General features: G+C 32.9%; 2 protein-coding genes across 5 annotated transcripts; both read left to right on the top strand.

Moving 5' to 3' along the window:
• Positions 1-72960: 72960 nt before the first annotated feature.
• Positions 72961-196660, top strand: LOC141909388 (mediator of RNA polymerase II transcription subunit 24-like). Of its 3 annotated transcripts, none has more exons than XM_074799842.1 (21): positions 72961-73038; positions 86626-86844; positions 94554-94749; positions 94820-95043; positions 112644-112767; positions 116343-116502; positions 127145-127258; positions 127491-127615; positions 127733-127822; positions 128384-128486; positions 139975-140117; positions 143761-143893; positions 145593-145762; positions 147890-147989; positions 148256-148431; positions 149983-150223; positions 150917-151154; positions 151231-151374; positions 157371-157445; positions 174036-174181; positions 194330-196660. In XM_074799842.1, the coding sequence occupies exons 2-21, from the start codon at positions 86661-86663 to the stop codon at positions 194534-194536; spliced, it is 3093 nt and encodes a 1030-aa protein (XP_074655943.1). In that variant the 5' UTR covers positions 72961-73038; positions 86626-86660; the 3' UTR covers positions 194537-196660. The 3 variants fall into 3 exon arrangements, with proteins under 3 accessions (XP_074655943.1, XP_074655944.1, XP_074655945.1); XM_074799843.1 differs by having other exon boundaries at positions 194339-196660; XM_074799844.1 differs by lacking the exons at positions 174036-174181; positions 194330-196660 and adding an exon at positions 160056-160193.
• Positions 161960-164439, top strand: LOC141909389 (uncharacterized). 2 transcript variants are annotated; one of them, XM_074799847.1, is made up of 4 exons: positions 161960-163643; positions 163737-163901; positions 164005-164223; positions 164317-164439. In XM_074799847.1, the coding sequence occupies exons 1-3, from the start codon at positions 163244-163246 to the stop codon at positions 164028-164030; spliced, it is 591 nt and encodes a 196-aa protein (XP_074655948.1). In that variant the 5' UTR covers positions 161960-163243; the 3' UTR covers positions 164031-164223; positions 164317-164439. The 2 variants fall into 2 exon arrangements, with proteins under 2 accessions (XP_074655948.1, XP_074655947.1); XM_074799846.1 differs by having other exon boundaries at positions 164033-164223.
• Positions 196661-288358: the final 91698 nt, after the last annotated feature.

Genomic DNA, 288358 nt, shown 5'->3' on the forward strand with positions numbered 1-288358 from the left:
ATGATCGCTTTAATATCACCAAAAGCAAAAAGAATCTGCCAAAATGACCTTAATAAACGACACTATATCTACGGAAGCGATAAGGGGCCTCGAGATGTCGCATTCCAACTCGACAAGTCGCCATATTTATGTCGACATACCGCGATATATCGCGTCAAGTCGACATGAATATGTCGATATATTGTGACGTTTTGACGACATATTTCGTTTACTCGACCATTTTCCTCGCGACAAGTCGACATATTCATGACGACTTGAAACTCAGTCGTTATATTACTAGCATCCTCATCTTACATTTAGACATGTCTTCAAATGACGGCTTGTCCCTTGGAAAATGAGCAAAAAAGCGAAATTTGTTGTGAAAACGTCACGATATGTAAATAATAAAACCAAAGTATTGAATTTTCGCGTGGGACAAAACCAAAATATTGAATTGTCGCGGGCGACAAAACCAAACTAATGAATTGTCGCGGGCGATAAAACCAAAATAATGAATTGTCGCGGGCGACAAAACCAAAAAAAGAATTTTCGGGGCGACAAAACAAAAATAATGAATTGTCGAGGGCGATAAAACCAAAATAATGAATTGTCGGGGGCGATAAAACCAAAATAATGAATTGTCGCTGGTGATAAAACCAAAATATTGAATTGTCGCAGGGGATAAAACCAAAATATTGAATTGTCGCAGGTGATAAAACCGCGACAAAAAAAAAAAATTGTCGCGGGCGACAAAACCAAAAAAAGAATTGTCGGGGCGACAAAACAAAAATAATGAATTGTCGAGGGCGATAAAACCAAAATAATGAATTGTCGGGGGCGATAAAACCAAAATAATGAATTGTCGCTGGTGATAAAACCAAAATATTGAATTGTCGGATTGTCGCAGGGGATAAAACCAAAATATTGAATTGTCGCAGGTGATAAAACCGCGACAAAAAAAAAAATTGTCGCGGGCGATAAAACCAAAATAATGAATTGTCGCGTGTGGCCTTGAGCGAGACCGATTTTGATTGATTTGGCAGTAAACAAAAAGAAGTGAAGGTATGCCTCGGCGTTGATAGGTTTACGGTAGACTGAGAAAATCAAATGAGAAAATTTATTGTGAATTAGAACATCTAAAAACGGAATTTGGTCATTTCGTTCCCATTCAAAAGTGAATTTCAAAGATGGATATTGGGAGTTGATGAAGTCGATAAAAGAGGTAAGATCAAAATTATCAGAAACTAAGCTCAGAATGTCATCAACATATCTAATCCAAAAGTTAGGTTTAGAGCCAGCGTACTTAGGGAGAACTTCGGATTCAAAGTGTTCAAGGAAAAGATTAGCCAAAATCGGGGATAATGGGTTACCCATAGCGAAACCGAAAATTTGTTCATAGAATTTGTCTTGGAATTGGAAATATAAATCGGTAGTACAGAGTTCCAAAAGTTCAAGTAAACATTCTACAGGAATTGGGAGATCAAGATTGGAGTCCGGGAGTAATAGGGGTAATGGGCTTTCATACCAAAGGTCGAACGGTCGAGCTCATTAAAAAACAAAACATTAAAAGTAATTTAAAACTGTAATATATTTTCATAACCGTGTGTATTTTATATTATAACTAAATATTTATTCTAAGATATCAATAATTTTAATTTTAAAAGCATATTGTATTAAATCAATTGGTCGCTCCACTTCGCTACCGCTCCGCTCCGCGACCAATTGATTTATTTACAATACACAAATTCATATAATCAAATATATTTTAATAATAATTATTATTCTATTATTCAACTGTAATACACACGGTTATGAAAATATATTATAGTTTTAAATTACTTTTAATGTTTTGTTTTTTAATGAGCTCGACCATTCGACCTTTGATATGAAAGCCCATTACCCCTATTACTATTGAAATATTCATGTAAATGAATAACATTTAAATTGACAGATTATTCAATATAAAAGTGTAAGCTCTTATAGAATAGATATATAAATAGTTATTTTATAAATTTATATTCATATGGAAATTGTAGTCTCAGTAATAATTTTGAACCTTTATTATTCTTTAATTTATTCATATATTCATCATGTAATTCAGTAGGTATAATTTGATTTTCTTCTAATGATTGTTGCATAGATTTTTTATCTTTGTTATAAAATATAACTAGAAATCTTATATTCTCCCTAAAGTCTTTAACAATTGAATTATATTTTTGATTTAAAACCCATGTTGTTATCCCAAAATGTCTCCCAGAGAAAGCTAGATAACATAACTCACTTTCTCTCACTTTTGAATCATGTAAATTTGCGCAATCATCTACAATGAATAATGTATTTGATCCTTTATAAGTATCAATTGCTATTTTTATACAATTATCTAAATTTTCTTTTACTATTTTAGGATCTAATACTTTTTCATCTTAACTATATCTCTATTATATGTTTTATTCATTTCATAAGTAGGGCAGAATAATATTATATTATCAAAATGATTCTTATAAATAGTTTCTAACAAATCTAATATGAAATGTGTTTTACCACAATTGGTTACTCCAGTAACTAACATATTATGCGGTTCAAATATAAATAAATCTTTATTCATTTATTCTTTTAATTTTACTAGATAAAATCCATTAATTAAATTTATCATCGTATCCTTTATATTTCACCAAAGAATACTTTTTTCCTTTAAGAGTTTTTGTTTTCAATACTTTTTCTATTTTGTATTCTATTTCATCTGGGTTTGGTACAAGTGATAATTCTTGTTCATAGAAATAACCTAATATTTCTTCATCTTTTAAATCTTTTAATTTATAAACAAATGGTTTAGTTAATATTATATTTAATCTTAAATATTTCTTCTGTAAAATTTGGAGTATAACCTTTATAAAATGTTTTTCTATATTTAGATATTCTTACGTGTTGTCCTATTTTAAATTTAGTTATTCCAAAATCATGTGTAACAAATGCTCCGTATAAATTATTCCAAACTATTTCCGAATTATCTTCTTTTCTAGCTTGTATAGGTTTCATATTTATAGAACTATGTTTAGAATTATTATAACCTTTCACTAAATCATCTAACACATCGATATATTTATATGATTCATTAGCAGTGAAATATTTCCACATTCTAGTTTTCAATGTTTTATTAAATCTTTCTATAATAGATGCTTTTTTATCTGAATGTGTTGGAAAATAATCTACATCGTTATCAGATAATAGTTCTTTAAAATGTTTGTTATAGAATTCCTTACCTTCATCAAATTGTATCTTATCTGGAATAGCTTCTTTAAATATAGATTTAAAAGCATTTGTAACTTCTATTCCAGTTTTATTTTTGATTGGAATTGACCATGCGTATCTACTGAATATATCTATAACATTTAATATCCAGAAATATCCTTTGTTGTATTCCTCTAAGTTCTTCATGTCAATTAAATCTGCTTGCCATTGTTGATCGATATATGAAACCATAACTTTTCTTGTTAAATAAGTTTTACCCATTTTCTTGTGGATTTGATATGTTGGTTGATTTTGTAACCATAATCTTAGTTCACTATATTTTATACCACCGCGTGGGTGCCGTACGGCACCATCACCATTTTCCATATCAGATTTAATTTTATTCCATAATTCTGTAACGTTAGAATATGATACTTCACTTTCTGGGTTATAATATAACTCTCTTAAATATTCTTCTTTTTTCATCTTATTTTAATCCATTAATAATAATTTAGATTTAGTTTCAATGACTTTATGATTTGTCTTATTTTCTGGTATAATAGGTTTATTGTCATTGGAATCATCTTTATCATCGGATTTGAATTTTGATTTATATATTACACCGGATGATATAATAATTGTGATTAACCCAATTGTAATATATAAGTAATTATTTCTTCCAGCATTATAAGAATTAGATGGATTGTTATTTGAATCAATATCAGATAAAGTCTGTGATTCATTTATATCAGTTAATTTCTTTTTCTTAGTTTTTTTTAATTCTGAAGATCTTTTACCTAATTCTCTTGCCCATATAATTTGTTTTTCAGATCTAGCCCTTTTCTTAACTCCATCACTCATTTATTTTAGTTAATTTTTGTTCTGATTCATTTTCTGTTTCGCTGTTTGGTTGTACAGCGTCATCTGTTTCGTTCTTACCTGATTTATATTCCATAGGCTTAATATTCGAAAATGTTATGACACCAGTAGAAATAAATGTCATAAACGATCCTAATTGAAAATATAGCTGCAAAGCAGCGATGACGGGTTTTCTGTAAAGCCATTCAGAATGATGGGAATTGTAGTAAATTGAAATATCGATACATAGAATAAAATGCATTGACAGATTCGAACCTAATATGCAACCACTGTGTAAACGTCAAATATGATTCAGCTTTGAAACCGAACATACGTGGACGTACAATCACAAATATTAATATATTTTACCAGGCACTTATTTTGGCATTCAAACATCATGATACTGTATTATCACCATCCTTAAAAATGGATCTGTCCTATTAAGAACTCATCTTAAGCACCTGCTGAGCCGATAGATTGAGTGAATTCACAGATAAGAACGTATTATGATTTAGAATAGATTAGATTTAAGAAGTTAATGTTTTTATTGAAATATTTGAATAAATACATATATTGTAGTGTAGATTCAATCAATAAATTATGAATTGATTTGGTCTGGGTTTCCGGCTGATGTTGATTTTGGCTTTTATGGATTACAAATTCTACTGTGATAAACAATTGATACCTGCAACATGTGTGTAAATCAAACCTATTCAACTAGTTGCGTGTGTTTCCTAATAAACGGGAGAGTCACTCTTGATCTGAGTTATTAGAACTAGGGGTCCAGGGACACCATGCCCACTTGGGAAGTGGTTCCAAATTCTCAACAATCTAACAATTCAGTTATCAAAGGTATAAAACATCCCTTTTCAAAGAATACCCATCACAAATTGCAATGAGAAATGGCAAACTCAGAATTCGGGCCAAAATTGACATTTTTGGGCACTAAAAAAGGTCATAGGGCGGCCATCTTGAGTCCGTATCCCAATTTTATGCTGCAAAGTTATGCTGATGGGCCCAGGGGCATTCACATATATCCGAAAGATCAAGGTAATTGATCAAAGCATCTTCAAAATTTCCCTCAAAAAGTTAAAAAATGTGTAAAAAGTGTTGATTTTGGCGAACAACAATGGCTGCCAGTCGGCCATCTTGATTCTGACAGGGCCAGTTTTTGAGCTGAAGATTTGTCTAGGGTAGATACATGTGAAACCCAAATATCAAGACATTACATTGAAGCGTCTTCAAAACTTCCTAAAATAACTGATTTCCGTCTACGGACGGACGACAAGTGAACGCAATAGCCCGCTGGGACTAAAGTCCCAAGTGGGCTAAAAATAATGTTCATTTAGTCATAGAAATTCATTGACTTTTTGGAGTTTCTGTAATAATATTTGTTCTGCCCTAATTTTTATTACTGTATGAACCAATGATATGCTTTGTAAATATGATGTAATAAAATAAATTTGAATTAAATTTGAATATGAGAATCAAGCATAACTTGTGTTTTTTCAACTTGTCTTACTTGTCTTTTGTTAACAGTTCCAGAGTTTCAATAACAATCAAATCCAAATTGGCTAAAAAGTACATAGGACTAAATGAAATGAACCGTTAGTTACTGCAAACCTATTCCAGTGTTATGTCGATCGTGTTGAATCACTTTCCTTGAGTTGAAAGAATCAGATCTTCTATGGTACAACATCGGTCATCTTGGTGTTGACTGTCCTTGACCATCTAACTTCATGCGTTTGACATTGGAATTTAGCATCATACCCATTTGAACTGCAAAATATTCATACAACATGAAAACCTACAGTACATGTATACAGTAATCAAACTTTCACCGATGTTGGATATTTGAATGAACATTAGGTTTATTTCAGTACTCTAAAGCAGGAAATAATAAGCCCAATCAATAGGCCCTATTCCCATTGGAACAATCATATAATGCGTACAGCTGTACCGTACACTTATCAGTCAAGAATGCAGAAATCGGTATACCAAACCTACGAACAGCAAAATGTACAGGCCTACAATGATTTCTGGTAATACAAGCCGTGACCACATGAACGTTTTGGTTTGACTATTAATGTCAGCAGGTCAGAGAAGGCCTGGCCAAACTTAATCACATGGCTCAAATCAATTAGCCTTTCTGCGTGTGAATATTTCACTGTATTGTTTTAAAAATAGGCCTATCGAGTGAATTAGTACATAGACTGAATTAGACTTTAGGCTAGTCCTGACCAAATCCTATCCATATTATAATGGCACCAGTTATAGTAACATCACTGTAGGGCCGACGAGAGGGAAAAAGTTGTGTTTGTAGTACATAGGCATGGTAGGCTTGTCGTACTCACTTAATACTTAAAACGCTGTTGTTACCTGTACGTGACTGTACGGTGATTTCTACAGGTTAGCCATATGTGAGTACGTTGACGCTCAGACTTGCAATATTGGGATTCGAAACCAAACGAAAAAAAAATCCAGTAGTAGTCCAGTGATTTACCCACTGTGCCACAGAACGTAACTGGTGGTGGATGAAATTTGATTTACAAATAGCCTAGCCTCACCTAGCCCAAATTCTATTCTTTTACGCATGCGCGTTTGCAGATTATAGGAACTCACGTACAGCGTTTTTAGGGAACTCACGTACGGTTAACCTATGGATATCACCGTACAGTCACGTACGCGTTACAATTTCGTACTTAAAATGGTATTGGCTACTAGGAACTCACGTACGGCGTAAGTAGGGAACTCACGTATGGTTTACCTGTGGATATCACCTTACAGTCACGTACGCGTTACAGTTTCGTACTTAAAATGGTATTGGCTACTAGGAACTCACGTATGGCATTATAGACTTAGTAGGGACCTCACGTACACGGTTAACCTGTGGAGATCACCGTACAGTCATGTGCGGTTAACAACTACGTACTTAAAATGGTATTGGCTTCTATATAATAGGCCTATAGACAAATAAATACCGGTAGGCTTTTTTATAATCTTAGCTTCCACACTTCACAACCGAACCAACTGACCAACCAGTATATTTAGTCCCAGTACGCACCAACCGGCACAGGCCTAACACTGTTTGTCAACTGTGTGTACCGTTGTAGACTATCGATAATCACCTGATACTTTTCTGTCGTTTGTTTTCTCTCTGAGACGAAGACGAACGTAATTCTGCAAAAGGTAGAAAGTTTCTAATGTCCGATTACGATTACGATTTATTTACACTCCAACCATTTCCATGGTATATGGAGGAAAACTATTACACATGTATATACAAATATTTACAAAACAACACTAAAGTGATTAAAATTTAGAGAATGAAAACGTAACGAAATATATATATATACATCAACTATTTACAATACTATATATACTATTATATACATCAACTATTTACAATACTATATATACTATTGGAGGGATCTATATACATCTAAGCCGGTCTTAATGAATTTAGCTAAGTTGACCGTTGGGTTTTTCAGAATATCAAGGGTATTAAAGGTATTCAAATTCAAAAAGTTTTTGCGTTGTTCGTTAAGTAAGGTACAGTCAAACAGAAAATGGGATTCGTCACCTAAAGTATTACAAGTGGGGCATATTCTATCGGCTCTGTCTAAATGAAGGTTTGAAAATTTGTTCACAGGTAAAATATAGGACCCGACCCTAAATTCAAATAAACTAGTTCCTAAGTCCTCACCAAGTTCTATTATATACTTCTCTAACCTAATATCATTTTTATATTGCCTAAAGTTAGTGTATATCGGATTAGTATTTATGGCAGATACAGTTTCTTGAAGGTGCTGGTCACGGAGTATCTGTTTTATTCGTTTTAAAAAAGATTTACTGTTAGTCATGAATTGCTGCGTCCAAATGCAGGACAAACCACAGTCATCAAACGTTTTCTTTATATATGATAACCAAGGGCTCTTAAATTTATCCCTTAAAAATAAATTGAAAGATATTTTATAGAGTATTGAATTAAGTTTGGTTTGCTTTCCAGATACTGTTTTCACCCAAAAGTTAATCATCCTGCGTCTAACATCTATATTCAAAGGGTAACGTCCTACCTCTGATAAAACTTGTAAGTTGCGAGAATATTTCGTCACTTTCATTAAGATTTTACAGAAGAAGCGATGAATATTTTCTAATAAATCAAGATTTTCATATCCCCAGATCTCACACCCATACATGGCTATTGGAGCAACACACGTATCAAATAATTTAAACATAACATCTATGGGCAATTTCAAACGTCTGCCTTTTTGAACGATCGAAAACATAGCTCTGATAGCTTTATCGTAAAGATACTTTTTTGCCTTAGCAAAGTTACCATTCCAATTGAATTTTACTCCGAGATAAACATAATCTTCAACTACCTCTAACTCTTGATCACCAATCATAAATTTCGAAATCGTTTTTATCCGGGATTTACTTCGCGCAAATACTAGTACTTTAGTTTTCTCTGGGTTAACAGTGAGACCATAAGCCGCGCAATATTCAAATAAGGTATCTAAGTGTAGCTGAAGAGATTTCTCATCCTCAGCAAGAATAACTGTATCATCTGCGTATAGTATTATGAATAAATTCAGTAAAGTATCAATATCCTGATCACGATTCAAATTTAGTTTTTCTATAAATGACAAAGTTGGTTTTCCACGATCAATGAAAAATTCTTCAATGTCGTTTAAGAATAACGAAAAGAGGATAGGTGAGAGATTTTCGCCTTGTCTTAAGCCTCTATCAGCTGCAAAGTATTGTGACGTGCAACCATTTAATTCAACACATGATTTTATGGAGTTATACATATTTTTGACCACATTGAAAAAGTTTCCATTAACATTGTTAGCAATTAATTTTCGCCATAACTTTACCCTACAAATCGAGTCGAAAGCTTTCTTAAAATCAACAAAGGCGCAAAAAAGTCTTCTTCCCTGACAAAGATACAGCTCTACGATTGTTTTAAGCGTGTAAATATGATCAATGGTGGAATATTTCGATCTAAAGCCAGCCTGGGCTTCACTTATAATGTGATTCGTATCTAGAAATGTTGACAATCTTTGATTTAGGATACTTGTAAATAATTTACCAAGACAGCTAACTAAGGTAATACCTCTATAATTATCAGGATTAGAGGGATCGCCATTCTTTTTGAAAATGGGTTTGATGACTCCTATAGACCACATCTCTGGAACATATCCTGTTTTATGAACTAAATTGAATAATTTTTGTAATATATCAACTAAAAACGGATACTGACTAACTCCCAGCAGCTCATTCGTGATTCCATCAATGCCTGGGGCCTTATTGTTTTTGAGTAAAGAGATAGCCTTAATTACCTCATCACTGGTTATATCACTGTTCAAAATATAATTGTCATAGACAGGATGGTCACCCACGTCTGGGGGCTCATCACCGTCATCGGTTTCATTGTTAACATTATTCAAATCATTTAATCTCATAAAATGTTCAAGAAAAATATCAATATCTATATTAGCCTCATTATTTTTTGTTCCGCTCGCAGAGTTTAGCATCGACCAATACTTTTTTGGGTTATTAATTTCGCATTCTCTCAATTCCTTAATAAATTCATCCTTTTGTTTCTTCTTATTTTCTCGGATGACCTTTTTATAGTTTTTAGACGAGTTCTTAAGGGATTCAAAATTGGAAAGGGTAGGGCAACCCCTATATCTTTTTTTCATATAATTATATTTCTTCTGTGCATCTCTACAGTCCCTGCCAAACCATCTGTTGCGGACCGGTTTTTTGCAGTTATTACTTTTCCTACTTTTTCTATGGTACATCAAATTACACTCATCAGCACTTGATAATAAAGAAGATACAAATCTATCGGTAAGTCCATTAATGTCATCTGGCGATTGATTTCCTAGATCTTGCAACCCGTCCAATAGTAACTTATCTAAATCATTATCTCGTAATCGTGATTCTACATTCAGGAAAAATTGATTTGATCTAGTACTGACCCACCTAATTGAAGTTTTAAAGTTCGCGTGTTCATTACCCCTTTCATTATCGCTAGCAATGGTGTCCCTAGAATTCGTATACACGCACAGATTAATAGGATTATGTCTTTCAGATAATAATGGGTCAAAAGGCATTATTTCAAAGTCCTCAACATAACCAAACAGTTCTAAATCACACACAAAATAATCGATGACACTAGTGTTCCTAAAAGTATAATTACCTGTCTGATCATTGCCACATCTGCCATTGAGGATAATTAGTGAATGGTTCTTACACAAATCTATTAGTTGATAGCCTGTATTATTCTTTCTTTTGTCCTGATTATTTCTAGTAGTGGGAACGCCTAAATTAATCAATGAGTCAACAATAGGGTCTAAGTTATCATCTTGAATTATCTGATTATCAGGTTCCAAAAAGTCTGGCATACAAGCGGTGTGAGCATTAAAGTCACCAGAAATTAACACATTGAAATCATACTCAACTTTCAATTGCAATAACTCTATTTCAATTTCTCTGATAGCTATTTCTGAATAATAACGACTATTTTCTGGAGGAATATAAATTACACCTAAAAGTACATGTTTGTCGCGATTAAATAAATCTTTATCTAATAAATACCAAGATACAAACTGAGAGTCAGTCGAAATTGGTTTTATTTTATTTTTCATGAACTTCCTATATATGATACCGACGCCACCTGATCCTTTTTTTGAAAACTTTTTCCTATTTTTAAAGTGCGCCATATGGGAGGCGGGCAAGCTACAACCTAAATTACCGTCTAAATCATCTAAGTGAGTTTCAGTTAGACATGTGATGTCATTATTGCTAATAAATTCACAGAATTCTGGGATATCGAGTTTAGCTATAAGGCCACATACATTCAGCGTAGAAAACTTTAATGATGATTTGATACAAGGAATTTCACTTATGTTTGCTGCGTTTGCTGTACTAGTTACATTTTGCTTATTTAAATCAGAAGTGTTAATATTTCGCTTATTTACATCAGAAATGAAATTGTTAGGAGTTACATCAGGTACATGATTGTTACTATTTACATCAGGGTATGTATCTACCGTATGAGAATTTACATGCGAGCCAACGATATCTCTATTTACATTTGGATAACTGTCACATAAATTTACACTATTTACAAATTCTATAACATAACAACAACTTCGAGATACAAGGACAGTCCGGTCTACGAATTGTACGCAAAGTCCCTCCGCTGGTTCCTAGTGGCTGTCCATCGGTACGCGGTCACGGTTTTCGCGGATAACGAGTTTGTCCCGTACAAAGAAAGCTTGTTTTCCGTTCGCTTTCGCGGCTCTCAGCTCGGGTAGCTTTTCACGTCGTCTCGCCGCCCATTCCTCAGGCACCTGTTCATTCAGTCCTAAAGACGAGCCCGCGAGATTTTTCGCAACTGAACGTACCAGTTCACGATCTTTGAAGAACTCGAATTTTGCAACAATTGGGCGCGGTTTTTTCTGTTCGTTTTTCCTTCGTCCAAGGCGATGTGTTCGCGCGAATTTGAATGAGTTCACGGTCGTCTTCGGTAACTTAAGGTCTTTCTCGCAAAAGCCTTTAATTAAGTCCTCGGTATTCTCATTTTCGGATTCCTCGACGCCGTAAAAGATCAAATTATCGCGCATGCTACGCCATTGCTGATCTAGGAGTAGTTCATGGTCCGATTTGATAATTGCGTCCTGATCAGCGACGACTTTCTCTAAATCGCGAACTTTGCTTCTAAGTTGTTCGTTTTCACTCTTTAGTTGTAATACGTCCTGGTGGCAAAATTCAAGCGATTGTTTAACTTCGGTCATGTCCCTCTGCAAGTCGTCTAGAAGCTCTAATTTCGAAAGCTGGGAAAGAATCGCATCAAGTTTTGACGATATTCCATTGTCTGCTTCCACACGTGATGCCGTTTCCTCAGTCGATTTATGATTCTGGCGATTCGGACGATTTGATGCTGCAGTCTTCTGCTTCTTGTTAGGGGCTGAAACACTTTGTCTTCCCGCCATTTTCTCCAGGTCTCACCGAATATCACACAGATTTTGTGGTTGAAAAAGAAAAACAAATCGGTTAAGTTTCAATTTATAGAAACGGGATTAACTGGACGCAAAGAATTAAACTAATCTAGGCCCTACGCACGTTAGTTCGTTTGTCATCAACCGGTGCGATTAGTCTTTGTCGACTATGCAATGTTAATTCGTTTGATATAAGCTAGTTTTTAGTGTCCATTGTCCATTTGTCCTTAGTAGATAATGATGGTCTTTTCTTCCACTGAACAGGATTATTAATATGAAAAGCATCATTTTTCCAAAATTGATATATGTGAAATTTTGACAAGTCATTATTGAAAAGTACTAATCTTAATTTCCAATTACAGGTTATATGTTGATGATAAATGCGTTTGGAAATTGTTGCTGAACGTAAAAAAGCCGGACGACTTACTTTATGGTTCAGTTTATAGTTATAACAAGTTGCGCATAACTTATTACCCATTTCATCAGTTGACCATTTAGGACTAGAAACGCTTGCACAATGAAAACATGTATTACTCGATTCAAGAGACTTCCTACATGCAGGACATGACTTAGTATTTGCTGATAAATCTAAAGTATTTAGTAAAGCACCACAGTCTGATCTACATTTTTGCGAAGTAGATGAACATCTTATCAAAATCTCTACTGCCTTACCATGAGTCACTGGGAGATCGTTCAAGGTTTCTTTAAATTTGTACTTTTCATCAAATCTGTGTGTTGTTCCCCATCCCTTTTTCTCGGTTACTGAGACCTTCATGGCAGACATACTTTCAGGATACAAAACCTGTACATTTTTGTTTAAAATACTAACCTTTTTCGTAAAATCAAAAGAAAACTTATCAAAAAAAACTTTTGTATCGATTCCTGTTTGTACTTCCCCAATATGTATCCACTCTTCAGAAGTGCAGCTTTCAACCCATTTAATCAATTCATCACTTCGAAGAAATGCTTCCACTCTATCCATACTCTCTCTATCACTTCTTCCAGAAGAATTACAAGGAAATGTTTTATAAAAATGTCGAGTAGAACTTGTCAATTGCATATCAACTTGAAGTACATGTTTTCCATTTCTAATTTTATGCCAAATTCGGGGTTCACCCTTCAAAATGCTTGATACATCAACTGGAGATTGGTTTAGCAAAATTAGATTTTGTGGAAGCTTTTTTTGAGGACTGTGGGTTTTAGTGACTGCTTTTTTTTCAGGAGAGTGGGTTTCAGTGACTGAGGTCTTTTTACACTTTTTAGCTGCGGGAAAAAAATCATCCTCATCACTACATATTATAACTGGTGAATTTTCACGCATAAAACCTTTCTTTAAAGGAGTTAAAAATTGAAAATTTTGTGATGTTTGAGAAGGATCATATAAATTTGAAATATCAATGGTTCCTGTTATCAACCAGTCTATCAAAATAAATCTGAGAAAATGTGAATTTTTACTGATATTTCTTAGGTATGAAAGTCTAGAATCGATGGCATTCGGACGTTTTGCAGCTAGTGTATAAAATTCATTGCTCTCAAATGCTGCCAAGCATCCACCAATAATGGATGCAGGTCCGCAGACAGCACCACAACTTTGAATAGGATAAAGGGGAGAACATTGTGAGGAGCATTTATGTCTACCATCATGACCAAAATTCACCGAGTGACAGAGTATAATATTCGGCCGATGCCTTATATGTAGATGATCAGATAGTTGATGTATATGTGATTTGAACTCAGGTGGACATGGCCAACCTAAAGTGTCCATATAAAAAACACAATTCTTAGAAATATCAAAAACAGCACATGAATAATGATTTGCCATTTGATGATGAGAGCGATGTAAAAATGAATGTCCCCCACCAAACCCAACATGCAAGAAAAATATGAGCTTTTCACATGAACTGAAAAAATCCCCATTAAATAGACGTTGCATTTTAATTGCAAAACGCTCAGAATCAAAATACATAGGGAACATTTCAGCATAAACAGAAGGCTTTGACATATTTATCAAATGGGAAAAAGCATTCATGAGTGAACCATCCAACCAGGTGTTCAATGCGAGGGTTTTAATTTCATCAACTTGTAAACTATATCCATTTACATTTATATGTTTACTGGGGATCTCATTCTCTAAATATGAAAGAAATATTTCTCTGTTATTTTTCATGGCTGCATTTTGAGTAATAGGGAAAACAACAAGACTAGCTCTTAACCATTCAACAATTCGAATGAATACTTCTTTATTTTTTTTGGCAGTTACTAACAAAAAGCGCAATTTTTTAAGTTCATCAATGCTAAAACAGCCATAATCAAGGTTTACATGGTTAGAATTTTTGCCGTGAAAACCCAAAATCAACTCATCCAGTTGTTTTTGATGAGGAGTGAATTGGGCATTCTCAGCACTGGTACAAGTACCTGTGCACATGCGACACTTAATTTGCAAAGATGCCTTTGTTATAGGAATATGCATCTTTGCATAATAGCCAAGGGGTTGCTCATCTAATTGAACATTTTCATCAGATTCACCCTCTCCTTCACTAATAACAATTACATCACCCCCACCACGGATTCTCCTAGGCACATTTCCTACCTCTACATGTTCAAACTGTTTCTCCAACTCTTTCGTATTACCAGTATCTGACACACACCCACTTTTGCAAGCACACCGACAGCTCCCACTCTCGCACGCACACCGACAGCTCCCACTCTCGCACGCACACCGACAGCTCCCACTCTCGCAAGCACACCGACAGCTCCCATTCTCGCACGCACGCCGACAGCTCCCACTCTCACCAGTTACTCTCATATCTGTCTTACCTTGGCCAAGTTTGGGACACCTGAAAAATTGATATTATTACTTAAGCATCTAAATGAAAAATTAGAATTCCAGCTTCCAATGATCCAATGGAAAAAAATCATCCTCATCACTACATATTATAACTGGTGAATTTTCACGCATAAAACCTTTCTTTAAAGGAGTTAAAAATTGAAAATTTTGTGATGTTTGAGAAGGATCATATAAATTTGAAATATCAATGGTTCCTGTTATCAACCAGTCTATCAAAATAAATCTGAGAAAATGTGAATTTTTACTGATATTTCTTAGGTATGAAAGTCTAGAATCGATGGCATTCGGACGTTTTGCAGCTAGTGTATAAAATTCATTGCTCTCAAATGCTGCCAAGCATCCACCAATAATGGATGCAGGTCCGCAGACAGCACCACAACTTTGAATAGGATAAAGGGGAGAACATTGTGAGGAGCATTTATGTCTACCATCATGACCAAAATTCACCGAGTGACAGAGTATAATATTCGGCCGATGCCTTATATGTAGATGATCAGATAGTTGATGTATATGTTATTTGAACTCAGGTGGACATGGCCAACCTAAAGTGTCCATATAAAAAACACAATTCTTAGAAATATCAAAAACAGCACATGAATAATGATTTGCCATTTGATGATGAGAGCGATGTAAAAATGAATGTCCCCCACCAAACCCAACATGCAAGAAAAATATGAGCTTTTCACATGAACTGAAAAAATCCCCATTAAATAGACGTTGCATTTTAATTGCAAAACGCTCAGAATCAAAATACATAGGGAACATTTCAGCATAAACAGAAGGCTTTGACATATTTATCAAATGGGAAAAAGCATTCATGAGTGAACCATCCAACCAGGTGTTCAATGCGAGGGTTTTAATTTCATCAACTTGTAAACTATATCCATTTACATTTATATGTTTACTGGGGATCTCATTCTCTAAATATGAAAGAAATATTTCTCTGTTATTTTTCATGGCTGCATTTTGAGTAATAGGGAAAACAACAAGACTAGCTCTTAACCATTCAACAATTCGAATGAATACTTCTTTATTTTTTTTGGCAGTTACTAACAAAAAGCGCAATTTTTTAAGTTCATCAATGCTAAAACAGCCATAATCAAGGTTTACATGGTTAGAATTTTTGCCGTGAAAACCCAAAATCAACTCATCCAGTTGTTTTTGATGAGGAGTGAATTGGGCATTCTCAGCACTGGTACAAGTACCTGTGCACATGCGACACTCAATTTGCAAAGATGCCTTTGTTATAGGAATATGCATCTTTGCATAATAGCCAAGGGGTTGCTCATCTAATTGAACATTTTCATCAGATTCACCCTCTCCTTCACTAATAACAATTACATCACCCCCACCACGGATTCTCCTAGGCACATTTCCTACCTCTACATGTTCAAACTGTTTCTCCAACTCTTTCGTATTACCAGTATCTGACACACACCCACTTTTGCAAGCACACCGACAGCTCCCACTCTCGCACGCACACCGACAGCTCCCACTCTCGCACGCACACCGACAGCTCCCACTCTCGCAAGCACACCGACAGCTCCCATTCTCGCACGCACGCCGACAGCTCCCACTCTCACCAGTTACTCTCATATCTGTCTTACCTTGGCCAAGTTTGGGACACCTGAAAAATTGATATTATTACTTAAGCATCTAAATGAAAAATTAGAATTCCAGCTTCCAATGATCCAATGGAAAAATATCAACAATGGTTAAGGTTCAATACTTACGTATCAAGATCATGAAAACTAACAACATGGTTAAGGAGATCTTCCCAATTCATTAAATCGGATCCACAAAAGCACACATGGTCTGAAGGATCTACATAGTCAGAGACCTTTAACAAATAACATAATACAGCATAAAATGTGTACCGGGTATCTACAAGGCATAGTTCATAACCAGCTAAGAGATAGATTTTTAATCAAACGTACTTGTTTCACAGCAAATCTTTTCTTTTTCTGACATCTTTTAGAGTATTTACAAGGAATCTGTTGTACTTTAATCTGAAAAATTGATTTAGGCATCAATGAAATGCTGCTGCTGCTGCTTTAATCATATCTAAAACAATAATATGCACTTACATCAGAATGATATAATGAATGAATTTTTTCGCTGCATAGAAGAATATCAACTCCAGCAACATTAATCCTAGACATACCCTAAAAACAAATGAAAAATTGTGTATCAGTGCTAAAACTGGAAGTATGCAACAGCCTCTTCATGTGCAGCACAGGCTTGAATAAACATCAATGTGAATACACATGATAACATATAAGTACAATCAAAAATATTTTTGGTAAAATTGATGACATTATTATGAGAATGATTAAATATACCTCGCTGTAATCACTCTTATCATTCTTCGTACATGTATAACTAGTATTATAAAAGATATTCTGTTGTCTTGAGCTTGTCTTGATCTGAAAACAGAATTGAATTGTAGAAGTTTTAAAATGCCTTGCCCTTTTGATTAACAAGTTAACAGTGCCACATTTAAAATTGGAAAATAAGGGCTTCTCTAATAACTAACCTTTATTCCCATTGATACACATTTATCTTTTACTAATCGCTCTCTGATCTTTGTTATCACCTATATAGTGAACATAATGAATTGATCAAGAAACAATCAAATATAATCCATTTTTCTTTACTTCGAATCGAATCGATAGTCCAATTTACCTTTTGTCTGTGAATTTTCCGATTTTCTAACATTTTTGATACTTCGTACGGAAAATATACCGGACCCCTATATGATTCAAACATATTTTTCATTAAAATCTGATTCTAAAAATTAAGAGATTCAATAATTTTCCGAGATGGACAGTGACTTTAACATAGTCATAGGGAACGTCTCCATATGCACAGTAAAACAAGCTTAATCATTATTTCGTAATTGATGTATATATACATCTAAAAATGATCCTACATCCTGATTTCACTGGTTAATAATGCAGATTAAAATGGGCTCTACTGTATTATCATTCTCATACCTGGTTTCCTGACTGCTTAAAAGATCGATTATTCTCCCTTCGATAACTATGTTCCCTTCTCTACTGGGATGCAAAAAATCCGTACTATAAAATAAAAATTGGTTAGGCATGGACAATGTATTACCAATAGGTCAGGCTAAAGAGAAATATTTTACTTACGGGGAAAGTAACTCCTCAGAAAACTCAAGATCATAGAATCTAACCCCCAGTTTCAAACATTCTCTGTGTAGCATTTCGTTATAGTACTTGACTTTTATGTTAGCATCATAACTGAAAAATAATTTCAGGGAAATTAGGTGAATCACCTTCAGATCAAAAATGAAATTATAAATATCATTTCCGTCATTCTCATGATAAAACAAACTCTTCAAACGATCAATGTAATCATTGAAATACTTACTTGTCAAGTCTAGTAAAAAGAGCTGGTACTATAATCGGGCAATAACATTTACTAATTACAAGACGAATCAAATAAACATGCTGTTCCAGTACTTTTTCTAGCGGTTGGTCCTCAGTCATGTTATTTGTTCCCACATGCAAAATAACCCGATTCGCATGGATAATATCAACTCTCCGTAATTCTGTAATGAAATAAACACAATCATATCTATACTAGCAAGAGACTATCTTTTCTAAAAATTTCATTCAGAGTGTTTGTGATTGTATTTTGCAACGACAAGTCGACAACTATAAATTACCTTTTATCAATGTTTGGATTCTGCCTCCAGGGCACACTATCTTTTCCCAGTCAAAAATGTCATTTTGTCCCACATATTTGAGGATGCTGTCTGCCAAGAGACAGATACGCTAAAAAGATACCGTACCTTGAATTAAACATAGTTTTTACTCATATCAGTATCAATGTTTTGTGACATGTATTAACAAACCTGCTTGTGTCTAAAATGCCTAACATGTAGGTCTAGGCATATGAAAAAATGTGCATAAGTATAAATGTGCTAGATTGTATAATAAAACTAAAACACCAAGTATTTACATTTTCTATCAACATATGAAAAACACAATAAAAAGCATATCACCACCATGCAAATAAAACTAAAACACCCAATTTTTACATTTTCCACCAACAATAACAAATGTTATATATGATAAATAAATCATATGTGATGAATAAATAAAACAATCAATAATGTTACGAAGCAAGGATATCCGTACTGAATTAAATGGATACTGCAATGTAACATTACAGATTACAGATAGATAGACTATAAAGATAGCTAGACTTAGAAAAAATAATACTTATCCCTAAAAACCACATGTTGAACTGTAAGAAACAACATATAATTAAAAAAATATTCATTTTTCAGGTACGAGTTAGGCCTAAAAGGAGCGGTGTGGGGCAGGGGCACTCAACTCTGGGAAGCCAGGTTGTGGGTTCGAATCCTGTATAGGCTACATTAACGTAGTGTCCCTGGCCTGGGCAAGGCACTTATCCTCAGACATTGCCTCTCTCCACCAGGAGTAAGTAGGTAGGCGGCCTACAGGGTCTGAAAGATGACTACTTTAGTAGCTGGTCAGATGTTACTTCTCCCACCCCAGGGCCAGGCCAGGGAGAGATGATTGATACGTGGCTGGCATTAGTTATAGCAATTTAATGGAATTAAGCGCCTTTGAACATTTTATCACAGTGAAACGTATCGCTATCACTTATTAGTTAGTATCAATCTTTATTTTAGTCTTCTTAACTCAAGTATTAAGTAAGAGAACCGTTTGCAATTATAATAATGATAATTGTAGTATTGTTGGTTAATAATCACGCTAATAATACAAGTCAGAGTGCGTGTTAAGCAATAAGCATTTACCTCTTTTCTACTAATCACATCTGATCTGTTGGATCCAGCAACAAGTTGAACTCTTTCCGAAAACATTTCTTTTTCGAACGCAAATCACGACTTCTGAAAACTGAATAGCGCGCTGTGAACTTCAACTTCAAAACAAATTTGTTGAACAGCAGTGTATCGAAAAACTGTACGTACAGTGTACTGCGAACTGAACGCGGCGTCTTCTCACTTAGAAAATTATCGACTTGACAGATTAGTTCGATTTTCGACCGCAGCGGCGCTATACGACATTGGACAAAAGAAACTTTCTACCTTTTGCCGTAATTCTAGTAGCCTTCAGCGACTCAACGACCTTGATTTAAACTTGATCAATTCAAAGTCTATTTATTGACGCTTTTGGTTACATGAACTGATCAGCAATATACTTAAATAAAATAACCGGAATAACAAGAAATCAAAAATATTAAAGAGGTAACAAACAAATGCCCGTAAACCTGTCAGACACGCGAACGCCGGACTCGTAAACTCTTGGACTCGGACCAGCTGAGCAATAAATTCATAAAATTGACTTTGAAATTGATTGTGGAGAAGAGAGGGAATTATTCGATAGCGTTCCTCGAAAAGAAGAGAGAAATATCGGTAAGAAAACACAACATGGCTACTAATTGAATGGAGCCAAATTTCCGATGTTTACGGCTCGACAGTGCCTTTAAAACGTGGATTTATCAAAATTCCCATGCAGTATCTGGAGATTGAAGTGAGCTGAAGGACATCATACGGATTGTATCGGCGACAGCGGTAAGGTAAGGAAGCCTTTACACTTTTAACAAAAACTATGTGGAAAAGGGAAAAAAAAATAATAATAATCACGCGAATTTCAATAGGGTTTTCTGTGAAGAAACAGAAAACCCTAATGAAGCATATCCAACCCATTTTTGTAATTCAGTCATAACTAAATAGTCATTTTTCAAATCACTATATAGTTTATTTTCATCATCAATTGGTATTAACTGGTTACATAACTTAGAATAACATTTGACAATACCATCTGAAATAGAATCATTTATTCGGGCTAATCTTGCTTCTTCATAAATCTTAAAATATTTTATTACTTTATCTGGTTTCATAGCATCTAATTCTTGAAAAGTTATTATTTTTCCCAAGAAATCCTTAGTTTTTCCACCGGCAATCAATAGTTCTAGATGATGCTTACAATATAAATAGTATTCATAATCTATATTACAATAACTTGAGCACAATTAGTTACAACTGTATCTTTATTATCACTTATACCCAAATCATCTAATGTCTTTTCAATATCAATACTATTCTTATTAGATTTCTTTGACATTTATATTAGAGAAAAAAAGCCAAACAAATATTATAAGTATTATAAAATGATACCAGTATCTCTTTAGATTAATCCTAGCTTAGTTAAAGGTAAAGAATTTTAGTATTAGTTATTGTTTTTTTAGTATTTTTTATTTGTGGTATAAAGTATTCTTTTTTGAAAAGAAAATATTAAAAATGTAATAGAATTCACTAGCTAGTGGAAGTTATTGTTTTTTTAATATTTTTTATTTAAAATCTTTTATTCTTTAACCACTCATTAAAGACTCAACGTATTGTTCATTATTTGGATCATTGTTCCATTGATCAATAAATTTCTTTGCCTTTGTTAACTGTTCTAAATATAACTGTAAATCTAGTTTATTAGATTTAATTATGTTTTCCTTCTTTTCTAAAGGTCTTAGATTCTTCCAATTCCAAATAAGTTTTTTATTGTATTCATCATTCATGTCAAATTTAGAAATCGGCAACACGTGATCAATATGAAAGTATTTACCATAATTATCTATATTCATTTTATCATCGAATTGATATATTATCCATGATTTGAGAAATTCATCTGAACAACCCAACAAATTAGATAGTGTTTCTGAATGTGTTTCTTTGTTGAATAATTGTGTTAATCTAGATCTTAAGCATTGTTTCAATCTAAAATTAAGATCTGTTTTATATCTTTCTCTCATATATTCTGCCATATAATAATTATAATGTTCTATATTATCTTCTCGATATTGTTTGGTATATAGTTTAGTACAAGTTTTACAGCAATATTGAAAACCATCTTTGCTAATCTTACGCTTACTAAATTCTGTTAAAGCTAATTTATCTATTTCACATTTAGAACACTTCTTGTGGTATATGTTTATGACACCAGTGTTATTTGTAATATTTATAGTTTGTGGTTGTTCTGGTTCCATTTATTATACATATTTTTTTACTAAATTGATTTTAGAAGTTATTCTTTTATATGTTATTCATGAATATATATGAATTATTTCAATAAAACTTTACTAACACTTTTAATGTTTAAAAATCTAACTCATACAAATATAAATATTGAAATATGTTTAAAATATACCTATGTATTAGATACCCTATTAGATACCATATTAGATACCCTAATACCTGATACCCTATTAGATACCTTAATTACTTAAAACCCCCTTTTTAAAAACAAATATTATTTATACAATTTTCAACCAATTTATTTTTATTTTTTCAACTAATATATGAATAAGTTTGAAAATCATAAAGGTTATGTATTATTACTGAGGTTTCAATATAAATTTACAAAAGAAATATAATTTAAGGTATTTTCAAATAATACGTATTAGATATGTATTAGATATGTATTAAATACCTATTAGATACCTTAATACCCCTTTTTTATTTACTATTATTTTATACAATTTTCAACCTTTATTACTTTTTGAGTGTTAGATAATTACTTTCTGAATCACTTTCATCATCACTCTCCAATTCATTATCAGACCCTAACAATTTATTCAAATTCTCTACCGAATTTTCTTCTTCAAATTCTCTATTATTTTTATACTTATTTTTCACCTTTTTTACCGAATCATCAATAGTTTTTTCATTGTTATGCTTATTCATCCAATCAAATTTATCATTATTTTCTACTTTATGTTTCATAGAATCTTTATTAGTGTTTGCTCCTAATATTTCATTTACAGTGTTTGATCCTAATATTTCATTAGCATCGGTTAGATCTAATTCATCTTTATTAGGTGTTGCTAATAAAAAATCTTCATATAATTCTTTACCATTTACTTTTTTATTTGAAACAAATTTTGTAACATATCTAAATGGGTGTTCTATAAATTCTTTTAAACCAACACGTTCTATAACATTATTTATATGTACCCTTGTATTCATATGTTTATTCCATTTTGATGGAGCGTTTGAAAATTCACCTTTACAATAATCACAATTATTTCTATTTTCACTAACATTTAATATTATTGCATTATTTGATGTAGAAGGTATTACATTATTAGATGTAGAAGGTATTACATTATTATCAATTACATTACTTAAATTATCAACAACACCACTTTTATTATTATCGATTTCTATTAGTTTAGTTTTATAAATTTTGAAAATAGGATCAAATTTCAAAGCTATATTACAAGGTATTACATAATATAAACCATCATTATTTTCATGTGTATCGATGTATGGAATATGTTTATATACTTTACCTCCTTCCATTTATATAATAAATTTTTATTAAAGTTAAAATTTTAATACATAACATTATTCAATTGAGAATTTACAATATTTAATTGCGCGTCAGATATAATATAAATGTGCATTTTGAAATTTAGACTTCCTTTTTTCTTTGTCATGAATAATTGTATTCCATCTTTAGTGTTTTGTAATTTTTTTCCATAACCATGTAATGAATTATCCTCTGTTGTTCTAAAATCTAACCATAATGCATATTTATTACCGGTATAATAATCAATTTGATTAATATTACAATTTTCAGATGATTTCACTTTTTCATTCATAAAATGTTTTCTAATTTCTGACCATTGATCAATCATTCTCATTCCTTGACAAAATATTTTATTTGCTATTCCTTCGATAGTTATTTCTACTTTTGTTATTTCAGGATTATAATACTTATCAACCTGTATTGCACCATTAGAATATGTTGCAATGGTAAAAAATATTAATATGCCTTTAATAGATCTCCTTGGGAAGTTAATATTCTCATTAATAATTTCATCATTGGCATTAATAGTTACGGTTTTAAATTTATCAATATAATCATATAATAATGAAAATCCTTGATTGTATTTAGTTTGAATTATACTTGAAATATTTTCATCAGTTACTGTGTCATATTCTAAACATATATTCGATAATTTATAACTCATATCTTTAACAACGCTAGATATTACAATTTCATTAACAGGAGCAAATGTTATTTCGAATATAACGTCTTCTTGAATTGCATATTTATATAAAGGCGCATTATTATTTATCAATTCAAAGTCTAATGGGATTTTATATTTGCTTCCATAAATCTTTTTTATCAAATTATCTGCAGTACGAGTTACTATTGCGTCATTAGCTCCCGATCTTAATTTATTTTGGTTTTCTGATTGGATTCCTTGAAATATCATATTATTTCTATTTTCTTTAGTTAACCATAAATCTTTATAATGCATAAATAAATTATAATCATCTAATGAGAAAACTGTTTCTGGACCAATCTTTATAGTTAATTTTTTAATCAAATATCTTCCAACATTATCAACAATATAATTATTATTATTACCGATTACTTTTATATCGGCTGATAAATAAATACTATTTGGAACGTAAAAAGTATTTTGTGTTAATCGAGGAATTCTAACATATAAAGTTTCATCAGGATTAATATTTGAAGGATTATGAGTAATTATATGATGTGATCTTTCTGCTTTAATAGCATTAGATATTCTATGATTATTAGAAGGATTGATATAACTCCCACTCATTTATTTAACAAAAAAATTAATTATTTATTTTGAATCATGTTTACTTGATATTTTTTGATATCATATTTACTAACCCAAAAATAATAGCACTTACAGCTGTAATTAAAAATAAAATAATATGTTCAGCAGCAAAGTTAATAATGTTCCCTGCAGATTTCAATATAAAACCAACAATTGATGCAATAACTCCTGGTAATGCTGCAGCAGATTTTTTAGATAGTTCCCATAATTATTTTGCTAATTTCTTTAAACCATCCTTAACTTTATCTTGTATAGAATTATTATCTGGAGGTTTATCTGGTTTATTGGGAGTAGGAGTAGATTTCAGTGAATTTGATATAGCTAAACCTATTGTTGTAAATAACATAGTTACAGCTGTTAGAATTGAAAGAATTGTGATTCCTTCAAACTTAAATAATAATTTTATTCTATCTTTCAATGATATTTTAGAATCTGGTTTAATCAACAAATCTTTAAAAATAACTTTTAATCTATTAATATTATAATCATATGATTTTAATAATAATTTAATTTCTTCTTTTTGTAATTCTGTGTTATATTCTAAATCATCTTTTTCTAAATACGCATTTCTTTTTTTAAATTCGATTTCTTCAATAACTTTATTATCTCTATCTAATTTTAGTTGTTCTATTTCTTTATTTTTATCAGTTAATTCTTTTTCTAAAGTTCTAATTTTAATATCTCTTTTACTTTTTTCATGCGCAATTTTATCAGCTGATTCTTGCATACCTTTAATTTCTCTACGTGTTTGTTCAGGAAATGCTTCTAATTCATCATCAGTTAAATCAAATAATCCTTTTTCTAGTAAAGATTGTATTCGATTTATTCCAGTTTCAGCACCGGGTGTATCTAAAATACTATTCATCTCTTCGTCAAATGATTGAACTGTATCTAACATGTTACCAAAATGTTTTACTAATTGTAATTGACTTGAATCATTATCAATTTGTTGAATATCTCTTCTCGATGTTTCGGGCGTTGAAGATCTTAATTTATCTAATCGATCTCCATACTCTTCCATTTCTGGATCAACATCAGGAGGATTTAAATTCGGATTTTTAAATGGTGAATATTTGTTTATATCAATATTAGGAATTGGTTCTTCTTCATTTATTCTATCGATTGCATTCCATATAATTCTGAGAAATTCTCTACCACCTTTTGAACGTTCAATTGAAGATCCTGCACGCATTTCAGGATGGTACAGATCTTCTTGTCCCATTTTAGATAATTGAATTGATACAGTTTCGTTATTTAATTCAACTTTATAAAACCATGAATCTTTTTTAAATTCTAAATTATTCATGAAAAATGGATCATCTTCTACAATTTGTATTGCAATATCTTCTGGTTCAATGTTATATGTTACATTTTTTGGTAATAATTCTTCAATAACTGGATTTGTTACACTATGTTTTATGTATAATAATTCTTTTTTCAATACAGGGTTTTCTGTTCTTTCTAATCTATTAATTAAATCTTTTCTTTCTGGTCTAGTTTTAATTATTATCTCATCGCGGGTTCTTAAATAATCTATTAATTTTTCACTTGTTTCAGTATCATCTTTAAATTCATCATAATCATATAATATAGGCCCACTAGAATCATCTTCACCTAAATTAGTATTATATGCTGCTCCACCATCATTATCAATATTAGTTTCATTAAAATCAGGTTGTGGTTCATCACTTATACCGGGGGCGTCACCAAAAGTATCCATTGGAATATCTTCTTCCATTTATATAAAAAATTAAAATTTAAAATATAATATTCCTCCGATTACAATTCCTATACAAGTTAAAGCTAATTTAGTATTTTCATGGGATTTATTATCATCATTTAGTTTAATTATATCATGTTGAATATTATCAGTTTTTATATTTTCTGATGTATTGAAATCTTTTATTTTAGAATCATTATTTAATTTGATATTTTTAGTTTTAGTTTCAGTTGATTGAATATGTTTTTTATTTTTTTCACCTTCCATTAATTTTGGAGCAGTAATAATCTTTTTATTTATATCATTTAACCCAAATGAATTATTTATTGTTGCAGTTTTAATTAGATTATCGTAACCAATTATGTTTCCCATCTTTAATACTAAATCATTAGAAATGATTAATAGATTAGGGCCTATACAATAATTTAGTCTTACATGTGATTTATCTAAATAATTTTGATATCTTACAATGTTTTCTGGAATCGATCTATTTTTATCATTATGAATTGAATCTTCAAATAATACTTTGAATTGTCTCTGCGCATCGAATGAAGTGTTATCATTTCCAATTATTGGGGATCTTGTTTCAACTTGAGCACCTAAAATACATATCAAATAAGTTCTAATAGATTGATTTATTCTTTGTATACCAGCTTTAGTAAAACCTTCACCATTTTCTAAAATGAAATTAACCCAACCATTATTGTTTTGTTGTTGTATATTATTATAATATTTTGGTAATTCATTCCAATTTAGTGTTCTTATATCTGAATTTGTCATTATTTTTCCAAATTCTTTAGTATACAATATTCCTAATCCACCCATTGTTCCAATTTTTGCTCTAAAATCTTTATTTGAATTAATATAAAATTCATTACATATTTTATAAAACTTAGAGAAAAAATTAATATTATTATTCAATTCTTTAAAATATTTTGAACCTGGTGAAGGACATTCTAATTCATCTAATATTAATTTCATTTGAAAATATGTTTGAAATCTAAACAGTGATAACATCAATGGTAAACTTGGTTTGTTTAAATGATCATTCCAACTAATTCCACATCCTGTTGTTGCACAATAAACAGCAAAATTTAATTGGTTCTGCCAATACTTCATATTAGATTTTAATAACCATTGTTTTGCCTCATTTAAATTTTTGAAATTAATTGTATACACATGAAATATATTTTCCATCTTTACATGAAAATTATTACTTTCAGTAACATAAATATATAAATTAATTAATTAATTAATTAATCAATTAATGAATTTAAAACTTCATTTCTATATGTAATATCTTTATTAAAATCTATTGCAGGAATATTGTATTTGATTGATTTATTATATTGGAAAGCTTTTGGAAAACTATCTACCATTTATATAATTAAAAAATTAATAATTTATTAATTCTTTTAATAATTTATCTTGTTCTTCAACTGTTATATGGCCATTTAAACTTATTATATAATCTAGTGTATTCTTTAATTTATTAATCTCTTTTATATTAGTTTTAATTTTTTCTTTATTACTTTTTATATTTATTTTTGAACTTATACCAGTTAAAACACTTGAACTTAATCCTAATACGCCAATTGATATAGCTAAAGGTGTTAATGGACTGAATATTGCTAGAAATGTTATTACAGAACTAATTGTAACCGAACCACTTATAATCAAATAATATATAATTTTAGATTTTAAATATTTTTTCTTTTTTATCTTTAAGTCACTTTCAAATTCTAATATTTGTTTTTCTAAATATGTTTTTAATTTAGTTTTATTTATATCATGAGGAATAATATCAATATTATCAACTTTATCTTCCATTTATTTAGAAAAAAATTACTTATTAGTAAATTTATATGCTACAAATATAACAATAACAGTTCCACCTAAAATCCAAATTTTTTCATATTTCTGTTGTTCTTTACTTGGGGTATAATAATCTGATAATTTAGGTTTGTATAGATGTAATTTTTCTTTATTGGGTACCGCGTTATATAAACTCATTGCATCATCAACTGATTGAAAATCTCTATGTGAAATCTTCTGATCATATAATTCCTTGTTAATATAATCCATATAGTTTTGTTGTTTTTCTCTATATTCTTCCGCTGCTTTATTATATTTCTCTAATTCTAAGTTATGTCTTTTTGTTCTGTTAATGATCCATTTTTATCAATATGTTTAAATAAATATCCACCACCAGTAAATGCTAAAGCGTTAACAATTGCCGATCCTATAATAGTTATAACTGCAGAAGCCATTTATTTAGTAAAATAATTATGCATTTATATGGGAGGAATATATTTTTGTTTTTCCAAATAATCAATAGTTAAATTAGATAAAGTAACTGTTAACGTTAATTTTAAGATATCATTTATATCAAATCTATCAACATTAACACTTCCCATTTTGAATACTTTTTTTAATACCATTGAATAACCAACGGTTCCAACTGATAGTAATGCTCCATTATATAATCCAGTTATTATCCACTTATTATCACTCATTTATTTATCAAAAAAATTACTATCATCAAAATATCTAGTTAACTTATTTACGATTAATTCAACATTTATTTCATTACTAGTTTCATTTGTATATATTTCAATTATTATTTTTTTAATATCATCGATGATAAAATCTACATCTAATTCATAAAATCTTAAAGATTCTCTAATTAAATTAGTAATCTTTTCTACATTAAAAGTTTCTTTATCTATTGTTGTTTCATACTCAAATGTTGTTTCATTAGAAAATGCAATATTTTTAATATGTGTAATTACATCATTAACGTTGAATTTCATTTCTTTCTCATGTTTAAAATCAAACCCAAAACATATACCCGGTCCAACAGTTATATTCATTTATATAGGTGAAAAATTACTCTTTACATCTTACAACTAATTCATAAATTACAGGAAAGTTATTCAAATCAATTAAATAACCATTGTGATTTCTTATTTCTAATTTAAAATTATTAAATTTAGGAACGCAAGGTATAAAATCACATTCTGTTAAATTATAATTTATTTGCGTTCCAAATTGTTTAACATTTTTCAGCGGTAAAATATTTAGTATACTAGAATTACAAATTGTTTCTTTAGTTGCTTCGAATGTTTTTGTAGGCTCGATTAAATTGCAATAAATATAAAAGTGTGTAAAAGGTATTATATTTAAATTACCATCTATGTTTCCTGTAACAGTATCTGGTGCAATTCCTAGCAATTTAGCTAATGGTTTTTTTTACCATAAATGCATGTTGACTTTCATCATATACCTTTATTGAACTGAAAACTGAAGCGCCAACATAGATTGGTTTATTAAATTTCATTGATGTTCTTCTCATCTTATCTGCGGCTAGATTTTCAAATATTCTGTTACCAATGAACTTAGGATATGTTTGTTAATGTCTAATTCTTTTACCACTACTAACTAACTCAATATCATTTCTATTTCTAATATTTTCACAAGTCTTACCATAGAATGCATTATTCATTAGTTTGAAGAAATCTTTTTCGAAATCAGTTTTAGCTTCAGTTCTCTGTTTGGTGTTAAAATCTATATATTTTTCTAACCATTTAGATTGACTAAATGAAATATATCTATGTACTTTTCTTAGGATCATTCCTTGTTTTAGATAAAACTGTAACATTCTATAATGTACTACATAATTATATTTATCTTCTTGAGTTACCATTAACTTTTCTGTATGAATATGATTTTCGGGTTTAATTCTTTTTTCGTAATTTGATAATTCTTCATGAGTTACAGTTTTATGTTCTGGACAGTAAGCTAGATTTCTAGATTTAAATTTAATATGTTCAGGATATTCTAAATCTACAACAAAGAAGTAACCAGTATCTGAATCATCTGCAATATCTAGAATTCTTTTCTTCCAATCAAATTTATCATTATTTTCATTCTGTAAAACTTCAGTTAATTCAAATACTCCATAAGGTTGTGGTTCCATCATTGCCCAACCATACAAATTATTTGCATCTATATATAATAACTTATAACCAGGGTTATCATTTACATTGAAATATCTATCCCCTAATACACCTGAAACTCCTCCTCTTATAGATTTTTCAAATAATAATAATTGATCTATATTTGTTAACAAATCCATTTTTATATCTGTAAATTTTAATCCACAATCCCATGTTAAACCTGGTGATGAATAACAATGTCAAGGATCAATATTGAAATATTTTAGGTTTACATCTCTAAACCTTTCGAATATATCGGTTAATAATAATACATCTGATTTTAGATATAAATCTACTAATTGTCCATGATTTGTTATTTTAAAATGATTCCAAATATTCAATGTTCTATTATATACTTCATCTTTAACATATTCATTTTTTAATTCATCATAGAATTGTTCTTTCAATAATTCAGTTATATTGAAATCATTATGTGATTTATAAAATGAATATGGAATTGCTCCTTTATCTCTCATTATTTTTAAAATCATCATTATTTGGGTAATATTCTTTCAATATCTTTAATTCATCATCAACTAATGATTTTGATAAGTTATCTAATGAACTATTTAAAAATCTATATGAATCTATAAATCTTAGGCAACCAAATTGGAATGATATATAATTCTCAGATGATTTAGCTAACATTCTAAATTTATAAGTTGGTATTTTATCTTTTGATCTATTTGAATTTAATCTTTCTATTTCATTATTAATTTCTTCTATTTTATGACATAACTGTTTGATAAATAAATGTGCATCATATCCTGATAGATTATGAAATATAACTGGTACAAAATTAATTTTCTTAGCTTGTAAATTACAATTCTCATGTGCAGCGCCTCTAAACTTTCCATTCAAATGATCATGGTCTCTTACTTTTTTATCTTTATAATTAAATATCTTTTCACAATAATAACATTTATCTGCAAACGCAAATGCTTCTTTATCTTCTTCTGTCATTATAATTTCTATATTTGTATTCAATAATTTACTAAATCTTATTTCATATTCAATTAATAAGTCACAAAAATGATTGATAACATTTTCATTTCTATAATCATAATATTCACTTTCAATTAGTTCTGGATAATCAGATTTAATATATGACCCGAAAGCGGCAGCTGATTGATGAATCTTTTTAATAGTATTTGTTTTTGGTGGTTCATCTGAAAAATCATTTTCATTAGAATTTAATTTCTTTCTTTTATAATATATTTCTTTTCTATCTTGATCAGTTAATTCTTTATTTAATGATTCAAAATCTCCTTATATAACAAATGGAACTTTATTTTTGTAATCATATTTTTTGAATTCTAATATTTTATCTTTTTCATTTGGTAAAACTAATTTACAATAATCATGATTTTCACATAATTGTTTATGATTTAATAATGTACTTTCATTACTGAATCTTTGTAAACATTTTCTACAAAGATATATTTTATGGTGATCATTTTCTGATTTAAAAAATAAATCGATTTGTTTAATCCACATATAATGATTCTCATAATATAGTATATCTATAACATCATTTGAATCATAATCTTTTGATAGATATAAAGGTTCTAATGTATAATGTTTTATATTGTTACCTTTTGTATTTGGTATTTTGATTAGATCAAATACATTTATTCTTAAATTATTATCTCTTTCTATCTTTGGGACGTTTTTAATTCTAACAGGATACTTATCTATCTTATAATTATTTTCAAATGGTTTATAATGAGTTAATCTAAAACTATGTGTAATATCTTCTGTTGGGTGTAAACAACCTATTATAGCCCATAGAAAACATTCATCATCTTCATTTTGTACAATTATTACAGCATTAGTTTTAAATGGTAGTTTGATATAACTCGATGCTTCAATATCTGGTTCTTTATAATATGATACATTATTTTCATCTATTGGTTTTGATTTAGTTAACTTATTATATTTTGTGTTATAAACATGTTAAGTCATAAATATTATTTCATCAAATATTAAACCAGATCCTTCAAAATATTTCTCTTCTATTTTAGTTTTTACTTCAGTATAACATTTATCTAATTTATCATCTATATGTTGTTTTGAAATAATATGTTGTGAATGAGATTTTATATTATATATTGGTTTATCTTCAGATTTTATAAACTTTACTTTTGATGAAATACTTATTTTAGGATATTCAACATCAGTTATTATTTTTATTATTTCTTTCATATTTTCGAAATGTTTTTTTATTTTCTTCTAATGTTTTACCTTTATGAAATTTGAACTCAATAGCTGCAGGACCAATATCACTTTTAAATGCTTCGGTTATCTCTATATCTTTTTTATTATCTAATGAATTAATATATTTCTTACATCTTCCATGTATGGTCTTTTATTGTTTAATTTATTTTTTATGCTTTTAATTGTCTTCTGTTTCTTATCATTATCTTTATCAAAATAATCTTCACCTAAAATATCATTATTCATATTTCTTAGATGACTTTTAGATTTTAAATGTTCATTATAATATCTTTTATCACTGAATGATTGATTACATGTATCACATTTGTATGTTTCTTTTTCATTCTTTAATTCATCTAATTTAGTTTCTAATATATCATCTTTATATTCTAGTTTCAATTTATTCTCTAAATGTGTTTTAGTTTTATTGTGTCTTGCTTTTTGGGATTTATCTATATTGATATTACATGTTGGACAGTAGTACTTATTTGCTTCCATTTTAATACTAAATTTTTTATTAAAATTGATTTTAGAAGTTCAATGATTTATATCATGCATTATTTCAATCACACTTTACTAACACTTTTAATGTTTAAAAATCTAACTCACACAAATATGAATATTGAAATAATGTTGTAAATATATACTTTTATATTGAATAATCTGTCAATTTAAATGTTATTCATTTACATGAATATTTTAAGAGTAATAGGGGTAATGGGCTTTCATATCAAAGGTTGAATGGTCGAGCTCATTAAAAAAGGAATATTAAAAGTAATTTAAAACTATAATATATTTTCATAACCGTGTGTATTTCAGTTGAATAATAGAATAATTATTATTATTAAAATATATTTGATTATATGAATTTGTGTACTGTAAATAAATCAATTGGTCGCGGAGCGGAGCGGCAGCGAAGTGGAGCGACCAATTGATTTAATACAATATGCTTTTAAAATTAAAATTATTGATATCTTAGAATAAATATTTAGTTATAATATAAAATACACACGGTTATGAAAATACATTATAGTTTTAAATTACTTTTAATGTTTTGTTTTTTAATGAGCTCGACCGTTCGACCTTTGGTATGAAAGCCCATTACCCCTATTACTTCCGGGAGTTTTCTTCTTAAGAAATTGAGAGTTGGTTCCAATGGTATATTAGTGAACAAGGAAACAGCGTCGAAAGATATAAATTTTTGTCCATTAGGTTTGAGATTTTTGAGTTTGTCTAAAAGATCCATATTGTGACGAATGTGAGAATCAGAAAAAGTACCCGGGGAGAGTACTTTAGCCAGATATTTGGAGAGCCGATATGATGGAGAATTGATATTAGAAATGATCGGTCTTAACGGTGAATTGGGTTTATGAATTTTTGGAAGACCATAAGCATAAGGAAGATTTGGAAGTCGAGAGTTAGATTTGGAGATGAAGTCCGAATGGTCAGGAAATTTCTTAGAGATGTTTTTTAAACCTAAATTAAAAGCTGATTGCATCTTTTTCAAAGGGTTGTTTTTGATGGATTTGTAGAAATTGGAATCACCGAGAATAGCAATCATTTTAGAATTGTAATTGATCAAATCTTGAATAACAATTTTGCCGCCTTTATCAGCCTTGGAGATGCGGATGGTTTTGATGGATTTAAGTTCCTGGAGAGCAATCGAAAATCTCCGTGGAAAGAACTGACTAGATTGACCTTGAAGGGTATTCCAAATGGTGTCCAAATTCATAAATATATAATTGTATTGAAAACTAGCCGTAGGAGATCTTTCCATACGTTCAACGAAATCCAAAATGTGTTGTTTTCTATGCGGGAGAGAGAAATTTAATCCTAAACCGAGAACTTGAATTTGTGTTTTGGTTAATTTAGCCGAAGATAGATTGACAACATTATCAGTAGCGCAAAATTTGGTCCAAGGGCTGTTGTCGATTAATTTATTCAGAATGGAAGAGAAATGCGAATTTTTCTTTAGACGATGTACCGCGCAAAGATTCTTGATGCCCGAATGAAGGGAGTGCCAAAGGAAACCATCAGGTATATGGTGTCTGAGAAAACGTTCTGCTTGTCGCATTTTATAGAAATTAGAGTTGGTAGTTTCTTTTGCTTCCATAATGCAATGTCTTAGATGAGATCCTGCTTCATTGGAAAATGGTTGATCTGATTTGAATTTATTCAACCAATTCAGAGATTTAGGAGTAACCTGTTCTTGGAGACATTTTTGAAGAAATATGACGTTTTCTTTGGATTTGTGAGCTTTATAAGCAGCAGATTCGTATTTTCGAAAAGCAAAGATCAAATGAGGATATAATAAATCAAAAACCGGCTAGTGGCGTAGCCAATCACGTTTGGAACACTGGTCATCGTTTTAATTTTGATAAAGCCGAAATTATTTATACTTCCAGCAATTACACTAAACGCCACATAGTTGAGTCTGCCCTAATTACTCGTCACTCAGATATTAGTACCAATTTAAATAATGGCTTTTCTCCGCATAATTCCCTTCTTTCTAAGTATATTTCTTCATGCCTTGCCAGACACTAATTATTTACTCACTCACCAATTTACTCAATTAACCTGTCCTCCTCTGTATATATACCCCTGTTTTAAGTCTATTTCTCACACCTGACGATGATCTCTAGGGTGAGATCGTAACGTCGTGTCTTTTAAATATTTTAGATTTAATAAATAAATTCTTGTTTTTAAATTCTTTTAATCTGTAAATAGTGGGATTTTATCTTATTATCCGTTCACCACGTTTGAGTGTGGTTATCGTTCTATTTTGTTAATTTATGCTTGAATTGATAATTGATGTGACAAGAAACGTGCGGTAGATTTCGGAAAGAGGACTTAGAAAAACATGTCGGCTCTTTGAATGGGGCTCAATTTTCGATGTTTACGGCCCGACAGTGCTTTTGTAACGATGATTCTTCGAAATACGCACAGGGTATTTGTAGATCGAATTGAGCTGAATGATATCAGATGGATTGTATCGACAACAGCGTCAAGGTAACAAAGCCTTTGTTCTTTTAGTAAAAATAGTGTGGAAGAAAATAATAATAATAAATATAGCTGCAAAGCAGCGATAACGGGTTTTCTGCACAGTCTTAGAATCCTGTTCAACGGTGGATTTCAACAAAGCATTTGATAAGGCTCAACATCAGCCATTACTGAACAGGCTATTAGGAAACAGTATCAATGATAGGTCGCCCAAATGGCTCAGCAGTTATCTCTGAACGGAAACTTGTAACCGAAATCAACGGAACGCCTCATCTTGGAATGAGACGGTCTAACTAGTGGAGTCACGCAAGGTAGTATCCTAAGTCGTCTTCTGTTTAATGTCCTGACAAATGACATACACAGTAATCCAAAATATACCAGACCGAGTAAATTTCCAAAACAACCTTAACACACTGTTCGACCAAAAACGTAATGTTCCGACAAAACCACAGGCGACAAAACCAAAATTATGAATTGTCGCGGGCGATAAAACCACAATAATGAATTGTCGCGGGCGTTAAAACCAAAATATTGAATTGTTGCGGGCGATAAAACCAAAATAATGAATTGTCACGGACGACAAAAACAAACTATTGAATTGTTGCGTGCGACAAAACCAAAATAATGAATTGTCAAAACTCACCACAATCATAGACGATGTCATGAACTACAACTTTGCAATGGATCATGGTAACAAACTATGTCTAGGTACCAATCTAATAAGGAAAAACTAAGCTTTTCTACTATTCAACGCCCCCTGGTGACTATTTGTAATAACTAATGTCCTTAAAAACTCACCACAATCATAGACGATGTCATGAACTACAACTTTGCCATTGATCATGGTAACAAAATATGCCTTGGTACAAATATAATATAGCGATACTAAGTTATTGTATTATTCAACGCCCCCTGATGGCCACATACAAAAACCAATGACCTTGAAACTCACCAAAATCATAGAACACGTTATGGGCTACAACTTTCCAATTGAATATAGTAACACAATATGCTTAGGTATCAATTAATTGTGGAAAAACATTTTCCCACCTACGAATGAGTACTGATGACACCAAGATGGCCGCCAATTGCGTCATAATTGGCTGATCAAAAATACCTGTCCCAGGTATAAAACATCCCTCTCTAAAGAATATCCATCAGCAATTGCAATGAGAAATGGCAAACCAGTAGGAAGCTACAGGACCTAGAATTCTGGCCAAAATTGACATTTTTGGGCACTAAAAAGGTCATAGGACGGCCTTCTTGAGTCAGATCGACCCAATTTTCTTATGCTGATGGGCCTTTGGTAGATTCAAATATAAACGAAATATCAAGGTAATTGATCAAAGCGTCTTAAAAATTTTCTTCGGGCGACGAAACCAAAATAATGAATTGTCGCGGGCGCCCAAAAACAAAATATAAAACCAAAATAATGAATTGTCGCGGGCGAAAAAACCAAAATAATGAATTGTCGCTGGAGATAAAACCAAAGTAATGAATTGTCGTGGGCGATAAAACCAAAATATTGAATTGTCGCGGGCGACAAAACCAAACTAATGAATTGTCGCGGGCGACAAAACCAAAAAAAGAATTGTGGGGGCAACAAAACCAAAATAATGAATTGTCGTGGGCGACAAAACCAAAATGGTGAATTGTCCAGGCGACAAAACCAAAATAATGAATTGTCGAGGGCGATAAAACCAAAATGATGAATTGTCTCGGGCGACAAAACCAAAATAATGAATTGTCGCGGGCGATAAAACCAAAATAATGAAGTATCGCGGCGATAAAACCAAAATATTGAATTGTCGCGGGCGATTAAACCAAAATATTGAATTGTCGCGGGCGACAAAACCAAAAAAAAATTGTCGCGGGCGACTAAAACAAAATATAAAACCAATTGAATTGTCGCAGCGATAAAACCAAAATAATGAATTGTCGCGGACGACAAAAACAAAATATTGAATTGTTGCGTGCGACAAAACCAGAATAATGAATTGTCGCGGGAGACAAAACCAAACTAGGGGTCCAGGGACACCATGCTCACTTGGGAAGTGGTTTCAAATGCTCAACAATCTAACAATTTCAATACATAACGCCCTCTAGTGACCATATACAAAAACCAATGACCTTGAAACCAACTACAATCATAGAACATGTGAGCAGCTTTGAATTGGTAATTGATTGTGATAACAAAATATGCCTCGTTACCAATTTAATATGGAAATACTAAGCCATTCTACTATTCAACGCCCCCTGGTGACTATATGGAATAACTAATGTCCTTAAAAACCCACAACAATCATAGACGATGTCATGAACTACAACTTTGCAATGGATCATGGTAACAAACTATGCCTAGGTACCAATCTAATAAGGAAAAACTAAGCTTTTCTACTATTCAACGCCCCCTGGTGACTATATGGATTAACTAATGTCCTTAAAAACTCACCACAATCATAGGCGATGTCATGAACTACAACTTTGCAATTGATCATGCCAACAAAATATGCCTTGGTACAAATATAATTTAGCAATACTAAGTTATTGTATTATTCAACGCCCCCTGATGGCCACATACAAAAACCAATGGCCTTGAAACTCACCAAAATCATAGAACACGTTATGGGCTACAACTTTCCAATTGAATATAGTAACACAATATGCTTAGGTATCAATTTAATGTGGAAAAACCTTTTCCCACCTACGAATGAGTACTGATGACACCAAGATGGCCGCCAATTGCGTCATAATTGGCTGATCAAAAATACCTGTCCCAGGTATAAAACATCCCTCTCTAAAGAATACCCATCAGCAATTGCAATGAGAAATGGCAAACCAGTAGGAAGCTACAGGACCTAGAATTCTGGCCAAAATTGACATTTTTGGGCACTAAAAAGGTCATCTTGAGTCAGATCGACCAAATTTGCTTATGCTGATGGGCCTTTGGTAGATTCAAATATAAACGAAAGATCAAGGTAATTGATCAAAGCGTCTTCAAAATTTCCCACGAAAACTTCGAAAATGTTCAAAAAGTGCTGATTATGGCAAACAACAATGGCTGCCAGTCGACCATCTTGAATCTGACAGGGCCAGTTTTTGGGCTGACGATGTGTCTAGGGTAGATACATGTATAAACCAAATATCAAGACATTACCTTGAAGCGTCTTCAAAACTTCCCGAAATAACTGGATTCCGTCTATGGACGGACGGACGGATGGACGAAATGTGAACGCAATAGCCCGCTGGGACTAAAGTCCCAAGTGGACTGAAAAAGAATTGTCGCGGGTGATAAACCCAAATATTGGATTGTCGCGGGCGACAAAACCAACCTAATGAATTGTTGCGGGCGATAAAACCAAACTAATGAATTGTCGCGGGCGATAAAACAAAAATATTGAATTGTCACGGGCGATAAAACCAAATAATGAATTGTCTCGGGCGACAAATACAAAATATTGAATTGTCACGTGCGACAAAACCAAAATAACGAATTGTCGCACAGTACACAGTAATCCAAGATATACCAGACCGAGTAAATTTCCAAAACGACCTTAACACGCTGTTCGACCACAAAACTTAATGATCCGACAAGAAAATCTTGTACGCTAGTAATAGGGGTTTAGTTGTTTCATACCAAAGGTCGAAAGGTCGAGCCCATTAAAAAACAAAATATTAAAAGTAATTAAAAAACTATAATATATTTTCATAACCGCGTGCATTTTATATCAAAACTAAATATTTATTCTAAGATATCAATAATATAAAAAGCATATTGTATTAAATCAATTGGTCGCTCCACTTCGCTACCGCTCCGCTCCGCGACCAATTGATTTAATTACGATACACAAATTCAAATAATCAAATATATTCAAATGATAATAATTATTCTATTATTCTATTATTCAACTGAAATGCACGCGGTTATGAAAATATATTATAGTTTTTTAATTACTTTTAATATATGTTATTAATGAACTCGATCATTAAACCTTTGATATGAAACAACTAAACCCCTATTACTCTTAAAATATTCATATATATATGAATAACATTTAAATCATTGAACTTCTAAAATCAATTTTAATAAAAAATATAGTATTAAAATGGAAGCAAATAAGTACTACTGCCCAACATGTAATATCGATATAGATAAATCCCAAAAAGCAAGACACAATAAAACTAGAACACATTTGTTTTTAGTCCAGTTGGTTAAAGCAAAGACATTTATCGAATTAAGGAACTCAACATATAGTGAAAAATATGTTGAATCGTTATAAACGCCTGATAATACTCAGCTATATAGTTGGTTGTATTAGCTCTAGTAAACATATGTTACCAGCTTATATTTCAATTGTAAAGAGTTAATTAATTTCATTAATCTAAATGCCTTTATTATTGATTTTTTTTTCAACTTCAACGCGTTGTGTATACGGCGAACGTTAGCGAATCACAAATCTCATAATTTACAAGTCTCAACACACTTGTTCTAGATGTTTATACTAGAAAATGATTCTATTTTAACCTATATACATTCAATGTATAGAGCCATAGAATAAATCTATAAATTCACAGCTGTTACAGTTGTTACTATGACGACGAGACATTATGACACATCATAATCAGAAACGTGTAGAATATTCTAGAAAGACGCACCGGAACTAGATGACGTGGCAAGAAATGAACATACGCTGTAACATAATGCTCAGGATATTCTATCTCTCGAAACGAAATTAGGAGTTTATAGTTTACAATTCTAAATCTAAATGTAAGTACTGTTTGTTGTAGTTATTAGGGCTATTAAATATGAAACCTTTAGATATATTTAAGTGTATTTAGTATATCTTTTAGATGGCTAGAGTTGCCGCTAATATCTTTTAGATTAATAAAACGCCATACGCATCAAGAAGTGATAGAGAAACTCAAGATACTCTTTCTGACTGAGGAATCAACAGCAATGGATATCAAACCAATAGAATCACCAAAAGATCGACGAAGAAACTATATAAGAATTTCAAAAACATTAAGACTCCAATGATTAAGTTTAACATTTGTTGATGTAGTTAAATATTTACCAGCAATTGAAAAAATGTTTGTAATTATAAATTGTATTTATAGAAATCAAATGATGTATTGGAAGAAACGGCCGAACAACTTGTATAATGTATTGTGTAAATCTGATTGGTGAATTTTTATGTTCGGTCGTTTCTATTTTACAGTATGAATATATAATTATGATTAACGCATGCGCATTAAGCAAAAACGCTCCTATAAGAGCGGTTTGCCTAATGCGAACACGTTTTGATATTTTATATCGGTCGTTTCTATTTTACAGAATTTACAGTATGAATATATAATTATGATTCACGCATGCACATTAAGCAAAAACGCTCCTATAAGAGCGGTTTGCCCAGTGGTATTATTTAGATATCAAGGAATCGAAACAACTTATCAAAAGCAGCGAGGAATGAAAAAGTATGACGTTGATCGAAGAAATGGAAGAGGATTCTAAAATATTAACCAATTTAGTAAAAAAATATGTATAATAAATGGAACCAGAACAACCACAAATTATCAATATTACAAATAACACTGGCGTTATAAACATATATTACAAAAAGTGTTCTAAATGTGAATTAAATAAATCATTAACAGAATTTAGTAAGCGTAAGATTAGCAAAGATGGTTTTCAATATTACTGTAAAACTTGCATTAAACTATATACCAAACAATATCGAGAAGATAATAGAGAATCTTATAATGATTATATGACAGAATATATGAGAGAAAGATATCAAACAGATCTTAATTTTAGATTGAAACAATGCTTAAGGACTAGATTAACACAATTATTCAACAAAGAAACATATTCAGAAACACTATCTAATTTATTGGGTTGTTCAGATGAATTTCTCAAATCATGGATTATATATCAATTCGATGATAAAATGAATATAGATAATTATGGTGAATACTTTCATATTGATCATGTGTTGCCGATTTCTAAATTTAACATGAATGATGAATACAATAAAAAACTTATTTGGAATTGGAAAAATTTAAGACCTTTAGAAAAGAAAGAAAATCAAACCAAATCTAATAAACTAGATTTACAGTTATATTCAGAACAGTTAACAAAGGCAAAGAAATTTATTGATCAATGGAACAATAATCCAAATAATGAACAATACGTTGAGGAATTTGATATCAAGGATCCGAAATGACTTATCTGGACAGTTATAACTACTGCTCCTAATAGATAAACAAAAGTAGTGAGATATCAAATCCTAATTTAAATAAAAAGTATTTAAAAAACAATAACTTCAACTAGCTTGTGAATTCTATTATATTTTTAATATTTTCTTTTCAAAAAGAGAATACTTTATATTTTGAATAGATCCGAATAGAAATTCTTTAAATTCAAATAGCTAGTATCAGTAGTCAATACTAGAATTCTTTAACTTTAACTAGCTAGTATCATTTTATAATACTTATAATACTATTCTTATTAAATTTCTCTAATATAAATGTCAAAGAAATCTAATAAGAATAGTATTGATATTGAAAAAACATTAGATGATTTAGGTATTAGTGATAATAAGGATACAGTTGTTTCTAATTCTATTCAAGTTAATAACAATATAGATTATGAATACTATTTATATTGTAAGCATCATCTAGAACTATTGATTGCTGGCGGGAAATCTAAGGACTTCTTAGGAAAAATAATAACTTTTCAAGAACTAGACTCTATGAAACCCGATAAAGTAATAAAATATTTTAAGATTTATGAAGAGGCAAGATTATCTAAAATAAATGATTCTATTTCGAATGGTATTGTCAAATGTTATTCTAAGTTATGTAACCAGTTAATACCAATTGATGATGAAAATAAATTATATAATGATTTGAAAAATGACTATTTAGTTATGACTGAATTACAAAAATGGGTCGGTTATGCTTCATTTCAATTAGGATCGGTTATGACATTGATTTCTACTGGAGTTATAACATTTTCGAATATCAAGCCTATGGAATATAAATCAGGTAAGAACGAAACAGATGTACTACAACCAAACATCGAAACAGAAAATGAATCAGAACAAAAATTAACTAAAATAAATGAGTGATAGCGTTAAGAAAAAGGCTAGATCCGAGAAACAAATTAAATGGGCAAGAGAATTAGGTAAGAGATCATCAGAATTAAAAAAAGCTAAGAAAAAGAAATTAACTGATATAAATGAATCACAGAAATTATCTGATGGTGCCGTACAGCACCCACACGGTGGTATTGATTCAAATAATAATCCATCTAATTCTTCTAATAGTGGAAGAAATAATTACTTATATATTACAATTGGGTTAATCACAATTATTATATTCTCCGGTGTAATATATAAATCAAAATTCAATTCTGATGATAAAGATGATTCCGATGATAAACCTATCATACCAGAAAATAAATCAAATGAAAATAAATCTAAAATATTATTAATGGATTAAAATATGATGAAAAAAGAACAATATTTGAGAGATTTATATTATAACCCAGAAAGTGAAGTTTCATATTCAAGTGTTTCAGAATTATGGAATAAAATTAAATCTAATAAAGAAAAAATAAAATATAGTGAATTAAAATCATGGTTACAAAATCAACCCACATATCAAATTCATAAAAAGATGGATAAAAAATATTTAACAAGAAAAGTAATGGTTTCATATATTGACCAACAATGGCAAGCTGATTTAATTGACATGAAAAACTTAGAAGAATATAACAAAGGATATTTTTGGATACTAAATGTTATAGATATATTCAGTAGATACGCATGGAGTATCCCGATTAAAAATAAAACTGGTATAGAAGTTACAAATTCTTTCAAATTAATATTTAAAGAAGCTATTCCAGATAAAATACAATTTGATGAAGGTAAGGAATTTTATAAGAAACATTTCAAAAAACTATTATCTGATAACGATGTAGAATATTTTTCAACACATTCAGATAAAAAAGCATCCGTTATAGAAAGATTTAATAAAACATTGAAAACTAGAATGTGGAAATATTTCACCGCTAATGAAACATATAAATATATCGATGTGTTAGATGATTTAGTTAAAGGTTATAATAATTCTAAACATAGTTCTATAAATATGAAACCTATACAAGCTAGAAAAGAAGAAAATTCAGAAATTGTTTGGAATAATTTATATGGTGCGTTTGTTACACATGATTTTGGAGAACCTAAATTTAAAATAGGACAACATGTTAGAATTTCTAAATATCGAAAAACATTTTATAAAGGTTATACCCCTAATTTTACTGAAGAAATATTTAAAATTAAAAAGATAATATTAACTAAACCATTTGTTTATAAACTAGAAGATCTAAAAGATGAAGAAATATTAGGTTATTTCTATGAACAAGAATTATCACTTGTACCAAATCCAGATGAAATAGAATACAAAATAGAAAAAGTATTGAAAACTAAAACTCTTAAAGGAAAAAAGTATTCTTTGGTGAAATATAAAGGATATGATGATAAATTCAAGGAATGGATTTTATCTAGTAAAATTAAAAGAATAAATGAATAAAGATTTATTTATATTTGAACCACATAATATGTTAGTTACTGGAGTTACAAATTGTGGTAAAACACACTTCATATTATATTTATTAGAAACTATTTATAAAAATCATTTTGATAATATAATATTATTCTGCCCAACTTATGAAATGAATGAAACGTATAATAGAGATATAGTTTTTAAAGATAAAAAGTTTATTATATTAAATTCTAAAACAGTGAAAGATAATTTAGATAATTGTATAAAAATTGCAATAGATATTTATAAAGGATCTAATACATTATTTATTATTGATGATTGCGCAAATTTACATGATTCAAAAGTTAGAGAAAGTGAGTTATGTTATTTAGCTTTCTCTGGTAGACATTTTGGGATAACAACATGGGTTTTAAATCAGAAATATAATTCAATTGTGAAAGACTTTAGGGAGAATATAAGATTTCTAGTTTTATTCTACAACAAAGATAGAAAATCTATGCAACAATCATTAGAAGAAAATCAAATTATACCTCCTGAATTACATGATGAATATATGAATAAATTAAAGAATAATAAAGGTTCCAAATTACTTATGAGATTACAATTTCCATATGAATATAAATTTATAAAATAACTATTTGTATACCTATGTATTAGATATGTATTAGATATATATTATATACCTCCCCCTAATGTCTTTATTGTCTTTAGTACTTTAGTACTTTTAGTACATAAAGAATAAATCTTTATTTTATTAATACTTTAGAAAATAAAATAGAACTACTAAACTACTAAAGATAATAAAGACATAACAAACACCATAGATTTATCATTACTGAATCAAATATATATAATAAATATGTGAGATAAATAAATCTATGATATTTATTACATCTATATGTGTTTGTTATGTCTTTATTATCTTTAGTAGGTTTAGTACTTTTAGTACATAAAGAATAAATCTTTATTTAAATAGTATTTAGAAAAATAAATATATAAATAATTTTTATAAATTATAAATCTATGATATATATAATAAATATGTGTGATAAATAGATTTAATTATTGAAATAGTAATATATAAAATCCATCAGATGAATAAATATAATTATTGAAACAGTGCTATATATATTTATGTCTTTATTGTCTTTAGTAGTTTAGTAGTTTTAAAAATAATTTTATTCACTACTAATAAAATAAAGATTTATTCTTTATGTACTAAAAGTACTAAGCCTACTAAAGACAATAAAGACACAAAGGGTATTATATTCATATTTTAAATTACTTTTCTGATTCTAATTCTGAAAACAATTTGCTCCATGCATCTCTTAATTCTTGCGATCTTCTTTCACCTAACAGTTTAAAATGATAACTATTACCATTCAAACCCTTAACCCAGAATTCATAAGTTAAATAAATATATTGGTTTAATTTGTCTTCACTTATATTTTTATATTTATTTTTTGCTTCATTTCTTATTTTATTTATAATATCCTGTGAAAAATCTTCATAACTGTAGTATTGAATTATTTCATCAAAGTTATCACTTATATTATCATTAGCAGCAACTTTTTTCAATTCTGTTAAAAAATCTATATTTTTAAATTTGATGAAATAATATATACCTGGAATACAATTATTTAGATCAATTTTTATAATCATCCGACGAGTTTTTAGATCTGATAATACTTGTTTTGGATTATTTCTTACATAATCGATAAAAATTGATCTATATAATTTCCTATGATCATTATTTTCGATATCAAAAAATACACTTGGTACTCTATAAAGGATATTTAAATCAGCAGCTTTTATTGTATGTTCAAAAGAATTATCATGTTTAATTCTATCTTTAGGTAATACAACAACATTACACTTTTCACATATATTTCTTTCTATATTATCCAAATGTATCTGTGTTAATTTATGCTTTGAAAAATTACTACGACTTATATATTTATCACATTCTTCACAATATTTATCTTCTTTAACATTATCATTATCAATTTCACTATCATTATTCAATTCATTTAAAATCTTATTCTTATTTTTCTTATGCTTGAGTGAATTAAGATGAGTTGCCCAATTCTTATAACTTTTATACTGTTTACATACGTCACAATATTTTTCATTTGTCTTTTTTGATTCAATATCATATGTTGTAGAGGGTATATTATAAGATACATATCCTGTTACATCTTCTATTTTATATTCAATATCATTCTTATCTTCTATTTTATATTCAATATCATTCTTATCTTCTATTTTAGGTTCAATATTATCTTCTATTTTAGGTTCAATATTATCTTCTATTTTTGTTTCAATATTCTGAACTATTTTACTTATTCTATATTTGAATTGATTAAAGTAATCTCCAAAATACTTACTGTATTCATCATAAGGTAATATATAATATATATCTGATATCATTTCACTTGGAGATTGTATTTCATATATTCCACCTTCCATTTAATATAAGATTTTTTATTAAAGTTAAAATTTTAATACATAACACTATCTAATTGTGAATTTACAATATTTAATTGCGCGTCAGATATAATATAAATGTGCATTTTAAAATTTTTGATTCCCTTTTTCTTTGTCATTAATAATTGTATTCCATCTTTTGTATTTTGTAATTTTTTCCCAGAACCATGTAATAAGTTATCTTCAGTTGTTCTAAAATCTAACCATAATGCATATTTATTACCGGTATAATAATCAATTTGATTAATATTACAATTTTCAAATGATTTTATTTTTTCATTCATAAAATGTTTTTTAATTTCTACCCATTGATCAATCATTCTCATTCCTTGACAAAATATTTTATTCGCTATTCCTTCGATAGTTATTTCTACTTTTGTTATTTCAGGATTATAATAATTATCAACATTTATTGCGCCATTAGTATACGTTCCAATGGTAAAAAATATTAATATACCTTTAATAGATCTTCTAGGGAAGTTAATATTCTCATTAATTATTTCATCATTTGCATTAATAGTTACAGTTTTAAATTTATCAATATAATCATATAATAACGAAAACCCTTGATTGTATTGAGTTTGAATTGTTCTAGCAATATTTTCATCAGTTACTGTATCATATTCTAAACATATATTCGATAATTTATAACTCATATCTTTATTAACGCTAGATAATACAATTTCATTTACAGGAGCAAATGTTATCTCAAATATAATATCTTCTTGAATTGCGTATTTATATAAAGGTGCATTATTATTTATCAATTCAAAGTCTAATGGAATTTTATATTTGCTTCCATATATACTTTTTATCAATTTATCTACATCATTAGTTAATATTGCGCTATTAGCTTCTGATCTTAATTTATTTTGGTTTTCTGATTGAATTCCTTGAAATATCATATTATTTCTATTTTCTTTAGTTAACCATAAATCTTTATAATGCATAAATAAATTATAATCATCTAATGAGAAAACTGTTTCTGGACCAATCTTTATTGTTAACTTTTTAATCAAATACCTTCCAACATTATCAACGACATAATTATTATTATTACCGATTACTTTTATATCAGCTGATAAATAAATACTATTTGGAACATAAAAAGTATTTTGTGTTAATCTAGGAATTCTAACGTATAAAGTTTCATCGGGATTAATATTTGAAGGGTTATGAGTAACTATATGATGTGATCTTTCTGCTTTAATAGCATTAGCTATTCTAGAAATCTTAGAAGTACTTATATAACTCCCACTCATTTATTTAACAAAAAAAATTAATTATTTATTTTTTGATATCATGGTTTACTTGATATTTTTTGATATCATATTTACTAAACCAAAAATAATAGCACTTACAACTGTAATTAAAAATAAAATAATATGTTCAGCAGCAAAGTTAATAATGTTTCCTGCAGATTTCAATATAAAACCAACAATTGATGCAATAACTCCTGGCAATGCTGCAGCAGATTTTTTAGATAGTTCCCATAAATATTTTGCTAATTTCTTTAAACCATCTTTAACTTTATCTTGTATAGAATTATTGCCTGGAGGTTTATCTGGTTTATTTGGAGTAGGAGTAGATTTCAAAGCATTTGATATTGCTAAACCAATTGTTGTAAATAACATAGTTACAGCTGTTAGAATTGAAAGAATTGTTATTCTTTCTAATTTAAATAATAACTTTATTCTATCTTTCAATGATATTTCAGAATTTGGTTTAATCAACAAATCTTTAAAAATAACTTTTAATCTATTAATATTATAATCATATGATTTTAATAATAATTTAATTTCTTCTTTTTGTAATTCTATGTTATATTCTAAATCATCTTTTTCTTTTTCTAAATATGCATTTCTTTTTTTAAATTCAATTTCTTCAATAACTTTATTATCTCTATCTAATTTTAGTTGTTCTATTTCTTTATTTTTATCAGTTAATTCTTTTTCTAAAGTTCTAATCTTAAAATCTCTTATACTTTTATCATGCGCAATTTTATCAGATGCAAGTCTTATACTAATAATTTCTCTAATTGCTTTATCAGAAAATATATCTAAATCTTCTAATTCTTGATCTGTTGCATCAAGTAACCCATTCGGTAAAAGTTTTTCAATTGGAACTTTATTTGATTTAAGTTTACTAGTTTTGGAAGTTATATTCTGTTCAGAAGTTGTTTCTGTTTCTAAATTATTATCGATTGTTTCAAATAATTCATTAATTCTTTGTTTAAATACTCTTTCATTTTTAATAATTTCTTCTTGTGTTACATCTTCTGGTTCATTACTATTTCTTATTCTTTTAATTCTAGATAGGTCTAACTTAAGCAAAGTTGATTCTGCTAATATTTTTTCTTGTTTTTTATAAGAGATATCAATATAATAATCATCTTTCAAACGATAATAATATTCACCATCTAAAAACTTTAATTCTTGTACTAAAAGTCTAGCGCCTCTGGTATTGATATTATATCCAGATTTTTCAAATATAGGTTTGAAATTATAAATATATTCATTATATTCTAAATTTTGTTTTACTAAATCTGGATTTTCATTTTCAGTATTTATTCTCGATCTAGTTCTTCTATCAAATTCATCTGTTGATTGACCTTTAGAACCACTATCTGCTAAATTAGAATTATATGCTGATTCATTATCATTATCAATATTAGTTTCATTAAAATCAGGTTGTGGTTCATCATCAATATATCCTTCATTATTATTTCCCATTTCTCCCATTTCATAATCTTCTCCACCTTCTACTTCCATTTACATAATAAAAAAATTAAAATTTAAAATATAATATTCCTCCGATTACAATTCCTATACAAGTTATAGCTAATTTAGTATTTTCATGGGATTTATTATCATCATTTAGTTTAATTATATCATGTTGAATTTTATCAGTTCTATTATCACCGTGTGGGTGCCGTACGGCACCATTTTCTGATGTATTGTAATCTTTTATTTTAGAATCATTATTTAATTTAATATTCTTAGTTTTAGTTTCAGTTGATTGAATGTGTTTTTTATTTTTTTCACCTTCCATTAATTTTGGAGCAGTAATAATCTTTTTATTTATATCATTTAATCCAAATGAATTATTTATTGTTGCAGTTTTAATTAGATTATTATAACCAATTATGTTTCCCATCTTTAATACTAAATCATTAGAAATAATTAATAGATTAGGGCCTATACAATAATTAAGTCTTACATGAGATTTATCTAAATAATTTTGATATCTTATAATGTTTTCTGGAATCGATCTATTTTTATCATTATGAATTGAATCTTCAAATAAAACTTTAAATTGTTTTTGTGTATCAAAAGATGTATTCAAATTTCCAATTATCGGTGATCTTGTTTCAACTTGCGCACCTAAAATACATATCAAATAAGTTCTAATAGATTGATTTATTCTTTCTATACCTGATTTAGTAAAACCTTCACTATTCTCTAAAATAAAATATACCCAACCATTATTGTTTTCTTGTTTTAAATGATCATAAAATTTCGGTAATTTATTGAAATTTAATGTTTCTAAATCCTTTGTTTCTATTTTACCATAACCTAATTTATTATTATAGATATTATAAAAACTATTAGATGGTATGGGAAGTGCACAATATTCTGCAATCTTTTTAGGGCAAGGAAGTGATCTTATTGTTCCAATTTTTGTTCTAAAATCAGAATTATTTATATCTATATTAAATTCATTACAAATCCTATAAAACTTAGATAAATTAATATTATTATCTAATTCTTTAAAATATCTAGATCCTGGTAAAGCGCACTCAAATTCATTTAATATTATTCTGATTTGAAAGTATGTATGAAATCTAAATAAACTTTGAATTAATTTATATTTAGAATTATTCAAATGATCATTTCAACTAATTCCACATCCTGTTGTTGCACAATAAACAGCAAAATTTAATTGATTCTGCCAATACTTCATATTAGATTTTAATAACCATTGTTTTTCATCTTTCAATTTTTTAAAATTAATTAAATATACATGAAATATATTTTCCATCTTTGCATTAAAATTATTAGTTTCAGTAACATAAATATATAAATCAATTAATGAATCTAAAACTTCATTTCTATATGTAATATCTTTATTAAAATCTATTGCTCGAATATTATATTTAATTGATTTATTATATCGGAAAGCTTTTGGAAAACTATCTACCATTTATATAATTAAAAAAATTAATAATTTATTAATTCTTTTAATAATTTATCTTGTTCTTCAACTGTTATATGACCATTTAAACTTATTATATAATCTAGTGTGTTCTTTAATTTATTAATTTCTTTTATATTAGATTTTATTTTTTCTTTATTACTTTTTATATTTAATTTTGAACTTATACCAGTTAAAACACTTGAACTTAATCCTAACACACCAATTGATATAGCTAAAGGTGTTAATGGACTGAATATTGCTAGAAATGTTATTACAGAACTAATTGTAACAGAACCACTTATAATCAAATAATATATAATTTTACTTTTTAAATATTTTTTCTTTTTAACTTTTAAGTCACTTTCAAATTCTAATATTTGTTTTTCTAAATATGTTTTTAATTTAGTTTTATTTATATCATGAGGAATAATATCAATACTATCAACTTTATCTTCCATTTTTTTAGAATAAAAATTACTAATTAGTAAATTTATAAGCAACAAATATAACAATAACTGTTCCACCTAAAATCCATATTATTTCATATTTCTGTTGTTCTTTACTTGGGGTATAATAATCTGATAATTTGGGTTTGTATAGATGTAATTTTTCTTTATTTGTTACTGCGTTATATAAACTCATTGCATCATCAACTGATTGAAAATCTCTATGTGAAATCTTCTGATTATATAATTCTTTATTGATGTAATCCATATAGTTTTGCCTCTTTTCTCTATATTCTTCTGCAGCTTTATTATATTTCTCTAACGCTAAGTTATGTCTTCTTTGTTCTCCTAATGAACTATTTTTATCAATATGTTTAAATAAATAACCGCCACCAGTAAATGCCAAAGCGTTAACAATTGCCGATCCTATAATAGTTATAATTGCAGAAGCCATTTATTTAGCAAAAAAATTATGCATTTATATGGGAGGAATATATTTTTGTTTTTCCAAATAATCAATTGTTAAATTAGATAAAGTAACTGCTAATGTTAATTTTAGAATATCATTTATATCAAATCTATCAACATTAACACTTCCCATTTTGAATACTTTTTTTAATACCATTGAATAACCAACCGTTCCAACTGATAGTAAGGCACCATTATATAATCCAGTTATTATCCACTTATTATCACTCATTTATTTATCAAAAAATTACTATCTTCAAAATATTTAGTTATCTTATTTATGATTATTTCAACATTTATTTCATTACTAGTTTCATTTGTATATATTTCAATTATTATTTTTTTAATATCATCGATGATAAAATCTTCATCTAATTCATAAAATCTTAAAGATTCTCTAATTAAATTAGTAATCTTTTCTACATTTAAAGTTTCTTTATCTATTGTTGTTTCATACTCAAATGTTGTTTCATTAGAAAATGCAATATTTTTAATATGTGTAATTACATCATTAATGTTAAATTGCATTTCTTTCTCACGTTTAAAATCAAATCCAAAACATATACTCGGTCCAACAGTTATATTCATTTATATATCAAAAAAATTACTCTCTACATCTTATAACTAATTCATATATCACAGGAAAGTTATTTAAATCAATTAAGTATCCATTATGATTTCTTATTTCTAATTTAAAATTATTAAATTTAGGAATGCAAGGTTTAAAATCACATTCTGTTAAATTATAATTTATTTGAGTTCCAAATTGTTTAACATTTTTAGCGGTAAAATATTTAGTATACTAGAACTACAAATTGTTTCTTTAGTTGCTTCGAATGTTTTTGTAGGATCGATTAAATTGCAATAAATATAAAAGTGTGTAAAAGGTATTATATTTGAGCTGCCTTCTGCGTTTCCAGTAACTGTAAGTGGTTTAATTCCTAACATTTTAGCCAGTGGTTTGTTTACCATAAATTTATGTTGTTCATTAGATATTTTTATTCTTATTTTATTAGTACTATCAATTTTATTAAATTTAATTTCAAATACAGAAGTGCCCCCGATTTTCAACCGAGCTCTTCTATTAATTTCCTGCGCTAATGATTCTAAATTATATAATCCTGGTTTTAAAAATATATGAAACCATTTATCTTTATTTCTCATATAAATCATAAACCCTCTATGTTCAAAAGTTTTATCTGATATATTATAAAAAGAATTACATAAACTTATATTAACTAATTTTAAATCTACACAATTCTTAAATTCTCTATCTAATTGAACTAGTAAATTATGAGATTTATAATTTGTAAGCCTTCTAGAATCTACAAATATTCTGTATTCTTTTAATTCTACCATTTATTTTACATATTTTCTTATTCGAAATCTATTTTATGGTGCCCTTTTTCATTCTTACCTTTATATACGAAATAGAAATCTCCAGAACATAATTCTTCTAGATCTTCACTTGATAATCTATGAAATCTATCTGGTAAATATGTTCTGAATTTATATGTATTTCCTTTTAATCCTTCATATTCTAAATGAATTACTAATTTATCTCCATATTTATTAGTAATTGTTTCAATGTTAGTAATTAAATATTTCTTGTGAATTGTTAACTCAGTTAGTTTTTTAAATTTATAATCTACAGATTTGACGCTTGAAGTATCTTTAATTCTATCTAAGAATTCACTGTGTACTTGTTTACTCTCCATTTATTATACAAATTTTTATTGAAATTTATTAACACGCTAGAATCCTTTTCATAATCTCATTTTCTTTTGTTTCTTCTCTTTTGAATTTTATATATTCATCTAAATTGCAACCATAGGCGACTGTGTGGATTCCATCATCTAAAATATATCTTTTATCATCAAATGGGTTAAGACTTATCTTCTCTATCTCTTCAATATACATTTCATGATCTTCAGATCTTAAACATTTCATCTTATGTTTTCTAACTTCTTCATTAAATATACAATTGATGTAATCTTTGAAATGAATATTCTTTTCTACTACACTTTTTGTTATTCCTTTTAACTTTTTAGCTTCATGTTCTTTAGTTTTATATGAATACATTTTAGATCGAATACCTATGAATTCAATCATTTCTTCACCACCTAATTCATCTTTGAATTTACCGGGAACTTTTTTATTATCATTGGTAAACAATTCATGATCTTTAGGATAGTTACTAAAATCAAAATGATGTTTTAATGTTTTTAAATCATCTGTTATATTATTAGTTTTTATCTTTAATATGTAACTGTCAGTATCAAAATATAAGATTTCTATATGCTTTTCTCCAAAATGAGGTTGTAATACATTATAATAGAATTCATACATCAATAGCTTTGAAATGTCTAAAACTGCAGCTCCAACATAAATTGGTTTATTAAATTTCATTGAAGTTCTTCTCATCTTAACTGCTGCTAAATTTTCATCAAATATTCTGTTACCTATAAACTTAGGATATGATTGTAAATGCCTTATCCTTTTACCATTACTAACTAACTCAATATCATTTCTATTTCTAATATTTTCACAAGTCTTACCATAGAACGCATTGTTCATTAACTTAAAAAAATCTTTTTCAAAATCAGTTTTAGATTTAGTTCTCTGTGTAGTATTAAAATCTATATATTTTTCTAACCATTTAGATTGACTGAATGAAATATATCTATGTACTTTTTTTAATATCATTCCTTGTCTCAAATAAAACTTCAACATTCTATAATGCACAACGTAATTATATTTATCTTCTTGAGTTACCATTAACTTTTCAGTATGAATATGATTATCGGGTTTAATTCTTTTTTGATAATTTGATAATTCTTCATGTTTAACAGTTTTATGTTCGGGACAATATGCTAGATTTCTAGATTTGAATTTAATATTTTCAGGATATTCTAAATCTACAACAAAGAAGTAACCAGTATCTGAATCATCTGCAATATCTAGAATTCTTTTCTTCCAATCAAATTTATCAATTTGTAAAACTTCAGTTATTTCAAACATCCCATAAGGTTGTGGTTCCATCATTGCCCAACCATAAAGATTATTTGCATCTATGTATAATAATTTATATCCAGGATTATCATTTACATTGAAATATGTATCACCTAATACACCTGAAACACCTCCTCTTATAGATTTTTCAAATAATAGTAATTGATCTATATTTGTTAACAAATCCATTTTTATATCTGTAAATTTTAATCCACAATCCCATGTTAATCCTGGTGATGAATAACAATGACAAGGATCAATGTTAAAATATTTTAGGTTTACATCTCTAAACCTTTCGAATATATCGGTTAATAATAATACATCTGATTTTAAATATAAATCTACTAATTGCCCATGATTTTCTATTTTGAAATGATTCCAAATATTCAATGTTCTATTATATACTTCATCTTTAACATATTCATTTTTTAATTCATCATAAAATTGTTCTTTTAATAATTCAGTTATTTTAAAATCATAATGATTTTTATAGAAAGAATATGGAATTGCTCCTTTATATCTCATTAATTGAAAATCATCATTATTTGGGTAATATTCTTTTAATATCTTTAATTCGTCATCAACTAATGATTTTGATAAGTTATCTAATGAACTACTTAAAAATCTATATGAATCTATAAATCTTAAGCATCCAAATTGGAAAGATATATAATTCTCAGATGTTTTAGCTAACATTCTAAATTTATAAGTTGGTATTTTATCTTTTGATCTATTTGAATTTAATATTTCTATTTCATTATTGATTTCTTCTATTTTATGACATAACTGTTTGATGAATAAATGCGCGTCATACCCCGATAGATTATGAAATTGTAAGTTACAATTCTCATGTGCCGCGCCTCTAAACTTTCCATTCAAATGATCATGGTCTCTTACTTTTTTATCTTTATAATTAAATATCTTTTCACAATAATAACATTTATCTGCAAACTCAAATTCTTCTTTATCTTCTTCTGTCATAATTATTTCTTTATTTGTATTCAATAATTTACTAAATCTTATTTCATATTCAATTAATAAGTCACAAAAATGATTGATAACATTTTCATTTCTATAATTATAATATTCACTTTCGATTAGTTCTGGATAATTAGATTTAATATATAACCCGAAAGCTGCAGCTGATTGATGAATCTTTTTAATAGTATTTGTTATTGGTGGTTCATCTGAATAATCACTTTCATTAGAATTTAATTTCTTTCTTTTATAATATATATCTTTTCTATCTTTATCTGTTAATTCTTTATTTAATGATTCAAAATCTCCATATATTACAAATGGTACTTTATTTTTGTAATCATATTTTTTGAATTCTAATATTTTATCCTTTTCATTTGGTAAAACTAATTTACAATAATCATGATTATCACATAGTTGTTTATGATTTAATAATGCACCTTCAGTTCTGAATTTATGTAAACATTTTCTACATAGATATATTTTATTATCAAAATCATTTTCTGATTTAAAAAATAAATCGATTTGTTTAATCCACATGTAATGATTCTCATAATATAGTATATCTATAACATCATTTGAATCATAATCTTTTGATAGGTATAAAGGTACTAATGTATAATGTTTAATATTATTTCCTTTTGTATTTGGTAATTTGATTAAATCAAATACATTTATCTTTATATTATTATCTCTTTCTATTTTTGGGATGTTTTTAATTCTAACAGGATACTTATCTATCTTATAATTATTTTCAAATGGTTTATAATGAGTTAATCTAAAACTATGTGTAATATCTTCTGTTGGATGTAAACAACTTATTATAGCCCATAGAAAACATTTATCATCTTCATTTTGTATATTTATTACACCATTAGTTTTAAATGGTAGTTTAATATAACTTGTTCCATTTATACTATCATCTTTATAATATGATGAATTATTTTCATCAATTGGTTTTGATTTAGTTAACTTATTATATTTTGTGTTATAAACATGTAAAGTCATAAATATTATCTCATCAAATATTAAACCAGATCCTTCAAAATATTTCTCTTCTATTTTAGTTTTTATTTCATTATAACATTTATTTAATTTATCATCTATATGTTGTTTAGATATAATATGTTGTGAATGAGAATTTATATTATATATTGGTTTATCTTCAGATTTTATAAACTTTACTTTAACTGATATACTAATTTTTGGATATTCTACGTTTGTAATTATTTTTATTATTTCTTTCATATTTTCTAAATGTTTTTTATTTTCTTCTAATGTTTTACCTTTATGAAATTTAAACTCGATAGCTGCTGGACCAATATCACTTTTAAATGCTTCGGTTATCTCTATATCTTTTTTATTATCTAATGAATTAATATAATTTCTTACATCTTCCATGTATGGTCTTTTATTGTTTAATTTATTTTTTATTCTTTTAATTGTCTTATGTTTCTTATCGTTATCATTATCAAAATAATCTTCACCTGAAATATCATTATTCTTATTTCTAATATGACTTAGATTTTAAATGTTCTTTATAATATCTTTTATCACTGAATGATTGATTACATGTATCACATTTGTATGTTTCTTTTTCATCCTTTAATTCTTCTAATTTATTTTCTAATATATCATCTTTATATTCTAGTTTCAATTTATTCTCTAAATGTGTTCTAGTTTTATTGTGTCTTGCTTTTTGGGATTTATCTATATCGATATTACATGTTGGGCAGTAGTACTTATTTGCTTCCATTTTAATACTATATTTTTTATTAAAATTGATTTTAGAAGTTCAATGATTTAAATGTTATTCATATATATATGAATATTTTAAGAGTAATAGGGGTTTAGTTGTTTCATATCAAAGGTTTAATGATCGAGTTCATTAATAACATATATTAAAAGTAATTAAAAAACTATAATATATTTTCATAACCGCGTGCATTTCAGTTGAATAATAGAATAATAGAATAATTACTATCATTTGAATATATTTGATTATTTGAATTTGTGTATTGTAATTAAATCAATTGGTCGCGGAGCGGAGCGGTAGCGAAGTGGAGCGACCAATTGATTTAATACAATATGCTTTTTATATTATTGATATCTTAGAATAAATATTTAGTTTTGATATAAAATGCACGCGGTTATGAAAATATATTATAGTTTTTTAATTACTTTTAATATTTTGTTTTTTAATGGGCTCGACCTTTCGACCTTTGGTATGAAACAACTAAACCCCTATTACTTACGCTTTTTGTTTGAACCAAAACTATTCTTCATTCTGAAAGCTATGTTATTGTTGAAATGAAAAACTCTTTGTCCCGGCAAAAAATTTGGTTGAGCGAAAACAAATTTTTCGAACGAATGTGTGAATGAAAACAATTCTGTTCGATTGAACAAAATACTTAATACTTTTGGTTCGGAGAAAAAACTTTTTACAATATACTTGTTCGAACGAAAAACTTAATGTTCTGACAAGAAAATTCTGTTCAAATTCAAACGATTCTGTTAGATCGGACGATTGTTCGAACGAAAAAACCATTTGTTTCAACAAAAAAGTTTGTTCAACTTTGTTCTAACGATTTTTTCAAATTGGTTCAATCGAACAGAATATTATTGGTTCGAACGAAATAAATTTTTTTTCCGTAGAAAGTATTTACAAGCGAAAGGTCTTTTGAACGAGAAAAAAGATATTTCTTGGGCTCCGCAGTAACTCAAAGCCGGACGTAGGTTGGCCTTGTGACGTGATGCGATCCTTGCGTTGCATCGCAAGTTTCGGTGCAAATCGGTTGCGATACGATTGTCAGCGACTGTGTGCGACTAGTTTCTGCCAGTCGCAAGAGCACGTAGGTCGGTTGTGACAGTATCGTCGCGTTGCAGAAAGTAGAACACGTGCGACTCCTTGTCACTGGCGTTGCTGACAGTCACAACCTGTCGCAAGGGAGCGTAGGTCGATGAGATGTTGCGACACAATCGTCGCAGGCGGACGCAGTGAATGGCCTCGCAGTGAGTCACAAGCAATCGCAAGGCCGACCCACCCCCGGCTTAAGTCATAGGAATCAAAGAAATACCAGTTTCATTTATGATGAAAAGTCTGGCTTATAAAGCTGTCTGCTCAGACGAAATTTTCAAAAAAATCTTCATTTTTGTCAATAAAATTGATAATTGTGATTGATCGTTACAAGTCAGAACCAGTAAATCACTAATTAACATGCACTTTGATAAATCTGATTCCTCCTTTACAGTGAACTTAGCTTTAACCTAGTAGACTAGCCTATGTAGGCCTATGTATATGCGTAGGCCTAACATCCGGACAGATTGGTCGTGGGCCTATTGAATAACAACCCTCCTAAATGTCGAAAATTTTGTTTTGAAGTTCAATCCAATGAGTCCGTTAATAAACGCAACAATTATACTGTGTTTGTTTGAGACAGTAAAGCTCAGCACCGGTAGGCCTAAATCCACGTAAAACTCGATAAACACTTCAAGCGACAAAGCAAACGATCTCCTTTCCCCCACAGCGAACGCTTACTCCGAATGTGACGAGTCCAGTATACGGAAAGGTGTGTGTTATATACTTGTATTTAGTAAATACCTTGTGCATTTGACAATGATCGGTATGTACTGTAGGAAATATCGAGTATCGATGGTATTGATATAGAGGTTGAAGCCCGCGGCCGAATAAAGTAATATATTCTTTTATTTGGATACCTCGTCGACATAACAGCTTTTCTCCGCTATATCTCTTCGGCGTGTTTCGTTTAGGCCTACGACTCCCCGGTATACTTATGATTATCTTAGTAAATACACGGTTAATTTGGTATAGAAAAATAGGTATTGTTAAACTAACTGCTTGAAGCCCGCAACCAAATCACTGGTAGTAATAAATTAATTTGTACTCGATTCGATTCTCATGATGAGGAGAAACTCGCAGCTGATCAAAACCAAAATGGTGAATTGTCGCGGGCGACAAAACCAAAATAATGAATTGTCGCGGGGCGATAAAACCGTAATAATGAATTGTCACGGGCGATAAAACCAAAATAATGAATTATCGCGGGCGACAAAACCAAAATAATGAATTATCGCGGGCGATAAAACCAAAATATTGAATTGTCGCGGGCGACAAATCAAAAAAAAAAATTGTCGCGGGCGACAAAACCAAAAAAAAATTGTCGTGGGCGACAAAACCAAAATAATGAATTGTCGCGGGCGATAAAACCAATATAATGAATTGTTCCGGGCGACAAAACCAAAATGGTGAATTGTCGCGGGCGACAAAACCAAAATAATGAATTGTCACGGGGCGATAAAACCGTAATAATGAATTGTCACGGGCGATAAAACCAAAATAATGAATTATCGCGGGCGACAAAACCAAAATAATGAATTATCGCGGGCGATAAAACCAAAATATTGAATTGTCGCGGGCGACAAATCAAAAAAAAAAATTGTCGCGGGCGACAAAACCAAAAAAAAATTGTCGTGGGCGACAAAAACAAAATATAAAACCAAAATAATGAATTGTCGCGGGCGGTAAAACCGTAATAATGAATTGTCGCGGGCGATAAAACCAAAATAATGAATTATCGCGGGCGACAAAACCAAAATGATGAATTATCGCGGGCGCCAAAACCAAAAAAAAAATTGTCGCGGGCGACAAAAACAAAATATAAAACCAAAATAATGAATTGTCGCGGGCGACAAAACTAAAAAGAAGGATTGTCGCGGGCGACAAAACCAAAATAATGAATTGTCGCTGGCGATAAAACCAAAATAATGAATTGTCGCAGGCGATAAAACCGGGACAAAAAAAAATTGTCGAGGGCGATAAAACCAAAATTATGAATTGTTGCGTGCGACAAAACCACAACAATGAATTGTCGCAGGCGATAAAACCAAAATAATGAATTGTCGTGGGCGACAAAACCAAAATATTGATTTGTCGCGGGTGACAAAACCAAATTAATGAATTGTCGCTGGCGATAAAACCAAAATAATCAATTGTTCCGGGCGATAAAACCAAAATAATCAATTGTCGCTGGCGATAAAACCAAAATATTGAATTGTCGCGGGCGACAAAACCAAAATATTGATTTGTCGCGGGCGATAAAACCAAAACAATGAATTGTCGCGGGCGATAAAACCAAAAAATTGAATTGTCGCGGGCGATAAAACCAAAATCTTGAATTGTCCCGGGCGACAAAACCAAAATATTGAATTGTCGCGGGTGACAAAACCAAATTAATGAATTGTCGCGGACGATAAAACCAAAATATTTAATTGTCGCGGGCGATAAAACCAAAATCTTGAATTGTCCCGGGCGACAAAACCAAAATATTGAATTGTCGCGGGCGACAAAACCAAACTAATGAATTGTTGTGGGCGATAAAACCAAAATAATGAATTGTCGCGGGCGATAAAACCGCGACAAAAAAAAAATTGTCGCGGGCGATAAAACCAAAATAATGAATTGTCGCGTGCGACAAAACCAAAATAATGAATTGTCGCGGGCGATAAAACCAAAATAATGAATTGTCGCGGGCGATAAAACCAAAATATTGAATTGTCGTGGGCGACAAAACCAAAATATTGATTTGTCGCGGGTGACAAAACCAAATTAATGAATTGTCGCGGGCGATAAAACCAAAATAATGAGTTGTCGCGGGCGATAAAACCGAAATAATGTTTTGTCGCGTTATTTTAGTTTTGTGGTTTTGTCATAATGTCGCCCTCATTTGCATATACGTGATTCTTTTACGCATGGCCCTTATCAGCCACCATACTAAAGCCTTAAGGTCGCGTAAAACTCGATAAACACTTCAAGCGACACAGCGAACGATCTCCTTTCCCCTACAGCGAACGCTTAACCTAGTAGAGGCTACTAGCCTATGTAGGCCTATGTATATGCGTAGGCCTAACATCCGGACAGATTGGTCGTAGGCCTATTGAATTTAACAACCCACCTAAATATCGTAAATTTTGTTTTGAAGTTCAATCCAATGAGTCCGTTAATAAACGCAACAATTGTACTGCGTTTGTTTGATACAGTAAAGCTCAGTACCGGTAGGCCTAAAGCCGCGTCAAACTCGATAAACACTTCAAGCGACACAGCAAACGATCCCTTTCCCCCACAGCGAACGCTTACTCCGAATGTCAAGTGAGTCCAGCATACGGATAGGAGTGTGTTATATACTTGTATTTAGTAAATAACTTGTGCATTTGACAATGATCGGTATGTACTGTAGGAAATATAGAGTATTGATGGTATTGATATAGAGGTTGAAGCCCGCGGCCGAATAAAGTAATATATTCTTTCATTTTGATACCTCGTCGACATAACAGCTTTTCTCCGCTATATCTCTTCGGCGTGTTTAGTTTAGGCCTACGATTCCCCGGTACACTAAAGATTTATCTTAGTAAATACACGGTTAATTCGGTGAAGAAAAATAGGTATTGTTATACTAACTCCTTGAAACCCGCAGCCAAATCACTGGTAGTAATAAATTAATGTACTCGATTTGATTCTCATGATGAGGAGAAACTCACAGCTGATCCCCGGAACGACGATGTAGTAACACACGTCGATTCGTCGATGTTTACGGCTCGACAGTGCTTTTAAAATCTAAAGTAGTAAATTTCCAGTGTATCGGTAATATGATTTGATGAGGAAAATGGGCTATTGTTAAAATCACTGTTTGAAGACCGCGACTGAATTTGAAGTCTGCGGCAATAAATTAGTTCATTTATACTTGAATTGATAATCGAAGTGACAGTCGGCCTGCGGGTTGATTTCGGGATGACGACTCGAAAAACATGTCGCCCCATTGAATGGGGCTAAATTTTCGATGTTTACGGCCCGACAGCGCTTTTGTAACGATGATTCGTGAAAAAACACGCGGGCTATTTGTAGATCTCAGTGAGCTGAACGATATTATATGGATTGTATATGAAACAGTTGTAAGGTAACAAAGCCTATGTTCTTTTGGTAAAAATAGTGTGGAAGAAAATAATAATAATAATAATCACGCGGATATCAATAGGGTTTTCTGTGAAATAACAGAAAACCCTAATAATCACGCGGATATCAATAGGGTTTTCTGTGAAATAACAGAAAACCCTAATAATCACGCGGATATCAATAGGGTTTTCTGTGAAATAACAGAAAACCCTAATAATAATCACGCGGATATCAATAGGGTTTTCTGTGAAATAATAGAAAACCCTAATAATAATCACGCGGATATCAATAGGGTTTTCTGTGAAATAACAGAAATCCCTAATAATAAGAAACACGCGAATCTCAATAGGGTTTTCTGTGATGTAACAGAAAACCCTAATAAGAAACACGCGAATCTCAATAGGGTTTTCTGTGATGTAACAGAAACCCTAATAATAAGAAACACGCGAATCTCAATAGGGTTTTCTGTGATGTAACAGAAAACGCTAATTATTATTGAAACTAGAAGGTATCACAATTCTTTCAATTCTAACAGCTGTAACTATGTTATTTACAACAATTGGTCTAGCTATTTCAAATTCATTAAAATCTACGCCTACACCCAATAAACCGGATAAACCTCCTAGTATCATTTTATAATACTTATAATATTTTTCTTATTAAATTTCTCTAATATAAATGTAAAAGAAATCGAGTAAGAATAGTATTGATATTGAAAAAACATTAGATGATTTGGGTATAAGTGATAATAAGGATCCAGTTGTTTCTAATTCTATTCAAGTTAATAACAATATTGATTATGAATACTATTTATATTTTAAGCACCATCTAGAATTATTAATTGCTGGCGGAAAATCTAAAGAGTTTTTAACTAAGATAATTACTTTTCAAGCATTAGATGCTATGAAACCAGATAAAGTAATAAAATATTTTTAGATTTATGAAGAAGCTAGATTAGCTAGAATAAATGATTCTATTTCAGATAGTATTATAAAATGTTATTCAAAATTATGTAACCGGTTAATACCAATTGATGATGAAAATAAATTATATAGTGATTTGAAAAATGACTATTTAGTTATGACTGAATTACAAAAATGGGTTGGATATGCTTCATTCCAATTAGGATCGGTTATGACATTAATTTCTACTGGTGTCATAACATTTTCGAACATCAAACCTATGGAATATAAATCAGGTAAGAACGAAACAGATGTACTACAACCAAACGGCGAAACAGAAAATGAATCAGAACAAAAACTAACTAAAATAAATGAGTGATGATGTTAAGAAAAAGGCTAGATCAGAGAAACAAATTAAATGGGCAAGAGAATTAAGTAAAAAATCTGCAGGATTAAAAAAAAGCTAAGAAAAAGAAATTAACTGATATAAATTAATCACAGAAATTATCTGATATTGATTCAAATAATAATCCATCTGATTCTTCTAATTGTGGAAGAAATAATTACTTATATATTACAAATTGGATTAGTAACAGTTATTATATTCTCTGGTGTAATATATAAATATAAGTGTAAATCTGATGATAATGATTCCGATGATAATAAACCTATTATACCAGAAAATAAGTCAAATCATAAAACCATTGAAACTAAATCTAAATTATTATTAATGGATTAAAATAAGATGAAAAAAGAACAATATTTAAGAGATTTATATTACAACCCAGAAAGTGAAGTATCATATTCTAACGTTTCAGAATTATGGAATAAAATTAAATCTGATAATGAAAATATAAAATATAGTGAATTAAAATCATGGTTACAAAATCAACCAACATATCAAATCCACAAGAAAATGATAAAACTTATTTAACAAGAAAAGTTATGGGTTCATATACCGATCAACAATGGCAAGCAGATTTAATTGACATGAAGAACTTAGAAGAATACAACAAAGGATATTTCTGGATACTGAATGTTATAGACATATTCTGTCGATACGCATGGTCAATTCCAATCAAAAATAAAACTGGTATAGAAGTGACAAATGCTTTTAAATCAATATTTAAAGAAGCTATTCCAGATAAGATACAATTTGATGAAGGTAAGGAATTTTATAACAAACATTTCAAAAAACTATTATCTGATAACGATGTAGAGTATTTTTCAACACACTCAGATAAAAAAGCATCTATTATAGAAAGATTTAATAAAACATCGAAAACTAGAATGTGGAAATATTTTACTGCTAATGAAACATATGAATATATCGATGCGTTAGATGATTTGGTGAAAGGTTATAATAATTCTAAACATAGAAATATTAGGTTATTTCTATGAACAAGAATTATCACTTGTACCAAACCCAGATGAAATAGGATACAAAATAGAAAAAGTATTAAAAACAAAAACTCTTAAAGGAAAAAAGTATTCTTTGGTAAAATATATAAAGGATATGATGATAAATTTAATGAATGGATTTTATCTAGTAAAATTAAAAGAATAAATGAATAAAGATTTATTTATATTTGAACCGCATAATATGTTAGTTACTGGAGTAACCAATTGTGGTAAAACACATTTCATATTAAACTTGTTAGAAACTATTTTTAAGAATCATTTTGATAATATAATATTATTCTGTCCTACTTATGAAATGAATAAAACATATAATAGAGATATAGTTAAGATAAAAAAGTTTATTATATTAGATCCTAAAACAGTAAAAGAAAATTTAGATAATTGTATTAAAATAGCAATTGATACTTATAAAGGATCAAATACATTATTCATTATAGATGATTGCGCTAATTTACATGATTCAAAAGTGAGAGAAAGTGAGTTATGTTATTTAGCTTTCTCTGGGAGACATTTGGGATAACAACATGGGTTTTGAATCAAAAATATAATTCAATTGTTAAAGACTTTAGGGAGAATATAAGATTTCTAGTTTTATTTTATAACAAAGATAAAAAATCTATGCAACAATCATTGGAAGAAAATCAAATTATACCTACTGAGTTACATGATGAATATATGAATGAATTAAAGAATAATAAAGGTTCAAAATTATTACTGAGACTACAATTTCCATATGAATATAAATTTATAAAATAACTATTTATATATCTATCTATCTATTCTATAAGAGCTCGTTAATTACTCGTTACTTTTTTACTAACACTTTTATATTGAATAATCTATCAATTTATATGTTATTCATATATATTCTATTCATGTATATAAATATTTTAAGAGTAATAGGGGTTTAGTTGTTCTAGGTTAAAGGTTGAATGGTCGAGCTCATTAAAAACAATAATATTAAAAGTAATTTAAAACTATAATATATTTTCATAGCCGTGTGTATTTCAGTTAAATAATAGAATAATTATTATTATTAAAATATATTTGATTATATGAAGTTGTGTATTGTAAATAAATAAATTGGTCGCGGAGCTTTAAAAATTTGTGTTCTAGTATAATATCCGAAGGTTTAACTATCGGACACATAAAAGATTCGCCATAATCAAAGTTTTTAAGAAAATCTTTCTTCGAGAAAGAAAGATCTTTAAAAGAACGATTGGCGTCAAACTAATCCATAATGGACAGTTGTGAATTTATTGAATAATCCACCTGAGAAATTTAAAGATTTCGAAGCGAAATTTATTCATATAAATCAAAAATGCATGAATAACTTGACGTTATTTGCGGGTCTCATGAAACACTTTCGTGCGCTCTTTTTAAATCTAAAATAGCATGAATACATGCCTGTTTCGTTGTAAACAAGGTTAAATTCCAAACGCACATGAAATATGGAGCCTGGATCACACGATATACAAATCTTGAATTTTCTCTAACTACGTAGGCCCTTTCCAAATGGGAATTGTTCAGTTTTTTAACGGCCGACATTCAGAGGCACCTAAAAAACCGGTTGTATAGCACTTGAGATTTTCAGTGTAGCGCACATCTCACATCGACTCGGCTCGCGGTCGGTGGTTTAATGGGAACACATCTGGTTGTTACTAGTTTAACAGTTGACGAATTCAGAAAACTTTTTTCAAATGTTTTTAATAACTTTTTAAACATACTATTCTTCTTAATTACATTTCGCTGATTCCATAGATATTTTTTCATGAAAATTGCTCCAGTTATAACGGATTTAAACATACGTGTAAAATGATTATTTTCAAAATATTCTATTTTCTCCGATTTTGAAGAAATTCTGACACAATATCATCTCCATTCGACACATGATTTTACTTCGGCGCCTTTGAAGGGAGTGTCACTTGTTGTTGAGTTCATATTTAGTCAAACAAGAAGATATGCCTGATTCCTTTTTAGAATTTAGATTTCGACGGATATCGAAGGACATGATTCCATAGGACCCATACCAGAGACATTTTGTTCAGACAAGGACTATTAGTTAAACACTTATCTTCATTTTCAGCAATTAACGATCTGGTGAATTAATTAGTGATTCGGTCTTTCGGTGGTTCGAGATAAAATGCCCGCAAAATAAGAACCTAACGAACCAGGGCTGACCACAAATTGCCCAACAGATAAATTTTCGAAACGACACAATCCAATCATGTTTGGTATCAAATGTGGCGTGGACCATGGTCTTTTAACTGACCAATGCATGACCAGTACTGACCATATAGTAAATTATTTGTTTGCAAACAATTAAGTTGTTTGGTGTCAAATAACTAGATATGATGTGGGCATTAATCTAAAAATTGTTTAACTGACCAATGCTTGACCAGTACAGACCAGTTACCAGTGCTAACCAGAACCCCCATAAGTAATTTATATGTTTAGTGAATCCTTCGTTAGTACTACTAGCTCTTACATTTAAATTTGTCGCTTGAAAAAGTCTTGTCCGATTTTTGTTGTAGGTAGCGAGCTAACTTTGAAATTCCGCTAAAATGCATAAGATTTTTACGTAGGGTTTTGAACGAACAACGTTTCCATTTGTAATTGTAACGTGCGCATTTGAGCCTGTAACGTGCACATTTCACTCGCGTGAACGTGCGTATCGGTACCAACATGCGAGACTTGTCAAACTTTTACGATCAAGACTTTTAAACTGAACAAAGAAGATATCATATCAGATGGAATGATAATGTAGTAGTTTGGACTGTTTCGTAGCTGCTGTCCACTGACCACAGATAAAAGCTAATTGCCTGATATGAAATATATTTTTGTTATAGAGATGTAGTAGATCAGTGAGAATTCAAACTTATGGTTAATTTTGAGTGATCACAACGCTAACCAATAGAGAAAGCTGTAAGGCCTAAGAAAAGATGCATTAAGTATAACATATCTTTCAATATAATGATGAAGTATTCAACTGGCCATCACAACAATAGTTTGACTTATCTTATTGAAAAATACCGGAGTGTTAATGGGAAAACCTTGAATTCGAAACAATTCCACACTCAATCGTTTACTTTGAAAACACAATTTGCATTTTGTGGACATGTATTTTTTTCTGCACCAAAAGCATGAAGTATATTATCTTTGCTTGTAAAAATTTGAAATTTTGGGGAAGATTTTTGGCCTCGTTAACCTGTGAACACGTCCTTCATAAATTTTCTAAGACCGACCCTTGAAATAATGCTGAGAGTTTCGAGGATAATTTTGGTAGGATGTAAACTTAGGCCGCTTCGTATCCGTGGATGGTTGCTAATTATTGATTCTATAAACAATAATCATAAGTACCATGAGATTCGATAGAATATCGTTTTTCAATCATACGTACACGAATTATCGCGATATAAAGATAAATAATATGTTCATATACTTTTTAGGTCTTATAATGTATATTTCTTTAGTAGTATAAATAAAGAGTGGATCAGCAGGCCACCTGAGACCACTCCACGATCTAAGGTCAGTTGCCAAAAGTTAGTAAGTTTACCAGTGGATAGTTTACATTTATAATGACAATTAAATTTTCATTGCTAAAATAACTTTGTACTTGTTGACTCAAAAGCAGAGAATTGAAAATACGATAATACGATACGAAAACTCAGTGTACAAATTCAAAAAGATTATCTCTAGTGAGGGATCGAACGTTGTGTCGTAATTTTCTAATGATAAAACATGGTTTGAAATTTGAAATGTGTACATAGTTGATCTTTTTCAGTGTATTTAGTCATGTATCATATTGGATGATGGTTAATTTAAACTATCTTTTGAGAAACGGGTCCCAGAGCTGTATCCTTTACTCCTGTAATAGAGGATGCAATCTATTTGCGACAAACAGCTAGTGCAAATAGCTAGAAAAGGTAACAATAGTGCATTGGCAAACTTACATTGGTTGTTTAGGTTTTTAGAAGGGGAGAATTTGTGGGAAAATTAATCATTACTGAGATATATCCGTGGCGAGCTTTTCCAGGGATTTAAAAAGTTGAGCTGTACACAAGGAATTTTGTGTAGTCCAATATCCGTGATTACCTCTGGCGTGGAGAGTTACAATCTAAAACCAACCCTAGAGTCAAATATTTTACCACAATTTTTTATGATCAATAAAAAGATTGAGTAATAGACATTCAAACAGTATTATCTAAATTCCACTCCATTTTAAACTCATTCATCTCTACACAAACTTCAACTTGTTGAACAGTCCACATTAAAATTAGGGACCACTATTCTTGCTCATCTACACTGGCTACCAATCTAACAAAGGATTAAATTTGAGTGTTTGATGTTATAACAATACCAGTCTGAATTATGGATTCGGTTTCTACTTTTTAATTGAACATTTATATCACATATTGGGCATCATTTTTACCAGTATATATGGAATAACCTATCCATATATCACGTTCAATTTTATATAATCTGATTTTTGAGATGTCATTCAATCAATGCATTCACATGCGGTCGTTGCTTTCAATAGCCACCACGGACTGGCACCTTATTATTTCTTTGGCGATACCATTGGCGGACGATCCCACGCGTTTCTTGCTCCAGCCCTAGAATGCTCAATGTTCGTCATGAACCCCGATTTGAATTTAAATTCAAAATACTCCTAAAACACACCTGTTAACTAGATTACTCTAAAACACCTTTATGTGCAAGAATCAGTGAAATTGGCGCTTTATCAGTTGTATTCATCATTCGTACCCACGAATCTCGTATCGTATCCTATGAATGTGGAGACCCATCCTCGTAAAGAGAACGAATAGGCTCTATTGCGTTCATATCATTTGATATGAGGCTACGTGTCATCTTCAATTGAAATCACGTTGTTTTTTTAAAGGGTGGGCGAGAATATATTCTTATGTTTTTGTTTCTCTGAATGTTGCTATTTAAGAGTTCAATAATTTTAGTCTACCAAACAAAGGATTTTCCGTATGTTTCGTGACATGTTTTTCCATAACCCTAGGAGAGCATTTTAGGTATTTTTTTGCGGATGACCGAAAGCTGCTGTCCCTTTCTAGTAATTTGATGATATCCGTCGAAATCTAAATTCTAAAAAGGAATCAGGCATATCTTCTTGTTTGACTAAATATGAACTCAACAACAAGTGACACTCCCTTCAAAGGCGCCGAAGTAAAATCATGTGTCGAGTGGAGATGATATTGTGTCAGAATTTCTTCAAAATCGGAGAATATAGAATATTTTGAAAATAATCATTTTACACGTATGTTTAAATCCGTTATAACTGGAGCAATTTTCATGAAAAAATATCTATGGAATCAGCGAAATGTAACTAAGAAGAATACTATGTTTAAAAAGTTATCAAAGACATTTGAAAAAAGTTTTCTGAATTCGTCAACTGTTAAACTAGTAACAACCAGATGTGTTCCCATTAAACCACCGACCGCGAGCCGAGTCGATGTGAGATGTGCCCTACACTGAAAATCTCAAGTGCTATACAACGGTTTTTTAGGTGCCTCTGAATGTCGGCCGTTAAAAAACTGAACAATTCCCATTTGGAAAGGGTCTACGTAGTTCGAGAAAATTCAAGATCTGTATATCGTGTGATACAGGCTCCATATTTCATGTGCGTTTGGAATTTAACCTTGTTTATAACGAAACACGCATGTATTTATGCTATTTTAGATTTAAAAAGAGCGCACGAAAGTGTTTCATGAGACCCGCAAATAACGTCAAGTTATTCATGCATTTTTGATTTATATGAATAAATTTCGCTTCGAAATCTTTAAATTTCTCAGCAGGTGGATTATTCAATAAATTCACAACAGTCCATTATGGATTAGTTTGACGCCAATCGTTCTTTTAAAGATCTTTCTTTCTCGAAGAAAGATTTTCTTAAAAACTTTGATTATGGCGAATCTTTTATGTATCCGATAGTTAAACCTTCGGGTATTATACTAGAACACAAATTTTTAAAGATATTCATAACATACTGAAGGATATCACAGTTTATACCCGAAGATATATATAGTTGGATAGATCTTTTTGTTTCGACTCGCATGCGACAGTAAAAACGGTACTTGATATAATAAGTGAACTTCATCATTGATATTTTCACTAATCTACTTGAATTCCAAAAAAGAACTGACAATGAAAAAGGGTTACAGCTGTGACTGATATCACTCCAAATTTCAATTCCTATGAACACTTTTCATATAAAGAAAACTATTAACGAAACAGTTTTTAGAGGCGAAGAATCCGCGTTACCATCGAATTTTCATAACTTGAAGGAATGGTTAATGCCTCGGTGATCACTGGTCTAGTACGCGGTTTTCTGAAATGAAAGTGGCCAAGTCTAAAGAACAACTATTGTATCACATGATTTCAAATATTAGGAACCCAAATGCGTTTAATGATTTAATTAATTGGTATCGCGCAGATTGGTTGAAAGACGGGTGTTAGTCACCTTGTGATTTAATTGTTTTTCATGCATCGATTAATTAATCTTATTATAACTTATTTGTAGGCGCTTCCCGCAAACATTTTCTATTCGTTGAGTTTTCAAACGCAGTACTGTTCAGATGATTCGAGTCAAGTAGTAAAAAAGTTTATGTATTAGCATTACTATGCAGTGAAAATAACGCACTGCGGCAAGTGAGGTGCTGTGATCCAGATGTGTAACCCATTTATGGGTAATAAATTTCCATCATGTCAACGCCATTCAAAAACAGTAGCAAAACATTCTGCTGGTTTCTAGAAATAGCAATACGACGACAAGCACTTTCGAATTCGACCACGATATTTGAGAAGTTTCACTTGGGCAGTGGTGGTCAGTGATGGTCAATTTATGAATTTTAATGGCGAATCCTTTCTAGTTTCACACCAAATGCGGTACCGGTATATCGTTCTTTCAAGAAGTTGCAATTGGTCAGTGGTGGTCAGTGATGGTCAATTTATTAATTTTCAATGGCGAATCCTTTCTAGTTTCACATCAAATGCGGTACCGGTATATCGTTCTTTCAAGAAGTTTCAATTGGTCAGTGGTGGTCAGTGATGGTCAATTTATTAATTTTCAATGGCGAATCCTTTCTAGTTTCACATCTAATGCGGTACCGGTATATCGTTCTTTCAAGAAGTTTAAATTGGTCAGTGGTGGTCAGTGATGGTCAATTTATTAATTTTCAATGGCGAATCCTTTCTAGTTTGACACCATAACGCGGTATATCGTTTTCATATTCGAGAAGTTTGAATTGGTCATTGGTGGTCAGTGATGGTCAGTGATGAATTTGCAATGACGATTCCTTAGTAGTTTGAAAACAAACATTACATGATAAATTTCCAAAATTCGATGTCAAGTGTTCAGACTCGGGGATATCTCAATTGGTCAGTTACTGACCATCATGGTATCACCATTGTGGTCTATAGCTCAAATGAAACATGTGGAACCGACGAAGAGGCCCAAAAGCGTTAAGTCATTTCCTGGAGTGACGTGATCCAAAAATGCCCTAACTGGAAAAGGCAGTCTCTCAATTGGATGAAACCAAATTGGACAGGACAATTAAAATTTGGGAAGGTCACAGGAAGTGGTCTTTCTACGAAGCCCACGCGGTGAGCGTATTATTTGAAATCTTTTTTTTTAACCACCATGTACCACGAAGTAATAAGCATCGTTGCAAGCACTTGAAACAGCCATTAACCACTTGAAACTGTCAGATCAAACATCATACCGCGTCCCCGCAAAGAGGGGTGGTTCAGCAAACCGGAGTTTTCATTGGCCTCTCTTGACTACCCCGCCAGTACGGGTAGCCGAGCAAACCGGAAAACTCATAATGGTTAACGGCAAAATACATAAGAATATTGGGACTCGAAACCGCTAGCATTGGAATCAACGTTTCATGTAAGAATTCTACATTTGTCCCGTGAGAGGACCCATGTCCCGTCACAGGCCCGGGTCCTCTCCACGGGACGCTGCAGTTAAACTCATATGTGCAGAATTGTAGCTCATCAACTGAAGTGTTTTATCGCGGTGAGTTTTATAAATGTCTGAGTTGACTACCGGTGGTGTGTGCAGGCACAGGGGTTTGGCGATGGGCTTGGATTTTATTTCCGGGCTGTTGATAATCTCGCGAGAATGGTGCTAAATATGAACTGCGAATAAATTCAAAATATCACGGAAACACAGGGGCTCGTTACGATAGCTGGGGGTCCAAAATCAAAGATTTGACCCAGTATCCTAGGTACCACCTATAAAAAAAGAAAAGGGAGCTAACATTTTGACATACTAGAATTGACCTTCTCATTTCAATCGCTCATAACTTCGTAACCCATCGACCGATTCGCTCGAAATTGGTTTCGCTTCATTCCTAAGAGGTTACTTTTTCGTTTGAGACCTTCCGCGACAAAATCGGATGAGAGACACTCGAGAAATCACAACTCAAATCCGAAAAAACGAGTCAAAATAGCCAAAGCCGGAATTACTAGGACGTCTCGGAGTAGTCGATTCCCGACGAAAAACGATGAGTTGATGCGGTTCCCGGACGTTAATCTTCACATATCATACATCGCTGGAAAGCTTATGAACTGACCTTATTGAAAAATGCGTTTATTTGATAATCCGTTCCGAAACCGGCGACAAGCGAGGTGATAATACGCACCGAACCGATAGATACGCACTTTAAGCGTCACTGAACCGCCATTGAGGGTGTGACGTCACGGGCTCTGAGGACTGATAAATTCGCGATACATGATTGGTCGACTGAATATGTCAATTATCTAGCGTTGCATGCTGGGATTTCTCATGACGTCATGCAGTTAATGGCGGCCGGAATACACTTGGAAATCGTATTTATCACATCAATCTGGATTATCAGCTCGCCAGTCGCGGGTATCGGAACGGATTATCAAATAAACGCGTCTTTCAATAAGGTCAGTTCATAAGCTTTCCAGCGATGTATGATATGTGAAGATTAACGTCCGGGAACCGCGTCAAATCATCGTTTTTCGTCGGAAATTGAGCACTTCAAGCCGTCCTAGTAATTCCGGCTTTGGATATTTTGACCCGTTTTTTCGGATTTGAGTCGTTATTTCTCGGGCGTCTCCAGTCCGATTTCATCGGGGAAGGTCTCAAACGAAAAAGTCACCTCTTGGGAATGAAACGAATCTAATTTCGTGTAAATCGGTCGATCGGTCACGAAGTTATGAGGGGTTGAAATGAGAAGGTCAATTCTTGTATGTCAAAATGTTAGCTCCCTTTTCTTTTTTTATAGGTGGTACCTAGGATACTGGGTCAAATCTTTGATTTTGGACCCCCAGCTATCGTAACGAGCCCCTGTGCACGGAAATACCTTGTGTTTATATTGTTTATTTATCCGCTATAAAGTTCTGATAAACAATTGGTCGTTAAGGATCATTATCAGACGGTCGTCACGCTTTACTATATAAAATCACAAGGGATGAAACGCAGTTCAAGTTGTGCCAGCCAGAAAGTTGGGACAGTCACGTGACTTAACGCTTCTTATTTGACTGAACGCGAACCTGAAGCATATAAGATGGAAACTATGATACGAAAAATGTTTGAGAATAACTTACATTCAAATGCATTTTTTTACTATGAATTATATATTTCATCATAATTTATTCTTTATAAGTTATTTATTTCATATGAATCATAATCTGACAATTGATATCGGTCTGTGAATATGTTAACTTTTCGTGTTGAAGTTTTAAATGCGATGACATCATTAGAATGTCACGTGACTGTCCCAACTTTCTGGCTGAAAATTTAAGTACAGCGGAGGCCTGGCGTTTCATCCCTTGTGATTTTGTATAGTAAAGCGTGACGACCGTCTGATAATGATTCTTAACAACCAATTGTTTATCGAAACTTTATAGCGGATAAATAAACAATATAAACACAAGGTATTTCCGTGATATTTTGAATTTATTCGCAGTTCATATTTAGCGCCATTCTCGCGAGATTATCAACAACCCGGAAATAATATCCAAGCCCATCGCCAAACCCCTGTGTGTGCAGGGTACGAATTTCAGAATTTGTCATCCACGCAAGTTACTTTCAGAATAGTCTGAATACCTAACACCGCCACCGGCAGTCGTAGTCTAATTAATTAGTACATAGACAGTAGTCTGAATCAGAATACCAGTCGTTGTTGGTTCCGTACAACGTCTGACGCTACAGTATAGAGGTTAACTCCTGTTAATTGCAATGCAACAACTGATTTTAGTGTCAAATCAAACCTTCGTTCTAAAATAAATAAATTAGTTACCTTGTTGACTTTGAAAACGTGTTTTATAATAAATTTTTTGATGGTTTAAATCGCGAACCGGGGAATTTATTGATTTGATTTGAATTGAAATGATTGCCACTATCTGGATTTCCAATACGGACTAAATGAATAAAGTGTGAAAATTCAATATGTCTCTCTAAAATTACTCTAAATGTTATTTTTTGTTGATAAAACGCATAAATTTTGGTCAATTTTAACCTTAATAATTTGAAACAAGAATAATATCTGCATTGGCACCAAGTTTAAGTTCGAATCCGTAATTTACACTCCCATCATGCACCACGAAAAGCATCCTCCCTCTGCAGGGACTCGAACCTGATGGCATCGCTACACTCAGCCACGGCACGTACCCCTGCACCAGTAGACCGGGTGCGCAGGTACATGCGCAGCGAAAACTGGCGGCACCAATCAGATTGCTCGTTGTATAATCGTTGAGGCAAATTTCAAGGAAGAACTATAAATGGGAAACCCGGGCTAAAAATAAAACGGGATTTCTGATTGGCTAAAAATCACATCATCTGAACTGCGCATGTATCTGCGCACACGGTCGATTATGGCAGGGTTTCATGTCGTGGCAATCTCGATGCCATCAGGTTCGAATCCCTGCCCGGGGAGGATGCGCGAAAAGCCGCCATATTTGTTATGTTGCTTCACTTCAACTGTTTTTTGAGGCGACTAGTCAAAAGTTTTGAGCTACTAGGATCGTCAAAAGCTACTTAGGATTACAAATTTATGCACAAACAATAGTTAACTTCCATCTGATTACAGAAAAGTCAGTTTGAGGTAAGTTGATGGTGTTTTAAAGGGTGAAATAGACGCTCAAAGCCTCGTCCCTCGAAATGAGGGACGAAAATTAACCTTATATGAGCACTTTCGCCCTAGACGTTGTTTCAGGAACAACGGCTAGGTATTAGACTAAGTAAGTACCTAGCCGTTGTTCCTCCTAGCTAGGGAGCCGTAACAACAACTGGTATTCAGACCACGGCAGTCGTTGTTACCGCCACCGGCACCACAGGGGCTCGTATCAGAGTTGTAGGAAATGCGAAAAACGATAATACGACGTAAAATCGAAAAATTCGCGTTTGCAAAGCTGGAATATCGTATGGATCAACGAAACAACCGCAATATTTAGAAAATAAAGAATGTTTTGCGCATTTGAAGCCCTCGGTCATCAAAATCGGTGAAGGATTTCGCGTCGAACTCAACGTTTGAAATTTTGAAATCGACGAAAACCGGTGTCATAGCATTTTCGGTCCAGGCGATTTCGGTCCGAATTTCACGTTCAAAGACATATTTTTCACGAACTATTCATTGAAAGTTAACGGGACTAATTTCGTTATATGAGCACTTTCGCCCTAGACGTTGTTTCAGGAACAACGGCTAGGTACTAGACTAACGCTAAAGTAGCATAGAGGTTACTCCTGTTTATTGCAATGCAACAACTGATTTTGGAGTGTCAAATCAAACCTTTGTACTCAAATAAATTAGTTAGTTACATTGTTGACTTTGAAAACGTGTTTTATAATAATATTTTTGATGATTTAAATCGCAAACCGGAGATTTATTGATTTGATTTGAATTGAATTGATTGCCACAATCGGGATTTCCATTACGGACTAAATTAATAAAATAAATTAATAAAAAGTGAAAATTCAATAGGCCTATGTCTCTCTAAAAATTTCACTAAATGTTATTTTTGTTGATAAAACGCATAAATTTTGGTCAATTTTAACCCATGGTTCCTACAGCCCCTCAAATCCCTCAAAAACCCCTCAAATTCCAAAATCCATTTTTGAGGGTACAAAATCCCTCAAATTCTGAGTTTTAGCCTATGGCCCCTCAAAATCCCCTCAAATTCTGACAATTGTATCTCTCAGAGAATTTTGTATCACCTATTTCTAAAGTACCTTTCTTTAAACATTCTTTCTATGTACTGTAGGCTCCTACATCATGAATTGTGAGACAGAGTGAATTATGCATTGTGTTGTTTGATGATATCACAGCAGTTTTTCGAACAAAATTATTGAACAAAAATAAGTCATTTCGGATTCTTAATATTTAATTAATTTTATTGACATTGGTTGACGTCTATGACGTCATGCCAATGCTAGTAAAATGGATCGAAAATAGTAGTACGAAAAAATAGCGCCGACTCTTCTCATTTTCATAGTAACTTCAAATTGTCACTCCGTTCACGTAAAACATTAGAAACAGCTGAAAATTACTTTAAAAAAATGTTTCAATTATTCCCCACAACAAAGCGTCGCCAGATTTCTGATTTAATGGTCCAAAAAGTTATTCGATCGCATTTTTCTCGTTCATTATCTGGTTGATGAGAGCGGGTTAAACAATCGCTTAGCGATATGTCCGCATTGACATTGGCAGTAAAGAATGGGGAACAGCCTCTTCTGAATAGAAAAACATAAAATTATGTACCTCCGGTTTATAAATATCATAGTGTTTGGATATCACTGTTATTCCAACTATCAGTATCCATGGGATTATTTGGGATTAATTATCAGCGTCAGAATACGTATTTCTAGAGCAGTGGAACGGCAGCCTACTCGTGACTGAAACCTGTATGTGATCGTGCGGGAACGCCTTTACTAAAGTTAAAACCATTTCATGATGACACGAAACATCAAACGGTAAACGGTAGGCTACCACCATGATACGATATCACCAATAAAGATAGATCATTTTATTCAATTTTACCAGAGTTGTTTATTGGAGGAAAATATCATTGTTAAGTACGCCGCGAACAATCATGTTGTATCATCAATCAGTTGACTGACATTGTGAAATTCGATTCGGCTATATTCTAATATAAGTTGTCACTTAAGACGCCCTAGCCGCCTGCTGCGCACTGATAAGGCGGTGGAAACCCTCTTACGCACTCTGCAGTGATTCGCTTTGTAATGCGCGCCGGGAAAAAAATACCTTTTATTATCTTTTCCATGCGTTAAACAACAGTGATTGAATTAACGCGTTGTTTGTCGTAAATTGCAATATTGCGATGGTTATTTGCCGCTGCTGTAGTTTTTTGGAATTGAATCGAGCGGCCTCGGTAGCTCAGTGAGATAAGGCGTGATGCTGTTGAATCCACTATCAATGCTGAGTGACAAGTGGGTTCAAGTCCTGCTGGCTGCGAACAGTGTGCGGGCAACACTTCGAAGGCCGTACCATCGTGAGGTTAAATGAACAATCCAATAGGAATAGCTTGGGAAACCAAGATCCAAACGACGTACGTAAAGCCAAACAAACAAAAAGACAAACAAACAATCATCAGCCGGCCTCAGTGACACCAACGCCGGCATCGCTCTCTGCGACGTTTTGCATGCGCACATACATCAGAGCTTTGAGCTCTAAGATCAGAGGGTCTTGCAATTGCATTCAGAAAAATCGTTCTGTTTTTAGCCCACTTGGGACTTTAGTCCCAGGGGCTATTGCGTTCACTTTTCGTCAGTCGTCCGTCCGTAGACGGAATCCAGTTATTTTGGGAAGTTTTGAAGACGCTTCAAGGTAATGTCTTGATATTTGGTTTATACATGTATCTACCCTAGACACATCTTCAGCCCAAAAACTGGCCCTATCAGAATCAAGATGGCCGACTGGCAGCCATTGTTGTTCGCCAAAATCAGCACTTTTTACACATTTTCGAAGTTTACGAGGGAAATTTTGAAGACGATATGATCAATTACCTTGATCTTTCGAATATATTTGAATCTACCAAGGGCCCATCAGCATAAGAAAAATTGGGTCCATCTGACTCAAGATGGCCGTCGTATGACCTTTTTAGTGCCCAAAAATGTCAATTTTGGCCAGAATTCTAGGTCCTGTAGCTTCCTACTGGTTTGCCATTTCTCATTGCAATTTGTGATGGGTATTCTTTGTAAAGGGATGTTTTATACCTGAGATAGCCATCTTGGTGTCATTAGTACTCATTCGTAGGTGGGAAAAAGTTTTTCGACATTATATTGTTACCTAAGCATATTTTGTTACAACATTGAATTAGAAAGTTGTAGCGTATAACGTGTTCTATGATTGGGGTGAGTTTCAAGTTCATTGTTTTTTGTATATGGCCACCAGGGGGCGTTGAATAATACAATATCTTAGTATTTCTATATTATATTTGTACCAATACATATTTTGTTACCGCAATCAATTGCAAAGTTGTAGCTCATGACATCATCTATGATTGTGGTGAGTTTTAAGGAAATTAGTTATTCTATATGGTCACAAAGGTCTATTTATCATAAATAGACCTTAAAGTCTGTGGTCCTCCCAATCAACATCGTCATAGAAGATTTGCCGGCAGATGTAAAACATTATAACCACTTAATTCCACAGTATAATCTACCAATGCTTCAAGGCCCATGGGCCTCTTGTTATCAATTTATTTTTTTAATCAACAACTTCTAAATCATGATGCCCGTCTTCATTTTTCCCATGGTGAATTATTTTAAATCCTTCTAAATCTTTTAATTCCTCTGTACTCAATGAAACCCATTTATCAGGTAAAAATACTTTAAATTCTCGCGTTGTACTAACATTACAGTAACTTAAATTTGCTGATACTTTCTCTCCATATTTAGTTTTTATCTTTTCTAATTTCAATATTTTGTGTTCAGTTTCTTTTGTAACATAAACTAACTTTTTTATTTCAAATTGTTTTTTTGCTGGTTATTTTTCTGTTATTTATTGTTGCTAAGAATACCTTTCTATCTCCCATTTAGGCCTATTAGAAAAAAAAATTACTTGTTGTGATGAATGGTGTGTTGACCTTACGACCTCTGATCTGAACCCCTAATATTCCAATTACTGACGCCTTGATCAATTACCTTGATCTTTCGTATATATTTGAACCTTCCCAGGGCCCATCAGCATAAGAAAAATTGGGTCGATCGGACTCAAGATGGTCGTCCTATGACCTTAAGTGCCCAAAAATGTCAATTTTGGTCCGAATTCTAGGTACTGTAGCTTCCTACTGGTTTGCAATTTGTGATGGGTATTCTTTGGAAAGGGATGTTTTATACCTGCGACAGGTATTTTTGATCAGCCAATTATGAAGCAATTGGCGGCCATCTTGGTGTCATCAGTACTCATTCGTTGGTAGGAAAAGTTTTTCCACATTAAATGGATACTTAAGCATATTGTGTCACCATATTCAATTGGAAAGTTGTAGCCCATCACGTGTTCTATGATTTTGGTGAGTTTCAAGGTCATTGGTTTTTGTATGTGGCCACCAGGGGGCGTTGAATAATACAATAACTTAGTATTTCTATATTATATTTTTACCTATGCATATTTTGTTACCACAATTTACAAGTTACCAAATTTACTCATTTATATGATACATGCTTTCCATTTATCAAACGCAAGAACGCAAAAACCAATAAGTCTAAACCCTGGTTAACCACGGGCTTGTTAAACTCTATTAAATATAAAAATCACTTATATAGGAAAACACTTTATAATTCAGATATTGCTTTTAAATCCCGTTATTTAGAATATAAGTGATTATTATCACGTTTATTAAAAACTGTTGAAAAAGGATACTATGATACTCAGTTATTTGGTGTAAAGAATAATATGAAAGCTACGTGGAAAATCTTAAAATCAGTTATTGGAAGTAACGCCGTCAAAGAACAATTACCAGCTTCCTTTAAGCTAAACAACGTAACTGTCAGTAGTAGTTTAAACATTGCAAATGATTTCAATACTTTTTTTGTTAATGTCGGACATCGTTTAGCAAATATGATCCCCGAGTCTGAAAAACATTTCAGTTTTTATTTAAATCGTCCTAATAATGAAAACTTCTTTTTCTTCCCAACAAACTCGCTAGAAATTGATGAAATAGTAAATAAATTCTCTGGAAATAAAGGTATTGGCATTGACGGGATCTCTGAAAATAGTTATTGATGAAGAATTATTGAAAAAGAATAAGAGTTATTGAAAAAGAATTATTGATGTTATTAAATATCCACATATATTCAACAATAGCCTTCAATCTGGAGTGGTCCCTGCTGAACTCAAAATTGCTCGGGTGTGCCCTCTGTATAAAAAAGGTGAATGCGATTCCTTTGACAATTATCGACCCATATCTATTTTACCATGTTTTTCTACTAAGATACTAGAAAAACTCGTTCATAAACGTTTAGTCGCTTTTTGTGATAAATTCGAAATTATTGATCATAACCAATTTGTATTTAGGAAAAATTACTCAACATCAATGGCATTAACTCGTATATCTGATGAAATAGCAGCCAATATTGACGAAAGAAAAACAACGATTGAAATATTTTTGGATTTGTCTAAAGCTTTCGACACAGTAAATCACCGTATTCTTTTGGATAAACTTAATCATTATGGTATTAAAGGCACATCACTTAATTGGTTTCAAAATTACTTAGAAGGTCGCAAACAAATAGTCCAGATTAAAGATACCAATTCTACCGCTTTAGATATTGATATTGGAGTACCACAGGGCTCCATTTTAGGTCCATTACTATTTATACTATACATAAACGACTGTACTCGTGCATCTGATATCCTAAAGTTAATTTTATTTGCTGATGACACGAATGCTTTCTATAGTGATCATCTCGTTGACTGCCTGATAAAAATGATCAATACTGAACTTTCGAAACTAGTTGTTTGGTTTTGTGCCAACAAGTTATCAATTAATATTAGTAAAACTTATTATATTATATTTAGTAAAACTTTTGTTGGTAATACAAAGATTTATATCGATGATCGTGAAATTGAACGTGTCCACACATAGATGAAAAACTGTCATGGGAGGATCACATAAAATCTGTATGTAAAAAAGTGTCACGTTATGTTGGCGTTCTTCATCGTGTTAAACACAAGTTGTCGTCCAATTCTTTACGTACCTTGTATTTATCCTTAATAGACCCATATCTTCAATATTGTAACATTTTTTGGGGAAGAACTTCTGATTATAAATTGCATCCATTAACAATTCTACAAAAACGTGCTGTCCGTGTGGTCAGCAAATCCCATTATTTAGAACACACTGATCCAATTTTTGCTCGGTTAAATATACTTAAAATTAAGAATATTAACAAACTCCAACTAGCTATTTTTGTACATAAATTCGTCAATTCAAAATTGCCTAGGACCTTTCACAACTATTGGAACTTCAACTATCAAATTCATAGTAAACCTAGGCGTAATAGATTTAGAATTAGATTGCCTTATTTTAGAACTGTAACTAGAAAATCTTCTGTCAAAATATCCGGTCCCTGGAATACTCTATCTCAATCAATTCAAACTATTCAAAGCGAACCTGCCTTTGAGCGTACCTACATTAAATCATTATTCAACACTTTGTAAATTTTCATTCTATACAAACCTATGTTAATGTGTAATATGTGAAATTTTTTTTCTTTTCGCCTGTTAATTACTTGTGTGCATGATGTGTGAGTGTGATGAATGTGGTGTGGATGCTTCTGGGTGATACGGCTCTCCTTGTAGCCCCATTATCCTGTTACATTTTTCTTTGTCTTATCATACTTATTATATCGTTCAATAATGTGACATCGTAATGAAAATAAATTTCAATTTCAATTCATTGCAAAGTTGTAGCTCTTGACATCTTCCATGATTTTGGTGAGTTTTAAGGAAATAAGTTATTCTATATGGTCACCAGGGGGCGTTGCATAGTAGAATAACTTAGTATTTCCTAATTAGATTGGTACCTAGGCATATTTTGTTACCGTGATCAATTGTAGTTCAAAGTTGTAGTTCATGACATGTACTACGATTGTGGTGAGTTTTAAGGTCATTTGGTTTTGCATATGGTCACCAGGGGGCGTTGAATAATAGAATAACTAAGTTTTTCCATATTAAATTGGTTACGAGGCATATTTTGTTATCACAATCAATTTCAAAATCATAGCTGCTGACATGTTCTATGATTGTGGTGGGTTTCAAGGTCATTGGTTTTTGTATATGGTCACTAGGGGGCATTATGTATTGAAATTGTTAGATTGTTGAGCATTTGAAACCACTTCCCAAGTGGGCATGGTGTCCCTGGACCCCTAGTTTATATGGTCACCAGGGGGCGTTGAATTTTGAAATTGTAAAATTGTTGAGCATTTGAAACTCCTTCCCAAGTGGACATGGTGTCTCTGGACCCCTAAGTTATACATACAACCGAAATTCGTTACCTATCCCATTCGCAAAATTATGGCGACATTTATGGGGACCTCTTCTTCACTCTAGATAGGCCTACTACTTTTGTGGTCCGGCCCTACGCTACTAACGTAATTGTGGTCTGATGCCTGACTAGTACCCAAAATAAAGAATAGCGTTGTTTTTTGTACCGTTTTAGAAAGGCTAAGGACACTAGTTATACAATGCAAAATTATAGCTCTTGGCCAATTACACATCAAAATACATTCTAATGCACACTTCACGCCTAGGCCTATGGGACAAAATCCAAGTTTCTGATCAATTTTATCAAACTCAAGCATTCATTACAAAATACGAATAAAGCAATACTTCTATTCAGATGATTTTAATGTTTGCCGTCACCACTAGGTGTGCTAGTGTTCGGTCACCTAGGCCAAAGGCGAAATGAGAAGAAAATTGTCCGAAATCGACAGTTTGAGTAAAACTCACGAAATGAACGAACTATAAACCATAAAGAGCCACTCGGCACTGAAGATTGAAGTATTTTATAATTTTTCAGTAGGCCTACATGAAGGTACTGTTATATGCCATTGATTCCTCAAAAATTACTTTAGATGAGATGAATCAGCAATGCAATAACAAGACAATAAATTGCTGTTAGGCCTACAGGCCATAGATGGCAGCCCTATATGGTCATTATTATCAGATATTTTTGGAAACTACCTACCATTATAATCTTGAAGATATAAAGGAGTTAATCATGTAAGTTAGATAAACAATAAATGATACCAATAAAACGAGAAAATAACAGAATTATGACTATAAAACTGTAGATGTTGAGATTCTATCACGAAGCTGCGGCAAGCGAGTATACGTGTTGCCATTTTCATCACCGAATTGGCTGAAGCCTTTACATTTGTGAATTTTTTGTGATGGAAGCTCAATTCGAATACAACCTACTGCGTTCACATGCCTTAGACCGGGACGAATTTTACGCTCCAAGCATAATTGTCACCAGTACTAGAAAAATATCTACTCAGCCTTTTCGGTTGCCATGCTATGCATATTTTGTAGCCACCATCGATAGCAAAGTTGTAGCTCTTTACATATTCTATGATTGTGGTACATTTCAAGGTCATTGGGTTTTTGGTGCACCTTTGTCAGTGATATGATGTTGGCATTGAGCCAATTCATGTAAAATCGCGGTACATTTTTTTATGTGAGCATTTGTGTCATTGGTTCTCGGCTTAAACGAGGTATAATCGATGCGATTGAAGACATGGCGAACCGCCGTCGATGACATGGTCAACTGAGTTAAAATTCTACGAAAAACTCTTGGCTGGAAAATTCTTAGCTCTCGCGTATAAAATTACAATTACCTCGATTGGGGGGTGTTGTCTCTACGAGTGATTGTGATTGGCTGTTTTTGGCATATACGGGGAATTCAGGCGCTACTAAAAATATTATGGGAAAGCCATAGAATGGCGAACGTTTCATTGGACTATGTGCCGTATACGTGCGAATTTCAAATGCTCAAATTTCAAATATTGTATCATTTTAATACCCGTTGATTGATTTGATTGACATTGAAGTGTAAGCGAACATTCACTTACACAAGGCCTCCACGTGCGCGCGGAAATCATTAGATTGCACTGTTGCACACTGTGTGACACACAAACACGCGTGTACAGTATACACTACTATAGTGATTCTGTAACGCTGCTTGCTGGTGCGTTTGACATTTCATCAGCAGAAGAGCGCTGTGTTTTCTGTTTGATAGAATTTGTAATAAATTGTAATTTCTTTTGACCTGAAAATACTAAGCAGCAAACTATAGCTATAAGTCGAGGTCTAAATATTGTAGTGGTAATTTCCAGGATTTAAAACGATCTAATACGCCTATTTCTTACTGCACCGGTATTTTAGCTTCCGCGGCCATACATTCAGCCACCCTCTGATATGTGACATCATATGAATTTTATTTGAATATTTTTTGATATTATGAGAAATATTTCTTGAAAATATAAAATAGTTTCCATGCCGCGCCTACCTGTACCCTACGAAATTTTGGATGTGGATCGTAAACAAATGTATATCTTGGGTCTTATTTGCCTACAAAATAATCCTTTAAGACCGATAAAATACAATATAAACTTGTAGAACTTTGAAGTCACGAATAAAAAAGATTTTTCAAGCAATGCCCTTACCCCTAACAACCTCTAGCTTTCAAGGTAAACCATACTTTGTCCATGGGCAATTTATTTTATATTGTCACTAGGTAGCGTTGAAAATTGAAACTGTTGGAATGTTGAGCATTTGAAACCACTTCCCAAGTGGTTGGCACAGTGTCCCTGGACCCCTAGTTTAATATGGTCTCTAGGAGGCCTTGACAAGTGGAATGACTTTTAATTTTAATAACTTCTGTAATTTCATATTGTGTTCATACCTCTAGGCATCTTCCCTGTTGTATGATTAGTTCTCTAAGTTGTTGAGTAGTTCTCTAAGATTGGCAAATAACAGGGCTCTACAATTCAATAAATATTGTTAATTATAAAAAAACTTCTTTGTAGAGAAAATTAATCATCATATCATCATATCAACATTTAGTTATAGAGATATGCTAGGTTATTTTGGGGGTGAAAGCTTGACCCCTCGTTTCTAGGTCACCCCAGACTCCCTGTTAAAAAAATTGGGCATCAATGTCTTAGAGCTTCTGGCGGCCTGGTTGATATTTGATATTACTACTGTCATAACTGTCATTTCAGTTCTGGTATTTCTCTCTGACATTTGTTCCCAAACCCACCGTGGTGATTTTGGTTCTGTTATAATAACTGTGTTGGTAGCAAGTGGGTATTTTACATATGCACCAGCGGGTGTAAATTTTCTGATTATTGAGTAGGCCCTATTTTAAACTGCTTTCTAAGTAGCCATGGTTTTTATGTTATCTTATCAAAAATTTTGCGGCCAAGGTATTTGAGTATGAACCAGACCAATGACAATTTGCTTTGCTGGCTCATATAATATCCTCTTTGGTTGTCTGGTGTTTTTAATTTCAATTTATTCATCATTTAGTATGCATATAAGTAATGCTAGCAAAATGTGATTTATGTGAAATTTGATGATTATTTTACTTATCTTTTATTCTTTAGTTGAGTGACCTAATACACGCTGTCTTGTTGCATACATGTATGAGCAAATGGTAACCACAGAAATGTTGAAGGCAGGACCGGTGAACATCGAAGAGAAAAAGAAGAGCATTCGATACCTATTGCTGCAGGCATGGCGTGAACGATGGAATGATATTCAATGGAGTAGCAATCTCAAAAAAATTATCAAAAACCAAAATGGAGATCAAGTTTTCCTTGCTAGTAAGTCAATTAGAGATAACTCGGTCGTCATAGGACGATTCTCCCTGTGTTGTACAGGATACTTACACTAAATTTTCAACTGAAAGCACTAGACATCCTTTAGTCTCAGTGTATTTTTGTACTTTGGTACTTAGGGGTGTTGTCTTTCATGAGACACAAAAATATTCCGATATCCGATATTCCAGACAAAATTTCATTGTTTGAAAAAAGTGTTGTACTGTACAGAGACGAATTTCTATCTTTCTATCTATCTTCAGTTTTGATAGATATGAAGATAATTATACTTGTTACCTTGGCTTCAGAGCTATTCTGTCATTTGCAATGTAACTCTGACCAATTCAATGATGATACTCATTTTGTTGTATAGGACAGTGTATTGTACAGGACAAAATTTCAATCATCAGAAAATTCACTTGTTTCAATTTGTGTTAAGTGGTAAAAATGCTATAAATTACCTTTAGGCCTACCGTATTTTCCGAAAGTGAAAGTCGAGTTTTTGAGACCAAAAAGTAGTAGTCCAAAAACTTGGGTCGACTTATACACCGGATACAAATTTCAGATCGTTTGAAAGTATATTTTTCAGCGATATTCCGACCGATATTCCTCAATCATCGATGAGGGGAGACCGCTAGAGTGATGTCACGTCAATTCTATGTCAACATCAATTCAAGTCATCGTTTATTGAACAAAGTTATGAAAAATATTTTTGATGATTTATTTTCAATTTTGATGATTACGATTTTGATATTATATCAATAAATTTATAATTATTTTGTTTAAATCATTTTGAATAACGTATGGAAATAACGTAATTGTAACATCTATTCCAGCACCAATTCAAGTCAATGTTTATTGAACAAAGTTACGGAAACTGTAACGGGCGATTTGAATGTATGTTCTAATATTATCTTTACTACCAGTGTGCAAAATAATGTTGAATAAAAGTGAAATTTTCTTTCAGTCATGATTCGCCTGTAATCCCCGGAAATGCACTGTCTGTGATTAAACAATGCCATTGAAACTACAGAATAAATGCATAAAGCGCAAGATTTAGATAAAGACACTTTAATCTCGTAAATTACAATAATTACAATAATTAGTAGACTGTTTAGTGCACAGGGTCATATACAGAATAATACAGAAATAGACACAATAGCGCAGTTTATATTGACACGGCACAGAACAATGAATTGTATATTGGTACATGGCGCAGTATATTAAAACCCTTCGAATTCTTCATCTTCATCGTCCGATTTGAAGAGTTCCAACATATCCTCGTTGGTCATTCCTTCATCATACGGATCCCATTCTTCATCGGCTAATTCGGTGGAATCGTCATCTTTCCAGATCCAATCATCTTCCTCGCTATCTAACGAATTTTAAAATTCCGCATTTCAAAAATGAGTTTTTCACTACGCCTGTGTCAATCTCGTTCCACGCATTAACAACCCATTCGCAAAGGGTTTTGAGCGGAGCAGCACGCATATTCCCACCTTTCGTAAAGGTCTTTTCGCCTTCAATAAGCCACCTATTCCACTCATCGCGAATACGATCTTTAAATGGCTTATTGAGGCAAACGTCTAATGGCTGAACGACTAGAGTAAGCCCACCGGGTATTACAGCCACATCCGAGTTGCATCGTTTGAGCTTTTTCTTGGAACGATCGGTTAAATGAGCTCGAAACATGTCCCACACCAGTAAACTTCGGGGCTGAGATAGTGCACCGGGTCGTCTTTCCCACACATTCTCTATCCACAGCTTCACTCCATCTTCATCCATCCATACCTTGTTGTGCATGTGCACAAACACTCCAGCAGGGAACTTGACTTTCGGCATCGTCTTCCTCTTAAAAATTACCATTGGTTTCAGTTTCGCACCATCAGCCATACAAGCTAATACTACGGTGAAATGTACTTTTTCATGTCCCATAGTTTTCATCAACACAGTTTTCGTCCTTTAACATCGACAGTTCTGTTCGGTGGCATGTCGAAATTAACCGGGGTTTCATCCATATTCCCTATATGAGAGAGATCGTAGCCGTATTTCTGTCGTTGCTTGATGATGAATTGGTGAAAACTAGTAATCTTTTCTTCTAGTTCTGCAGGTAACTTCTGGGAGATCTTCGCTCTTTGTCGCATAACAAGACCTTTTCTATTCATAAATCTTGTACACCAGCTACTGGTGGCCTGAAAGTTCTCGCTTGACTTTGGATTTTGCTTCGACCATCTCATCGAATAAATTCTTATTGCGTTTCTGGATATTGGATGACCATTCAAACGATTTTCCAGGACCCATTCTTCTACGGCATTTTCTAGGTCTTGCCACTGCGCATTTTGCTACGGTTATCACATTTCGATTTCGGCATTTCTTTCAGCGTGTTTTCGATCTTCCTCCAGTCACGAACTAATTTCTCGCTGACACCAAATTCTCTGGATGCGGCGCAATTGTTCGTTCCCTTCGCAAAATCTATGACTTTCAACTTGAAACCAGATTCATATTTCATTCTTTTTCTTGGTGGAGCCATTGTTACGTCAGTTGAGTTTTTAATCATATACTGAACTTGATAGGAAATTCTCTCTCCTTATATACAATTTTGAAAAATAAATTACTATCCTTTGATGTATTAAATTACCGGGGGTACAGCTAACGCTTGAAAACTTCAATGAAAAACTCTGTAATTCTGGGATATCAAGTGTGAAGTGAACTGTATTTGAGTAGAAGTTGCAAATATTTAATCTGATTTATCATTACTGGTAACTTAATTTAATCTCCATTAATTAATACAATTTATTCTAATCCTCTGATCATAGGGCAAGTAAATTAGTATCACTGTCGTTCAGACACAATTGCGCTGCCAGGATGAAAGGCCGTGGCGTTTTTGTGATTTAACACAATAGGAATAATAGAATGTTTGTTCTATACAAGGACCAGTATCAAATGTTATACAATGGTATACCACAATAATGGTTTAAACATCTCAAAATCTGTGCTTAAAATAATGTCAGACAAAAATTTATTTTTTACAAATATAGGTTATTAGATTTGAATTTGAGTTTACATCATTCTGCAGTCAAGGCATTGCATTTAGTGATGACATCAATATAAGCCGCATGATGTGAAGGTTGATCTGGAATATACTACCGGTAAACTTTATACTAGACTGGCCAATATTACTACCGGCACTACAGGCAAAATAGAAATTTTGTTAGGGTTGACTGTGAAGAAGGGGGTCGACTTATACAGTGAACAAAGGTTAAAACACTGATTATGTGGCTAAAAAATCGGGGTCGACTTATACACCGAGTCGACTTATAAACCGGAAAATACGGTATATATTCCATACTTCTATTTTCCAAATTCCCAAAAAAATAAAAATTTCCAACTATAAAAAAGTAGGAGTTCTTCCATCATTCTTTTTCTGTGTTTATCACCATGGCTTCGCTGACGATAAACAGTTAAACATGGTTTTGAAATGCAATACTACCGATTTATCTAATCAAGTTGGAGTATTTGAAATGCAATGTTCGAAAGTTAATCGGTGGCTTTTGCTCATGTGTAACCTCGATAAGTTTGAGGCAATGCTGATTGGAACTGCGATGACCATAGAATTACTTAATATTAGATTCATACAGGTGGCTGGTCATAAAATTCCAATCTCGACTGTTCCAGTATGGAATTTAGGAGTTTACTTTGACTCGCAGCTAACTATGGAATCACATGTTGCGAGTGTTGTTAGGTCTGCTGCATTTCATTTGCGGGCTATAGGCAGTCTGTCGGCAGTTGACATTTGAATCAGCCAAACTGCTTACCCAATCTATGGTGCTGTCCCAAATTGATAATTGTAATTGTTGTCTTGTAGGAATTAGCGCTAACTCATCGTATAGACTGCAGCTTATACAAAATCGCGCTGCCAGGATCATAACTAGAACCCGTGTCAGGGAGAATATAACACCAGTTCTGAAATCTCTCCATTGGCTTCTGGTTAGAGAGCGTATAGAGTACAATTTAATTCTTATCGTCTTCAAATGTCTACAGCATCTTGCACCTGTCTACCTTGAGGGTCTTCTTGTTCCGTATGTGTCGAGGCGCTCACTGCGTTCCAGCTCAATGAACTTACTAACTGAAACCACATATAGACTTAAATCATTCGGTGGACGTTCATTCTCACATGTCGCACAGACCCTTTGGAACTCCCTTGATCCAGAGCTCCGTAGCATAACAGACATCGAGATATTCAAAAGCACTTTAAAGACATTCTTATTTCGAAAGGCGTATCAGTTACCACTCACTACAGCGCCGGTGAAGACTGCATCAGTGGAACAGGTGCTATATAAATGAAAGGCTGAATCCAAGAACATGTCTATCCCACTTTTGAGCCCAAACGTCTACTTTTACATAGTAGCCACTTGAGAACAATAAGCAATTAACGATATCGACTACTTTTCCAGTAGTATTCATTTCAAAACAGTCACTCTGAAAAAGTATTCCTTTCAATTCGGTTGGTTTTCTATAGAAGCTATTTCGAAGAGTCTACTATTGAAAAGTGACCATTTTGAAACATCTGGTTTCGATAGTGCACACTAGCAGTAGAGGTGACTGTAAAACCACCCGCCTGTTAACAGTGACTTTGTGATAGTAACTCTTACCATAGCAGCTACTCTCAAAACACATCGTTTCTAAAAGTCAACTATTGAAAAGTGACCATTTTGAGATGGCATGATAATTTCCTGTTCAAAATAGCAGCATCTGTTAAAGATTTGCAGTGATACGTGACAGGTTCAAAGGTACCGTTAAACCCTATCTGCTTTGTATACAGAACTCTGTATGCTTTGAATACAGTTCTGTGAATAGAAAATCAAAGTTTTTGAGTTGCTGAGAATCCCCTAAATTATATCATCATGGATTAAATCCATTAATACGAAAATATAGTGCCAGTCCTAGAATTTTTAGAATTTTAAGATTTGCGATTATAAAACATTCTGGTGCGTTCATAAGTCTTTGATTTTGTAGAAAAGAAAGACAAAAAATAAATTTGTCTTTTAGGCTTAATTTGTTTTTAAGGGTATATGAGAGAGGAATATACAAATAAAATCATATGTTCAGAAAATGAATTACGAAAATTTCAATTTATCTTAAAACTACATAACTATTGACAATTTGTAAACAAATTTAATTCCAATCTCGACTTTTATTGGTTAGAGTTGGGAATCGCTCATTACATTTCACATCCTCAAAGAGTATCTACAATATCTTCGGATCTTAACTGAGTCACTCTTAATGGAACTATACCCCAAACTATAGCGTGAGTAGTTTTTTTCAATGTTTATATTGTCACGTATCACTGCAAATTTGAAGCATATGTTGCTACCGTGTATTTATAACATGGAATCTGGAAAGTGATCTCAAAATGGTCACTTTTCAATAGTTGACTTTTAGAAACGTTGTGTTTTGAGAGTATCTGCTATGGTAGGAGTTACTATCACAAAGTCACTGTTAACAGGCGAATGGTTTTACAGTCATCTCTACTGCTAGTGTGCACTATCGAAACCAGATGTTTCAAAATGGTCACTTTTCAATAGTAGACTCTTCGAAACAGCCACTATAGAAAACCAACCGAATTGAAAGGAATACTATTTCAGAGTGACTGTTTTGAAATGTATACTACTGGAAAAGTAGCTGATATCGTTAATTGCTTATTGTTCTCAAGTGGCTACTAAGTAAAAGTAGACGTTTGGGCTCAAAAGTGGGATAGACATGTTCTTGGATTCAGCCTTTCAAATGTTTATGTGATTGATTGATTGATTTTTGTGCAGTCCTAACAAGATTTAACATGGAAAATACTCAAGGAAGGAAGCTATGTTCCCTTCCATTTTAATAGATCCGTGATCTTAAAAATTTATATATTTTATGTAAGGTTGTATATTTTATTTTCCCCTTCAACCTTTCATCTTGCTGGTAAAGTCAAGTAGGCCTACTCCAACCAATCTAAAAGGGCCTTAGTGTGGGCATTTGGTCACTCGCTTGAAAATAAGCTAATATCTTAAAAAGTTGCTTCAGTTGGCAGTGAATTTTGCATAAGATGGACAGGAATGGCAGTGAAATTAAAAATTTCTAGCCTGATTTTCCTGTAAAAAGTGTTTACTTAGGTTTAAAAAAGTGCTTTGAATTGCTTATTTTTACCATAGCCTCACAACTATAAACCCAAAGGTCAAAATTGGTTGAGACCTTGCTGTTTTTAGCCCACTTGGGACTTTAGTCCCAGCGAGCTATTGCGTTCACTTTTCGTTCGTCCGTCCGTAGACGGAATCCAGTTATTTTGGGAAGTTTTGAAGACGCTTCAATGTAATGTCTTGATATTTGGGTTACACATGTATCTACCCTAGACACATCTTCAGCCCAAAAACTGGCCCTGTCAGAATCAAGATGGTCGACTGGCAGCCATTGTTGTTCGCCAAAATCAGCACTTTTTACATGTTTTTGAACTTTTTGGGGAAATTTTGAAGACACTGATCAATTACCTCGATCTTTTGTATATATTTCTATCCCCCAGGGCTCATCAGCATAACAAAAATTGGGTTGATCGTTCTCAAATGGCCGTCCTATGACCTTTTAAGTGCCCAAAAATATCAATTTTGGTCCGAATTCTTAGTCCTGTAGCTTCCTACTGGTTTTCCATTTCTCATTGCAATTGCTGATGGGTATTCTTTGGAAATGGATGTTTAATACCTGAGACAGGTATTTTTGATCAGCCAATTATGACGCAATTTGCGGCCATCTTGGTGTCATCAGTACTGATTCGTAGGTGGGAAAAAGTTTTCCCACATTATATTGATAGGCCTACCTAAGTATATTTTGTTACGACAATGAATTAGAAAGTTGTAGCTTATAACGTGTTCTATGATTGTGGTGAGTTTTAAGGTGATTGGCCACCAGGGGGCGTGGAATAATACAATATCTTAATATTTCTATATTATATTTGTTCCAATGCAAATTTTGTTACCACAATCAAGTTGTAGCTCATGACATGGTCTATGATTGTGGTGAGTTTTAAGGACATAGTTATTCTATGTGGTCACAAGGGGCGTTGAATAGTACAATAACTTAGTATTTCCTTATTATATTGGTACCTAGGCACATTTTGTTACCATGATCAATTGCAAAGTCGTAGGTCATGACATGTTCCATGATTGTGTTGAGTTTCAAGGTCATTCGGTTTTGAATATGGTCACCAGGGGGCATTGAATCGTAGAATAACTTAGTATTTTCATATCAATTAGGTAACGATGCATATTTTGTTATCACAATCAATTACAAAATCGTAGCTGCTGACATGTTCTATGATTGTGGTGAGTTTCAAGCCCCTTGGGGCTCTTTTAATTACAGTTAAACTGTCAACACAAACATCATACTGCGCTTGGCAATGGACCCATAACAACTTGCTTCTGCCAGCCCTGGAGCCAGTTGCTCAAAAGTTGGTTAAAGATAACCACTGGATAGATACCATAGAGACCTTTTAATTGTCACTATGTCAACTATCCACTGGTTAACTCAAACCAACCTTTGAGCAACTGGCTTCAGCTCTGTGTAGAATATCATAAATGGTGTAAAACAAGATTGCTGTAACACTATTGTATTACAATGTAGTTAATTTAATTTTTGGGCATTAAAGGTATGCCTGAAAATTATTAACTCTTATTTCACTTTTATAGATATCATATTGGAACAAGCACTTGTTGGTAAAACTCCGAATGCCTTGATGTTATCATATTTGAAGAATGCCATTAGTTCTCAAGTGATAACATTCACATCGAGTTTACAAGGAATCATGAAATATGATGACGTAAATAAACCATACTGTGTTAAAAGTTTGATGGATCTTGTGGCGGACTATGTAAAACGAGCATGGTAGGTTAGTCATTACTGATAATATACTGGTCATTTATTACTGTAATCATCACTATTATTGATTTTGTAGTCACTATGGAAATACTGAAGATGCCATGAATTTATCGAAGACGCTCTTGCATTTTATCAAATGGTTGTTGTCTTGTTCCCACAAGTGTCTGCAGAAAATGAGTGATAATAAACATGCTCCAGAATTTACAGCTGTTATCGATAAAACATGTGAATTGCTGAAAAGCATGATTGAAAAACGTACAATACGTGCGATGCTACATATTGCAATCATGGATGAGTCAGGTAATTATGCCTGTGAGCTTTTCTTTATCAATTGATATATGTGAAATATTCTAAGCCCTCTTTGGAGCTCATCCCAGCAGGCGATTTCATTCACTTTTGTTCCATTTTTGTTCATTTTGTTCATTCGTCCATCCAAAGGAATCCAGTGATTCTATGGATTGTCTTGATCTTTGGTTTATACCCTCATCTTTGGCCCAAAAACTAGCCTAATCAGAGTCAAGGTGGCTTACTGGTGGCCATTGTTGTTTGCCAAAATCGGCACTTTTTAGGCCGAATCCAGATAATCGTGCCAGTGGTAAAAATGCCAGAGGAAAAATCATACCATAGGTTAAAATGCCAGAAGGAAATATGCGGATGACTAAGCAAATATGTGAATTTATTGATATTGTACATGTTATTCTTATAGCCAGTACACTAGATTTGACATACCGAATGCACATTTTAGTCATATTTATAGATAATTGATATTAATAAGTTAATTAGAAATTTATTTCTGAAAAGTAAGACATAAGCAATTAAAGCATGAGTATATGATGAGATTGGAAATGATAGGTTGAGATTGGAAATGATAGGTTGGTTGAAAGTTTGGTTGATAGCATTAGATTAAAATTCTTGTTTTTAGCCCACTTGGGACTTAAGTCCCAGCGGGCTATTGCGTTCACTTGTCGTCTGTTCGTGTGTCTGTCCATAGACGGAATCCAGTTATTTTGGGAAGTTTTGAAGACACTTCAAGGTAATGTCTTGATATTTGGTTTATACATGTATCTACCCTAGACACATCTTCAGCCCAAAAATTGGCTCTCTCAGATTCAAGATGGCCGACTGGCAGCCATTGTTGTTCGCCAAATTCAGCACTTTTTACACATTTTTGAAGTTTTCGAGGGAAATTTTGAAGACGCCTTTATCAATAACCTTGATCTTTTAGATATATTTGTATCCCTTAAGGGCCCATCAGCATGAGAAAAATTAAGATGGCTGTCCTGTGACCTTTTTGTGCCCAAAAATGTCAATTTGGCCTGAATTCTGAGTTCTGTAACTTCCTAATGGTTTGCCATTTTTCATTGCAATTTGTGATGGGTATTCTTTGAAAAGAGATCTTTTATACCTGAGACAGGTATTTTTTATCAGCCAATTATGATGCAATTGGGGGCCATCTTGGTGTCATCAGTATTCATTTATAGGTGGAACAAGAAAATTAGTCCTAATAAATTATTTGACGCCTGCGAAAAAAATGTAGAATTTTGGGGATAAGCTAATGTGGAATTGCAAATTTGAAATGGAAGTTTTGAGAAATTTGGGGAATTATGAGATTTGGCGATTTGGTAGGTGATACGGAGGTCTTCTCGACCGAGTAGTGGTTTTCTATTGAGAATTGTCAATAATTGATAACTTGCGACCGACTTCATTCACTTTTGCCTCTAAGCTGGTCTGTGCAACTCCATTGCCTCCATGGTTGAGGAAAAGGCTCCTTTGATGTCTGCGATCTACTTAGGAGCCGTGTGTGGCCTAGCCAGCCGGCTGGTTCAGGGTTAGCAGTTACTCGATATCATACTCTCTTAATGTCATTTAAAAAAAACTTGTTTATGTTATTCTGTATGAATTACGCATGTGTTTTGTATGTTGTATTTTCTTATTTCAAAATTTGGGAATGTAACAAGGATCAATAAAGAATTGAATTGAATTGAATTATATTGCTAATCTCATGAAACCTGCATACCCCTAATATCGAACATATTTACTAAAACATTTCAATATTGAAAATATATGTGTACACATTTTTATATTGACGGCTTGTAGCCGCCGATGAAATTCACGTCGGCCCTACACAGATCGTAGATAGCTTCGTCATTCCACCAGCATTCCCATGGCAGGGTCTTTCTTTTATATCAGACTTCCAAATCGTGTGTACATCCGTCATTTTGACCGAATAATCCGATTTACTTATTTCGATTTTTGTCTGCCGCTTCTGATATAATCATACATCCATTTCTATTACAATACGTCTTCTAATGATATTCAATGCAATATAACATTTCAGCGTTCAAATAGAGCTCATTATATAATCACAGAAAGACATGCTACAGCTTTGTCAATAATATTTTGCTAAATAGATTGTATGTGTTCACATAGACCTGTGACGTTTTGCACATCGATTTAGGGTTGTCATTTGTAAAATAACGCTGAATGGTTAACATTGTTTAGGTTTCATAATGGTAACATTTTATAAGGCGTCAAAAAAGTACATTATATTGATACCTAAGCATATTTTGTTACATAATCAATTGGAAAGATGTAGCCCATAACTCGTTCTATGATTATGAGTTTCAAGGTCATAAGTTTTTGTACTTGGCCACCTGGGGGCATTGAACGATGCAATTACTTAGTATTTCTATGCTATATTTGTACCCAAGCATATTTTGTACCACAATCAATTGAAAAGTTGTAGCTCATGACATTTTCAATGATTGTGGTGAGTTTCAAGATCATTAGTTATTCCATATATATCACCAGGGGGCGTTGAAAAGTAGAATAGCTTAATATTTCCTTATAACATTGGTACCTAGACATATTTTGTTTCCATGATCAATTGCAAAGTTGTAGCTCATAACGTGTTCTATGAATTAAGTGAGTTTGGTGGTCATTGGGCTTTGCATATTAGACTTTAGGCTAGTCCTGACCAAATCCTACCCATGATATAATGGCACCAGTTATAGTAACATCACTGTAAGGCCGACGAGAGGGAAAAAGTTGTGTTTGTAGTACATAGGCATGGTAGGTTTATCGCACTCACTTAATACTTAAAACGCTGTTGTTACCTGTATGTGACTTACGGTGATTTCTACAGGATAGCCGTATGTGAGTACGTTGACGCTCAGACTTGCAATATTGGGATTCGAAACCAAACGAAAAAAAAATCCAGTAGTAGTCCAGTGATTTACCCACTGTGCCACAGAACGTAACTGCAGGGTGGATGAAATTTGATTTACAAATAGCCTAGCCTCACCTAACCCAAACTCTATTCTTTCACGTATGCGCGTTTGCAGATTATAGGAACTCACGTACGGCGTTTGTAGGGAACTCATGTACGGTAAACCTGTGGATATCACCGTACAGTCACGTACGGGTAACAATTTCATACTTAAAATGGTATTGGCTACTAGGAACTCACGTACGGTGTTAGTAGGGAAACGGTTAACCTGTGGAGATCACCGTACAGTCACGTACGGGTAACAACTTCATACTTAAAATGGTGTTGGCTACTATGTAACAGGCCTATAGACAAATAAATACCAGTAGGCTTTCTTAGGTTGCACACTTCACAACCGAACCAACTGACCAACTAGTATATTTTAGTCCCAGTACGTACCAACCGGCACAGGCCTAACACTGTTTGTCAACTGTGTGTTCCGTAGTAGGCTATCGATAATCACCTGATACTTTTCTGTCGTTTGTTTTCTCTCTGAGACGAACGTTATTCTAGTAGCCACCCGCGACTTAACGACCTTGATTTAAACTTGATCAATTCAAAATTTATTTATTGACGCTTTTGGTTTTCGCATTAAATGCGAAAAATGGATGTTGAAATCGATTTTTTAAAATTTATGCCCCCTAGTGGATAAAATTGGAACTAATCATATGAGGGGTTCGTTTCGTTTAGTAACCAGGTACATGTGTATCAATTTTTATAGAAATCCATTGATACCCTTAGTCGATATAGATGAAAATGCGTATTCCAGCGTCTTATAGGTGGCGCTACTGGCGAACCATATGAGCTACATAGTTATACCATACTTCAATACAAGCGTCTTCGCAAGGGCTACTGGTCACTCGTTGCAACCACAATTCTATCTCCACCGGTTAAGGAGCTAGGAGCAAAAATCTCTTTGAAAAATTTGGGGGGCCATTTTCGAGCCTGAAGAGCCCAAACGGTTAATCGCTGATAAGGCGTGCCAATGACTTTTTTAGCGTCCAGGCTGTTATGAACAACTTTCGTGCTCGGCCGAAGCTGAAAACTCAAAGACAAACATTTTTCTCACACAGTAACTTTTCGATGTCAGAATTTTCAAAAGCAAAACGCCCCCTGGTGGGTGAACGGGGTCCCCAATCAAAGATCCCTTCGACTTACCTCAAGGTACCTGTGATCCGTACATCTCACAAAAGTTTCAAGTAAATCCGTCAAGGAATATTGTAATGCTAACAGAATATAGCCATCCAGGCTCTCGTGTATAAATACCGTAGCTGCATTCATTAGCTCTATCCAGGGAAGTTACTGCAAGGATGCTATTGCTTGTATATGTGGCACAAAAATTCCTCAGTTGCGTTCACTCGAGACTGACCCCATTCAGTGCGCCACAAATATATATAGATACTAAAAAACTACAGATCTAGTACACCAGCTCTATCACTGCTTATAGGGACACTGACGCGCTGTGGGAATGACACGTAGGCAATACACATACGTAGATGGTTACTGTTTGAATCGGGCTTAAATTTCGATGTTTAGAGGCTCACAATGAGTAAACAATGCAATTCTGATTAATATCATGTACATTATTTGTCAATGCAGCGTAGTACTTGTGATACCGAATGGTTTCACCGACAGTGAAAGTAATTTGCAGTTGTTTATATCCTTTCAGTAAGATCCAGTGTGAAAAAGAATATAATAATAATAGTAATGATAATAATAATAATAATAATAATAATAATAATAATCAGCAGGAATACAATAGGGTTTCTGCGAAGGCAGCAGAAACCCTAATAATAATAATAACAATCAGCAGGAATACAATAGGGTTTCTGCGAAGGCAGCAGAAACCCTAAATATAGCTGCAAGCAGCGATAACGGGTTTCTGCCTTTCTAGATAGAATGTCGTTCAGGGATGCGAGCAAAGATTTCACCCGAAATCAGTTTGTTACATTCATTTTTTTTGAAAGAGTGCCACCTAGGGGTCAACTCACAACATGGATATGTTGACCCACATGTGCTACTATGCCCAAAGTACTAATGTGCCAGGTTTTCGGGGAATAACAGTGACAGTTTAAGTGCATATTCGGTTATTATTAGTTCCGAAAAAAAGTCGACTAGATAAGAAAACCGAATTTGGCCCAAAGCACAAATTTGGCCTATAGGGTAAACTATGTAGGAGGGAAGGCCTTAGGCTATAGTGTTACTATTAGTAGAGGAGTGACAAGTCAGTCTGATTAGTCAAGCGATAAGATGGGGACTACAATTCACATATGAAATTGACGTCCAATAACCATTATAAAAACAATCACGAACGGTACCATCACTCCCCATTACTGACTGTCACTGGTCTCTGGCTAGCAATCATTCTTTATCGGTGCAGTGGGTAGGTATTTTCAACTCACTTTGTTCTTCTATGACATTACCATCGCCGCTGCGTCACGATGTGATGTACATGTACAAGGGACCTCCAATTTGTAATGTATGTGATGTATGAACTGACTTTAGACTGTTTAATATCGGCGATAACAAGGTATCACCGACGCTGATATTTTCTGACGCTAACTAGTATGACCCGGACCAATTCAATTCAATTAAGAAAACGCGTACCGGTACAGTAAATAAATAAACCGCTGTTGATTTTTCGAAGTATTGATATCCACAAAGCTATACTATTATAGAATGTTTAAAAGGAACTGCTTTTAATAACAGCATGAATAAACTTACTTCACAAACAAGGAAGTACATTTTTAAGTTGTGAATGGTCGAACCCCAGTTATTCACATTAACCTGTGATTTGGATATTCTCGATTCTCGGAGCATTCCTTCTTTATTTATTTATGAAATGACGTCACAAACTTTCAGATTCGCGCCAGTATGCGCGCCATGATTGATGATTGCTATTTCCACCGGTGTAATCTTTAAGTAACTTCAAGTTTAAAATAGGAAGCACAGAACATCCATAGAAACTACGTGCAGAAAGAGACTGTTATATTATTATCAGAGTTTAACATTTCGTTTCAAAGTTGTTAGTAGTCAAATCTAATAGAAGATGATTTTTATGTGACGAAACTCAGTGGAAAATATGTTAAAATAATAATCAGCAGGAATCCAATAGGGTTTCTGCCGTGGTAGCGGAAACCCTAATAATAATCACGTGAATCTCAATAGGGTTTTCTGTGAAGAAACAGAAAACCCTAATAATGGCCTAACAGTCGATTTTCCAGAGTCAAATAGGACCATCTGGTCCAGTTATCCTTGGTTTCGAGTAGGTGACTGTTTGTCAATCTACATCTTATAAAACTGTGTTAACTGTAGAACAGGATTCTAAGACTGTGCAGAAAACCTGTTATCGCTGCTTTGCAGCTATATTGAAGTAATTGTAATTTTATCATGAATAATCATCTAAACTATAAATGCAGAAGATGATGCACTGTGTTCCCTTCATATACATTCCCTGCAAAGCATCCTGGGGCCATTTGCTCAAAGGTTGGTTTGAGTTAACCAGTGGATAGTTGACAAAGTGACAATTAAAAGTTCATTGTTTCTATGGTATCTATCCACTGGTTATCTTAACCCAACTTTTGAGCAACTGGCTCCTAGCCAGTAACTTAAGCTTGCTGATATAACCACCCGAAATTCAGCTTGACCTACTACCACCAGCCGTTGGCGCCACGGTAAGCACGCTCATATAATTCTTGGCGCGTTTATGTCATTTATGTCGACGGACTCATCCGCATGTGGTTTTCGACGAATCAGGAAGTAGAAGTTTTTCTGCGTTGGATAACATTTGGATTGCGGGGATTGGCCCAGCGTTGTTCCACTACGGTGAGATTTTCTTTGCCGAGAATCCTTTCCATTATTCAATTCTATTCATCCTACCGTTCCGGTTCAGAGTTTCTTGTGTCGGGTTGTTCCTTCATTTCGCCTATGTTCGGGTCCACTGGGACACTGGGCGATTCAGTCAACTGTCTGAATCGGAGGTAGCCAGCGAACCTATCTAGAATTTTCAAATTGCCCTTCAATGTCACTGTCAAAAAATTTGGGTAAACATTTTTCGAAATAAAGATAAAATTTGCATGTTTTTTAGAAAATGAAAATCCATTCTGAAATTATTAATTCAAGTACCTTGGCACTTCATATCTAAGATCTGTCCTCTTTCAATAGGAAAATGCCCCTGTTCACAGTGAAAAAGGGTAATTTTAAAAATAGAACTGCCGCTCAAAATATCTCGACCATGACACACCAAGTGATTTTAACAATGATTTTGTTGAATCGCCTAGTATAGTGTCCTTCAATGCGTGCACCAGTCAATTCCAAAGGCTTTGAAAAACCATGTGGTTCACAGGAGTTTTTGCTAGGTGCCCTTTCTTCAATTATAAAACTAAATTAGATATATTATTGTCATGATCAATCACCATGTAACTATCAAAAAGATATTTTCTTCCTATGTCTCTGTACAAAGCTACTTCTATAAGTCGCAATGGATACATTTTCTGATGACAAGCATTTCAACTTGAAAAGGCTATTTTGATGTTTTATCCTGGTGATACTCCGGGATAGGGCTTATCCCCGCTTTGCAAAACGCAGCCCATTGGTATAAATCAAAATGAACACGGAATAAAATAATATAAACAAGGGAATGAACGGAATGAACCTACAAGTAGAAACTAATGGTCTCTGTGCTTTAGAGACTACTGAAAATAGTCATGATAATGAGGAAAATAATGCAGATGGTGGTAATGAGGAGATACCTCAAAGAGATGAGATATACCCTAAGGGCACTGTAGATGCAAATATAACCCGCAAATGGAAGATGATGATTTTCATCCCATGATAAATTATTGATTGAAGAATTACCAATTATTGATGGATATGCTCAAAAGATCATTACATCTAGCCCAGATTACTATCTGGATGAAAATGGTGCATCATTTATGGGCAAATGGGGTGAACGTTTTCATCAATTTCCCCGGGAAAAATAAAAGAAATCAATGCCAACAAAGGTCACACTGCTGCGCTCAGCGCACGCTAAATAAACAAACCAACAGCTTCAATTTTATGGTCAGTTCACGTAGTGAATGACCACTTTGTTATCCTGTTCAAATGACTTCATGTTGTAATGTAAAATTGCGGTACGTTTTTTTATTTGAGCATTTGTTTCATTGGTTCTTGGTCGATGACATGGTCAACTGAGTTAAAATTCTACAAAAAACTGTTTTTGGCGGGAAAATTCTTAGCTCTCGATTGGGGGGCGTCGTCTCTATGAGCGAATGGGATTGGCTGTTTTTGGGATATACGGGGAATTCTGGCGCTACTAAAATAATTATGGGAAAGCCATAGAATGGCGTACGTTTCATTGGACTAGGTGCCGTATACGTGCGAATTTTAAATGCTCATTGCAGGTGAGGATGTAATTATTTCACACATCCGCCATAGGTTTTGTATCATTTTAATACCCGGTGATTGTTTTGATTGACATTGAAGTGCAAGCGAACATTCACTTACACGAGGCCTCCACCTGTGCGCGCAGAGTGCTACACGACACACACACAAGCTCGTACAGTACACTACTTAAGGTGATGCTGTAACGCGTGCGCGTTTGACATAAAAATAGGCTGAATAATCGTAGCAGAAGATGAGCGCTGTGTTTTCTGTTTGATAATATTCAGCCACCCTCTAATATGTGACATCATATTGAATTTTAGGCCATCCCATATTAATGGTCTGTTTGCCGTAACCCGACCGACCCGACTTCAAAAGTACCGAGTGAAAACTTTTTTCTGGGATTCATTGAAATAAATTTTATTTCGTATGAGCTACGTATTATATATGTTTGAATTCAAGTGTGCATCGTCTGAAAACATGCCTTGTCAATGTGGCCTAATTTAAGTTTTCCAGGAAACTGGCAGTGTTCCAATAAGCTGCCATTCATTCTCATAGTGACTATCAAAGCTGGTAACGTAAAACCGCACACACCCTTTGATAATATTCAGCCACCCTCTAATATGTGACATCATATTGAATTTTAGGCCATCCCATATTAATGGTCTGTTTGCCGTAACCCGACCGACCCGACTTCAAAAGTACCGAGTGAAAACTTTTTTCTGGGATTCATTGAAATAAATTTTATTTCGTATGAGCTACGTATTATATATGTTTGAATTCAAGTGTGCATCGTCTGAAAACATGCCTTGTCAATGTGGCCTAATTTAAGTTTTCCAGGAAACTGGCAGTGTTCCAATAAGCTGCCATTCATTCTCATAGTGACTATCAAAGCTGGTAACGTAAAACCGCACACATATTCAATGTACTGTTTCATTTTTAACACAGAAATGACGCTCTGGACGAAGTTATAATTTTCGAATAATTCTCGAAATCTACGCTATTAGACAAATTTCCCGTACACAACGTAGATGATTTTTGCGATATTGTTTCCATGTAAAAAGGTGATATTGTTTGTTTTTTTTTGCCCAAAAATTTTTTCTTACCTACCGACTCATCCTGAAAATTTGAGTCGGTGTTACTGACAATTATATTTGGAAAATATAAAATAATTTTCCTGCCACGCCTACCGGCACCCTACAAACTTTTGGACGTGGACCGTAACCAAATGTATATCTTTGGTCTTATTTGACTGCAAAATAATTCTTAAAGAAAGATAAAATACAATATAAACTTGTGGAACTTTGAAGTCACGAATTAAAAAGATTTTTCAAGCAATGCCCTTACTCCAAACAACCTCTAGCTTTCAAGGTAAACCACACTTTGCCCATGGGCAATTTATTTGGGAATGCCAGCGCTTTTGACGTAACTATGGGAAACTACGCTATGATTGGTTGTTACTAGTCACAGTGCTGAAGTGATAAGTTCGAAAAATTAAGTCGCTTATATACGGTAATCGCTTTCGAGAAGGCATTTTTCTTTAATTCTGACATGGATTTCATTAAACTTTGCCGCTGATGTATGAGAGTGCTGTTCAGACTATCATCACTGAATGCTGACTGCGTGCATACAAATGTACTATACATAGATAGCACACACGAGGTGCTTGCGCTGACACATGCGATTGTATTATCTTGCCGCTGTGAGTTGATGAAATAAACAAGATAATGTAAGAATAACATCATCGGGAAGTGATTTTGATTTTTAGGCCAGCCATACACTGAGCCTATTTCTATACAAATGGAGCGAATTAGATTGACCAGATGGTTTCCAGATGAAAGGCTTTTTCACTGTGCAACTTGAGATTAAAAACTTTATCATCATAACTTATCGAGCTCACCAAAATATTTTGGAAATCGAAATTGATGAATGCTTCCTAAGCTTTAATGATAAAATTGAAATTTATTAATAGATATGAGCACATGGAACTATTAACGTAAGCCTACCGATATGCGGCAGAAAAGTGCCTCGAGCAAACTGACGATCGCTGCTAGATAAAAATTACCGAATTTAAACTAGTTTATTACGGTCCCAAAATGGTGGGAAAACGCATCTGAGCACCTAGAAATATAAAATTTTTCCAGGGGTGTGTCCCCTGGGCCCGTTCGTCAAATGGCCTCGCGCACTCGGCGCTCATCTACTATGCTCCGCCATGCTTGAATTTCGACCCAGCAAGACAGACATAATTTGGGAAAGTATCAGTAGAATATTGGGTTAAAAGTTGTGAAGATTGTGCTACGAGGAATAAAAACCTCCAAATTAAGTTAAAGGGCCATTGATTCCCATCAAAGTAGGTGGACCTATTGATAGAATAGCTATGGATCAAGGCCCTTTAAGAATCATATGAAGGGTACCAGTATTAGTTTGTAGGACTACTGAATATTCAACCGGATGGACACACACACATTTGCGTTAAAAGAAATCGATGTTAGAGTCATATTTGATAAAATAGTTTGCGTACATTCGTGTTTTAAAACATAGTTGCAAAATCATTACTTGAATTATGCAAATTATCCAATGCGACTTAAGTCAGGATATCTGCGTATCATCCCCAAGTAGATGGACTAGGTGAGCGAAGGAACAAAAATATTTGCAATAGTCTGTGTCAATATACGGATACGCATCAAAGAGATTGGCCAGATTTACTTCCTAGAATTACGTTCGCTCTAATGCCTCTATTTGTGAATCTACTGGGTATTCACCATTTGAATTGATTTATAGTAGGAAATCAGTTTTACTGATCGATATGACCTTGCTCTCTTCTACATCTGATTTAATGGGTTCTTTTAAAGAATATTATGATCATGTAGTCGGCAAAATAAAGGTCATTCACGAGATAGCCAGGCAGAATATTAAAAAAAGCGTAAGCGCAAATGAAAGGCTATTATGATTGGGGTAGTAAGGAACCTGATTTTTAAGTCGGTCAATTATTTTGGCTTTAAAGTCTTCCCTTACCGAAAGAGCGTTGTGAGAAATTTTTGCACCACTGTTTAGGAGCTTATAAGACATTACAGCAGACTTCGCCGGTGAATTATAAACTCGTTCATATGAGAAAGATCAATGATTTTCCCAAAAATATTTCATTGCAATCAAATTAAATTGTATGTTGACCCACGGGACGGGTCCGTTGCTTTGTCATCAGATAAGAACGAATTTTTACATCATCCCAGGATGGATAAAAGGAATCAGTCTGATTCGATGATTCGATGAAGATATTTATACGGTAGAAAAGATTTTAAAATCGCGCTTTAATAAGGGGGGAAATGAAAAATTTTTAGTAAAATGGAAGGATTATGGCATGAAAGATTGCACTCGGTAGTTCGAAGATAGTTTCATTGATAAAATGCCCTTGGAGATATATGAAGTAACATGATTTTCCATTGATGAAAGTTAAACTCACAATGTGTCCTGTACTTTTTCAGGGACAACACTCGTCCTAATGATCCTTATCCAGGGATCATTGGCGACTGACACCGTAATACGGCCAGGATATGGCATTTTATTTCAAGAAATCGGTGTGGTGGTCAACGCCACAAGCACGTCGAAGCATACTTTTGTGGTCCCTATTTTACAATTACCCAAATATAAGGCTTTGATCCAGGACTGCGATTTTCATAAAAGCGGAGATGAATTTTGATAAGTTGGTAGTGAATTGATGGCCTCTATAAGGAACCACTGTAATTGATTGGTTGGCCAGATCGTCAAAGGTATTAATACCTAGGAGATCTGATTTCAGTTACTATAATAAAAGCAGAAAGTCAAAACGCCCGAAAGGAGCCTTAGCCACATTCATGGGAAAGTTCAAGGAGAACCTCTTCGGTCGTGTGACTGATGAGGATCTTGCTATGCTCTCAAAACACATCACTGATGTGGTAAACAAGGCGAAATTGAATACTAAACAAATAAAAACTATTTCAGATGAGCTAACATCGTATTTGTCATCTGCCAATGCTCGCATAACCAATGTCATTGAGGGGGTTAAGAATAATTTTTAGGATTATGGATCAGTTGGTGAATGATGTTGCGGCTAATTTTCAGAAAAAAAGTTATTATAATTCAGCCAAAACGAAAAACTTGAATAATTAGATTATCGAAAACTCAGGAAATAGTGTTAATATGAATAACAGTTTCTTCCCCCACAACATTTTGATCTCCAAATTTCTCGCTTCTCTTTTCCCCCTGTTATATTAATTCCCTCCATTGTTTGCCTTGAACATCGCTTGCTTGTTTCCACTCACTCACTGATTATCGCCTTTCATGTTCCTTCTCTTTGTTTTCATCTGATAACCCCTTAGCTTGTCCTCACGTTTTAATCACTTTAGTTTGTGTCTTTATTTTAATCATTATTTTAATCTATATTGTCTCTAGTTTGCCCTTGCTTACTATTTTTTTCCAGCTGTTATGTCATTACTTTAATCTATTCCCTTTTTAATATTTTAATCACTCACTCTTGTTTCTATTGTTTTGGTTTTGTATAGATATCTTGTTATATTCTCGTGTTCTCAGTATGCCTGATGATGGCTAATAGTCTCTACCCGAAACGTTGCGCAAAAATATATATACTCATCTACTCAGTTTTTCGTTGTGGCTGAATTTATTGTGGGATTTCTCTCAATATCCCATTATCCTCAACCAACGCATTCTTGGCTTGTACAACGTGATTGCTTTTCCTGTCCCTTGTAATTTTTTGACGACTCGCAGTACATTAATAACTGGGTTGCCCGATGGCCAGTTTTATACCGACTGCGATGTCGATGAAATCGTTAAATATTCCTAGCTGCGCATTGGCAATTCATAGAGACGAGCCTAAATTAGTGTCGCAATTGTGTTATATCAGGTTCTATCCGACGTCTGCACTGTTCGTAGCAGCTGTGGAAGTTAAAGATAACTTGAAACCGGTTCAAGCAATTAACTCATTTCCTGCCAAAACCGTACTGGTACAGTCGTCTTGCTTTTTAGGCCAGCCGTAGGCTGAGCCTATTACTATACAAATGGAGCGAATTTAAATGACATGGTTTCCACACAAAAGGCTCTTTTGCTTGCCGAGTGAGGGCATATTCGAACAAATCACGTATTTAAGCGTAATCCATTCTCGGAATCGTAGCGAGCAGAATTTTGAAATAGGGTCTCATAAAAATGTTTTCTGCATTTTTCACGAAAGTTAAATCGGGAAAATTTCAATTTTTATCAGCCAATCAGGAAGTTGTGTCTTCCCTGTGATTGGTTTATCTGAAAATATCAGCAGCTGTTCACGTGAATTATCGCGATTTCATTACTGGCGCTTTTGCGCATGACGTCATGTATCAACACGCGACAATACTTCCGCGTTCGCTATGTGTTCGCTGATTGGCCCATTTACTGGGAAATTCCACAGAAGCCTAATGTGGTTTGTTACAAGCGCTGTGATTGGCCCGACCCGATTCTGGCATGGCTTTAGCTTAGTGGGTTCGAATCCCTTGACGGGTGAAGATGATGGATCCTATCAATATCTATTGAAACAAATATACCGGAAGTGTTCCGGTTTGATATTTCGAGGTTTCTTTGAATTTTGGAGTGATATTGAAATCCGGTAAATACGGCAGCGGTAGATTGTGAAAACCCATTGCATGATATTTGTATTACTTAATCAACGAAAAGCGTCGGGGCTGCGCCAGGAGTTTTCGTGATTCAAGTAGCGCAATAGCCTACTTCTTCGTGTTCGTCCACCTCAATTTTCACTCCGCCGATCTCTGACACGGCTCTGTCCCCGTCGGCGCTGTGATTGCACTTTCGTACCACCAAAATTTTTATATCTATATCAGGGAGGTCTGGAGAATAAAAAAGTCAAAATTTGGATATCACATAGGCCTGATTTCATCGGTTTAGTCGACCATGGTCGTTACGTTTCCGTACTTATTACCACCTAAAACCGTCTGAACAATTTTGTCACAACCAACATTTCGTTTACAGAAATCAGGTGTTCACGTGAATCCGCGGTATCGTCTACTGTACTGTTTTACTTCCAGGTTTTATTTTAAGATTTAAAATTGTATTTCAAGATCGATTTCTATGAAGTCTTTAGTTGATTTGGTGTTTGGGAGGAATTTTTATTTGCTCTACAGAAAATTCATCCTTGACAATTGCGCAAGGTTCGCGAAAAAAAGGTTTTACCAAATCGGGTGTATGACCTTGATATGCTAATTAGCCATGTGCCCGAATTGCAAATTCAATCAAATTTTATTCTGCCAAAAAATGTTAAATACAATTCGCTTTCCGAGAGTTAATGGTATGCTGCATGGAACAAAGTTGTTTTGAGATGGGTCTTGAAGCTATTGAGGTCGAGAGATAACCATCTCGATAGTTCGTGAGAGTTCCAAAGTTTTGAAGACGCTTCAAGGTAATGTCTTGATATTTGTTTTATACGTGTATCTACCCTAGACACATCTTCAGGCCAAAAACTGGCTCAAGATGGCCGTACTGTGACCTTTTTTGTTCCCAAAAATGTCAATTTTGGCCTGAATTCTGAGTACTGTAGCTTTCTAATGGTGCGCCATGTTTCATTGCAATTTGTAATGGGTATTCTTTGGAAAGGGATCTTTTATATCCGAGAGGGTATTTTTTACCAGGCAATTATGACGCACTTGGCAGCCATCTTGAGGTCATCAGTACTCATTCGTTGGTGGAAAAAAAGTTTTTCCACATCATAATTGATACTTAAGCATATTTTGCTACTATAATCAATTGGAAAGTTGTAGCTCATGACATGTTCTATGATCGAGGTGAGTTTCAAGCTCATTAGTTTTTTTTATGGCCACCAGGGGGCGTTGAACAATACAATAACTTAGTATTTCTATATTACATTCGTTCCTGCTGTCTGTGTTAACACACGATTTTACTATGTAAATGATATTGAGCAGGGAGTGTATATTGATAAATATATTGATAAATATAACCCACAGATTACATCATTTATAAAAAGCAAATCTGACAGGCTGGCCATTGTGCCCCTTGGGGCTCTTGTTTACTCTAACGATAGATGGCGATTTCATCGCACAACTCCACAGTTAGTTTAATGCCTTTTACTACTAAAACAGATTATCAATGGTCATTCTATGCAGTAAGTTAGTGAAATCATCTATTCTAATGGGTGCCGAACACGCTTGAATGGGTATATTTTCTGCAAAATACCCCCTCTCCACTGGTGATTGTGGCAGATTTTATCACTCTTATCAATAATGCTGCTAATTTTGCATGAAAAAGCAAAGAGATTCTATTCCCGGGGATACCAACAGGATGGTTTTAGTTAAAGTAGTAACAGAACGGTTTTGATAGGAGGAGGGATGATTTTTGATATTATAGGTGATAATAACAACAATAATAACATTTCTATGAAGAGACGTAATGAGTACTCACTTTCTATGATTTGTATGTATGGAATATCTGCGTATTTCACTTCAGTGTATAAATATAGTTGTTTAGAGTATTCTTATAAATTGGATTATATTGTATTCCTCTAGGCGTGCATTTTGGCAGTATCAGAGCTCTTGCGGTGGTGATGTGTTTTGAGAGGCTGGGTGGGGATGACCCGTTTGAGCCTTCATCTTATGTGCTAGTAACCTCTGATGCGACTCTGATGTATGCTGCTTCTTTAGATTAAATTTATGTACATACATGTGGAATTATGTTGATATTTAAGAATGTAAGTGAGTGATAAAGAAATGTTTTAAAGTAAAAGAGAAATGGATTAGTAATGTTGAAAATTAATGACTTGTATCAGATATTTGATCAATAGTGTTTCTTATAATTATGTACGGTAATTGGTATTTACAATATGTAATGATGAGAGGCGCAGTGGCCAAGTGGTTTAAGCGGCCGATCACTGGTCTCGTCAATCCAGGGTTTTTGGATCAAACCCTGGTGGCGACAGAGTTTCTTGGTCGAAGGTTCTTCTTTGGTCTCTCCCCATTGGGAAAAGGAAAAATCGAACCCGCTCATAATGCCCTGCGTGGGGCTTAGCGGTTGAGTGTGTTAAAAAAACAAATTAATGATGTATGTGTAATGATGTTATTCTTGATGTATTTAATGTCTCGGTAGTGTTATCGTAGTGTTATACACGCGCTATGCTGTTTTCACCTATCTTTGAAAAATGTTTATTGTATTATTATTGGTTGTGGATTTTAATCTTAGATGGACATTGTGCATTTTAAACGCACTGTATATCATACAAGAAAAATGATTACTTAACCTTTTGTTCTATTGTCTTGGTCGGCTTTTATCCATGGCGTGTACTGTATCTGCCATTGTGCATTGGTATGATGCTCTACTACTTTTAATGGCCGTTAACCAAGATTTATTACTCTGTATCGACACATCCATTATTATCCGAGGTTAATGTCTTCTAGGAATGCTGTTGTTGTATTAATGAAAGAAAATTTTCCTGTCTGATATCATTGATGGACCTTATGTTGCACTTAAAATTCTAATAAACACGGATTTGTAATTTTCCTAGTTTTGAGACTCTGGGGAAGGGCGGTATATGTGACAACAGTATTATTGAGTTTCAACGGCAATTAGCAATTCATAGACAGTGCTGCCATCTTCAAACATTCTCGCAAACTATTCTAATTTCATTATGGAAACTTTCTTTCGAGATGAAACTTTCAAACTTAGGCTATAATAATTCCAGCTTTGAATATCATGTAACTTTTTGTACTGAGATTGAACCTCAGGAAATTACAGCTAATGTCACGTCGCTTCTCGAAGATATTGGTTTTCGAGAGCATTAACTGCTGATGACCACCATTAGTCAATCTTGATCACATTTTTATGGGAAACCATCATGTGTAACGTCCTTCCGTGATAATTTCAGTTGCCTAATAGCATTTTTACGAGCAACGCTGTTGCGCTAACGACAATCTAGCGGGTTTTGGGTATGTCGTTCTTGATGAAATTGGTATTTGACTACATATATTTGGTATTTTTGATGTCGGCCAGATGTTGAGATCATTTTAACGAATAAAGTTATCTAACAGACAGGAACTCTGTGTGTTGCGACTTGTTTTTTGGACGTATTGTTTTATTATCTATCACTCAAGTAGAATTCAAAGATCCCGTTTGTAACATTTGGATCATATTAGTACAACATAGAATTCTTCTTCAACTATATTTAGATCACAAAAATAACAAAAATGACTATGATTTATCATTTCAGAAACCTTTCGTGAAATTGAGCAAACTGAAGCCAATGTAAGAGGAACTCTTAGCCAAGTTCAGAATGCTAGTATTACACCCTCTCTTAGAGAAAAGGTTGATGCAAGTCTAAAACTGCTAAACAAGTAAAGTTCCTTTCATGTTATTCATTCCTGCAGTGCACTGATACATGTGATAAGGGTAAACAATCTACCGGAATGTGAAAAATTTTCAAAAAATTCTTGTGCATCTGATGAACAACCATAACACGGTCTATTAGGCTTATTTGCGTGTTCTCAGATGAACGACGTAGACACAGTTTGCTCCACGCATTTCAGATACTTGTAGTCATTGTTTACACTATCAATATAAGCAAAATTTTCCACCATTAGAACCTTTGTAGGACTTATGGAGGGCATGGCATTTTAACGACCACGGTGCTAGTGACGGAGGTGACGGGACGCATTTTTTTTTCAGATCATGAACTTTCGATCAGAGAATACCTTGTATAAAAACAAGCAACTTTCTAACAAAATTTTGTATTTTGTCCTGATACTCCTAGACCTTCGCTACGTCAACAGTTGGCACAGAGTTTTTACATTCGCTAAAATGTATACCGGTATTGAACTGGTCCAGTGCCTTGTTATCCTTGGCTTTAATAGAGGAGCACCTCAGCACACATATTTGCAATTACTTCCATGTTCCCATAATGATTGGTTTGCAGAGCTGAAGTTCAGCACCGCAAAACAATACTTCTAAACAAGAGCAGATATTAGAATGAAAAGGAAACTGCATATCTTAAGTGGCCTCAGTTCTGCACACCATATTTCTAGATTTCTATGTTTTGTTGGTTTCATCATTTGCCGTTGATGCAGTACATTTTAGCCCACTTAGGACTTAAGTCCTGGCGGTTTTTTGCATTCACTTTTCATCCATTGTCCATCCGTCAGTAGGTGGAATCCAGTTATTTTGGGAAGTTTTAAAGACGCTTCAATGGATTGTCTTTATTGGTTTACCTTTGTCAGCAGTAAAAGGGTATTCTGTTAATAAAAAAAGATTTGTTAGAAAATAGTCGGGACTATAAAAGGATATTTATAGCTAAAAATAAAGGGTATTCTGTTAATAAAAAAAGATTTGTTAGAAAATAGTCGGGACTCTTTTGACGAAAAAAACCTTTGTATCAATAAGCAGCTGATTTTTAAACGATTCTAATTCGCATTAAAAACACCATACATGTCAACCAATATTGTGTAGTATATAGTTGAATTCGAACACTCCGTTTAGCCGTGGCTGACATGCTACAATCCTGCCTATGCGTTAAGATGAGACTGTTACGTAGTAGGGAAGCTGCAATCCGGGCCCTCTCTCATACGGCGTGGTGTAAGCTGCTTCGCCGATAGAATGATACAACGAGGGAATATTGACCGTTGCTTCTGTCCGGCGATAAGATACCGCTCACACGTACATATTGTTCCTGTCGAGCTGGTGCACTGTAGTGTAAAAACAGATAGACAATTCATTAAAAAGCCAAACTTGATAAACCCGACCACACAGAAAGAATCTGTTTAGTTGTGAAATGTTATAAACTTTATCAGTTCATTTCTAAATTGCCGGGTCTGATATATTAAAATATCATTGATCATGGCTTTAAAAAAAAGTATTGTTGTACAAGGTAGATATGTGGCTGGCTGTGTCAACTATTAAGTTCAGCAATGAGTTGAGAGACACGGTTTCAATTTTTCAGCGTTAGGTCTTGGCTTTGAATCCTGAAAATCCGGACAGAGTTTGTATGGAACTTAGAATACTTTCTCATCTCCCAAACAGCTAGATTTGATTTCAGCTTCAGCAACAAAAATATGAATACGACATCTGAGATGCTTTTGATTTAACGAAACCTTATAATTTATTAGGAGGCTTATAATTTGTAATGATTATATGTATTTCATTTCAAAATCTATTAGGCCTTATTAAAATGGGTTACGTATTTAACTTCTCTTCCTTGTATAAACAACTGTTCGTCATTTAAAATCTAATTACCTTATACTTTCATACCATGCATTTCCTTCTATGTCAAGTATAAGCTGATAGAGCACCTTACTAAACCAATGTATGGTCTAGTATAGTGGATATGATTAACTCCTTCAATTCATTAACTTCTACGCTGAATCTAATAGTGCCCATGGGCACCTTGTTGAAGAAAATATGGACATGTTATAACTTAAAAGATTTGATATTTGACAAATAGTATCACTGTCACAGTAAGTATTCATTTCCTTACGTGGAATTGGGGTTACCTAGGGTTTTGTTCTCCCCACCAGGGGGAGTTGAATATTAGAATATAGCCTCAAAGTTAATCTAATTTGTCCATAACATATGACCATTTCCAAGAAGCACGCAACCTGGGTCGACATTGTGCTGGATATGTGGATGCATAGGGCTACCACATATAAATTACTGATGTACTAAGTCTAGTCAAAATGACTTAACCGAATATATAGTGGTTTCAAAGTCCCCTGGTGGCAATTGCGTAAACTTGTATGTCACAGGCACTTGATTATGGGCTTTGACCTTGTTGGTGTGTTAAAAATGATAAAATTTATCGTAATATACAATAAAAACAGTAGGTTGTGCTCCTTCTAAATAGCCGTGTGTGTTATTAACTGATGAGAATGATTTTGATGAAATCTTGGTACATTTCCCAGTGCGACATTTAAACCAGTAACGCAGAAACCCGTTATTGCTGCTTTGCAACGATATTTTAAGTTTTGAAATTGTATTTCAAGATCGATTTTTGTGAAATATTTAGTTTGTTTGGTTTTTGGAGGAATTTTTATTTGCACTACAGAAAATTCATCCTTGACAATTGCGCAAGGTGCGGAAAAATAGCTTTATCTCAAATTGGGCAGATGATCTTGATATTCGAATGTGCCATGTGCGAATATTGCGAATTCAATAAAAGTTTAATCTGAAAAAGCATCCAATTCAATAACATTTTATTGAACATAATAATATAAAATCCAATTCATTTTTATTCTGCATTCAAGACGAAGGACAAAAATTGATCTATTCTGCCATCTTCCCGTTGTGCTAATTATAAAAACATGATTGTACTCTGTAAATTATATTGAGCGGGTAGTGTATTTTGACGAATATTACCCACAGATTGTATCTAGCCAGTGGACCATTGGTCCTTTATCATTATTGAAGCTCGTCAGAGACACACGTACATTTTGGCCTTGTCACTAAAGAAATGTGACACTTTGTTTAAAGATGTGTTTCCTAAGAAAACTCAAACACATGCAAAAATGCTAGCGGGAAAACAAATTCTCTGGCCTGGGGAAGTGTTAATCAATGAGTGGAGAATAAATAGCAAGGAAAATTCAACGAGAAACCTTTGTTTCTTTCTTAAATTTAGTCAGTCTAAGACTAAACCAGTGACAGTTGAAGATCTTGAACACAGGTAGCACAGTTCACGGCGGGCCTTCCTGGCAACCTGGATCATATTCCACATAACAATCATATTATGATTCAGGGAGTTTACTCATTGAAAATGCACTCAAAAGTTAAATCAAAAGTTTTCTCTAACTTATAACTCATTACTTGGAAAGGGTTGGGCCACACTGCTTATAATATGCTTCTAAATCGACCTATCCATTTTGTTAATGAAAACGTGGAATCTTTTGGTTAGTCAAAATTTTGATGATTCTGTTTTTGCTCATAGAATTTCAGAGGTTTCTATCAATGGAACCAGTGTCTTGAACATGTCAAATAAAATTGGAAATCCAAGTGTTGCTGTTCTCATTCCTCAAGAAGCAGTTTTAAATCCGACTGGAGATATTCAACTATTTGTTGATCAGTTATTGCTGATTGAAAAATTGCAGGTAAATGAGCTCTCATAGTGTTCCTTTTCGTTAAAACTCCTATTTTTATTTCACGATATGATGTGTTCTATTGATGTATACTCTGATCTTAAACCATTTTGTTAAAAAATGCTTAAGACTTAAGCATGTTACAAAATCAAAAGTTGGCCAGACACTTAGTGTCTTGCCAACTTTTGATTTTGTAACATGATTTTTGACCTTATTAGGGTTTCTGCTGCTCAAGCAGAAACCCACTTGTAATTCTGTTGATTATTATTGTTATTATTGTAAATTTTCCACTTTCCAGCCAAAATTTTTTCATAAAATGTAACTCCTCTCAGAATCGACCACTAACAGCTTATATACGTAATTTTCATTTCTGTCAGAAATATAACTCAGCACCTGACTATTTCAAATTTGCGTATAGTAATTTATTAGCATTGGTTGACGTCTATGACGTCATGCCAATGCTAGTAAAATGGATCGAAAATAGTGGTACGAAAAAATAGCTCTGACTCTTCTCATTTTCATAGTAACTTCAAATTGTCACTCCGTTCATGTAAAACATTAGAAACAGCTGAAAATTACTAAAAAAAATGTGTCAATTATTCCCCACAACATAGCGTCGCCAAATTTCTGATTTAATGGACCAAAAAGTTATTCGATCGCATTTTTCTCGTTCATTATCTGGTAGATGAGATCGGGTAAAACAATCGCGTAGCGATATGTCCGCATTGACATTGTCAGTAAAGAATGGGGAACAGACTCTTCTGAAAAGAAAAACATAAAATTATGTACCTCCGGTTTATAAATATCACAGTGTTTGGATATCACTGTTATTCCAACTATCAGTATCCATGGGATTATTTGGGATTAATTCTCAGCGTCAGAATACGTATTTCTAGAGCAGTGGAACGGCAGCCTACTCGTGACTGAAACCCGTATGTGATCGTGCGGGAACGCCTTTACTAAAGTTAAAACCATTTCATGATGACACGAAACGGTAAACGGTAGGCTACCACCATGATACGATTTCACCAATAAAGATAGATCATTGTAAGGGGTAGACTAAGACTGAGGCACTCGTCGACATATACCTCTACGACAAAATCACCACAACGCCGCTATATCGTTCTGAGTTGAATTTATTTCGGTATAAGGAAGCGATCAGATAAGATTAACTACCAAAAAAAACGATACACATATAACATACATTAGAAACTTTCATGTGCTACAGGTACCGACCGGTGCTGCCCCCCCATGTGCCACTTAGACTAGGAGGCTAATATTAAGTCACACTAAGTATAAAACCGATACGCTAATTTTAATAACATTAAACCAACACGCCCATAGAGAGGGCTAATAGTAGCAACTACGAAGAACAACCAACTCACCGAAAACGTTGCGGCAACAACAAAACTAAACTAAGGAACCCACACGGGTAAGAAACGCGACACGCGCCGAAAACACTAAACTCAGATTGCACAATGCGGACGGTGAGCCGGACACCCGTCAGAGCAGTAAAAAAAGGAAACGGACTGCAACAATCATTTTATTCAATTTTACCAGAGTTGTTTATTGGAGGAAAATATCATTGTTAAGTACGCCGAGAACAACCATGTTGTATCATCAATCAGTTGACCGACATTGCAAAAGGCGGTAGCACCCTCTTACGCACTCGGCAGAGATTCGCTTTGTAATGTGCGCCGGAAAAAAAATACCTTTTATTATCCTTTCCATGCGTTAAAAAATAGTGATTGAATTTACGTGTTGTTTGTCGTAAATTGCAATATTGCGATGGTTATTTGCCGCTGCTGTAGTTTTTTGGAATTGAATCGAGCGGCCTCGGTAGAGATAAGGCGTGATGCTGTTGAATCCACTATTAATGCTGAGTGACAAGTGGGTTCGAGTCCTGCTGGCTGCGAACAGTGTGTGGGCAACACTTCAAAGGCCGTACCGTCGTGAGGTTAAATGAACAATCCAATAGGAATAGTCTTGGGAAACCAAGATCCAAACGACGTACGTAAAGCCAAACAAACAAAAAGACAAACAAACAATCATCAGCCGGCCTCAGCGACACCAACGCCGGCATCGCTCTCTGCGACGTTTTGCATGTGTACATGCATCAGAGCTTGGAGCTCTGAGATCTGAGGGTCTTGCAATTGCATTCAGAAAAATCGTTCTGGTTTTGTTTTCATTATTCAGTGGGGCCTAACAGTTCATGCGTAAAAATGGGTTTTTGTATCCAAATCTTGATTGATATAAATATCTTGGCTGGGACATGATGGAAAACATCAGAATAAACTAGTTTCGTCTTTTTATCAGAATCGCATTAATGAGGTTTAACAGTACAAATAGCCTAGGCTAAATCGTTCGGCAGAAAATAAATTCATTTTCAGGAATAAAATCGTACTAGACAAATAGACCTTTAAAAGTCTGTGATCCTCCCAATCAATATCGTCATAGAAGATTTGCCGGCAGATGGAAAACATTATAACCACTTAATACCACAGTATAATCTACCAATGCTTCAAGGCCCTTGGGCCTCTTGTTATGAATCAATTCTGTGTAATTACCGGGTCTAAACAGCGACAAGAATAACGCAAAGCATTGTCATCCATTGATAAAAGTACATCCTGAAAAGCCTACAAATTACCGGACGACCACGAGCGTCAAACTCAACCGTAAATCGTGGATTCAGACTTCCAATTAGTCCGGATCCGTCTTTTACCGCGAACAATATACAGCCAACATGGTGGATGGTTGAAATCATTTTCAGCTTAAATTTATCGCAAATTTATGGCGAGTTTTAGGACTTTAACCCTTTCAGTGCTGACTAATCAATACCCTATAGTGCTGGAGATACTTTGGAAAATTTTTAAAAATTCCACCCTGGTATGTTGAATAACGGAATTACCACTATAGTGCGTATACACCGCAGCGCGGTGGTATATCGTTATTTACTAATATTTCACTATGTTTGACAGGTGCTGCCATCTTTCAATAGAGATAAAAACGAATTACTAATTACATCAATACACCGCAGTGCGGTGTACTAGCAAAATCCATCACGGATTCATACACTGCACTGCGGTGTAGATGCACTGAAAGGGTTAATGAACTATGATCCCTAAAATGAGTCAATTGATTAATTCTATTAGTAAATCAATTTACGTTGGCTACATTTCCTGAAGATTTCTGGCTCAAATCAACGTAATATGGACAGAAATGGTAGGGATTTTCATATGGAATTTTACTTCCGCGTTCACTTGATGACTCGGATCGATGACAACGACAGCAGAGTTTATGTAATTTAAGGTGAGAATCCACTAACCAGGGAATGTTAGACATGATTTCTTGGTCTAACTGCAGTTAAGGTTACCTTTCTACTGGGTGCTATGATATGAGTACATATGGTAGCAAATGAGTACTCGGCAAAGCAATGATCATTGTTGGCTACCTACTTGCCTAATGCCTGGCTTTTTGGGGGATACGCCAAGAATAGATTTAGGCCTTAATGTTGTGTGTAGAGCCAGTGGAAAGCCTTAGTAGTTAGTAAGGGACTGGTTTACACTTATGTATACGACTATTTATTTCGATTACTTTCTTTTCAGCTATTAATCGTGGAATGAACTGGTCACCACGGTCTTCAATTCCTTTGCCGATTCTTGCAGCTGGTGGGAATATATTTAAACCACAGGTTGCAAGTGGACGTTTCAAATTAAGCGTCTCAGATGCTGTAAGTACTTGACATTTTGTGTAATTGTTTTTTTCTAATATCATGTTTAGAATATTTGGATTAGTAATCAGTCGTGCTAGTGTACATGCAGAATTGGATTCATTGTTATTATGGGATGATAATTCACGGGCATCAAGAGTCCTACAATATACCCTTGATATGAAGCTTTTAAAAGTTTATCAGAGACTTGTTTTGGAGTAAACGGAACAGCCCTTAAACAACCAATTCCACATGGCTTAACGGTCGGTGTCTATGCTCTGCGAGACAGTAGTAATAGATGTTTCACGACGAACGCACAATTTAAATTGGTCTCCTAAGATATCTATTATACTTTCTTTCACTCCTCTATTATATTATATAACTGAGTAATTCTTACATAAGATTGCTTAATTACAGGTGGAAAGAGGTCAGATGGCATGAAAATCGACTGTGGCTGACTAATTTACGCCCGCAGATAAAGCGTTGAGGTTTTTAAATGATGTCGCCAAAATGATTGTATCATCAGGGGTTTACAAATTATCGAAAGATAAATGAAAACTCCACCTTGTTGATCGTCAGTTGATTTTGCCGTAATTAATTTGTCTGGATAAATCGACACATAATTCATTTCAAAATCTGTGTTCAGTAGAATTTCTTTCAATGAAATAAGAATCTAAACATTAAACGCATAAAAGTTATGGCTAATACACTATCACAGGTGAACAATACAATCATCATTCATGTATTCATAGATCAATTCCATCTTCATCAACAGGTTTCGGTTTAGGTTCGGAGTTCTGTGTCGATTTCAAAAATCTATTGATACATTGATTTATGACATGAATGGGAAACACATTTCTGAATCTCTAGATCTGTTCTTATTTGAGGTGCGAAGCTTCTTTAGGGGGGTTTAGGGGGCCTCCCCAAGATAATTTTGAAAATAGAAATGCATGTTTGGCCAAATTTCAGTAAATATTTCGTATAAAAATGTCACTGAAAAAATGTCTGGCAATGGAGACTGGCAAATTATTTTGACGCCTTATAAAACGTTACCATTATGAAACCTAAACAATGTTAACCTTTTAGCGTCATTTTACAAACGACAACCGTTAATCGATGTGCAAAACGTCACAGGTCTATGTGTACACATACAAGCTATTTGGCAAAATATTATTGAAAAAGATGTAGTATGGCTTCCTGTGATTATATACTGAGCTCTTTTTGAACGTCCAAATGTTATATTGCATTGGATATCATTAGAAGACATTTTGTAATAGTAAAGGATGTATGATTATATCAGAAGCAGCAGGCATAACTAGATATGTTATATAAATCGGATTATTCGGTCAAAATGGCGGATGTATACACGATTTGGAAGTCTGATGTAAAAGTAAGACCCTGACATGGGGATGCTGGTGGAATGACGAAGCTATCTACGATCTCTGTAGGGTCGGTGTGAATTTCATCGGCGGCTACAAGCGGTCAATATAAAAATGTGTAAACATATGATTTCAATATTCAAATGTTTTAGAAAATATGTTCGATATTAGGGGTATGCAGGTTTCATGAGATTAGCAATTTATAATAGCTAATCTCATGATGGCATGTGTATTAGGTGACAATTCAATTCAAATCTATATTGATCCTTATTACATATAAAATTCCCAAATTCAATAAAGTTACAAATTTTAAAATAAGAAAATACAACATACAAGACACACGTGTAATTCAACCCAGATTCAAGAGGATATCGAGTTACAGCCAAACCGACGGGACCGGGCCGGCTGGCTGGGCCACACGATATGCTCCAAAGTCATGATGAAGCAGACATCAGAAGAGCTCTTTCCTCAACTATTGAGGCGATGAAGTTGCAGACCAGCTTACAGGCAAAGTGAATGAAGTCGGTCGCAAGTTATCAAATATTGACAATGTTCAATAAAAAACTTAACAGTACTATACAGTCGAAGACCTGTATCACCTACCAAATTTGCCAAATCTCATAATTCCCGAAATTTCTTAAAACTTCGATTTCAAATTTGCAATTCCACATTAGCTTATCCCAACAACTACATTTTTTTGCAGGCGTCAAATATTTCATCAAAATTGATTTTCTTGTTAATAACAGTGTATATATCTATATCATAGTTATCTGTATGTAAGTTAGAAATTTTCTTTGACAAAAAATGGTGAAACTCAAAATTTTGTTTGGAGGGGGGTGCGTTCCCCTGGGTACAGGCCTGTATAGACTCAAGTTTTGGCATGACAGTTGTTGATGGGTTGCGCATTTGATTAAAAAAGTATTGATTTTCACTTTTCAAAGGTGATGATAAGTCTTGATTCTAACCAAGGCCTGACAACTATGAACCCTGGATAGGCATACACGTATGATGATCAGGGCCTATCTTCAGAACCAGGGAGGCACCAGATCGGTTACCCTCACCGCCCTTACGGCGGAGATTCTCATCTGGTGTCAGGCCCGAGGAATCCACCTTTCCGTGGTTCACCTGGCGAGCAATAGGAACGTTGTTGCCGATGCCCTCCTGTCATGATGCGGCCATTTCAACGGAATGGTCGCTTCATCCAGAGGTGGCAGTTCAAGTGGGGTCCCTGGTAGGCGATCCATTGATAGATCTGTTCGCCACCAGGTTCAACAAGAGGTTCCCGCTATGTGTCCACATTTCTGGACCAGATGGCGTGGAAGATAGACACGTTCTCGTTCCACTGGGACAGGATGCTAGCGTATGCGTACCCCCGATTCAAGTCTTATCAGCAGTCCTCGACCAGATAGAGCTGGCATCCTCCTGTCTGATAGTTCTGATTGCGCCTTGCTGGCCAGCTTAGGCATGGTTCAGTCATCTTCTCAACCTCCTGTACGACAATCCTAGGTGCCTGCCGCAATTTCCATTCCTCCTGCCTCAAAGGTTCCGGAGGCACCAGCCTCTACATATGCTCAATCTCCACGCCTTGCCGTTGTCGAACGACGCCTGGAGAGCGCAGGGTTTTCAGTCAGGGCTTCCTCCTTTATCTCTAAATCCAAGCGCCCTAGCACAGGCAGGATATATGACTCCAAGTGGAAGCTCTATGGTGGTTGGTGTAGTCAACAGGGGATTTATCCAAGCGCTCCCCCCTTTAGCGGTTCTTGCCAATTTTTGGCTGGCGTTAGCGAGCCTATGTCACCAGTCTGTTCGATCGATAATCATTCGTATACTTAATACAATACGCTCAAATTTATTTTTAGCACACTCAAACGCAATTTCAGTAGCCACTAATTTCACTACTAATGGGCGAATTGAACGGATTAAGCAAAAATATATTTCATAATTTGCTTTTCATTATGGTACGCATAGTTGAAAGCCGTGGGTTTCATATTTTTTGAGAAATTAACCAAAAAGTGTCAAAAATTCATTTATCTGTGCACATTTTTTTATGCAGCATCTTTAATTGTCTAAATTACACATGTGAAAATTCAATGCTATTTGCGTCGGAAGAACTTTATATCGCCAAGATCCGACGCTTTGTTCGGTAGTTATGGGCGTTCAAAGACGAAACCCCCTAAATCTCGGTTATATATTTGTGTTGACCCGGTTTGAACTCCATCATGACGTAATAGCATTCCTTGAATATGTAAATGACGTGGATCAGCAGGTGCTCAACAAAATGGTGGCACAATTGTAGAGGTTCATATTCATCATTATTCATCATAGCGCGAATACTGATACTCAAGGCGTATGATGTAATGATTTATTGTGTGCAATGTGTTCAATGATTCATCTAGTTTTGAAATCCTGTGCACAAGGTAACGTTGCATCAAGATATCTGACAATATTCTGGTTTCAAATTGCGGAAACTTACTTCCGTGTTTGCCACACGGCTGAATAACTGATGATACTGATCAGCTGATAGCATCGAATTTTCATGGGCTTGCATGCTTGCAAGCCCATATTGCTATCACACAGATTGATAACTTGCTTGGGGAGTCGATAACTTTCGTTAGAAACTTTCTTGGGCTCTGATATTTACATACATTTAATGCAGTAATAAAAATTAGGTTCCTTTCTTATATTGGCTGTATCGGTTGTCGTGTTCATTGTTTTATGATTTTCATGCGCGGCATAGTGCTGCCGACAATTCAATTCGTTCTTTACACAATTAAAATTTCACAATAAAACATTTAGTTTCATGTTTTTGAAAAATTCTTTCAATTTTCTTTACTTTCATTGGGTGCGTGCAATAGCAGCCTTTTGAAAAATCTCTGTATGAACATTTATATTAATCAGTTTACATATCTTAAACTTAAAACTGCTTTATTTCGTTAGTAACCGGCACTGGCCTCAAATTTGCATAGACTTGGGAGCTTCTGTCCTAATTCGGCCATATGATAATGAAAAACCTCAGATAAAACCCAGGCTCTCACATTGCTGGGTCACTCATAGTTTTAGTTGTGTTATATGTCATTCTATGAATGTATTAAAATTATGAATATTAATTTGAGACGAAAATTCCCAAAATCCATTTTTAGGATCAACTGTGTTGATCCTTATAGAATGGTCCTGAGAGTAACTTTCTGTTAGCTCTTGGTGGCACAAATTGTAACCGCTGGATATACACAGCTGATATTTTGTCAATAGGTGGCAAATAGATGGTGGAATTGATATGGCCGGTTTCGTCCATAAGCTCTAAGCCGTTTGGAAGTACTGGGAGAAAATATGCAAAATTTCAAAAAAAATTTTCCCATTCTACTAATTGATGCTTGACCTAGTTTCATGACATCACAGGGAAAGCCCTTTAGAAGGGCATCACTTGGAAATCCTTCTAGAAGGGCTTTCCCAGTGACAACATTATAGAGAACTGTTCTACCACATACTTGTGACTCATAGGGAAAACCCATTACCATGTATATCAACTAAGTTGAACATGCTTACTACACTGCACCATGATGATTTCATCTTTATCAGCTGTTTATATGTAATTGCAAATCCAAGAACAAATCGATTTTTGTGCTCAAAACTAAAACTACTCAGTTGATCCTACTGGACCCATGGTCCTTTAATCAAAGATTTCATCACTGTTATCACTGACCAAAATTAAGTCCTTTTTGATACACGTATATTTTTTCTTTTTAAATTTTGAATGAAATGAATTTTTTGCATGTTCGTAGCCTATACAATTTTTTTATTTCACACTAGTTTGGCGAGCCACTGTCCCATTGTTCCTTTATTTCCTCATTCTTTTTGAGGTCAAGAGGCAGCAGGTGGTAACCATTAAGGTTTACCGGTCCGCTATCGGCCATACTTTCGGGGCGGCTTGTATTCAGGACTTGACTATTGATCACCATATTTCCCAGCTCATTGCTGGATTTACAGTGGCTCGGCCAAAAGTGCCTCGAGAAATCCCTTCATTGGACTTAGGGGTGGTCCTTAGGTTTCTCATGGCTCGTCCGTATGAACCTCCGCGAATCGAGTCTTTCTAAACTCACTAAGAAAACAGTGTTTCTTTTTCTGGCTATGTCAGCCAGGAGGTCCGAAATTCATGCATTAATGACTCGACCTGGTGGTATCGCTTTCGGCCCTGGTCATCGTTTTGTTGTTCTCGGCCCTTACCTTTTACTTTTTGAACACGCTTTATATTAGCCCTTCGCCTACACACATTTTTTGGGAGCCTTACCCACCGCCTTGTGCTTGGCTTATCCTTCTAATATGTGCCCCACGAAATGTCTGAAAGAAATATCATAATTTTCCAGAGTAAAATTTGTATTTCTGAGGTATAATTAAATGGGTCACAGGAGTTTCCCACCCGCCTTCCCCGCTCGGCCCTTTGCGCTGAGTTTCGGAAGAAATTGAGTCACGTGGCTCAAACGGTACTGGGTATTCCAAAAATGTTTAGCAGTATAGTTACCAAGCTAAGCTAAGCTTTAATATTGCTAGTACTCCGCACCACGGTGTATTGATGTAATTAGTGATTAGTTTTTATCTTTATTGAAAGATGACAGCACCTGTCAAATGTAGCGAAATATTAGTAACTAACGATACACTGTGCCGCGGTGTATACGCACTTTAGTGGTATTCCCGTTATTCAACACACTAGAGTGGAATGTTTCAAAATTTTCAAATCATCTCCAGCACTAAATTAGGGTATTGATTACTCAGCACTGAAAGGGTTAAATGTTATGTCCAATGTGTGCGAGGTGATTTATATCTTAATGAAGTTAATGCATTAAATTCTCCTAACTTCCAAACTATAGGATATGGGGCGTTCAAATCTTACAAGGCAGTAGTTTATTGACATAGCCATGGAATGGTGCTGAAAAATTTAACCTCCCATCTGTGAAGGAGGGGTCCATTGCAAAAAGACCCTAGAATGTTAGAATACTCACAATTTTGTGTTACAGAGTGGATATTCATAGATTAAGACACTGTATCCAGTTCCACCCTTGTGAGTTAAATTTGAGTCAGAGTCAACTCATTGAAAACGAACTAACTTGAACTCAGAGTTAACTCTAACTCACAACTATGGAATTGGGCCCTGTAGATTACTATCCATCATTTCAGCTTTTATTATTATTCTTTATTCAGACTAGATATTTTAATCTTCGTCAAAAGCCCAAATTATCAAACTCATGGGGCGCTTTTTGTGGTCAAAATTCTTCAAAATATCAGGGAGTGAAATTATTTCCACATCAGGATTCTCGAGTAATATATATTGGCAGTTTTCATGCGTTAAGAACTACGGCTCAATGAGCAGTGCATGAGACAGAAAAAACTTTTAATGCGGGATAGGTCACATTGTCGACTGCAGTCTCCAACAGCAGTTTGCAGTTTGAGTCGCCTATGGCAAGTTAAAGGGTCAATGTGTTAATGTATTCCTACATTCACATATTTATTTTTCTGCATTCACATGTTTATCATTGCTACACTCACATTTTCATTTCTACATGTATTTTATTAGGGTTTGAATCGTACTGCATTGTATTGTGATATTCTACAAGCTTGTCTATATGGGCTGATAGATGCAGGTGGGGGACAGGAAGAGCTCAAATGGGTGGCATTTACATTCTTAAAGGTATGGTACAATTCTAATTTGAATTAGATAGCCTTTTTCAATGAAAGCACTCAAATTGATCAATTCTTGATTTGTAGAAAGGGAAATACCATATCCCACTTTTAATTAATAGTTTCCCTCAAAAACAAGTATTTTCAATAGCATTCAGTGAGAAATGATTTACATAATTTCCGTGCACTCATGTTAATATGACATATGAGTTAGTTCATACACATTTTCTAATTATGTTTAGATTCCTCAGATTATTTCAAAGATGCAAGTTAATTATACATCCAGTAGTGAAAATGACGTGGAGCAGTCACTTGATATGTTACTTAGATATACTCCATTGCTAGATTTAGCAGATGTTGTGTGCAAGTATGCATTATTCTCTCCTTGTCGATCCACCTGAAAATAATACATCACATTACGTACACATACGTACACATATATATTATATACAAATATCAAAATGTAGATACATGTCATTTGTAGCTGTGATTGTCTTCAGTTCCTGTTGCAAGAGTTGTGCAATAAGCAGAATTTAATTGGTGAGGCAACAATGGAGCGGCTTGGTTCTAAGAGGTAATATCAAGTGTAGAGAAATTATCCCCATCGCATTGAAAAGGATTGGCTAGCTTATTCATTATGCTTTTGGGTCCTGACGAAGAAAATCCTTGTCAGCTGATTTATTTCTGGGTTTGTATCACTTTTTCGGGGTTTAAGTTACCTTAATTTTTGGGGGTAGCTGAAGTAATCTTGCACCCAAAAAATTTGGTCAGTTCTGATTTTTTTCTGTAATGTACACTAGAGCTGTATTTTCAAAATAATTCTGGTCTTATAGCTTATGGAGTAAGGTTAACCCAATGGGTAATTTTAAGGGGCACCTGTAAAGGCCGTGCCCGTGAAATTTTTCGGTCAGTTTTGGTGTTTTAACATTCTTTAAGTTTCGGGCTACAGGTGACAGAAATAAACCAGCTGACAAGGATTTTCTCCATCGAGACCCAACAGCATACTGAATAAGCTAGCCAAACCTTTTGGATGCGATGGAGGTAATTAATCCATCGCTAGCTCTCTAACATGAATAATCATTCATTACCTTCATAGTCAATGGTTCTCTCTGAACATAATGTGATTTTTATTCAGAACTTCTGAAAGCCGGAAGCCGAAGTTATCAGAATCTAGTGTTGCCCAACCGAGTCCTGGTTTGATATTGCGAGCTGAACCTACTGTTATGAGTATCCTGAAGGTATACCTTTTAAGAACATACCTGTTGATTTTGTCCTCGTAATATAATTATTGTTGTCCATAATATTTTTTATTGATTTTTTTGTGACTGCTAAATTTTTCTAGCATCCAAGTTTAGATTTAGATACTGACTGTACAAAGAAATCCTTTTATCATGATTGTTACTTTATAGTTGAATTTATTGTTGTCTCTTACAGATGGTATGTCATTTAGTAACTAGTGTTGTGCTTCTTCGCTACTATTTTTGGTTTGATTATCTGTGTGATATGTTGTTGTTTGTTGAATAATTGCTCTAACCTTTAAATTAATTGTAAGCCCACTTTGGACTTAATTTCCAGTGGGCTTTTGCATTCACTTTTTGTCAGTCGTCCTTCTGTCCATCTGTAGACAGGATATGGTTGTTTTGTGAAGTTTTGAAGACACTTAAGTGGAGTGTTTCGATATTTGATTTGTAAATGTAGCTATGCTAGACACATCAGCCGCAAAACTTGCCCAGTCAGAATGAAGATGACCGAGGTGGTCAAATCTGCACTTTTTACACACTTGAAGTTGTGTATACTTTGGCAGACCTGCCAACTATTACAATTTACGTAATCATTACGGGTTGACAGTAGAAATTAGAGTGTTAGAAATGAGATTTTAGTTTGTTTACATTATGTTTTATGAAATATTCTAGCCTTGTTTCAATAATCATTAAAAATAGACAAACAAAACTGACATTTTCTGACGCTAACTAGTATGACCGCCGCGGCACGGCCTTATGTACCGGACCAATTCAATTCAATTGAAAAAACGCGTACCGTTACAATAAATGAATAAACCTTGTTGAATTTTCGTAGTTTTGATATCCGCGATCAAAAAAAATATTATTATTAAGTACATTTTTATCTTGTGAATGGTCGAACCCAAGTTATTCACAGTAATCTGTGATTTGGATATTCTCAGCGCCTTCCTTCTTTATTTATTTATGAAATGACGTCACAAACTTTCAGATTTGCACCAATACGCCCCAAGATTGATGATTGCTATTTCCAACAGTTTTATCTGAAAGTAATTTTAAGTCTAAAATAGGATGCACAGTATATCCATAGAATCTACACGGAGAAAGAGACTATTATATTACTATCAGAGTTTAACATTTCATTTAAAAGCTGTCAGTAGTCGAATCTGATAGATGATTTTTATGTGATGAAACTCAGTGGAAGATATGTTAAAATAATAATCAGCGGGAATACAATAGGGTTTCTGCGAAGGCAGCAGAAACCCCAATTAATGGTTTGCCAATAATGTATAAATTTGTGGTGGGTATTCTTTGGGAAGGGATCTTTAACAGATCAGGTTATTTGATTAGTCACTTTATGGTCTGATATGGTTTTTATCAGCTGGTCTGATAGCTTGTGATAAGGTAAACTGTACAGAGGATCATGAATTAATTACAGGGATGAGAATTCCTCGCGTATCCAGTGTTGATTGTTGATAGTGCGACCGAGTGTTGATTCACGTGTGCAATTCAACAACAAAAACCGCGGATTTTATAGGTCGGTGTTCTCATCTCTGTAATTAACCAACTATGTAGCCAGATCATAAAAGCCTGGACAGATGCCAGTAAAAATACAATACCAAAAACTTCGAATAGTGGACGTAAAAGATGTAAAAATACTTACTCGGGCTGGGATGAAAACGTTAGATACATTCGCAATAAGGCATTCTGGCATAATCTATGGAAAAGCAATGGGAGACCTAAAGAAGGTTTAATTCTCGATATTCGGACACATACCTGAAAAGAATATCATAAGACCGTAAAACACAAAAAAAAACTCCAATAGAAACAATAGATCTAGGAAGAAAGCCACTAAATATTTGGATGGATATATGAAAGCTGTGGGTACTGGAGTGTGTAATGGGTAGTGTAGTGTGATCTGTGTGCATTTGTGGCCAGCACACAGATCACATTGTTCATTGGGGTTTGGTCGAGGACTCGCAAGATTTTCAACAACACGGTAGTAACGTGTAATAAATGATGACTTGAATTGCATGACTACCTACCACCCCTCATTATTGTTGGAAAACTAAACGTTCGGCACTGACTAAAAATTAGTAATAATAATTAATAACATTTTAGAAATGGCCAGAATTTTAACTTAGGTTCTATCTCATTTTTATTTTACAATTGCGATTGGTATAATTTTTTTTAAAACAGCCGTTAAGGCTTCATGTTTCGTTTGCAATTCACTGCAAATAGTTACGCAACTACGCACATTTCAGTGTTTTTGGCAGCTATACACTCAATCGGCACCGTTCGTGACTAGCTTCACTGCGGAATTATCATTAATTAACATCGCCATATCACATCATCAACTTATATTGTGCCTTAAAACCCTAACAGCCGAAATAATTGAAATGCACACACGATTTCTATCATTGAAAATTGAGAGAGTGGCCGTGTTTGTGTTCTGCTGCTTCACGTAAATCCCGCGGGGTGGCGCCACCGCCCAGAGTGGGGCCGATACGTCAAGACAGTTAGCCGTTACATTATCTGGAGGAAACTCCAAATTATTTTGGGAACAGGTACGACGCATCCGTGGAACGGATAAATCTATACCAACTAGCATAGACGGAATGAAGTCTTCTGTAAATATTGCTAAATTATTTGCCTCTAAATATGAGGAACTATACAACTCAGTGGGGTTCAATAAGGATGAAATGACAGAACTATTAAATAAATTAAATGGTTCAACGATAGATCACAAACTCTTTTTCTCCGACGACCTGATCAAAGACAGTATTTTGAAATTAAACAAGGGAAAAAATGATGGATATCTTGGTTAGTATACTGATACTTAACGGGACGGATAAACTTTTTCAACACATTAAGTCATTATTCAATATTATGATTAAATACGCACATTGGTCCCGACAGTTTTTTGGTGACAACAATTATATCAATACCTAAAAATGAACGTAAATCACTTTCAGATTCTACTAATTATCGAGGCATCGCCCTCAGTAGTGTCTTAGGAAAAATTTTTGACAATGCTTTGATTAAGATCAATTCAACATTTCTATCTTCTAACGAGTTCCAATTCGGATTTAAAACCAACCATTCCACAGCTGACTGTCATTTTGTCCTTAATGACTACACGCTTCACGCGCATTTGATCGTATTAATTAGGTTATATTAAACTTTTTTCACCTCTATTTGAGAGGGGAATTGATGTTCAGATTATTAGATTTATTATAAACATGTATACTAATCAAAAGGTCAGAGCTCAGTGGAATGGAACATTTTTTCAATGCTTCCAACGGACTCAAACAAGGAGAGAATTTCTCCCCGATTTTATTCAATGTATATATAGATGAACTACTCAAGAGATTAGAAGCATCGTCTTATGGGAGCTACGTCGGACAGAAATATGTTGGGTCACTTTCCTTTGCTTATGATCTAGCTTTAATTACCCCGGGTATATTTGGACTAAGGAAAATGTATATAATATGTAAAGAATTCGGTATTGAATATGATATTATGTTTAATTGTGATAAAAGTCTTTATATGTTTTTCCGGTCATCGAATACAGAAGACGTACCCAATTTTTCATGTGATAATGACAATCTTAAAATTCAAAAAGACAGTAAACACAAAGGATATAGTATCTCTGCAGATAGATGCCAAACAATAAAAACAATTGAAGATTTAATTCGAGATTTTAACACCCGTTTCAACACTATGTATTCTGTATTTGGTGACCTAGACCCGTATATCAAACGTATAAACAGCAGAATACTCTATAAAATCCTCCTTCACCAAGCTCCAAAATCAAATCAATTTAATTCGAAGTGGATTATAAACGTTGAGAATATTTTTAAGCAGTGCGGACTTGGATATGTGTGGCTTGGCCAGCAACCAGTCAATACAGAAGTGACGAAGTCAAGAGTCCACACCTTATTGTGTGACCAGTATAAACAAACATGGAATAGTGCAATGGATCATGATGAATGGCTTTTAAATTATAAACTGATTAAGCGTGATCTTAGTCTTAAAGAGTACCTAACAATCGTACCGTATAATCGTAACGGACAAGAATTACTGTCGGAAAGATATTGGAAACGCCCCAATGTACTCAAATACAGTGAACTTTTGAATACCACAGAGATGAGAATTCCCCGCGGATCCGCGGTTTCCCGCGGATTTCAGTATTGAAAAATATCAATTTTCCAAATAGTCCAAAAATGATGTAAAAGTATGGGGGGGGGGGGGGTGATGATCTCACTCAATTGGTCCGGCGCGATCGGTAATCAGGTGAACCGTGAAAGCGTTCAGTGCCTGTTTTACTTATCGTCACGTAAAAGTATCGCATTTCAATGCATATTCATTGCAACACACTGATTTTGTATGTACATTTGTACTACGATGAGTTTGTATGTATTTTATCGATCGGTTGCAGACACGCACGCACAGCAACAGTAGTAACGTATATAGGTCTACTTACTGTTGCTGCGTGTGTGTGGCGAACGCTTTCGGATATTATACACTACTTGGTGATGATTTTTAGTGAGCATTCATCGGCGCATTTTTACTGCAATAATTCAGGGCTCGACCCGTAATGCATGAGATGCTGAATGTCATCAAATGAGGATGTACCACATTGGAACTAGCCATTACCTTCCAAAATATAATAGTCGTTCATGGGTTCGAGATCGCTCTAAGTGCTCGGAAAACGTATTTAATTTCTAAAATTTTCTTGGGGGAGGACCCCAAACCCCCCCGAAATAGCTTCGCGCCTTCGGCGCTCGCTAGTGCTGACGGCTACGCCGTCAGCTGGTTCGCGTATGTCACTCAAGAAAAATAACCCGCGGATTTTACAGGTCGGCGTTCTCATCCCTGATACCAGCAGCTTGACTACCCTGAAAAGACTAGCTACTTTTCTCTCAAAATGTGATATATAATTAAAGATTTAATCTCGTCGGCACATTGAACAGTGATAATTTATAAACATTAATTAAGAATTATTATTACTATTGTAATTACCTCCTTATACTATTGTTTTTAGTCATGGAGACGAATAAAGTTATCTTATCCTATCTCAATGCTATAGCGCAATGCTCTCTAATCACATTTTTGCGCATTTTAAGAATAATGACAACGCGCAACAAATATTCTAAGATAAATGTTAGATATTTTGTCTAATTTGTGAGGTGTTTCCGCGTCAAAGGTTTTTGATTTGAATTCTCGATTTTCGTATTAAGTGCAGAGCTATGATTAATGGCCGCTGCGTCACGATTTTGGAACCCATTTTCGATCTTAGTCACATTTTGCGTTCACTTCAGACAGAATTATCATTTGAATCAGAAACAATGATATACAGAGGTAAGATCAGATTCTAAGCTTTCCAAAACGCCTTCGTTCGTAAAAATCGGTTCTGAATTACTGGTCGAAAGCACCGATTTTTATTTCGGATTAATCGCATGATTTAACTATGTTAAAAAAATCGATGCACTAAAATCTTTCTCAAACCACTCAGTCTAACGCAGAAATTTGTTATCTTTAAGAATAATCTTACTAACTTGGAGTGGATTGGTTTATGAATAACCAAGTTATGAACTGTTGAAGTGACATACCTATTGACCGATCTGAGTTGGCTCCCTTGTCTTTTTATATATAGTACCTAGGATACTGGGGTCAAAATCCTTTTGTGTCAAGTCCCTGTTATTTTGATCGATGAAATTTTTATTTTTGTTTTCATGAAAATTACCAGTTGAAAGGTTTGTTCCTTGTTCAAAAGAATTCAAGGTTTGTAGGTCTGCATGACATGTTTTTGGCTTGCATTAGCGAGCCTATGTCAAGGGCGGGCTGATCAATAGTCATCCGTATGCTTAATACACTACGCTCAAAGCTATTTTTAGCACACTCAAAAGCAATTTCAGTAGCCTGTAATTTCACTACTAATGGGCGAATTGAACGGATTAAGCAAAAATATATTTTGTAATTGGTTTTTCTTTATGGTGCGCAAAGTTGAAAACTGTGGGTTTCATATTTTTTGAGATATTTACCAAAAAGTTTAAAAAATTTGATTTATTTTAGCTCGTTTTTTATGCAGGATCTTCACCTGTCCAAAATAACATGTGAAAATCCAATGCTATTTGCTTCAGAAGAACTTTATGTCGCCAAGATCCGACGCTTTGTTCGGCAGTTTCATAGACGGAACCCCTCAAAATCTTGCTTATATAAAATTTGTGTTGACCCAGTTTTGTCTTCCATCGTGACGTCATAATATTGCATGAGGTGGATCAGATGGTGCGTGTTATTTCACTAACAAAATGGCGGCACGATTGAATAGGTTGATATTCATCATTTCTAGTGTGATTACTGATACTTGAGGCGTGCGATGCAACGATTTATTGTGTGCGATGTGTTCAATGATTCATCTTGTTTTGATATCCTGTGCGTAAGGTAATGTTGCATCAAGATATTTGACGAAAACGTGGTTTCAAAATGCGGAAATTCACTTCTGTGTACGCCACACCGCTGATTTACTGATAGCATCGATTTTTGGCGAACTGTAGGTTTGCCTATGCAAACGGTCTGATGAAGCAGTTTTCATCGAAAATGAATAGAGTACCGGTGTGTCAACAAGGCACAAACATTGGCTGTTGAACCGATTGTGTTGATTTTTGGTTTCATGGTTTGGCTTAATGAGTTCTCGAGCCCACAAAAATTTCATAGTGATCGAGTTATTTTTAGGGGACTTATTCTTGAATAACGCGCAAAAATCCTGCTTTTTAGCACTTAGTAATGGCACGTTTTTGTATATGACAATTTGCATGCTTGAAATTGAAATACATAAAAGTTCAATCCTTCCTGGAAGTATCGCCGTTTTTAGTTCGACTGATCTCAATGTACTTTTCGACCTGCAGGCCCTCACTTTATAAACCCCCTAAATTTCCTCGCTTCTATTTATTTGAGTTGACCTTGTAACCTGAGCTACAATGAATGCGATTGGCTGTTTGTGGGATATGCGGGAAATTCCGGGAATTTCAGTGTCTCTGATGTAATTGGGAAAGCCTAATGTGAAACCCAAGACAAAATGGCGAACATTTTATTTGATTAGGTCGTACGTTTGCTTATAATTTGTTCGTTGACACGAATATAAGCGAGTAGGCTATTCAATTCAGTTGCAATTCTGAACTAGCAAGTATGACGATACCAATGACAGGGTTCGTAGTGGGTCTTCCAATCATAGCCGGTATTTTTTTATTTCTAGAAAAAAAAGTCCGTATATGTTTGTATATTTTTGACATTTTCTGGATGGATGTATTCTGACTTGTGAAATTATGGCCAATCTAATACTGCGTCGCTAGTACATTTGTATATACCCGCATCAGCAGTCAGCCGCGTGTGTGCGAATTTAGGTTACAGTATATGGCTGTGGGTGTTAGTAATCACCTGAGTGAGTCTATATATAGCACAGTGACTCGGCAATGATAGTATACACAGAACTCTTACACATCTGCAGGCGCATATATTGTCAGCCTCATACATCTTCAATCCAAATTAATTTATATTTAGTATAATATTTTTGACAATATATGCACTAAATGATTTAATGGTGAGCCACAGGGCCATTGGACCTTTATTTTAGAGATGAGTCTGATATATACATGACTGGAAATACTTGTTTTATCATCATTAATTGAAGTCATTTTATTGATGTTTGCATTAGCGATCTGTTTTGGAGCCTGATTATTTGTATTAGTTTGTTAACTGTGGCACAGTGATGAGCGTTCGTGTTGAAAACAGTAGTGTACAGTGGCGTAGGCAATATAGCCTTATACTCTCGTGCTCACTGCGTCTATGTATCGGTTATAGAGTACACGCGCCACGGTGCAGGTCGCCCGTAACAACGACTCGTCTGAGTGAAGATGTAAGCTACTTAAAGCAATCCTATCGTGAAATTATAAAAAACCATGTCAGGCGATAAACTTTGTTTCGTCAGTAACCGGCACTGGCTTCAAATTTGAAGAACTTGGGAGCTTCTGTCCTGATTGGTCCATACCCGTATATGATAATGAAAAACCTCCAATGAAACCCAGGCTCTCACCAAGTTTGTACCGTATCTTAACAGATGACGGTAGTTGTTTTACGTCATTCAAGGGATGTATTGAAATTATGAACATTTGTTCAGACAAAAGGCCCATAATCAATTTTTCGAAGAATTCATTCTCGTTAACAGTCATTCTCGTTAACAGTCAGTTATCATTAAAAGTTCACACTGACCAAAATTGATTCCTTTTTAAATATTTTTTTCTTGTTTAATTTTCATGAAATGAATTTTTGCATCCCGGTAGCCTACGTGACAGATTTTTTACACACCAGTTTGGCGAGCCACTGGACCATTGGTCCTTTATTTCTAGTTTCAATGAATTCAGGGGGCTATGAATTGCAGCATTTCCATATATTTTGGAACAGAGGCATAATTTGTAACAACAATTAATTGCTGAATTGTAGATCTATCATGACAAGCTCTATGATTATAGTGAATATCAGGGTTATTGATTTCTGCATATGTTCACCAGCGGGTGGTGAATATTAAATCTTCAGATGGTCATGCAATTCACCGAGTTGGCATGGTGTCCATGCACCCCTTGTTTATTATTGTAAAAAAATCAATATTGCATACCATAACATTTTTAGAAGTTTTACTAATCATCTAATATATATTCTGCATGCAAAGCTTTTGAAACCATGTATGTAGTAGCATGGCATGTAGTGATTCTGGATATCTACTCAATATCATACCAAAAACTTAAAATCTCATCCATATTCCCTGATTGTGGGACAATTGCCCCCAGACTATTGCCCACCGAATAAAATCCTATTTAATCTCGATTAATACCACCTAAATAAAGCTTCATGTAACTAACAACAACTTTACTTAGAAATTCATTTGTATTTTATCAAATAATGATAGATAAACGTGTATAGATAGTAAATATAGATTTATTTATCGGGGGACAATTGTCCTGATAGGATATTCCCTATTGCATGAGGATCTTTAAGTCAATTGTTGTTCGAAACAAAAAACATATAAGAATTTTTGTAAGTTATTCATTGGTTCCTCCAGCCTCAATGCCTTAATGATTATGGTTAATAGGTTTATGGGTAACGGAATTAAGCGTTTTTGTGTTATTCATTTCTGTGCCTTACTTATGAATGGTTTAAGATAACTAGTTGAAATTGGAGGGATGTATTGCCCTAGGGGCTTTGGGTAACTGAATAGATTCTGGGTACCATAGGCCAAAGGTCAAGGTTCATTTCAAGGGGAAGCCATTTCATATTTTCATGTCCGGGCTCTAACTCAATTAAATTTCATAGATGGCTTCATCCAGAAATTGTTGGTAATTGCTAAGATTTTGGCTACTGCAGGTGAAAGTTCAAGGTCATAGAAAGTCATTAGTGTTTTCTCTTTTCCTTGACATTATTCATAAATGGGTCAACATAAGCTCAGGGTTTGCTTAATACATAGTGATTCACGTGTAACCAGATGATTTACGGTCATCGTACCCAGGTCAACTCGTACCTGGTCAACTTGTACCCTATCTTTGGCTAATTGTACCCTATGTTTTCTTCACTCGTAACCACTCGATAATGAAATTTTTTTTCTTTCATTTCACATAATGAGAAGCCTAGAATCGAAAGGAAGAAATTGTAGACAGGTTATGAAGAATGTTGTTTTGTCACAGACATAACAACACGACACATGCACATTGGAAAATCGGATGCGTATGTCGTCATGGAATACCTCAGTTGTGGATCAAAAGCCGTTCGAAACTTGAATAAAGATTTCCTTTGGTTTTACTTTCTCTTATGCTTGTCGTTTGAACTGACAATAAAGATTTTATCTGGATGAATAAAATATGTTTGGTTGGAACGAAAACCTTTTTGTTCGAAAAAAGTTTGTTCGAACGATAAAGATGTTCAAACGAAAAAAAAGATCATATCATCCAGGGCTCCGTAGTAACTACTAAAGTCATCAGGAATTAATAAAATAAAAGTTTCATTAATGATGAAAAAACTCAAATGAAAACTGGTTTATAAATCTGCCCACTGCTTACAGCTTTTCAAAAAAAATCCTCATTTTAGCCTTTGTAGGCCTATGTATACGCGTAGGCCTAATAGGATAGTAATAAATATCCCGTGGATCGATTAAGTGTTCTGATGGAGAAAATGGATAATTGTTGAAATTACTGTTCGAAGACCGCGGCTGAATGTGAAGTCTTGCAGCAATTAATTTGTTTATTTGTACTTGAATTGATAATCGATGTGACGAGAAGCCTGCAGTGGATTTCGGGAAAAATTGGTCGCCTCATTCAATGGGGCCCAATTTTCGATGTTTACGCCTAAAACCCAACCAGTACTTTTGTAAAGTCGATTCATCAAAATACGCACAGAGTATTTGTAGATCAAAGTGAGCTGAAGGATATCATACGGATTGTATCGGCCACAGCAGTAAGGTAACAAAGCCTATGTTCTTTTAGTAAAAATTGTGTGGAATAAAATAATAGTAATAAGAAAACAAATATCAATAGGGTTTTCTCTGAAGTAACAGAAAACCCTGATAATAATTGACATTTATATAGCGCAGGTATCCAAACTAGAGTCTGTTCAAATACTTTCCAAACTTGGTATTATTACCCCAGCCTATAACTCTATTCATGTATCAGTCTCCCTGGGGAGAAGTAACATCCGAGCAGCTAGGTACCCATTTACCCCTGGGTGGAGAGAGGCGATGCGGATAAGTGTCTCACCCGAGGACACTACAGTGATGTATGGGGTTCAAACCCACGACCTGGCTTCCCAGAGTCGAATGCTCTAACCACTTGCCCACACCGCCCACTCAATAGTAATAGCGCTGATCTGTCTGTAGGCATTTCAGATATATCCTGTTCTTGGAGCTGAGATAACTTGGCTGTTTCATTCAAGTCTTGATCTGTTTCTCAAAAGTTTTGCTCTATGCACATTTGCTGCATTTTGTATTAATAAAATGGTGCTTCGTTTTAGCTGTGTCAAATAAAGTCTAATGGGTCAGTGCTTGTCATAGCATGTTATATAGAGAGGATATAAAAGCATAAAATTAGAAATTGAATGGGCATGCTAACTGCTGTAGGCCTCTACGTTGTACAGTCTTTCCTGTGTGATGTAGAAAAATCAAACAAAACATGATAGCATATCCCATTCCTGATCTCTGGCCTACATAGTGAAGCCTATCCATAAAAGTGGAATTACATGATACAAAATGTATTTTCATATTATATTGGTACCTATGCATATTTTGTATCAATCAATTGCGAAGTTGTAGCTCAAGACAAGACTAGTGATCGAGGTGAATTTCATGGAAGGGTTGCTGTAGTCAGATTGTCAGGCATTTCACCAAACGGGTATGGTTTTCTTGGACCACTAGTTTCAAATTTGGATATGATTATAATTTTTACAGACTTTAGATGCTGATTATTCAAAGAATCAAGAAGCCTTGTTAGGAGTGTTATGCCACATGATGTCTGGAAAGAGTTTTGAACTGATACTTGCGGCTGCTGCTGCTACAGGAAAACTTCAAAGTTTTGCGATTAAACTTATCAAGTGAGTATAACTTATATTATTATCTTGAGTCACTAAGAACCTCTTTTAACACAACACTTGGAATTATCAAAATAATACAAAGCATATTCCATGGATCAATGTGTACTTTGAAACATGGACATATCAGAAGCGATCATAGAGCACCATTGTCTTGTTCTTTCAGTTTCCTTTAGAAAATACTATAGTAGACCCCTCTTAGCTTAGTTTTGAAAATGTGTGCATTCAATAGTGTTTCTAAAGAGTGTAGAATTGCCAACTTCTATAAACAAAACGACAAAAGCTAACCGGTGACAATTGTGCACTGTGACAATTCAGACCCAATCAGTTAAGGAGGTGTCTCAAATGCCTAACATTGGATTCTAATTTGAGGGAGTGGGGCTGTAATGTATTGTCATGGAGAAATGAATGTTCATTGAGTATTTTAGTATCTATAGTGTTAGGGTTAACTCTGGATATATAGAAATACAGGCATCGATTTTCAAACAAAGCTGGATGATATTTCGGGTCGCTGCTGCACTGCAATCAAAAGTAAATCATGAAATCATGAATTCGTTAGAAACTTTCTTTGGCTCTAATATTTACACACATTTAATGCAGTGATAAAATCTAGGTTCTTTTCGTATATTGGCTATATCGGTGGTCGTTTTCATTGTTTTATGATTTTGTTTCGTCGTTTTTGTTATTTCAGCAGCGCATACCAACCTTGGTTGAGCGTGCGTGATCAGTCTTGAAATTGGTATTCATGCGCGGCATAGTGCTGCCGACAATTCAATTCATTCTTTATTGACAACTAAAATTTCACAAAACATTTACTTTCACGTTTTTAAATAATTCTTTTAATTATCTTATACTTTCATTGGGCGCTTGCTTTAGCGGCCGTTTGAAGAATCTCTGTATGAACATTTATATTTTCCAGTATAAATATCTAAAACTTAAAAACCGCTTTTCTGTAAAATAGATTATGAATTGAATTGAAGACTGGTTCCCTGTCCCCAAAAAGCCAGGGGGCAGTAGTCTATGGTGGCAATAAACTTTATCGGATGATCATAGTGGATTGTCATTTGAAGGAAATGCAACTTATTCTTGCTTAATGTCTTTATTATTTTAAAAAGAAAAATCGTGGTTCCTATATATTTTCATGTTCGCTTCTCTTCCACTTGGTCCACATCTACAATAAAACCATTCCGATTCCCAGTCCCCGTGTGTAACATTTTATGTAACGATGTAAGACAACATCGATCTCTTAGCTCTTTAAAGAGTAATCAGTTCAAAGTTGGATTAATTCTACTACAGAAATACAAAACCAACAAGCCAGCTTTCAGTACAACCATGTCAGCAAGCCCATTTTTAGAATTTCTTTCTTTTTTTTATTCGTCCCCCATGGGCCGCCCCTGGGGGTGAAGTTTCTATTTGTTCAAATCACTACTAGTCCTACAGTTTTAATCCGATCAATTCCAAATTTGGTATGAATGTTCTATAGACCAAGGCCTATAAAGTTAACGAGCCATCTTTTTATTCGTCCACCAGGGGCGCCACTGGCGATGGAGTTTCCATTCATTCAAATTGCTATTAGTCCTACAGTTCAGGTCCAAATTTGATATGAATGTTCTATGGACCAATACCTACAAAGTACAGAGCCCTTTTTGGATTTGGCCACAAGGGGGCCCTAGGTATGCAGCTTCTATTTCATCAAATCTAGGCTTCTTGTCTCACTTTCATTTCGGGGTGTGTGCCAGAAATCGTTTGATTGATGAGTGTTTTCTACTGTTCATTAACTGTATCAACTTGAGAAAATCTTCATAATTCCAAATCAACTCTGTTGCAAACTATGACATAGAAAATAACAAACTTTTATTGTCAAATGTGTTTCAAGTATTGATACTGTCTGATTCAGCATAATACGTAGGAAAAGACAAATCAATCTATCTTATTTGTCACACTGTTTGTGTTTGTTGAAAATTGCAGTCTAGCAGATATTGTATCTTTGCAATTGGTATAATTTTATAGAAATGCTAGATGAAGCTTCTGTTTCGTCGTAGTGCTCCAGGGCAGTTGTTAAAGCGAACAAATCTGCATAATTAAAGGGGTCACGAAGAGGTGTGAAAAAAATTTTAAATCTAATTTTTTTTGTATAAAACATTCACCGTATGCATCTATGGTAGTCTCGTGAAAAAATGTTTTTAATATCTTTATCCAAACTCGAGAAAAGCCCGTAGCAACGGCCCTAGCAACAGGATGCTCGCGTTTGCGCGGTGATGTTGATGACGTCATTCTGAGAACACATCGCCTGCAGCACCCTCAGAAGCGTTATAATACAATGCTCATTTTCATTGAATATCGCGCTAATTTTACAGTCTTTCAAAATGCCTTGGCTGTGAATAGCTATGAACTGTTCCCACAAAGGCAGCGACAAATTTTAGTGGCCAAAACCAAAAGATTTGGCCCTAAGATGATGGACCATAAGAGCGAAAACACCCGGCCTACTTCAGAGAACGATTCTCGCAAATATTACGGCACACATAAACTTGGATACACAAAACTTATGTTTTTATTATGTTAGAGCCTTTTATCCTGCCAAGTGACGCTACTTTCGCGAATTAAATACGTAGTAAGAGATACACGCTTTCCACTGCATATAGTAGGCCTACTGGCTTTCCCCAGTGACCCACATCGCTGTAGTATATACAAACAACATACGGACTGTATGTATGCAGCACACATTACTATTACATGGCCGGGATGGCGCAGGCTCGTCTGGGATTCACGAACAAGTTTACGGTTTCAGGACGCTTTATGGTCCAGAACTGGATAAAAATATCTCTACCCACAGAAATATCTGCGATGTCTATATCAGTCATCCCCTCCGCGTGGTTTTTACTGAGGGAATGACTTAATGACGATGAATGCTCGCTGCTCCAGACGTAGAAATATGCTGTACTCTTTAGTCACAAATTCCTTCGTTCTAAGGCATCAGGTCTAAATTAAATGGAATAATTTTGACTGTCTATTAATAACAACTGTTGGCTTCGTAAACATCAAGCGTTTGATTGGAATCTGATGTATTTGAGTCACTATTTTGCACTTTAATCGCTGTAAGTATCACCCATTCTATACACTTACACCATGTTGTTTTGGTTTGGGTTCTCAGAATGACGTCACACTTCCGGATTGGGAAGGAATCAGGGCGGCCGATCAAAGGTCTGATTTTAACACTAATTGAAGAATTAGAAATTAATTTCTTGACCACCAAATCAATAAATAGGGTATAATTGATGATAAAAAATACTTTTAGCCATATCTCAAAAACCTCTTCATGACCCCTTTAAAAGAGAAGTAATATGTTTTCGATTTTGTGAAAACTGGACCTCGAGAGCTCAGGATCTTTGATCTCTAGTACTGTTCTCATTACCAGGCATTGGATATTGAAAAGTATTAAAGCTTTCACTAATGATTTTGGTGAGTTTCAAGGTCAGCCATTGGTTTCTGTGTATGTTCACCAGGGGCTTATTGAATTCTAAAATTGTCAGATTGTGGAGCATTTCAGACCACTTTTAAAGTTGCCCTTCGTGGTCCTGAACCCCCAGTTTGTCTTTAAATAATTTTATAAGATAATATATCTATGATATTGTATTTTTCTTCACAGATTTAATGAATTTGCAAAACATGCTACTGCTGAAGCTGGTAAAGCAGCTCAAACCCGAGCAATGTTGTTTGATATCTCTTTTTTGATGCTCTGTCATATCACTCAACTTTATGGCACTGAAGTTCGTATGGATGTAAGTACTCAATGATATACATAATTGCGATTCTCTAGTTTTGCTACAAGTTGGGCTGCCAACCTTCCGTTTACGATGTAATCACGTATTACAGTGCCACCCACGAGATTACGTTCAGTAGGCCGGTCACCCGAGTGGAAACGATGAATATTAGAAAGACAATATCTTCTGAAAGAATTTCGGCTTGTTTGTTTTTCGGGGATCGCAATGATCGCAATTCAGTTCAGTCATTGAAGCAATAAAGTTTGAATTGGATTCAATCCCTTTGTCACCGGCGACACCTTTCATTGTTAAGATTGAAGACAGGTTTGCAGCCATACATAAGGAAAGTTCGTTTTCATCAAACAAAATTCATTTTCCCAGTATTCTGTTATCTTTCATGGTTGATTCATGCCATAACATTTCTATTTCTGGATATGCAAATGTGTCCGTTAGAAGATCAGAATGCCTAAGCAAGAAAGAAAGTTGAATATATTGTTAGAAATATAGTACATACAGTATTTACTTAGTCATCCGTCTGTCTCTCTGCCCTAGCACCTAAACATTTTCCTGAAATGAGACAAATACGTTGATGTAGGTGTGTTAAGTAAATAAACTTGCTGAGGCCAGATATTCATGTTTCATATACAGTCATGTCTCCGCGAAGCTCCCCTTTTAAGTTTAGGTTTGGGTATAAGTAAGAAAGTTTTAAGGCGATTTGAGAGAGAATCTGGCATGATCGTCGTGGGAATAAAAATATCGCGCCCCGGTCTCCTTACGTGCAGAAAGTATTAACATTTTTGGGGATTTAAATAACAAAAAATGTACCAGAATGCCTATTGAAATTAATAATGTTTCTCGACAACATAATTTGCCTTTTACAGAATCCACTTTTCAATGTACTGCACGTGGAACAGGCCGTAGGCTATTTATTCATACATGGGCTCAATCCGGAGACTTGGCTGATTTACGAATAAAGAAAAAACAAAACACAAATTTTTAAAGCATACTCTCGGTTTTTCTTATCTTATATAATTCAACAGTGTGGGTGTGCCCTCGACATCCTTTGATCGTATCCTCTTGCTATAATATTTAGAACTGGGTGATGACATGCTTCAATTGTATTATGTCGTCGATCTAAGCATTCACTCGCAACACAAGGTGTACCGCTTACCGCGCCTGCAGTAGAACTATAATAAACTTCAATTATGTTATTGTAGAGAACATGGTTGCATTTTAACGATGCTTACAACATCATAACAAATAGAAATAATTTTTTCAAACAAGAGTTCATTGGGAATTTTTTTTTCAAATTGGGAAAAAATTAATTAGCTTTGGATTGGGAATATGTCCGGTACTGGACATAAAATACGGCCCAGCGTGATGTCTGCAATGACATTAAATCCTGAAAGACCTACTACTAGCATTAATTGTAGGCCAAGGCTACTACGGCAACTTGATAAATTGTTTCTGTCTCTCTCAATTCATCGTTTTCCCAATTTCTTGTCCCAATTTCATTTGCCTAATAAAAACATTACTCAAGTTTATGTCAGAGTATAGTTGAGTTCCTTTTTGTCATGGAAATTTCAGAATTTTTACATTGAATGTCCTTGAAAGGTCCTGGAATTTTACTTCTAACTGAGTGTATGAACCCTCTCAGCTGCTGCATGTTTAATGTCTTTACTTTGTTAGTGTCTGATATAGACTCTTTTTATTGTAGATAATTTCCCAGCAGAAGGAAACAGCTGATTCCTTTTTTGCACAGTGGGCTCAGTGTTGTTTACCAGAGGATGGCAAATTCAAATCACCTGATCTTTATCCAATCCCAGAATCAAACAAAGTTGATGCATTACTTTCGCAATTCAATGTTGGTGGTGAATTAAAGACTGTGTAAGTAGCATATTATTAATTCCTTGATTGACAGTATGTTGATTCAATCTTTTTACCTCAATATCTTTTAGAACCACAGCAAATAACTCTAAGAAATGTGTGTAGGTTTTTGTTAATACTACGTTTTAGTAATATATTGAATGCAAAATTTGACTAATTATGTTAATTACCTAATAGGCATAAATTATCGTAAAAAATGTGCAGATGTTGTTCCCATTCTACCGGCATAAGTTTTTGGTTGATTTTCTTGTGACTTTGTATGTTTGTTTAAGGTGTGAGCAGGATGAGTCCCATTGTTTCTGACATATATAGGTCATCCAAGATGACCGCCACCGTCATTTCGGCTAAAATAGCCCTTTTGGTGCTTTTTCCCACTCTACAGTCGACAATTTTGGATCAATTTTTGCACCGCTGTGGCCGAAGGTCAGAAGAGCTGATGAGTTAGAGTGATTATCCGTTGTCGTCTGTCCGTCCGTCGTAGCGCCTGTCCGTCCGTCAACATTTGTTTCAATTTGCTACTAGTGCTACAGTTTTTTACCAATCTTGACCAAAGTTGGTTTGAAGCTAATATGGGCCAAGGAAGAATTTCACTCTGTGTTAAGGAATTTGACTCTAGAGTTAAATTTAACACACAACTGTGTAACTGGATTTTACTCTGAGACACTTTTAATTCTGAGTTGGGGAATTTAACTCTTGAGTTAAAAGTTAATCAAGAAGAGACGAGAAGATACACAATATCCATGTAAGATGATAACGAGAGAAATCCCACAATAAATTCAGCCAAAACGAGAAACTTGAATAGAAGAGTACATATATTTGCGCAACATTTCGGCTAAAGACTATTAGTCAGGCGAACTGATGATGTCTAATGGTCTTTAACCGAAACGATGCGCAAATATTTATACTCTTCTATTCAAGTTTCTCGTTTTTATTCAAGAGTCTTTCTTTTCTACAAAATCAAAGATTTATGAACGCACCAGAATGTTTTATAATCGCAAATGTGAAACGAAAATCTTAAAATTCTAAGAATTCAAGGACTGGCACTATATTTTAGTATTTAATCCATGGTGATGTTATATGAACCAATAGTTTTCCATTTTGTTGAGCGTAATATAATTTAGGGGATTCAAATCAAAAACTTTGATTTTCTTTTCACAGAACTGTATTCAAAGCATACAGAGTTCTGTATACAAAGCACATAGGGTTTAACGGTACCTTTGAACCTGTCACGTATCACTGCAAATCTTTAACAGATGCTGCTATTTTGAACAGGAAATTACCAGCCCGTCTCAAAATGGTCACTTTTTAATCGTTGACTTTTAGAAACGATGTGCTATGGTAGGAGTAACTATCACAAAGTCACTGTTAACAGGCGGGTGGTTTTACAGTCACCTCTACTGCTAGTGTGCACTATCGAATCTAGATGTTTCAAAATGGTCACTTTTCAATAGTAGACTCTTCGAAACAGCCACTATAGAAAACCAACCGAATTGAAAGGAATACTATTTCAGAGTGACTGTTTTGAAATGTATACTACTAGAAAAGTAGCTGATATCGTTAATTGCTTATTGTTCTCAAGTGGCTACTAAGTAAAAGTAGACGTTTGGGCTCAAAAGTGCGATAGACCATGTTCTTGGATTCAGCCTTTCATGTGACTTTTTTTTGTTCCCAAAAAGGTCATTTTTGCCCTGAATTCCTGAAGACGTGTAGCTTCCTAATGGTTTGCCATTTTTCATTAAAATTTGTGATGGATATATTTTGAGAAGGGCTCTCAAATGGCACTTGCCTGTCTGGGGTTTAGTGTCATGATCGGGTGTTTTCAGAAACAAATCCAAATGGTTTGTCGTATGAACGTGGGCTTCGTTTGTCCAAACAAATAGGCTATGTTTGTACTAAATCGAAAATAAACAAATAAACAATAAACAATTTTGTAATCTTTAATTGCTGCAAAGGTGCAGAATGACTGAACGATGACCATGAACACTTATTCTAGGGAATTAACTCTAAAAGTGTAAAACTCTAAAAAAAACCAAGAGTGCACTGAAAGGTCATGATTTATTATATTATTCCAATGCAAGCTTTTGAGTCCTATACGTACATTTGAAGCCTTTTTGTTTTTGTGTGTAGGTTAGCACGGTGGCATGAGGTTTGCCAGAATGCGCCATTTGCAGTTCAGGAGATATTGTATGCATGGGAATGTGGAGCAGTCACAAGTGAATCAGTTAAAGTATGATTTTTTTACACTTTTCTTCGACTTGTACTCTTGGTGTTCAATCATTATTAGCACTGTCATAGGAAATTATTGGAAAGACCACATGCTATACAATTGTGCCTAGTCTGCAATGCTACGTCCGTCAGTAATTTCAATACATTCCAGTCACAATCCTGCTACAATCATGATAACAACATGGAAAAACTGATTTCTTAATATAATTTATACCAGAACACACTTTAATTAATTGAAATATGGTTTATTTATGTCATTATTTCTAGACTATGTTAGACAATGTGAAGTCAAAGATGTGTTGTTTACCAGTCGTTGTGTCTGCTTGGCTTGGTAGTTACATAAATATTGTTGGTGAAGAGGCACGTCAAAAACCATTACTCATGTTACAACAACTTCTAACACCAGTAAATCCTGATCCTTCAAATCAATTCTATATTGAAAGGTAAGGTAATGTGCAATTGTTTGCAATCGACCGATCTAAGCTGTAAAATTTTAGATAATTGGAAAATTTCCTTAGCTTTTATATAATATGACCTGACCTGGAATGAATAAGTCGTGAATAATCATTAGCAGACGGGCATGCTCTTAGTTTTTGTTGCTTTATGTCATCCTCTCTCAGAGTCTATTAAAATCACGAACGTCTGTTGAGTCTTAAAATTCCCATCATCACACTGACAAGCATCGAGTCCATTTTAAGAATTTTCTTTCTGCTTTCATTGTTCACCTCTGCCCTCTTGTGGGGTTATTATTAACGCAACTACCTATTGTGCATCGCTTCTGCCTCTACGCTGACCTCTAACTCTAGCCTTACCCCTAAGCTTGGGTAGCAGGGTGTAATATTTGAAATATTTGGCTGATAGTCAAAACAAAAATCACTTCCGGGTTCTTTGCTTTTATCAGAGTCCGATTCACTGCTTATTTCCAGGTCAGAAGCACTCTCTTCATCGGCTTGAATAATGCATAAGGCTTTGTTAACACTATATGTTCATCCTGACATGAAATGGGCACTTAACCCTACTTCAAATGTGATTTTGAGAATTTTTACCTTCATGACGTGTGAGTCGATGACGTTATTTTCGTGTCACCTTATAACTTGTTGTTGAGATGTCCACCCCTATTGAAAAAAAGGTCATTGGTGATCAAATATGGCTGCCAGTAAGGTGGTCATCTTGAATTTCTTGTTTGCATGATGCAGCCCGCAATTCTTGATGGATTTCCGCAAAATTTGGTGTGAGGATCAGGGTAGGGAAGCTGTCAATGTCTATTATTGTACATGGAGGTCGTCGGCTTTCAAATATGACCGCCAGGGCAGCCATCTTGATTATCTAGCATGAAACGGCCCGCAATTCTTTATGCATTTTCATGATAATTCGTGTAAGAATTTTGGTAGGTGAAATGTCTACCCCTCATTGAAAATTGAGGTCAAGTATGGCCGCCAGGGTTGCCATCCATTTTCTTTTCAGCACGATGCAGCCTACAATTCTTTATGCATTTTTTCATGTAGTGTGATGTTTACGGCAGCTATGCTACTGACATGCTTGCTACTGAAACTACTATATTTTGCGAAGTTCCGAAATGAATTATGTTGTTGAGATGAATTCACAGAATTTTCCGATTGTAAATGGCGTCACAATTCAATTGAGCTATCACCAGTGCAATGGAGAATACAAGTTTTCAGCGAGCTCACTTCAAACCTATTTTTTCAGCATTTCAAAGTCCAAAATCAATTTTCTCTGCATTTTCAAAATATGTGAAACTGTCTGTGTTGCCCAGCCTCTAACAGCCCAGTGGACCTAAATACCCTATCATGCCAAGAATTCTAAGATTTGTAGCTCATTACAAGATCTCTTGTGATCAGTTTTCAAGCACATTGATTTCTGTATTCATTCACCAGGGAGGGTTGAATATTGAATTGTCAGATTGTCAAGCATTTCACCAAGGGGGCATGGTGTTCCCTGGACCTCTAGTTATCTGCACATCTTCCTTTGAACAGGTGTAATTTGATGACAGTCATTTTACAACGGATGGTACAAGATCTACTGCCTGAAGGCTCGATTAAAACGTCAATTGGTCCAGAACTCTGTTTGACAAAGAATCAACTGGCATTAGATTTATTAACAACCACTTGGAAAGATATAAATAAGAAAGGTTGCATTACACTAAAATATATTCATACAATGGAACAACTACTCAATATTGGGGGAAGCCGCTGGTTCTGTGATGGGATTGTCAAGGTAAGAGATAAGACATTTTCATTTGTGATCCCATATATGTTATTTCCTTCCTTAAAAATCTGCTTAGAAATCCAGAACACCTGATATTTTGGATTGTCATGAGTATAGTAACCATCAAAACGCTTTCGTTGTTGGTAATGAACAATTATTGACAATGAAGCTGTTATGACTTTGGTTCGAATCCGGAGCTGTTTGGATGCGCCGATATGTCCAAAACTTGATGCAATTCAGATATCTGATAATATTATTCACTTTATTTCTGCGCCGAGTTTCACACACGCAACAAGAATGGAATTAAGCGATGACGGCGATTCAAATCTATAAAAAACCAAAATTAATCCTTAAGTAATTGTAGTACTTGGAAACTATTTAAACGTCGTTTCTAAAGATTATGTCCGCTTACTTGTTAATACAAAATACAGAATTCTTAATAAACTTAAAGTACAGAACTATCTTACCGAGTTTGCCTCCAGATATTTTATCACGTTTCTTCCCCAAGCGCCATGACAGTATTGTCCCCAACCTGACCAATGGTCATTAACATTAAGCAAAACGAAAACTGACGAAACAAAAAGACATCATATTCTTAATAAAATTATCTTGAATAATTTAGAAGCGTTACTACACATTTCGACCCCTGGGACTATTTAAAAAGGTAATCAGCATTGTACATATAATCTGTTTTATTAACAGGAAATGCTTTGCCAGAGTCACCCAGAAGACTTACAGAAGGCTGTTTGTCTAACGTATGGACTTTTTCATATGGATATTGAACAATTGACTTTGTGTTTATTATGTAATACAATTCCATTGATATTACAAAGTACAGACTACAAAAGCTTGATTTTAATCGACCCAAAAGGACGGACTCTAGCACAGCTATGTACCATGTGTGTTGCAGCTACTTTCCAAGTCAAACAGCACGGAAAAGGTTGGAATTGTTTCTTTGTTTTTCCCTTTGCAACTGAATACCTCTGTGCATGGATTTGATATTTATCTTTTCTCAGATTCATTGAGTCTGGTTCGTAGGGGTCGGAAACGCACTCGAAAGGAATATGAAATGGATGAAGAAATTGAGGAAGTTAAACCAAACAAACAGCGCAAACTTCATGAAGAAGTTTTAACACTTACAACAGAGGATTTTAATTATGGTAATTATGGTAATTCAATCTTAAAACATATTTCGCATTTAGCCCACTTGGTGTGTAGCCAAGGCTTGCACTAGTGCTTATCAATAGACTTACACACACACGCACACATCCGCACACACATGCACTATACACTATTGAAACTGTAACATGGCTTGCTAGCATGCCTATGAATGCATTGTTTCAAATGAAAGTTTTTTTTTATGCCCCCACAATGTGTTTTGGGGGCATACTGTATTCACTTCGTCGTCTGTCCGTCCGTCTGTCCACAGTGGTTTCCGTGCCCTAGCACCTAAAACATGAAATTCAACAATTGTGTTGTATTAGATGAGGTAAGTAACTGATAATTTTTGGGTCCTGTAGGTCCAAGGTCAAGGTCATAGGAAGCCATTTTGTGAATTTAATTTCTGGGCTCAATTTCATAAACTGTTTTGAAAATGTAGTGAAAACTATGGATGGGATATCCTAGAGACTGTAGGTAACTGTGTAGATTTAGGGTCCTGTCGAGGTGTTTTGTATTTTTCATTTCTGACCTCTAAATCATAGATGGTGTAAGATAGTTTGGTCAAATTTTATTGATGGTTTACCCTAGAGACCCTGTACTGTAGAATTTTCTGAATGCCAGATTCATCGGAAGTTTCAGTAACATTGTTTCAATGACATGGTTTCCACACAAAAGGCTCTTTTGCTTGCCAAGTGAGGGCATATTCGAACAAATCACATATTTAAGCGTAATCCATTCTCGGAATCGTAGCGAGCAGAATTTTGAAATAGGGTTTCATAAAAATGTTTTCTGCATTTTTCACGAAAATTAAATCGGGAAAATTTCAATTTTTATCAGCCAATCAGGAAGTTGTGTCTTCCCTGTGATTGGTTTATCTGAAAATATCAGCAGCTGTTCACGTGAATTATCCTGATTTCATTACTGGCGCTTTTGCGCATGACGTCATGTATCATCATGCGACAATACTTCCGCGTTCGCTACGTGTTCGCTGATGGGCCATTTACTGGGAAATTCCACAGAAGCCTAATGTGGTGTGTTACAAGCGCTGTGATTGGCCCGACCCGATTCTGGCATGGCTTTAGCTTAGTGGGTTCGAATTCCTTGACGGGTGAAGATGATGGATCCTATCGATGCTATCAACAAATAAGTTTCCCGGTTGGGCAGCCGCGGATATCTACCGGAAGTGTTCCGGTACGATATTTCGAGGTTTCTTTGAATTTTGGAGTGATATTGAAATCCGGTAAATGTAGATTGTGAAAACCCATTGCATGATATTTGTATTACTTAATCAACGAAAGCGTCGGGCCGTACCAGGAGTTTTCCCGATTCAAATAGCTCAATAGCCTACTTCTTCGTGTTCGTCCACCTCAATTTTCACTCCGCCGATCTCTGACATGATTCTGTCGCCGTCGGCGCTGTGATTGCTCTATTCGTACCACCAAAATTTTTTCTATATCAGGGAGGTCTGGAGAATAAAAAAGTCAAAATTTGGATATCACGTAGGCCTGATTTCATCGAATAAGTCGACCATGGTCGTTACGTTTCCGTACCAATTACCACCTAAAACCGTCTGAACAATTTTGTCACAACCAACATTTCGTTTACAGAAATCAGGTGTTCACGTGAACCCGCGGTATCGTCTACTGTTCTACTTGCGGGTTTTATTTTAAGATTTAAAATCGTATTTCTAGATCGATTTCTATGAAATCTTTAGTTGATTTGGTGTTTGGGAGGAATTTTTATTTGCTCTACAGAAAATTCACCCTTGACAATTGCGCAAGGTTCGCGAAAAAATAGCTTTTCCCAAATCGGGTGTATGACCCTGATATGCTAATTAGCGCAAGGTTCGCGAAAAAATAGCTTTTCCCAAATCGGGTGTATGACCCTGATATGCTAATTAGCCATGTGCTCGAAATGCAAATTCAATCAAATTTTATTCTGCCAAGAAAATGTTAAATCCAATTCGCTTTCCGAGAGTTAATGGTATGCTGCACGGAACAAAGTTGTTTTGAGATGGGTCTTGAAGCTATTGAGGTCGAGAGATCTTAACCATCTAGTTCAAAAGTTTTGAAGACGCTTCAAGGTAATGTCTTGATATTTGGTGTATACGTGTATCTACCCTAGACACATCTTCAGGCCAAAAACTGGCCCTGTCAGATTCAAGATGGCTGACTGGCAGCCATTGTTGTTCGCCAAAATCAGCACTTTTTACACATTTTTGAAGTTTTTGAGGGAAATTTTGAAGACACTTTTATCAATAACCTTGATCATTCGTATATTTGTATCCCCCAAGGGCCCATCGGCATGAGAAAAATTGGGTCGATCGGACTCAAGATGGCCGTCCTGTGACCTTTTTTGTTCCCAAAAATGTCAATTTTGTCCTGAATTCCTGTAGCTTTCTAATGGTGTGCCATTTTTCATTGCAATTTGTATTGGGTATTCTTTGGAAAGGGATCTTTTATATCCGAGAGCGTATTTTTGACCAGGCAATTATGACGCAATTGGCGGCAATCTTGGGGTCATCAGTACTCATTCGTAGGTGGAAAAAAAGTTTTTCCACGTCATATTGATACTTAAGCATATTTTGCTACCATAATCAATTGGAAAGTTGTATCTCTTGACATGTTCTATGATTGAGGTGAGTTTCAAGCTCATTGGTTTTTTTTGTGGCCACCAGGTTGAACAATACAATAACTTAGTATTTCTATATTACATTCGTTCCTGCTGTCTGTGTTAACACACGATTGTACTATGTAAATGATATTGAGCAGGGAGTGTATATTGATAAATATAACCCACAGATTACATCATTTATAAAAAGCAAATCTGACAGGCTGGCCATTGTGCCCCTTGGGGCTCTTGTTAACATGTTTGAGGAGTTTCAGTTAGATTCATCGGGGACGAAAATCCGCAGAGACGCAGATTTCAGCGGTTGAAGGTCCATTTTCATGGGCTTGCAAGCCCATATTGCTATCACACGGATTGATAACTTGCTTGGGGAGTCGATAACTTTCGTTAGAAACTTACTTGGGCTCTGATATTTACGCACATTTAATGCAGTAATATAATCTAGGTTCCTTTCGTAAATTGGCTATATCGGTTGTCGTTTTCATTGTTTTATGATTTTGTTTAATCGTTTTTGTTATTTCAGCAGCGCATACCAACCTTGGTTGAGCGTGCGTAATCAGTCTTGAAATTGGTATTCATGCGCGGCATAGTACTGCCGACAATTCAATTCATTTTTTATTGACACAATTAAAATATCACAATAAACCATTTACTTTCACGTTTTTGAAAAACTATTTTATTTTTCTTTTACTTTCATTAGGTGCTGGCATTTGTGGCCATTTGAAAAATCTCTGTATGAACATTATTTATATTTTTCAGTTTAAATATCTAAAACTTAAAAACCGCTTTTCTATAAAATAAATTCTGAATTGAATTGAAGACTGGTTCCCTGTCTCCAAAGAGCCAGGGGGCGGTAGTCTATGGTGGCAATAAACTTTATCGGATGATCGTAGTGGATTGTCGTTTGAAGGAAATGCAACTTATTCTTGCTTAATGTCTTTATTATTTAAAAAAAAAAAATCGTGGCTCCTATTTTCGTGTTCGCTTCTCTTCACCTGAAGTAACTGGAGTTAGTCACGTCTTTAGCCCACTGAGGACTTCAGTCCCTGCGGGCTATTGAGTTCACTTTTCGTCCACCGTCCGTCCGTCTGTCCATAGACGGAATCCAATTATTTTGGGAAGTTTTGAAGACGCTTCAATGTAATGTCTTGATATTTGGATTACACATGTATCTATCTACGCTAGACATGTCTTCAGCCCAAAAACTGGTCCTGTCAGAATCAAGATGGCCGACTGGCAGTCATTGTTGTTCGCCAAAATCAGCACTTTTTACACATTTTTGAAGTTTTTGAGGGAAATTTTGAAGACGCTTTGATTAATTTCCTTGATCTTTGTTTTATATTTGAATCCTCCAAGGGCCCATCAGCAAAAGAAAAATTGGGTCGATCGGACTCAAGATGGTCGTCCTATGACCTTTTTAGTGCCCAAAAATATCAATTTTGGCGGGAATTCTGGGTCCTGTAGCTTCCTACTGATTTGCCATTTTTCATTGCAATTTGTGATGGCCAATTATGACGCAATTGGTGGTCATCTTGGTGTCATCAGTACTCATTGGTAGGTGGGGAAAAGTTTTCCACATTATATTAATACCTAAGCATATTGTGTTACTACAATCAATTGGAAAGTTGTAGCCCATACATGATGTGTTCTATGATTTTGGTGAAGGCCATTGGTTAATGTATATGGCCACCAGGGGGCGTTGAATAATACAATAACTTAGTGTTTCTATATTATATTTGTACCTATGCCTATTTTGTTACCACAATCAATTGCAAAGCTGTAGCTCATGACATCGTCTATGATTGTGCTGAGTGTTGAGGACATTAGTTATTCTATATGGTCACCAGGGGGCGTTAAATAGTAGAATAACGTAGTATTTCCTTATTAGATTGGTACCTAGGCATATTTTGTTATCATGATCAATTGCAAAGTTATAGTTCATGACATGTTCTATGATTGTGGTGAGTTTCAAGGTCATTGGGTTTTGCATATGGTCACCAGGGGGCGTTGATAAGGAAAGTAACTTAGTTTTTCCATATTAAGTTGGTAACGAGGCATATTTTGTTATCACAATCAATTACAAAATCGTAGCTGCTGACACGTTTTATGATTGTGGTGGGTTTCAAGGTCATTGCTTTTTTATATAGTCACCAGGGGGTGTTGAATATTAAAATTGTTGGATTGTTGAGCATTTGAAACCACTTCCCAAGTGGGCATGGTGTCCCTGGACCCCTAGTTTCTTTCAGTTGTAAATATTTCTATGCAAAATCATTTCAACACAATCCGATAAGTAATCTAGCAATTATCAAAATGATGATAGATTCCGTTAAGACACTGCAATATTCAAATAACAACTTCCCAAAAGCTTGCACTTACTTGGTCCACGTCTACAATAAAACCATTCCGATTCCCAGTCCGTGTGTAACATTTCATGTAGTGATGTGACAACACCGATCTCTTAGCTCTTTTAAAAGTAATCAGATCAAAGTTCGATTAATTCTACTACAGAAATACAAAACCACCAAGCCAGCTTTCAGTACAACCATGTCAGCAAGCCCATTTTTAGAATTTCTTTCTTGTTATCATTCTTGAGATTGATGTAGAACTGTTGAGAAAATGATGGGGGGGGGGGGATTTGGGTCTTGGGAAAAAGTTGATAGTTAGATCGTAGCACACTTAAAGAACAGACTGTAAAAGTGTCTTATAAAACCGGTGCTACAATATTTCTGAAATCTTTTTTACAACAATATCATTGCGAAACATATATAGAACTCATTCTATCCTTGCAATTTGGCTTACGATTTGTCTGTGATCAATTCTTTGCGGTTGTAAGTAAACTCATATAGAAACGATTTCAATGAAAAAAACCGTTGACTCGCCTCCCGACGATCCAACAAGATGATCAGGTCATAGTTCGACCTGAGCTTAGCTTAAGATGATCTTGACCTAGGTGACAACTGCCCACTAAGGAATCAAGGAAGGATTTCAATATTTCTGACCGTAAGGATCTAGGAACCACATGAACTGGGATGATTTTCTCAGTTTTAGTAACTTGGTGTGTATAAGATAACATCGCATCCATAATACATTATTGGTCTGCCCTTCAACTGAGTTCTCGAAAAAGAGTTTTTCATCGTTGACTGTGTACGATGAATATAATTTCCGTTCTAGGATATGACAAACTTAAGGGCAAACAGAATTATCATAGTAGATATTTATCATTATACTTCGTACGACTTAGGGATATCAGGGTGACACGACAATGTTATGAATAACGACTTCAACTAAATTGAATCCATGATGATTATCTCCTGCTCTATGAATGAATTCTACAAATCAAAATCAAATGTTCTTTATTTAATTGCAGATTTCAGCACGGACAAGGAAGAAGTTGAGTTAGTTCCACAATATGATACTAAAGATCCGCTGAATAAAGCTTTGGGTATGTCCTAAAATTATTCTAATCTGATTGTTTTAAAGATTTGAATTGTTTTTTTCAATGTTTCTGAGTTTGACGTTAAAATATCGCATTTACCTTTCACCTTGTTATCTATTTGTGGGGGTATTTAAAATAGGTTATCCTTGAAGGTCATTCACAGAAGGAACTTATATATAGAAATCTTCATTAAGTTGGGATTGTTTTGGTTAAAATGTGTCGTATCAAACTTAGACACATCTGCAGCGAAAAGTTTTGCAGAATAAGAGCGAATTTTGCAAAATTTTGATGTGTACAGGGAGTTCCCAAAAAACATAATGCTGTGAAAAAAGATTATAATCACCATGTCATGTGAAATTCCTGGGATCATCATCGTATTGTACCATTCCAGGTATTTAATAGCCCTAAATCTGTAAGTTGCTCATAAAAGTGTGCATGCACTCTTTTACATTTTTTGCAAGTTGCTCATGCACACATTATTTCTGCTCATGGTTAGAAGTATGAGCACATAATTTTGTTCATGCATGTCAAAACACATGTGAGCAGAAATCCAAGGTATAAATTCTTGCTCATGTCCTCAATATATAAAGAGTTTTTTAACTTCATATTGGATAAAATATAATTAATTGCATATACTAGACTTACGAATTTTTATACCTACCCGTCATACAAATACCCTATACGATATTTATGCATAATAACAGAAAGTGGATGTATTTTATAGCTCACTAGGCCATTTTAGCCCACTTTGGACTTTAGTCCCAGCGGGCCATTGCGTTCACTTTTCGTCCAGACGTCCGTCCGTCCATAGACGGAATCCAGTTATTTTGGGAAGTTTTGAAGACACTTCAATGTAATGTCTTGATATACGGGTTACACATGTATCTACCCTAGACAAATCTTCAGCCCTAAAACTGGCCCTGTCAGAGTCAAGATGGCCGACTGGCAGCCATTGTTGTTCGCCAGAATCAGCACTTTTTACACATTTTTGAACTTTTTGAGGGAAATTTTGAAAACGCTTCGATCAATTACCTTGATCTTTCGTATATATATTTGATCCCCTATCAGCATAAGAAAAATTGGGTCGATCGGACTTAAGATGGCCATCCTATGACCTTTTTAGTGCCCAAAAATGTCAGCTTCCTATGATGGGTATTCTTTGGAAAGGGAAGTTTTATACCTGAGACAGGGATTTTTGATCAGCCAATTATGGCGCAATTGGCGGCCATCTTGGTGTTATCAGTACTCATTCGTAGGCGGGAAAAAGTTTATGTTGATACCTAAGCATAATTTGTTACCACAATCAATTAGGAAGTTATAGCCCATAACGTGTTCTATGATTTTGGTGTGTCTCAAGGTCATTGGTTTTTGTATATGGCCACCAGGGGGCGATGAGAATAATACAATAACTTAGTATTTCTATATCATGTTCGTACCTATGCATATTTAGTTACCACAATCAATCGCAAAGTTGTAGCTCATGACATCGTCCATGATTGTGGTGAGTTTTAAGGACATTAGTTATTCTATGTGGTCACCAGGGGGCGTTGAATAGTACAATAACTTAGTATTTCCTTATTAGATTGTTACCTAGGCATATTTTTGTTACCATGATCAATTGCAAAGTTGTAGTTCATGACATGGTCTATGATTGTAGAGAGTTTCAAGGTCATTGGGTTATGCATATGGTCACCAGGGGGCATTGAATAGTAGAATAACTTAGTATTTCCATATTAAATTGGTAACGAGTCATATTTTGTTATCACAATCAATTACAAAATTGTAGCTGCTGACATGTTCAATGATTGTGGTGAGTTTCAAGGTCATTGGTTTTTGTATATGGTTACCAGGGGTCGTTGAATATTCAAATTGTTAGATTGTTGAGCATTTGAAACCACTTCCCAAGTGGGCATGGTGTCCCTGGACCCCTAGTTCTAATAGCTTAGTTTATGGGGTAGACAGTAAAATATCATTACGGAGGGAGAAATGAAAATATGGAAAAATTTACCTCTGAGATAAAATCACTTTTTGATGTAAGAGTGAACTGATGATCTTTCTATATTATGTTTGTACCTATGCATATTTTGTTACCACAATCAATTGCAAAGTTGTAGCTCATGACAGGGGGCGTTGAATAGTACAATAACTTCGTATTTCCTTATTAGATTGGTACCTAGGCATATTTTTGTAACCATGATCAATTGCAAAGTCGTAGTTCATGACATGGTCTATGATTGTGGTGAGTTTCAAGGTCATTGGGTTTTGCATATGGTCACCAGGGGGCGTTGAATAGTAGAATAACTAAGTATTTCCATATTAAATTGGTAACGAGGCTATTTTGTTATCACAATCAATTACAAAATCTTCTGGCAAAAGTTGAATGGGAAGCATATGTGAAGGAAAAACTGAGAAATCCATGTCCAATCGAGCAATCATTCTCATAAGCAGCCATGTTTGGTCTCGAATATTTCTAACAAAAGGGAACTTGATAGCGTCGATGTCTTCAACTCTCGGGGGTGTCTGACATACACAAGGTTTCTTTTAAGGGATAAAACCCAGGTCACAATTTTTAAGATTGAGCGACTTTGTTTTCCCTCTTTTGATTGGTTCCCGTAGATTTGATGTATGGTTTTCTGGTTGTTCCTGAAACACCACACAGGCCATTGTGTAGAAGGTATTAAATCCATCGATTGTTTCACTGTTGAGGTCAATGTTGTCGTCACATTCTTGTATAAAAGATGATGGAACCAATCCTGGTGAACGTGGGTTCTCTCATCACGCATTATTTCTTCCTCAGCAATTGATGTAAGTAATCTTTGTAGCTCGTCATACGAACTTGTTATTCCATTAGCGTGAAGAGTATCTATGATGCTCTTCTTTCCATATTCATGGTGAAGTTGAACAGCCAGTCCCAGGCTCAATGGCGTAAAAAAGGGCTGATGAGAAACAATGGTATTTCTTTTCGTGGTCTTAGATCCCACGAGATTACCCAGTTTTGTTCAATTGTTTTTTGGAGAGCTTGGATCTAGGCCTATAATCGGGGATCGATCACAATATCAATTTGATACATGCAAACAAGGTTATTTTGTCCACTCAGAGGTACTGTTTTCGTTTTCGCTCTATGTACTTACCATCACCGGCATAAAACTACGAGCATAGCTTTCACCCTTTTCTTGATTCTTAACATGAGACAACTGTCATACGACACCGTTTGAGAAACTCCACAGCAAGATTTTCGAAGCAGACGAATTTGCAAACGGGTTATATTGTTGTTGCGTTATATACATAGTAAGCATACTGTATGCATAAAAACAAAAAATACATGTCATACATGAGACATTGTCGTTATATATTTCTGAGATGCTGAGATCATCATAATCATATCATAAGCCACTTTTTCGTTTTGAAAGAATGTAACACATTCTAGGCCTAGATGAATAATTTCAATAACTGAATTAATGACTGCTGGAATTCTGTGCAACGGCCAAAAAGGTATAAGAATATGTAAATGCATAGTAACTCACGTTGGACATCATTATTCGTATTCACTTTGCGTGAAGAGGATTTTTGCGGAAATTTTATTGGAAATTGGAAAATTGTTAAGTTTTTTTAAGCATGTTTCCATGGTAACACGTTCAACAATATAGACAAAATGATAACCAATGGAAAGCTCTGACTGTATAGATTAGTACGGTATACAATTTTACTGTTTTTGCAGGTTTTTGTTGTGCCCATAGAAACCGTAGTGACGAACTATCAAGTAAAATATAACAATTTTGCAAAGAATGCCCAAAAACTATATCTTTCAGTAAATATGGTTGAATGATTTTACCTCCATCGAAAAGAGCGGCTCAATATCATTTGAGATCGATATTTTGTTTGCTATTTCCCTTCGTCATATATGGCAAAAAAACGCATTAGAAATATTGTATTGATAATAGTAATTCCAACAATGGCTTTGTTCAGAGGCAGTTTCCATGGTGACTGATACCACAAATCAAGGTTGCATTGTTGCTAAAAATGATTGGCAACAAATAAACTATCATATAAACAATAAACATTTTGGTTGTCTCATGGATGCATTAAACTTGTTAAATTTTGATTCTGCCGCCCGCCTATTTGAGATACCTGTATCCCATGTGTTTATGTTGGCATAAACAAGTGAAATGTAATTCCAGTTTCATGCTTGACTTGAACTAAATGATGCAAAGCAGTGATAATGGCTTTTCTGGAGCTATAAAATACGGTCCCAATTGACAAGTTACTCGGGCATTTGCTCGGCCGAGCGTTATGTCAGAAAGTTGTTTACTCAGCCGAGTGATTGTTCGAATTCGACAATCCACTTGGCCAAGCTCAGTAAAAGTTAAGTTCTTTACTCGGCCGAGTAAACGATAGAATTCGCCAATCTACTCGGCCGAGTGACTTATTAATTTCTGCTGTCACACTCGGCCAAGATATCAGTAGTTCGTTCGTTCTGACCCTGTCAGTCGAGCAAACAATTAGTTGTCCGTGGGTGCCGCCCGATCGGTTCACAAAATAAAATAAAATTGAATTTGGTCCGGTCCGTATTATGTTCGCGCCACCATTGGCGCGCTCGCTTCAAGATCATTGATTGAGAATGCCAAGCACGCAACACATAGTTCCTTGTAAGAAAGGTGAAAAAACGAAAAAGTCAATCTCGTCAACTGTAACACCGTCGAAACGGCAGAAAACTTCATCATATGCTTCAGAATCAAATAATACAAGAACGCCGGGATTAAAAAACTCATCTACTCCGCGAATGGAGGAAAATCTCCAGACCATGTCGCAGTAAGTAACCAACAATTAATAACATTAACAACCGGCCTACTAGTACTACAATACATCGTAAGTTTTCCCTATCCTAATTATCGTAACTTACTTGATAAGTTTGATTGAATTCGAAATCCGCTACGATGTAAGCTCGTGACACCTTCACTCTGAACTATCCCCCATGTACTGAAGTAACTCCCATGATTCGGTTCATGATTGGGCCATGTATTGTGTGAATAAAAAAGCGAGTGCTCGGTCAGAATTATCATCCGAGCACTCGGTCGTAGGCTAATTCAAATTCAATCAATTTTTATTCATCATAAAATCTTACATGGTTGTGGATGATGATACAAAAGATGATATATGAAATTTGTACCAATAACAATGAAAGAGAAAATTAACATTAATGCAGGCTCTAAAAATGTACCTTACAATTCTGCGACATGAAACAATATTACATTTCGTATAGGCCTACAACCATAAGCTTTTTTAAATGTTTGGACTACTGTAGTAAAAAGCTTTTTTTTACTTTTCAGAGATGTTTGTTCATCGTCTTTCCTCAGTATCGAAATAAACCTGGAATACAATTATATGCAGTATTTGCGAAGAAGTGAGATATTCTGGATCGTTTCGAATAATGCTTGTGTATTGGCGGATTATAAAAGTTCTCAACATTGTGTAGTTAGGAAAGAATTCAGATTCACACATATGGATGAGCTCTGCTCGTTACTGACGTGTACCTGTTTTGTTAAAGAGAGTAACAAGCTTCATCTTCAGGCGTTATCAACGAGTCTAAGTGAACCTGTGAAGTCATTTTATGGAAAGCAATCGGATGCTTATACACTGCAAAGCAGTTACAATATTATTCCCAAGTGCTGTCAATCCGGATGAATTAGAAGATAACAATGAAACTGAATCTATAAATATTTTATCGTATAATCCTGCACTCGTTGCTGTATGTAACGATTTTGTTGATAGATATCATTAAGTGGAATCCCCGTTTAAGACATTGTATGTGTGAATCGTGTAAAAATGATTATAACTGTCGATACATTATATCATTAATCGAATGGTGCAAAAATGAGGATATCATCACTGACATTGATCTTGTCGCAGAGGATGGTTCTTCGGAACGTGAAATTACATGCGTATATACTGCAATATCCCGTTCTCCAATATCGTATCCACTGAAGGAACATCAGCAGCAAATCTTACGTTCAAGAAATCGTGGCATGCCATTTCCGTCGGAGTTTATTCCCAGCTTCACGACAGATAAGTGCCAGCATGGTAATCCTTGGGATACGCAAGATCCATTTGCTATGAACTGGTTAGCGAAAGAGACAGTGAAAGTCCATACTGAAAATTGTTCAATGAATGAGACCATGCATGATGGAATTATTAAGCCAATTAAAGGTAATTCTCCCTGCATTTATTTGTTAATATGTATTTTTTATTCTTTCATGTATTCCAAACAAATCAATTTGACAGTGCTTAGTGTCATTACAGTTTATTATCGACCGACTACAGGATCGTGTGACTGTAAGCTTCATTTTGATGGCAGCGAAGAGTTGCTGAGTAATTTAAACAATGCAGATTTTGTAGATTATCGGTTATTGTTTAGATATTTACATCTGATGGTTGAGGGGCTCAATCCATTGCAACATTTCAAAGGTATGCTATCGAATTGTACATAAAAATGAAATGTAAAAACCATGTGAAATTACATGTGTATATACAGCAATATCCCATTCTCCAATATCGTATCCACTGAAAGAACATCATCAGCAAATCTTACGTTAAAGAAATCGTGGCATGCCATTTCCGTCAGAGTTTATTCCCAGCTTCACGACAGATAAGTGCCAGCATGGTAATCCTTGGGATACACAAGATCCATTTGCCATGAACTGGTTAGCGAAAGAGACAGTGAAAGTCCACACTGAAAATTGTTCAATGAATGAAACCATGCATGATGGAATAATTAAGCCAATTAAAGGTAATTCTCCCTGTATTTATTTGTTCACATGTATTTCTTATTCTTTCATGTATTCCAAACAAATCAATTTGACAGTGCTTAGTGTCATTTCAGTTTATTATCGACCGACTACAGGATTGTGTGACTGTAAGCTTCATTTTGATGACAGCGAAGAGTTGCTGATTAATTTAAACAATGCAGATTTTGTAGATTATCGGTTATTGTTTAGATATTTACATCTGATGGTTGAGGGGCTCAATCCATTGTCAACATTTCAAAGGTATGCTATCGAATTGTACATAAAAATGAATTGTAAAAACCAGTGAAATCTTTATGGAGATTTTCGTGAAACATTTTAAACGAAGAAATATTATCAAATAGATATTTTTGTTATTTTTAGGGCACTGTCTCGAACTTCAGTGAATCTTTTTAGTAAACCTGTGATTCCCCTACATGTATTGCAGCGAAGCAGGAATGTATTTATCAGGCTTCTCTCCTTCAACTGGAATGACGAGTTTATGTGTTCGAAATGTCTCTCCACTCCGCCTATAATAATTTGTGATGGGGTAGATATTGGCTTCAGGAAAGACTTTATTAAATCTGAGTCTTCCACATCATCAGATTCCCCAGAGTCATCATCGTGTATTTGTCCCATTGACTAAAGCTAGAAAGCTTCTTCGGCAGTATGCGGGTGGTCAGGTAGCTGGATCAGCTGAGAAGGTACCTAAGGAGCCAGTTCTGTTAACACAGGCACAAAAAACGGACCTAAATAACTGTCTACACAAGGAACATCTTCATAGCTTATCCACGTTAATTTTGGAAAATAAATCGCTGACTGCTGAGGAAAATGAGAGACAATTGTTTAGAGCGCTTTCTTGTAATGGGCCTGTTTGTGCCCTTGTTCAGTCAAATAATGTAGAATTGACTTTACAATTATCACAGTCCTGCTTGAGGCAGGTTGACTTTTTTCAATCAAGTAATCAGACAAACGTTGCTCAGCTGATGAAAGAAGCACCAATCATAGTTCGTTTCATACTTGGATGTCGGGATCAAGTTAGCCAAGAATTGACAAATGTTCACAGGACATTCATATATGACATTGTCGCTCGAATTAAATTGTGCTATGAGGTAAGTTGTATAATTATTAATGTAAAACTGCTTAACAGTACATTTTTTGACGCCTTATAAAACGTTACCATTATGAAACCTAAACAATGTTAACCATTCAGCATCATTTTACAAACGACAACCGTAAATCGATGTGCAAAACGTCACAGGTTTATGTGTACACATACAAGCTGTTCGATATTAGGGGTATGCAGGTTTCATGAGATTAGCAATCTATAATAGCATAGCTGTCATATACGGCTCCGCGTCCACTGATGGCATGTGTACAAGGTGACAATTCAATTCAATACTTTATTGATCCTTATTACATTGAAATTCCGGGATGAAATTCCAAAATTCAATAAAGTTACAAATTTTAGAATAAGAAAATACAAACTACAAGACACATGGGTAATTCATACAGAATAATATGAATAAGTTATTTAAATGACGATGTCTACTTCAACCCAGACTCAAGTCTAGGATATCGAGTGACAGCCAAACCGGGACTGGGCCGGCTGGCTACACGATATGCTCGAAGTCATGATGAAGCAGACATCAGAAGAGCTCTTTCTTCAACCATATGGAGGCAATGAAGTTGCAGACCAGTTTAGAGCAAAAGTGAATCAAAGTCGGTCACAATTTTTTTTTAATTAGACCAGTCGAAGACTGTATTATCTACCAAATCGCTAAATCTCAAATAATTCCCCAAATTTCTTAAAACTTCGATTTTAAATTTGCAATTCCACATTAGCTTATCCCAGAAATTCTACATTTTTTCGCAGGCGTCAAATAATTTATAAAAGTTAATTTTCTTGTTTGCTATTATGTGAAATTCTTACTTATTATTCTTACTTATTCAAATTTTTAAAATTATAGGTACAAAATAAATCCAACTTGTACTGTCCTGCAGAAAGCGAAGAGAAGTTTAGAACACTGAATTTCTTTCCAGTATTACCAAAGCTACATAAGTATGTAATTCTTCATTTCAGTTATAGTATTAAATGAAATGCGCTGTTTTAAATACAGTTGCTCATAAATATTTCAGAGATGCGTCATACAAAATGGATACTACACACACAGCTAGAATTAAATTGTAGGGAGAGTGAACGAGACATGTGTCAAAAAAATTCGAAGTGTCACAGAGTCCTGACTCTATTTATCATATTCAGGTTATGGAAAGTCATGAATCACGGAAGCACCCATTCAGCATCTTCAAGACAAGGTTTTCGAAACCTCCTAACCTTATCGTGTACGACAATGCTTGTAAACTTCATCAGTACTGTTTAAATAGGTAAGTGTTTTCACTTCAGTTGACAAATTGTCCATAAGAAACGTATTCATAGATATGAAAAATTGAGTGAATCATCTTTCTTGTTTTGATTATTTTGTAGAGAACCAGAATTCTTCAGAAATACAATGTTCTGTGTTCACCGCTTACACTGGAAAAATCACACGGGGTAAATATTATGTTATTATGTTACTGCGCCTGATTCGTACAGATATATAGAGTTGATGTCACTTTTCTGTCATTTATTGTATCCTCATATAAACACACATTTTTGGTCCCCCACAATTCCAGAGTGGAGTCTAAATAAATTAAATACGTCTTTTCATTTTAGGTTGTGAGTATTAATCCTTTGTGGTTAAAGCAGTATCATTGTAAAGAGTTTATACTGTATTGAAACATTTTTAATATGTTGAATCTACTATAATTACAGGTGATGCGATGGATATTCTCTCGACTTGTACAAAGCGAATATGGATGTCACAAATATCAACAGCCAAGTCAACGAACGAGCAAATGCTGGCTTGGTTCGCCTGAAATCACAGTTAGCATATATGAAGCCTGAGAACTTTATGCGTCACATTGCTTTGTTCCTTGCGATAAAAGACCGAGATAAAAGAACGAAAGTATAATAAATTTGATATTTGAATCTTTAAATTGAATTTTATTTGAATATAAACATAATGTATTTACACGTACACTAAGTGAATAAATTTTACAATGATTATAATACATTTGTAGTACATGTAATATGATTACTAATAATATGGTTGATGATAATAATTTGGTTTAGTGAATACGTTTTTTCTTCTGGTTGTAATCCTGCATTTTTTCAGTCAATTTCCTCTTCCTTTTGGTCCTCTCCATCTTCTCTTCCAAGACATATGTCTTATTGCCTGTTTCTTCTGACATTTTAGTAGAGCGGAGTGCCGAGACATCTAAACCTGAAATTGATATGGTGTGACATTCACAAATAAAGTACATGTATAATTATAACAATAAGGCTTTTTCATTAATTAGATTGTCTGCCCACAAAAACCAAATCTTCCAGAGGAAGAGGTAAAAAAACTTCATCATGTTGACGGAAAAGGAATAATGTTATTATTTGGCCCTTTTTCATGCAGTCAATGATGTTGGATGAGGCTACATGTAAGGCCACATAAAAAAATTGTTTCTCAGGCGGGGCAATCACTAAAATGGGTAGGTAGGTAGGTAGGTAGGGATTTTTGGTTTACCTTTGTCAGCGATATGATGTTGGCATTGAGCCAATTCATGTAAAATCGCGGTACGTTTTTTTATGTGAGCATTTGTTTCATTGGTTCTCGGTTTAAACGACGTATAATCGATGCTATTGAAGACATGACGAACCTCCGTAGATGACATGGTCAACTGAGTTAAAAATTCTACGAAACACTGTTTTTGGCGGGAAAATTCTTAGCTCTCGCGTATAGAATTGCAAAGACCTCGATTGGGGGGGCATTGTCTCTACAAGCGAATGGGATTGGCTGTTTGTTGAGTTATACGGGGAATTCCAGCAGTACTGAAATAATTATGGGAAAGCCATAGAATGGTGTATGTTTCATTGGACTAGGTGCCGTATACGTGCCGATTTCAAATGCTCATTGTTGGTGAGGATGTAATTATTTCACTCATCTGCCATAGGTATTGTTTCATTTTAGTACGCGGTGATTGTTTTGATTGACATTGAGGTGTAAGCGAATATTTACTTACACGAGGCCTCCACATGCACGCGGAGTGCTACACCACACACACACACAAGCTTGTACAGTACACTACTAAGGGTGATGCTGTAACGCGTGCACGTTTGACATGAAAATAGGCTGAATAATCGTAGCAGAAGACGAGCGCTGTGTTTTCTGTTCGATAGAATTTGTAATAAATTGTAATTTCTTGTGACCTGAAAATACTAAGCAGCGAACTATAAGGTCTGCCGAGGTCTGAATATTGTAGTGGTAAATTCCAGGATTTAAAACGATCTAATAGCCGATTTCTTCTGTACCGGTATTTTAGCTTCCGTGGCCAACATTGGAAGAGGTAAATATAAAGACCCAATATTCAGCCACCCTCTGATATGTGACATCATATGAATTTTAGGCCATCCCCAAATAATGGTCTGTTTGCCGTAACCCGACCAACCCGCCTTCATAGGTACCGAGTGAAAACTTTTTTCTGTGATTCATTGAAAGAAATTTTATTTTTGATAAAAACGGCCGACCGACCCACTGCCGACTATCATCTACGTATGTTTGAATTCAAGTGTGCATCGTGTGAAAACAATGCCTTGACATGTGGCCTAGTTCAAGTTTTCCAGGAAACTGGCAGTGTTCCAATAAGCTTCCATTCATTCTAATAGTGACTATATTAAAGCTGGTAACGTAAAAGCGCGCACTTATTCAATGTACTGTTTCATTTGTAACACAGAGATGACGCTCTGGACGAAGTTATAATTTTAGAATAATTCATGAAATCTACGCTATTAGACAAATTTCCAGTGCACATGGTAGATGATTTTTGAGATATTGTTTCCATGTAAAAAAGCCCAAAGGTGAAAAATTTGTTCTTTTTTGCCCAAAAATTTAGCAAAAAAAAAATTCTACCTACCTACCGACTCATCCTGAAAAGTTGAGTCGGTGTTACGGCAAACAGACAATTATTTTGGGATGGCCTTATTTGAATATTTTTTCATATTGTGAAACATATTTTTTTGGAAATATAAAATAGTTTCCCTGTCGCGCCTACCTGTACCCTACAAAATTTTGGACGTGGACCGTAAACAAATGTTTATCTTTGGTCTTATTTGACTACAAAATAATTTGTTAAGAAAGATAAAATACAATATAAACTTGTGGAACTTTGAAGTCACGAATTAAAAAGATTTTTCAAGCAATGCCCTTATTCCAAACAAATTCTAGCTTTCACAGTAAACCACACTTTGCCCATGGGCAATTTATTTTTTTTTATAGAAAAAAAATTTGAAATGATTATTTGAAACGACTAAATATCGGGTCGGTCGGGCTGAGAAACAGGGTTTTCTTTTGGTGTGGCCTAATGAATAAATGAAATCATTGATAAACATGCACATACCAGGGTATCCAGTGATGTTGAATGCAATGACATCTGAAATTTCTCGATTCTCGATAGCATTCATGATCACTGACTCGGATAAGGCTGGTAGAGATGAACCTAAAGCTGCTAGAATATAAGAAACAAAGCAATCGCAAAATAATGAACAATTTGATAACGAAATAATGAATGTGAATCTGGATATAAAAAGTGTTGATGCATGAAAACCGACATTTAAGGTATAATGGGCTGGTGTTCACAATTTACAAGTGAACAACCCTCTACAATTTGTAACAGGTTAACAATATTTCTGAAGGCTAATCAATTTAGTTCAATTATTACGGCTATTAACTTGGATTCATTTTAGACTACCTGATTCAGTAATAAAGGTGGTTGCTGCAGGTTGATTGCCTACTCCTTGTTCAGTACCATGTACAGGGTCTCCTGAAAATAAAATAATACTTTACTTACTGCAGTTACCAGTTCATAACAAATAACAAAAGTAACCAACACATTCAGCGTTATAATCTGATCACCTTATTAATTCATAGCCCCTTAAAGGGGTCATGGAGAGGTTTTGAAAAAGATTTTAAATCTAATTTTTTTTGTATAAAACATTCACCGTATGCATCTATGGTAGTCTCGTGAAAAAATTTTTTTAATATCTTTATCCAAACTCGAGAAAAGCCCGTAGCAACGGCCCTAGCAACAGGACGCACTCGCTTGCACGGTGATGTTGATGACATTCTGAGAACACATCGCCTGCAGCACCCTCAGAAGCGTTATTATACAATGCTCATTTTCATTGAATATCGCGCTAATTTTACAGTCTTTCGAAATGCCTTGGCTGTGAATAGCTATGAACTGTTCCCACAAAGGCAGCGACAAATTTTAGTGGCCAAAACCAAAAGATTTGGCCCTAAGTTGATGGACCAACAAGAGCGAAAACACCCGGCCTATGGTGTTAACTAGCTTCACACTTCAGAGAAGGATTCTCGCAAATATTACGGCACACATAAACTTGGATACACAAAACTTATGTTTTTATTATCTTAGAGCCTTTTATCCTGCCCAGTGATGCTATTTTCGAGAATTAAATACGTAGTAAGAGATACGCGCTTTCCACTGCATATAGTACTGGCTTTCCCCAGTGACCCACATCGCTGTAGTATATACAACATACCGACTGTATGTATGCAGCACACATTACTATTACACGGCCGGGATGGCGCAGGCTTGTCTGGGATTCACGAACAAGTTTACGGTTTCAGGACGCTTTTATGGTCCAGTACTGGATAAAAATATCTCTACCCACAGAAATATCTGCGATGTCTTTATCAGTCATCCCCTCCGCGTGGATTTTACAGAGGGAATGACTTAATGACGATGAATGCTCGCTGCTCCAGACGTAGAAATATGCTGTACTTTATAGTCACAAATTCCTTCGTTCTAAGGCATCAGGTCTAAATTAAATGGAATAATTTTGACTGTCTATTAATAACTACTGTTGGCTTCGTAAACATCAGACGTTTGATTGGAATCTGATGTATTTTAGTCACTATTTTGCACTTTAATCGCTGTTAGTATCACCTGTTTCTATACACTTACACCATGTTGTTTTGGTTTGGGTTCTCAGAAAGACGTCACACTTCCGGGTTGGGAAGGAATCAGCGCGGCCGATCAAAAGTCTCATTTTAACACTAATTGAAGAATTAGAAATTAATTTCTTGACCACTGAATCAATAAATAGGGTATAATTGATGATAAAAAATACTTTTAGCCATATCTCAAAAACCTCTTCATGACCCCTTTAATACAATTTAAGATCCATAAATATATTATTATACTCGTAATTTAAACATTTATAAGTTATAATACACGCGACTCATCTCTGCTGTGTTACGATACAGCACGCGTGTAAAATATCAGTATGGTAGCATATAATAGCCGTATGTGCCTATTGATCACAGGATTCCCTGCTGCAATGTGTCTATGTGTAGACTATTTATATCAATTACTTAAGAACACTGCTTGTTCCCACTAATAAACCGGTGTTGAAAGATAAAACAATACTGACAGAACATAACGCCGTACACAATAAGCCACGGGCCTTAAGAAAATACGGTGAAACCATATGGGTTTTTGTTTGAGAGGATTTATCTTTATAACAACAAAGATAAATTCTCTCAAAAAAGAAAAGACGCAAGCCATAAGTTTTTATTATCTCAAACCAGTAGCTCAAATTTCCGGATAATCCATAACATTTCATAACAAATAATTGCTCTACTTTTAAAACATTGCTCCCCGTTATCGCAACTCCTCGATCTTAAGTTTTGGCGTTCCTGTAGATAACTACGGCCACCGCCTCTTCTTTCGATATTTTGGTGTACCGCTTTATCGCTTTTTCGACGGATTTCCATGCTTTGAGGCTGGCAGAATTCATTTTGTTGGTATTTCTCGTTGTTTTATCTCAATAATGTTTAAGTAGGTAGTAATGTTCTGGTAGTAGGCTATTTATATACATGTATAAGGGCGCAGGGACAATACGTACGGCAGGCGAACTAGGGGTAATTTACATACTAGGCTACATGCATGACAAACTAGGGGTTACTACAACTATTCAACGTAGACACATTTTTACTCAACACTCTTCCTTCAAACATCATAACTAAGAAGGGGTAAATTTTATATCTCGTGAAACATATGAACAATAACTTTAGTGCATGTTATTAATGATTTTAGAAAAAGAAACAAACTTTAATGTAATATTCGTTTTGTAATAATCGTTCGTTATCTAATACAAATTGTGATGATGCAACAATTTGCTACGTACATGGACCGGATAATTGAATAAAAGGCCACGCAAAATAAGAAGCTTAATATTTATACGACCCTTTCTTTAGAAAAGATAGAAATGATTAAAAGCCGTATTCCATTTATTAGAACTGAACTGCTCGTAGCTGCTATTCACGAGAGGGTCACGATTGTATGAAAATAAAGTTTTAAAAACGTTGCGTCAGTAGACCTATTTTGTGGCTGTCTGTTATCAAAACCGATACTGTCTCGCCGTAAGCACTGCGTTTTCTTAAAAGGTTTTCGGAATTAATACTAGGAGTCTCGTTTTGCTCATGTTAAAACGGCAGATATAGGTCACGTCAAAAAGTTAAAAAACCCAAACGTAGTACATCGCAACCTACATAATGTATCGTATCATTGATTTTGTCACGAAATATATGGGTTTTTCTCATGTACCGTATATAGCGCATAACAAATTCTAACTCTTGGTGAGTAGATTTCAAATACTCGGTCAAGTGCGATTGCAAAATTGGATCAAATTTTGGCCGAGTAAACAACTTTTTAAAATGATGCTCGGCCGAGTGGACCGCCGAATTCTATCGTTTACTCGGCCGAGTAAAGGAATTACTATACTGTACTATTAGCTCGGCTGAGTAAACCGCCGAATTTAACCACTCACTTGGCCGAGCAAATACCTTCTTCAATTATGCTCGGCAGTGCAAATGCCCGAGTAACTTGATTCTGAATCGGAGTGTTATCAATGGTATTAATGATAATTCAACTTAATTTTTCCTTAATTTGCTTTCATAAAACAGTTATAAATCATTGAATTTGGTGAAAAAATTCGAATTTGGTGATTTAATTTGAAATTTCTCTTCCCGGATAGAAAGCAGTCAATATCACATATTGAATGAGAGTTCTTTACATTCATGTCAGTATTGGAAATGAACATAACACAGGATTTGAAATAAGGCTCAGTATTAGGGGAGACAAGGTGGTGACAAGAATCTTCTTGAACCTTGATAATTAAGCCACTAATGTTCCTCTCGAGTTTACTTCAAGAGCATGATATATGACTGGCCATCTTAAATTCAATACTGTGCATGATGATAATAAAATTCAAATCTGTGCATGATGATATTAAATTTAAATCTTCTACCTAGATTAAAGACATCGAATGAGTTCATAATCGCTCAAAATTGAATATTTATCATTGAATATTTAATCGATAGCGCACTCAACAGTATTATTTCGCATAGAAATGTAACCTCGGTTTCTAACCAGCTTAGAACCCGGTCAATTGTCCGAGACATATATCATATTGACACACGCATGTGAAAGGCCCCATTTCATCTTAGTGTCCTGCTAGATGTCCCAAGAAAGGACCATTTCATTAAACTGTCCCTTGAGAAGACCTGATTCATCTTCACACCTCCAGTCTAAGGACCTGATATGGTTAACTGTTGTTTTGTACAGTTGGAATGTAAAGGATGCTGCTAGGAAGAAAACCTGTTATGTCTAATTTTGTTGCTATATTTCTTTTTCACTTTTGTTTCAGTTCGATTATTTAGTCTGTTCCATGGAATATTAGCTGATAAAGTCACAAGTCCTCGTACTGGTTTTGTAATCAATTTTATCAAGGAAGCCATACGATGTGGAGGAAAATACAGTGCATTTATGTTACAGTTCATGCCGGCCAATATGGTATGTTGTTTTGATTTTTTCAGGATCAAAGGGATATGGGACTTATGTAGTTCGTATCTATCTCAAAACCAATTAATGGATCCATTGGATTTTCTTGCAAAATGTAAACGGTTCGGACTTAAGTTGAGAAGAATTGTGGGTCCCAATATTTCTGTCACACTAACGGTTGTGTTGACACCAGGTGGAAATTATATTTCATTGTCCCGCTGTTCCGGAAAGCATTGAAATGTCGTGGATTTTTAAACAATTAGCTTTTGTCACGTGAAATGTCATGGTTTTTGGTTTACCTTTGTTAGCGATATTGAAGTTGGCATTGAGCCAATCATATAAAATCGCGGTACATTTTTTTATGTGAGCATTTGTTTCATTGGTTCTTGGCTTAAATATGTATAATCGATGTGATCGAAGACATGGTGAACCTCCGTCGATGACATGGTCAACTTTATTAAAATTCTACCAAAAACTGTTTTTGGCGGAAAAATTCTTAGCTCTTGCTTATAAAGTTGCAATGACCACGATTGGGGGCGTCGTCTCTACGAGCGAATGTGATTGGCTGTTTTTTGGATATACGGGGCATTCCGGCGCTACTAAAATATAAATGGGAAAGCCATTAATAGCGAACGTTTCATTGGACTAGGTGCCATATATATGCAAATTTTTAATGCTCATTGTTGGTGAGAATATAATTATTTCACATAGATATTGTTTCATTTTGATACCCGGTGATTGTGTTGATTGAGATTGAAGTGAAGCGAACGTTCACTACACAAGGCCTCTACGTGCGTGGGAGTGCTAAACATTTAGACTGTTGCACACACTAACACACGCTCATACAGACTACTATATGGTGATAATGTAACGCTGCTTGGCGCATGCACGTTTGGTATGATAACAGGCTGAATAATCGTCGTAGCAGAAGATGAGCGCTGTGTTTTCTGTTTGTAATAAATTGTAATTTCTTGTGACCTGAAAATACTAAGCAGCAAACTATAGGTATAGGCCGAGGTCTGAATATTGTAGTGGTAAATTCCAGGATTTAAATCTAATACTACGCTCCGGTGTATTGGAAAAGGTTTCGTTCCCCAGACTCAATATTCAGCCACCCTCTGATGTGTGACATCATATGAATTTTATTTTTCATATTGTGAAAAATGTTTTTTTGAAAATCTGGAATAGTTTCCCTGCCGCGCCTACCTGTACCCTACGAAACCATAAACAAATGTTTATCTTTGGTCTTAATTGACTAAAAAATTATTCTTTAAGAAAGATAAAATACAATATAAACTTCTATAACTTTGAAGGCACGAATTAAAAAGATTTTTCAAGCAATGCCCTTACTCCAAACAACCTCCAACTTTCACGGTAAACCACAATTTGCCCATGGGCAATTTATTTGAACTATAGTGCTGCTTAATTGGTGGAATTATCCTGATTGTATCCATACAAAGTTTATTAAAGGTTAGTGTCAACGAATGGTCCATTACAGTCCCTCTATTTAATATGGTGAGAGACGCTCTTAACCGGGAAAATCATTGTCTGTTTCATGTCATATGGCCTATGTGACTGACCTTGCTTGAGCGTGCGCCGCTGGCGCGCCGCTTCAAAGTTATGAATAAAGTATTTTATAACTGATTGTTAATGGCATACAACAAATAAACCTTTAAAGAAAGATACCTAGTGTCTGATATACTGGTGAAAAATTCCGGGTTGATTCACCGCATAGTTTTTTCATAGTGAGCATTTTAGTATATGAATCAATTAAGATGATTGACAGGCGCCGGTGCGGCTGTATCAGCTGTTGAAGACGTTCAATGTAAACAATAATATAAACCACGTGCGAGGCAATCAGGGACAACAAACTGAGAAACACTGAATTTTTTAATTACATGTGATTTGAATAGGCATCTATGCTGGTTTTTCAAAAAGTCTTAATTGACTTAAAAGTCTTAAAAGAATCTTAATTGACTCCTATTGCATAGGCCTAAGCCAGGCCCTCAGATGTGTATGGAATTAAAAAAGGTCATTGGTTCTTGAATTTCTTGTTTGCACGATGCAGCCCGCAATTCTTGATGGATTTCTGCAGAATTTGGTGTGATGATCAGGGTAGGTAAGCTATCCAAGCCATTTGCATATGGAGGTCATCGGCTTTCAAATATGGCCACCAGGGCAGCCATCTTGAATTTTTGCACGAAACGGCCTGCAATTCTTGATGCATTTTCATGATACTTAGTGTAAGAATTTTGGTAGGTGAAATGTCTACCCCTTTTTGAAAATTGAGGTCAAGTGTGGCCGCCAGAGTTGCCATACATCTTGGATATGCATTTTTTCATGAAGTGTGATGTTTGGGGCAGCTTAAATGGGCTCGTCTTTTCATGTTAGTATATATGAACAGAAAATGAACAATATCGCCACATAGCCTATACCATCTTAACTATTTTAACACTTTAGTTGTCGAATAAACACTATAATCCGTGTAAACTGTAGATAAATGAAGAAATCCCACACTTTGAATTTGAAATTATACGATCAAATTTATTATTACGAAACCACAACGTTTCGGCTGTTGACTAACAGCCATCATCAGGTGGAATGACCAGAAAAACAACTAACAAAGCATATAAACTCACAGGATCTAAAATAGAAGCAGTGTGTCAAAACTAAAGATAAACAGACCAAGCAATAAACCATCAAGGGGTACCATGGAAACCACAGCAATTCTAAACAGTTCAGAGTAAAATCAAATTATGTAACTATGTGAAGTGGACCGAAGAGGGTGGCGATAACAGAGTGACACATAGTGACATCAACCCAAATCTAATAAAGAGTTGATGTGTCTGGATAATAATTGGTTATGTGGAAAAAAACCAGTATTTAAATTAGTAGATAAATTGGATTTCGAAAGTTTACATATAAGGGCTGATTCCACTATGTGTCTCTTATGAATATCTTTACATGGATAAATAAGTTTCGAATTCTGAAAGTCAAATTGGTGATTGGTTGTAAAGACATGATTCGCTATTCCACTCTCAGGCTTTTGGTTGCGGATATCTATTTTGTGTTCTTTAATACGCTGACTGAGATTACGTCCCGTTTCGCCGATGTACATCATATTACAGTCTTTACATGGTATCTTATAGACCCCGGACTCAATTAGCTCACTGTTGGGTTTATTTTTGGTTAAAACATTAGTGAGTTTGTTATTATACTGAAAGACTAATCTAGTGTCGATGGTGCTTAATGTGGATTTAAAGCGTTCCAAAGTAGGTGAATACGGGATTATAATATTCTTTTGAGCTCTGCGTTTTGTGGTCAGGTCGTTATGTCCAAAGTGAGAAATTCGGGCTTTGAAATAAGCTTTGTTCAAAATTTTGTCTGGATAGGCTAGTTTCTTGAGAGCAGTTCTTATATGTTTGATTTCTTTATCTAAAAACATTTGATCACAAATACGTAGAGCTCGAAGAAATAATCCTTGGGCTATTCCAATTTTGATGTTCAAAGGAGTAAATGAGAAAAAATGAAGATAAGCTTCAGCGTTAGTCTGTTTTCTATATACAGAGAATTTCAAATTTGTTTTGAAATTATGAATGAGTACATCGAGAAACGGGATGCATTTATTTTATTCCCACTCAAAAGTGAAATTCAAAGTAGGATATAAGGAGTTCAAATAATGTAAGAATCCATTCACATTAAAATCGGGGGAAACTAAACAAAGAATATCATCAACGTAACGTCGCCAAATTTTGGGTCTACTTTCATTGTAAAGAGGAAGAATTTCACTTTCGACATGTTTCAAAAATAAACCAGCAAGAACAGGGGAAAGTGGATTCCCCATAGCCATACCAAAAATCTGTTCAAAAAAGTTAGAACCAAATTGAAAATATAAGTTTTTTGTACAAAGTTCAATTAAATCCAAAAGACAATCAACCAGTATATCAAAATGAAAATCTAAAGTAGGTAACTTTCTCCTAAGAAAGTCCAAAGTAGGTTCTAAAGGAACATTAGTGAATAAGCTAGCAACATCAAAAGATATAAATTTATCATGCCCAGGAATAACATTTTTTAAACATTCCAATAAGTCCTGGTTATGGCGTAAATGGGCATTCGAAAATGAGCCACAAATATTTAGATAGTCTAATAAAGAGTTGGTGTGTCTGGATAATAATTGGTTATGTGGAGAAAAACCAGTATTTAAATTAGTAGATAAATTGGATTTCGAAAGTTTACATATAAGGGCTGATTCCACTATGTGTCTCTTATGAATATCTTTACAAGGATAAATAAGTTTCGAATTCTGAAAGTCAAATTGGTGATTGGTTGTAAAGACATGATTCGCTATTCCACTCTCAGGCTTTTGGTTGCGGATATCTAGTTTGTGTTCTTTAATACGCTGACTGAGATAACGTCCCGTTTCGCCGATTTACATCATATTACAGTCTTTACATGGTATCTTATAGACCCCGGACTCAATTAGCTCACTGTTGTGTTTATTTTTGGTTAAAACATTAGTATGATGTACATCGGCGAAACGGGACGTAATCTCAGTCAGCGTATTAAACAACACAAAATAGATCATATCATATCATATCATGTCTTTACAACCAATCACCAATTTGACTTTCAGAATTCGAACTCTTTATTAGATTTGGGTTGATGTCACTATGTGTCACTCTGTTATCGCCACCCTCTTCGGTCCACTTCACATAGTTACATAATTTGATTTTACTCTGAACTGTTTAGAATTGCTGTGGTTTCCATGGTACCCCTTGATGGTTTATTGCTTGGTCTGTTTATCTTTAGTTTTGACACACTGCTTCTATTTTAGATCCTTTGAGTTTATATGCTTTGTTACTTGTTTTTCTGGTCATTCCACCTGATGATGGCTGTTAGTCAACAGCCGAAACGTTGTGGTTTCGTAATAATAAATTTGATCGCATAATTTCAAATTCGAACGTTGGGATTTCTTCATTTATTTTAACACTTGTTGCATCGTTACAATGTGTCGTATTTCGCCTTGATCAGACCGGATTAAACCATACACCAAGTCAACACATAGAATTACGGATCAGCCATGCTTTATTCTCCTTAAAACCTCTTCTGGTCGAATGTAACTGACAAACTTGAATAACACACAGAACAAAACGTACATCAATACATAAACACTACAATCCCTCCCCTTCTAGATAAAAACTGCCCTATCAAACTTTTAAGATTGGAGTGAAACATATTAATGTTATATTAGTTCAAAGAATTATAAGAATCCTTTCCAAAAGACTGAAACACAAAATTCAACAACTAAATCTCCTAGTACTTTAAACAAATCCTTCAAGGTGACTAAAATTCCCAAAAAAATGTTTACCTAAGGAAATGAACATAAATTTTAGTACACGTCAAGAAAGATTAACACCAAATGAGTTCAGAGTAAACACGAATAACAAATCAAAAACCTTGCACGAATCAATGGGGTAGACTACCCAGAGACTCTGGCCCTAGACCAGGAGTTATTTTGCCCTTTTAAGATCTAGGTCCATTTGAATAATTAACCACTACAGAAATTCAGTTCGTAATCTTTGAAACGTTCGGGAACAAACTTAACTCTACCAGAGCGCCTTGGCGGAGTAGACTCTTGCGGCACTGAGTCTTTGTTACCGTTAGAATTTGAGTCGATTTCCAATTCAACGTCAACGAACGGATCCGGTACATTATCCAGTTCAATATCTGGCTCCGGCTGTTTTGTCGTATCCTGATACTGTTCTAGCGGAACAGTGGGTTCTACGAATTTACGAAGATGCCCAGTGTTACGCTTATAACGGTTTCCATCTAACGAATCGACGGTAACTTCACTACCAGTCTTATCAACAACTCTGAATGGTTTCTCGACAAATTTCGTTGAAAGTTTGTTTTGTTTCGGACCTTTCATCAAAACCACGTCACCGACTGACATGTCGTTAGTGCGCGCATTTCTGCGGATATCAGCGTAATCTTTTCCTTTCTGTTTCAATTCCACATCTCGATCACGAACTGCGAGTTCTCTTTGACGTTTTTCATCAGTATATTGAGGCAGTTTCGATCGAATTTCACGACCGAACATAAGTCTCGCTGGCGTAGCACAGGTGATTGAGTGTGCAGTCGTTCTGTACGCCAACAAGAACTTATACAATTCACGCTTCCAGTCTTTCCTTTTGGCCTGTGCAATACGCTTTGCTTTCAACATGGAACGATTTTGCCTTTCAAATTCACCGTTGGCCTGTGGCCACAACGGAGTGCTTAAACGATGTTCGATTCTGTTTATGTGCAAAAACGATTCGAATTCCTTGGAGACAAACTGTCTCCCATTATCGGTTTTCAACAAGAGCGGAAGCCCAAATACGGCAAACATTTCTTCCAGCTCTTTGATAACCTTCTCGGACATTATTTCGGTCATTATTGCAACTTCGAAATATCTACTAAAATAATCTACAACCGCTAGTACATCTTCACCTCCGGGCATCGGACCCAGTAAATCAGCGGCAGTATCTTGCCACGCGGCTGTGGGCAATTCGATTCGTTTTAACGGCTCGGGTGTGATGGCTAGCTCACAAGTTGACACCCCTGACAGGAACGGCAACACGATTTGGCGTCTCTGTCAAGCCCTGGCCACCACACCTTAGACCTCAACCTTTCTTTCGTTTTGACCAAGCCTTGGTGTCTCTCGTGGGCCAAATCGACTTCTTGCTTATGCAAAGTCTCGGGTACGACTAATCGCCATCCACGTAAAAGTAACTTTCCTACGACGCACAGTTCATTTCTCACTGATTTTAAATCCGAGGGGCAGTTTCTCCAATCCCCAGATTGAACACAATTTCGAACAACGCACAGTTTTTCATCTACAGCAGATTCTCGTTCAATTTCACGGATTTTTAACGCATGCGGTGTCGCCTCTTGAGCGATAAAACGCACAAAATCCTCAGTTTCGCTATCTTCCGCTTCGCATTCCTTCGGCCTATCCAGTAACCTCGACAGCGCATCCGCAGTCATCTGTTTTCCAGGGATATGTCGAACGGCAAAATCAAATTGTTGTAAACGCAACACCCAACGCTCTATACGGGCAGACGGTTTTGACCTCTCGAAGTAAATAAACACCAGAGGCTTGTGATCTGTAGCAATAGTAAAATGAGTCCCGTAAAGGTAGGCATGGAAACGTTCGCACGCCTACACATTTCCGAGAGCCTCTTTTTCAGTCTGCGAATATCTGCATTCACGAGTCAGACTGCGACTAGCATATGCTATTACGCGTTTCACGCTATCTTGGATTTGAACCAATATGGCTCCCAAACCGACCGGGCTAACGTCCACAATTATTTCAGTGTCAGCACCTCTTTGAAAATAGGCTAAAGTATCGGTATTACTTAGTGCGTCTTTAAGATCATTGAACCACTCTCCCTGTTCGTCACGCCACTTGAACTTTTCATCCTGACGTGTTAACCTACGTAATGGTTCAGCGCGTGTTGCAAGATTCGGAATGAAACGGTGACAAAAGTTCACGAGACCCAAGAAGCTTTGAACTTCTTGAACTGATTCTGGTCTGCGAGCCTGTCTAATGGCCTGTACACGTTCTTCGGTTGGGGAAATCCTGTGTCTCCAAAATAAATGCCCCATAAACTCCAATTCGGGCAATCTAAATAGACACTTGTCATTTACTGTAAGTCCCTTTTCCTCCAATTTTAGAAGAACGAACATCAACCTACGATCGTGTTGTTCTTGACCTTGACGGTGGACGATCAAATCATCGGAGATATTCTCACAACCTTCGCACGTAGCAACAAACTGCTGAACTACCCTCTGAAATTTCTCCGGAGCGGAGCTTATTCCGAACATCAAGCGTTTATAACGAAACAGTCCAAGTTGTGTCGAAAATGTTGTAATTACGCGTGATGGTTCATCCAACTCAATTTGATGAAACCCTGATTTTAAATCCAACTTACTGAAAACTGTACATCCATTCATACGCTCCAAAAGTTCATCCACTGTCGGAATAGGGTGCCTTTCGCGAACTACAGCCTTATTAGCCTGCCTCATGTCGACACATAGGCGTATATCGCTGTTCTTTTTCGGAATGATAACAATGGGGCTTACCCAGGGGGTAGGACCCTCGACTGGCTCAATAATATCGTCGCGTAGAAGTTCATTAATTTTCACCTCTAGTTTATCTCGCATACTGAACGGAATACGATGCGTAGGTTGCGCAACTGGCTCAACCGAAGTATCTATAGAATCGACGCCTGGTAATCTTTTAATTTCCCAATCCTTTGGAACACGGAGGGAAAACGTTTCTTCATTTCGTCGATGTCCGCTGACATCTTCACTTGATTGACGTCCTACTCTGAAGCTACGGTGCCTACTTTGAGCACTCATAATTTTTCGGCTGTCTCCTTTCCGAGCAAGGAACGACCAATTAGATTAACTACGGTAAAATTGGTGTTTATTTTCCTCCTACCAATTTGAACGTCAGCCGAAAATGTTCCCATTGTCGTGAGAGGATCTTTTGATCCATACGGATACAGTAGTTTTGTTGTTTTTTCGGAAACACATACTACACGCTGCTTCTTTAAATAACGCCACGTTTCTCTGCCGATTATATTTGTTGTGGAACCCGAGTCAATGAGCATTTTTATCATAACTCCTCCAATGTTTACGTGTAGTGTTCCACTCTCTAGGTTATCGCAACCATGAATCACGGAAAAAGCATAATCATCGGTTTCCTCATGGACCTGGTTCACTTTTGCCGATTTACCAGTTTTTACACGGAAATCTTTCTGTGATTTTTTTTTTAGTTTTTAGTTCACAGCGAAATGTCCTTTCAGGTGACACATATTACAAGTTTTGTCCCTAGCTGGACAGATTGGATCTTTCGACTCGTGCCCTTCACGACCACAGCGAAAACATTTATGTTTCTGACCCCCTTGCTTGTCCGGTATCACGTCTAGGTTTCTCACCTATCTCCGATCTGTTGCCATGCATACGAATCCGATTAACTTCGCCAACAGCTACTTTTCCTTCCATCTGGCGGGATGATGGTCCACTGCTTCGAGACTCCTGGCTAATTAGAGCAACTGATTCAACGTTAAGGGGGCTTGCCCTTGACCTCTTTGAAGAGCTTTCCCCCGAAGCACCGTTGAGACACAACAGTCAATGACTTGATCGCGGATCTGCTCATCGCAGACATCACCAAACTCGCAATTCTGGGCCTGTCGCCTCAGTCTCGTTACGGAAGTATCAACGGTTTCATCCTGTTTCTGTTTTAGCTGTCTGAAGACGTGTCGTTCATAGGAAATATTCATTTTTTGGTGCAAAGTAAATATGTAATGCACGCAAAGCCTTCTGGTAACAATCGTCTTCAACGCCCTCTTGCTGGGTTAGCGGTAATGCAGGAACTTCTGGCAAAGTTCTGAAAACAACCTGGACGTCCATACCGGCACAATGGAGCAATAAGGCTTTTTTCTGTTCATTATTGAAAACACCTTTCGCTACGACAAAATATTGTATGGCAGAGCGCCATCTTTTCCAGCGAGAACCAGCACTGGCCGACTCACCATGGCAATCAAATGGCTGCAGCGGCGCCAATTCAACAGGAATGAGCGCCATTTCAGATTTAACTTGCAGTTCGTACTTTCTTCTTTCCCGATTGATTTAACTCGTCGCCAAAATTGTTGTATTTCGCCTTGATCAGACCGGATTAAACCATACACCAAGTCAACACATAGAATTAAGGATCAGCCATGCTTTATTCTCCTTAAAACCTCTTCCGGTCGAATGTAACTGACAAACTTGAATAACACACGGAACGAAACGTACATCAATACATAAACACTACACAATGTAAATCTTTCTGTAAAACTTTGAATACTGAATGATTCTACTTCTACTGCGTCATGAAGGTACAAGGCCCATGGGCCTCTTGTTAGGATCAACTGTACAATGTAAATCTTTCTGTAAAACTTTGAATACTGAATGATTCTACTTCTACTGCGTCATGAAGGTATAAGTCCCATGGACCTCTTGTTAGGATCAACTGTGTTGATCCTTATATGATGGTTCTGAGAGTAACTTTCTGTTAGCTTTTGGTGGCACAAATTGTAACCACTGGATATAAACAGCTGATATTTTGTCATTAGGAGGGAAATAGGTGGTGGAATTGATATGGCAAGTTTCGTCCATCAGCTCTAAGCAATTTGGATGTGCTGGGAGAGAATGTGCAAAATTTCAATGAATTTTTCCCTCATTCTACTAATCAATGCTTGACCTAGTTTCATGACATCGCAGGGAAAGCCCTTCACAAGGGCATCACTTGGAAATCCCTCTAGGAGGGCTTTCCCACTGACATTATCAAAACTGTGCTCTGCTATGTTCCTGTGACTCATAGGGAAAACCAATTACCATGTATATCATCAAAGCTGAACATGCTTGCTACAAAGTGCATCATGATTTCATCTTTATCAGCTGTTTATACGTTATTGCAAATCCAAGAACAAATCGATTTTTGGCTCGAAACCAAAATGTACTCAGTTGATCCTACTGGACCCATGGTCCTTTATTGATTTCGATGTTTTCAATGGAAAATTGGCTCTTTCTCGCTAGCAGTAGGGGAATAAGTAATCGATATATGTGGCGGGTTTGTATAATAAGGCAAGTGTTCACTGTAGCACTTTGACTGTGCAACTGAGCATATATTCATACAAATCATTCATTGAAGCTTTATCCATTCTCAAAACTCACAAAAATATCTGTTTTAAAAAGCCAATCAGAAAGCAAAGACTCCTCTATGATTGGCTTAGAGATCAGCAGGTGTTCACGTGAACCCGTGGTATCGTCTACTGTTTTACTTCCGGGTTTGATTTTAAGATCTAAAATTGTATTTCAGTATCCATTTCTGTGAAATCTTTAGTTGATTTGGTTTTTGGGACGAATATTTTTATTTGCACTACAGAAAATATCATTGACATTTGTGCAAAGTCTGGGAAATTCAATTTTACTTTATTGAACAAGCTTAAACAGCAAATCTAATTCAATTTTGTTTTATTGAGCAAATTTCAGAAAATTCAATTCTATTCCGCATTCAAATCACTAAGACCAAGGAAAAAGATTTATCTGAGGTATTTGTTCCTCCCAGCTCCAGTCGCTGTCTGTCCTACTTATGAAAGCACGATTGAATTGTGTAAGTTATTTGTCTGGGATTGACTAGTCTATTGAGCTGGGAGTGTATTTGGAAAAATTTAACCAACAGAATGCATCATTTGCTATTTTATGGAAAGCTGACAGGCCGGCCATAGTGCCCCTTGGGGCTTTTGTTATTATTACTTGATCGTCATACATAATTCACAATTACACAGTATATGGATATTCGTAGAGTAGCCGTGTTAACCAGGTTTAAAATAAGTAACGAGACGAGGAGTACTGTATAGGTTAACTATTCATTTGATGCACAAGCTTTCGCTTCTAATGAATAGAAGCTTCATCAGGTGAATGATCAATTGATTCATTCACCTGATGAAGCTTCTATTCATTAGAAGCGAAAGCTCGTGCGTCAAGTAAATAGTTAACCCATACAGTACTACTCGTCTCATTACTTACAGTATATGGAATAGGCCTGCAATAGGCCTGCAATGGCCCTTAATTCCAGAAAGAAAAAACAAACATGAAATTTCCAGATATACTTTGGCTGACACCACCCGTCAGCTCCCCCTATACAAAATACAACTCGTCAGCTCCCCCTATACAAAATACAGAAGACATCTATTGTAGTATTGTCAGGCGCTTAAAACTCAAAAAACAAAATTTGCCAAATTTGAAAATTTCAGACTTTTTGTTAGTGTTGAGGAGTTGCATATATTTAAAAACTTATGAATGCCGTATGTAAAGTTTGATATACTGCTTTCTAATATTGTCAAAATGGGGACATTTGATTGCATGAAATTATTAACAAGAGCCCCATGGGGCTTGACACGGTAGCTTCAATCATTAATGACCTGTCCATCAATCAATTTCATATTTTATATATGCTAGAAGCAGGGATGAAAATCTTCCACGGATCCGCGGATTTCCGTGGTTGGAGGTCCATTTTTATCATTCTTGAGATCGATGTAGATCCGTTGAGAAAATGATAGGGGGGTTAGGATCTTGGGGAAAGGTTGAAAAGAACAGACCGTAAAAGCGTCTCATAAGACCCCGCTACGATCTCTGAAATCTTTTTTTACAACATTGTCTAGAACCACTGTACAGATCAATAATATATATACATGCAAAAGCGCTGCACGGGAAATCTATATATAGAATCTGCGGTCACACGCTTCAATTCATCCAACAAAACATAACCTACGTGCTCAATAAAAGTAGTCATTGTTTTACTTCAGGCACAATACGCTTGGCTTGAGTGATAGATTTGAAAGTTATAGATAGGGGCTCCTCTTACGACTCTCTTTTATTGACAAGTTCATTTAAGTATGAACATGGTCTAGTGGTTTGGATATCGTCGGAGCCATCCTTTTCGTGTACTCAACAACGAACGATCAACCGCGTGGCAGCAGTCATATTTTGTCATTGGAAAATGGGACTCAGATGCACCAAAACTCCTTGAATTTTCAAAATTTTCTTGGGGGGGCTCCCGCACGCCTCTATAGGGGCTTCGCACCTCTCGGTGCTTGCGGCTGCTAGGTAGCCATTAATACTTTATTTCAAATTTTTCCGTGTTTTTTAAACGAAGGCATATCTATGTTTTTGAAGGGCATATCTATGAACGGATCCACGGATCCATGAACATGAAAAAGGGCAAGTATCCATGCAGACAAAACAAGGGTTTAAAAATATGAAATTTCAGTCCAATTTTATACAATTTCTAGGTACTGAGACATATAGCTGTCTTATTAGTTGCTGGTGGAAAAAATGTGCCCTGAAAAATATTGCCGTTGTATTGTTCAAAACGGCATAGGAAAATATATTGCGACAGGAGCACGCCCATGTGCTTGTTGTGTTCCCGTCTGAATCTGCCATCAAGGTCTTTATTAGATCATTTCCATGACTTTTTGCAGAAATTTCAGAAAGATAGGAATTATATTAACCTCTTCGCTACCATGCGTGACGCATATTTACGTCGCAAATAATGACCTCTCACCATGCGCGACGTATATTTACGTCGCAAATATATTCATTTACTACAATGCTGGTGTGGTGAGTCACTAAGCCGCTGGTGTATAGACGTACTAAATGATCGTCTGCTTCAATTTAATTACACTATCTTGAGTGACAACATGCACCACTTTGCGCGCGAAACAAGGAGGCACGTGCATGAGTTTTTTTGTCTGTATTTTTAGCTGTTTCTTTTATAAAATGTCATCCTGGCCCAAATTTAGTAGACAGTCAATCACTACACGATAAGAATACAAAAAACATGCTGGAAATGGATCATTACAAGTTATTTGATCAAAATCCATTGATCGATTCACAAATCGTTAAAAAAATCGATCAATAATTATTGGTGATCAATTTCTGATTTAATCGTTTTGATTTTAAACAATACCATCTAATAGCTGATGACCTTAGCTTTACAAATATATATGGTCTGTAGGGGTGATAATTATTATTTTCTGAGATCTAAATAAAAACACGAAAATATGTCAAAATATGGGAAAATGCTCTGGTGAGGGGCGTTACATTACCTATGGTAGCAAAGAGGTTAAGGGGGATGGAAACACATGTTTAGGGGGGGGGGTGTCGGGCTACGTTTCCATACCTCAGAATAATACGGTGTCACTATGCCATCAAGGCGTGTCTATAGAATGACATCATCCATGTATATGACGTCACTGGCAGCGGATGAAGAACTTTACCGAAAAGTACTATATTAGGATAGTCAAAGCGTCGAATAAACTACGGCTCAAGGAAACATTATTAATATATAACGGACTTAATATTTCCCTTATAATTGTGGGATTCTCTTTATATTATTAGCTGATAAAATGTCTGCGAGCTCGTCGGAAATGCCGATTGAGCCGGAGAAGATTAATTCAAATTTTGCAGAATCAGCTATATTTCGGATTGTGATAGGCAATATTATTTAGCGGTTTTGTACAATACAATAAGAGTACATAAAATACATGAAAAATTCAGTTTTCTCTTTCTCAATCATTATAATTTCCTACACAAAAGAAATTTTATCCGATCCTCCCCTAATGGGCTCTGTATAAAATTTTGAAAACATTACAGCACCGATGTACAATTAACATCCTGCAATGTGGGATTGAAGGATGTTTTTCATTAAATTCAGAGTACATATTTGGATTATTTTTTGAAAAGCATATGGCGAGACTTCAACGCGTTTCAGGAGACTAGCCGAAGCCGGTTGAAATTTTGAAGCCCTCGAAGTGTGAATTTTTTAGAGGATCATCTACCTCGGGCATGACCCGTCGAAGTTGACCGCAGTTAAGGATTGGCTGGTGCCAGCTACAGTGACGGATGCTCGGAAGTTCCTCGGTTTTTCAGGTTACTATTGGTCGTTATATTCGGAACTATGCGCGAATCGCTGCTCCTCTGACCAAGCTGCTTACTAGTGTTTCAGTCGGAAAGGGGAAACATTAGACAGCAGAAAGGAGAACGATGATCAACTGAGGTAAGACAGGAACAGGATAAGTTCACGGCCTTGAAGGAAGCCCTGATAACGGCGCCGGTACTAGTTTTTGCCGATTATCGATTATCTGTTTGGGAACACGGTACTTGTAAAGACTGACAACAACCCGCTTACATACGTAAGCTTACCGTAAAAACCGGCGTATAAGTCTACGCGGTGTATAAGTCGAGGTCGATTTTTAGACCTACATTTCATGATTTTAACATATATCCGGCTTGTGAGTCGAGTCCCTTCTCTTAGACGAATAATTACTAGTATCATTGTATTGAATAGTTTGTTTTGATAACGATGTGTGCCTTCACGCACGCCGCCACGCGTCAGCCTGATTGCTGCTGTGTGTTAATCAATAGACTGTTACACACACTCCGGTATAATACACTACCATACAGTGATACAGTAGTGTGAGTCACACGCTATATATAGCCTAATGTATTAAGCGCTGCTATGAGCGCGCATATATGAATACATCGTTTTAAATGAAGCTGTGTCAAAATGAAAGAAGTTTTTTTCATTAAATAACTTTATTTATCATGAATAATTATTCAAACTATTATAGCAGTAAGAAGATGAACACTGTCTTTTTTGTCTGGTAGAATCAATATTTCTTGTGACCTGAAAATACTTCGTAGAAAACTGAACTTGGCGTATAAGTCGAGGTCAATAATTTAGTGGTAAAATCAAGGGTTAAAAACTCGACTTATACGCCGGTTTTTACGGTACATACTACGTTTGAAGAATGCTAAACTCGGTGCAGTTGAACACGATGGTTACGGGCTCTGTCTGTGTACAACATTGACCTGGAGTATCTTAGTGGAACCAGGAACACCGATGCTGATGCTTTGTCCCGTAGCCGGTTAAGTTAACTCACATCAGAGGTGTTTCAAGCGGTGTGCCATGTACACAGAGTGGTCCCGACTGAGCCATGGACGTTTGAAGCCGGAACTAACCACGTGAAGCAACTTCTGCGTTTGGACCCAGTAATCAATCGTGTGATAAGTTGTATTCAGGAGAGACGAAAGTTAAGACCCTTGTGCCCAGCCAAGTACGCCGTGAGTAGAACATTCAAATCGTTCGTACTATGTGAGGGTGTCCTGCATTGGAAGATGCCCAGCAGCAACAGTGTCGAATACAAGGTATGGCAGCCTGTTTTGGAAAAACAAACAGTTCTCTGATCCATACACGATGACATGGGCCATCCTGGATGGGACAAGACCCTAGCAATGTTACTGGCAAGGAGCTATTGGCCAGGGATGCGGTCGTCGGTTGAGGCTGTCAAAAGCTGTAAGCGTTGTGTCTGTACTGTGTATGGACTACCTTACGTTAGAACCGTCTTCCTGGTATGAAAAGGTACTTGTCCTCACAGACCATTTTACAAAGTTTTCTTGGGCAGTACCTACCAGGAATGAGAGTGCGAAAACAACCGCAAGAATTCTCTTCAAGGAGATTGAGACGAAGTTTGGAGCACCAACCCAGTTGCGCTCGGATCAGGGACCTGCATTCGAGAGTAGAGTCATTAAGGAATTATGCCAGCTTACGGGGATGAAATAGACTCAAACTACTCCTTATCATCCAGCTGAGAACGGTGCTGTGGAACGTTTTAATCAAACTCTGATCCGCCTCTTATCAAGTCTCCCCTCCAGAGAAGAAGAATAAATGGCGCGAATATATCAACCCGCTGGTATACGCCTATAATTGCATCCCCTAGAATCCACAGGGTATGAACCTTTCCACCTTATGTTCGGACGAAGACCCACTCTTATCAGTTGGTCTGCAATACGGATGAAATCAACCTGAGACAGAGGCCAGTACCACCACCTACATCAAGCAGCTGGAAGAACTTCTAGACGATTCCTGGAGGTTAGCAACAGATCAGTTATGCAAGAAAGGGCGTAAAATTCAAAGAAAGACATAAGTTAGCTGACAAGTGGGAATCGGATTCGTTCTGCGTTGAGCAGAAGATGTCGGAGGATGTTCCTGTCTTCAGAATATGACGGTTGGATGGAACCGGTAAAGAGAGAATCTTACACCGTTACAAGCTCTTTCCATTAGCTGCTCCATTCCGGGAGGATAGTGAACTGAGGTCAACTCCAACGGTTCGTAGAAATCCTTTTCCTTCTCCTAGAACCTTCAAGGCAAGACGATTACCAGTAAAAGGACTACACGATACGCAGAAAGAGGACAGTGAATATGAAGATTGTGAGGAAGAGTTGCTAGTTGTACGGGTGTTGCGAAGGGCCAGTGATGATAGAGCTGTTCCTTTTCGAGAGGATGTTCCTCCGGATGCAGCCGATCTGAGCAGTGAATCTACAGCGATCATGAATTTTCAATATGCTGTAGCAAAAGTTACATCTTCACTAGACTAGAATATTCGAGTGGAGATTCGAGATCTTGATGTTACTGAATTTTCAAGATGCTGTAGCAAAAGTTACATCTTCACCAGACTAGAATATTCGAGTGGAGATTCGAGATCTTGATGTTACTGAATTTTCAAGATGCTGTAGCAAAAGTTACATCTTCACCAGACTAGAATATTCGAGTGGAGATTCGAGATCTTGATGTTACTGATGGAGTTGGTACAATAGCTGAAGCAGCAGCAGAGGCTTCAAGTAATGCATCAGTGGATACTGTCGAGTCAAACGAGGAGCCTGTCATTCGTCAAAGAACTAGTGCTCGCGTTAGGAAAAGTCCAGCCTGGCAACGTTCAGAAGATTGTGTTGTTACTGATTCCACAGACAGAATTCTACAAAATTCATTAATTTCATGATTTTCAACGAAAAAGATTTTTTTGTTATGCCCGTCTTAATCTAATCTAATTAGTAACGTTTATTGGTCTCGATGCAAATGAATTATAATTCCCACTCCTTTCTGCAGTTCTTCAGAGGTTTATGTTGATATCAAATAATAAGAAAATCTTGTTCTTCCAATTTTAAATTCTTTTTGAAATTTTTCATTACATTTCCCTTCGCCTCCAATATTTATTTCATGAGAAAGTCCATGCTCCACGGGGCAAATAGGCTAATTAAAGAGGCTTTAGGTGAGAGTAATTAAATAATTCTTTATAATTGATGCAGTAAACCTTGTCTAATTTGAAAGACAAAATAAAGTTTTGTATCAAAATTGTTGTATGACTTTAATAATGAATCTATGAAGCACAATCAATATTCGTAAGGAATCTTATGGAGCATAATTAAATCCATTTTGAGGGAAGGAATTTCTAGAAAACAGGCATTTATCTTTTTCGATAAAAAGAAATTATTATAACATTGAGACTCGCAATAACATAACAGAAACAGATGTGGATGAAATGTTATGATAAAATGTTGTATTGGCAATAAAAAGTGATAGGTCTTGTGGGATTCGAACCCATCACAAAGCACCTAGGTGACGTCACGTTATGAACTGGGAAATCCGCCATAATACATAACCCACCTACCTAATTCTGAGGTATGGAAACGTAGCTCGACCTTCAGGGGGTCCGTGCAATAAATAGTTAAGAAAGTAAACTTTTATCGTTTAACCAAGTAAACTGAAAATTTGTCAAATAAAGCCATCTCAGCATTATACGCATGTAATAATCACACACAGCTGCTCGACTAATCATGGATATAAAAGTGACAGTGGGTTTTCCCCAGTGACTCAAATAGCTAGACATGCTCCGTACAACATAAACCGCTGATGCTGAATGATTTCATTTACGTGTAACATACACTGTGTATGAAATTAAAATGAAGTTTTAGACAATTTATTATCAAAAATTGAACAATTATCCAGATTCACTGCCCTTTTTAGATTTCAACACATTTTGTTTATTTAGCCAATCAGTGCACATTAAAAGATATTCAGCCCGGGCGCTTACTTGGCAGAGGCTTTCTCTAACAGCTTCTCTAACACACTCCACGGAGGTTCCTACGTGGAGAAAATAGGCCGCCAAAATATTTCCTCAATCGACGAATTTTTTTCAATTTTACGTGTGGAGTTAGTGCCATTTTACCATAAGTAGTCATGTCTGGGCCAACCTAACCAATGTTTTCTTCCAATGGGCCCGTTAGACACCTGTTCATTGATCACATGTGTGTCGACCTGTAGCACATGTACATGTTATGACATGCACATGTTACAGGATAAAAACCACTCGTGGCGAAAAGACTGCTATTTTTGCTAATTTTGAAAATTGCATAAAAATGGCTAATTAATCGACGTTATCGACTTCGGGCAAAACTTTTGTTCGAAGATTTAAAGGACCGCAAGTTAAAGATGAAAATGTGTGTTTGAAATTAAACTCCTTTCAGCTGTTTGAACAACAGATTAGCGAAATTTCACTGATAGCATTTTATTTTGGTGCAAAGCCATTGAAATAGACAGCCCCACTGTTGGCAGCCCTGCTGCCGCTAAAAACCATGTCAGTCGATAAACTTTATTGTGTCAGTAACCGGCACTGGCCTCAAATTTGCATAGACTTGGGAGCTTCTGTCCTAATTGGGCCATTTGATAATAAAAAACCTTTGATGATACCCAGGCTCTCGCTTTGCCGGGTCACAGTTGTTTTATATGTCATTCTATGAATGTGCGTGTACTAGAATTATGAATATTAATTTGTTGAGACAAAAATTCCAAAAATCAATTTTTCAAAAATTTCATTGTCATTAAAAAGTCAGTTATCGCTTTTGATAGTGTATATTTTTTCTTTTTAAATTTTCAATGAAGTGAATTTTGCGTACTAGTAGCCTATACATGGCAAATTTTTTACTTCACACTAATTTTGGCTTGCCACTGGACCATTGGTCCTTTATTTCAAGATTAAGAATTGCATTTCAAGATCAATTTCTGTTACATCATAAATTGATTTGGTTTTGGGAGGAATTTTTATTTGCACTACTGAAAATTCATATTTGAAAATTTTGCAAGGGTCAGGCGCTTTCTCAAATCATATAGTCGACCTTGATACGCAAATAAGCCATGTGCTCGAATTGCAAATTCTATCAAATTTATTGTGCACAAAATGTCAAATCCAAGTCAATTTTACTATATTAAAAAAGATAATACCAAATCTAATTTGATTTTATTCTGCATTCGAAATTTATATGTAGAATGGAAAAGATTGCTCTGGGGTGTTTGTTCCTGTCATCTATCTCCCTGTCTATGTTAGTGCTGTTACATGTGTAAATGATATTAAGAGGGGGAGAGAAATATAACCCATAGATTGCATCATGAAAAGCGAATGTGACAGTCTGTCCATAGAGCACCTTCGGGCCCTTGGGCTCTTGTTCTACAACCAATATTATAACACATATTTGGTCTTTTTGTGAACCTGAGCGCTTAAGATCATTAAAGACAACGAAGTGTAAATGGTATATAATGAATCTTGATGTGAGAGTAAAGACAGGTTTATCTATGGTTGACTTAAATTCCTACTAAGTGGGGGGAGAGTATTGCGGGTGGGGGGGTTAGGCCGCGAGGCGTAATTCTAGTTGATCTCTTGTTTATTGTTTCAGGTATCACAGTTATTAAAGAGTTTACCTGGATCATTTACAACTGACCTATTACTGTCTGCATGCGATTTGAAAGCATACCGTGGAAGGTGCATTGCTGCAAAAGCTGTTTGCCAAAATTCCAAGTTAGAATATCAGCAACTGAATTCACACCAAATAGAACAACTGCCAAAAGACGATAACAAATTATTGCAAGTCAAAAATATGTAAATTCATAACGGGTCAATAAAGTTTTGATTTGATTTGAAAAAATTCATTAATTTAGATTGGCATAACGTTGGTAAAACTTAATGCTATGTGTATACAATGTTGTAAGGTTTTTATACAAATATTTCAAGCACAGAAAAAATACATCACTGTCACGTACACAGCATTACATGGTTTTTAGCCCGCTCGGGACTATTGCGGTCACTTTTCGTCCATCCATCCGTTCCTCCCTAGACGGAATCCAGTTATTTTTGGAAGTGTTGAAGACACTTCAATGGATTGTCTCCATGTTAGTTTTATACATGTATCTACCCCAGATATATCTTTCTGCCCAAAAAAATTGCATGATCAGAACCAAGATGGCCGACTAGCAGCCATTGTTGCTCGCCAAAATCAGCACTTTTTACACATTTTTGAAGTTTTCAAGGGAAATATTTAGATTGCTTCGATCAATTATCTTGATCTCTCAGATATGTTTGCATCTCCCCATGGTGCATGAGCATAACAAAACTTGGGTCAATCAGACACAGATAAAGTCTGTCTCAGTCCAGTTTGCCGCGGCATATCAAAGCTTTTCTATCATAACATTGCCTGATTCCCGTGGTTACTGCATGGTAACTGCGCACTCCACAGCATGATGTCTGGCCACTGTATCCAAGAGTGCATATATAGGTTTCTGACTGACCAGAGCCTTCATAAGCAGTCTTCGAAAAGTTATAAAAATGTTGTCATTCTATTCTTGCGCATTTGTGTTTTTTATGTTTTTATTCTACGTGATGCATGCGACACCATCTGGCCTCAGTCTTATGAATTGAAAAAAACATTCTTAAGGGCCTCAGAATAGGTCTTAAGCATAAACAATAGTTTTGAAAGTTTGGAACCATTTTCGCGAGAAATACAAGAAATTAACGGTTGAAAAAGTAGATATTGAAACTGGAAAGGCGACTGGGATAAGTGAGCGATCAGTTCGTAATATACGGAAACAGATGAAAGACACTGGACGATTTTTACATTTTACTTATTGCCCCTACAGCTGTGTTGTATGTTCTAAATCTAACAGATTCCAGGAAATTGGTCCATCAAAACACCCCTGACAACTTCAAAGCAAACCTATGAAAACTATTTATAAAAGTTATGCACTCTTGGATATCTCAAGAGTTCAGAAATGCAACAAGGTAGCAAAGCAAATCTGAATTCATTTGTAACTCTTGCTCTTGTTACCACTCTTCGCCGTGACTATAGCAACAGCCAGCTGATTTTGCTGACTCACTAAATCTTTGCGCGAGGTCCAGCCACTTCAGCTGTCAGTACCAATTAAAATGTGTACATTTGATATCCTTTGCCTAACAAATGCTGTGGCAAACTGGGCTGAGACAGACTTAAGCAGTAATGTGACCTTTGTGCTCAATAAGGTCATTTTTACCTGTAGCTCCCGAATTGTTGGCCTATTTTAGAAGGTCGTGATGGTTACACTTTGAGAAGGGCTCTTAAACATATTAGACATATTCTTTGATCAGTCAAGCGTGCACCGGTATCCAAGATAGTCTTAACTTGGTCAAAATTTATAAGTTACGTTTGAAAAATGATTTCACATTAATACATTTCTTCAGCCAGAAGTCATCCTGTGCCTTATACTTTTCTACTTAAATCAATTGCTTTACTTTACTAAGTTACCTTAATCTGGTTTCATATTACTTAGTAGCTCCTACCTACGTGTTGATACCTAGGAACTATGTAATAAAAATGTTTCTATTAAAAATAATTTCGGTGAACTATATTGTGTATAAATACTGGATTCGAACTCTGGTACATTGATTGGTCCAGTGTCTTTACCATAGCGTGTATCCCTGCAGGAAGACCCCCCAATACTATTTATAGTGAAAATTGAGGAGTGACAGATTTAACAACACTAAATGTCCATGATAATTGTTGTATATATCATCTATATTCTATATTCCTTTAATGTTTAAATGTCTACGTGTAATAGCTCATTGTTTCTTGAGAATGCGTTAATTGTTGTTTGTCTCGCTGTCAGTTTACTACTCGTTACCTTTGTTTTGATACCATTTTAATGTCTCCACCTGTCTCGTATCTCAATGTTTATAAATCGTTTGTGTGTGAAATAAATTTAGTCCAATTTTGGTATTCCAAGCTGTTAGTTAAGTCTCACTCTCTTGGCTCTGTTCCGGATCCGACGTCGACCATCTTCACAAATAGGACCGAAAATATATAATATTTATTTAAATATAATATAATAATTTTTTTATGAAAGATTTGTATAATAAATGGAGAGTAAACAATCACAAAACAATATAAACTTCATCAAAAGAATTAGAGATACTACAAATGTAAAATCAGTAGATTATAAATTTAAAAAGTTAACAGAATTAATAATTTATAAGAAATATTTAATTACAAATATTGAAACAATTACTACTAAATATGAAGATAAATAAGTAATTCATTTAGAATATGAAGGATTAAAAGGAAATAAATATGAATTCCGAACGTACTTACCAGATAGATTTCATAGATTATCTAGAAAAGATATTGATGAATTATGATCTGGTGATTTCTTTTTCATATATAAAGGTAAGAATGAAAAAGGACACCATGATATAGATTTCGAATAAAAATATAGCTGCAAAGCAGTGATAACGGGTTTTCTGCACATCCTCATTCATATTCTTGATCTTGTCTGAATATCGTGTCGACGATCGCGTGTAAGCTGATGCAGCCGCAACATGCCATAAAAATCAAAGGGAAGTTAGAATCCTGTTCAACTGTCAAAACATTTTTATAAAAAGACGGTTGACAAACAGTCAATGAGGCCTACTTTGAAACCATGGATGACTGAACCAGATGGTTATTTGACTCTGGAAAATGGACTGTTAGGCCTCAATTAATCTTTATGGATTTCAAAAAAGCATTTGATAAGGTCCAACATCTGCGATTACTAAATAAGCTATTCGGTAACGTTATCAATGATGGGTCGCTTGAATGGCTCAGCATATTTCTCTGAACGAAAACAGGTGGCCGAATTCAACGAAACTGTCTCATCTTGGAATAAATCGGTCTAACTAGTAGAGTCACGCAAGGTAGTATCCTCAGTCGTCTTCTTGTCGCTCTCCTGATAGATGATATACAGAATACAGTAATTCAAAATGTACCGGACAGAGTATATTTCCAAAACAACCTAATTTAAAATGTACCCGACAGAGTATATTTCCAAAACTACCTAAACAAGCGGTGTTCCATTCATGGTCAGAAACATGGAAGATGGGCTTCGACCTGAAAGTTAATACCGATATGGGATACAAGGTAAACCCAGGTTCAGATTATACCTTTGTGTTCGAATGAGAAGATTATTTTGTTCGAATAAAATTACTCATTGTAACGAAAAGACTATTTAGTTCCACCAGAATTTTGCTCTTTGGAACAAAAAACGCTTCGATCGAACAATATATCTGTTCGAACAAAAAACTTAATGTTCCGACAAGAAAATCTTGTTCGAATGAAAACAATTCTGTTTGATTGAACAATACGCTTTTTGTTTGAACCAAAACCTTTCTTCATTCTGACAAAAGAATGTGTTCGAATAAAAAGCTATATTATTGTTGAAATGAAAAACTTTTTGTCCCGGCAAAAAAATTTGGTTCAGTGAAAACAATTTTTTTCGAACGAATGTTTGAATGAAAACAATTCTGTTCGATTGAACGAAATATTTAATACTTTAGATTCGGAAAAAAAATTTTCTACAATATACTTGTTTGAACGAAAAACTTAACGTTCTGACAAGAAAATTCTGTTCAAATTAAAACGATTCTGTTCGAACGAAAGACCTTTCGTTTGGACAAAAAAAGTTTATTCAACTTTGTTCTAACGATTTTCCAAATTGGTTCAATCGAACCCAATATTATTGGTTCGAACGAAATAAACTTTGTTCTGACGAAAGAATTGTCCAGCGAAAGGTCTTTTGAACCAAAAAAAGATATTACTTGGGCTCCGCAGAACCTTAAAACCGGACGTAGGTCAGCCTTGCGACGCGATGCGATCCTCGCGTAGCATCGCAAGTTTTGGTGCAAGTCGGTTGCGATACGACTTGTTTCTGCCAGTCACAAGAGTGCGTAGGTTGGTAGTGACAGTTGTGTCGCGTCGCAGAAAGTAGAACACGTGCGGCTCCTTGAGACTGGTGTTGCTGACAGTCGCAAGGGAGCGTAGGTCGATGAGTCGTTGCAACACAATCGTCGCTGGCGGTCGCAGTGAGTCGCGTCGCAGTGAGTCACAAGCTGTCGCAAGGCCGACCTACGCCCGGCTTTAGTCATTAGGAATTAATGAAATACCAGTTTCATTTATGATGAAAAAACACAAATGAGAAGTCTGGCTTATAAACTGTCTGCTCAGACGAAATTTTCCAAAAAATCTTCATTTTTGCCAATAAAATTGATAATTGTGATTGATCGTGGCAAGTCAGAACCAGTTAATCACTAATTAACATGCATTTAAATAAATCTGATTCCTCCTTTACAGTGAACTTAGCCTCAACCTAGTAGAGGCTACTAGCCTATGTAGGCCTATGTATATGCGTAGGCCTAACATCCGGACAGATTGGTCGTAGGCCTATTGAATAACCACCCTCCTAAATATCGTAAATTTTGTTTTGAAGTTCAATCCAATGAGTCGTTAATAAACGCAACAATTATACTGTGTTTGAGACAGTAAAGGTCAGTTCCGGTAGACCTAAGCCTTAAGGTCGCGTAAAACTCGATAAACACTATATAGTTTTGTCTCTTTTCTCTTCATTCTTCTGCTGCTTTATTATATTTCTCTAATGCTAAGTTATGTCTTCTTTGTTCTCCTAATGAACTATTTTAATCAATATGCATAAATAAATAACCACCACCAGTAAATGCTTAAGCGTTAACAATTGCCGATCCTATAATAGTTATAATTGCAGAAGCCATTTATTTAGTAAAATAATTACGCATTTATATGGGAGGAATATATTTTTGTTTTTCCAAATAATCAATAGTTAAATTAGATAAAGTAACTGCTAATGTTAATTTTAAAATATCATTTATATCAAATCTATCAACATTAACACTTCCCATTTTGAATACATTTTTTAATACCATTGAATAACCAACAGTTCCAACTGATAGTAATGCTCCATTATATAATCCAGTTATTATCCACTTATTATCACTCATTTATTAATCAAAAAAATTACTATCTTCAAAATGTTTAGTTAACTTATTTATGATTAATTCAACATTTATTTCATTACTAGTTTCATTTGTATATATTTCAATTATTATGTTTTTAATATCATCGATGATAAAATCTTCATCTAATCCATAAAATCTTAAAGATTCTCTAATTAAATTAGTAATCTTTTCTACATTTAAAGTTTCTTTATCTATTGTTGTTTCATACTCAAATGTTGTTTCATTAGAAAATGCAATATTTTTAATATGTATAATTACATCATTAATGTTAAATTTCATTTCTTTCTCACGTTTAAAATCAAAACCAAAACATATACTCGGTCCAACAGTTATATCCATTTATATAATGAAAAAATTACTCTCTACATCTTATAACTAATTCATAAATTACAGGAAAGTTATTCAAATCAATTAAGTATCCATTGTGATTTCTTACTTCTAATCTAAAATTATTAAAATGTGGAATACAAGGTTTGAAATCACATTCAGTTAAATTATGATTTATTTGAGTTCCAAATTGTTTAACATTTTTTAATGGTAAAATATTTAGTATACTAGAATTACATGTTGTATCTTTAGTTGCTTCAAATGTTTTTGTAGGATCAATTAAATTACAATAAATATAGAAATGTGTGTAAGGTATTAAGTTTGATCTACCTTCTGCGTTTACTGTAACAATATCTGGGTTAATTCCTAACAGTTTAGCTAAAGGTTTTCTTACTGTAAATTTAAATTGTTCTTCATGAGCTAACCTAATCTTTATTTTATTAGAACTATCACTTTTTGAAAATCTAATACTTAATCCGGAATCACTTCCTAATTTAGCTCGAGCTTTTCTATTAATTTCTTGTGCTAATGTATCTAAATTATATAATCCTGGTTTTAAATATATAAAAAACCATTTATTCCTTTTTTTGTAAAAGATTGAAAAAATTAAATGTTCTAGACTTTTATCCGATATATTGTAAAATGAGTTACATAAACTTATATTTACTAATTTTAAATCAACACAATTCTTAAATTCTCTATCTAATTGTATTAGTAAATTATGTGATTTATAATTTGTAAGTTTTCTAGAATCAACAAATATTCTGTATTCTTTTAATTCTACCATTATTTATAACATAAAAAAATTACCGCTCATCACTAAAAATTAATTTTAACAAAATTTTTCCTAAATAAATGGATGAGAAGGTACCATGCGAAATTTGTGGTGAACTTCTAAGAAAAAGTAATATGGCTCGACATATGAAAAAACATGATGAAAATTATAAACCCCCTAAAATAAACTGCCCAAAATGTAAAAAATTATTCTCAAGAAATTATGTTAAAAAACATTCAGAGAAGTGTAAAATTAATGGCGCAACGGCTAATGTTGATAGTAACGAAAGTAATAGTAATTCTGTTGAAGTTGAACCTGAAATTATTTGGAAAAGACCTTTCTTATTATATGACAAGGATAATATAAAAGATCATTTCTGCGAGCCTTGTCGAATGAAATTTAGTCCTGAAAATATAGAAGCTTGGGAGAATCATCAATTTCGTAAAATATATATAGATAAAATTTCTAATAAATTTGAAACTGAATTCAATGAAAGAAAAAATAGTTTATTAGAAAAAATAAAATATGAGAAAACGTTACCAGATAATAAAGAAACAGTTGAAAAGTTAGAAAAACAATATAATGAATTAACAAGAAAAACATATTATTGTAAATATTGTAAATTGATTATTACAACAAGTAATTCAAATCTACATAATAGAACAATAAAACATAAAGAAAACGTAAGAAAATACCAGGAGCTTAATGAAGATCTATTACCAATAAATTATAAACAAAAATGCCCACAATGTAATTATGCGACCTTAAGGCAAGAAGGTACTGTGTTATTTTGTAATGAATGTGGATGGCAAAAGAATTTATGGGGTGAAGAAAAAACTAGAGATTTTCTCATTGAACCAAAATTAAATTATCTAACAGAAATTTTTAAAATATTTTCTATAGAAGATCATACACCAGAAACAATTATTCCATCAACATTTAACACAAAAGAAAAGAAAATGTATTTATATTTATTATTTGATGATTATTATGAAAAACCTAAATTAACAGAAGAAGATATGGAAAATATAAAAAAAACATTCAAACAAATATTTATGTATCATTTGGAAAATAGAATAACAGATTCAATTAATTATGAATTCTTTTTAAATAAGATTGTAAATTATTTAAACATCGATATTATAATTCCATTTGACGAATTAACAAACAAAAAGAAACAAAGAGAGCGAGATGAAATGTGGTACAAGATAGAACTTTATTTAAATGAGAAAAATGAAATGGAAGAAGAACCTAAACAAATTATACAGGAACAATTAAATGAAAATGAAGAAGCCAATAGTGATTTTGAGTATGATGATATTGATTTTCAGTTTTAATGGCCATAAGGTAATGGTTTTATACCATCATCTAAAGTATGCCTTTTATCATCAAATGGATTGAAACTAGTTTTTTCAACTTTATTAATGTACATCTCGTGATCTTCTGATCTTAAACAATTCATTTTGTGTTTCATTACAATTGAGTTATATAAACACTTTATATAATCTTGAAATTCTATATGTTTATCAACCACATGTTTTTTTATTCCTTTTAACTTTTTAGCTTCTTGATCTTTTGTTCTATAACTATACATTTTACTTCTTATCCCAACAAATTCAATCATTTCATCACCCCCTAATTCATCTTTAAATTTACCAGGAATCTTTTCATTATCATTGCTAAATAGTTCATGATCTTTGGGATAATTGCTAAAATCAAAATGATGTTTTAATGTTTTTAAGTCTTTTGTTATGTCATTTGTCTTGATTTTTAGTATGTAACTGTCAGTATTTTTGGCAATTAATGGAAATCCACAGTTAAATGTACCATCTTCAGTTGATAAATCATAAACATAATCTGATGGGTTATATATTTCAAATAAATCTTTAACTTCTTCTGTTAATTCTTTTTCTACATGCCTTAAATTAAAACAATTTGGTTTAGATTTAATTAATTCTATATTCATATTAAATCCTAATGAACTGCATAATATATTTAATCCTGATATAGCATTTTTTCCTTTCTGTGCAAAGGTTATCTTTTTATCATTTGTAAATTTTTTAGTGCCATCTGCGGCATAGAATCCAATGAAGAACCACTTTCTTAAATTATTTTTTGCATTTAATACATAATCTGGAACTATCTTTTTTTTTGTTGAAGTATTACTTTTCACTATTGCATGAATATAGAATTCATCATTATATTTTATAGCAAAATCTTTAGGATTATTTACAAGTATTCTATAAACTGCTGATGATTTCATAACATCCATGATTCTAAATGTTTTATGTGAATAAACTTCTTCACAGAATTTCTTTATTCTTTCTAATAATTTTAAGTCTTGATTGCATAAATACCAACAATATTTATTACCCCAAACATAATTATACACACCTGCTGAACCATCTCCCATAAAAAATCCTTTGATAAAATATTCTTTTTCTTCTAATGTTTCAGGTTCTATATTATAAATATAATCAATTATTTCATCAAATGACATATGATTCATTCTTTGGAAAAATCTTTTATGTAATAATTCATCTCCAATTTTTATATCAGTTGGTTTTATTTCATCACCATTTCGTTTAATTAAACTATGATCTTCTGTAACATCTACAAACCCTAATTTAGTTCTAACTCTATAGATTTACTTATTTGTTTTATGCCTAATAATATTCTTTAATTTTTTTCATCCATTAAACCATTTATTTGTATTAATTCTTTTTCACCATATGAAATATAACATTCATTTTGTTTTGGAATTATTTCTGAAATTCTTCTCATCAATATTTTATCATTACATTTTAATAACATTGGGGTGTCAGCTTTTGCAGAATCAAAACATAATATTTCAATATGCTTTTCCCCAAAAAGTGGTTGTTAAACATTATAATAAAAATCATACATTAATAATTTTGATACTTCTAAAACAGTTGAACCAATGAATATAGGTTTATTAAATTTCATTGACGTTCTTTTTAATTTAACTGCTGTTAAATAATCTTCAAATCTTTTATTTCCTAAATGTCTAGGACTTGATTGTAAATGTCTTAATCTTTCAGAATTATTTACTAATTCAATATCATTTCTATTTCTAATATTTTCGCATGTTTTACCATAAAAACTATTATTCATTAATTTGAAGAAATCTTTTTCAAAATCTGTTTTTGATATTTGATTTGTACTTTCTTTAATTTCATTCCTTGTTTAAGATAAAATTTTAACATTCTATAATGAACAATATAATTGTATTTATTATTTTGAGTAAGTATTAATTTTTCTGTAAAAACATGATCTTTCGGTTTTATTTTCTTCTGGTATTCACTTAAATAACTATCATCTACGGTTAAATGTTCTGGGCAATAAGGTAAGTTTCTTGTTTTAAACTTTATATTTTCAGGATATTCTAAATCAACTACAAAGAAATAACCAATTGGTGCTTCATCTTTTAAACTCGCAATTGTGCTTTCCCAATCAGTTTTATCCTCATTTTCAACTTCTGTTAATATAAAATTTTTGTATGGTTGAGGTTGCATCATTGCCCAACCATATAAACTATTGGCGTCAATATATAATAATTTATATTCATCATTTGCTTTAAGATATCTATCACCCATAACACCACTAATTCCACCTCTAATTGATTTTTCAAATAATAAAACCATGTCTGGTTCTTTTAATAAATCTAATTCTACATTTGTATATTTTAAACCACATTGCCAGGTTAAACCAGGACTAGAGTAGCAATAACAAGGATCAACATTAAAATGATTCAAATTAACTTCTCTAATTTTTTCAAATATGTCAGCCAATATCATAACATCTGATTTTAAATATAAATCAACTAATTCACCATGATTTTTCATCTTAAAATGGTTCCAAATATTTAATGTTCTATTAAACACTTCGTCTTTCACGTACTCCTCATTTAATTGATCGTAAAATTTATCTTTTAATTATTCTGTTACATTAAAATCATTGTGTGTTTTATAAAATGAATAAGGAATTGCACCTTTATATCTCAATAATTTAAAATCTTGTTCATTTGGATAATAATATCGAGTTATTATAAAATCATTATCAACTAAACTTTTTGATAAATTATCTAATGAACTTGCTAGAAATCTATAAGAATCTAAAAATCTAATGCAACCAAATTGAAATGAAATATAATTTTCAGATGTTTTAGCTAATAGTTTAAAATCATATTTTCTTACATTCATACCATTCATAGCATTATATTCTTCTATTTCTTGATTAATTGCGCCCAATTTTCCCGATAATTGTTTTATAAATAGATGGGTATCATAGCCGGATAAATTATGAAATAATATTGGAACGAAATTTACTTTTTTAGCTTGTAAATTACAATCTTCATGAGCAGCTCGACGATATTTTGAATTTAAATGATCATGATCTCTAACTTTTTTATCAAATGAATAAAAACGTTTTTCACAATAACAACAATGAGTTGCATAATTAAAATTAATTTCATCTTTTGTCATAACTATTCTTTTATTTTTGTTTAATAATTCTGCAAAATCACTTTCCAATTCAATTATTTTGTTACAAAAATCATTAACTACATTTTCACCTCTAAAAGAAATATATTGACTTTCATATAATTCAGGATAATTTGATTTTATGTAAATTCCATAAGCAGCAGCTCTTTGATGAATTTTTTTAATTGTATTAATAATTGGTGGGTCTTGAATTATATCTTCATTTACTTCATTTCCTTTATCCATTGATTTTAATAATTGCTTTTTGTTATATATTTCTTTTCTATCTTGATCAGTTAATTCTTTATTCAACGATTCAAAATCCCCATAAATTACTAATGGAACAATATTTTTAAATATATGATTAGTAAATTTCAATTTATAATCTTTTTCTGTTGGCATTATTAGTTTACAAAAATCTTTATTATCACATAATTCTTTATGTTTTAGTAACGCATTCTCAGTTCTAAATTTAGATAAACATTTTCTACATAGATAAATTTATTATGGTGATCACTTTCTGTTCTAAAGAATAAATCAATTTGTTTTAACCACATATAATGTTCATTTTCATCTTTTTTGTAATATAACAAATCTATAGCATTTTCATCATCATAATATTCTATTAAATATAAAGCTTCCAATGTATAATCTTTAATATTTTCACCTTTTGTCTTTGGTAATTGCATTAATTCTAATACATTTATTTTTAAATTATTAATTTTTTCTATTTTGGGTATCATTTTTATAGTTACTGGATATTGATCAATTTTATATAATGTTTCATATTTCCGATAATTTGTTATCCTAAAACTATGCGTAATATCTTCTGTTGGGTGGAAGCGACTAATAATTGACCATAGAAAACATTATCTTCATTTTGAATATTTATTACTCCTTTTCTGTTGTAAAGTTTGAATCATTTTTAAACATTTTATTACTTTTTGATGTTTTATTTCTTTTTGTACTATAAACATTTAAATCTAAAAATATAATTTCATTCAATGTTAAGCCAGTACCCTCAAAATATCTTTCTTCAATATGACGTTTAAATTCATTAAATATTTTTTCTAATTTCTCTTTTATTTGTGTTTTTGAAATTATTTCTTCAGAGAGTGTTTGAATATTATAATCCATTTTATCTTCTGACTTTAAAAACTTATTTTCCCAGAGATACTAATTTTTTGATATTCAACATCTGTTATCAAATCTAGTATTTTTTCTATTATTTCATTAAATTTACTATAATCTTCTATTGTTGTACCTTTAGAAAATTTAAATATAATAGCTGCAGGACCAATTTTACTACGTAATGTTTCTAATATTTCAATTGTATCTTTTATTTCTAGTGAATCAATATAATTTCTAACATTTTCCATGTTAGGTTTATTTGAAATGGATTTAGTTTTTGAAGTTGTTTTTTTTACTTTTTGAGGTTTATCATCGAAATAATCTTTTCATAAAACATTATTACTCAAATTTTGATGGTGTTTTTGTGATTCGAGATGTCTATTATAATTCCTTTTTGTTATAAATTCATCACAAACTTCACATTTTATTTCATCCACATTCATATCATCTAATCGTTCTTTTCTTTCATTTGTATTATCTAGTGTTTCAAAATCTATTACATTTTATATGATTTGCAGTTTTTTCATGTCGTGATTTTTGGGATTTATCGATGTATTTTTTACAATATTGGCAATAATAGTGATTTTATTAACATTATTATTTTCTGGCTGGTGTTCATTCTCCCCCATTTATTAGGAAAAAAAATTACTTGTGGTGATGAGTGGTGTCTCGACCTTCGACCTCTGGTATGAAACAACACATTTCCTATTACTAATACAGATGGCTCAATAATGGGCGTAGGTTATTCCCACGAAATGGAGTTAATGCATGCTGGAAGACAATTTTTCTTCTGAATATTGAAAGTGGGAAAACAAGAGAATTTATGAAGCATGCATTTGAATATGAAGACATGGTGGTTATTCATTATATTGGTAACCATGACCTGGCAAAGTTTTCTTTGCGTCCATAAATAGTAAAAAAGTACACATCCGCACCGCACCATCGGTATTAGAGAACATCAAAAGTGAACACGGAGAGCCTACAAATATCTATATATCTATATCTAATATGTAGATATTTGTAGGCTCTCCGTGTTCACTTTTATGAGTAATAGGGGTAATGGGCTTTCAAGCCAAAGGTCGAACGGTCGAGTTCATTAAAAACAAAACATTAATGTCACTCCGCGACCAATTGATTTATTTACAATACACAAATTCATATAATCAAATATATTTTAATAATAATAATTATTCTATTATTCAACTGAAATACACACGGTTATGAAAATATATTATAGTTTTAAATTACTTTTAATGTTTTGTTTTTAATGAACTCGACCATTCAACCTTTAACCTGAAAGCCCATTACCCCTATTACTCCTAAAATAATCATATAAATGAATAACATTTAAATTGACAGATTATTCAATATAAAAGTATATATTTACAACATTATTTCAATATTCATATTTGTGTGAGTTAGATTATTAAACATTAAAAGTGTTAGTAAAGTGTGATTGAAATAATACATGATATAAATCATTGAACTTCTAAAATCAATTTTAATAAAAAATTTAGTATTAAAATGGAAGCAAATAAGTACTACTGCCCAACATGTAATATCAATTTAGATAAATCCCAAAAAGCAAGACACAATAAAACTAAAACACATTTAGAGGATAAATTGAAACTAGAATATGAAGATGATATATTAGAAACTAAATTAGAAGAATTAAAGAATGAAAAAGAAACATTCAAATGTGATACATGTAATCAATCATTCAGTGATAAAAGATATTATAATAAACATTTAAAATCTAAAAGCCATATTAGAAATAAGAATAATGATATTTTAGTTGAAGATTATTTTGATAATGATAATGATAAGAAACAGAAGACAATTAAAAGCATAAAAAATAAATTAAACAATAAAAGACCATACATGGAAGATGTAAGAAAATATATTAATTTATTGGATAATAAAAAAGATATAGAGAGGATAATAAAGAAGATATTGAGATAACCGAAGCATTTAAAAGTGATATTGGCCCAGCAGCTATCGAGTTTAAATTTCATAAAGGAAAAACGTTAGAAGAAAATAAAAAACATTTAGAAAATATGGAAGAAATAATAAAAATAATAACTGATGTTGAATATCCCAAAATAAGTATTTCATCAAAACTTAAATTCATAAAATCTGAAGATAAACCAATATATAATATAAATTATCATTCACAACATATTATATATAAACAACATATAGATGATAAATTAGATACATGTTATAATGAAGTAAAAACTAAAATAGAAGAGAAATATTTTGAAGGATCTGGTTTAATATTTGATGAAATAATATTTATGACTTTACATGTGTATAACACAAAATATAATAAGTTAACTAAATCAAAACCAATTGATGAAAATAATGTATCATATTATAAAGAACCAGATATTGAAGAATCGAGTTATATTAAACTACCATTTAAAACTAATGCTGTTATAAATGTACAAAATGAAGATGATAAATGTTTTCTATGGGCTATAATAAGTTGTTTACACCCAGTTGAAGATTATAAACAACATAGTTTTAGATTAACTCATTATAAACAATTTGAAAATAATAATAAGATAGATAAGTATCCTGTTATAATTAAAAACATCCCAAAAATAGATAGAGATAATAATATAATGATAAATGTATTTGATTTAATCAAATTACCAAATACAAAAGGTAACAATATAAAACATTATACATTAGAACCTTTATATCTATCAAAAGATTATGATTCAAATGATCTTATAGATATACTATATTATGAGAATCATTATATGTGGATTAAACAAATCGATTTATTTTTTAAATCAGAAAATGATCACCATAAAATATATCTTTGTAGAAAATGTTTACATAGATTCAGTAATGAAAGTACATTATTAAATCATAAACAATTATGTGAAAATCATGATTATTGTAAATTAGTTTTACCAAATGAAAAGGATAAAATATTAGAATTCAAAAAATATGATAACAAAAATAAAGTACCATTTGTAATATATGGAGATTTTGAATCATTAAATAAAGAATTAACTGATCAAGATAGAAAAGAAATATATTATAAAAGAAAGAAATTAAATTCTAATGAAAATGCTTTTTCAGATGAACCACCAAAAACAAATACTATTAAAAAGATTCATGAATCAGCTGCTGCTTTCGGGTTATATATTAAATCTGATTATCCAGAACTAATTGAAAGTGAATATTACAATTACAGAAATGAAAATGTTATCAATCATTTTTGTGACTTAGAAAATGTGAATAGAAAATCATGGGCAATTAGTAGATTTATATTTAAAATCAGATGTATTATTATTAACTGATATATTCGAAAGGTTTAGAGATGTAAACCTAAAATATTTTAACATTGATCCTTGTCATTGTTATTCATCGCCAGGATTAACATGGGATTGTGGATTAAAATTTACAAATATAAAAATGGATTTGTTAACAAATATAGATCAATTATAAAAAAAATATATTGAATATATTTGAAAAATCTATAAGAGGAGGAGTTTTAGGTGTATTAGGTGATAGATATTTCAATGTAAATGATAACCCCGGATATAAGTTATTATATATAGATGCAAATAATTTGTATGGTTGGGCAATGATGGAACCACAACCTTATGGAGTATTTGAATTAACTGAAGTTTTACAGAATGAAAATAATGATAAATTTGATTGGAAGAAAAGAATTCTAGATATTGCAGATGATTCAGATACTGGTTACTTCTTTGTTGTAGATTTAGAATATCCTGAACATATTAAATTTAAATCTAGAAATCTAGCATACTGTCCAGAACATAAAACTGTAACTCATGAAGAATTATCAAATTACCAAAAAAGAATTGAACCCGAAAATCATATTCATACAGAAAAGTTAATGGTAACTCAAGAAGATAAATATAATTATGTAGTACATTATAGAATGTTAAAGTTTTATCTAAAACAAGGAATGATCCTAAAAAAAGTACATAGTTATATTTCATTTAGTCAATCTAAGTGGTTAGAAAAATATATAGATTTTAACACCAAACAGAGAACTGAAGCTAAAACTGATTTCAAGAAAGATTTTTTCAAGTTAATGAATAATGCATTCTATGGTACGACTTGTGAAAATATTAGAAATAGAAATGATATTGAGTTAGTTAGTAATGGTAAAAGGATAAGGCATTTACAATCATATCCTAAGTTCATTGGTAACAGAATATTTGATGAAAATTTAGCTGCAGTTAAGATGAGAAGAACATCAATGAAATTTAATAAACCAATCTATGTTGGCGCTTCAGTTTTAGAATTATCAAAATTACTAATGTATGAATTCTATTATAATGTATTACAACCACTTTTTGGAGAAAAACATATAGAAATATTATATTTTGATACAGATTCTTACATATTAAAGATAAAAACTGATAACATAACTGATGATTTAAAAACATTAAAACATCATTTTGATTTCAGTAACTATCCTAAAAATCATGAATTGTTTAGCAATGATAATAAAAAAGTTCCAGGGAAGTTTGAGGATGAATTAGGTGATGAAGAAATGATAGAGTTCATCGGTATCAGATCTAAAATGTATTCATATAAAACTAAAGAACATGAAGCTAAAAAGTTAAAAGGAATAACCAAAAGTGTAGTAGAAAAGAATATTCATTTCAAAGATTACATCAATTGTATATTCAATGAAGAAGTAAGAAAACATAAGATGAGATGTTTAAGATCTGAAGATCATGAAATGTTTATTGAAGAAATTGAAAAGATAAGTCTAAACCCATTTGATGATAAAAGATATATTTTAGATGATGGAATTCATACAGTTGCTTATGGTTGTAATTTAGATGAATACTTAAAATTTAAAAGAGAAGAAACAAAACAGAACGAGATAATGAAAGGAATTCTAACGTGTTAATCAAATTTTAATAAAAATATATATATTATAAATGGAGGGTAAACAAGCGCACAGTGAGAACAACAAATCATTTCTAGATAGAATAAAAGATACTTCAAATGTCAAATCAGTAGATTATAAATTTAAGAAGTTAAAAGAATCAATAATCCATAAGAAATATCTAATTACAAATATTGATATAGTTACTAACAAATATGGAGATAAATTAGTTATACACTTAGAATATGAAGGATTAAAAGGAAATACACATAAATTCAGAACATATTTACCGGATAGATTTCATAGATTATCAAGTGAAGATTTAGAAGAATTATGTTCTGGTGATTTCTATTTCGTATACAAAGGTAAGAATGAAAAAGGGCACCATGAAATAGATTTCGAATAAGAAAATATGTAAAATAAATGGTAGAATTAAAAGAATACAGAATATTTGTTGATTCTAGAAAACTTACAAATTATAAATCTCATAATTTACTAGTTCAATTAGATAGAGAATTCAAGAATTGTGTAGATTTAAAATTAGTAAATATAAGTTTATGTAATTCTTTTTATAATATATCGGATAAAACTATTGAAGATAATACTGTTTTAATTCATATTAGAAATGTAGATAAATGGTTTCATCTAATTTTAAAACCAGGATTATATAATTTAGAAACATTAGCTCAAGAAATTAATCGTAGAGCACGGTTGAAAATTAGAAGAGATGATAAATTTTTAATAAGATTTATAAAAAGTGATAGCACAAATAAAATTGAAATAAAGGTATATGATGAAAGTCAACATGCATTTATGGTAAAAAAACCTATAGCTAAACTGTTAGGAATTGTACCAGATACTGTTACAGGAAACGTAGATGGTAATTCAAATATAATACATTTTACACACTTTTATATTCATTGCAATTTAATCGATCCTACAAAAACTTTCGAAGCAACTAAAGAAACAATTTTGTAGTTCTAGTATACTAAATATTTTACCGCTAAAAATGTTAAACAATTTGGAACTCAAATAAATTATAATTTAACAGAATGTGATTTTAAACCTTGCATTCCTAAATTTAATAATTTTCAATTGGAAATAAATCATAATGGATATTTAATTGATTTGAATAACTTTCCTGTGATATATGAATTAGTTATAAGATTTAGAAAGTAATTTTTCACTATATAAATGAATATAACTGTTGGACCGAGTATATGTTTTGGGTTTGATTTTAAACATGAGAAAGAAATGAAATTTAACATTAATGATGTAATTATACATATTAAAAATATTGCATTTTCTAATGAAACAACATTTGAGTATGAAACAACAAGCATATTGATAAAAATGGATCATTAACAGAACAAAAAAGACATAACTTAGCATTAGAGAAATACAATAAAGCAGCGGAAGAATATAGAGAAAAGAGGCAAAACTATATGGATTATATTAACAAGGATCAGAAGATTTCACATAGAGATTTTCAATCAGTTGATGATGCAATGAGTTTATATAATGCGGTAACAAATAAAGAAAAATTACATCTATACAAACCTAAATTATCAGATTATTATACACCAAGTAATGAACAGAAGAAATATGAAATAATATGGATTTTAGGCGGAACTGTTATTGTTATATTTGTTGCTTATAAATTTACTAATTAGTAATTTTTTTTCTAAATAAATGGAAGATAAAGTTGACAGTATTGTTAATATTCCTCATGATATAAATAAAACTAAATTAAAAATATATTTAGAAAAACAAATATTAGAATTTGAAAGTGACTTAAAGATAAACAAGAAAATTAACTTTAATAAATTATTTGACGCCTGCGAAAAAATGTAGAATTTCTGGGATAAGCTAATGTGGAATTGCAAATTTGAAATCGAAGTTATAAGAAATTTGGGGAATTATGAGATTTGGCGATTGGGTAGATGATACAGTCTTCGACTGGTCTAATTTAAAAAAAAATTGTCAACTTGTGACCGACTTCGATTCACTTTTGCCTCTAAGCTGGTCTGCAACTTCATTGCCTCCATGGTTGAAGAAAGAGCTCTTCTGATGTCTGCTTCATCATGACTTCGAGCATATCGTGTAGCCAGCCGGCCCGGTCCCGGGGCCCGGTTTGGCTGTCACTCGATATCCTAGACTTGAGTCTGGGTTGAAGTAGACATTGTCATTTAAATAACTTATACATGTTATTCTGTATGAATTACCCGTGTGTCTTGTATTTTGTATTTTCTTAGTTTAAAATTTGTAACTTTATTGAATTTTGGAATTTAATCCCGGAATTTCAATGTAGTAGGGATCAATAAAGTATTGAATTGAATTGTCACCTTATACACATGCCATCAGGGGACGCAGAGCCGTATATGACAGCTATGCTATTATAAATTGCTAATCTCATGAAACCTGCATACCCCTAATATCGAACATATTTTCTAAAACATTTGAATATTGAAATTATATGTTTACACGTTTTTATATAGACTGCTTGTAGCCACCGATGAAATTCAAGCCGGCCCAACTCAGATCGTAGATAGCTTCGTCATTCCACTAGCATCCCCATGACAGGGTCTGAATTTTATATCAGACTTCCAAATCGTGTATACATCCGCCATTTAACCGAATAATCCGATTTACTTATCATTTCTATTTATGCCTGCCGCTCCTGATATAATCATACATCCTTTACTATTACAATACGTCTTCTCATGATATTCAATGCAATATAACATTCCGACGTTCAAATAGAGGTCATTATATAATCACAGGGAGCCATTCTACATCTTTATCAATAATATTTTGCCAAATAGCTTGTATGTGTACACATAAACCTGTGACGTTTTGCACATCGATTTCCGGTTGTCGTTTGTAAAATGACGCTGAATGGTTAGCATTGTTTAGGTTTCATAATGGTAACGTTTTATAAGGCGTCAAAAAAGAAACAATATTTAAACAGTAAAATTATATATTATTTGATTATAAGTGGTTCGGTTACAATTAGTTCTGTAATAACATTTCTAGCAATATTCAGTCCATTAACACCTTTAGCTATATCAATTGGCGTGTAAGGATTAAGTTCAAGTGTTTTAACTGGTATAAGTTCAAAATTAAATATAAAAAGTAATAAAGAAAAAATTAAAACTAATATAAAAGAAATTAATAAATTAAAGAACACACTAGATTATATAATAAGTTTAAATGGTCATATAACAGTTGAAGAACAAGATAAATTATTAAAAGAATTAATAAATTATTAATTTTTTAATTATATAAATGGCAGATAGTTTTCCAAAAGCTTTCCAATATAATAAATCAATTAAATATAATATTCCAGCAATAGATTTTAATAAAGATATTACATATAGAAATGAAGTTTTAAATTCATTAATTGATTTATATATTTATGTCACTGAAAGTAATAATTTTCATGTAAAGATGGAAAATATATTTCATGTGTATACAATTAATTTCAAAAATTTAAATGAGGCAAAACAATCGTTATTAAAATCTAATATGAAGTATTGGCAGAACCAATTAAATTTTGCGGTTTATTGCGCAACAACAGGATGTGGTATTAGTTGGAATGATCATTTAAACAAACCAAGTTTACCATTGATGTTATCACTTTTTAGATTTCATACTTATTTTCAAATAAAATTAATATTAGATGAATTAGAATGTCCTTTACCAGGTTCAAAATATTTTAAAGAATTGAATAATAATATTAATTTTTCTAAGTTTTATGAAATATGTAATGAATTTAATATTAATTCAAATAAAGATTTTAGAGCAAAAATTGGAACAATGGGTGGATTAGGAATATTATATACTATAGAATTTGGAAACATAATGACAAATTCAGATATAAGAATACTAAATTGGAATGAATTACCAAAATATTATAATGATATACAACAACAAAACAATAATGGTTGAGTTAATTTCATTTTAGAAAATAGTGAAGGTTTTACTAAAGCTGGAATACAAAGAATAAATCAATCTATTAGAACTTATTTGATATGTATTTTAGGTGCGCAAGTTGTAACAAATAAGTTAAGATTAAGAGATTCAGAAGAAGAAATGAATAGTACTAGAATAAATCGAATACAACATCTATTAGAAAAAGGAATACTTGATTTAACTGATGATGAATTAGAAGCATATCCTGAACAAACACGTAGAGAAATTAAAGGTATGCAAGAATCGGCTGATAAAATTGCGAATGAAAAAAGTATAAGAGATATTAAAATTAACAATTTAGAAAAAGAATTAACTGATAAAAATAAAGAAATAGAACAATTAAAGTCTGATCTTGATCGTCAAGTAATTGATGAAATGGAATATAGACAAAAAGAATTACGTTTAGAAAAAGAAATTAATGATTTAAAAGATAACTTAGAAGTACAAAAAGGTGAAAGAGATATATTATTAAAAGAATTTGGTAATAATTTTAAAAGATTAAAAGTTGTTGTTAAAGATTTGTTGATTAAACCAAATTCTGAAATATCATTGAAAGATAGAATAAAAATTATCATTTAAATTAGAAGGAATAACAATTCTTTCAATTCTAACAGCTGTAACTATGTTATTTACAACAATTGGTTTAGCAATATCAAATGCTTTAAAATCTACTCCTACTCCAAATAAACCAGATAAGCCCCCAGATAATAATTCTATACAAGATAAAGTTAAAGATGGTTTAAAGAAATTAGCAAAATATTTATGGGAACTATCTAAAAAATCTGCTGCAGCATTACCAGGAATTATTGCATCAATTGTTGGTTTTATATTGAAATCTGCAGGAAACATTATTAACTTTGCTGCTGAACATATTATTTTATTTTTAATTACAGTTGTAAGTGCAATTATTTTTGGGCTAGTAAACATGATATCAAAAAATATCAAGTAAACATGATCAAAAATAAAAATTAATTTTTTTGTTAAATAAATGAGTGGGAGTTATATCAATCCTTGTAAGAATCATAGAATATCTAATGCTATTAAAGCAGAAAGATCACATCATATAATTACTCATAACCCTTCTAATATTAATCCTGATGAAACTTTATATGTTAGAATTCCGAGATTAACACAAAATACTTTTTATGTTCAAAATAGTATTTATTTATCAGCCGATGTAAAAGTAATCGGTAATAATAATAATTATGTTGTCGATAATGTTGGAAGGTATTTGATTAAAAAATTAACTATAAAGATTGGCCCAGAAACAGTTTTCTCATTAGATGATTATAATTTATTTATGCATTATAAAGATTTATGGTTAACTAAAGAAAATAGAAATAATATGATATTTCAAGGCATCCAATCAGAAAACCAAAATAAATTAAGATCAGGAGCTAATGACGCAATAGTAACTAATGCTGTAGATAAATTGATAAAAAAGATTTATGGAAGCAAATATAAAATTCCATTAGACTTTGAATTGATAAATAATAATGCACCTTTATATAAATATGTAATTCAGGAATTCAAGACATTATATTCGAAATAACATTTGCTCCTGTAAATGAAATTGTATTATCTAGCGTTGTTAAAGATATGAGTTATAAATTATCGAATATATGTTTAGAATATGATACAGTAACTGATGAAAATATTTCAAGTATAATTCAAACTAAATACAATCAAGGATTTTCATTATTATATGATTATATTGATAAATTTAAAACCGTAACTATTAATGCAAATGATGAAATAATTAATGAGAATATTAACTTCCCAAGAAGATCTATTAAAGGTATATTAATATTTTTTACCATTGCAACATATTCTAATGGTGCAATACAGGTTGATAAGTATTATAATCCCGATATTACAAAAGTAGAAATAACTATCGAAGGAATAGCAAATAAAACATTTTGTCAAGGAATGAGAATGATAGATCAATGGCCAGAAATTAGAAAACATTTTATGAATGAAAAAGTAAAATCATCTGAAAATTGTAATATTAATCAAATTGATTATTATACCGGTAATAAATATGCATTATGGTTAGATTTTAGAACAACAGAGGATAATTCATTACATGGTTCATGAAAAAAATTACAAAACACTAAAGATGGAATACAATTATTCATGACAAAGAAAAAAGGAAGCCTAAATTTCAAAATGCACATTTATATTATATCTGACGCGCAATTAAATATTGTAAATTCTCAATTGAATAGTGTTATGTATTAAAATTTTAACTTTAAATATAGCTGCAAAGCAGATATAACGGGTTGTCTGCACAGTCTTAGAATCCTGTTCAACGGTGGATTTCAACAAAGCATTTAATAAGGCTCAACATCAGCCATTACTAAACAGGCTATTAGGAAACAGTATCAATGATAGGTCGCCCAAATGGCTCAGCAGTTATCTCTGAACGGAAACTTGTAACCGAAATCAACGGAACGCCTCATCTTGGAATGAGACGGTCTAACTAGTGGAGTCACGCAAGGTAGTATCCTAAGTCGTCTTCTGTTTAATGTCCTGACAAATGACAGACACAGTAATCCAAAATATACCAGACCGAGTAGATTTCCAAAACGACCTTAACACACTGTTCGACAAAAAAACTTAATGTTCCAACAAAACCACGGGTTACAAAACCAAAATTATGAATTGTCGCGGGTGACAAAACCAAAATATTGAATTGTCACGGGCGACAAAACAAAAATAATGAATTGTCGCGTGCGATAAAACCAAAATAATGAATTGTCAAGGGCGACAAAAACAAAATATTGAATTGTTGCGTGCGACAAAACCAAAATAATGAATTGTCGCGGGCGACAAAACCAAACTAGGGGTCCAGGGACACCATGCTCACTTGGGAAGTGGTTTCAAATGCTCAACAATCTAACAATTTCAATACATAACGCCCTGTAGTGACCATATACAAAAACCAATGACCTTGAAATAGCAATAGCCCGCTGGGACTAAAGTCCCAAGTGGACTGAAAAATAATTGTCGCAGGCGACAAAACCAAAGTAATGAATTGTCGCGGGTGACAAAACCAAAATAATGAATTGTCACGGGCGATAAAACCAAACTAATGAATTGTCTCGGGCGACAAAAACAAAATATAGAATCGTCGCGGGCGACAAACTCAAATAATGAATTGTCGCGGGCAACGAAACCAAAATAATGAATTGTCGCGGGCGATAAAACCAAAATAATGAATGGTCTCGTGCGACAAAACCAAAATAATGAATTGTCGCGGGCGATAAAAACAAAATATTGAATTGTTGCGGGCGATAAAACCAAAATAATGAATTGTCGCGGGCGACAAAACCAAAATAATGAATTGTCGCGGGCGATAAAAACAAAATATTGAATTGTTGCGGGCGATCAAACCAAACTAATGAATTGTTGCGGTCGATAAAACCAAAATAATGAATTGTCGCTGGCGATAAAACCAAAATAATGAATTGTCACGGGCGATAAAACCAAACTAATGAATTGTCTCGGGCGACAAAAACAAAATATAGAATCGTCGCGGGCGACAAACTCAAATAATGAATTGTCGCGGGCAACGAAACCAAAATAATGAATTGTCGCGGGCGATAAAACCAAAATAATGAATGGTCTCGTGCGACAAAACCAAAATAATGAATTGTCGCGGGCGATAAAAACAAAATATTGAATTGTTGCGGGCGATAAAACCAGAATAATGAATTGTCGCGGGCGACAAAACCAAAATAATGAATTGTCGCGGGCGATAAAAACAAAATATTGAATTGTTGCGGGCGATCAAACCAAACTAATGAATTGTTGCGGTCGATAAAACCAAAATAATGAATTGTCGCTGGCGATAAAACCAAAATATTGAATTGTCGCAGGCGATAAAACCGCGACATAAAAAAAATTGTCGCAGGAGATAAAACCAAAATAATGAATTGTCGCGGGCGATAAAACCAAAATAATGAATTGTCGCGGGCGACAAAACCAAAATAATGTATTGTTGCGGGCGATAAAACCAAAATAATGAATTGTCGCTGGTGATAAAACCAAAATATTGAAGTGTCGCAGGCGATAAAACCGCGACAAAAAAAAATTGTCGCAGGCGATAAAACCAAAATAATAAATTGTCGCGTGCTACAAAACCAAAATAATGAACTGTCGCGGGCGATAAAACCAAAATAATGAATTGTCCCGGGCGATAAAACCAAAATAATGAATTGTCCCGGGCGACAAAACCAAAATATTGAATTGTCGCGGGCGACAAAACCAAACTAATGAATTGTTGCGGGCGATAAAACCAAAATAATGAATTGTCGCTGGCGATAAAACCAAAATATTGAATTGTCGCAGGCTATAAAACCGCGACAAAAAAAAAATTGTCGCGGGCGATAAAACCAAAATAATGAATTGTCGGGGGCGCCAAAACCAAAATTATTGTTTTGTCGCCTTATTTTAGTTTTGTCGTCTTGTTATAATGTCGCCCTCATTTGCATATACTTGTTTTTTTACGCATGGCCCTTATCAGCAACCATACTATAAAGCCTTAAGGTCGCGTAAAACTCGATGAACACTTCAAGCGACACAGCGAACGATCTCCTTTCCCCCACAGCGAACGCTTAATCTAGTAGAGGCTACTAGCCTATGTAGGCCGGGCATTGTCAAATAGCGGAGCGGAGCGGAGTGCGGAACGGAGCGGAATCCGGTTGGGGGAAAACGGAATAGCCGATTTAGCCAAAAACATTACCGCTGTTGCGTTACAACTTCGTCCAGTACACGTGCGTAGTTTTCTGAAATACAAAACTTTTTAGTACGAGTTAAGCCATGGACTCTAAAAATAAAGAGTCTATGGTTAAGCAAAGCCCTGGAAATTGAGTGTCTCTGTTTTTATTTGTGTCAGGCGATTACATGTAGTAGGAAGCTTCTTCCAATTATATTGAAAGTTCATGTTAAGTGTCTTCCTCACAATGGAAATCTTAATGATGTTTTAAAACTTTAATTTAGATGGAAATGACCAGTGAAACTGCGCAGTCTCGATAAACCATTCTTGTCATGTTCATTTGTAAACTGTATAGCCAGAATGATTGCTAAAAGTTCTCTTTGCCTCATTTGAATCTGAGAAAAGAGTGATTCCATTTTATGATCTAAATCAGTTTTAACAATATGTTTCATGCCTACTGTTTAGCCCAACGCACACGGCACATGGAAACATATTACAATGAACTTTTAATCGTCACTGTCAACTATCCACTGGTTAACACAAAACAACTTTTTGATCTCTATTCAACACGAGCAAATGAATGGATATAAATAAATAGGTTTATTCAGACTGCTCAGTTTCACTGCTCGCATCAAGACCAATTTGAGGTCGTGTGTTCAAGTGGATAAATAGCCTAATACATGCAGTAATTTTTATTTCTAAATATTAGTTATTATTTTTGTAACTGGAAATTTGAAGAAATTTGATAATTTTAAAGAAATTTGGTAATTTTTGAATCTCGTTGTTTTTTCTACTCAATAAACTTACAGTTTATACTGAACTAATGTACATGAAGTTGTTTCAGTTAAGTTACTTATCGCGATTACTATTCCACGACGCTGATCACCCCCAGGGCAAAAATACTGTTAAAAGCCATATATATATATATATATATATATATATATATATATATATATATATATATATATATATATATATATATATATATATATATATATATATATATATATATATATATATATATATATATATATATATATATATATATATATATATATATATATATATATATATATATATATATATATATATATATATATTTAATTATTTATAATCCTCGGGACGAAAATAGGAATCCATTATTATGGAATTATTATTATGGGATTCGACCCTATTAGGTGTTTCTTCTTTCCAACTTAAGCAGCGTTGATCATCCTCGGGACGAAAATAGGAATCCATAATTATGGGATTCGACCCCGAGGAAAAATCGGCTATTCCGTTATCCCCCCACCGGATTCCGCTCCGTTCCGCACTCCGCTCCGCTCCGCTATTTGACAATGCCCTATGTAGGCCTATGTATATGCGTAGGCCTAACATCCGGACAGATTGGTCGTAGGCCTATTGAATAACAACCCACCTAAATATCGTTAATTTTGTTTTGAAGTTCAATCCAATGAGTCCGTTAATAAAGGCAACAATTATACTGTGTTTTAGTATAGCTCAGTACCGGTAGGCCTAAAGCCGCGTAAAACTCGATAAACACTTCAAGCGACACAGCGAACGATCTCCTTTCCCCCACAGCGAACGCTTACTCCGAATGTCAAGTGTGAGTCCAGCATACGGAAAGGAGTGTGTTATATACTTGTTTTTAGTAAATACCTTGTGCATTTGACAATGATCGGTATGTACTGTAGGAAATATAGAGTATTGATGGTATTGGTATAGAGTTTGAAGCCCGCGGCCGAATAAAGTAATATATTCTTTTATTTTGATACCTCGTCGACATAACAGCTTTTCTCCACTATATCTCTTCAGCGTGTTTGGTTTAGGCCTACGATTCCCCGGTACACTAAAGATTTATCTTAGTAAATGCACGGTTAATTTGGTAAAGAAAAATAGGTATTGTTAAACTAACTCCTTGAAACCCGCAGCCAAATCACTGGTAGTAATAAATTAATTTGTACTCGATTTGATTCTCATGATGAGGAGAAACTCGCAGCTGATCCCCGGAACGACGATGTAGTAACACACGTCGATTCGTCGGTGTTTACGGCTCGACAGAGCTTTTAAAATCTAAAGTAGTAAATTTCCAGTGTATCGGTAATATGATCTGATGAGGAAAATGGGCTATTGTTAAAATCACTGCTTGAAGACCGCGACTGAATGTGAAGTCTGCGGCAATAAATTAGTTCATTTATACTTGAATTGATAATCGAAGTGACAGTCGGCCTGCGGGTTGATTTCGGGATGACGACTCGAAAAACATGTCGCCCCATTGAATGGGGCTAAATTTTCGATGTTTACGGCCCGACAGCGCTTTTGTAACGATGATTCGTGAAAAAACACGCGGGCTATTTGTAGATCTCAGTGAGCTGAACGATATTATATGGATTGTATATGAAACAGCGGTAAGGTAACAAAGCCTATGTTCTTTTGGTAAAAATAGTGTGGAAGAAAATAATAATAATAAATATAGCTGCAAAGCAGCGATAACGGGTTTTCTGCACAGTCTTAGAATCCTGATCAACGGTGGATTTTGACGAAGCATTTGATAACGAACAACATCAGCCATTACTAAACAGGCTATTAGGAAACAGTATCAATGATAGGTCGCCCAAATGGCTCAGCACTTATCTCTGAACGAAAACTTGTAGCTGAAATCAACGGAACGCCTCATCTTGGAATAAGTCGGTCAAACTAGTGGAGTCACGCAAGGTAGTATCCTAAGTTGTCTTCTGTTTATTGTCCTGACAAATGGCATACACAGTAATCCAACATATACCAGACCGAGTAAATTTCCAAATCGACCTTAACACGTTGTTCGACCAAAAAACTTTATGTTCCAACAAGAAAATCTTGTTCGAATGAAAATAATTCTGTTTGATCGAACAATACGCTTTTTGCTTGAACCAAAAATTTTCTTCATTCTGACAAAAAATGTGTTCGAATAAAAAGCTATGATATTGTTGAAATGAAAAAAAATTTGGTTGAGCGAAAACAATTTTTTTCGAACGAATGTTTGAATGAAAACAATTCTGTTCGATTGAATGAAATACTTAATACTTTCGGTTCGGAGAAAAAACTTTTTTCAATATACTTGTTCGAACGAAAAACTTAATGTTCTGACAAGAAAATTCTGTTCAAATTAAAACGATTCTGTTCAATTGAACGATTGTTCGAACGAAAAACCTTTCGTTTGGACAAAAAAAAGTTTGTACAACTTTGTTCTAACGATTTTTTCAAATTGGTTCAATTGTATAGAATATTATTGGTTCGAACGAAATAAATTTTGTTCCGATGAAAGAATTTTCAAGCGAAAGGTCTTTTGAACGAAAAAAAAAGATATTTCTGGTGCTCCGCAGTAACTTAAAGCCAGACGTAGGTTGTTCTTGTGACACGATGCGATCCTCGCGTTGCATCGCGAGTTTCGATGCAAATCGCTTGCAATACGATTGTGTGCGACTAGTTTCTGCCAGTCGCAAGACCGCGTCGGTTGGTTGTGACAGTCGTGTCGCGTCGCAGAAAGTAGAACACGTACGACTCCATTTGACCGGCGTTGCTGAAAGATGAGGACGCCAGTGATATGACGACTGAGTTTCAAGTCGTCAAAACGTCACGATATGTCGACATATTCATGTCGAATTGATGCGATATATCGACATAAATATGGCGACTTATCGAGTTGGAACGCAACAACTCGAGGCCCTTTATCGCTTCCGTAGATCTTTCATTAAGTAGGATCACTTGAATGATCGCTTTAATATCACTTTAAAAAAAAAAGAATCTGCCAAAATGACCTTAATATTCAACACTATATCTATGGAAGCGATAAGGGGCCTCGAGATGACGCGTTCCAACTCGACAAGTCGCCATATTATTGTTGACATATCGCGATAAATCGACATATTCATGACGACTTGAAACTCAGTCGTCATATTACTGGCGTCCTCATCTTACATTTAGACATGTCTTCAAATGACGGCTTGTCCCGTGGAAAATGAGCAAATAAGCGAAATTTGTCGTGAAAACGTCACGATATGTAGACATATTCATGTGGACTTGACGCGATATATCGCGATATATCGACATAAATATGGCGACTTGTCGAGTTTGAACGCGACAACTCGAGGCCCTTTATCGCTTCCGTACTATATCAGATTAATCGACTTCAAAATAGGCGAAAGCATAAGTCTTTATTACGTTATTAATTGGCCTAATTATTCAAAAGCTAATAATGTGGGCGACAAAAAACCAAAAAAATTAATTGTCGCGGGCGATAAAATCAAAATAATCAATTTTCGCGGGCGATAAAACCAAAATAATAAATTGTCGTAGGCGATAAAACCAAAAAAATGAATTGTCGCGGGCGATAAAACCAAAATATTGTTTTGTCGCGGGTGACAAAACCATATAAATGAATTGTCGCAGGCGATAAAACCAAAATAATGAATTGTCGCAGGCGATAAAACCAAAATAATGAATTGTCGCGGGCGATAAAACCAAAATAATGAATTGTCGTGGGCGACAAATCCAAAAAATGAATTGTCGCGGGCGATAAAACCAAAATCTTGAATTGTCGCTATTGCGCGTGCGACAAAACCAAAATAATGAATTGTCACAGGCGATAAAACCAAAATAATGAATTGTCGCGGGCGATAAAACCAGAATATTGAATTGTCGTGGGCGACAAAACCAAAATATTGTTTTGTCGCGGGTGACAAAACCATATAAATGAATTGTCGCAGGCGATAAAACCAAAATCACGAATTGTCGCAGGCGATAAAACCAAAATAATGAATTGTCGCTGGCGATAAAACCAAAATATTGAATTGTCGCTGGCGACAAATCCAAAGAATGAATTGTCGCGGCAGAAAAACCAAAATCTTGAATTGTCGCGGGTGACAAAACCAAATTAATGAATTGTCGCGGGCGATAAAACCAAATTAATGAATTGTCGCGGGCGATAAAACCAAAATAATGAATTTCGCGGGCGATAAAACCAAAATAATGAATTGTCGCGGGCGATAAAACCAAAATATTGAATTGTCGTGGGCGACAAATCCAAAAAATGAATTGTCGCGGGCGATAAAACCAAAATCTTGAATTGTCGCTATTGTCGCGTGCGACAAAACCAAAATAATGAATTGTCACGGGCGATAAAACCAAAATATTGTTTTGTCGCGGGTGACAAAACCATATAAATGAATTGTCGCAGGCGATAAAACCAAAATCATGAATTGTCGCAGGCGATAAAACCAAAATAATGAATTGTCGCTGGCGATAAAACCAAAATATTGAATTGTCGCTGGCGACAAATCCAAAGAATGAATTGTCGCGGCAGAAAAACCAAAATCTTGAATTGTCGCGGGTGACAAAACCAAATTAATGAATTGTCGCGGGCGATAAAACCAAATTAATGAATTGTCGCGGGCGATAAAACCAAAATAATGAATTTCGCGGGCGATAAAACCAAAATAATGAATTGTCGCGGGCGATAAAACCAAAATATTGAATTGTCGTGGGCGACAAATCCAAAAAATGAATTGTCGCGGGCGATAAAACCAAAATCTTGAATTGTCGCTATTGTCGCGTGCGACAAAACCAAAATAATGAATTGTCACGGGCGATAAAACCAAAATAATGAATTGTCGCGGGCGATAAAACCAGAATATTGAATTGTCGTGGGCGACAAAACCAAAATATTGTTTTGTCGCGGGTGACAAAACCAAATAAATGAATTGTCGCAGGCGATAAAACCAAAATAATGAATTGTCGCAGGCGATAAAACCAAAATAATGAATTGTCGCTGGCGATAAAACCAAAATATTGAATTGTCGCGGCAGAAAAACCAAAATCTTGAATTGTCGCGGGTGACAAAACCAAATTAATGAATTGTCGCGGGCGATAAAACCAAATTAATGAATTGTCGCGGGCGATAAAACCAAAATAATGAATTTCGCGGGCGATAAAACCAAAATAATGTATTGTCGCGGGCGACAAAACCAGAAAAATGAATTGTCGCGGGCGATAAAACCAAAATAATGAATTGTCGCGGGCGACAAAACCAAAATATTCAATCGTCGCGGGCAACAAAACAAAACTAATGAATTGTTGTGGGCGATAAAACCAAAATAATAAATTGTCGTAGGCGATAAAACCAAAAAAATGAATTGTCGCGGGCGATAAAACCAAAATCATGAATTGTCGCGGGCGACAAAACCAAAATATTCAATTGTCGCGGGCGACAAAACCAAACTAATGAATTGTCGCAGGCGATAAAACCAAATTATTGAAGTGTCCCAGGCGATAAAACCGCGACAAAAAGAAGAAAAAAATTGTCGCGGGCGATAAAACCAAAATAATGAATTGTCGCGGGCGATAAAACCAAAATATTGAATTGTCGTGGGCGACAAATCCAAAAAATGAATTGTCGCGGGCGATAAAACCAAAATCTTGAATTGTCACTATTGTCGCGTGCGACAAAACCAAAATAATGAATTGTCGGGGGCGATAAAACCAAAATAATAAATTGTCGTAGGCGATAAAACCAAAAAAATGAATTGTTGCGGGCGATAAAACCAAAATCATGAATTGTCGCGGGCGACAAAACCAAAATATTCAATTGTCGCGGGCGACAAAACCAAACTAATGAATTATCGCAGGCGATGAAACCAAAATATTGAAGTGTCGTAGGCGATAAAACCGCGACAAAAAGAAAAAAAATTGTCGCGGGCGATAAAACCAAAATAATGAATTGTCGCGGGCGATAAAACCAAAATATTGAATTGTCGTGAGCGACAAATCCAAAAAATGAATTGTCGCGGGCGATAAAACCAAAATCTTGAATTGTCGCTATTGTCGCGTGCGACAAAACCAAAATAATGAATTGTCACGGGCGATAAAACCAAAATTATGAATTGTCGCGGGCGATAAAACCAGAATATTGAATTGTCGTGGGCGACAAAACCAAAATATTGTTTTGTCGCGGGTGACAAAACCAAATTAATGAATTGTCGCGGGCGATAAAACCAAAATCTTGAATTGTCGCTATTGTCGCGTGCGACAAAACCAAAATAATGAATTGTCGCGGGCGATAAAACCAAAATAATAAATTGTCGTAGGCGATAAAACCAAAAAAATGAATTGTCGCGGGCGATAAAACCAAAATCATGAATTGTCGCGGGCGACAAAACCAAAATATTCAATTGTCGCGGGCGACAAAACCAAACTAATGAATTATCGCAGGCGATAAAACTAAAATATTGAAGTGTCGTAGGCGATAAAACCGCGACAAAAAGAAAAGAAAATTGTCGCGGGCGATAAAACCAAAATAATGAATTGTCGCGGGCGATAAAACCAAAATATTGAATTGTCGTGGGCGACAAATCCAAAAAATGAATTGTCGCGGGCGATAAAACCAAAATTTTGAATTGACGCTATTGTCACGTGCGACAAAACCAAAATAATGAATTGTCGCGGGCGATAAAACCAAAATAATGCATTGTCGCGGGCGATAAAACCAGAATATTGAATTGTCGTGGGCGACAAAACCAAAATATTGTTTTGTCGCGGGTGACAAAACCAAATTAATGAATTGTCGCGGGCGATAAAACCAAAATAATGAATTGTCGCGGGCGATAAAACCAAAATAATGCATTGTCGCGGGCGATAAAACCAGAATATTGAATTGTCGTGGGCGACAAAACCAAAATATTGTTTTGTCGCGGGTGACAAAACCAAATTAATGAATTGTCGCGGGTGACAAAACCAAATTAATGAATTGTCGCTGGCGATAAAACCAAAATATTGAATTGTCGCGGGCGACAAATCCAAAGAATGAATTGTCGCGGTGACAAAACCAAATTAATGAATTGTCGCGGGCGATAAAACCAAATTTATGAATTGTTGCGGGCGATAAAACCAAAATAATGAATTTCGCGGGCGATAAAACCAAAATAATGAATTGTCGCGGGCGACAAAACCAAAAAAATGAATTGTCGCGGGCGACAAAACCAAAAAAATGAATTGTCGCGGGCGACAAAACCAAAATATTCAATTGTCGCGGGCAACAAAACCAAACTAATGAATTGTTGTGGGCGATAAAACCAAAATAATAAATTGTCGTAGGCGATAAAACCAAAATAATGAATTGTCGCGGGCGATAAAACCAAAATAATGAATTGTCGCGGGCGATAAAACCAAAATCTTGAATTGTCGCTATTGTCGCGTGCGACAAAACCAAAATAATGAATTGTCGCGGGCGATAAAACCAAAATAATGAATTGTCGCGGGCGATAAAACCAAAATAATGAATTGTCGTTGGCGATAAAACCAAAATATTGAATTGTCGCGGGCGACAAATCCAAAATCTTGAATTGTCGCTATTGTCGCGTGCGACAAAACCAAAATAATGAATTGTCGCGGGCGATAAAACCAAAATAATGAATTGTCGCGGGCGATAAAACCAAAATATTGAATTGTCGTGGGCGACAAATCCAAAAAATGAATTGTCGCGGGCGATAAAACCAAAATTTTGAATTGACGCTATTGTCACGTGCGACAAAACCAAAATAATGAATTGTCGCGGGCGATAAAACCAAAATAATGCATTGTCGCGGGCGATAAAACCAGAATATTGAATTGTTGTGGGCGACAAAACCAAAATATTGTTTTGTCGCGGGTGACAAAACCAAATTAATGAATTGTTGCGGGCGATAAAACCAAAATAATGAATTGTCGCGGGCGATAAAACCAAAATAATGCATTGTCGCGGGCGATAAAACCAGAATATTGAATTGTCGTGGGCGACAAAACCAAAATATTGTTTTGTCGCGGGTGACAAAACCAAATTAATGAATTGTCGCGGGTGACAAAACCAAATTAATGAATTGTCGCTGGCGATAAAACCAAAATATTGAATTGTCGCGGGCGACAAATCCAAAGAATGAATTGTCGCGGCAGAAAAACCAAAATCTTGAATTGTCGCGGTGACAAAACCAAATTAATGAATTGTCGCGGGCGATAAAACCAAATTTATGAATTGTTGCGGGCGATAAAACCAAAATAATGAATTTCGCGGGCGATAAAACCAAAATAATGAATTGTCGCGGGCGACAAAACCAAAAAAATGAATTGTCGCGGGCGACAAAACCAAAATATTCAATTGTCGCGGGCAACAAAACCAAACTAATGAATTGTTGTGGGCGATAAAACCAAAATAATAAATTGTCGTAGGCGATAAAACCAAAATAATGAATTGTCGCGGGCGATAAAACCAAAATAATGAATTGTCGCGGGCGATAAAACCAAAATCTTGAATTGTCGCTATTGTCGCGTGCGACAAAACCAAAATAATGAATTGTCGCGGGCGATAAAACCAAAATAATGAATTGTCGCGGGCGATAAAACCAAAATAATGAATTGTCGTTGGCGATAAAACCAAAATATTGAATTGTCGCGGGCGACAAATCCAAAGAATGAATTGTCGCGGCAGAAAAACCAAAATCTTGAATTGTCGCGGGTGACAAAACCAAATTAATGCATTGTTGCGGGCGATAAAACCAAATTAATGAATTGTCCATGCGATAAAATCAAAATAATGAATTTCGCGGGCGATAAAACCAAAATAATGAATTGTCGCGGGCGACAAAACCAAAATTATTGTTTTGTCGCGTTATTTTAGTTTTGTCGTTTTGTCATAATGTCGCCCTCATTTGCATATACGTGTTTTTTTACGCATGGCCCTTATCAGCCACCATACTAAAGCCTTAAGGTCGCCTACGTAAAACTCGATAAACACTTCAAGCGACACAGCGAACGATCTCCTTTCCCCCACAGCGAACGCTTAACCTAGTAGAGGCTACTAGCCTATGTAGGCCTATGTATATGCGTAGGCCTAACATCCGGACAGATTGGTCGTAGGCCTATTGAATTTAACAACCCACCTAAATATCGTAAATTTTGTTTTGAAGTTCAATCCAATGAGTCCGTTAATAAACGCAACAATTGTACTGTGTTTGTTTGATCAGGGAAGTGTGATGAGAGCTGTCATTTGAAGACATGTCTAAATGTAAGATGAGGACGCTAGTAATATGACGACTGAGTTTCAAGTCGTCATGAATATGTCGACTTATCGCGAGGAAAATGGTCGAGAAAACGAAATATGTCGTAAAAACGTCACGATATATCGACATATTCATGTCGACTTGACGCGATATATCGCGGTATGTCGACATAAATATGGCGACTTGTCGAGTTGGAACGCGACATCTCGAGGCCCCTTATCGCTTCTGTACATATAGTGTCGAATATTAAGGTCATTTTGGCAGATTCTTTTTTTTTTAAAGTGATATTAAAGCGATCATTCAAGTGATCCTACTTAATGAAAGATCTACGGAAGCGATAAAGGGCCTCGAGTTGTCGCGTTCAAACACGACAAGTCGCCATATTTATGTCGATATATCGCGATATATCGCATCAAGTCAACATAAATATGTTGACACAACGTGACGTTTTGACGAATTGAAACTCAGTCGTCATATCACTGGCGTCCTCATCTTTCAGCAACGCCAGTCACATGGAGTCGTACGTGTTCTACTTTCTGCGACGCGACACGACTGTCACAACCAACCGACGCGCTCTTGCGACTGGCAGAAACTAGTCGCACACAATCGTATTGCAACCGACTTGCACTGAAACTTGCGATGCAACGCGAGGATCGCATCGTGTCACAAGACCAACCTACATCCGGCTTTAAGTTACTGCGGAGCACCAGTAATATCTTTTTTTTCGTTCAAAAGACCTTTCGCTTGAAAATTCTTTCGTCGGAACAAAATGTATTTCGTTCGAACCAATAATATTCTATACGATTGAACCAATTTGAAAAAATCGTAAGAACAAATATGAACAAACTTTTTTTTGTCCAAACGAAAGGTTTTTCGTTCGAACAATCGTTCAATTGAACAGAATCTTTTTTAATTTGAACAGAATTTTCTTGTCAAAACATTAAGTTTTTCGTTCGAACAAGTATATTGAAAAAAATTTTTTCTCCAAACCGAAAGTATGAAGTATTTCGTTCAATCGAACAGAATTGTTTTCATTCAAACATTCGTTCGAAAAAATTGTTTTTGCTCGACCAAATTTTTTTGCCGGGACTTAAAATTTTTCATTTCAACAATAACATAGCTTTTTATTCGAACACATTTTTTTGTCAGAATGAAGAAAATTTTTGGTTCAAGCAAAAAGCGTATTGTTCGATCAAACAGAATTATTTTCATTCGAACAAGATTTTCTTGTTGGAACATTAAGTTTTTTGGTCGAACAGCGTGTTAAGGTCGATTTGGAAATTTACTCGGTGTGGTATATGTTGGATTACTGTGTATGTCATTTGTCAGGACATTAAACAGAAGACAACTTAGGATACTACCTTGCGTGACTCCACTAGTTTGACCGACTTATTCCAAAATTATTGTTTTGTCGCGTTATTTTAGTTTTGTCGTTTTGTCATAATGTCGCCCTCATTTGCATATACGTGTTTTTTTACGCATGGCCCTTATCAGCCACCATACTAAAGCCTTAAGGTCGCGTAAAACTCGATAAACACTTCAAGCGACACAGCGAACGATCTCCTTTCACCTTCAGCGAACGCTTAACCTAGTAGAGGCTAGAGGCTACTAGCCTATGTAGGCCTATGTATATGCGTAGGCCTAACATCCGGACAGATTGGTCGTAGGCCTATTGAATTTATAATTTGATAATTTTCAGATGTTTTAGCTTATAGTTTAAAATCATATTTTCTTACATTTACACCATTCGTAGCATTATATTCTTCTATTTTTTGATTAATTGCACCCAATTTTCCCGATAATTGTTTTATAAATATATGGGTATCATAGCCTGATAAATTATGAAATAATATTGGTACGAAATTAACTTTCTTAGCTTGTAAATTGCAATCTTCATGAGCAGCTCCACGATATTTTGAATTTAAATGATCATGATCTCTAACTTTTTTATCAAATGAATAAAAACGTTTTTCACAATAACAACAATGAGTTGCATAATTAAAATCAATTTCATCTTCTTTTGTCATAACTATTCTTTTATTTTTGTTTAATAATTTTGCAAAATCACTTTCTAATTCAATCATTTTGTCACAAAAATCATTAACTACATTTTCACCTCTAAAAGAAATATATTGACTTTCATATAATTCAGGATAATTTGATTTTATATAAATTCCATAAGCAGCAGCTCTTTGATGAACTTTTTTAATTGTATTTATAATTGGCGGGTCTTGTGTTGTGTCTTCATTTAATTCATTTCCTTTATCCATTTGATTTTAATAATTGCTTTTTGTTATATATTTCTTTTCTATCTTGATCAGTTAATTCTTTATTCAACGATTCAAAATCCCCATAAATTACAAATGGAACAATATTTTTAAATTTATGATTAGTAAATTTCAATTTATAATCTTTTTCTGTTGGCATTATTAATTTGCAAAAATCTTTATTATCACATAATTCTTTATGTTTTGATAATGTATTCTCAGTCATAAATTTAGATAAACATTTTCTACATAGATAAATTTTACGATGATGATCACTTTCTGTTCTAAAGAATGAATCAATTTGTTTTAACCACATATAATGTTCATTTTCATCTTTTTTGTAATATAACAAATCTATAGCATTTTCATCATCATAATATTCTGTTAAATATAAAGCTTCCAATGTATAATCTTTAATATTTTCACCTTTTGTCTTTGGTAATTGCATTAATTCGAATACATTTATTTTTAAATCATTAACTTTTTCTATTTTAGGAATCATTTTTATAGTTACTGGATATTGATCAATTTTATATAATGTTTCGTATTTCCGGTAATTTGTTATTCTAAAACTATGTGTCATATCTTCTGTTGGGTGTAAGCAACTAATAATTGACCATAGAAAACATTTATTATCTTCATTTTGAATATTTATTACTGCTTGTGTTGTAAATGGTAATTTAAAATAAGATGATGCTTTAGTATCCTTTTCTGTTGTAAAGTTTGAATCATTTTTAAACATTTTATTACTTTTTGATGTTTTATTTCTTTTTGGATTATAAACATTTAAATCTAAATATATAAATTCATTCAATGTTAAGCCAGAACCCTCAAAATATCTTCCTTCAATATGACGTTTAAATTCGTTAAATATTTTTTCTAACTTAATGTAATGTTTCTAAAATTTCAATTGTATCTTTTATTTCTAGTGAATCAATATAATTTCTAACATTTTCCATGTAAGGTTTATTTGAAATGGATTTAGTTTTTGAAGTTGGTTTTTTTACTTTTTGAGGTTTATCGTCAAAATAATCTTTTCCTAAAACATTATTACTCAAATTTTGATGGTGTTTTTGTGATTCGAGATGTCTATTATAATTCCTTTTTACTATAAATTCATTACAAACTTCACATTTTATTTCATCCACATTCATATTTTCTAATCTTTCTTTTCTTTCATTGGAATTTTCTGGAGTTTCGAAATCTATTACATTTTTTATATGATTTGCAGTTTTTTCGTGTCGTGTTTAATGAGATGTATCAACGTATTTTTTTACAATATGTGCAATAATATTGATTTTTATTAACATTATTATTTTCTGGCTGGTGTTCATTCTCCCCCATTTATTAGGGGAAAAAATTACTTGTGGTGATGAGTGGTGTCATACTAGTTAGCGTCCGAAAATGTCAACGTCGGTGATACCTTGTTATCGTCGATATTTAACGCGGGAACGGTCCAAAGTCAGTTTATACACCACATACATTTCAAATTGGAGGTCCCTTGTACATGTACATCACATCGTGACGCAGCGGCGATGGTAATGTCATAGAAGAACAAAGTCAGTTGAAAATACCTACCCACTGCACCGATAAAGAATGATTGCTAGCCAGAGACCAGTGACAGGCAGTAACGGGGAGTGATGACTGAAACAGTTTACACTTCTATGATAATGCGAAAACAAACGCCGCGGTTATAAACCGGCTTTCTTGAATTTTGAAACCGGAATGCATAAATATGATACAACGCACACAAAGACTGATAAAATAGCCTTTCTCAAATTATCCTCCAAACTGTTCACAACCACGCTAATGTGAACCTACCGAACCAATGAGAGGCTAAATAATGTCCAGCCCCCGAACTTCCTTGAACAAAAAATAATAAAGTATATGTTCCATATAAAAAATATGATGTCTTTTATTATCATAATACTCTGTCTTAATATGAAATAATAACACAGATTAGCCTGTGTAACCAAAGACAGTAGAAACGAAGATGGAACAGGTGGGGCTCCACGCACTCCGACGTGAACTATGTAGCGTTGCGTACATAGGGATTTAGGTCAATTTCTTGGATGTTACTATGAATTAGGCGTTATGCGTTTTCCGATTCGGTGTTTTTCATTAGGCGTTTTTCGAATACCGAGTGATGGTACCGTTCGTGAGTATGTTTTTATAATGGTTATTGGACGTCAATTTCATATGTGAATTGTAGTCCCCATCTGATCGCCTAATTGGTCGCTCAATTGGTCGCTCCACTTCGCTACCGCTCCGCTCCGCGACCAATTGATTTAATTACAATACACAAATTCAAATAATCAAATATATTCAAATGATAATAATTATTCTATTATTCAACTGAAATGCACGCGGTTATGAAAATATATTATAGTTTTTTAATTACTTTTAATATATGTTATTAATGAACTCGATCATTAAACCTTTGATATGAAAGCCCATTACCCCTATTACTCTTAAAATATTCATATATATATGAATAACATTTAAATCATTGAACTTCTAAAATCAATTTTAATAAAAAATATAGTATTAAAATGGAAGCAAATAAGTACTACTGCCCAACATGTAATATCGATATAGATAAATCCCAAAAAGCAAGACACAATAAAACTAAAACACATTTAGAGAATGAATTGAAACTAGAATATTCACAGTTATATTCAGAACAGTTAACCAATAAGGGTAAAAAAATATTTTAAAGCGTAAGGTTTCAGCGAACTCTAACTCTTTTTGAATTTTAACCTATTTTAATAAAAATTTGATATATAAATGTGCACAAGATTAATTAAAGTTCCCGCGAAAGACATGAGTAATAAATATATAAATTCAATATTATATTATTTAACTGTTAACAATAATTTAGCAGATATTTCAGGAGTAAATATAAATAAGTATTATAAATCTGAAAATAATGAATTAATTGAAACATCAGATATATTTTGCGATAATATAATGCTATATAAAATCATGTTAGAAAAAGAAATTATAAAAGAAAATAGAACAACTTTTCTAAACGTTAATCAGAGAAAGATAACACATTATGAAATTAAAGAATGTTTTAATCAAGGAGATATTATATTGGATAACTTAGCTATAAAAATTACACGTGTTTTAACAATTCATGATGATAATTCAAAATCATATATATTAAGTAGAATTAATCAAGAATTAAAATTAACAGATTATATTGCTGTATTTAAAATTTCATTATGCAATCAAAATTTAAATGAATTAATACAGAAAATGGATAATATTGAAAAATTATTAAATGAAAAAAATTACAATATATTAGATGTAGATGTGACACAAGATTTTAAAGGATCATTTAATTCAGATGAAATAAAATCAATGTTCGAAAATAGAAAATATAAAGTTCTAAAAGAATTTTCCAATAGTTGTGTTTCAGCATTACATAAGGATGATAAAATAAAGATCTATAATAAAACAGCATGTCAATTCAAATCTCCTGGTGTAAATATAAATTTCGGTTCAAATTTAATGAGTTACATAAATTGCTATCAAGAGAGGTTAAAAGAATCATTTGAAAAATCAATTGAAACAGGATTAATTAGAATTGAAATAACAAGTATTTCATTTAAAAGAGGATTAAAAGTGATGGAAAAAATAAAACAATACTTAAAAAAAGAAAATATTTACTATCCACCTACATATTTACAACTTAAATCATTATTTGATGAGGTTCAACAGACTGTATGTATTTATGATTTGATTGAAAAATGCTTTTATTTCTGTTATTATGGTGATTTATTAGCAAGGAAATTTATAGGATATAAATCTAGGATAAGTAAAAATATTGAAGAGTCCTCCTTTTTACTTATTTTATCAATGTTTACAATTAAGAATATCCCATGTTTATACCTAACAATTAATCAAAATGATGATAAATCAGAATTCATTATTGAAGCAAAAAAATATATTAAAACTGAAGGAGCAACTGTTATATCTTCAACTAATTCAATGTTTACAGTATTGAATAAATTTATATTTAGATTTAAATTACGTGAAACAGGAATTAGTTTTACAACTTTAAAAAAGAGATACAATATAAAATCTAAACCTTTTTATAAATTAGATGCACTTGATATTGAAGAAGATTTTGATTTAAAATTATTATCTAAAAGTGAATTTAAAAAGTTAGAAGAAATGAAAGAACTTAAACAATTACAAGAAGATATAGATGAAAATAGAAATAAAATTTGTAATGAATTAAAGCAACAATTAGATATTGATAATGAATTATTTGAGACAGAATTCAAAAAACTTGAAATAATTCCTGAAGTAAAATTAAATGATTATACTCCTAAAATATCTGGAATTGACAATAATACAATTTTTGAAATTAGAGGTTTTTCAACTCAATGTAAATGTATAACAGATCTTTATTTCAGTTATATTTTAACAGATCAAGGCTTTTATGAAACTACTACTGATTTAAGAGAATTATTGATAAAAACATTACAATTAGACGTATTAAATAATAATTATTTTGAATTGTCTTCGATAGAAAAAATCATCAAAAAGTTAAAAATAGGCGTTCATAGCCCTGATAGACACTTTATTTTATCAAAATTAGAAAAACCTATTTTCCAAGTAAAGAAGATAACACACGATCATTTTGAAATAATTGATAAAATGGATTTTGAATTGATGAAAAAATATACTGAATATTTAAAGATAAATTCTAATGATTTCATAAATGTATGTGATATACGTAAAGAATCTGATTATTTAAGAAAAATGAAACTTAACAATATGAAAATTAAGCAATGCGAGCGTTTAGAACTATTGAAAGATAATTCTGAATATAATATTGATTTCATTAATCCTAGATATTTTAGAAATAAATTGCGCCATCTAATTTTAATTCATAATGATGAAAATATTTACATATCAAATGAATTTTTCGATAAAGAAATGATCAAGAATAATATAACAGAATATCAGGTGATAAAATTGATTACGCACAAGCAAAAATATAATTCTCAGCGGCATAAAGAATTAGTAGTTAGTTTAATTGTTATTTGAATTGAAACATATAAATATTTAACATTTTATAAACTGTTAAATTTTTCTCTTAAATAAATGGATGGTTTCATCCCAACTGGGAAAAGTGATTTGAAACATTATCTTGTAGCAGGAGGATTAATATTGGCTGCGCTTTATTTATACTATGAGAATATTAGTAAGGATTTGATGAATGAAAATATAAAATTGAGCAAGAAATTGAAAAAATTAAATGGAAATAAAAATAATCATAAAAAAGTTATTGAATCAGATTACTGAATTAATTAAATAAATAAATGAGTGAAAATATATTAAACTTATTACATCTAATATATAAAAATCAACAGAATATTAAATCAATTATTATGCTTACAGGTTTATTTTCTTTTTCAATTTATAGTATAAAACAGTTGTTAGAATTCTATGATTGCTGTAAAATTAGATACACTGAATTAATAGAAAATATGAATTATATTTCAGATAGATTGAATAATATTAAGTGTTGTGAAATTTGTAATAAAAGATATAAAAATGATAAATCATTAAGGAATCATAAATATATTCATGAGCTTAACAATAAACTGTATAATTCAAATTAAGATATATAATATTTAGATTAATACCCCCTTATGTCTTCATTGTCTTTAGTAGTCTTAGTACTTTTAGTACATAAAGAATAAATCTTTATTTTATTAGTAGTTGAAAAAAATAGAACTACTAAACTACTAAGGAGATAAAGACCCAGTTTAAATAATAATATTTATTTATCACATAGATTTATTATATATTATTGTTTCAAAATAATAAATATCATAGATTTATTAAATATTACTGTTTCAGTAATGATAAATCTTTGTCTTTATTGTCTTTAGTAGTTTAGTAGTTTTGAAAATAATTTTATTCAGTAAGAATAATATAAATATTTATTCTTTATGTACTAAAAGTACTAAAACTACTAAAGACAATAAAGACACAAACCAACCAACACACATAGATTCATCATATATATTTGATTCAGTAATGAATATCATATATTTATTATATAAATTTGATTCAATAATGATAAATATAGTATTTATTTATCTCACAGATTTATTATATATTACTGTTTCAATAATGATAAATATCATAGATTTATTACATATTACTTTTTCAGTAATAATATTTATTCATCTCACATATTTATTATATATGTTTTTATATTTTTTTTCAACTACTAATAAAATAAAGATTTATTCTTTATGTACTAAAAGTACTAAAAGTACTAAAGACATAAAGACACAAGGGGTATTATATTCATATTCATATTAATATTCATATTTATTCTTATATCAAATAAAAGAGGCACATTTTCATATTCTTTAGCCAATATATTTTATATATTCAGCAAATATATTTTATATTTCCAACACTGGAAAAGTATAAATCATATTCAATTATATATTTACTTTTATCATTAATAAAAGAGGATTACAATGAACCCGCTAGATTGTTTAACTGTTTAAGTATTAAATTGTGTACATTGTATATTCATAAACTAAATGAAATAAATCACGAATAAGACTTTTAAATTAGCTGAAATGTATGAAATATTGTATGAAATATTAGTTAACCCAATAAGGGGGTTGAGGTATCAATGTATCAAATACGTATTAATGTATTAAATACATATATTATGCTTTATCTTTTAAATTTAAGTCACAGAAGTAATTTATGTTTTAATTTATTCAAATATGTTGTTAAATTTCTTTACATAAACTAAAATAATACAAGATGATACTAACTTATTCAAGGTAAAGTTTTTCTAGTATTATTCTAGTCAAATGTAAAGAAATGTAAAGTAAACAAGAATTGAATAGATTCAATAAGAATTATAATAGGTTTCTTTAACTATAACTAAATAATACTAGCTTATTCAATTGTATTGTTTTTCTAATGTTTTTTATTCAATTATTGTTTACTTTACATTTCTTTACATTTGACTAGAATAATACTAGAAAAACTTTACCTTGAATAAGTTAGTATCATCTTGTATTATTTTAGTTTATGTAAAGAAATTTAACAACATATTTGAATAAATTAAAACATAAATTACTTCTGTGACTTAAATTTAAAAGATAAAGCATAATATATGTATTTAATACATTAATACGTATTTGATACATTGATACCTCAACCCCCTTATTGGGTTAACTAATATTTCATACAATATTTCATACATTTCAGCTAATTTAAAAGTCTTATTCGTGATTTATTTCATTTAGTTTATGAATATACAATGTACACAATTTAATACTTAAACAGTTAAACAATCTAGCGGGTTCATTGTAATCCTCTTTTATTAATGATAAAAGTAAATATATAATTGAATATGATTTATACTTTTCCAGTGTTGGAAATATAAAATATATTTGCTGAATATATAAAATATATTGGCTAAAGAATATGAAAATGTGCCTCTTTTATTTGATATAAAAATAAATATGAATATTAATATGAATATGAATATAATACCCCTTGTGTCTTTATGTCTTTAGTACTTTTAGTACTTTTAGTACATAAAGAATAAATCTTTATTTTATTAGTAGTTGAAAAAAAATATAAAAACATATATAATAAATATGTGAGATGAATAAATATTATTACTGAAAAAGTAATATGTAATAAATCTATGATATTTATCATTATTGAAACAGTAATATATAATAAATCTGTGAGATAAATAAATACTATATTTATCATTATTGAATCAAATTTATATAATAAATATATGATATTCATTACTGAATCAAATATATATGATGAATCTATGTGTGTTGGTTGGTTTGTGTCTTTATTGTCTTTAGTAGTTTTAGTACTTTTAGTACATAAAGAATAAATATTTATATTATTCTTACTGAATAAAATTATTTTCAAAACTACTAAACTACTAAAGACAATAAAGACAAAGATTTATCATTACTGAAACAGTAATATTTAATAAATCTATGATATTTATTATTTTGAAACAATAATATATAATAAATCTATGTGATAAATAAATATTATTATTTAAACTGGGTCTTTATCTCCTTAGTAGTTTAGTAGTTCTATTTTTTTCAACTACTAATAAAATAAAGATTTATTCTTTATGTACTAAAAGTACTAAGACTACTAAAGACAATGAAGACATAAGGGGGTATTAATCTAAATATTATATATCTTAATTTGAATTATACAGTTTATTGTTAAGCTCATGAATATATTTATGATTCCTTAATGATTTATCATTTTTATATCTTTTATTACAAATTTCACAACACTTAATATTATTCAATCTATCTGAAATATAATTCATATTTTCTATTAATTCAGTGTATCTAATTTTACAGCAATCATAGAATTCTAACAACTGTTTTATACTATAAATTGAAAAAGAAAATAAACCTGTAAGCATAATAATTGATTTAATATTCTGTTGATTTTTATATATTAGATGTAATAAGTTTAATATATTTTCACTCATTTATTTATTTAATTAATTCACTAATCTGATTCAATAACTTTTTTATGATTATTTTTATTTCCATTTAATTTTTTCAATTTCTTGCTCAATTTTATATTTTCATTCATCAAATCCTTACTAATATTCTCATAGTATAAATAAAGCGCAGCCAATATTAATCCTCCTGCTACAAGATAATGTTTCAAATCACTTTTCCCAGTTGGGATGAAACCATCCATTTATTTAGGAGAAAATTTCAGCTGTCTTATCATTTCAACTGCCAAACAATTTATCATTTCAACTGCCAAACAATTTATCATTTCAACTGTTAAACAATTTATCATTTCAACTGTCAAACAATTTATCATTTCAACTGTTAAACAATTTATCATTTCAACTGTCTTATCATTTCAACAGTCGAACAATTTATCATTTCAACTGTCAAACAATTTATCATTTCAACTGTTAAACAATTTATCATTTCAACTGTTAATCAATTTATCATTTCAACTGTCAAACAATTTATCATTTCAACTGTCAAACAATTTATCACTTCAACTGTTAATCAATTTATCATTTCAACTGTTAAACAATTTATCATTTCAACTGTCAAACAATTTATCATTTCAACTGTTAATCAATTTATCATTTCAACTGTCAAACAATTTATCATTTCAACTGTCAAACAATTTATCACTTCAACTGTTAATCAATTTATCATTTCAACTGTTAAACAATTTATCATTTCAACTGTCTTATCATTTCAACAGTCGAACAATTTATCATTTCAACTGTTAAACAATTTAACATTTCAACTGTTAAACAATTTAACATTTCAACTGTTAAACAATTTATCATTTCAACTGTTAAACAATTTATCATTTCAACTGTCAAACAATTTAACATTTCAACTGTTAAACAATTTAACATTTCAACTGTTAAACAATTTAACATTTCAACTGTCAAACAATTTATCATTTCAACTGTTAAACAATTTAACATTTCAACTGTTAAACAATTTATCATTTCAACTGTTAAACAATTTAACATTTCAACTGTTAAACAATTTATCATTTTAACAGTCTATTAGATATTTAAATCTTTTAACTCAATTCAATAATTATAATGTAGAATTGTTACTCTTTACGCCAGTTTTTATGTTTAATTGTTTCATAATGCTTTGATTTATGTGATTTTAAATATTTACCTCCGCAATAACAATGCACTTTTTCATTAGGATTGAATTTTCTAAATTCATCATCTAATTTACATTGAACTGCAATATCTTTATAAGAATTATTATTATCTAATTCACATTGAATTCCAATATTTGATGAATTTTCATTATAGATAATTTGTTTATTATCAAAATTGAAATAATACAATTGTCTTTTTTCAATTCTTAAGTTAATCAAATCATTGTAATCTTTTGAAAGTATTATATCATCATTTCTTTCATTGAAAGGAGTTTTAAGAATATTAATTATGTTTTCATCTAAAGTTCCTTTAAAATTCAAAACTGTATTGAATATTTTAGGATTTTTAACGCCATTATCAAAAGTATCTACTAGTTCAGTAATTAAATATGTTTCATTTGATAATATTTGATTAATCATAGTTATGTTATCGATTTTATAATACCTTGCGGACACTAAATTTGTTGCTGAAATATAATTTTTAATGTAAAACTGTGAAAATGATTTATTGGTTTCATTGATTTCGATTTTAAAGTTGGGTTCTTCTTCTTCTTTCTTCATTTTTATAACAAAACTTTTATTAAAACTCATTCAAATATAAATATTCGATGTTTTAAATATGAATTATTTCACTCATACTTTTATATTGAATAATCTATCAATTTATATGTTATTCATATATATTTTATTCATGTATATGATTATTTTAAGAGTAATAGGGGTAATGGGCTTTCATATCAAAGGTTGAAGGGGCGAGTGAGTAAAAAATGAAAAATATGAAAATAATAACAATTTCTACTTGAATTAGGAGTGAAACTCATAAAAAATTAAAAATAATTCTCACACGCTCGAATTTATTTCACTCACACTTTACTCACACTTTTTTCTAGCGAGTAAAAATGAAAAATAAATTCGAGTGTGTGAGAATTGTTTTTCATTTTTTATGAGTTTCGCGACTAATTCAAGTAGAAATTGTTATTATTTTCATATTTTTCATTTTTTATGAGCTCGACCTTTCGACCTTTGGTATGAAAGCCCATTACCCCTATTACTCTTATTCTATGGGCTGAGGTTCGAATCTAATCAACAACTCGTACTCCTAGAATCAAAATATCCTCAAGTTATCATTACTTAAAATGATTCGTATGCTTCGCTAGCGTTCGCAGTACACTTTGAAGGGATTACTGTCGATCATCTAGTGCTCAGTAGAAATAGTAAAATCGATATATGTTTTTCTTAATCAAGATGAGAATCATCGATAAATTCAATTTGGAAGGGCTAGATTTTTATGTGGCGGATTAGTTCCCGTTACCTGGATAGACTCACGCTTATAAATCAACAACCATGTTAACGCGTCATCTTACTTGATAAATACATATTCAAATAATATCAGATTGCAAAGACCTGCAATGGGCTCGATAACTAAATTATGTCTATTAATGTATATCGTGTATTATTAATCTATAAATACAATGTTTGAATTTGAAGGTCAGTATTTGCCTAAAGATGTTCATTGCACATTTTAGATATCATCGTTTTTGATAGTGTGGTTTTTTCTATTTTCTCGAAAGACATGAAACAAAATGTAGATATGTATTCGGATTTTCGTAGGTCCATTTTAATTGCATAGCAGAGTACCGAATATTAGATCCCGTTGACTATTGACCTCCTCAGTTGTTTTTGTTATAGCGAGCCCATGGTGCAACTATGGCGATATCCTCTTGTTTTTGTATAAGGTAAAAGGCTTCAAATAGAAATGGCACAATTTATTTTGGGATGGATTAGAACTAAGCATTCTTGAGAGCACTTGAGAGCGGCTGAACGAGCAACCCTATTAGTTTATACAGTGAGACCATCACCTAAACTGTCTCCTATGCGATCTTTCTGTAGGTTCATTGGCATAGATTTATCAAATACTGGTTGGACCACATGAAAAAATAATTTCTTTACTATAATTTAGGGTGTAGGAGTCAGCACTCACACCCTATTTTTCATACACTAGTTTTCATTACCGATACCTTTAATCTGTGTCGCATTAGACTGATCGATTTCACTATTATGTTAACCGTAGCGTGCCTATATAGTCTATGTGTTAATATTAACTTTCGGACTATTTATTCATTGAAAACGAGAGCAGAAAATACACAGTCAATATGGCTCAGTTATTTCAGAATTTCAAAGTAGGCCTATATATAATTATATAATGCCGACACTAAAAGCCCCAGATCGTTGCTTGCTGGTGCAGGTTGAATGGAATTATTTACTGAACTGGAATTTCCTACTGGATGTTTTATATAAACTTAAATTTCAGTGAATCTGCGATAATCCATACATAGAATATTCGTTACCCCGAATTTTGACTTCAAAATCCGAGCCCGTAATTCAGTCCCGGCAGGAGTGGTGGGTTAGTAGGGACACACCAAATAAATAAGAGATGAACATAAGCTCTGAATAATGTTGAAGGTATTAAAATGATAACAAGATGATGACAGCGATTCCGATCTCAAAAGCCTATTTCAGGACTTTGAAACCCGTGAGGTTTGTTCCTATATCATATGCGTTGCCCGATTATGAGACCGATATCAGAAGATATTAAATGAGGACTTATGAATCAGGCGTTAAAATCCATTTTTTCAAATACCATAAAGTTAATTCTTCAACTGGAGGTAACTCAACTGTTCCAAGACTGTTCTGACAAAAATTGTTCTGCTGGTACAAGTACATTTATTCATGTTCATGGTCAACGTCAATAGAACAAATAGCTCACTAATATCACTGCATCGTGTCAATGTGAAATGTTTCACATATTATTTGATATATTTTCATGATATAGAATATCCATTCTATTTGTTTTGTTGTATGAAACCGGAACGTTCAATCATAAGTCCAATCTAATTGGCTCATACTCATAACAATGATAATCATATCTAATTTAACTCATTGTGATCGAAACTCACTGAAAATATTATTTAGATAAAACGAAACTTGCTTAAACTAGTGGATTAACATAGTGGATTTTCCATCTGAGTTCTATAAGGGTTTCTATTTTCGAGAAAATGAACAATTGAATCAAACGACCAATTGTAATTACTATACGAAAATTAAAATATCATTTGGTTTAATCTGATCACACCATTCTCGCATCAGAATACCACGAGCACCGGCTAAAACTATTAATCTAAATGTGATATTTCTTAGTGATGACACAACTATTTCGAATCAGTTGCAATGCCGCCTACTACTGGCCTGAACTTTCGCATGGTTCGCTCTTTCTTCGAGACCATGCATTTGACCGCTGTAAAGACTTTCTTTGTAGGCCTATACTAGAGCATTTTATTTATAATTCCGTAACATTAGGACATAAAGCTACATAGACCGATAGCGACCAGGCCATTCCGTCTACCCGATAATACCTATTGCACATGGACACTTTAACGAACTTCAATAATACACGCACTATACATCACTGCTGGATATTAAGAACACTTAAAAGTCAGTGTATACATTGAACATTCTCAGATTCAGATCTTAGGAAGAGAGTTCAAATATCCGAATAACCATAGAAGCGATAACATTAAAAACCTCATTTTCTAATGAGTAAATACAGTTTATTAACACGAACGTTTTCGGGATCATATCCCCTCATCAGGTGAAATACAAGTGAATCAAATGATTAAACTACAGGTTTATATACAACATAAGTTACACAATTACAAGTGCTAAATTCTAAGCTAATTACAAACCAAGTATTTAATTACAAACTAATTATTTGAATACATTTAGGATAAAGGATGAGCCGTTTTGAAATAATTGTTGATTTAAAGAGGGTCGTTGCGCTTTAATAAACAGGGCCTCCCTAATTTTACAGTCGAGATCAGATGAACCTTTGTCTAGAATTTTGAATTTGTAATTAAATACTTGGTTTGTAATTTCCTCTTTTCTAAGATCAATGGTATCCTAGATCTAGATATCAATATTTTGTCTAATGCCGTAAAAACTAAAATTCTACTAAATAATAGTCGTATCGTAAGTGTTTGCGGATTCATATCAGCCGCAATGAAACTTCGAAATTCTAAATTCTTTCTTCTTAATCCAATGTCACATGTTTGTTGTACTTGTAAATGTCAATGTGTCTTGTAAGCCTTATTATAGGCTGGCTTGTTTATCGAGATGACACGTTAATAAAGATATATATTTATATACACTAATACAGATAAAAGAGCTGACATTCTATCTTTAATTAGTATTCAATCTCCATCACTATCATATAGCAATAGATCCGCTCGCGTATTGTGAATCACTTTGAAAATAACCCGACAGTGGAAAAAGTATAACACACTGTGTCATAAAAGATCCAGTTGCGAGACGATACTGCGATTCAGCTAAACAACTTTTCCATCAATTCCGTTAATAGAAATAAAAGCAAACAATAGATTTAGAATATATCAAAAACATTTGAATGTTTTGCTTTGCATGCTAGTAACAAAATAGATAACTGATTAGTGTTGAACCAGTTCCTTTAGGAATAAGATGAAAAGCTTATTATGTGGTAGTAGTTCATGTCACGTAAATTCTGTTATGGCTTCTTTAACTGAAAACTTCAATAATATCTATAATGCTGGGTATATATATACACGTACGTGGGTAAGATGATAATTGTTCCGTATAATTTCCTACCGGTAAACTTTTATTCATTTATCAAAAGTTTTATTAATTCAATTTCGTGGTCGATTCCTTGGCAGGTTTTGAATTCTTAACGTCGTGTCAAAATGAGGTCCGCAAATTATTTCAGTTATTGAGTCTATTGGGTCATGGTGGAGATGGGAAATTATCGAAGACTGGGATTCCGATTCCATGTCAAAATGAGTTCCCGGAACTCATTGTTGCTAGGTTTTTGGAAACGCTCGCCATCGAGGATGGGAATTTGATTATACTGGTGTCCGTTTGGTGCAAATCAATGACATAATAACCCAACATCGCCTATTCTAAGCCGGCTTGAAAATGAGGTTAAGTGGTTCCCGTGGCTTCAATTCAAAGAAAACAGGTTTTCATCTACTTCAAAATTAAGCCGAAAACAGGGAAATTAACTGTATTTTCCTTATTTGTCGCATACACCCTTAAAGGCAGAAACCCGTTATCGCTGCTTGCAGCTATATTTTTCCATTAGGTTTCGAATCCAAATATTACAAGTCCAGAATTCTACTGCATTGAGCATGCGTCAACATACTTATATAGGCAAATCTGTGAAAATTACTGTAATTCGTGTACGTGTAAAAACAGCATTTTAAGTATTGAGTGAGCTTCTATGTACTACAATCACTGATGTTACTGTACTGGTGTCATTATAACATGGATAGGATTGGGTCAGGACTAGCCTAAAATCTTATTCAGTATATTCACTTTTCACTCGATATTATTAAAACAATGCAGTATGCCTTAAGGTAGGGTCACGCGTATTTTTTCGCCCGATCGCGGCGAATTTATAAATCGCCCGAAAAATTCGCTCGACGTGTGGCCACTCACGGCGACGACGATTTCGTTGGCCGACTCGATCGCCCGTATCATACATGTTTAATTTTTCGGCCGATTATTTACGCCGGCGATCCGATCGCCCGCAAATTCGCTCGTCTGCCCGCACTCAGCGAATTCCGCCGAGCGATCCATTTTTATCAACCAATAGGATGCATTGTTGATATCATGTGAGTTGTTAACTCTCTTCCACTAAGTACCCGTCGCTGACCGAATTTCGGTTTCATCGCTACGTGTGCCCACTCGTATCGGGCGTATAAATTCGGCGGCGAATTCACTGGCGAATTTAATCGTCGCGATCGGGCGAAAAAATACCCTCGTGTGTCCCTACCTTAAAGTATTCGCACACAGAAAGGCTGATTGAGCCATGTGATTAAATTTTGCACAGGCCTTGTCTGCTGACCTGACATTTATAGTCAGACCTAGATCCAAAACGTTCATATGATCACGGCTTTAATAAAAGAAAACAAGAAATCATTATGTAGGCCTGTACATTTTGCTGTACGTAGGTTTGGTATACCGATTTCTCCAATCTCGACAGATGAGTGTACGGTACAGCTGAAAGCATTATACCAATGGGAATAGGGCCTATTATGGTGGCTGATAAGGGCCATAGCGTAAAATTCCTGGTATGTAAATGAGGGCGCCAGAACGCCAGAACGCCAAAACGAAAAAAAACGTCCAATTTTCTCTAAAAGTTCGTTTTGGCGCGCCAAAACAAAGAAAATTCCGTTTTGGCGCCCCCGCCAAAACGAACTTTCATTTTGGCGCCCCCGCCAAAACGAACTTTCATTTTGGCGCCCCCGCCAAAACGAACTTTCGTTTTGGCGCCCCCGCCAAAACAACGAAAAACGTCCAATTTTCTCTAAAAGTTCGTTTTGGCGCGCCAAAACAAAGAAAATTCCGTTTTGGCGCCCCCGCCAAAACGAACTTTCATTTTGGCGCCCCCGCCAAAACGAACTTTCGTTTTGGCGCCCCCGCCAAAACAACGAAAAACGTCGAAATTTCTCTAAAAGTTCGTTTTGGCGCGCCAAAACGGAGAATATTCCGTTTTGGCGCCCCCGCCAAAACGAACTTTCATTTTGGCGCCCCCGCCAAAACGAACTTTCGTTTTGGCGCCCCCGCCAAAACAACGAAAAACGTCGAAATTTCTCTGAAAGTTCGTTTTGGCGCGCCAAAACAAAGAAAAGTTCGTTTTGGCGCGGTTATTTCCGTTTTGGCGCCCCCGCCAAAACAAGCATTCAACCACAGTAAAATTATTTTTCAAATTGGCGCGTTGATCTTGTGTGTAATTTGCATAAATTTGCATAAATGAAAATATTTTACGTATATATAGAATTATTTTACGTGGTTTAAAGTTCGTATTGGCGGGGGCGCCAAAACGAAAGTTCGTTTTGGCGGGGGCGCCAAAACGGAATATTCGTTGTTTTGGCGCGCCAAAACGAACTTTCAGAGAAAATTGGACGTTTTTCGTTGTTTTGGCGGGGGCGCCAAAACGAAAGTTCGTTTTGGCGGGGGCGCCAAAATGAAAGTTCGTTTTGGCGGGGGCGCCAAAACGGAATATTCGTTGTTTTGGCGCGCCAAAACGAACTTTAAGAGAAAATTGGACGTTTTTCGTTGTTTTGGCGGGGGCGCCAAAACGAAAGTTCGTTTTGGCGGGGGCGCCAAAATGAAAGTTCGTTTTGGCGGGGGCGCCAAAACGGAATTGTCTTTGTTTTGGCGCGCCAAAACGAACTTTTAGAGAAAATTGGACGTTTTTCGTTGTTTTGGCGGGGGCGCCAAAACGAAAGTTCGTTTTGGCGGGGGCGCCAAAATGAAAGTTCGTTTTGGCGGGGGCGCCAAAACGGAATATTCGTTGTTTTGGCGCGCCAAAACGAACTTTTAGAGAAAATTGGACGTTTTTTTTCGTTTTGGCGTTCTGGCGTTCTGGCGCCCTCATTTACATACCAGGAATTTTACGCTATGGCCCTTATCAGCCACCATAGCCTATTGATTGGGCTCATTGTTTCTTGCTTTAGAATATAGAAATAAGCCAATGTTCATTCAAATATCCAACATCTGTGAAAGTTTGAATACTGTATACAGGTTTTCATGTTCTATGAATATTTTGCAGTTCATGGGTTTATGCTGTTGTCAAAAACATGAAGATAAATGGTCAAGGGCAGTCAGTCAACACCAACTCTCTTCGACCGATGTTGCTTCATACCATATACGGTCTGATTCTTTCAACTCAAGCAAAGCGATTAACACGATCGACATAAGACTGGAATAGTTTGCCGTTGACTAACAGTTTATTAACTAGTGGAATAGGTTTGATATTTACGCACGAGTTGCAAGGTTTAAATTGTTTATCAGTATAGAATTAGTAATCCATAAAAGCCAAAATCAACATTAATAGAACAGATCCATTTTTTAGCCCACTTGGGACTTAAGTCCCAGCGGGCTATTGCGTTCACTTTTCGTCCGTCCGTCCGTCCGTCCGTCCGTCCGTAGACGGGATCCAGTTATTTTGGGAAGTTTTGAAGACGCTTCAAGGTAATGTCTTGATATTTGGTTTATACATGTATCGACCCTAGACACATCTTCAGTCCAAAAACTGGCCCTGTCAGAATCAAGATGGCCGACTGTCAGCCATTGTTGTTCGTCAAAATCAGCACTTATTACACTTTTTGAACTTTTTGAGGGAAATTTTGAAGACGCTTATATCAATTACCTTGATCTTTCGTATATATTTGAACCTCTCAAGGGCCCGTCACCATAAGAAAAATTGGGTCAATCGGACTCAAGATGGCCGTCCTATGACCTTTTTAGGGGCCAGAAATGTCAATTTTGGCCCAAATTTTGAGTCGTGTAGCTTCCTACTGGTTTGCCATTTCTCATCGCAATTTGTGATGGGTATTCTTTGGAAAGGGATGTTTTATACCTGAGCCAGGTATTTTTCGATCGGCCAATTGTGACGCAATTGGCGGCCATCTTGGTTTCATTTGTACTCATTCATAGGTGGGAAAAAGTTTTTCCACATTATATTGATACCTAAGCATATTTTGTTACCACAATTAATTGCAAAGTTGTAGCTCATGACATCGTCTATGATTGAAGTGAGTTTTAAGGACATTGGTAATTCTATATGATCGCCAGGGGGCGTTGAATAGTAGAATAACTTAGTATTTCCTTATTAGATTGGTACCTAGGCATATTTTGTTAGATCAATTGGAAAGTTGTAGTTTATGACATGTTCTATGATTGTGGTGAGTTTCAAGGTCATTGGGTTTTGCACATGGTCAGTAGGGGGCTTTGAATAGTAGAATTACTTACTGGAAATAGTAGTATTTCCTTATTAAATTGGTAACAAGGCATATTTTGTTATCACAATCAATTACTAAATCGTAGCTGCTGACATGTTCTATGATTGTGGTGAGTTTCAAGGTCATTGGTTTTTGTATATGGTCACCAGGGGGCGTTGAATATTGAAATTGTTAGATTGTTGAGCATCGGAAACCATTTCCCAAGTGAGCATGGTGTCCCTGGACCCCTAGTTAAGTGTGGTGATACAAAATAAATGCTTGGTCTGATCAATTCATATCTATTGATTTTACGTCCACGTAAGTTTGGTTTCAAAGCTGAATCACATTGGACATTTACACTAGTGCTTGTATATTAGGTTCGAATCTGTCAATACATTATATTTCATGTATCGGCTTTAAATTTTCAACCTGAATGGCATGGTGCGGATTTGCAGAAAACCCGTTACCGCTGCTTTGCCGCTATATTTTTAGCTTGTGATTCTTTATAATTTCAGTATACAAACGATTACTGATGATTGTGTTATGAGCACCGGTATCTACCAGATACTTCACAGACACTCCGTGTACTACTGCTGACAAATAAATCGCCGATTGTGATTTATCATTTTTGGACAGTACGTATACTTTAGAATCATCATTCTTTTGTCTATCTTGAATCTCTAAATTCTTTGGGAGACTTGCTTTATTTACTCTGGTTGAACCTACTCCCTTTTGAACGGCGCGGGAGAGTTTAAAGGCTGCTGTGTACATTGTCTTACTATATGACACTTTTGTTGGCAGTTATAACAAACTACGTTATTACTTGCTCTATATGGCGTCGATTGAGATTTATAATTATCTACAAACTAAAAGAAATTGAACGTTTCGATAATGTTTATATTCGCTCCTCACAAAGCCACGCAGAGAGACTCAATCAGGTGAACAGTCTAACGTTGTTGCGAGCAAATAATTTATTAAACAAGTTTGCGGTCACTGCAAATGGACGTATTGTGGAAAGGGGTAGTCGCAGACCACCAAACGCCTCTGCTTCTGCACCCACCCCAGCCCCCGCCAGTGATAATAATAACTAGGACAGTGCCCAGTCTTTAACCATTTGTTCGTGGAATGTTAATGGGTGGACAACTTTTAACAGTGATCTGAGAAAGGCTATCATAAAAAAACCCAGGATCCTGATATTGTGTGTCTGCAGGAGACACATTTAAATAACAATGAAACAGACAGCATAGACATTGAATACTATAGGTGGATACCTCACAGTAGACTGTTGAAACATAATAACGCAGCGATAAACCATGGTGGAATTGGTATTCTCATACGAAATGATCTGTTAAGTATTTTCAATGTAAAGTGAATCGAAAAATCTGTTGATGGTTTACTTATTATTCATCTAGAGGATAAAATTACAAAATTTGATATTGTGTTAATAAACGCGTACCTACCTCCCGAAGGTTCACCGTGGGGTCGCAACTCCACTCAATTTTGAAGTAATATTCTATCAACTATCTATTTGAACTCGGGAAGCGATGTCATTCTTCTGTGTGGAAATTTCAATGCGAGAATAGGTGAACAGAACGATATTAGTTATCCGGATGTATCAGTACCGGTCCGTACAGTTGTAGATAAACAATCGAACGCACATGGTAACTATTTCGTTGAACTATTAAATGACGCTCAATTGTGTGTACTGAACGGTCGTTTCAAAGGACATTCGAACAATTTTACTAGCATTTCGGGAAAAGGGAGATCAGTCGTTGACTATGTCGCCTTGCCCTATGATCAGTTCGAAAAAGTTTCTGACTTTTCTGTGAAACTCCCGTTAGATCTTGTGAAAGATGCGCATGCAGAGACTCACATATCAAAAAGAAGTAAAGCGCCTGACCACGCGATGTTAACATTAACATTGGTTTTATCAAATCTGAATCAGTGTAAAAATGATCTACATCAAAACAATGATATGAGGTCGGGAAATGCACAGTCACGTAAACGTTATTATTTTAGTCAGGTGCCAGCAGAATTCATGTCAAATGAAATATTTGTCAATGCATTAGAGATAATTTGTAATAATATTGAACAAGCGGAAAATGAACAAAATGATATAGATGTAATATATAACAATTTATGTATGGTTATAACCAGAGAAATGGATGCCTTTCTCCAGTCTAGAGATCTCTCAAAATTTTCTAAGAAGTCTATCAAAAACCATATTGGGATGAAAAGTTGAATACCAGTATATAGGAATAAGTTGTTTCATACCAAAGGTCGAAGGGTCGAAAAATAAATTCTCGCACGCTCGAATTTATTTTTCGACCCCTCAACCTTTGATATGAAACAACTTATTCCTATATACTCTTATAATATTCATATATATATATATATATATATATATATATATATATATATATATATATATATATATATATATATATATATATATATATATATATATATATATATATATATATATATATATATATATATATATATATATAAATGAATAATTTCTAAAATCAATTTAGTAACAAATGTTTGATATTAAAATGGAGCCAGAACAATCACAACCTATCAATATTACAAATAACAATGGTGTTATAAATATATACTACAAGAAATGTTCTAAATGTGAATTAGATAAATTAGCTATAACAGAATTTAGTAAGCGTATGATTAGCAAAGATGGTTTTCAATATTGCAGCAAAACTTGTATTAAACTATATACTAAGCAATATCGGGCAGATAAAAGAGAACATTATAATGATTATATGACAGAATATATGAGAGAAAGATATAAAACAGATCTTAATTTTAAAATGAAACAATGTTTACGGTCTAGATTAACACAATTATTCAACAAAGAAACGCATTCAGCAACACTATCTAATTTGTTGGGTTGTACAGATGAATTCTTAAAATCATGGATTGTATGTCAATTCGACGATAAAATGAATATAGATAATTATGGTGAATACTTTCATATTGATCACGTGTTACCAATATCGAAATTCGACTTGAGTGATGAATACAATCAAAAGGTAGTCTGGAATTGGAGAAATTTAAGGCCTCTTGAAAAGAAGGAAAATATAATTGAATCTAACAAACTAGATTGAGAGTTATATTTGTAGCAATTAGATAAAGCAAAGACATTTGTTGAATTATGGAATAGTAGATCGCAGAATCAACCGCATTCAGAGGTCTTAATCAGTGATTAGAAAACCGGCAACTCTATTTGAGCTCTGTATGTATATAGTTGATTGCAAAAACATCTGTCGCATGATTGTTTCCATTTGTAAGGAATTAATTAACTTCATCATAAAAGAACGCCTGTTACCATCCAGGCAAACGTACAGAAATAATCAGCTTGGTCGAACGTGCGCCACGTTGGCAGTTAGAAATCAACATTCACATACATAGGACGCATTGGATATTCTCTCTCAAAACAATGTTTACAGTTCTAAATCTAAATGTGAGTACCGTTTTTTGTAGTTATTATGAAGTAGGGAAAGGGGGTACTTTAAACATATTTAAGTACAGTAATTCATTTTCACGACATCTTTGAGATTAAAATGGATTACAGGGATCGACCAGAAATTCCAAGTCAACCATCGGAAGGGAAATCAGAACCGATGGATAGTGAAACCCAGGATTCAACAGAAATGGAGGAAGGAACTCAAGTTATTGACAAACAACCTTTAAAAAAATTACAAAAACATTTGGATTGTCATAAAGAAATGGTGAAAATGCTGGGTGATGTAATTCGTAATGAACAATAACCACGCGAGCCACAATTACCACAATTACCAACAACAAACCTGGAATTGCTGTTGGGACTCAAGGAATCTGAATTGCTGTCGGGACTCGAGAAATTGAAAACTAAGAAAATGAGTGGAGAAGAGTTGAATAAGTTTTTAAAATCGAAATTAATTATTGAAACATTAATCAATTATTTAAACTTTCCAGAAATACGAAGTGAAGAAGTTATTTCATTTGATAAAATAACTAATATATTAAAAATAAGACCATATTAAAAAGAAAAGCAAATCACCTATGGGACCACATCATTTTCGGGAGTTATTTGATTATATGGTTTGACATGTTCGATAAAGAAACTGAGGGGATTTCTTGGGGGGCTTGGGTTAAAAAGAATATAGAAATCAGCGCCGGTTATGAAAGAAAACTGAGTAGGAAGATTGATAGAATATGAAAAATTCCAATTATTAAGTTTAACATTTAGTGAAGTTGTCAACTATTTGCCAGAAATTGAAGAAATGATTGAAAACGATTTAGTAATTCAAGAATTCTGGACGAAATTATAAATTATAACCCTGAAGATCTTTGTAATATAGATATCAAAAAATGTAATCTTGATTGTGTAAATCTGCTTTAATATTGTTTTGTTATGCATTAGTCGTTCGGTCGTTGTTGATGGTGACGGCTGTTCTGTATTGATTGTTTACAGTTCTCTGTGTGAATGTTGTAGTTTACAGAATAAATTATATAAATGACGCATGCACACTGAGGAAAAGCGGTCTTCTAGGACCGCTTTTCTATTGTTCTCCATTGTTCTATCTTCGATCGCTACAATTTGCATAATAAATATATGTGTTTATGAAATAGTAATTCCACCCGATGTTTTCGTTAAAATTGATTTTCAGCTTGAGGATTTATTATCGAGAATCCGAAATGACTTATCTGGACAATTATAGTAACCGCTCCTATAGATAGACAAAAGTAGTGAGATATTAAATCCTAATTTAAATAAAAAGTATTAAAAAAACCATAACTTCAACAAGCTAGTGAATTCTATTATATTTTTAATATTTTCTTTTGCAATTCTAATTGACGCTAGATTAAATAGATTTTGATAAGATTTGAATAAAAATTACATATCTTCAAATAGATAGTGAATTCTATTATATTTTTATTCAAAATCTATTATTTCTTTTCAAAAAGAGAATACTTTATATTTTGAATAGATTTGAATAAAAATTACATATCTTCAACTAGCTAGTATTTAAAATTCTTTAACTTTAACCAGCTAGTATCATTTGAAGAATACTTATAATATTTTGTTCGCTTTTTTCTCTAATATAAATGTCAAAGAAATCTAATAAGAATAATACCAATATTGAAAAGACAATTGAGGATTTAGGTATTACAGATAATAAAGATACAGTTGTTTATAATTGTGCTCAAGTTGATAATAATATTGATTTTGAATACTATTTAACATGTAAGCACCATCTTGAGTTACTAATTGCTAGTGGTAAATCTAAGGATTTCTTGGGGAAAATTATAACTTTTCAAGAATTAGATAACATGAAACCAGATAAAGTAATAAAACATTTCAAAATATACGAAGAAGCTAGATTGGCTAGAATAAATGACTCTATCAGTGATGGAATAGTAAAATGTTACTCTAAGTTATGTAACCGGATTATACCAATTGATGATGAAAATAAATTATATAGTAGTAATAGGGAATATGTTGTTTCAGATCAAAGGTCGAACGGTCGAGTTCATTAAAAACAAAACATTAAAAGTAATTTAAAACTATAATATATTTTCATAACCGTGTGCATTTTATATTAAAACTAAATATTTATTCTAAGATATCAATAATTTAAAAAGCATAACGAATGAAAAAGAAATATATAAATGTGATACATGTGATCAATCATTCAGTAACAAAAGTTATTATAAAGAACATTTAAAATCTAAAAGTCATATTAGAAATAAGAATAATGATATTTTAGGTGAAGATTATTTTGATAAAGATAATGATAAGAAACAGAAGACAATTAAAAGCATAAAAAATAAATTAAACAATAAAAGACCATACATGGAAGATGTAAGAAATTAAATTAATTCATTAGATAATCAAAAAGATATTGAGATAACCGAAGCATTTAAAAGTGATATTGGCCCAGCAGCTATCGAGTTTAAAATTCATAAAGGAAAAACATTAGAAGAAAATAAAAAACATTTAGAAAATATGAAAGAAATAATAAAAATAATAACTGATGTTGAATATCCTAAAATTAGTATATCAGTTAACAGTAAAATTTATAAAATCTGAAGATAAACCAATATATAATATAAATTCTCATTCACAACATATTATATCTAAACAACATATAGATGATAAATTAGATAAATGTTATAATGAAGTAAAAACTAAAATAGAAGAGAAATATTTTGAAGGATCTGGTTTAATATTTGATGAAATAATATTTATGACTTTACATGTTTATAACACAAAATACAATAAGTTAACTAAATCGAAACCAATTGATGAAAATAATGTATCATTTTATAAAGATGATAATATAAATGGATCAAGTTATATCAAATGTACAAAATTCTGATGATAAATGTTTTCTATGGTCAATAATTAGTTGCTTACATCCTGCAACTTATAATATTTGTAGATTAACTCATTATAAACCATTTGAAAATAATTATAAGATAGATAAGTATCCTGTTAGAATTAAAAACATCCCAAAGATAGAAAGAGATAATAATATAAAGATAAATGTATTTGATTTAATCAAATTACCAAATACAAAAGGTAACAATGTAAAACATTATACATTAGAACCTTTATACCTATCAAAAGATTATGATTCAAACGATGTTATAGTTATACTATATTATGAGAATCATTATATGTGGATTAAAAGAATTGATTTATTTTTTAAATCAGAAAATGATTTTGATAATAAAATATATCTATGTAGAAAATGTTTACATAGATTCAGTAATGAAAGTGCATTAAATCATAAACAATTATGTGAAAATCATTGTAAATTAGTTTTACCAAATGAAAGGGATAAAATATTAGAATTCAAAAAATATGATTACAAAAATAAAGTACCATTTGTTATATATGGAGATTTTGAAACATTAAATAAAGAACTAACTGATCAAGATAGAAAAGAAATATATTATAAAAGAAAGAATTTAAATTCTAATGAAAATGATTTTTCAGATGAACCACCAATAACAAATACTATTAAAAAGATTCATCAATCAGGTGCAGCTTTCGGATTATATATAAAATCTGATTATCCAGAACTAATTGAAAGTGAATATTATCATTACAGAAATGAAAATGTTATCAATCATTTTTGTGACTTATTAATTGAATATGAAATAAGATTTAGTAAATTATTGAATACAAATATAGAAATTATAATGACAGAAGAAGATAAAGAAGAATTTGCGTTTGCAGATAAATGTTATTATTGTGAAAAGATATTTAATTATAAAGATAAAAAAGTAAGAGACCATGATCATTTGAATGGAAAGTTTAGAGGCGCTGCACATGAGAATTGTAACTTACAAGCTAAGAAAATTAACTTTGTACCAGTTATTTTTCATAATCTATCAGGATATGATGCACATTTATTCATCAAACAGTTATGCCATAAAATAGAAGAAATTAATAATGAAATAGAAAGATTAAATTCAAATAGATCAAAAGATAAAATACCAACTTATAAATTTAGAATGTTAGCTAAAACATCTGAGAATTATATATCATTCCAATTTGGTTGCCTAAGATTTATAGATTCATATAGATTTTTAAATAGTTCATTAGATAACTTACCAAAATCATTAGTTGATGATGAATTAAAGATATTAAGAGAATATTACCCAAATAATGATGATTTTCAATTAATGAGATATAAAGGCGCAATTCCATATTCATTTTATAAATCACATAATGATTTCAATATAACTGAATTATTAAAAGAACAATTTTATGATGAATTAAAAAATGAATATGTTAAAGATGAAGTATATAATAGAACATTGAATATTTGGAATCATTTCAAAATAGAAAATCATGGACAATTAGTAGATTAATATCTAAAATCAGATGTATTATTATTAACCGATATATTCGAAAGGTTTAGAGATGTAAACCTAAAATATTTTAACATTGATCCTTGTCATTGTTATTCATCACCAGGATTAACATGGGATTGTGGATTAAAATTTACAGATATAAAAATGGATGTGTTAACAAATATAGATCAATTACTATTATTTGAAAAATCTATAAGAGGAGGTGTTTCAGGTGTATTAGGTGATAGATATTTCAATGTAAATGATAACCCTGGATATAAGTTATTATATATAGATGCAAATAATTTGTATGGTTGGGCAATGATGGAACCACAACTTTATTGAGTATTTGAAATAAGTGAAGTTTTACAACATGAAAATAATGATAAATTTGATTGGAAGAAAAGAATCATAGATATTGCAGATGATTCAGATACTGGTTACTTTTTTGTTGTAGATTTAGAATATCCTGAACATACTAAATTTAAATCTAGAAATCTAGCATACTGTCCAGAACATAAAACTGTAACACATGAAGAATTATCAAATTATCAAAAAAGAATTAAACCCGAAAATCATATTCATACAGAAAAGTTAATGGTAACTCAAGAAGATAAATATAATTATGTAGTACATTATAGAATGTTATAGAATGTTAAAGTTTTATCTAAAACAAGGAATGATTCTAAAAAAAGTACATAGATATATTTCATTCAGTCAATCTAAGTGGTTAGAAAAATATATAGATTTTAACACCAAACAGAGAACTGAAGCTAAAACTGATTTCGAAAAAGATTTCTTTAAGTTAATGAACAATGCATTCTATGGTAAGACTTGTGAAAATATTAGAAATAGAAATGATATTGAGTTAGTTAGTAATGGTAAAAGAATTAGACATTTACAAACATATCCTAAGTTTTTAGGTAACAGAATATTTGATGAAAATTTAGCTGCAGTTAAGATGAGAAGAACATCAATGAAATTTAATAAACCAATCTATGTTGGCGCATCAGTTTTAGAATTATCAAAATTACTAATGTATGAATTCTATTATAATGTATTACAACCACTTTTTGGAGAAAAACATCTAAAATGTATTCATATAAAACTAAAGAACATGAAGCTAAAAAGTTAAAAGGAATAACCAAAAATGTAGTAGAAAAGAATATTTATTTCAAAGATTACATCAATTGTATATTCAATGAAGAAGTTAGAAAACATAAGATGAGATGTTTAAGATCTGAAGATCATGAAATGTTTATTGAAGAAATTGAAAAGATAAGTCTAAACCCATTTGATGATAAAAGATATATTTTAGATGATGGAATTCATACAGTTGCTTATGGTTGCAATTTAGATGAATACTTAAAATTTTAAACAGAAGAAACAAAAGAGAACGAGAAAATGAAAAGAATTCTAACGTGTTAATCAAATTTTAATAAAAATATGTATTATAAATGGAGAGTAAACAAGTACACAGTGAGAACAACAAATCATTTCTAGATAGAATAAAAGATACTTCAAATGTCAAATCAGTAGATTATAAATTTAAGAAGTTAAAAGAATTAACAATCCATAAGAAATATCTGATTACAAATATTGATACAGTTACTAATAACTATGGAGATAAATTAGTTATACACTTAGAATATGAAGGATTAAAAAGGAAATACATATCGATTCAGAACATATTTACTGGATAGATTTCATAGATGATCAAGTGAAGATTTAGAAGAATTATGTTCTGGAGATTTCTATTTCGTATACAAAGGTTAGAATGAAAAAAGGGCATCATGAAATAGATTTCGAATAAAATATGTGAAATAAATGGTGGAATTAAAAGAATACAGAATATTTGTTGATTCTAGAAGGCTTACAAATTATAAATCACATAATTTACTAGTACAATTAGATAGAGAATTCAAGAATTGTGTAGATTTAAAATTAGTTTATATAAGTTTATGTAATTCTTTTTATAATATATCGGATAAAACTATTGAACATAGAGCCTTTTTAATTTTTGATAAAGGTAAAAATGAATGGTCCTATATATATATATTTAAAACCGGGGATATATAATTTAGAAACATTAGCACAAGAAATTAATAGAAAAGCCTGGCACAAATTAGGTAGTAGTTCTGGGTTTAGTATTAGATTTTTAAAAAGTGATAGTTCTGATATAATAAAGATAAGGTCTAATAGTGAAAAACATAAATTTATGGTAAAAAACCTATAGCTAAACTGTTAGGAATTCTTCCAGATAGATCTTTTAAAAATATTGATGCTGTTACACCAAACTTAATACCTTACACACATTTTCATATTTATTGCAATTTAATCGATCCTACAAAAACATTCGAAGCAACTAAAGATATAACTTGTAATTCTGGTTTATTAAACATTTTACCATTGAAGAATGTTAAAGAATTTGGAACGCAAATAAATTATAATTTAACAGAATGTGATTTCAAACCATGCATTCCTAAATTTAATAATTTTAAATTAAAAATAAGAAATCATAATGGATATTTAATTGATTTGAATAACTTTCCTGTGATATATGAATTAGTTATAAGATTTAAAGAGTAATTTTTTCACTATATAAATGAATATAACTGTTGGACCGAGTATATGTTTTGGGTTTGATTTTAAACATGGTAAAGAAATGAGAATTAAACTAAATGATGTAATACTGATATAAAAAGTAAATCATTTAACAATGCATCAATGATTAATAAAGAAAATTATAATATAGAAAGAGTAATTGATTTAATTAAATCACCTTTAGAATATTATGAATTAAATGAAGATGGAATTATTGATGATATTAAAAACATATTAACCGAAATATATGATAATCATAAAAGTAGTAATGAAATAAATGTTGAATTAATCATCACTAAGATAACTAAATATTTTGATGATAGTAATTTTTTTGATAAATAAATGAGTGATAATAAGTGGATAATAACTGGATTATATAATGGAGCATTACTATCAGTTGGAACTGTTGGTTATTCAATGGTATTAAAAAAAGTATTCAAAATGGGAAGTGTTAATGTTGATAGATTTGATATAAATGATATTTTAAAATTAACATTAGCAGTTACTTTATCTAATTTAACTAATGATTATTTGGAAAAACAAAAATATATTCCTCCCATATAAATGCATATTTTTTTTGTTAAATAAATGGCTTCTGCAATTATAACTATTATAGGATCGGCAATTGTTAACGCTTTAGCATTTACTGGTGGTGAATATTTATTTAAACATATTGATAAAAATAGTTCATTAGGAGAACAAAGAAGACATAACTTAGCATTAGAGAAATATAATAAAGCAGCTGAAGAATATAGAGAAAAGAGACAAAACTATATGGATTACATTAATAAAGAATTATATGATCAGAAGATTTCACATAGAGATTTTCAATCAGTTGATGATGCAATGAGTTTATATTACGCGGTAACCAATAAAGAAAAATTACATCTATACAAACCTAAATTATCAGATTATTATACACCAAGTAAAGAACAACAGAAATATGAAATAATATGGATTTTAGGCGGAACTGTTATTGTTATATTTTTAGCATATAAATTTACTAATTAGTAATTTCTTTTCTAAATAAATGGATGATAAAGTTGATAATATTGATATTATTCCTCATGATATAAATAAAACTAAACTAAAAACATATTTAGAAAAACAAATATTAGAATTTGAAAATGATTTAAAAGTTAAAAAGAAAAAATATTTAAAAAGTAAAATTATATATTATCTTATTATCAGTGGTTCGGTTACAATTAGTAATAACATTTCTAGCAATATTCAGTCCATTAACACCTTTAGCTATATCAATTGGCGTATTAGGATTAAGTTCAAGTGTTTTAACCGGTATAAGTTCAAAATTAAATATAAAAAGTAATAAAGAAAAAATTAAAACTAATATAAAAGAAATTAATAAATTAAAGAATACACTAGATTATATAATAAGTTTAAATGGCCATATAACAGTTGAAGAACAAGATAAATTATCAAAAGAATTAGTTAATTATTAATTTTTTAATTATATAAATGGCAGATAGTTTTCCAAAAGCTTTCCAATATAATAAATCAATTAAATATAATATTCCTGCAATAGATTTTAATAAAGATATTACATATAGAAATGAAGTTTTAGATTCATTAACTAATTTAGAAATTTATGTTACTGAAACTAATAATTTTAATGCAAAGATGGAAAATATATTTCATGTATATTTAATTAATTTTAAAAAATTGAAAGATGAAAAACAGTGGTTATTAAAATCTAATATGAAGTATTGGCAGAACCAATTAAATTTTGCTGTTTATTGCGCAACAACAGGTTGTGGAATTAGTTGGAATGATCATTTGAATAATTCTAAATATAAATTAATTCAAAGTTTATTTAGATTTCATACATACTTTCAAATCAGAATAATATTAAATGAATTAGAGTGCGCTTTACCAGGATCTAGATATTTTAAAGAATTAGATAATAATATTAATTTATCAAAGTTTTATAAAATTTGCAATGAATTTAATATAGATATAAATAATTCTGATTTTAGAAAAAAAATTGGAACAATAAGATCACTTCCTTGCCCTAAAAAGATTGCAGAATATTGTGCACTTCCCATACCATCTAATAGTTTTTATAATATCTATAATATTAAATTAGGTTATGGTAAAATAGAAACAAAGGATTTAGAAACATTAAATTTCAATAAATTACCGACATTTTATGATAATTTAAAACAAGAAAACAATAATGGTTGGGTTTATTTCATTTTAGAAAATAGTGAAGGTTTTACTAAATCAGGTATACAAAGAATAAATCAATCTATTAGAACTTATTTGATATGTATTTTAGGTGCACAAGTTGAAACAAGATCCCCAATAATTGGAAATTTAAATACATCATTTGATACACAAAAACAATTTAAAGTTTTATTTGAAGATTCCATTCATAATGATAAAAATAGATCGATTCCGGAAAACATTGTAAGATATCAAAATTATTTAGATAAATCACATATTAGATTAAATTATTGTATAGGCCCTAATCTATTAATTATTTCTAATGATTTAGTATTAAAGATGGGAAACATAATTGGTTACAATAATCTAATTAAAACTGCAACAATAAATAATTCATTTGGATTGAATGATATAAATAAAAAGATTATCACTGCCCCAAAATTAATGGAAGGTGAAAAAAATAAAAAACATATTCAATCAACAGAAACTAAAACTAATAATATTAAATTAAATAATGATTCTAAAATAAAAGATTACAATACATCAGAAAATATTAAAACTGATAATATTCAACATGAAATAATTAAACTAAATGATGATAATAAATCCCATGAAAATACTAAATTAGCTATAACTTGTATAGGAATTGTAATCGGAGGAATATTATATTTTAAATTTTAATTTTTGTATTATGTAAATGGCAGAAGGTGGAGGAGATATTCCATTGGATGGCGTGGGAAATAATAATGAAGGATTTATACCTGATGAACCACAACCTGATTTTGATGAAACAAGTTTTAATGATGGTAATGAATCAGCATATAATTCTAATTTAGCAGATAGTGGTTCTAAAGCCCCATCAACTGAGGATTATATTAGAAGAACTAGATCGAGAATAAATCCTGAAAATGAAATTCCAGGTTTATCAAAGGAAGATATAGAAAATAATGAATTTATATATAAGTTTCAAGATGTATTTGAAAGATCTGGATATAATATAAATTACAGAGGTGCCAGATATTTAGTAGAAGATTTAAAGTTTTTAGATGGTGAATATTATTATCGTTTGAAAGATGATTATTATATTGATATCTCTTATAAAAAACAAAAAAAAATATTAGCAGAATCAACTTTGCTTAAGTTAGACCTATCTAGAATTAAGAGAATAAGAAATAGTAATGAACCAGAAGATGTAACACAAGAAAAAATTATTAAAAATGAAAGAGTATTTAAACAAAGAATTAATGAATTATTTGAAACAATCGATAATAATTTAGAACCAGAAACAAGTTCTGAACAGAATATAACTTCCAAAACTAGTAAACCTAATTCAAGAGGAGTTCAAACTGAAAAACTTTTACCGAAGGGATTACTTGATTCAACAGATCGAGAAATAGAAGCTTTAAGTATGTTTTCTAAAAAAACAATTAGAGAAATAATAAGTATACGAAATGAAGCTGATAAAATTGCGCGCGAAAAACATATTAGATATAATAAAATTAAACCTTTAGAAAATAAATTATTTGACACCAGAAAAGAATTAGAACAATTAAAATTAGATCGAGAATTTAAAGTTATTGAAGAAATTGAATTTAAAAAATGCATATTTAGAAAAAGAAATTGATGATTTAGAATATAACATAGAATTTCAGAAAGAAAAAATGAAATTATTATTAAAATCATATGATTATTGTATTAATAGATTAAAAGTTGTTGTTAAAGAGTTAATACTAAAACCAATTTCTGACATATCACTAAAAGATAGAATAAAATTAGTATTTAAGTTTGAAGGAATAACAATTCTTTCAATTCTAACAGCTGTAACTATGTTATTTACAACAATTGGTTTAGCAATATCAAATGCTTTGAAATCTACGCCTACTCCCAATAAACCAGATAAACCCCCAGATAATAATTCAATACAAGATAAAGTTAAAGATGGTTTAAAGAAATTAGCAAAATATTTATGGGAACTATCTAAAAAATCTGCTGCAGCATTACCAGGAGTTATTGCATCAATTGTTGGTTTTATATTGAAATCTGCTGGGAATATTCTTAACTTTGCTGCTGAACATATTATTTTATTTTTAATTACGGTTGTAAGTGCAATTATTTTTGGGTTAGTGAACATGATAAAAGATAAATAATTAATTTTTTTGTTAAATAAATGAGTGGGAGTTATATCAATCCTTCTTAGAATCATAGAATATCTAATGCTATTAAAGCAGAAAGATCACATCATATAATTACTCATAATCCTACTAATATTAATCCTGATGAAACTTTATATGTTAGAATTCCTCGATTAACACAAAATACTTTTTATGTTCCAAATAGTATTTATTTATCAGCCGATATAAAAGTAATTGGTCATGATAATAATTATGTTATTGATAATGTTGGAAGATATTTGATTAAAAAATTAACTATAAAGATTGGTCCAGAAACAGTTTTCTCATTAGATGATTATAATTTATTTATGCATTATAAAGGTTTATGGTTAACTAAAGAAAATAGAAATAATATGATATTTCAAGGCATTCAATCAGAAAACCAAAATAAATTAAGATCAGGAGCTAATGACGCAATAGTAACTCGTACCGCAGATAATTTGATTAAAAAGATTTATGGAAGCAAATATAAAATTCCATTAGACTTTGAATTGATAAATAATAATGCACCTTTATATAAATACGCAATTCAAGAATACGTTATATTTGAGATAACATTTGCTCCTGTAAATGAAATTGTATTATCTAGCGTTGTTAAAGATATGAGTTATAAATTATCGAATATATGTTTAGAATATGACACAGTAACTGATGAAAATATTTCAAGTATAATTCAAACTCAATACAATCAAGGATTTTCATTATTATATGATTATATTGATAAATTTAAAACTGTAACTATTAATGCAAATGATGAAATAATTAATGAGAATATTAACTTCCCAAGGAGATCTATTTAAGGCATATTAATATTTTTTACCATTGCAACATATTCTAATGGTGCAATACAGGTCGATAAGTATTATAATCCTGAAATAACAAAAGTAGAAATAACTATCGAAGGAATAGCAAATAAAATATTTTGTCAAGGAATGAGAATGATAGATCAGTGGCCAGAAATTAGAAAACATTTTATGAATGAAAAAGTAAAATCATCTGAAAATTGTAATATTAATCAAATTGATTATTATACCGGTAATAAATATGCATTATGGTTAGATTTTAGAACAACAGAGGATAATTTATTACATGGTTCTGGAAAAAAATTACAAAACACTAAAGATGGAATACAATTATTCATGACAAAGAAAAAAGGAAGTCTAAATTTCAAAATGCACATTTATATTATATCTGACGCGCAATTAAATATTGTAAATTCTCAATTAAATAGTGTCATGTATTAAGTGTTATGAAATATTAAAATTTTAACTTTAATAAAAAATCTTATATTAAATGGAAGGTGGAATATATGAAATACAAACTCCAAGTGAAATGATATCAGATATATATTATATATTACCATATGATGAATACAGTAAGTATTTTGGAGATTACTTTAATCAATTCAAATATAGAATAAGTAAAATAAAAGATAATATTGAAACTAAAATAGAAAATAATATTGAAACTAAAATAGAAGATAAGAATGATATTGAATATAAAATAGAAGATAATATTGAAACTAAAATAGAAGATAAGAATGATATTGAATATAAAATAGAAGATGTAACAGCATCTACATCTTATAATATACCCTCTACATATGATATTGAATCAAAAAAGACAAATGAAAAATATTGTGACGTATGTAAACAGTATAAAAGTTATAAGAATTGGGCAACTCATCTTAATTCACTCAAGCATAAGAAAAATAAGAATAAGACTATAAATGAATTGAATAATGATAGTGAAATTGATAATGATAATGTTAAAGAAGATAAATATTGTGAAGAATGTGATAAATATATAAGTCGTAGTAATTTTTCAAAGCATAAATTAACTCAAATACATTTGGATAATATAGAAAGAAATGTATGTGAAAAGTGTAATGTTGTTGTATTACCTAAAGATAGAATTAAACATGATAATTCTTTTGAACATACAATAAAAGTTGCTGATTCAAATAACCTTTATAGAGTACCAACTGTATTTTTTGATATCGAAAATAATTATCATAGGAAATTATATAGATCAATTTTTATCGATTATGTAAGAAATAATCCAAAACAAGTATTATCAGATATTGAAACTGGTATGACGCGTATAAAAATTGATCTATATAATAATGGGGTATACATTATTTCATAAAATTTAAAAATATAGATTTTTTAACAGAATTGAAAAAAGTTGCTGCTAATGATAATATAAGTGATAACTTTGATGAAATAATTCAATACTACAGTTATGAAGATTTTTCACAGGATGTTATAAATAAAATAAGAAATGATGCAAAAAGTAAACATAAAAATATAAGTGAAGACAAATTAAACCAATATATTTATTTAACTTATGAATTGTTTGCTAAGGGTTTGAATGCGGTTGATGGTTATCATACTAAACTATTAGGTGAAAGAAGATCACAAGAATTAAAAGATGCATGGCTCAAATTGTTTTCAGAATTAGAATCAGAAAAGTAATTTAAAATATGAATATAATACCCCTTGTGTCTTTATTGTCTTTAGTAGGCTTAGTACTTTTAGTACATAAAGAATAAATCTTTATTTTATTAGTAGTGAATAAAATTATTTTTATAACTACTAAACTACTAAAGACAATAAAGACATAAATATATATATATTACTGTTTCAATAATTATATTTATTCATCTGATGGATTTTATATATTACTGTTTCAATAACTAAATCTATTTATCACACATATTTATTATATATTACTGTTTCAATAATGATAAATATTATAGATTTATCATATATAAAAATTATTTATATATTTATTTTTCTAAGTACTAATAAAATAAAGATTTATTCTTTATGTACTAAAAGTACTAAAAGTACTAAAGATAATAAAGACATAACAAACACACATAGATGTAATAAATATCATAGATTTATTATATGTATTTGATTCAGTAATGATAAATCTATGTGTGTTTGTTATGTCTTTATTATCTTTAGTAGTTTAGTAGTTCTATTTTATTTTTAAAGTATTAATAATATGAAGATTTATTCTTTATTTACTAAAAGTACTAAAGATAATAAAGACATAAGGGGTATCAGGTATTAGGGTATCTAATAGGGTATCTAATACATAGATATATAAATAGTTATTTTATAAATTTATATTCATAGGGAAATTGTAGTAATAATTTTGAACCTTTATTATTCTTTAATTTATTCATATATTCATCATGTAATTCAGTAGGTATAATTTGATTTTCTTCCAATTATTGTTGCATAGATTTTTTATCTTTGTTATAAAATAAAACTAGAAATCTTATATTCTCCCTAAAGTCTTTAACAATTGAATTATATTTTTGATTTAAAACCCATGTTGTTATCCCAAAATGTCTCCCAGAGAAAGCTAGATAACATAACTCACTTTCTCTTACTTTTGAATCATGTAAATTTGCGCAATCATCTATATTGAATAATGTATTTGATCCTTTATAAGTATCAATTGCTATTTTAATACAATTATCTAAATTTTCTTTTACTGTTTTAGGATCTAATATAATAAACTTTTTCATCTTAACTATATCTCTATTATATGTTTTATTCATTTCATAAGTAGGGCAGAATAATATTATATTATCAAAATGATTCTTATAAATAGTTTCTAACAAATCTAATATGAAATGTGTTTTACCACAATTGGTTACTCCAGTAACTAACATATTGTGCGGTCCAAATATAAATAAATCTTTATTCATTTATTCTTTTAATTTTACTAGATAAAATCCATTCATTAAATTTATCATCATATCCTTTATATTTCACCAAAGAATACTTTTTTCCTTTAAGAGTTTTTGTTTTCAATACTTTTTCTATTTTGTATTTTATTTCATCTGGGTTTGGCACAAGTGATAATTCTTGTTCATAGAAATAACCTAATATTTCTTCATCTTTTAGATCTTCTAGTTTATAAACAAAAGGTTTAGTTAATATTATCTTTTTAATTTTAAATATTTCTTCTGTAAAATTAGGGGTATAACCTTTATAAAATGTTTTTCTATATTTAGAAATTCTTACGTGTTGACCAATTTTAAATTTAGGTTCACCGAAATCATGTGTAACAAATGCTCCATATAAATTATTCCAAACTATTTCTGAATTATCTTCTTTTCTAGCTTGTATAGGTTTCATATTTATAGAACTATGTTTAGAATTATTATAATCTTTCACTAAATCATCTAATATATTTATAGACTCATCGATATAAATATATGTTTCATTAGCAGTAAAATATTTCCACATTCTCGTTTTCAATGTTTTATTAAATCTTTCTATAATAGATGCTTTTTTATCTGAATGTGTTGAAAAATAATCTACATCGTTATCAGATAATAGTTTTTTAAAATGTTTGTTATAGAATTCCTTACCTTCATCAAATTGTATCTTATCTGGAATAGCTTCTTTAAATATAGATTTAAAAGCATTTGTTACTTCTATACCAGTTTTATTTTTGATTGGAATTGACCATGCCTATCGACTGAATATGTCTATAACATTCAGTATCCAGAAATATCCTTTGTTGTATTCCTCTAAGTTCTTCATGTCAATTAAATCTGCTTGCCATTGTTGATCAATATATGAAACCATAACTTTTCTTGTTAAATAAGTTTTATCCATTTTCTTGTGGATTTGATATGTTGGTTGATTTTGTAACCATGATTTTAATTCACTATATTTTATACCACCATTTTCTTTATCAGATTTAATTTTATTCCATAATTCTGAAATACTAGAATATGATACTTCACTTTCTGGGTTATAATACAAATCTCTTAAATATTGTTCTTTTTTCATCTTATTTTAATCCATTAATATTAATCTTGGTTTATTTTCAATGACTTTATCATTTGACTTATTTGGTATGATAGGTTTGTTGTCATTGGAATCATTATTGTTATCATCAGATTTGAATTTTGATTTATATATTACACCGGAGAATATAATAATTGTGATTAACCCAATTGTAATATATAAGTAATTATTTCTTCCACTATTAGAAGAATCAGATGGATTATTATTTGAATCAATATCAGGTGATTCATTTATATCAGTTAATTTCTTTTTCTTAGCTTTTTTTAATTCTGAAGATCTTTTACCTAATTCTCTTGCCCATTTAATTTGTTTCTCGGATCTAGCCTTTTCTTAACTCCATCACTCATTTATTTTACTTAATTTTTGTTCTGATTCATTTTCTGTTTCACTGTTTGGTTGTAGTACATCTGTTTCATTCTTACCTGATTTATATTCCATAGGTTTGATATTCGAAAATGTAATGACGCCAGTAGAAATTAATGTCATAACCGATCCTAATTGAAATTAAGCATAACCAACCCATTTTTGTAATTCAGTCATAACTAAATAGTCATTTTTCAAATCACTATATAATTTATTTTCATCATCAATTGGTATTAACTGGTTACATAACTTAGAATAACATTTGACAATACCATCTGAAATAGAATCATTTATTCGGGCTAATCTTGCTTCTTCATAAATCTTAAAATATTTTATTACTTTATCTGGTTTCATAGCATCTAATTCTTGAAAAGTTATTATTTTTCCCAAGAAATCCTTAGTTTTTCCACCGGCAATCAATAGTTCTAGATGATGCTTACAATATAAATAGTATTCATAATCTATATTACAATTAACTTGAGCACAATTAGTTACAACTGTATCTTTTTTATCACTTATACCCAAATCATCTAATGTCTTTTCAATATCAATACTATTCTTATTAGATTTCTTTGACATTTATATTAGAGAAAAAAAGCAAAAAAAATATTATAAGTACTATAAAATGATACTAGTATCTCTTTGGGTTAATACTAGTTAGTTAAAGGTAAAGAATTTTAGTATTAGTTATTGTTTTTTTAGTATTTTTTATTTGTGATATAAAGTATTCTTTTTTGAAAAGAAAATATTAAAAATATAATAGAATTCACTAGCTAGTTGAAGTTATTTTTTTTTAAATATTTTTTATTTAAAATCTATTATTCTTCAACCACTCATTAAAGACTCAACATATTGTTCATTATTTGGATCATTGTTCCATAATTCAATGAATTTCTTTGCTTTATCTAATTGATCCAAATATAACTGTAAATCTAGTTTATTAGATTTGATTTGATTTTCTTTCTTTTCTAAAGGTCTTAAATTCTTCCAACCCCAAATAAGTTTTTTATTGTATTCATCATTCATGTTAAATTTAGATATTGGTAACACGTGATCAATATGGTAATAATCGCCATAATTATCTATATTCATTTTATCATCGAATTGAAATATAATCCATGATTTTAAGAATTCATCTGAACAACCCAATAAATTAGATAGTTTCTGAATGCGTTTCTTTGTTGAATAATTGTGTTAATCTAGATCTTAAACATTGTTTCAATCTAAAATTAAGATCTGTTTGATATCTTACTCTCATATATTCTGTCATATAATCATTGTAAGCTTCTCTATTATCTTCTCGGTATTGTTTGGTATATAGTTTAAAACAAGTTTTACAGCAATATTGAAAACCATCTTTGCTAATCTTACGCTTACTAAATTCTGTTAAAGCTAATTTATCTAATTCACATTTAGAACACTTCTTGTAATATATATTTATAACACCAGTGTTATTTGTAATATTGATAGTTTGTGGTTGTTCTGATTCCATTTATTATACATATTTTTTTACTAAATTGGTTAATAATTTTAGAATCCTCTTCCATTTCTTCGACCAACGTCATCCTTTTTCATTCCTCGTTGCTTTTGATAATTGTTTCGATTCCTTGATATCTAAATCATACCATTTACAATATCCGCGTCACATGCGGGCATACAGGAGCGTTTTTGCTTAATGCGCATGCGTTAATCATAATTATATATTCATTCTATAAATTCTGTAAAATAGAAACAACACATGCGTTACATGCGTCACATGCGGTCATTGATGCCCGGTTTTGCTTAATGCACATGTGTTAATCATAATTATATATTCATTATGTAAATAGAAACAACTGAACACATAAGATATCAAAACGTGTTCACATTAGGCAAGACCGGGCATTCAAGCCCGGTTTGGATCAATGCGCATGCGCTAATCATAATTATATATTCATTATGTAAATAGAAACAACCGACATGAAATATCAAAACACATGTGCACTAGGCAAGACCGGGCATTCAAGCCCGGTTTGGATCAATGCGCATGCGCTAATCATAATAGAAACGACTGAACATAAAAATTCACCAAACAGATTTAGACAATACATTATACAAGTTGTTCAGTCGTTTCTTCCAATACATCATTTGATTTCTATAAATACAATTTATAATTACAAGCATTTTTTCAATTGCTGGTAAATATTTAACTACATCAACAAATGTTAAACTTAATCATTGGAATCTTAATGTTTTTGAAATTCTTATATAGTTTCTTCGTCGATCTTTTGGCGATTCTTGTGTTTCTTGTGCTAATTTCTATTGGTTTGATATCCATTGCTGTTGATTCCTCAGTCAGAAAGAGTATTTTGAGTTTCTCTATCACTTCTTGATGCGTATGGCGTTTTATTAATCTAAAAGATATTAGCGGTAACTCTAGCTATCTAAAAGATATACTAAATACACTTAAATATATCCAAAGGTTTCATATTTAATAGCCCTAATAACTACAAAAAACAGTACTTACATTTAGATTTAGAATTGTAAACTATAAACTCCTAATTTCGTTTCGAGAGATAGAATATCCTGAGCACAATGTTACAGCGTCTGTTCATTTCCGGGGCGATTTCTAGAATGAACACGCCGTTGATTATGCCACGTTATCTGGTTCCGGCGCGCCTTTTCTAGAATATTCTACACGTTTCTGATTATGACATGTCATCTCTATTCAGAGTTCCCGCACACCTTTCTAGAATTTTCTCTACACGTTTGTAATATTATGAGTCATAATGTCTCGGCGTCATAGTAACGGCTGTAACAGCTGTGAATTTATAGATTTATTCCATAGCTCTGTACATGGAATGTATATAGGTTCAAATAGAATCATGTTCTAGTATAAACATCGGATCCTTGATATCAAATTCCTCAACGTATTGTTCATTATTTGGATCATTATTCCATAATTCAATAAATTTCTTTGCCTTTGTTAACTGTTCTGAATATAACTGTAAATATTCTAGTTTCAATTTATTCTCTAAATGTGTTTTAGTTTTATTGTGTCTTGCTTTTTGGGATTTATCTATATTGATATTACATGTTGGACAGTAGTACTTATTTGCTTCCATTTTTATACTAAATTTTTTATTAAAATTGATTTTAGAAGTTATTCATTTATATTTTATTCATATATATGAATATTTTAAGAGTAATAGGGGATATGTTCTTTCAGGTTAAAGGTTGAATGGTCGAGTTCATTAATAACAAATATTAAAAGTAATTTAAAACTATAATATATTTTCATAACCGTGTGTATTTCAGTTGAATAATAGAATAATTATTATTATTTGAATATATTTGATTATAAGAATTTGTGTATTGTAAATAAATCAATTGGTCGTGGAGCGGAGCTGTAGCGAAGTGGAGCGACCAATTGATTTAATACAATATGCTTTTTAAATTATTGATATCTTAGAATAAATATTTAGTTATAATATAAAATGTACACGGTTATGAAAATATATTATAGTTTTAAATTACTTTTAATGTTTTGTTTTTAATGAACTCGACCGTTCGACCTTTGATCTGAAACAACATATTCCCTATTACTTATAGTGATTTAAAGAATGATTATTTAGTTATGACAGAACTACAGAAATGGGTTGGATACACTTCATTCCAATTAGGTGGAATAATGACATCGATTTCTACTGGAGTTACATTTTCTAACATTAAACCTATAGAATACAAAGCTAAATATAGCTGCAAAGCAGCGATAACGGGTTTTCTGAGCAGGCGTGCTATTCATAATTTGAAAAGTGGATAATAGAAATATATCATTACGGGATACGCATTTGATGTGTCAAGTCACACCAATGCGGTTTAACATAACATAATTTATAGTTATAGTCAAATTGGGGGTTACTCGGTCGTTTAGTTGTCTGTGGAGTCGAGTAGATTGGTTACCCGTCTGTTACATTGGTTACGGAGACTCGTCAGCTTGATGAGTTGTATGTATTATGATTGTGCGCCACCTGCATTTTCCGAAATAATGTTCATATCATTATTTGAAGGGACGATTGAAATCAATTATCAACGTACATCTGAATATGTAATAGTCCTTAGTAACTTTCTGTTGCAGAGGGCATAGAAAAGATTTTGAAATTATTTAATTAAAATATAAAATTTTATTTACGAAAAATAAACTATTATGGTCAGTACAAATTGAAAATTCATAGTGTATTTTAAAGAACAAGCTTACATAGCTTACAGAATTTATCACGTACATTTGAATTTTATAAGTGATGGGTAAAAATCAACGTGTGACAGAAAAAAATGTAGTTAATTATTTAACAATATCGAAATATGTGCTCTCTTTTTAAACTAATGGAGTGATACGCAATTAATCACATGGCCTGTATTAAAAGATAGAACATACAAGTTGGATATTTATAAGTCGAAACATGTGAACAGAAACTAAAACTTTGATGTCAGTGACCAGTATGGAATTACACAACGACAATTGGCTTTAAACTCAACAAACATTATTAAAGAATGTTTCAAACAAAATGCTTTATATGACATGAATAAACTTGTTTTACAAAACAAGAAAGTACATTTTGAACTTTTGAATGGTCGAATCCCATTTATTCACAGTAACCTGTGATGTGGCGATTCTCGGAGCCATCCTTCTTGATGACGTCACTAACAAGTGGTCACGGCCGTACGCGTGCACTCATTTCTTTGAAAATCTAGCTTCCTCGCGGAGCGGGACCTGGTGACGCTGCGCCCCACCCCCTTCGCGCTGAGAAATATCTTATTCCCATTCAGCAGAGACAGGTTCTAAAGATCATAGAGTGCATCGCTGGAGGGTTTCCGACCCATATAATTGAATTTGGTGGTGCTCTCAATGCGGAAGTTTTTGTCATTCCGAAATAAACCGTAAAGTTTCCCAAGTCTCTGTTTATAACGCATGCGCATTAGAAAGTGTTGGGGAAATCCTCTGTCCAGAAATTGGTCGCGAGCGCATGCGTCGCTACATGTGTATTTTTTCCTAAACTGGGTCATGTCAGAACGCTGAAACATAAAACTATAACGGAATGAACCTGCGTGAACATTAGCGCAGTGGGAAGGCGCAGTTTGTTTTGGTCACTTAATAGGATCATTTGTATTTTGGGGAATGACAGGTGTTCAAGTGGTCTTGCCATAAGCTGAAAATCTAAGATATATATCGGTATATTAAAAAAAGGATGAATGTATTTTTCTGCTACACATTATGGATTCGAACCTAATAGCACTTAAAAGTAAAACTTGGGGCTATCAAAGATGCTGTAACTTTTTTACTCGGCAAACAATAACCCAGCGACACTTTAATCAACAAAGTTCGTAACGCTTGAAATATGACCAGTAATTTTCGGGTTTCGAACCTGCTTATAAGATGAACCAGCGTAAATAAGATCAATATTTTTACGGGATTCGAACCTAATGGAAACTACAGCGACTATAAGTCATTAAAGTTCACATTCAGTTCACATGTAGTACCGCATGCGCAATGTGCCGATTTCTCGACTTAGAGCAATTACAGCACTGACTAATGCGCATGCGTTAGGTAGAAACGGAGACTTGGGAAACTTTACGGTTTTTGCCAGTAGCATGGTACGCACTAAATTCAAAATTACTTTATTACCAATATTTTCTAAGCATAGTTTCATTAGTTTCCTCATTAATTAAATTTAGACCAAACCAAATCAAATATCATAATATTTTTAATAACCTACAAGTACATTATGAACTTTTGAATGGTCTAACCCCAGTATAGTCCCCGTGATTTGGAAATTCTCGGAGCCCGCCTTTAATTACCTACTAAATGACGTCACAAACTGTTATTCCGCCGGTGCTTGTTGTCTAACAATTCAATTCAATTCTTTCAATTTACAGTAACCTAATAAGTAATTTTAAGTTTCAAATATGATGGAAAGTACATTCAGACAATCTGTTGGTTAAGAGAGACCGTTATTACAGTATCAATTTATACATTTCGTTTCGAAGCTGTCAGTTGCCGAATCTGAATGAAGATGAATTTCATTTGACGAAATCGGCGGAAAATATATAATAATAATAATAATCAACAGAATTTCAAGAGGGTTTTCGACGAAAGTCAGAAAACCCTAAAAATAAATCAGAAGATATTGTATCAGAACAAAAATTGAGTAAAATAAATGAGTGATGATATTAAGAAGAAACCTAGATCTGAAAAACAAATTAAATGGGCAAGGGAATTGGGAAAAAGATCTTCTGAGTTAAAAAGAGCCAAGAAAAAGAAATTAACTGATATAAATGAATCACAGAAATTGATCTGATATTGATTCGAATGATAATCCATCTAATTCCTCTAATACTGGAAGAAATAATTACTTATTAAATATAATTCAATTGTTAAAGATTTTAGGGAGAATATGAGATTTTTAGTTTTATTTTATAACAAAGATAGAAAATCTATGCAACAATTATATTTTTGATTTAAAACCCATGTTGTTATCCCAAAATGTCTAATTCGACAAAATGTCTTCCAATATGTCTCAATTTCTAATTCGACAATACTCACAGATATGATCTTTTATATTATTCTTATCATAGAATAAGAAAGGTCTTTTCCAAATAATTTCAGATTCAACTTCAACAGAATTACTATTACTTTCATTTACATCAACATTGACCGTTGAATCATTAATTTTACACTTCTCTGAATGTTTTTTAACATAATTTCTTGAGAATGATTTATTACAATTTGGGCACTTTATTTTAGGGGGTCTATAATATTCATCATGTTTTTTCATATGTCGAGATATATTACTTTTTCTTTGAAGTTCACCACAAATTTCACATGGTATCTTCTCTTCCATTTATTTAGGAAAAATTTTTTTTTAAATTAATTTTTAGTGATTTGAGGTAATTTTTTTGTGTTATAAATAATGGTTGAATTAAAAGAATATAGATTATTTGTTGATTTTAGAAGACTTACAAATTATAAATCTCATAATTCACTTGTACAATTAGATAGGGAATTTAAAAATTGTGTAGATTTAAAATTAGTAAATATCAGTTTATGTAATTCTTTTTATAATATAACTGATACATCTATTGATCATAGAGGTTTTGCAGTTATTAATACGACGAAAAATAAATGGTATCCCCTTTATTTAAAACCAGAGTTATATAATTTAGATACATTATCACAAGAAATTAATAAAAAAGCCTGGCACAAATTAGGCAGTGATTCCGAATTTAACATTAGATTTTTAAAAAGTGATAGTTCTGATAAAATAAAGATAAGGTTAACTCATGGTGAAAAATATCAATTTTTAGTTAAAATCCTATAGCTAAACTGCTAGGAATTACACCAGATAAACTTTATTCAAATGTTGATGCTACACCAAACGTAATACCTTAAACACACATTTCTATATTTATTGTAATTTAATTGATCCTACAAAAACATTCGAAGCAACTAAAGAAACAACTTGTAATTGCAGTATAATAAATATTTTACCATTGAAAAATGTTAAACAATTTGGAACACCAATAAATTATAATTTAGCTGAATGTGATTTCAAATCTTGTATTTCACGATTTAATAATTTCAAATTAGAAATAAGAAATCATAATGGATACTTAATTGATTTGAATAACTTTCCTACGATATATGAATTAGTTATAAGATGTAGAGTGTAATTTTATCACTATATAAAATGAATATAACTGTTGGTCCGAGTATATGTTTTGGTATTGATTTTAAACGTGAGAAAGAAATGAAATTTGACATTAATGATGTAATTACACATATTAAAAATGTTGCATTTTCTAATGAAACAACATTTGATTTTGAAGAAACAATAGATAAAGAAACTTTTAATGTAGAAAAGATGACCGATTTAATAAGAGAGTCTTTAAGATTTAATGAATGAAGATTTTATCATCGATGATATTCAAAAAATAATAATTGAAATATAAACAAATGAAACTAGTAATGAAATAAATGTTGAAATAATCATAAATGAGATAACTAAATATTTTGAAGGGGGTAATTTTTTTATTAATAAATGAGTGATAATAAGTCGATAATAACTGGATTATATAATGGAGCATTACTATCAGTTGGAACTGTTGGTTATTCAATGGTATTAAAAAAGGTATTTAAAATGGGAAGTGTTAATGTTGATAGATTTGATATCAATGATATTTTAAAATTAACATTAGCAGTTACTTTATCTAATTTAACAATTGATTATTTAGAAAAACAAAAATATATTCCTCCTATATAAATGCATGATTTTTTTACTAAATAAATGGCATCTGCAATTATAACTATTATAGGATCGGCAATTGTTAACACTTTGGCATTTACTGGTGGTAGATATTTATTTAATCATATTGATAAAAATAGTTCATTAGGAGAACAAAGAAGACATGACTTAGCATTAGAAAAATACTATAAAGCTGCAGAAGAATATAGAGAAAAGAGGCAAAACTATATGGATTACATCAATAAAGAATTATATAATCAGAAAATTACACATAGAGATTTTCAATCAGTCGATGAAGCTATGAGTTTATATAACGCAGTAACAAATCGTGAAAAATTACATCTATATAAACCTAAATTATAAGATTATTATACACCAAGTAGTGAACAGAAGAAATATGAAATAATTTGGATTTTAGGTCGAACAGTTATTGTATTATTTGTTCCTTATGAATTTACTAATTCGTTATTTCTTTTCTAAATAAATGGTTGATAAAGTTGATAATATTGATATTATTCCTCATGATATAAATAAAACTAAATTAAAATTATATTTGGAAAAACAAATATTAGAGTTTGAAAATGACTTAAAGATAAAAAAGAAAAAATATTTAAAAAGTAAAATTATATACTTTATATTTCATTATTAGTAGTTCAGTTACAATAAGTTCTGTAATAACATTTCTAGCATTATTCTCACCATTAACACAAAATACATTAAAAAATACATTAGATTATATAATAAGTTTAAATGGTAATATAACAGTTGAAGAACAAGATAAATTATTAAAAGAATTAATAAATTATTACTTTTTTTATTATATAAATGGTAGATAGTTTTCCAGAAGCTTTCCAATATAATAAATCAATTAAATATAATATTCCTACAATAGATTTTAGTAAAGATATTTCATATAGAAATGACGTTTTAAATTCATTAATCAATTTAGATATTTATGTTACTGAAACTAATAATTTTAATGCAAAGATGGAAAATAATTAGTTATTAAAATCTAATATGAAGTATTGGCAGAACCAATTAAATTTTGCAGTTTATTGTGCAACAACAGGATGTGGAATTAGTTGGAATGATCATTTGAATAATTCTAAATATAAATTAATTCAAAGTTTATTTAGATTCCATACTTATTTTCAAATACGATTAATATTAAATGAATTAGAGGCTCCTTTACCAGGATCTAGATATTTTAAAGAATTAGATAATAATATCAATTTATCAAAGTTTTAAAATAAAATTTGCGATGAATTTAATATAGATATAAATCATTCTGATTTTAGAACAAAACTTGGGACAATAAGGTCACTTCCTTGCCCTAAAAAGATTGTAGAGTATTGTACGCTTCCCATACCATCTAATAGTTTTCATAATATCTATAATAATAAATTAGGTTATAGTAAAATAGAAACTTTGGATTTAGAAACATTAAATTTCAATCAATTACCGAAATTCTATGATAATTTAAAACAAGAAAACAATAATGGTTGGGTTTATTTTATTTTAGCAAATAGTGAAGGTTTTACTAAAGCTGGTATACAAAGAATAAATCAATCAATTAGAACTTATTTGATATGTATTCTAGGTGCGCAAGTTAAAACAAGATCCCCAATAATTGGAAATTTAAAAACATAATTTGATACACAAAAACAATTTAAAGTTTTATTTGAAGATTCCATTCATAATGATAAAAATAGATCAAGATTTTAGGGAGAATATTAGATTTTTAGTATTATTCTACAATAAAGATAGGAAATCGATGAAAAATGCACTGGAGGAAAATGATATTATTCCACATGATTTACATAATGAATATATAGATAAATTGAAAAATGAAAACAAATCAAAATTACTATTTCGATTACAACACCCATTTAAATATGAATTTATTTAAATTCAACTAGCTTGTTAATCTAGTATATTTTCAGTTACATTCTAGTTAAATTTTAGTTATTGGCAGTTGAAACATAAAAATATATATAAACGACAATATTTCAACTAGCTTGTTAATCTAGTATATTTTTAGTTACATTCTAGTTAAATTCTAGTTGAATTCTAGTTGCAACAACACAACTAATTTGTTTCTTATATAAATGGGAGGTGAAAAGAAAATAAAATCTAAAAATAGTGATGTTCCAATTGAAAAAACTTTGGATGATTTAGGTATAACAGAAACAAAATTAGCGTCAGATAATAATGGTGCTTTAAATGATATTACTACAAACAATAATTATGAATATTATCTTTATTGCAAACATCAATTAGAAATATTAATAGCATCTGGGTAATGTAAAAGTTTTATTAGTAAAAATTTAACTTATAATGAATTAGATACAATGAAATCAGATGAAATTATTAAATTATTTAAGATTTATGAAACTGCGAGAATAGCTAGAATTAATGATGCGTTATCAGAAAATGTAGTAAAAGGTTATAGTAAATTATGTAATTATATGCTGCCAATTCGAGATGAAAATAGATTATATTCCGATTTAAAAAATGATTATTTAGTTATGACTGATTTAAATAAATGGATTGGATATTTATAATTTCAATTAGGTGGATTTATGACGCTATTATCAACTGGAGTTATAACATTTTCAAATATTGAAAGTAAAATTTTTCTACAATAAATGAGCGAAGTGGAAGAGGTGAAAGGATTAACTGTGAAGAAAAAACCGAGAACTCAGAAACAAATTGAATGGTCTCGACAATTAGGAATTAGATCAAGAGAATTTAAAAAAGCTATAAAAGAAAAAATAAATGATAATGATGTTAATAAAAATGGTGAAAATATTGTTATTTCTACTCCTTCTGGTAATAGAATATTTGGTAGATATTCATATTTTACAACTGGATTCGTAATTGTATTCATTTTGATTGGTTGTAGTTGGTATAAGAAATCAAATAAAATCTATGATATTCATAATTCTGAAACTACTGCTATTAAAAATGAAAATACTTCTGAAATTCCAAAATTAACAACAACAAAAATGGATTAATATTTTAGAAAAAAAGCAAAAAAATAATTTTATTTTAATTAATTGAATATCTCACTACTTTTGTCTATCTACGCGGAGCAATTTAATTGTCCAGATAAGTCATTTCGGATTCTTGATATTCATTATTTTTATTTTTTTATTTTCATTTTTGTATTATTTTATTTCTTAATTATTTAGTCAACAACTTCTAAATCATTATGCCCGTCTTCATTTTTCCCATGGTAAATTATTTTAAATCCTTCTAAATCTTTTAATTCCTCTATACTCAATGCAACCCATTTATCAGGTAAAAAGACTCGCGTTGTACTAACATTACAGTAACTTAAATTTGCTGATATTTTATCTCCATATTTAGTTTTTACCTTTTCTAATTTCAATATTTTGTGTTCAATTTCTTTTGTAACATCGACTAACTTTTTTATTTCAAATTGTTTTTTGTTGGTCTTATTCTGTTATTTCTTGTTGCTAAGAATGCTTTTCTATCTCCCATTTATTACTTGTGGTGATGCGTGGTCTGAAAACGCCATATTACAATTACTAATAGTTATCATGAATGAATCGAAACCCAATCGCGATATGTCAATGCCATTTAGTGTGCGTAAGAAACTCTGCTATCAGGATATAATTAACGGATTAAAAAATAGAATCAACGTGAGTAAAATGCATGAAATCTAGATTACTGAAAACAAATGTTTCATAACTGCGAAAGATGAAGAGACGAGAAATCTGTTTGCAAGCCACCCCATCGAAATTCTGGGGTTTTCGGTAACATTACAAGATGCAAATCTACAACTGATTAATTTCAATATCGTGGATGCCTCGATTGAAATGTCCGACCAAACTATTATAACATTTATATCAAAGTTTGGAAATTATGTACATGGTTCAATTAAACGTGGAATCATCAAGGCACGGAAATCTTTACTTGAACTCGTTATCTCCACTTAAGTAAAATAACTGGAACAGCTCCTAACTATACAAAAATCGGTGATTATTATGTCAGAATTTTCTAGAATGATAGTAATTAGATAATAGTTGTTTCAAATCAAAGGTCGAGCTCATAAAAAATAAAAATAAATTCTCGCACGCTCGAATTTATTTTTATTTTTTACTCACTCAACCTTTCAATCTTTAATTTGAAACAATTATTATCTAATTACTCTAATAATTCCATATTTATGAATATAATATTTCTAAAATAAATTCTAATAAAAAGTTTATACAATAAATGGAGAGTAAACACGTACATAGTGAGAACAATAAATCATTCTTAGATAGAATTAAAGTTACTACAAATGCTAAATCAGTAGATTATAAATCTCAAAAGTTAACTGAGTAAACAATTCATAAGAAATATTCAATTACTAATATTGAAACAACTACTAATAAATATGGTAATAAATTACTAATTCATCTAGAAAATGAAGGATTGAAAGGTACGGTAATAAATATAAATTTAGAACATATTTAGCAGATAGATTTCATAGATTATCTAGTGAATATCTAGAAGAATTATGGTCTGGTGATTTCTATTTTTAAATATAAATGTAAGAATGAAAAAGGGCATCATGATATAGATTTCGAAAAATATAAAATCAATTTAATAAAACATTTATATGATAAATGGAAGCAAATAAGAAGTACTACTGTCCAACATGTAAAATCAATATAGATAAATCTCAAAAAGCAAGACGTAATAATACTATATCTGACTTAGAGAATAAATTGAAATTAGAATATAAAGATGATATATTAGAAACTAAATTAAATCTAAAAGTCATGTTAGAAATATTAATAATGATATTTCAGGTGAAGATTATTTTGATAAAGATAATGATAAGAAACAAGGTACAATTAAAACAATAACAAATTAAAATATAGCTGCAAAGCAGCGATAACGGGTTTTCTGCACAGTCTTAGAATCCTGTTCAACGGTGGATTTCGACAAAGCATTTGATAAGGCACAACATAAGCCATTACTAAACATGCTATTAGGAAACAGTATCAATGATAGGTCGCTCAAATGGCTCAGCAGTTACCTCTGAACGAAAACTTGTAGCCGAAATCAACGAACTGCCTCATCTTGGAATAAGTCGGTCTCACTAGTGGAGTCACGCAAGGTAGTTTCCTAAGTCGTCTTTTGTTTAATGTCCTGACAAATGAAATATACAGGACCGAGTAAATTTCCAAAACGACCTTAACACGCCATTCGACCAAAAAACTTAATGTTTCGACAAGAAAATCTTGTTCGAATGCAAACAATTCTGTTTGATCGAGCAATACACTTTTTGTTTGAACCAAAACTTTTATTCATTCTGTTTTTGTTGAAATGAAAAACTTTTTGTCCCGGCAAAAAATTTGGTTGAGCGAAAACAATTTTTTTCGAACGAATATTTGAATGAAAACAATTCTGTTCGATTGAACGAAATACTTAATACTTTTGTTCAGAAACTTCTAACAATATACTTGTTCGAACGAAAAACTTAATGTTCTGACAAGAAAATTCGGTTCAAATTATAACGATCCTGTTTGATCGAACGATTGTTCGAACGAAAACCTTTCGTTTGGACAAAAAAAAAGTTTATTCAGCTTTGTTCTAACGATTGTTTCAAATTGGTTCAATCGAACAGAATATTATTAGTTCGAACGAAATCGCAATTTTCGGTGCAAGTCGGTTGCGATACGATTGTCAGTAACTGTTTGCGACTATAGTTTCTGCCAGTTGCAAGAGCGCGTAGGTCAGTTGTGACAGTCGTGTCGCGTAGAATAAAGTAGAACACGTGCGACTCCTTGTGACTGGCGTTGCTGACAGTCGCGACCCGTCGCAAGGGAACGTAGGTCGATGAGTCGTTGCAACACAATCGTCGCTGGCGGTCGCAGTGAATGGCGTCACAGTGAGTCACAAGCCGTCGCAAAGCCGACCTACGTCTGGCTTAAGTAATAATAATAATAACTGTCATTTATATAGTTTTGCGAAAAGGGGATTCTTCGGCCACTTCTATAACCGATCCTTTTCGTTGTCACAATTTATGGCGACGCAGCACCGAGGCATCGTTCAAAATAACTTTAAATATAGCGAGGAAATAGTTAACTCGCCTGCTGCAAACGCGGTCAAAGTCAAAGCAGTGCCCCCATGACGTCACGTAATCAAGCCTCGTTCTCGATCACTTTCTTTGCCATAAGGTTGCTAAGGCCCAAATACCGCTAATTAGTCGTAATTTTTGATTTTTTTTTGCGAATCACGATTTAATGGCTTAAAACAATAGAATGTCGATAAAATGAATTAAGTTTGAATAAAATTTATTTAATTCATATAATCCCTTTAATATATATATATTTCTATTAAATTAAACGTAAACTACTATTTAAACGTAAACTATAAATATTTGAAAATAGTTTTTACACAATTTATATTTAGAATAATTATTGTAAAACTATTTATATATCTATATACTAGACGTACCTAAGATTCTTGAAAGAATTCTTGGAAGAATAAAATATGAAATATTTTAAAAAATAATATGAATTGATTGTCTAGAAAATAATTAGAAATATAAATTTGATATATATTTGTAACTTATTCAAACGTAAACTATAAACATTTGAAAATAGTTTTAATATAATTTATATTTAGAATAATTATTGTAAAACTATTTATATATCTACATACTACAAACTATTTATATATCTATATACTAGACGTACGCAAGAATTCTTCCAAGATTCTTACCAAGATTCTTACTCGTACGTCTAGTACATAGATATATAAATAGTTTCTATAAATTTCATTTCATAAATTCATATTCATATGGAATTTGAAGTCTCAAAAGTAATTTGGAACCTTTATTATTTTTTAATTTATTTATATATTCATCATGTAATTCAGTAGGTATAATTTGATTTTCTTGTACTTGGATGTTGATCGGAGATTGTTGCATAGATTTTCTATCTTTATTGTAGAATAAAACTAAAAATCTAATATCTTCCCTAAAATCTTTAAAAATTGAATAATACTTTGGATTCGAAACCCAAGTTGTTATTCCAAAATGTCTCCCAGAAAAAAGGTAAATCGCATAGTTCACTTTCTCTAACTTTTGAATCATGTAAATTAGCACAATCATCTATAATGAATAATGTATTTGATCCTTTATAAATATCGATTGCTATTTTAAAACAATTATCTTCCACCGTTTTAGAATCTAATATAATAAACTGTCTATCTTTTAAAACTATATCCCTATTATATGTTTGATTCATTTCATAAGTAGGGCAGAATAATATTATATTATCAAAATGATTCTTATAAACAGTTTCTAATAAATCTAATATAAAATGTGTTCTACCACAATGTGTTACTCCAGTAACTAACATATTATGTGGTTCAAATATAAATAAATCTTTATTATTCATTTATTCTTTAATTTTACTAGATAAAATCCATTCATTAAATTAATCATCATACCCTTTATATTTCACCAAAGAATATTTCTTACCACGCAACGTTTTTGTTTTCAATACCTTTTCTATTTTGTATTCTATATCATCAGGATTTGGTACAAGTGATAATTCTTGTTCATAAAAATAACGAAATATTTCTTCATCTTTTAAATCTTCTTATTTATAAACAAATGGTTTAGTAAATATTATTTTTTTTAATTTTAAATATTTCTTCAGTAAAATTTGGAGTATAACACTAAAATGTTTTTCGATATTTAGATATTGTAACATGTTGTCCTATTTTGAATTCAGGTTCTCCAAAATCATGAGTGGTCGAAATTCGTATCTAGTAAGCGGCAAGACTGGAAGCCGGCGGAATCGAGGCACTTGTGCTACAAACATTTCCAGGACGGGTGTTTCGCAAATCTTTTGCAGTATGAAATGGATTTAGCTGATATGTAAGTACCATAATAGTTTGCCCTCAACCCTATCAGATTTATCATCATGGACTCTGCTCAATAGAATTCGGGATGAAAATCTTTCTCTGATTTTTAAGGTTGAAGGTCAATCGATATCTTTCATGTATTAACCTTGCGATTAATTTAGAATATCAATTATCCTATTATTAAATCGTTGAACACCCACACTCACTTGTGCTATCGTGAAATTATCAATTTATTCAGATCTGCCAGATTCGGATTACTCATTTCCGATTCTCCCGTACGTGTCTCACTGAATGCACGCATACAGCCGTGGCGTGTACACTCGAGTTAGGCCTCCACGCAGGAACAGCTGAGTCGCTGGGGCAAATCAATTACCACGAGCGAGGTCGACATAAATCATATACAGCTAGTCTGAATGTCAACCAGTCGTTGTTACGGGTGTTTGGGAACGACTTCTACATTATGAGAATGCCGGATTGCTAGCGTATCTATTCAACACCCGAATTGCTCGGGTTAGTTTTACTACCAACCGGTGGCGCTGGTAGGTAAACTCCAGGGCCGAAATACCAAATTCCTTTTCGGATCCAAGCTCCAGGGTCGAACTACACCCATAAAACTAACGACGACACCAGACGTATAATATTACAACGTACGTACATTTATTAAAGTACTGTGGCTGGGACTGACTGGTCAGTAAACAGATATTTATATAGGTACAGTTTATAGGGGTAAGTCAAGTATAAACACTGAATGATTCACACTGAACAGACCGAAGTCAGAATACCAAATAAACACTATACATACAACAACTATACAATAACTGGGTAACACAACTGGGTAACAGGTAGAACACACGAAGATGCCAGAACTTGGTTTAAAAAATTCGAGCAATATGCACTTTTTGCAAATTGGGCTGAGGAAAAAAAATTAAAAGCATTCCCTTTGTATATGGAGGGCCTAGCATCCAAGTGGTATTGGAATAATCATTTAGGGGAAGCAGAATATGGGAATAAAGACGGTGAGGTTGTCTTAATCAGAAATGCACAAAAATGGGAGAATTTGGCAGATTTGAAAACTGATTTTTTGGAAAATTTGATTCTAAACAGACGAGATGGTTAAATGAACAAAAATTAAGTGCACGCCCTCATCGTATTGGAGAAAGTTTAGATGATTACATAACAGACATTAATGCCAGTAA

The sequence above is a fragment of the Tubulanus polymorphus genome, chromosome 7 (assembly GCF_964204645.1).
Source record: "Tubulanus polymorphus chromosome 7, tnTubPoly1.2, whole genome shotgun sequence".
NCBI lineage: Eukaryota > Metazoa > Nemertea > Palaeonemertea > Tubulaniformes > Tubulanidae > Tubulanus > Tubulanus polymorphus.

Excerpts from the sequence above, each read along its gene's own strand:
- LOC141909388 (XM_074799842.1), top strand. The coding sequence starts at position 86,661 with ATGTATGAGCAAATGGTAACCACAGAAATGTTGAAGGCAGGACCGGTG. Across the intron at positions 127,616-127,732 it reads TTAGCAGATGTTGTGTGCAA|CTGTGATTGTCTTCAGTTCC; the intron begins GTATGCATTATT and ends TGTCATTTGTAG. Across the intron at positions 140,118-143,760 it reads TTTGCGATTAAACTTATCAA|ATTTAATGAATTTGCAAAAC; the intron begins GTGAGTATAACT and ends TTTTCTTCACAG.
- LOC141909389 (XM_074799846.1), top strand. The coding sequence starts at position 163,244 with ATGTGTGAATCGTGTAAAAATGATTATAACTGTCGATACATTATATCA. Across the intron at positions 163,644-163,736 it reads AATTATTAAGCCAATTAAAG|TTTATTATCGACCGACTACA; the intron begins GTAATTCTCCCT and ends GTGTCATTACAG. Across the intron at positions 163,902-164,032 it reads TCCATTGCAACATTTCAAAG|AAATCGTGGCATGCCATTTC; the intron begins GTATGCTATCGA and ends CTTACGTTAAAG.